At 42.6% G+C, this 288,358-nt stretch overlaps 5 protein-coding genes across 11 annotated transcripts; 4 read left to right on the top strand and 1 right to left on the bottom strand.

The window, feature by feature from the left end:
• Nucleotides 1–843: 843 nt before the first annotated feature.
• On the top strand, nucleotides 844–39,676 carry HSF2 (heat shock transcription factor 2). 3 transcript variants are annotated; one of them, XM_074948325.1, is made up of 13 exons: nucleotides 844–1,079; nucleotides 14,585–14,693; nucleotides 14,845–14,972; nucleotides 15,863–15,987; nucleotides 21,748–21,823; nucleotides 25,363–25,424; nucleotides 25,582–25,666; nucleotides 26,318–26,487; nucleotides 28,534–28,803; nucleotides 34,159–34,264; nucleotides 36,809–36,862; nucleotides 37,455–37,536; nucleotides 37,971–39,676. In XM_074948325.1, exons 1-13 carry the CDS (start codon nucleotides 903–905, stop codon nucleotides 38,258–38,260), a joined length of 1,734 nt encoding a protein of 577 aa, XP_074804426.1. In that variant the 5' UTR covers nucleotides 844–902; the 3' UTR covers nucleotides 38,261–39,676. The 3 variants fall into 3 exon arrangements, with proteins under 3 accessions (XP_074804426.1, XP_074804429.1, XP_074804427.1); XM_074948326.1 differs by having other exon boundaries at nucleotides 869–1,079; nucleotides 37,458–37,536; nucleotides 37,971–39,673; XM_074948328.1 differs by lacking the exon at nucleotides 36,809–36,862 and having other exon boundaries at nucleotides 845–1,079; nucleotides 37,458–37,536.
• Nucleotides 39,677–43,600: 3,924 nt separating this feature from the next.
• Nucleotides 43,601–66,314, bottom strand: SERINC1 (serine incorporator 1). Its single transcript, XM_074948329.1, has 10 exons — nucleotides 66,157–66,314; nucleotides 59,396–59,557; nucleotides 57,176–57,369; nucleotides 53,080–53,159; nucleotides 52,760–52,897; nucleotides 50,260–50,429; nucleotides 50,042–50,132; nucleotides 47,755–47,899; nucleotides 47,413–47,643; nucleotides 43,601–43,773 (listed from the first exon to the last, which is right to left on the bottom strand). The coding sequence occupies exons 1-10, from the start codon at nucleotides 66,193–66,195 to the stop codon at nucleotides 43,635–43,637; spliced, it is 1,389 nt and encodes a 462-aa protein (XP_074804430.1). The 5' UTR covers nucleotides 66,196–66,314; the 3' UTR covers nucleotides 43,601–43,634.
• Nucleotides 66,315–118,579: 52,265 nt separating this feature from the next.
• On the top strand, nucleotides 118,580–223,300 carry PKIB (cAMP-dependent protein kinase inhibitor beta). Of its 3 annotated transcripts, none has more exons than XM_074948330.1 (4): nucleotides 118,580–118,973; nucleotides 209,954–210,018; nucleotides 212,019–212,211; nucleotides 217,362–223,300. In XM_074948330.1, exons 3-4 carry the CDS (start codon nucleotides 212,046–212,048, stop codon nucleotides 217,439–217,441), a joined length of 246 nt encoding a protein of 81 aa, XP_074804431.1. In that variant the 5' UTR covers nucleotides 118,580–118,973; nucleotides 209,954–210,018; nucleotides 212,019–212,045; the 3' UTR covers nucleotides 217,442–223,300. The 3 variants fall into 3 exon arrangements, with proteins under 3 accessions (XP_074804431.1, XP_074804432.1, XP_074804433.1); XM_074948331.1 differs by lacking the exon at nucleotides 118,580–118,973 and adding an exon at nucleotides 119,220–119,546; XM_074948332.1 differs by lacking the exon at nucleotides 118,580–118,973 and adding an exon at nucleotides 119,678–119,988.
• Nucleotides 223,301–245,914: 22,614 nt separating this feature from the next.
• FABP7 (fatty acid binding protein 7) lies at nucleotides 245,915–250,275 on the top strand. The gene is made up of 4 exons (XM_074948333.1): nucleotides 245,915–246,146; nucleotides 246,936–247,108; nucleotides 247,735–247,836; nucleotides 250,132–250,275. Exons 1-4 carry the CDS (start codon nucleotides 246,074–246,076, stop codon nucleotides 250,180–250,182), a joined length of 399 nt encoding a protein of 132 aa, XP_074804434.1. The 5' UTR covers nucleotides 245,915–246,073; the 3' UTR covers nucleotides 250,183–250,275.
• A 5,172-nt stretch (nucleotides 250,276–255,447) lies between these two features.
• SMPDL3A (sphingomyelin phosphodiesterase acid like 3A) lies at nucleotides 255,448–283,806 on the top strand. Of its 3 annotated transcripts, none has more exons than XR_012638826.1 (9): nucleotides 255,448–255,592; nucleotides 258,739–258,952; nucleotides 261,953–262,097; nucleotides 265,241–265,337; nucleotides 267,663–267,841; nucleotides 269,106–269,286; nucleotides 272,762–272,886; nucleotides 273,822–275,868; nucleotides 283,762–283,806. XR_012638826.1 is itself a non-coding variant. In XM_074948334.1 (8 exons), exons 1-8 carry the CDS (start codon nucleotides 255,448–255,450, stop codon nucleotides 274,119–274,121), a joined length of 1,386 nt encoding a protein of 461 aa, XP_074804435.1. In that variant the 3' UTR covers nucleotides 274,122–276,849. The 3 variants fall into 3 exon arrangements, 1 of the variants encoding a protein (XP_074804435.1); XR_012638827.1 differs by lacking the exon at nucleotides 283,762–283,806 and having other exon boundaries at nucleotides 273,822–274,259; nucleotides 275,779–276,863; XM_074948334.1 differs by lacking the exon at nucleotides 283,762–283,806 and having other exon boundaries at nucleotides 273,822–276,849.
• The last annotated feature ends 4,552 nt before the right edge of the window (nucleotides 283,807–288,358 follow it).

Genomic DNA, 288,358 nt, shown 5'->3' on the forward strand with positions numbered 1-288,358 from the left:
GTGGTCACTTTGGATAGGCTATTACCAGCAGGAGAATGAGTTTGTGTGTGTGGTTTTTGGAGGGGGGTGAGAGAACCTGGATTTCTGCAGGAAATGGCCCACCTTGATTATCATACACATTGTGAAGAGAGTGGTCACTTTGGATGGGCTATTACCAGCAAGAGAGTGAGTTTGTCTGTGGGGGGGGGGGCGGAGGGTGAGAAAACCTGGATTTGTGCTGGAAATGGCCCAACTTGATGATCACTTTAGATAAGCTATCACCAGCAGGAGAGTGGGGTGGGAGGAGGTATTGTTTCATGGTGTCTGTGTATATAATGTCTTCTGCAATTTCCACAGTATGCATCCGATGAAGTGAGCTGTAGCTCACGAAAGCTCATGCTCAAATAAATTGGTTAATCTCTAAGGTGCCACAAGTCCTCCTTTTCTTTTTACTCTCTCCAGTGTTAACGTATTGCCCCTTCAGGTAGGTAGTTTCTTGAATGGGACGAGCATGACAAGTTCCTTCCCAAACTGTCCCAGCCCTACTCCTCACCCCCGTGCCTTCGTCCCGCCAATCCGCCCACTCCTGTTTTCTTGAGCTCTAGGCTGCACCCCCGCCTTGTCTCTCACGTGCATAGCACTCACGTTCCCCCGTCTCGGGCAGAGAGTCACTTCCCGATTGGCTGGGGCGACTCCTTATTTACATAGAATCTCAGAGTGAGGTTCCGCCCTCCCGCTGAGCGTCGCAGAGATTCCCTATGCCGTTCCGCGTTCCCTCCAATAGGAACGCTGGACTGACGCTGTTGTTGCACGTGAGGGTGCTGCACGTGGGCCCGTTATGTAAAGGGCGTGTGGCGGAGTAGGGGAACACCATACACGCGCGCAGGCGCGTGAGGCCTGCGTTCTGTGGGAGGTAGGTGCGCATGCGCGCACGCGGCCCGGCCACTCCAGCCTCGCTCCATCCTGGTCCTACCACAACGACAATGAAGCAGCAGCAGCAGCAGCCGGCGGCCGCGAGCGCGGGTGTCCCGGCCTTCCTGAGCAAACTGTGGGCGCTGCTGGGGGAGGCGCCCAGCAACCAGCTCATCACCTGGAGCCAGGTAGGGGCCCCGGAGACTGGGAGCCGCCCTCCCCCACCGGGCAAGAGACGCGTCTCGACCCCCCCCCCCCCCCCCGCCCGCACACACGGGAAGATGAGGGCGGACTGAGCTGGGGAGACGGGCCCCGCTCGGCGTGGCCGCGCCTCCCTCCCCACAGCCTGAGGCAAGAGGGGCCCGACGCCCCCTTTCCTCCCCCAGGGCTAGTGTGTCCTGCACTGGGGGGGGGGCAGAGCCGCCGCCCTCCCCCCCCCCCCCCCGGGGTAGCTGGACTGAGACCCCGCCCCGAGCACAGGGGGCCCGCAGCGCCCTGCCCGCTGTCGCGCGGGGGGGACAAACCCGGAACCTTCCTCAAGCCAGGTCCGTTCCTTCCCCGTCTGGACCCAGAAACTCCTCGTGCGTGTCCGCTCCCCCCTCCCCGGTCCCGAGCTGCCGCCGCTCGGCGGGGGACGGCCGGGGATTTCTCGGTTCTGGGCACCGGCCTGGCCTGGTTCAGGGAGCAGATTTACGCCGTGCGTGCGTTGGAGTCTCGCTCCGCAGCGGGTTCAGTCTCCTGCCCCGACCCCGCAGGATAAAGTGTTGGGGGGGCTGTCGAGGAACAGGCTGCTTACCCCAGATCAGTAGGTTCCAGGTTTCGGGGTAGCCTACAAAACGATGGGGCGGCGGCGGCAAGGGGATGGGGGTGGGAAGCTCTGAGCTTGTAGAGGAGATTGTGTGGCCTGGTTCTGGGGTGGATAGGTGGTGGTGAGGCACAACTGGAGTCTGAAGGTGATTTGGTTTCTTAAAATGTTTTAATGAGAGCGTTTCCATGTTTCTGCCTTTTTCTCTCCCTATATCCCTACTCTAGTAGTTTTAATTTTATTATATATGACGCGTATTCACATTTTTCCTTCTCCTTTTGAGGGTAGGAGGAGAGGCTGCTTAAGCAAACTTACTGGATATCTACTCTGTTGGAAAATATGCACCAAACTTATAAAGTTTTTTTCTCCTTAGTTTGATGAGGGTGTAGAAATTAGTTGTCCTATCTCTTCCACATGTAAAACATAATAGTGTCATTTCTAGTAAATTCAAAAATGGTCTTTGGTGTGTGATCAATAGAAATAGTTTCGTATAAGTGCACATGAGTGTTGATGCTCGTTGGCAATGATAGGAGGGAACTAAAAGGATGTGTAATTTAAAAAAAAAAAATCACAGGAGGATGGCACTCCCCTTTAGTTAAAGCAGCAGTTCTCAAACTATGGGTTGGGACCCCATTTTAATGGGGTCACCAGGGCTGGTGTTAGACTTGCTGAAGCCAAAGCCCGAGCCCCACTGCCCTGGCTTCAGCCCGGGGTGGCCGGGCTCAGGCTTTGGCTTTGGTTCCCTCACCTGGGGTGGTGGGGCTCAGGCTTTGGTCCTCGTCCGTTTCCCCCCCCCCCGGGTCATGTAGTAATTTTTGTTGTCAGAAGGGGGTCACAGTGCAATTAAGTCTGAGAACCCCTGAGTTAAAGGAGTACTTACACTACACTAGTAAGTTCTTTTATTCTCAAGTTCTTTTGCATTTTGCCAGTCCTACCACTGTGACTCATTGGACCAGCTCTTCGAACATTATCATATGGATTTTTTTTAGGAGATGGTTTGTTTTCAGTAGGAACAACTTGGGACAGGTAAACTTATAGCATGAACAAACTAGTGATGACAGGGAAAGCAAGAAATGCTGTTTAAAAATACTCGCTGCTGGTTAGCAACAGCTCAAGAAGGAGATCTTGGAGTCCTCATGGATAGTTCTCTAAAGACATCTCAATGTGCTGCAGCAGTCGAAAAAGCTAACAATGCTAGGAACCCTTAGGAGAGGAACAGGACAGAAAATATAATGCCACTATATAAATCCGTGTTACTTCCACGCCTTGAATATTGTGAGTACTGGTTGCTTAACCTCAAAAAAGTATATTAGAATTGGAGATGGTACAAAGAAAGGCAACAAAAATGTGTAGGGGTATGGAACAGCTTCCCTGTGAGGAGAAATTAAAATGACTGGGACTGTTCAGCTTAGAAAAGAGATGACTAAGGGGGGATATGATAGAGGTCTATAAAATCGTGAGTGGCATCGAGAAAATGAATGGGGAAGTGTTAATTACCTCTTCACATAATACAAGAACCAGGGGTCACCTATTAAAATTAATAGGCAGCAAGCTTAAAACTAATATAAGGAAGTGCTGCTTTACACAACACACAGTCAACTGGTGGAACTCATTGCCAGTGGATGCTGTGAAGGCCAAAGGTATAACTGGGTTAAAAAAAGTATTAGATAAGTTCACGGAGGATAGGTCCATCAATGGCTGGTGTCCATGAAGGCGTTGGCACTGGCCACTATCAGAAGACAGGATACTACCGGGCTAGAACGATCATTGGTCTGACCCAGTATAGCCATTCTTATTTTTTTATGCTCTTAACGTAACTATGACAAGCATTTCTCCTCTGCTAGAGGAATGGGGTGACAACTGTATTGTGCTTCACTAAATTTCTTTCTACTGTGGATCATAAAGTTAAGTAATGTTTTGCATTTACATAGCATTTTCAATTTATAGCATTCAAAGCACTTTACAAAGATAGGTAAATATGTCAATTTTAAAGAGGGGGTAACAGTCACAGAGGTTAAGATAAAAGAAAAGGAGAACTTTTGGCACCTCAGAGACTAACAGATTTTCTAACATGGGTTTGTTTTGTTGTCTCATTTAAGTAAGTTGAAGCACTGTGGAAGATTGGAGCCTCGTTGACTTGTCCATGGTCATCTTTACTAGTTTGTGATGCAACTGGGGGCAAGCTCGCTGTATTTAAAATTTAAATGTTTCTGTTCTGTAATTTTTCTGTTAACAGGTCTTAAACCAACTGCTAAGAAAATATTTTAATGTAGGTCATGTCTACACTACAAACTTAAGTCTTAAGTTATATCGGCATACAACCACTGCAGTTAATATGTGGCTTGTGTGCACGTGTACTTTGCTCCTTGTGTTGACAGTGCATGCACTCACCAGAGTGCTTGTATCAACGCAGAGTGCGGTGCACCAGGGGTAGGTATCCCATTGTGCAACTAGCCATCATCCAGCGTGCATCTTTTGGAAAGCTTTGGCAATGCATGATGGGGCCAAAACGAGTTGTGCAGGGGTGACTGGGAGCATGGGGCTAACTTCCTAGTTTTCAACTGTCTCCATTGCATAATGTTGTGTTCCATAATTTTTGTGCCTTTTTTCAAAATCCCACAAATCCTTGTGGCCCTCCTCCGACCCCCCCCCCCACCCCCCATCCACTATCTCTGACAGAATCACGGAGCCTGCACAGCTCTGCACTGTTGTCATGAGCGTTGCAAGCACAGGGCACACAATCCTGGAGTCTTTTGCAGAGCCACAAGAAGAACCAGATCAGTGAGGAACATAATTCCCTTGGAGGACAGATTGCTGTGGGACATAGCGAGAACCGGTTCAAGAATGTTGGTGGCATTCACTTAGCACCTTCAGGTGGTGGAGCACCGTTTCAGGCCCTGAGAAACACCCACTGACTGGTGGGATCATGTGGTAATGCAGGTTTGGGATGACTGTCCGTGGCTGCAGAACTTCCGGTTTCTTAGGGCCACATTCCTGGAGCTGTATGCCAGGCTTGCCCCAATGCTTCAGCAGTGGGACACCAAAATGAGAGCTGATATCACACTATAGACACGTGCAATGCCAGTCAGTTAGAAATCAGTTTGGTGTCAGGAAATCCACTGAGGGGGCTGTTGTGATGCAAGTCTGCAGGGCATTTAATCACCTCCTGCTAAGCAGGACTGTAACTGGCAATGTGCAGGATATAGTGGATGGATTTGTAGCAGTGGGGTTCCTGAACTGCAGTGGAGTGATAGATGGCATGCATATCCCTATTTTGTCACCAGACCACCTTGTCACAGAGTACTTCAACAGAAAGGGCTACCTTTCTATGGTTATGCAACCATTGATGGATCACAGGGCACCTCTTCACCAACAGTGTGGGATGCTCAGGGAAGGTGCCTAATGCTTACATCTTTAAGAACACAGGACTGTTACAAAAAGCTACCAGCATAGGCTTTCTTTCCTGACCGGCAGATTAGCATTGGGAATGTTGAAATATCAATAGTGATCCTGGGGGACCCAGCTTCCCTATACCCCCCTGGCTCATGAAGTTGACAGCATCAGGGAATGATTCAGCTATCAGCTCAGCGGGTATAGAATGACAGTTGAATGTGCATTTGATCATTTGAAAGGTCGCTGGTATTGTTTCCTTCAAGATTGGACCTCAATGAGAAAAATATCCAAATGGTTATTGCTGCCTGCTATCTTCTGCGTAATGCATGTGAAGCAAGGGGCGGAACGGGGAGTTTCTGCCAAGGTGGAGCTACTATCTGCTGAATTTGAACAGTCAGATACAAGGGCTATTAGAAGAACTCAGTGTGGAGCTATGTGGCTCAGGGAGGCTTTGAAAGACCATTTTAAGAGTGAGCAAGAGTAGTGTGGGGTGTTGTATGCTCTACCTGGCGTATCCGGTCACAAAAGAGCAGGGAGTGCTGTGGTGGTTACTGTAAAGGAATATAACATTGACAGTGCACCTGTTAAGTTTGTTTGGGAATGATCCTTTGAGTTGTGTGACATTGTGCATATGTTTTGAACTAACAAAGATGAATTATTTCCAAACAATAATTGTTATTCTGTAACGATCAGTGCAAAAAAACCCTGTGTAATTTTAAAATAAATACAGTACGTTAATTTCTGTTCTCTTAATTTATTAAGTTATGATGGGGAAAGAATTTTCATGTCCGTTTCAGCAATACATACATCAACCATGGCTTTCACAAGTCTGTGTAGGTCAAACTGAGGTTGTCTGTAATGTCCCCCGGAGTGGAGTAGTAGGGATACTGCAGGCACATGGAATGATGCAGGGTGGAGAGGGCAGTGTAGGGAGGTTCTGATATTGAGTTCTCAGTGGGCTGCAGAGAAAGGCAAGCTCAGGATTGTTGAATCTGTAGGTCCACCAGAGTCGGCAGCATGTGTGCTTATTGCCTAAGAAGCCCCATTATGTCCTGGTGCATCTCCCTCTCCTTTTCCTGCTTGGACTCTTGGGCCTTTCTCCTCTCCGCTCTTTCCTTCTCCAGGCTGTCTACAGTGCATAGGACCCTGTGCTCGTGGTCCCATGCAGCACTGGCTTGAAGGATCTCCTGGAACATGTTATCCCAAGTAGTGTTTTGGGTTTTTTTTCCCTTCCCTCCTCGTTTGGCTCAGGTGTTCTGTGGGCGTGGAGGGGCAAACCCCGAAGGCCACAGTGGCAGCAGCTGAAGATAAAACACACAGAGGTACCATTGTTCATACATTCACTATAATAAGCAAGATTTCAGAATCTTAAGTTACTCCCCTTGCTGTCCGCAAGTAATCCCAAGCAGAAGTGAGAATGGTTTAAAATAGTAGTCACTGCCCCAGCTCTGGTGAGTATGGCCCACTGGGGGAAAAGGAAACGAGGGATTTGCTCGGTTGCATGATTCTAGTCGTATAGGGCAATGACACTAAATGCTGTCACTGTTTTCCACAGGAAGTGGTGATTTTAGCTGATATGTTACTCCCTTGGGTCACAAAGGCTGCCGGCTTCCTGAAGCTGCTCAGGCCCATATGCTGCTAGCCTGTATACTGCAATGGTGTCTGCTGAAGTTATTGCTGAGTGGCATGGGAAAGTGTCGTACCACAAAGAAAAAAAATAAGGCAACCCTCCCTAGAAACTTTCAACAGAAGATTGCAGAATGCCTCCATGAAAGCTTTGAGATCTCTCAGGATTCCAGGGACATAGTTGTGTACATAAGAATGGCCATATTGGGTCACACCATAGGTCCATCTAGCCTGGTATCCTGTCTTCCAACAGTGGCTAATGCCAAGTGCTTCAGACAAAATGAACAAAACAGGTAATCATCAAGTGATCCACCCCGTTGCCCATTCCCAGCTTCTGGCAAACAGATACCATCCCTTCTTATCCTGGCTAATAGCCATTGATGATAAATTAATGTAGGCTATTATCTAATTCTTTTTTGAACCCTGTTAGCGTCTTGGCCTTCACAACATGCTCTGGCAAAGAGTTCCACAGGTTGACTGTGCATTGTGTGAATAAATATTTCATTTTGTTTTAAACCTGCTGCCTATTAAATTCATTTGGTGACTCCTAGTTCTTGTGTTATTAGAAGGAGTAAATAGCACTTCCTTATTTACTTTCTCCACCCCAGTCATGATTTTATAGACCTCTATCATATTCTCCTCTCCCACCCCCCCCGTCATCTTGTTTCTAAGCTGAAAAGTCCCAGTCTTATTAGTGTCTTCGCCTATGGAAGCCATTCTATACCCCTAATTTTTTTTTTTTTGGTCCTTTTCTGAACCTTTTCGAATTCCAAATATTTTTTTTGGAGATGGGGCGACCACATCTGCAGGCAGTATTCAAGATGTGGGTGTACCATGGATTTATATATAGGCAATATATTTTCTCTTATCTATATCGTTCTCTTAATGATTCCCAATATTGTGAGTTTTTTGCCTGCCGCTTCGCTTTGAGTAGATGTTTAGAGAACTAGCCTCAATTACTCCAAGATCTTTCTTTACTGGTAACAGCTAATTTAGACCCCATCTTTTTATATGTAAAGTTGGGATTATGTTTTCCAATGTACGTTACTTTCCATTTATCAACATTGAATTTTATCTGCCATTTTGTTGCCCAGTCACCCAGTGTTGTGAGATCCCTTTGTAACTCTTCACAGTCTGTTTTGGACTTAACTCTGTTGGGTAGTTTTGTATCATCTGCAAATTTTGCTAATTCACTGTTTACCCCTTTTTCCAGACCATTTATGAAAATGTTGAGTAGTACAGACCCCTGGGGGACACCACTATTTACCCCTCTCCATTCTGAAAACTGACCATTTATTCCTACCCTTTGTTTCCTATCTTTTAACCAGTTACTGATCCATGAGAGGGCCTACCTTCCTTATCCTGTGACAGCTTACTTTGCTTAAGAACCTTTGGTGAGGGACCTTGTCAAAGGCTTTCTGAAAATCTAGGTACACTATATACACTATATTTCCACATGCTTGCTGACTCCTTCAAAGAATTCTAGTAGATTGGTGAGGCATGATTTCCCTTTACAAAAACCATGTTGACTATTCCCCAACAAAATACGTTCATCTGTGTCTGACAATTCTGTTCTTTACTATAGTTTCAACCAGTTTGCCCAGTACTGAAGTCAGGCTTACTGGCCTGTAATTGCTGGAATCGTCTCTGGAGCCCTTTTTAAAAATTGGCCTCATGTTAGCTGTCCTCCAGTCATCTGATACAGAAGCCCATTTAAATGATCGGTTACAAACCACAGTTAGTAGTTCAGCAATTTCACATTTGAGTTCCTACAGAACTCTTGAATGAATACCATCTGTTCCAAAAACCTCCACTAATGACACCTCAATCTGAGACGATTCCTCATATTTGTCAGCTAAAAAGAATGGCTCAGGTTTGGGAATCTCCCTCACATCCTCAGCCATGAAGGCTGATGCAAAGAATTCATTTAGTTTTTCCCTCAATGGCCTTACCATCCTTGCATGATCCTTTAGCAGCTTGCTCATCCAGTGACCCCACTGGTTGTTTAGCAGGCTTCGTGTTTCTGATGAACTTAGCAATTTTTTTTATTACTTTTTGAGCCTTTGGTTAGCTGTTCTTCAAATTCTTTTTTTTGGCCTTCCTAATTATATTTTTACACTACATAAACTACTCACCATCCCCCCTCCCTGCCTAGAGGGGAATGAAAAGTAGATAGCAGTTTTAGCTCTCTTGGTTGTAGCACGAGCTCTCGTAGCATGAATAAATTAATGGAAAGTCATAAGATTCTGTCCTGGTACTTTAGGCGTGCCAGTCCTGAAATTGAAAATGTGTGTACACATTTAGGTGAGATTCCTTCCCTTGCACTGGGCTTGACTAGCTGAACTGTGGTGGAGTCAAAAACAGGTTCTGGCTTGCTGCACAGCTGGGCCCCTCAGTCACCTGTCCCCCATACACCACCACCTCCTCCTTGCTGTTCATAGCCAGGGCTTGTGACTTGGGCTTCTCGGAGGTATACTCAGTGCTGCTGGGGTTGGTATGGGGGAGTGTGTGTGTGTGTGTGGGGGGTCTGCGCTGATTATGGCATGCCACTCTTCGTAAAAGCTGCAGGTTTGTGGCTTGGCACTGGATCGTTTGTTGCCCTCCCTGGCTGTCTGCTATGCCTGCCACATGAAAAGCAAGGAGCTGTGGTACTGCTGCTTGTTCTTGTTGTAGCCCTTCTGCATCCCCTTAGCAATCTGCTTGTATATGTTGACATTTCTAAGGCTGGATCGGAGCTGTGCCTGCATAGCCTTTTCTCCTTACAGGCCTGGGAGAGCCAATATCTCCTGTCTGCTCCAGGCAGGAGTGTATCTGGAGCATGCAGCTGGTGTGGTCAGCTAGGCAGTTGCATTTAACCATGGAGAGCTGCTAGGTGTGCTGGCCAAACTGGGCAATCAGGAAAAGGAATTTAAAAAATTTGCAGGGCTTTAGAAAGGTAGGTTCTGGTCTCTGTAATCCCTGGCCAGAGGAGTTAAAAATGGTGACCAGAGAGGTCAGTTGTGGGACAGTTGTTGGGGGGGGGGGGGGGCAGTTTTAGGGTTGAAATAAGTAACACAGAGTCTGCATTCCCACTAACCTAAGTATATCAATCATGTCTGTATGCCGATCAGAGAGGTGGTGTTACTATATCAGCATAATGGGGAATTTAGAGTGGTGGGAGAGCAATTTGAGTACAGAGACATGCACAACTAGGTTCATGTAAGCTGACTTGTGTGGACCTAACCCTGTAGTGTAGACTAGGCCTCAAACTTTCCAGTTCTTCCTAAAAGGGAAGCTGATCCAGCTAGTCCTAGTTATACAGGCCCTCTCTGAAGTATTATGATATCTCCCCCTTAGATATAAGTCCTATTCATGATAGAACGCTGTAGGCACTTCTCCTGTATCAGAAACTTCTTTAAACAATGTTGGTTTTTAGTATATAATTAACTGTGGTATTATATTGAATCACAGTAGGAGAAACAGGAGTTGGAGATCCCACCTGGTATGAACTTATTTTTTTGTTAATTTTACTTTTTGTTTAATATTAGTTTCCCTTGTCTGGGAATGGGAACTCTAAATGCTTTAACTGACCATTCAGTGTGATCTAGTTTTAAGTAGCTTAAGGACCTGTATTCTTAGCAGAAATATTGTTGTGACACTTTACAGTCATAATGGATGTTTTATCTAGGAGGATTCCAAATGCCGTACAACTCATCCCTAAAACTTTACATACACCGTCTCTTAAATGGATACACAAAAGCTGGTCTAAGATAACACTGCATTAGTTATTTTTTTTTTACTGGAAGTGAAGAATAACTTGTTCATTTGTAATTGTCTAGGGAAGTTTGTTGAGGCAGAAATTAATGATCATATTTGGAATTTGATCAAAAAGACATTGGCATATAGGTAATCAGACCTTTGATTTAATGTCACATTTTACAGCACTAATAGTTGTGAATTTCAACAGATACCATTTCCCCTTATTGTAACAATGGAAGAACAACATTGTCGTGGTTGTGTTAACCTCTGGTTCTGACTATTTTCATTGAAATAATGTAGGGATATTGATCTGTAGAGAATGAAACTATCAAGATTTTAAAATCTGGCATACGGTGTTTCAGGCTTTGCTTTTTACATCACTTTTCTTTTGAGGTACACTTGTTTTAAACGGATTTGGGAAATTTTCCAGAAATCTATTAGCTGGATATTAAAGAAGGCTTTTTCTACACAGGAGAAATTTACCTATCTAAGCACTCATTGTTCCCATCACTTCAAGTGTGCTTTTCATCCGCATAAAAAGGACTTTAAATGATTGTCAGGGGAGCAACTATTGGTGAAAGTAACCCCAGAAATTGTAAGGGCAGATCTCAATTGTGCATCAATCAGCTGACTCTCAGATTGAGTGCCACCATAGACACAGTTCCTGTTGGTACAGTCAGTGTAATCTTTAACAGCTCTTTCAGGTAGTGAACCTCCTTAGTTACATCAGTGAAGAGTCCTTTCTCTGCTCTCTTCCCCCTCCTCCCCTACCCCCCCCCCCCCCCCCGCCCCATGGTCCTCAGGTCAGCTGCCAGTGATTCCACTGTGGATTGCTGACTGACACTGTGCTTTGCCTTCTGCCATACCCTTGCAAAGTGTCCCCTGCCCCTCAGCCATGCCCCCAAATTTGAGCTCTGCAACTTCTTAGATGGGGAACCTCTTGTGATTTGCCAGTTGCAAATCCCATTCTGAGGAACCACATATATGGTTCCTCAGAGCAAAGCTGTCATTTATGGACCTTCAAATGATATTTCTAATGGTCTCTCAGTTCTCCCTATTAAGCTAGGATGGACCGTGGCTGCAGAGGTGTTTTTGTGTTGAGAGGCAAACAAGTGGAGGCTTGTCATCTGGAGCTGTCATCAGTGACATCTGTCAAAGATAACAACCCACATCTTAAATTGAGGGCAAGCCTGATGTATGTAAGGGCAAAATATAAACCAACTAAGGTAATCAGTTAGGATGCATTCAGTCATTTTTGTGCTTCACAATTATTTGAAGCACAAACAGCTGAATAGCTCTACTATAGACAAGGCCTGACAGTGACAGTAAAGTCATCATCAAAGTTCAGGATCAGTGTACTGGTGAGAAGACTAGCCTCCCTCACACCCAGCTGCATGGACATAGTGAGTATAGAGATTTCTAGCAAACTGCTGTTCCTGGACTTAACAGCTTCATCTTTTACATTAGTCTCTGGCTAACTGGTATTGGATAAACTCGAAGTTCCTGTCCTTTTCTAGCTACTAGAGGGGATAAAGAGATCTCAGTCTCTTTTCTTTCTATCAAGAACCTCTTGGCTGCTATGAGGAAGAGGGTCCCTAAGACTTCACTCCTTCCCAGAGCTTTCCCAAGCAGCAAATGAAACTGACAGGATTCTGTACAGTTTCATTGCTCCAGTAGTGTTCAGTGTAACTGATAAGTCATGGTAATTTGTTCTGCTGGTGCTTCAGGAAGCTATGAGCAACAGCAGAAACAATGAAGATAACTGTCTGTGCACTCAGGAAGATATCCGTTTAGATTCTATTCATATTCAGCAGGTGTCACAGATCCAGCTGGGCACACCTTGCTGGCCCCCCATTGGCCTGCTGTAAAGGAAATCCAAGCCTCTGTGTCTGTGGATCACCAGGTGTTTTAACTTCTAGACCCTGAATGATGTCTATCCACCTCCCCAATCTTGGGGTCCATTGGCAAACGTGCACTCCAACACTTCCTTCTGAGATCTGGAACCCACTGTCTAGCTGCCTAGCCCCCCTGGGTTCAGTGGTAATCCTGTACCTAAACACAACCTGTCCCAGACCTCCACACCAAAGGAGTGAAAGCATCTGGTAACAGTTTGTCTCTCTCTCTCGCTGGATGCACATAGTGATTGTGATGCAGTTATCGCACTGCTAACACACTTTTTTTGCTCATGGGGAATTCTGTAGACTTCAGAATTCAGGCTCCCTACAGACTTTGGTTTTTCTCTGCAGAATATAGATTCTGCTGGAGAGGAGAGGCAGTTGCACCTTTTGCCAACGAGGAACTCCTGTTGGATCAGAAGAGAGGGCAGCCAGCTGGAGAGGCTGTGTTCCTCACAGCGGGGCCAGGAGAGGAGGCACTGGACTGACAGAGCAGGGCACATGGGGCTGCTGGGGTGGGGCTGTCACAGAATGGGGTTCAGAAGGGCTAGTGGAGGGACAGACTGGGATGTCTTCCATTCCATACCCACACCAAACCACCCTCCAGGTTCATTCCCTCTCCCTCAGCTCTTCCATTATCCCTAACTCCCCCAAGCCTTTCACACTGCTTCTGAGGGGTGCAGGAAATCTATTTCTGTATTGTATTTTAAATGAATTACTCAAGCTCTGTACTAAAACGCCTTGTAAGAAATCTGTTTGCCAAAAAAAAACATTTCCTGAATCTTTCTTTTGTATGTATTGTTACAGACATACATGCTGATCGGTATTTTGAAATAAATTACCAAAATAACTGAAACTGGTGTGATTATATTATTGTTTTGACAAAGAAAATATGCAGAATTTTAAAATATCGTACACAGAATTTATAACTTTTTTGGTGCAGAATTCCCCCAGGAGTAATTTTTGCAGTTTATAGTTAATCATATGCAGCACGAGAGAGTACAGATTAAATAGAAAACAAACATTCTTAACACATTGCATCTTGCTAGCTTACCCTTTTTGAGGGGAGCTATTGCTGTTTGGGCAGGCAGGGTGTTCCCTGCTTCATGCAAGCTGTTACATGATGATTGGTCTCTCCCTCATGGAGTCACTTCTCCAGTTTGTGTGACCTTTCTCTTTCCAACTACTTTTTCCTGTCTGGCTCCCTCTGTTCCTGTGGTTTTTCCTATTTAAACCCCACCTCGTCACTTGGCCTCTTTTGTTCTGCTCTTAATAAATTTCCACTGTTTCTATCTTTCCCCATTCCCTCCAGAGGGGTAAGATTACACTAGTTTATCAAAGGTGTAGCTGCTTTTTTTTAGCATAACTTGTGTGGTCAAAGTGCTATCATTAATCTTAAGTATTCCCCATTGTCCTTGAGTGGTGTGTAGCTGCTACAGGTCAGCAGTGGTGGATCCATATACATATACAGGCAGTCATGATTAAGGCTCTGATTTAGTCACGGAGGGCATGGTATACATGGAATCCGTGACTTCCAGCGGCCTCTGTGACTTCAGCCTGCGGTGGTCGGGAGCTGCAGAGTCCCCCACCGCCTGCTGGGGCAGGAAGTTGTGGGGTACCCCCGCCACCTCTGGGAGTGCCCCGCTGCTGCAAACTGCTGGGGCTGGTGGGCAGTTCCGGGCTGCTGGAGGAACCCAAACTCCTGGCCCCCACAGATGGTGGGAACCCCCCAGAGCTCCCAGCTTCCCACCACCCCCGAGCAGCAAGGGACACCAGGAGCTGCAGGCGGCAGGGGTACCCCACAGCTCCCAGCTGCTACAGGCAGCTCCAAGTCCCTGCAATTGCCCCACTTGAAGTAGTGTGGGGATTTGCAGATCCTAACTTTTACTAAAAATATCCCTGACAAAATGGGGGACAGGTCACAGCTTCCATTAATTTTTCTGTTTTGCCGGGACTTTTATTAAACATATCCATGACAAAATCTTAGTCTTACTCATGATACAGCAGTTTGCGTAGTAAAGTTCATAATGTCATTCAAAATTCATGCATTTGTATAGACAGATTTCCAAATAGTCACACATGGTTCTTTGTAAGTACAAGAGATAGAAACTTTTTTCCTAATAAAATGTTTGGAGGGGGGAAAGGATATCCTCTCATAAGATGTTAAGTATCTACTGTGCCCCTTTATAAAAACAAATTTTTTTAAAAATTAAATACAATGTGCTCTTCATTTTAGAATGGCCAGAGTTTCCTGGTGTTGGATGAACAAAGGTTTGCAAAAGAGATTCTTCCTAAGTACTTCAAGCACAACAACATGGCGAGCTTTGTGAGACAGTTAAATATGTGTAAGTTTTTTAGTATAGCTTTCTATCTTAAAAATTATCTAATATCATACTTTTTTTCACCCAACCCTTAAAAATGGGTAGATGGGGTTGCAGCAGTAAAGTTCTGAATTCTGTAGTGTTTTCTTTTCTTCATGGTTAAACTGTTTTTCAGATGGCTTCCGTAAAGTAGTCCATGTTGACTCTGGCATTGTCAAATTGGAACGGGATGGTCCTGTGGAGTTCCAGCACCCATACTTTAAGCAGGGCCGTGATGATTTGTTGGAGCACATTAAAAGGAAGGTGAGTAAAAGGTCATACAAAACACATGGAGCATTGGCTTCTTTTAGCTAATCTTGTGAACAGATGGAGTGGGCGTGTCAGTCAGTCGCAACTGGCGACTGTTGACATAGAGGCCTGCAGTCACAAAGGAATGTTGGATTTTACTTTTAAAGAGAAAATGAAATGATTTGCGCTTCTTCAAAGTAATCCCCTCTTGTTTTTTATATATAAAAAACAGTGAATGAGACGTGTTTGTGTGTGTGTGTGTATATATATGTGTATGTGTATATATATGTCTTTCGCTGTTTTTTATTTTTCCTTAATTATTCATTATAGTAAATCAGCAGCCCACCGAAGGGATGAGAAAATTACAAAACAAATTTATTCTTAAATTTTTTATAAATTTTGTGCTTTTTTTTTTTGTTCCAACTACAAATTGTACTATTTTGATCTTGCATTCACCAATATAAATATATAGCACAGTTTACTTTTTTAAAAAACCATGCAGTGATTCCCCTGGGGAGAGGATCAGATATTATGTATGTCACTTAATATGACACTGGAAGGTGCTTGGATGCCACAGTGATGATGGCTATGTAAGAACCTGTATAGAGTAGAATAGAACTGTGTGTTTATAAAGCTTTGACTTTTTTTTTTTTTAAATACAAGTCAACTTTGGTAAAGGGGAGAAAACTGTAAATATACTAGTTTTACAATTTTTAAACATGCTCAGTGATGTAGAAATTATCAAAATATATAGTATGACATTCCAGGATAAATAAAAGTGATTTCTAGTGCTGATTATTCAGCCTGTTTCATAACTACTAATTTATTTTGAGTAGTAGTAGGAGAGAAATAACATTTAGCATTCAGAATTTCATATTGCATCATGGGTTATTTTACTTTTAAAGGTTTCCTCTTCAAGACCTGAAGAAAATAAAATCCGTCAGGAAGACCTGTCCAAAATCATAAGCAGTGCTCAGAAGGTGCAAATTAAACATGAGACCATTGAATCCAGGCTGTCTGCCTTAAAGAGGTAAATATTACTTTGTGAGAGAACTGTTAACTTGCATTAGTATTCACAGATAGCGCTTCAGACAATAAATTTGATCAGTTTGAAGCTGCAAATCTAGTAAGAAAGACATTGGTGTTTAAAGTCCTACTCTTTGCATGTGTTATTGGGGCTTGGTTTTGAGACTGCTGCAGTGTATAAAAGTTGTTTTGCAAAAAGATCAAATTTAATTTTAAATACTTCTCGTGTTTATTTGGGAAAGAGAATTTAAATGGAAATAGAATTTTTACAGAAATAAAATGTACACAACTTATCAGTCATGTGAGCTGGTGATTGAGCAGTGGCAATTAAACTCGATGATTAGAATTTTAAAATACTTAGGATGAATAATCATACTTGCCCTTTAAAATAGGAGATTTGAAAATTAGTGTTATGAAGTTTTATATTGTAAGTAGTGATTTTGATGCTCGAGTTTGGGAGACAGCTAAATTTTGTGGTACATCCCTACCAGTTGTTTGAACGTGATTTATGTAATCTTTTTATTATTACTTCATTCCTCCACTGTTAAATTCCCAGAAAGATGTGCTCTATTGATTTAAAAAAAAAAAAAATTGACTCAAAATACCCTTCTGAAGTTTTTCTGAGTCTCCTAGTATCATGCTAGAATTTGGATACTATGGTTTAAACAGTTCAGAAGTTTCAGCTATCCATTTACTTTTACTCTGCTAAAGTTTTGCACTCTAAATAGACTTGTCATTGATGCTTCTGCTAATTTCTACAGAGATTAAAATAGGTTAGAATTACTAAACCCATAGCAACCATGAGTGGGAATACTATAGTTCTTAAAAATAGCTGATATTTACACTCTATAAAAATTAGTGGCAAAAGTGATTGGATAGCTCTGTAGTTTGGAATTAAGAAAATAAGAATGGCTATACTGGGTTAGAGGAATGGTCCATCTAACCCAGTATCCTGTCTTTGGATAGTGGCCAGTGCCAGATACAGCAGAGGGAATTAACAGGGCAATTATCGAGTGATCCATCCCCTGTCATCTAGAGTCCCGGCCTCTAGCAGTCAGAGGCTTGGGGACATCCAGAGCATGGGATTGCATCCCTGCCCATCTTGGGTGATAACCATTAGTGGACCTGTTCTCCATGAACTTATCTAATTGTTTTTTGAACCCAGTTATACTTTTGGCCTTCACAACATCCCCAGGCAACATGTTCTACAGGTTGATTATGCGTTGTGTGAAGTTCTTCCTTCTGTTTTATTTAAACCTGCCACTTACTAATGTCAGTGAGTGACACCTCTCTGGAGTGGCTCATCCCCTAAGACTGACTATCTCAGGACAGACTGTTGGAAAACAAGGGCAGATGTTCCAAACTGATAGCATGTTCTATAATTAGATTTCACCAAGGTGGTAACAAAGTGCACTCCTGGATCACTATACCCATCTTACCATGGAATCACAGACAGTCCCATTAGGCTCTCCAGCCTTGCCACCCAGACAAACTGGACTCGGTGATAATGATTACATAAACCAAAAATCACACCTCATGAGGCTACTCCCTGTCAGGGTTCCCTCCCCACTCTGGGGTACAGATGTGGGGAGATGTTTTACCTGCTTGGTCTCTTTCTCCCCATCCAGAGAGGGAACAAACAAAGAGCACAAACAACCCTTGTTCTCTCTTCCCCCACCCCCCCCATCTCCCCCAGATTTGAAAGTATCTTCTTCCTCATTGGCCCTTTTGGTCAGGTGCCAACTAGGTTATTTGAGCTTTTTACCCCTTACAGGTAAAGATTCAATACAGCTACCCAGGAGGAATTTTATGCTACCCTTAGCTGTATGTTTATGAAACTCTCAATTACAAAGGATCAGTCATTTACCCCAAATCAGTTGATATTTCAGATCTGACATCAAAGACACTGCTGGCAGCCAATTCAATAGTAAACTAACTATAGATATATTAGCTTAACAGAAATGTGTTTTTGAGAAATTAAAGCAGGTAACGTATAATAACAAGTGAGTCAAAGTTCATAAATCCAAAAAGATAGCAGAAATGTCATTTTTTGCCAGTTTCCCAAAAATCTTTCAGGTCTACCAAGAATAATTCTGGGGATCTCCGTTGTCTTAAGTTATTCTACCCTGTTAGAATCCAAACTGTCCAGAGATAAAGGATCATTCTTTGAAATCCATTTTATAGCTGCTGCTTACAGATCACAATTTGACAAGGGCTTTTATTCATTCCATGGCCACTTTGTTTGAAATTAACATTTCCCGTTACCATCCTTAAATTCTTGATTAGCATTTCACACGATCTCTGAGTGATTTAATTACAGGGTTATACAAACATTTGCAATTATGTAATAGCAAACTAGGATATTTCACTAGTTTTCATTAATTGAACACCTGAATACATTCTCATATTAACACACACTTTAATCTAGGGTTATCTAATTACTGGAGCATACATATTGTAACTGTAATTACAGGGGTATATGCAATGTAATACTATAGCTCTTACATAGAGGTGGGTGAGAGAGAGATATATATATATATATAGTGAAAACAACATTATTAGCATCTCTTTTGATCTCTATTAGCTAGGGCTGTCGATTAATCACAGCTCACGTGATTAACTCAAAGTTAATCGCAATTAAAAAAATGAATCGCGATTAATCGCACTGTTAAACAGAATACCAATTGAGATGTATTAAATATTTTTGGATATCTTTCTACATTTTCAAATACATTGATTTCAATTACAACACAATAGAAAGTGTACAGTGCTCATTTATATTTTTGATTACAAATATTTGCACTTTAAAAATGATAAAAGAAATAGTATTTTTCAATTCATCTCATGCAAGTACTGTAGTATAATCTCTTTATCGTGAAGGTGCTATTTACATATATAGATTTTTTTTTTTGTTACATAACTACATTAAAAAACAAAACAGTGTTAAACTTTAGAGCCTACAAGTCCACACAGTCTTACTTCTTTTTCAGCCAATCAGTAAGAGAAACAAGTTTGTGCACATTTAGGGGAGATAATGTTGTCCACTTCTTATTTACAATGTCCCCTGAAAGTGAGAACAGGCATTCACATGCCACTTTTGTAGCTGGCATTGCAAGGTATTTACGTGCCAGATATGCTAAACATTCGTATGCCTCTTCATCCTTTGGCCACCGTTCCAGAGGACATGCTTCCATGCTGACAACACTCATTCCAAAAATAATGCATTAATTAAATCTATGACTGAACTCCTTGAGGGGAGAATTGTATGTTTCCTGCTGTTTTACCTGCATTCTGCCATATATTTCATGTTCTAACAGTCTGATGATGACCCAGCACATGTTCTTCATTTTAAGAACACTTTCACTGCAGATTTGACAAAATGCAAAGAAGGTACCAATGTGAAATTTCTAAAGCTAGCTACAGCACTCGACCCAAGGTTTAAGATTTGAAGTGCCTTCCAAAATCTGAGAGGGACAAAGTGTGGAGCATGCTTTCAGAAGTCTTAAAAGCACAACACTGTGGTGCGAAAACTACAGAACCCGCAACACCAAAAAGGAAAATCAGCCTTCTGCTGGTGGTGTTTGAGTCTGATAATGAAAATGAACATGCATTGGTCTGCACTGCTTTGGGTTGTTATCTAGCAGAATCCGTCATCAGCATGGACGCACATCCTCTGGAATCATGGTTGAAGTATGAAGGGACATATGAATCTTTGTCTGGCACATGAATATCTTGCGATGTCCCCATTCTCACTTTCAGATGAAATTGTAAACAAGTGGACAGCATTATCTCCCGCAAATGTAAACAAACTTGTTTTGTCTGAGCAATTGGCTGTACAAGTAGTAGTACTGAAGGGACTTTCTGGGCTCTAAAGTTTTACATTGTTTTATTTTTGAATGCAGTTATTTTTTGTACATAATTCTACATTTGTAAGTTCAGCTTTCATGATAGAGATTGCACAACAGTACTTGTATTAGGTGAATTGAAAAATACTATTTCTTTTGTTTTTTTTACAATGCAAATATTTAATAAAAAATAAATACAAAGTTAGCACTGTACACTTTGTATTCTGTGTCGTGATTTCAGTTGCAACACAGAATACAAGTATTTGAAAATGTAGAAAATATCCAAATATATTTTAAAAAATGGTTTTTCTATTTATTTATTGGTTAACGTGCAATGAACTGGGTTTTTTTTAGCTGGGAGCCGCAGGGACATGTGGAGCTCGGTAGGGAGCCCCTGCCGTCCCTACCAACCGCCATCACCAGTGGAGGTTCCATACCAGCACCCACAGGAGTCCTGGACCATGTCTCCCCCCCCCCCCCCCCGTCTCCAGTACCCACAGCCCAAGTTTTACTTGAGGTATATAGTAAAAGTCATGGACAGGTCACAGGCCGTGAATTTTTGTTTACTGCCCATGACCTGTCCGTGACTTTTACTAAAAATGCTCATGACTAAAACGTAGCCTTAATCACAGTGGGTACCTCTCTGTAAAATTCCAGTCGGCAAACTGGCAATTTGAGATAGACAGCTGCTTCTTCATGTCGGTTCTTATTCCCTTTGACTGCTGTCTATGCCCCCAGAAACTCAGACTTCATACTTTTTTTTAAAAAAAATCTTTAGAAGGTATAATTAATTTGGAGAGAATACATTATAGAATAACAGCTGAAGAGAGAGAATTTGATGAGGAAGGATAACTGGGTTTGGTTCACTGGTAGTTCCAAAGAAATAAAGGGTTGAACAGAATCTTTGACAAATTGAAAAACTCAGCAAATTTTGTTTGGAGTTGAAGAAAACGTTGTGTTTGTCCTGAAATGAACCATTTTGTTTCCAGACAGTTTTTAGCATCAAAACAAAGGAATAGAAGGGCTAGATTCACAAAATGGCAGGAGGGAGGTGGTAATGTCTCTCTTATAACCTTTAGCTGTCAGTGGCTAGGGCACTCACCTAGTATTGGGAGACAAGAGTTCATTTCCCCCTCAGCCTGATATGGAACAGCAATTTGAAATTGGGTCTCGTGTACTGCATTACAGTGCTCTTACCACTGGACTATTGCATATTCTGGTGTGGATCTCTGTCTGTGTCCTGTTGAAGCTATTTCACAGTGTATAAATTCATTACTGGAACAGGGGCAAGTACTTGGTCTCCTACCATCAATGTGAGTGCCCTAACATTCAGGCATTAGAATACTCACTCTGTCTCTGACCTGGTGACTGTTCAGATATTTTATACAAAGTGGAACAGCTTTGACGGGAGAGTTGAGACATGCCGGCTCCATGTTGCCCTGTATCCCAGGGGTTAGGGCACTCTTCTCTGGTCTCCCACGCTGCAGTTCAAATCCCTGCTCCATATCAGGCGGGAAGGGGAACTGAACTGGAGGGATCTCCTATAGCCCAGACAAGTGTCCTAACTGAGCTAAAACTTACAGGAGAGGCATCACTGCCACCCATACTTCTGGCTGAAATTATTTGGGTAATTTGCATCAGATCTGTGAATAGTTTTGGGTTGACCAAAACAGCACTTTATGGCAAATACATTATTTTTTCAAATTTTCCCCAGCTCTAATCAGACCATTCCCATGGGCTGCTTTGAGTTCTGTGCTATGTAACTTTCTTCCAAGGCTTCTGCTGATGGTACTTCATAGGAAGGATGTATAACTTTGTGAAATGTCTTAAAGAGCCTGACTTATTTTTTTTTGTGAAACTGTATTAATGTAAGGGCTTAAGTTTGAGTTTAGCTTTCTAAATCACTTTTGTTGAAACAGGGAAAATGAATCTCTTTGGAGGGAAGTGGCAGAATTGAGAGCAAAACACTTGCAGCAGCAACAGGTTATTCGAAAGGTAAGACTTAATTTGTGGATTATACAGCTGCTTCTGTCTGATTAGATATATTTTATGTGCACAGGCTGATTTATGTTGTCCTTACTCTGACTACCTCAATCTATGCTATGTGAAATCTAGTTTTCTTTAAAATAGTAAGATCTTTAATCTTCGTTAACTCAGCATGTGGCCATCTATAAAGAGACGGAAGGATTACAGGATGCCATCATGTTTGCCTCTTTACTTTCCTAGGAAAGCCCTCTCCAGGGCAACTTTAAATTGGCTTCTCCCCCTCTCTCCCTAGTTTTGGAGATGGCCTCCATTGGTAGAATCCCCAGTAGAATTCTGTGTGAATAACTTGATGCACTAGCAGCAATTGAAGTGATTAAATTCTAAAATACATTTTAGGAACAAAGTAATGTTTTTGGTCACTTATTAGCTGATGTCAGCATGACCTGGCTTGTTGATGCTGAAAATGAAATACAATTAAAAGGTTAATTTGAATTAAGCCATATAGTATGTAGTTAAAGATTAAAAATGTAGCTGTCAACTCAAAGCTACAATGGTGGACAGGATTCCAAGGTCTCAAGGAATAGGATTTTGTTTTTTTAGAGGAAGATCAGTAGATTTGGTGGTAGGTAGGATATAGAAGCAAATACTTATCGAACTTTTATTTTAAAGAATTGTGAAACTGATAAAATAGTCAAACAAAATACTTTATTCCTATTTTTACAGCATATCAGTTGCCAAGAAAAGAAGCAAAACTATATTTTTGTAAATAGCAAATTTTAAAAGTAGTTTCTTAAAGAGCAGAAAATGGAGCAAATGTGAGCTGTGTTTTGTACCACATGTTCCTGTGGGAGTAGTAAAATATTGGAGCATTTGAGAGAACATTCACTTTTTTACTCTTTCCCATGTGGCATCTGGGTCTCGATTTTTGGACTTGACAGTGAATTGTGTTCATTTTTGTTACAGAATACTTCTGAAGATGTTTTTGCTGGGAATTTCTTTGACAAACTCCAGTTCACAAATTTCATGTGAAACTACCTAGTAAAATAACTTGAAATCCTGTGTTAGATGACATCTCTGCCATGTTGTACCTATAGAGCATTTACTGTGGGGCGGTTCAGTAAGATACTCGTATTCTTGTTGGTAGGATCTCTTTCATACAACACTGATCATTCCTGTGAACTTGTGAAATTGCTTGTTGGAAGTATTTGCAAGATACAGTAGTTTAATGTCACTAGTAGAAGAGCCTGTTGAACGGAAGCTGTAGATGGTACATCCAGGTTAGATCACTGGTCTAACCTTTTAGGGACCTGGTTTTATACCCTGGTTGGGCAGCAGGTGAAAACTCTGTACATGCGGTCTTTGCTTCTATTTGCACATCATAAGACAACCATACAGTAAGCAATCTGTGCAGTGGGGGCTAGTGCTGAAGTAGCAGAATAGTTATATGTGCCTTGCTTGAACAAATGAAATTAGGCCTTCGGTTGTAAGTGTCCTAAACATTCAGTATCAAAAACTGTTTTAGTATGTCTCAGTGGGTTTAGTTAACCTTTCTTGTCTTTCCATGTCTACATAGCTGCATTTCACCAACTCCATCATTATCTGTGTGTGCAGCCTGTACCATTAATATCATCCATACCTGTACCTTTTTTCAGTTAATCTACTGGAATGTTCTTTTCTTATGGCTTATCCAGAGAAGTTCTCAAGCATATGCAGAATGATATGGGTACTGGTGCAAGAATCCGTCTCTTTTTGGTGCCAATCATCTGAAAAAGCCTTCCTTGCTTCATTGACTAAATCTTTTTCAAATCTTACCTTGAAATCTGTCTTCTCTCTTACCTACAATTCCTTATCTCCTAAGTTCTTTTGCCCATTCATTTTTATTTTCTTTATTTTTATTTTTTTGTAAATCAATTCAGAATACAGTTTATGTAAAAGATACTACACAAAAATTGAACTATATATTGAAATAATGCAGTTCAGGCACTAATACAGCTGGTTTTTAGCATTTGTGCTTTATCAAGTTGGATCACAACCTCAACATGAGGAGTCAATGTGATGTTGTTGTGGAGGGGGGAAAAAAAAAAAAGCAAATGCACTAGGTTGTATTCCGCATCGCATGCAAGTCCTGAAAGGTGATAGTACACTGAGTGCTGGTTAGGCCTCAGCTGGAGTACTGTGTCCAATTTTGGTCACCAATGTTTAGAAATGATGTTGTCAAGGTTCCTTCCCCACTCTGAACTCTAGGGTACAGATGTGGGAACCTGCATGAAAAAACCCGCTAAGCTTATTTTTACCAGCTTAGGTTAAAACTTCCCCAAGGTACAAACTATTTTAACTTTTGTCCCTGGACTTTACTGCTGCCACCACCACCACCAAGCGTCTAACAAATATAACAGGGAAAGAGCCCACTTGGAAACGTCTTTCCCCCCCAAGTCTCCTCAAGCCCTACACCCCCTTTCCTGGGAAAGGCTTGATAAAAATCCTCACCAATTTGCATAGGTGAACACAGACCCAAACCCTTGGATTTTAAGAACAATGAAAAAGCAATCAGGTTCTTAAAAGAAGAATTTTAATTGAAGAAAAAGTAAAAGAATCACCTCTGTAAAATCAGGATGGTAAATACCCTACAGGGTAATCGGATTCAAAACATAGAGAATCCCTCTAGGCTAAACCTCAAGTTACAAAAAGACACGAAAACAGGAATGTAAATTCCATTCAGCACAACTTTTTTTTTATCAGCCATTTAAACAAAACAGAATCTAACTCATATCTAGCTAGATTGCTTACTGACTTTTTACAGCAGTTCTGACCTGCATTCCTGCTCCGGTCCTGGCAAAAGAAACACAGACAGAGAGAACCCTTTGTTCCCCCCCACTCCAGCTTTGAAAGTATCTTGTCTCTTCATTGGTCATTTTGGTCAGGTGCCAGCGAGGTTGTCTTAGCTTCTTAACCCTTTACAGGTGAAAGGGTTTTTCCTCTGGCCAGGAGGGATTTAAAGGTGTTTACCCTTCCCTTTATATTTATAACAGATGTAGAGAAACTGGACAGGATCCAGAAGCAAGTGACAAAAATAATGGAAGGAATGGAATGCAAGCCATGAGAGCAAAGGCTGAAGGAACTGTGGGAATTATGTTTAGTTTAGAAAATAAGATATTGAAGAGGGATGTGATAATGGTCTGTCTTGCCACAGAGGGCAGGATAAGAGGCAATGGGTTGAAGATTTAGATTAAATCTCAGGGAAAAACTTCTTAACTGTAAGAACGGGGGATAATGGAACAGACTGCCTAGGGAAGTTGTGGAAGCTCTTTCACTGGAGGTTTTCAAAAGGAAGCTTGATAGCCATCTGTCTTGGATGGTTTAGGCACAAATCCTGAATCTTGGCAGGAGGTTAGACTAGGTGACCTTTGCAGTCCCTCCTAAGTCTATGATTCTAAGTATGATAAACTTTGTAGTTTTACTACTGTGGGCTACTATTGGTTTTGTTTGTGGGGTTTTTTTTTTGACAAAACCTTGCATCGTAGTGTTTACTTATCTTCCTTTTCTTGTAGATTGTACAGTTCATTGTTACTCTGGTGCAGAATAACCAGCTAGTGAGTCTAAAACGCAAACGGTAAGTACAGTATTGAAAAAAATAATTTTGTAAATGTTAACCAGCTAATACGGGTTTCTTTTGCTGGGCTGCTTTTCTCTTTAGAAATATTTTTTTCATGCTTTAGTCGTGTTCATGCTACTGATTTCTCTCCCCCCCCCACCTCCTCCCGGTTTAGGCCACTACTTCTGAATACCAATGGACCTCCGAAGTCCACTATGTTTCAGCAGATCGTCAAAGAAGCAGCTGACAAAAACCATCATGTAAGTTGATTTTGAGGTGGATATTATTTGTTCATGTGGCAACTGGAGGGATGGAGAAAGGTGAAAAAGTATTAACAGGAATGACCTATAGTGGCTGCAGTTGTGCTATATTAGCTAAAAGTGAGGCAAAAGAGGGGAAGAAGAGTGTTTTGAAGTGAATAACAGCTGCGTGCCAATGAACTATTTTCATGGTAGTTAAACCATTTCCATTGTAATGTGTGTTTAAGTTTCCAGCTTTTGTTGTGACACTGTTCTTGCTGATTTACAGTGTTGATATATTGTATCACTCTCCAAGGTTTTTGGCTTAGTTTGTTTTACATTGTCTGATCTTTGGTGGATTTTAACTGTCGTTATCATCTTGAGTTTATTTTATGAAAGTAGTTAATCACTCAACAAAATTTACAGCTATATGCCTAATAGTTTAAATGTTCTGTTACAAAATTATTTATGCCAAATAATTAAAATATGAATACAAATCTGTGTGGAAAAGTGTCTTGTGTCTTAAGGGTTTTCCTAGGATATCTAGACCTTTTTTTAAAATTAGGTATTCAGTTAGGGCTCTTAATTGAAGTATTATATTTGGGTCTGATTTTTAGTTTGGAAATTTGATTCTTTTTATCTTTACAGTAGTTGTGCTTTTATAATTCTCAGGTACCACTCAGCAGAACTGAGGGACTAGAGCAGAGGGAGCAGATTTCAGATGACATCATTATTTATGATGTCACTGATGATATTGGTGAGGAAGAAAATACTATGGATGAAGAAGAAAGTGCTCCCATTACTCCAGAAACAAATGAGGATGCTACGTCAGACTCTTCCAAGTAAGAAATATTTCTGAGTACAGAAGGCACTCAGTACTTCAGTATAGACAGGGAGATCCTAACCTTAAAATCTAATTCAGATCTACACAATACAATTTAGATATATCTTGTATAATTCCATTTCAGTAAAGGAAGCAGTCTTAATCAAAGTGCAGGTATGCGATTTTGAATCATATATTAGTTACTGAAAGTTACTATACATATGCAAATCCTTTGCACTCCAGGCCTGTGCACTGGCTTCACAGAACAAATCTGCAGTTGTAGCTTAGTGTGGCTAGGATAAGAATTCAGCTAAAATAAAACATTTAAAAATGAAGGACCACTGGGGCATATACTACTTTTCTAGAAGTGCCATCTGTATGCTATTCTAATTTCTTGGTCTTTACTTCCTTAGCACAAGATTGGAACCCCCCTAGTTGAATGTTTTTTATACTGTTGAGGGTAGTTGTCATGTGCTACCTCTACCAAGTGTAAATGCTGCCCTCTGAACATTCCAGTCATTTTTTGCTGACTGCAAACCACCATCATTGATTTCTTCACTATTTTAGAGACTGTAAAGCCCTCCAGCCTTCTCAGTTCTATAATTCAACGGTCATCTTGTGTACATTTCCCCCATTTTACTCCTTAATTCTGTGCTACATACTTTACCTGTTGTCCACACCTGTCGTTATAGTACACTCTCAGGTAAAAGCAGGTGATCACTCCAGCCCTTCTGGCTGAAGGATTGTCTCCCAATGTTGCCCTTGGTTTACACTGCATAATAGTGTATAATTTTATGCTTTGTGGATTTGAAATCCAGATTTTGTTGCCTGAGACTTAAACTACTGTTTTGGTTTTGGCAAATGGATGCTTTCTCTCTGCGCCCCCTGTGCCGCCCCCTACAACACAGAAAAATGTCATTAAGTGGGAGTACACATCAGTAATTTAAGTAACTTAAAAAAATCTTAGTGTTGTAGTTATTGGGTTTCTAATGCTCTTTTTTTAAATATAAGTTTAGAGTGAAGATTAATCTTTGGAAAAAATACCCATTTAAAAGTGTGAAATTTCCTTAGTACTTTAAACACTTGTGAAAATTTCTCCCTGGCATCATGGAGGGAAAAGATTCTTCACTGTCTGTCTGTGACCTGCTTCATAATAATGAGTTGAGGAACATTGTGAGAGTTGTGGGGCAGGGTTTTTTCATTTCTGGGATCCTTTGCATAGGGACAGGGGAGCATTAGAATGTAGTAAAGGGGAGAAGAGTACACTTCCCAGGATCCTATTCGCCCTTACATCTGTGAGACTTAAATGCTTAAACTGCCCAATGAGCCTAATTAAGCTCATCAGCCATGACAAGATTGGCTTCTCTTCACCAGCCCCATGTTCAGTTCCCATTCTTAGTATCCGCCTTCTCTCATAACCACCTATTGATGTTCCTCTAAGGTGTTGTGTTTTTGTTTTTGGTTTTTTTTTTTCCTCCCTTCTCTCCTGGTCCTGTAAAACTTAATCCTACAGAATTAGAAAATAGTAGCAAACAGGCATGATGCAAAATAAAAATGGTTTTCTCTAGCCTGATACCTTCATCCTTTCTAGTTCCAGTCCATAAGAATTAAGATTCCTTAATGATTTTGAAGTATTTAATCCCTGGAAAATGCCCTGTAACTGTCCCCTAACAAGCTTCATCTGAATATGAAGCTTGGAGTTGTCCTTCTAACCTACTTTTGCTGAGAAAGTTATATTAAAATGAAGAGAACAGGGAAATTTTAAAACAAAATATTTTTGATTAAAGATGGTCATTAGCTGCTTAATCTTTTTTCCAGTTTCTTGAGATTCGTTTTACTGTATTTTAAACATGGTTTTTGTTACTGCCATAAAACTTTGAGGAGATGGTGAGAGGTTAAAATGGGGCTTAGAATGGAAGTCTAGACTCCCTTAACTAAAGTTAGTCACTATTTACATATTCAGAGTGCTTTGCAGCTATTTAATCCTTATAGCACAACTTTGAAGGAGGTAGTTTGTTGCCTCTTCAGAGTTTAACCTATTTGTGGTCTGTTTTATGTATTGCAGCTGTAGTCATTCGCCTGATATTGTAATTGTAGAAGATGATAATGAGGATGACAATATCCCTGTAATTCAGGGGGATAAAAATATCGAACCAGTCACTATCCCAGCCAGTGATCCCCTCAGTCCTGTCAGTGACAGTACAAGCCCTCTCATGTCTAGTGCTGTTCAACTGAACAACCAGTCAACTCTTACTGCAGAAGACCCTGTCTCAATGATGGATTCCATACTCAGTGAGAATGGAGTAATTTCACAGAACATCAACCTTCTTGGAAAGTGAGTAGCTTTGATGCGTTTAAAACAGTTGACTAAGTTATAGTTGATACGTTCATCAACTGCCTCTTTAACTACTTTCACTGAAAGACTCTTAGAGGCCCTGCAAAGGATTCTTCAAAGATTGAATTTGTGCTCTTTTGCTGCTTTATGGTGTATATAAATAGTGTTCCATGTTTTCAGTTTTTTTTTAAACAAATAAACACTTTAGGAATTTGTTGGTATTTTTTCCCCAAACGTTAAAACAGAGATGAAATCGGTTTAAAAAAAATAACTAATCTGGGCAAAAGGAAAAACAAAAAAAACCTTTTATAATATGCACATTTTACTACAGTATAACTGAAACTCTTTCTATGTTCAGAGATGCTTTTTGCCTTTCTCAGAGCTAGTAGTTTTTCCACAAATCTTGGTTTACGTATGCTCGCATAATTTTCTTTGAAGTATCCTCACTCATGTGGAGCCTCTTTTTGTCTTAGAGGTAGTCCAACTTTGAAAATGCATCAATATATCCAGGGGGCACACTCAAAGCTCACCGTGCCCCTTTGCTGAAGTTGGGAAGTGTCTTGATGACTATTCCAAAAAGCCAGTACATTAAAAGCCAGTACATTAAGTTTCACATTGTCAGGGTTAGGCACATTCATGTCCGTAGTAAAGTCCCTTTTCAGATTTGAAATGTCATCTTCAGGAGCAAATGGCTGGAACACTCTGGCATAATGGTCGTAGTCTATTGCAGAATTCACCTTGAGGAAGGGGTGCAACACCTGGATGACATTCCAAAAAGAATCTTTGGCACCAAACACTCCAGGGTTCAAATTATGAGCAATGGTCTCCCATTTCTCACTGAGCACTGTGTTGAAGGTTTTGAACTTTTTTTTTAACTTTTTTCATGTTCTGGAATCAGAATGATTTCCAGAAACAGCTGGGTTTTCTCACCGTATGTTTCTCCTGCAGCTTTTGTGCTCAATTCAGCTGAGATTTTGATTGTCAGGATCTAGTAAACGTCTGCATTAGCAAACATGTTGGCAGTAGTTGGAGAAAACTCCCAGTGTTTTCTACATGTCCCACAGTGATTCCAAGTTTTCAACAACGAACATTGCCTGGGTGCACAGAATCTGGTCATTTTCTTTCAGTTTTTTCAGAGTCTGCTTTAGAACCAACAAACTCAGGATGATCTAGAGAAGCATAGCACAGTCCACACGTTATTTACATGACAAGCAGCGAAGTATAAGCTCATCCACCAATGTGGCACAACAGGGGTAGGTAATTGGTCAGTTCTGCACTCATTTCACACTATGTAAAGCAAAGTCTTCCGCTTGTTCACATTTTTGAAAATGGCCCCAAATCCAAAGATCTAAGATTTCACGTCTTTCATTTCTTCTGTAGCAGTAGCTGCTGACACCACAACAGTAGTCGGATGAGCAGGATAGGCAATGTGTAGCAGCTCCGGTTTCTGATTGAGTTTAATCTCCCATGCAAACTTAGCCATGTCGGAAGCAGAATCTGTGTTCGTTGTGGCCACATTTTCCCACGTTTGTTGGTACATTTCAAACATGTCCGTGAAATAAAAAACGAAAACCAAAAGACCAAGAATTGGATAGGCCAAAGCATCAGAAAACTTGTCAAAAATCAATCTAGACACCACATTCCCATTAATTCATTCTATCTGTTTATATACTAAAGCATTGTCATTTTTCTTTTAGAAACTTACGAGTGAGGTTGTCTGCATTAGGAAGGGTTTTTGCGGCTGTAGACAGTATTGTCACACAGCGTCATCAGTAGGCCCCTCTGCAATTAACAGTGGTTGTCCAGTGAAACAAAGAGCACACACAAATTCATTGACACAATCTTCTCTTTCATGGAAGCCCTGGTGAAAGCTCCTGGTATTGACTGTTTATCCTGAAGCTCACTTTCTTAGAATCATAGAATATTAGGGTTGGAAGAGACCTCAGGAGGTCATCTATTCCAATCCCCTACTCAAAGCAGGACCAACACCAACTAAATTATCCCAGCCAAGGCTTTGTCAAGCCGGGCCTTAAAAACCTCTAAGGATGGAGATTCCACTACCTTCCTGGCGAAATCATGTTTCTTAATATCCAGCCTAGACCTCCCTCACTGCAACTGGAGACCATTGCTTCTTGTTCTGTCTTCTGCCACCACTGAGAACAGCCTAGCTCCATTCTCTTTAGGAACCCCCCTTCAGGTAGTTGAAGGTTGCTATCAAATCTCGCTCACTCTTCTCTTCTACAGACTGACTAACCCCAGTTCCCTCAGCCTCTCCTCATAAGTCATGTGCCCCAGTCCCCTAATCATTTTCATTGCCCTCCGTTGGACCCTCTCCAATTTGTCCACATCCCTTCTGTAGTGGGAGGACCAAAACTGGACGCAGTACTTCAGGTGTGGCCTTACCAGTGCTGAATAGAGAGGAATAATCACTTCCCTCGATCTGCTGGCAATGCTCCTACTAATACAGCTCAATATGCCATTGGCCTTCTTGGCAATGAGGGCACACTGCTGACTCATATCCAATTTCTCGTCCACTGTATTCACAGGTCCTTTTCTGCAGAACTGCTGTTTAGCCAGTCCGTCCCCAGCCTGTAGCGGTGCATGGGAGTCTTCCTTCCTAAGTGCAGGACTCTGCACTTGTCCTTGTTGAATCTCATCAGATTTCTTTTGGCCCAATCCTCCAATTTGTCTAGGTCACTCTGGACCCTATCCCTACCCTCCAGCGTATCTACCTGTCCCTACAGCTTAGTGTCATCTGTGAACTTGCTAAGGGTGCAATTAATCCCATCACCCAGATCATTGATGAAGATGTTGAACAAAACCAGCCCCAGGACCAACCCCTGTGGCACTCCGCTTGATACCGGCTGCCAACTAGACATCGAGCCGTTGATCACTACCTGTTGAGTCCGACAATCTAGCCAGCTTTCTGTCCACTTTGGATCCAATTCATACTTTTTTTTAACTTGCTGGCAAGAATACAGTGGGAGACCATATCAGAAGCTTTGCTAAAGTCAAGATTACATCCACCCCTTTCCCCATCTCCACAGAGCCAGTTATCTCATCATAGAAGGCAGTCAGGTTGGTCAGGCATGACTTGCCCTTGGTGAGTCCATGCTGACTGTTCCTGATCACTTTCCTCTCCTCCAAGTGCTTCAAAATGGATTCCTTGAGGATCTGCTCCATGATTTTGCCGGGGACTGAAGTGAGTCTGTAGTTCCCCGGGTTCTCTCTATTTTCCTTTTTTAAATATGGGCACTATATTTTTCCTTTTTCCAATCGTCCGGGACCTCCCCCGATCGCCACAAATTTTCAAAAATAATGGCCAATGGCTCTGCAATCACATCAGCCAACTCCCTCAGCACCCTTGGATGCATTAGATCTGGACCCATGGACTTGTGCACATCCAGCTTTTTTAAATAGTCTATAATCTGTTTTCAACACTGAGGGCTGCTCACCTCCTCCCCATGCAGCAGTCTGGGAGCAGACCTTGTCTGTGAAGACTGAGGGGGAAAAAAAAGCATTGGGTACTTCAGCTTTTTCCACATCTGTCACTATGTTGACTTCCCCCATTCAGTAAGGGTCCCACACTTTCCCTGACTGTTGCCTTGTTGCTTTGTCATTCGCTTTCAACATGCTTGTTTTTGTTCTGTCAGCATGAGCCCTGACCTCAATGCTGTAGTCCTTGCAGCACAATGCATCCTTTTCGCTCCCATCTTTACTTCCATTGACAGTTTTTCTAAGCACTGATTTTCTTGTTGATATTCAGGCATATATTAATGTTTTCACCCTATGTTTACTTTTTTTTAACTTTATCTGTGGAGGATAGATTGTTTAAACTTAGCGCCGCACTAAACAGACGCAAAGAAATAGGGAAGGCAACGTCTTAGCACAATATTAATGTTGTTTGATTTTTCTGACCTTCACCGTGTGTGTGCTGTGTTTTACACTGCAGAGCTGCAGGACATAACAATTGTGTAAAGCGTTAATGTTTAACAAAAATAAGTACCTGGGGGAAAAAATTGAGTGGATTAATACATGGGTGTTAATCAGTAAAACCTGAACTCCTTTAATTTAAAAAAAAAAAAAATTGGTGAAAACTGAGAACTCAGAATACTATATATAAAGAAGTCTTGAAAGCTATTTAAAAAATATTGTCCTATTTTTTTTATCATAGAAATATCAGGAATCCTGGTCTTCCCTGTTTTTGCTAGAAGTCTACTCTGGGGAGGTCTTGAGGATATTTACTGTTACCTCTTGCACCATAATTTGAACGGTGGAAGTATTTGTTAAAATTAAAGACCTTCCTTTATCCAAAATGTTACTTCAGTTAAATAGGTGACATTTAAAACTTTGTTTATTAGTCTAAGATTCCCTTTTTTCAAATGCTATATTTGCACTTCCTTTACTTTTGTGATGACAGCATTTTACTGGTTCTCTGGTCATAGTCTTCCAGCCTAGATAGACATAGTCTAAATTTTAAATGTGAAACATCTTTGTGATGTGTGTTTTGCTCATTCAGGTCCTCTTTATGTATCATAAAAAAATCAAACAAGGGCACAAAATCAGTCCCTCCCTCCTTGCAGGTTACCTTAAGGATGGATTTTTATTTTTTTTTTCCTTGCTGGGTATGAACTCTTTTTTTTTTTTTTTTTTTTTTTTTTTCTTCTTCAAAGCCTCTGACAGACTTTTTATTATTGCACTCTAAAGGTGGTTTTTGTTTTTTTTAAATGGTTTAAGTTAAAACAAAAGCTAAAGGCTACTACATTGTCTTTAGAGTATATATGGTATAGCAGAGGAAATAACTTACTTATTTACATTAATTGCAATCAGCACTTGCTGGTGGAATGTGTTGTTCTTTTTTAATTGTCTTTTGAATCACTTGTGCATTCTTCTTTTTCATCCCCGCATGCAACCATCTGATTACTTTTGTACTGTTACCTTGTAATATAAAAGGATCTACTTCCAGCTTTAAAAATAATTCTAATTAACTGAAAGTGACTTCTGCTCTCCTTTATTGTGGAAACAGCAGCGTTGAGTGGGTCACAGCCTATTGATTTGTGAATGTCAGATGTATAAATTGACAGTCCTGTCAAACGTTCTTAACTGTTTGACACCAGGCAGAGAGAAATATCGTATCAGCACTTGCCAGTGCCGTTTTAAACAAGAAGTGATGATGGTGCTGTTACATATACCTATTCCAATGGGTGAATTATAAAGTTTCTGTATCTCTATAACAAATTTTCATAGGTACCCTGCACCTCACTTGATTTTTTTTTTTTTTTTTTTTTTCCCCACGCTGTCAGTAGAAATGTTGCTGCTATTTCAGAACACAAAATCCTCTTTTCTATCTTGCAGAGTTGAGCTATTGGATTATCTTGACAGTATTGATTGCAGTTTAGAGGACTTCCAAGCCATGCTGTCAGGACGACAGTTCAGCATAGACCCAGATCTTCTGGTTGATGTATGTATTTCTAGTAACTTTCTCTGTTTTTTTGTTTTGTAATGAACAAGATCATATAGGATACACATTTCTCAAGAGGTTTCAGAGTAGCAGCCGTGTTAGTCTGTATATGCAAAATGAAAAGGAGGACTTGTGGCACTTCAGAGACTAACCAATTTATTTGAGCATAAGCTTTCGTGAGCTACAGCTCACTCCATCGGATGCATCCGATGAAGTGAGCTGTAGCTCACGAAAGCTTATGCTCAAATAAATTTTAGTCTCTAAGGTGCCACAAGTCCTCCTTTTCATTTTTCAAGAGGATATTTGTATCTTAAAGCTTTGTTTAAAGTTCTAATGCAAAAAAGTTCATGCATCTTTAAAGGCTGCACAATTATAAAATTAAAATCAGAAGATTCAAACATTTCTACAGTTACAATTTAGTCTTATTGCTTATCCTGTATATTGCATACTAAAAATTTTAACATAAAGCCTTTATAACAAGGAAACAGAGATGCAAAAGTTTGTCTCCAAAGTAGCAGAATTAATATTAATGTAGAAATCTTTTGTATTTCCTGACACTTATTACTTTAGCTGTGCCACATGTGCAAATGTGGCACTTAATTTTCTTCCCTTTTAAAAAAAAAAAAAAAAAAAAAAAAATGGGGGAGGAAGGAAACACAAATCATAGTGCATGCTTCAGTACTGGTATAGTGCTTCCAAATGCCCCTGAAGTCCATGCTCTTTTAACTGCTACACCAATTTATGTATGTTTAGTAGAACTGGTACTGTTGACTAGAACTGTATGTGTACTTCCATGAAGTTGGCCAAAAGTGGATAAGGGAACCAAAGATTGGATCGGGCCTGAAGCCATGAGGTAGAAGTTCTAGCACAGTGGTTTTCAAAGTTCAGGTCGCGACCCAGTACTGGGTCGTGGAATGCAAGTTACTGGGTTACCTTGCTCAGCACTCAGGGACCCTGGCAGCCAGCCAGTAAAAACAGGTCCCTACCTGTTCTGACACCACACTGCACCCAGAAGTGGCCAGCAGCAGGTCCGGCCTCTAGGCAGGGCCAAGGGGCTTCATGCACTGCCCCCGCCTTGAGCACTGGCTCCGCATTCCCATTGGCTGGAAACTGGCCAATGGGAGCTGGGGGAGGGGGTGGTGCTGCCTGCAGACAAGAGCTGCATGGAGCCGCTTGCGTGCATCTTTGCCTAGGAGCTGGACCTGCTTGCCGCTTCAGGGGCTAGGGAGACCAGGTGTTCCAATTTTATAGGGACAGTCCCGATTTTGGGTTTTTTCTTATATAGGCTCCTATTAACACCCACCCCCATCCCAATTTTTCACATTTGCTGTCTGGTCACCCTATCTGGGGCGCAGCACGGTGCCAGGACAGGCAGGAAGCCTGCCTCTGCACCCTGGCTGTGCCGCTGGCTGGGAGCCGCCAGAGGTAAGCTCGTGCCCCAATCCCCTGCCCCAGCCCCGAGCATCCCCACACACACCTGGAGCCCTTTCCTGCACCCCAACCCCCTCATCCCCGGCCCCACCCCAGAGCTCGCAGCCCAGAGCCCTGATCCCCTCTTGCACCCCACCCCAGCCCAGCACCCCCTTCCACACTGTGAAACCCTCATTCCAGCCCTACCCCACACCCATCATCCCCAGCTCTGTTGGGTCGGGGGCATCAACAATTTTCTTCAACTGGGTTGCCAAAAAAAAAAGCTTGAAAACCACCGTTTTAGGACCTGCTTTGTAAATGGGGAAGTGGAGACTGACTCTTTATCACACTCCCAAGGCTCAAGGGCCAAGTGTATTCTGGGCCACAAAATTTTGAATTGAGTATGTATTCTAATGGTTCCAAATTGTGCCTGATAATGACACACTTGGGTAGGAGGAAACAGAAGGGAATAAGAGGACTGGCAATCCAGTTTTAGCTAGTGGCTGCTGCCTGTATATATTGAAAAGTGTACTGTTCAGGAAAAAAAATTATGCATGCCCAGGCAGGTGCTGTACAACTGTGAATTCTATGTTAGTGTTCGTGTTCATAGGTTTAATTTCCAAATGAAAAGTTTCAAAGTTAAGCAGCTGGGGAGAGAGAAGAGTGGACATTTTTTGCCACATTCATAATTCAAATGAATGAAGTGACTGCTGTTTCAGTCCGTGGGGCCGTAGTTCTCTTATTTATTCTTCCTTTACATCATTCCTCTCACTTAACTGGTCAACTATGTGGCAGTTCACACTTTTCTGAATCTGGTGTTTCTGAAACTGCAGGATTAACATACAGCACCATTCTGAGCTAGACATGGTACAGACATTGCTGTGTTGTGAGCATTACCAGTGCCCTGCAGTCTCAAAATGTAATAGGTCTACTCCACAATTAGGCTTCTCCTTAGCAAATGTTTTGCGCAAAATGGCAAACTTGTAAAAGGGAGTCCAATCCTGCTCATATTGTATAGGCACTGCATAAAATAAACAATTAATAAAGTATAGTAAAATATTTACACCCATATATTTAGTGACCTATACTTATACCAACGTTCGGAATTTTAAAACGGTGTTTTGTCTTGTTCAGCTTTTTACAAGCTCCGTGCAGATGAATCCCACAGATCACATCAATAATACAAAAGTAAGTTCCAAAGCCCACAGTAGCGAGAAATACAAATACAGTTGGAGGTTGGTGAACAATTTGTCCTTTAGCTGTGCCCATTGCTGAAGTGACAGAGCATTTTCATATTTTGTTGTGAATAAAACCTCTAAGTTGGATACAAAAACTGCAGTTGAATTTATTCCTATTCTGCTTTGTAGCTGGAAGGGAAAAACAGCACAAATTGTGGGGGTAGATAAGTTTTTATACCACGTTCATCACCATGATATCTAGGGGAAGTATTTAACATTTTTACAGATGAGGAAAGTGAAGCTAATGCTCCTCCAACTTCTAACTGTAGAACAGTAATCCTCCCTCAATGTTAATCTCTCAGTTTCTATTTGGATTCACCAGGGTTTCACTTCATGTTGTTTTCTAGACCAGCATCCATTAAGCCACATGAATAGTTGCCATACAGTTGTAACATCTTTTTACAGGCTAATGCAGGTTATTTTAATAGTTACGTGGACTTTGTCAAGCTTCACCAGTTGTAACCTTTTTGTTACTTATGCAGTCTGGTTTTTTTAAAGCCTATTTCAGATTAAGTTTTGACTTCAATTTCTTTTTTCATTTGGAGACAAAAGGAATAGAAACTACAAAGAGTAATGGACCTCAGCCTGCTTCACAAGACACACACAGTTCTAAGCCCAGATCAGGTTAGTACAGCAAATGGCATGGCTTTCTCTGCAGGAAGAGCTTCATAGCTGAAAAGATGCAAGAGGGAAAAATTGTGAAGTACTTGTTAAAACAATATCCTGTTTAGTCAGGTCTTATCTGCTTGATTGCTTTGTGCTGGTAACATGACAAGAACCAAAATAGTTACCGTGAAGAATTTGCATTGCACCAGATGCAAAGACAAAACTGATTAAATGTTGGTGTTTCAGACAAATCTGAACAATAAGTTGTTTACTTTGCTTCTTGCAACACTTCAGTAGTATGCCCAGTTTTTTAAAAAAAGTAACCATTTTGTTCAAAAATATTTTTATAATGTGGTTTGCTTTGTAAAAAGTACACTTAAAATTTTTGAAATTAGCACTGTGCATGTAAACTATTAGTGACTTTCTGAAGTATTCTTTTTCTTCCCTTGTAGATAAACAGCTCATTCAATATACTGCCTTTCCACTCCTTGCATTCCTTGATGGGAGTCCAGGTGCAACTGTTGAGGGTGGAAACTCCACAGCTGAAACCATGTCCTCCCTAGACAAATCCTTAGAAGTGGATGAGCTTCTGGAAAGCAGCCTGGACCCTGAACCAACTCAAAGCAAGTTAGTGCGGCTGGAGCCACTGACTGAGGCAGAAGCAAGTGAAGCCACACTGTTTTATTTATGTGAACTTGCTCCTGCACCCATGGACACAGATATGCCATTCTTGGATAACTAACATAGCAGGAACTTTGTATATATTCATCAAAACGAACTATTTATTTAGGATATCATTTGGTATCTGGGTTTTTTGGTAAATACTTTGGTTAGTATAACCAGCTATTGTGGAATCTCTCTCCTACCCTCCTCCTTCCCCCTCTCCCCCCCACCCCCCACAGCTGTTTAAGTAGTTGTGTACTTATATAAGATGACATAGACATAGTTGCATATATCAAGTCATACTAAGTTACCAAACTTTAATTGTTCTCAAATATTTGGCATTTATAGAGAATACAAAATATTCCAGGTAATCAAAATTCATGTCATAATGACCTTTATTTTATGCTCTTAAGACTTTTTGGTTCTATGTATGATTGAGTAGAATAACTCTGTACGGTGTAGAACTCAATGTTTTCTGTATTTTGGTTTTCTATTTTTACAACCTTTGTTTAAAAAACTTGGGGGGGGGGGGGGTGCATCAAGACCTGACTTGAGCTGTATTTTTTTCTGGTTGAATTGGGAACAAAGTGCCTGTTACCGAGTTGACTCTTTGGTTCTGCCTTAGTTCTTCAGTGAGTGTGATCATACATGATAGGAGAGACATGGAAGTTTTTATTTATTCAGACAGGAGCCACTTGCATGCATGAGTACTTCTAACCTGAACCATCCACTTTGATAAAATAAATGTTATCTAAGTGTGACTTTTGTTAGGGGTCATCTTTTACATTGTCTACACTTTGAGTCAATGCTTAGAACATATTTTCAGATGAAGTAACTTTAATTCATGCTAGTGATACAACAAAAGACCATCTTAGTTTTCAGTTTCAGAACAATTTATTTAAAACCAGTAATTGTGTGGGATAAATTTCAAGAGGTCAGGTCAGTTTCTACATGAGCTATGTATTAAGTGAAAGATGTACACTTTACTATATTAACATGCTGAGATAGTAATAAAAATAGAGGTTTTGATATGATTGAGCATGAAATGCTGTTTTTATGTACAGATAATGCTGTGTTCACTGTTAGGTAAGGATCTTGTAGCATTTGTTAAACACCTGTTTCAAGCTACTTGAATCAGGCAGAAGAAAAATCTTATTCTCAGCAGTTTTTGTGCATTGACTCATCTTCTGTACCACCAGTAAACAATGTATTTGTAGACCTAGGGTACATTTGCACATGGATAAAATAGCATGGCTGGAGTTGGCTCAGGTCAGTGGACTCGAACTCAGTGCTAAAAATTGCTCTTGAGCTTGGGCTGGAGCCTCTGGGACCTTCCACTGTGAGCCTGAGTCAGCTGATTTAGGCCCACCATTTGGGGGGGTTATCCCTGTGTAGATGTAACCATAGTGGCTTTGAGTATATTTCCATTAATGGACTTTGTAAAATGTATCTAGAAAGCTACTACTGCATACTCATTCAGAAGGCACTCTCCTATTAAAACAAGTACCTTTTTGGCAAGCATAGCAGTAACTGCTCTTAATACATAAGACCTTATGACAAAAGTTCATATAGCTCTTATTTTTTGACTCACTGAGGAAATTAACAGTCAACTAAAATGGAAGTAGCTCAGTGAGGTGTACTATATACTATCAGAGGCCACTGGCTGTGTAGGTCTCTGGCTTCACCTGTTGAGGGTGCCTCTGTTTGGTTTAAGTGTCTAATCATGTACTGTTGTACCACACAAGAACTCACCTAGTAAACAATTTTGATGTGGCATGAAAAGATTCTTAATGGGTTAGCCTAGTTGCTAGTTTATCAAGTTAATTTCACTAAATACTGCTTAGAGCAGGGGTTCTCAAACTGGGGGTTGGGGCCCCTCAGGGATCACAAGCTGTCAGCCTCCACTCCAAACCCCACTTTGCATCCAGCATTTATAATGGTGATAAATATAATAAAAATGTTTAATTTATGGGGGGAGGGTGCACTCAGAGGCTTGCTATGTGAAAGGGGTCACCAATACAAAAGTGAGAACCACTGGCTTAGAGTATCTAATGAAAGGTATATTGAGGGAGGTTAGACCATTTAAGAGATTTTGGCAGGGGAAGAGAATACATGTGTAACTAAAACAAATGTGGTAGAACCACACCTGCAGTATTCATTGCAACTCAGACAAGGCCTAGCATGTTGAAGAGCTCCATGTGCTTAGTCATTTTCACAGTGATCAATGTTCAAACTGTTCACTGCTCTTGTATAAGGTCAGCTAACTCTGGGTGTGTTTATGCTATCCCTTCTATCTAAAGGGCAGTTCACAAACCAGAAGAAGTGGTTGAAACTAATGTTTGGTCACCTGTCCTCAGGGGATGATGTATAAGATGACAATTCAAATATAGTGAAGGTACAGGTAGCTGGCTGAAATGCATCTAAGGTGTTCTCTTCATGCCCTTAGTATTACTTAATGTATAACTCAAAAGCTTGAGGTAACTGGTGCAGTGAAGAAAACCCTTAGCTAATTAAGCTAGGTAGGAGTATAGAACCTGGAAGCAGTAAAGGAAAGACTGTAGTCATTCTAAATTAAAGTAAGTACTGCCCCTTTGTTGCTACTGCTAACTACTAGAAGGAACCAAATGAGCCAGATGTTTGCTGTTATTAGATGGCACTTGAGTTAAGACCTATTTGCTTCTGTCTTCAGTGGCTCAGGAAGGCAAGGTATTTCTAGTAGAGATGAGGTTATACAAGGCACTGGTGAGACCTCACCTGGAATACCATGTGCTGTTCTGGTCTCCCATGTTTAAGGATGAATTCAAACTGGAACAGGTACAGAAGGGCTACTAGGATGATCCAAGGAATGGAAAACTTGTCTTAAGAGAGACTCAAGGAGCTTGGCTTGTTTAGCCTAACTGAAAGATGATTGAGGGGAGATATGATTGCACTCCCAAAATATCAGAGGGATAAAATACTGGAGAGGGAGAGGAATTATTTAAGCTCAGTACCAATGTGGACCCAACAACAAATGGATATAAACTGGTCATGGGGAAGTTTAGACTTGAAATTAGATGAAGGTTTCTAACCATCAGAGGAGTAAAGTTTTGGAATGGTCTTCCAAGGGAGGCAGTGGGGGCAAAAGACTTAAGTTTATGGAGGAGATGGTATGATAGGATAACATGATTTTGGTAATTAATTGATCTTTAAATATTCATGGTAAATAGGCCCAATGGCCTGTGATGGGATCTGAGTTACTACTTTCCTGGGTATCTGGCTGGTGAATCTTGCCCATATGCTCAGGGTTTAGCTGATTGGCATATTTGGGGTCAGGAAGGAATTTTGCTCCAGGGTAGATTGGAAGAGGCCCTGGAGGTCTTTCACCTTCCTCTATAGCATGGGGCACAGGTCACTTGCTGGAGGAGTCTCTGCTCCTTGAAGTCCTCAAGTTGTGGTTTGAATAGCTCAGACTAGGTGAGAGGTTTTTTGCAGGAGTGCATGGGTGAGATTCTGTGGCCTGCATTACACAGGAGGTCAGACTAGATGATCATAATGGTCCCTTCTGACCTTAGTATCTATGAATTAGATGTAGGATTGAGGGACAGGTTTTAACAACTCATTTATGCTTCCTTTAATCAGCAGCCCAGTTTGTTGCCCCTATTTAATGTCAAGTGGAGCTTCAAGCACATACTTCATTATAAACCAAAGTGTTGGATGCTGTCATCTGCCTATAGCCTTGTCTGGGGTATGAAGTTAGCCACCTGTGCAAATGTTGAGTGCAGGCAGTTTGCACTATAGCAGTTTATCCCTACGTGTGCAAGTCACAGTACACTGGGGGATAAAAGGGGGGAACCCCCATGAACCCTGCTGTGGAAAAAGCTCTTCCTCTATGCTATAGAATGCCAGCTGTTCAGAGAAACACACATTACATGAACTTTCTAAACACCAGTTCATAGCACTTGTTTTACAAACCAGTAGTCTAGTCTTCAATATGAACTGCATCCCCTGACTAGTTTGTAGCCATCAGAAAATAAAACCACATCTTTATCTGAATTTGTTTATTGATAGGTAATATGTTCAAAATGACTGTACACAGTATTGGCTTCATCTGCCTTCAAAGGTCACAGGCTCTGACTAACAAGTCAGTCTTACTTAGCCTATGCTAATGTATTTGAGCAATTTAAAATAACTTTTAAATGAGATAAGAATTAGCTATATGAGACAGCAGTAGAAACACCATACAGTAGATTGACTACTGAAGTACAGCTCTGGATTCACTCCCACTGAGATTGTTCGTTTCAACATCACCCCCAGAGCATACATGCACCACAGTTTAATTATAAAGCACGATAGCATTTAAAATTTTCAAGAACTACACAAAAAACTCTATAGAAGTTTTTTTAATCAGACCAACTAGTTAGCTTGATGCCCAGAGTCCATTTTCCAGGCACACGTCCACTGCTAGCAATGGACACCAGCAGAAACCAGTACCATAAGATATTAAAACAGATCAGGTTCTAATACTCTGAACTTAAAGATTAAATACTTTTATAGAAGCCAGCTATAGAATGCAAGTCTAATTACAGTAATTTCAGCATTCCCTTTTCTCCAAACTACTGCTCATAAGCATTTGCTGTCGCACCCAGCAAGTGACTCATCCTTTGCAAAGAGGCTTGCTACTTTCCTTGCAAATTCTCAGCTTGATTAGAGCCAGAATATAACTTAGCAAGTATTTAAAAAATACTTTGACACAGGTTTACAATATACATCCTTTAACTCCTGGGGCCAAATCTTCACAGCATGTTTGTTTTTCCTGTGTCCTTTTGTCAGCAATAGGGCATGTCTAACACACTAATGCCAAGGAGAGCATTAACTTCTCTGAAAGTATAGGTTCAAATTCCTGCAACTAGCACTCAAGCTAAATGCATTAATATATATTGCACTGAAAACAAGACCAAGCCAAAAGGGCTACAAGGTATCAGATAGTGTAACATGCACCATTTTAATTGGCCTAAATGCTCAATACTTAGTGAAGGCTGACTTTGAAAACAAGGCAACACGAATTGTCAAAAGTAGCCCTAACTTGCTTAAAATTCCTCCTATAAATCCTGTTTTTAACTGTAATTAAATAAAGTTCCAAGCCGTTGTTCTTGCACCCTTTGCTACTCGCAGCATTGGGGGAGGCAGGGGAACACAACAAACTCACTGATTTTACATCTACCTCACCCACAGCACTAAACCTGAAGTACTCCTATAAAAACCAGTATCATAGTAATCAATCACTGAGCTTGGCTAGAAAAGTCATTTAGTGAAAGGACAAGAGGACATGATCTAAAGGTAATCATGCAGAACAAGGCATGGTCTACTACATGGGCACCAAGCACACACATATTTACAACCACATTTTAGTCTGGAATACTGTTAGTTTCAACAAGTGGTGAAATGAACTGAAGCCTCCAGAGGAGAAGCAGAGCTCAGTCAAAGTCCCGGTTTGTAAGAACCAGCGGAGCCACCAGAGTCCACACATACAGCACAATGCCAATCCAGCTGGAAGATATCTTCACCCAGACAGACGGCCATTTACTAATCATTGTCTCATAGGAAGAGTCAGGACTGGAAAAGAAAAAAAAGACAGTTACAGGGAGAGTCACTTAGCTGTGATTTTTGTTATCTGAAGGTAGACTGGTGTAATAGATTACCAGTGCCTCAGGCTCATGATGGGTTGTGTTTGAGTTAGCTCAGTTTTAAACCCCTAGAATATCTTCCCTGTTGTGCACGAAGCACAAGCAAACCTTCATGACAATTCCATTACCAATAACTGCTTTTGCCCTGTTCCTTTCAAAATGTAGATGGATTCATTAGTGGTTATTGATTATTACTGATTTAAAGAACTGGGGGATTGTAAGATTTAGTTCCAGAATCAGGCATAATAGAATCAAGGTTATTAAGTTCAACATCTGTTTGGGAACCTGGGTGTGCACAACAGAGAAAGCTTTACTATTACCAGAATGTAACTACTTTTATTAGCTCAATTAGTAAAGACACAAAAGCTCCAAACCACATAAAAAGATAGCAAAAACATAATTAAGGTATCTTAACCATTCCTCACGCATAAACTCATAGATTTACACCCTTCCTTGGGGATCTGGTGGTAAGAGGGAAGTGTTCAGCCCTCAAACCTGGCATGCCAAACAAGTCTGATACTGCAGGTCTCCCTCTTACATGGTGGTCTCACCTATTACAGGACCAAGGGGCTGTCATGAACATTCATACAAATGCCCAGCCTTCCTTGTCCACATTTAACTCATAATGTTGGAGTCTCTTTACCCTATAGGTTAGCATATTATTACATTTCAAGTAATTAAGTCAATTCATTGCCAAGGCAAATTCTCAGATAAAGCATTTGCGAACATATCTTAAAAATATCCAAGCCTAGTATCAGTTCAATGTTCTTGTGGTTACCTGGTATAAACTTCCCCCTTAAACTCACCTTCCCCTATGTGCCAAATGTGATATCTTAGCATTACTGTAATGAATAACAGGCATAGTCTCAGACTAAGATGTCTCAAAAATAAAGCAGCTGATCCCTGTAATTATAAACAGAAACTATAAATAAAAAACTTCAAAAACATCAACAACTATTTCCTCTCCAAAAAGACAAGGGAAGGAAAATTAGGCATCAACAACTCTTAACTCTCATCCTACATTAGACCAAACTTGTATTCAGAGCACAGCACTAAGTCCAATCAATAATGTCTTGTTTACATGCGCAATGAGCTCTATTTGGCTTCCCTACAAATCTCCCGAGTGGGAAGAAATCTGAGGCTAACAGCCATCTTCTGAGTTTGCCATTACACAATCTTGGAGTTGTAGACCTGAAGAACTATTATGAGGGATATGATCATCCAGTTATTTAACTAGAGTTCTGACACCTTCTCAGCAACAAAATGTTTAAAAAAAAAAACCATCCACTGTCTGCTGGAACATTCAGGGGCTAGGTGCACAACAGTTAATCAGAAAAGTGTTTTTACATCAACATTTATGGTGGAGAGAGTTTCAACAGCATGGACATGAAAAAACTAACTGAATTTAGAGTGAAATTCTGAAAATCCTCCTGGCAAGAGTTTACAACAACTATAAACCCACCTTATTATGAAGTCATTATTGCGGGTAGTTAGAGGTTTTTGAGGCCACCAATCGAAAAAGACAAGTACACCTTCTGGGTGGTAACATCTAACCGCAAGGTCCAAGGATGCCAAACAGACAGTGAAATTGGATAATACTTTCTCTACTTTTCCTCTCATTAGAAGGTTGGGAAGCTACACTCAGTACTTCAGAAGTGGTAGCTGTATTCAGAGTGCAATCCTATACCCTCACCATCTGGTCCACGATTAGGTAAAGGAGCTTGGATATCAGTTCCTCGGGGGTCAAAGTTACAAGAAACCCCATGATACCCGCCTTAGAGTTATTTGATCTTTCCAATTTCTATAAAAGTCTTAGAATTCTATGGACAAAAGTGGGAACCTTAAGCCACCTGAAGATGGGTCAGCTTTTTCTTCCTTCTCCTTTGTGGAGAAAAAGAAATAGTACCCCAAAAGTATCTCCAGATTCTACTTTGATTTCCTAGGTAGCAAGAATCAGCTGTCTTGGTATCCCCAGAGGGATTCCTCTTAAGAATAGCATTCAAATGCCTCAAGGCACTACAAGCCTGTTTTAAACAGACCACTTCACAGGAAGCTGTTGATAACTCATATTAAGCCAGTCTCCCTTACTCTTCAAAGCACTCAGTGCCAACTTAGATTTACTGAAAAAACTTCGAGGGAAGACAACTAGACAGCAAAGTGCTTGCCCAAGGTATTGACAGCCTGGGGAGAGCTTCATGTGTACTTTCTATCATCCTCAAGATCCCTCAAGATGCAAATGATACCAATTATGTTTGTCAGGTCCAGATATTTTCTAATTGTACACTGAACTATATTTTGAAACCCCTCAGCTTTCCCAAACTAAAAAATTCCAAAGAAACAAGACAGAATACAAAACAACCAGCAACAATAAAAAAATAAAAAAACAATAGAAGCAGTGCATCGGTCTAGACACATGGGGCAAACATAGCCAAGACAAAAACTTTCAAATCTAAGTTAAGAAAATCAGAAATAAAGTTAAAGTGTAAGATGACATGATGCAACAACAGGCCAGTCAAACAATTGCGAAAGTGAACCAGGCACAAAAGCAAACGTAGCTACAAGGAACTTGTGATCATATTTGTGGACAGACAAGACCTGAATGGTATTTACTGGCTGTGAAACAAATCATGCAAGATAACTTTTGCCCTTTTGAAAAGGTGTTCCAAAGATGCTGAACACTTTGGGGTAAGCCAAATAAAACCCATAAATGACTCAGAAGCAACAGATCCAGAGTGGGACTATACGGCAAGTTATTTTCTTTAGAATTTTTTTTTAAAGTTTCTCTTTGCTGTTCTTGCACAGTCTTAGTTATTGCTTCTACATTATATTGGCCGATCCCGTTGATGGAATTACTGCCCCATAAATCACAATTACATTTATTTATATAAATAAAAATACACACACACCCCCCTCTGCAATGAAATTTCAGAATACATACAGTTATTTCACTGTGCAGGTATCTAGTCTTCGTGATTCTGTCGGTCTCTTTTCCTACTCTTTTCCCTAGCATTAAATTTATGTTTGCGTATGTATGGGTTTTTTTCCTTTTCAAATTACTCACACCCACCTACACCTTTTTGAGTTCTAAATATTCTGTGAAACCCAAGACAAACATTTAGCCATAATCCCACATAACGGTCTACAATTTCATTTGTTTGTTTTTAAACAAACAATTCCTTTTGTTCAAAATAGACTCTTTAATGGTTTCCTATATGTTAAAATGGACTCTCAGTGAGTCGGTCACGAGTTAAATATGGCTCTACCATCCTTATTCAGGTAGTACCTTACTCCAATAGAAGTTCCAGTGGGACTACTCCACTTAATTGAGGGTGGCAGAACCTCACCCTTAACAATGATGACGATTGCCATTAAATAAGAGCTTAGTTTTTAACGACAAATTCATTTCATATATAGCAATAAATGCTACCCCTTGAGAATTCCCGTCACACCAGTACATGTACTAAAAAGGATGCACCTCTTTTGAGACATCTGAAAATATAACTTGAATCCAAATAAACTGTAGTATCTTGTGCATTCATTACCAGTACAACATCTCAAGTGTGTGTACCTGTACCAGTTGGTGAGGGTCATCATGATATACAATGAGGCCAGGAAAAGCATGAAGTGAAAGAAGGAATAACTGTAAGTAACTCCATCCCTTTCATTATCTACAGCACGGTGGCCATCATCTCCATCATCCAAAGAGCCATCACTTCTGGGTACTCCATCTTCTATCAGTGTTGATTCATCATTGGTAAGCGTCAGTTTGTTAACCTGGCTGTTACTGGATGTCCGGATGCTGTGTTTCAGGGAAATGAATACAGTACATTATCAAAATAAAAATCAAATTGTAGTAATCTGATCATTAGCAGTAGTACAAGTCACTTAAATCCCAATTAATTCATCTCACCTTGAATACAGAACACACAGCAAAAACAGAATAAGTCCTACAATCCCTTGTGCATCCCACCACTGGACGACCTGACCTTGGCTTGGAATGGTGGTGGTGGTGTTGTAGCCAATCATGCGCAGCAAGCTTGGATTGCACTTCCTTTCTGAGTTGGGAAGGAGATTACATTAGAAATTAAACAAAACAAGAACAGGGTAAATGGTTATGCAAAATATTTTTATTTCCACACTGAACACACAGTAATACAAGGAATTTTCATGTCCAACGTAAATGCAGAAGTTTTGCAAGTTCAGAACTTTGTGAAACAAACAAGACTAAAGATCATGGATAGGACAAAAAAAAAAGTAAAGCAAACTAGAGATGATTATGTCATGTCAATACAAGACAGGTGTTAGAGGAGACAAGGAAATACTCTGAAGTTAACGTTTCTTCATTTAAAAGATGTATGAAGTGTTTTACTGATTCCTTTACTGAACTGTGGCAAAAATACACTGCATTTTCTTCAGAATTCCTAAAATTTTAACACCACCAGCCGCCAAACACCACAGTCATTTAGGGGTTGTGTACACAGAGCAGCAATATTCGTGTATGCTAAAAGGATGCGATTTCTGAAATGTAAGATGTGCTGAGCATTAATAGATCTGTGTAGACCCTCCTAGCATGTTAAAAGTTCCCTAGTGCGCTTTAACATGTTCACAGTATGTCGTACTATGTTAACACACACTAGGGAACTTTTAATACATGCCAGCAGGGTCTACACAGATCTATTGGTGCACTTTAGAAATCTCACTTTCGTGGTGCGCGTTCCTGCTCTGTTTAGGCTAGCCCTTAGACTACACAATAAGTACTGACCAGTATTACCACAAATGCTTCAATCTTCAAAATGAGTGTTACATGAAAGAATGCTACAAATGTTTTTAAAAGCTCAACTATATTTATCAATTTACCAAACTGCAAGTGTGCACTGATGAAACACAGAAGAGAGAAACCTGAGTGAACGTGCTCCTATTTTCCTATAATTATTGCAGTTATAGCCCATGGCTAGTGTCTCCGAATGGCACCAACATCAGTGAAGCGCAAAGTAGTACCTACAGTTAAGGTTGGATAAGCCTTCCATTCTAAAGAGTCATGGGTTTGTGTGTTTGTTTTTTAAACCTTGAAGGCTAATATTTGGCAGATTTTCAAATTTGTTTTCTGCAGTGGAATTTTTGAATGTTTGAGCAAAGAGTTCAGTTGTTTCGAACTGAAAAGAGCATAAACCACCTGCATTTATCCATTTGTATAAAAAAATGACACTTCTTTTAAACAGCTGTAGCACCCAAGTAGGAACTTAAAATTTACCAGGGAGAGAGGCCATCTAGTGTTCTCATAAAATTTTGCAATTTATGTAAGTTCTCGAGGTTTGGGTTTGTTTTTAAAAAGAATTTTCCTATGTACACATAAATGATGTCATGTGATCTCTTAACAGTTAGCCAATGATTCTTGTTTTGAGAGAGAGAATAGGAACATCTGTAGTGAGTCCTGCATCCTTCCACACAATAAAGCATAGGTACATATGAAAGAAGACAAACTGAAGAAAATAAAACTCCTTCAGAGCTAAGGTATAGAAAGTTGTGCATAGACTGAGACAAGGGTCCTGCTTCTGACTGTACATATTGTACAATACTGTGTTTTAATGCTATCCAGAAAAGAGTTGAACACAGCAGAATTTGTTTGTTTTTCTTTTAAGAACACTAGGAAATTCCATACATACTCTCCCCTCCTTCCCATCACAAGAACATTAAGGCGGCAAAATGAAGTTTCGGGAAGTCAGGAAATGAAAAAGCTCTTAATTGCCCTTATGCATGATAGTCTTCATTACATGTTCACATACTATTTTATCCACGAGGCAATATCCGTGCTTACTTTGCAGCAAAGGAGATTCAGTTTTAGGAAAAGCTTTCTAACTATAAAAGACAGTTAAGTACTAGAAAAAGTCTTGGAATCCCTATTTCTGAGTATGTTAGAAAAACACCCGAGAGAGGGCTGGTGTAGGTATATTTTATCCTACTTCAGTGCAGAGGGATGGGCCCATTCCAACCTTCCATTTCTATGAAATGGGACCCCCAAATATATGTAGGCAGGAAGAGAAGACTATGATAGAGAATATTGTCTTTAGTCTAGAATTTTCTTCCTTCCTGCCTGCCATTTATCATTTTGAACTGTTTTATGAAGAAGCTACTTTATCTTTAAGAATACAGCTTTTTTTTTTTTTTTTTTTTTTTAAATGTAAGTCTGCCAAGCTTACCTGGTTCATTGGTCATAGCTGACCAGGTTAAATACATTGTATAAATGGTGATCACTGAAGACTGCAACAAACCAGATCTTGGCTGAGACTCCTATATGCAAGAGACATGGAGAAAACTAGATTGGGCAGCTGACAAAATGTCCACGGTTAAAATGTTAGCTATAGAGATGTTTCTGGGTTTAAAAAAATATATATATTCACTGAATAACATAGCATACCTGGATCTTAGGCAGAATTGACATTACAGAGGCGCCAATACACAGCAACATATTAACACTGATGAATGCCTTATTTTCAGAGCAGCCTTCTGGATGAGTGTAATAAACATAAAACAAGACAACAGCAACCAGAGACAGCAGGTAATTTAGAGCCGTAGCTGACAGCAGAGCTGTGAAGGGAGACAAACAAGACAGTTAAATTTGCTTAAAAGAAGCATCATTATTAGCTTTAAAGAATATTTTATGATTGTGCTGCTATATTAAGAATCCACAAAATTGTATCAGATAATGGTTATGGACACATTTAAAAAACACTGAAACTTAAAGAAAAAAGTGTTTTAAAAATTTAAATTAGATACATTCTTTCGGGTAGGGATAACTTTTTTGCATTATTTGAATAGCACCTAGCACAATGGTGCCCTGATTCTGCCTGATGCCTCAAGGCGCTATCATAAAGACAAATACCACTATCAATGGGAAACGTGAGGCTTTAGTTTTGCTCCAACACTTCAACTGGGTATCTGTACAACTACCAAGGAGTTGGTCAAAGCAAGACAAACCTGTAGCAATGTGTCTAAATTAAATTAACAGCACTGTCCCCAAATAAAACCAATGAAATCTGGATCTGTAGAGAGGCATTTATAAGCAGCTTATTTCTCAATACACTTATTCAACATATCTTTTGTAGAATTATGTAGGCTTACAAGAATCTGATAAACTACATTTTCAAAAAGCAGACTTGCCAGGCAAACAGAAAACTAGCCAACTAGGCCATTTTTGCCTCCTGAAATAAATTAAATCGTAAGTTTTATGATCAGCTATTATGATCTCATTACTCCAGTGCCGTGATTTTAACTGTCTCCTCTATTTTGACCCATTAACCATACATACCCAAAGAGGAGAGGCTTACAGAAAAAAAAAAATTAGTTGTGATAATTAGGGTGATCATATTTCCTATGCTGATTACGGGACACCTGGTAAAATTACTCGTATTGAAGTGAGATCAACAGCAATCATTCAGAACTATGCACTACAAACCTTCAAATTAACATCAAGCTGACTGAGCCCCTGTTAAAAAGAAATACTGCATAGTTGGATTTTTTTTTTTTTTTTTTATTTACCTTATCTTTAAGGTTCACATCAGGAAGGGTCACACACACACACACACACACCCACCCACCCCCCCAAGACACACATGGGGAGAGGTGACACATCCACACTCCTGTACACACCTCTCACACGGGGGGGGGGGGGGGGGGGGGGGGGGAAGAAATGACCGACAGACCCAACCCTCCCCGCCCAGCGTTCTCCACCCTCCATACCTGGCTGGACCCACGGAATGGACCCACCTCTCCGGGGATTTGACACAGTGTCTTCCCAAGGCAACACGTGGGGAGTGGCGGGCTGGGAAACAGGGCCACATAGGGTCACATGCCCCCTTCCAGATTTCTGCGACAGTTCACACCAGAATGTGGCGAGCAGCAGCCTTTCGGCACTGTGAGGGAGGGAAGGGATGCTGCTTCCAGCCACAGGGGATGAGGGGGAGGGATGACTTGGCCCGTGTATTTGCAGAGCTCATCTCTCCCCCGCCCCAAACCCACTCCCCTGTGGCTGGAAACAGCTCTTTCCTTCCTGCCCACACAGTGCCAAAAGGCAGCTAATGCCTCTAGGCTGCTGCTGGCCACCAATATAACCCACATGCCTCCTGTCCCCTGGGCACAGCACAGCCAGGAATGGGTTAAGCCCTAAGGATGTATTGTGCACCAGGAAACCAGGGAACCTGACTGCAGGGGCTTCAGCCGAACTGGCCAGAGAGATGACTCAGCAGGGGAGAGTGATGAGGGGATGGAGCAGCTGCCCTGCACTCTCAGGGGGAAGGAACCAGGGAAAGGGTGGAGGGGGACAGGTGAAGAGGGTGCTAAGCTCTTGTTCAGGGGGCAGCTGTGGAGCCTGCAGGGTCAGGGTGTGAACAGGCTGGAAATTGCTTCTCCCCCGCCACTCCAGAGCTTAGCTGATGGGTGGAGAAGCTTCCCTGTTCCAGCACTGTGTGGGGCTCTGGCACACACAGGGCTCGGCTCAGCTCCTCCTGGCCCCAGGCTTTCCCAGGGTGCCGGCCCAGCCAGAGGCAGCGGGGGAAGGAAGGAACCTGCCAGACAGACTGTTGGTGAGCTGAGCACTCCAACCAGTGGCTCGTTCTCCACACAGTGCTGGGAGTGTGGGGACGCACCCCGCCGGGAGAGATATGGAGGAGCAGCAAAGTGGGGGAAAAGGGGCAAAGCAGTGTGAGGACAGTGAGAGGGGAAGCACGTAAAGGGCCGATGGGTGGACAGAAGAGGTAACATAACTGAATTTATGGAATGAGAGAAAATGCTGTTTATGAAAGCAGAATCTCTTCTGTACATTACATTCCTGGCAAAATGGCATTATACACTACACTGGTACATCTCACATCCACTCGATTTTCAAAATGCACACTGAAATGGGATAAAAGTTCTGTTACCTGCATACCAACATCTTGAATTTCCTTCCTCCATTTTTTCAACCCAAGATTCATTCCAAGAGTGAGCAAAGTCAATAAGCAGGACCAGCTGAATAAGAATGAAGCAGAAGGCCCCAGCCATGCCGACATAAAACCACACTGTAAAGAAAAATCAGACACAATCAATTCAGAGCAGTGGAAGTTTTACCGCCCAATTTTAGGGGTAAGGGAAAAAAACCAATAGTGAGAAATAGGGTTTGCAGCTTCATTTAAAGAGGTTTATTTTAAAATAAATTATAACTGCATCACATGCAGTAAGATGTAATTCAGTGTTATCTTACCAGTCGTAAAGGGTCCCTCTGGGATGAAAAAAGCTCCAACATTAATTGCTATAGCTATAGCAAACTTGAAGAACCAGAATCTAAAGAAATCAAAAACAAAAACAAAAATCAAGGGATGTACGGTAATAAACTTTAATCTGCGTTTGTGCTCACATAACTGATGTATTTTATAAGCAGTCAAAAGAGCACAATGTAAATGAAAGTTAATTATTTGAAATGACAGGACTTAAAGTTTGCCTATTTTAGCTTGTATTTCAAATACATAATCTTTGCTTCCTTGTTTGTGCATATCTGAGAAATGTATCCATTAACTACTCCCGCAGAACACAGGAGATACTGACACTAAATTAAAATATCTTTTGTAGTGAGGCAAAGAGAAGCATCAAGAAGTTTAGACTAGGCAGTTTTTGTTCTTAGTCCCGGTTGTACATAGACAGCTTCTGAGTTTGATGTCAGTTTAAACTCCTGTTCTGATGCCCCACGCATGGTACCATACAGTTGAATCCAGGGTGGATAAAAATTACATGTTTTTAATTTTAAAAAAATCCACTTTTATTTTATTCCCTTTAAGTTTGTTTTATTTACACATTGCTAGTCTTGGCAGGGGTGGGGTTAACACTGTCTTGCCATTTTATAATCTTAAATTGCTAAAGTGGATGTCTTGTACTTGTTTCCTAGACTCTTAATCTAGACAGTTCTATTCTATCCCATAGGCTCCATGTTGGCGGCCCACTCCCCCCAGCTCCCATTGATGGTCTCCCTCTCTAGGCTCCTCATCCCAATCCCCCCCCATCCTGTTCAGACTTCTTCACCCAATTTCCTTGACCAAGCAGTCCCAATCATCCCCTCATTCTACCTCCTTGTCAAATCTATCTTCCCCCGAAATCACCCTTAGTTTCCTTCCCTTCTTGGCTCCCAGGACAGAAAGCCTCCCTGCTCTCAGTTTCTGTGCCAAGTACTGTAGCGGCCCACAACCAGAAATAGCAACTGTAGGGAAAGTTCTTCTCAGCCCCTGCGGTGGAGGGGAGCATGCTTAGTGCAGATGGAATCTGAAGAATTTAGCTGCCAAACCAGCAAGTCTCTCCTGAGCGTACAAAAGCAGATTTTTGACAGGCTTATAATTTAGCTATATTTCAGTATTCCCCCCCCCCCCCCCACAGGTACAGTAAAAGGTACATCTAACAACATAGGAAACTACCCTCCAAATTCCAAGCCCCTACTCCAAAGCAAGGAGGGACTAGATCTTCTCAACAAAATGGCTGTAACACATTGTTTTGCCCATGTGTGTGGATATTTCCCTAATCTTGTTCTCAGAACTGGCTGACCACTTTTTCTAAATTTTCTTTAAAAATTCAGCCTCAGGTAGACACCCAGCATGGAAAATTTCAGTCTGAATAGTCAAAGCCGAGCAAAGTTATAAAATCCTGACTCCAGTTTGTTATAATAGGAAGCTTCGGGCAACCTTAACTATAGGTGGTACTACCAGTCCCATCTATAAAAAATTAATATAGCTCAAAAGACAAAGCAAAATAATAAGGTCCTGGTCCATGCCTAGGGTTCTTAAGTAGTATGGTAACATTAATAATAATAATACAGAAACATATGTCCAGTAACACATACAAAGCAACAAACGATGACATCAGAGGTAAAAATCTAGTTGAGTAGTTCTTCACCTTTCCATGCTGAGATTCTCTCCTACCCCAGCTTGAGGGAACATGATCCAGTTCTATAGAGGAACAAATTGCAATCTGGGGGGAGGAGCACATCAAACTGACTGGGGGAGGAGCACATAACGAATTTTAAAAGCAAGCAAAGCTTATTTTAAAAATCTGGATGGTTCGGTGCACTAATTACACAATCCATAATGCATTAACTCCTGCTTCTGAATCTATGTGAGGAGTTTGATTTCCTCCTTATCAGCTTGGAAGAATAACCTTGATAAAGGAAGAATAGGTCCAAGCTTTGCATAAATAACATGCTTAATTCCAGATCCTTTTCAGATTACCTAAAAGCTTACAGTACCTATATGTACCTACCTGGTTTAATTTTTGGGAAGAATACTATATTCCTACAGTCTAAAATTGCTAAGAATTCCAAGGATTACTGCTGGCTTACATAGAGGCTGCTGGAGTTCTGTAGGCTTTTGTTTTGATTACACTAATAAAAACGGGAACTGCCTAGATAGTACTCATTTCGCAGTTATGAATTTACACAACTAAAGTAACTGTCCCACGAGATATTGTCTGATGGCTCCAACTTATACACAAGTGTGGAAAAATTGACGGATATGCATGGGTAAATATAAGGTCTCTATTCTGCAGTACAGTCTTGCTGTCACTGATTTAAAGAGCATCGTTGAAGACACATGCATAATTAAAGGACATGATTTACATGCAACTACCCTGAATGGGTACCACTGAAGACACCACTGCTTCTGGCAGAGATGTTTAAAACTACATTACTATATAATTTTTCAGTAACAACAAAACAGTTAAACCCTCTAGATATGTTTGCCTTGTGCCCAGAATCTTGCTAGACTAACTCTGACAGGCTACCAAGAGGAGCAAATTCCAGTGGTAGGATTGAAACAGGACAGCAATTGGTCTGACAGTTCAGCCTCAGGAGCAGACAACACGAATCTCCAGGACAAAGACATCTGCCACAACAGGTTATTTGAGAAGTGGTCTCTTAGGTTAAAAGGTTTCAAACCATGCAGAATTTGTATATATTTTTTTAATAAGTGCCTTAAAAAAAGGGGGGGGGTGTCTGTTAAAAGGTGTCCTTTCAATTTCATCCATGCCAGAAGATGATATATGTGCAAGAAAGATGACAGCTCAAGGGAGGCAACAGGTGTTGGTATTCCTAAGTACCTATACCAGTGTGAGTTTGCCATAAATCAGTATGCAAAATCAAAGATGCTAAATTATCTCCTGGCATAGTGGATACTTCTTTCTCTTGCTTATATAAAACGCATGCTGCAAAAGCCATTTATTTTAGAGAGGTTTGAGGGTATGGTCCAAGAATTATGGGAGATAGAAAGGCTGGCTTAGTTGAATTATTGTTCATGTCTCATTGTTGTTCATATTTGCCTTTTAATGCAGAGGATATTACTCTGACCATTGCATTTACAATATAGAACCTTTGCATAGGTGTCTTTTTATTATTTAAATCTAAAGAAACAAATAAAACTAGTAAATAAAGCATAGTTGACTGTCATGGTCTGTCTAAACTGCTTTTCCCCCCCTACAGCACGGGAATGCAATTCTGTAGTTTTATTAATTTCAGGAGATTTATACAGTGAAGTCCAAACTGTCAAAGTGAGCTCAGTAGAACTCAAGCAGCTAATCCCTGCAGATTCACTAAAATGGGGAAGACTAGCCAATCACTCTTTCCTTATTATGCAATTGTTTGTGGGTAACGGCAGGTGAATCTTCATCTTCTGTGGTAAAACATCTGGAAAATACTCTGTTCAGCAGCTATCACTATGGGTGCTAAGAGTTTGCACTACAGAAACTGTCTTATGTGTTTTGAGCTATGTTCCAATGACAGCAGTTTGGATTCCACTGGTTTAAACAACTATACACAAACAACTGTGCACAAATAGAGCCAGGGAAAGACCACCAATATAATCAGCCAGCTTCTTGAAGAACTAGTATTTTACAATTATTTTTGGTTAGGTTATCCTAGATATGAATAAAATAAAAAATACAGGGGAAAAACACCTGGAAGTTCAAAAAGTACAAAATAATTTCTCTCTACCAAAAAAAGAAAGAAGGGGAAGAATAACAGACTTGTTTTTGAATGGGGTGGAAACAACTTTAAACAGATCTTCCATAACTGTAATTCCAATTCTGAAAGTAAGCTTTTACAAACTGAAGGGGTGTGTTCACGTTCATCTCCCTCCTCCCTCACTAATTTAATATGATTTTCCCTAAAATATTTGATCTGTGAGCCTGCATTATACTTCCATCTGCTAAAGAATTCCCTTTTCATAGCACAGTCAATCTCACTGGAGTGTTTACCTGTTATTATTTTCAAAAATAGCTGTATCACACATACACACCGAACAGTCACAGTTGTTGTTCTCGTATCTTACCCATTGTGCACTGCTGCTCTTGGATCATTGCTGCTCTTTACTTTGATCATCAACAAGGAGAACAGAAGGAAGAACATGGCCATACCAAAGCACACACGGTACACTGCTTTGTATCCAACTAAGACATCACAATTCACATGACCATGCACACCAGGAATAGTTGTTCCAATCCCTCCATCACAAAATCCAGGAATCTATGATTAACACAAAATGTTTCAATGATATTTGTTCATCAGAGGCATTTTAGAGATATATTTTTCATTTTATTAATAAAAATAAACATCACTTAATTCTGTAAAATTATTTACACCACAATATTTCACTTAAAACTACAACATTGCATAATTCATGCAGCTATGCAAACAGGTAGTCCAACAAACAGATTAGGTTTGCTTTAAAAACAATTAATTTTATGTGTGGATTAGAATTATAAAACAAACAAACTAACTAAAAACACACCCTCCCCCAAGAGAATTCAGACGACACAACTGAGCCACCATCAATTTTTTGGGACTCACAACGGAACTTAAGTTCCATTTGCCGGTCTGAAACAACACTAATAACAGCCCCAGAGCTGCATATATTTCTGATGACAACTATTATGACGGTAATGAAACAAAATAAACGGCAAAAAGAAAAGGAGTACTTGTGGCACCTTAGAGACTAAAATTTATTTGAGCATAAGCTTTCGTGGGCTACAGCCCACTTCATCGGAGGCATGGAATGGAACATATAGTAAGAAGATATACACACACACACACACACACACACACGTTAAGTTGCCATACAAACTGTGAGAGGCTAATTAGTTAAGATGAGCTATTATCAGCAGGAGAAAAAAAACACTTTTGTAGTGATAATCAATATGGCCCATTTAGACAGACATCCTTAGGTCTATTTGGACACATGAAAAATAAAAGCCTCCAAAAAGGCACTGCAGTTAATTAAGAGCAAAGTACCAGGGACAACTAAAAAAAAATATAGCTGATAGTATCTGTTTCTATCCATATCAGGATATTAAGTAAGAACTCTTTAAAGTCTGATGTACTGTAAACCACACTTTACAAGGCCATAATATATATCTTTCCCAAACGGTTAAAATGGCTTTCCCCAAGTTCTAAAGCGGTTACTCTCCCATAGCATAGAGAGCATTTACAAACACTTTGATTTTAACGAAGGACAAGACCACAAGATACATATCTGATGTGGGTTAAGGAGTGTAACATTTAATTGGGAAAATTAAGATTAAAAAAAAATGGATACTAGGATTAAGTATGTAAATGGTCAGTGCTCCCCAAACTTTTGAGGGTCATGCCCCCCCTTACCCCTGTCCGCAACACGGACGAAGTAAGGGGGCTGCAGCTGGGGGTGGGTCTGGGGCCACGGCCGGGGATGGAGCCACAGCCAGGCTGCCGTGGGGGCCAGCAGCTAGGCCTGTGGCCAGGTGCGGCTCCACTCCTAGCCTTGGCCGGGAATGGAGTCACAGCCTGTGGCTCGGGTGGGGCCAGAAGCGGAGCCGTGCCACGGCTGGGGACAGGTGCAGGGCCGGGAGCAGGGCTGAACGGTGCTCCCTCCCTAATTCCCTGTAGGAACTGGCCCGGACCCCACCATGCCCCCAGATGTTCCTTCACACACACACACACCCCCCAGAGGTGGGGGAGGGTGGGGTCTGCCCAGTTTGGGGACCTCTGATGTAATTACAAAAGTCTGTTCAATACATGACTAGCAAGCCATATTAGAAAAAAGTCACAATTCTTTTAATCAGTTGAATCAACTGCACTACAAATTGCTTATTCCCATTAGCAAAAAACGTGTCACCTAAGAAAAATGATTTCACCTTACATAGTCTCAGATTTAAAAGCTAAAATTTAGCAAGTAGAACACAATGAAACCAGAAAATGTATTATTCTACATTCAAATGTGTTGTGTTGAAGCAGCTCTTGAACCTAAGCAGTAATTCAAGAGACTCAATTTTACTTCTGAAGGCTGCTGCTTATATAACAACTGCATACCAATTAACGCTACACTTCTTCCAAGATTCAGCTGCTTATACTTAAACAGAACTTGTAAGACTATCTGATGACTCCATATAATATTAAAAGCATGTTTACTAGTAGCAATGTAAGTACTTCACACATGAAGCATGACATCATGAAAGTATGTGACTGTCAATTTTGCAACATCTGTTCTACCAAAACATGAAAGCGGAAAAGTAATGACCTTCTTCAGCTGTTCCTCCATTCCTGGCATTAGCATGACGCAGGCAACGCTCACTCCAAGGAGCAAGATGAAGGCATAAATCAGCCTAGTTATAGTGGAGTTGTTTCCACTGGGGCAGCAACGGCACAGCAGACATGGGGCACTGCCACATAAGCATGGTATCTGGAGGAAAGAGATTATAGAGCAGTTTACATTAAACAATTATGAGTTGTTTATTAGGTTATTCAAAGATTTATGCAGGATGTGTGGATTTTTAGTGGAAAAAAAATCTAGTGGAAAAATCTAGCCCACCTCCTTATCAATGCAAGATAATTCCCCATAGCATGTTACATTGTTTTGTCTAGCCCAGTGAATGTTCCATGAGATTAGGTTTCTACACTAAAACCTACCATTATAAATGTTAAAGTCTGCATCAATGCACAAGGCAGATTACTTCTGTTTTTCAAGGACAATTATTCATTTTGGGGGGAGAAAGTTCACAGGCTTGGGGTTACTTTGGTGCAGAGGGGGCCCTAAGTGTTGCACTATGGTCAGTTCTTATTTAGCTAAGGAAATCTCTGCCTGTGAAATGTGTTTAACGTTTTGCTGTTCTAGGTTTTTTCTAATCTATATACTCAGATATTTTGGGGAAGGACTGTCATTTTCTATATGCCTGTACATTAAGGTTTAAGGGCTATTCATGTCGATTACTGGGATTTCTCAGCACCTCTGTAATAGAAATAAAATGGTCCAATCCTTCTGTTAAAAATATATTGCTTATTGACAGAGTTTGGCAGCTATTCAAACCAAGACACATCAGGTAATTCCCAATTACTTGATTAACTTGCACAATATAGAAAGGATTTGAAAATCCAAGAGTAACACAAAAATGGAACACACAAATTAGTTCACATCTAGCAAGTATTTTCAGTTGTATCGTATTCCTTTCTACCATTGCCAATACCTTGAGAAAAAGTGTTATATTTGAGGACAAAATAACTCACTCATTGCTTTAGCACATCTGGATGCAGTTTGCTCTTAAACAGGAAAATGTGTATTATTTCATTGCAAACCTATAACATTTTGTCTCTAAGCAGCGTTCTCCCACCCAAAGATTGCATTAAATGCGGTTGGGACTCCACAAGTGAATGTCAGATTATAATAATTGAAAGGAATATCTAGGAATATGGATCACCCCAAGATATTTTTTTTAAATGTAGTTTTCTTCATAATTTAGCTAAAAGGGAATAACACTGTTTTATTCTATGGTAGGTAGAGTGGACAGGTGATTAATATCTAAACTTTGGTGGTCATGTAGTTTTCAGTGGAAATGTAAGGTTACCAATATCAGAATCACTTAATGCTAGCTCAGTGTTTCCTGTGGTCTTGTAGTCACCCCCAATCTTTTTTACCCTCTTCATCTGTATTTGCTGTTCTTCAAAGTTGGAGCAGCCAAGAGCTATCACAATACTCTACTACAGAAACACCTTTCAAAAAGAGTATAAATAAAGCTACAGAAGGAGCGTTATAACACTTAGATAGCACAATCCTAGTCCATTTCCCCTCCACTTCCACACATAAAAGGCTGCAATAACCTTTTGCTTCTGCTCTTGATTTTTCCACTAAGATCTACAACTCAAGAGGTGTTTGGGCAGATGGCAAGCAACAGATTGGTAACTGTGACAGGGTATGACAAATACTGTCTTAAGCTATAAAGCCACCACTTGATGTTCTAACATCGATCTTAACCTTTCCCTAAACGATGCTCCAAAACCAACTTGTTCCTCAAAACAACACCCATAACCCAGATTATTTTTTTCCATATCCCAGAGTCTGCATCTAATCTTTTTCCCAGGATTTTTTGGCTGCTGCTGGGTGGAATCGTGGGCTTGGCAGAGCTTTCTTTCCCTTGTTTTAAGATGGGCGGGGGCTCCGACTGACTGCCCGAGCCCCAGCCACTGCCAGCTCTATGAGGCTGATGTTTCAGTTAAAACAGAGAGCCAGATAATGGATACTTGGATAAATGGAGTTCTACTATATACCAAGAAAACACTGTGTTCAACCAATCCCTATACATTTTGTGGCACTGGGAACTAAAGTTCAGCAATTCATTTTAATTGCAGAAAAACACAGATTTTTATGGGGGGGGGGGGGGTTTATGGAGAATTTTGGACTTTATCACAGAAAATTAGGATCCTTTGTCATAAGTCACTCACGCAGTGCTCAAGTGACTGCTGTAGCTTGCTCTTAACTAAGGATGCAAAAGTGTAAAGCAGTAGCATAAATAAAGAATAATTTTCTCCTTGTCCCTCGGTCCTAACGTCTGACTATCACACAGGCAGATGCTTTCATTTTTTTAAAATTTGTGACTTTTGGTCACAACTTCACTCTGAAAAATCATGTCCTGACAGCTCATGCTTGCATCCATGGCAGTTACACATGCACATCACAGAACAAGAGATTCCTAGGCACACTACTCATACGTATTACAGTAGAACCTCAAAGTTACGAACACCTTAGGAATGGATGTTTTCGTAACTCTGAAATGTTCATAACATTTTGTTCAAAGTTATGGTGGTTCTTTCAAGACGTTTACAACCAAACATTAACTTAATACAGCTTTACTATGCAGAAGAAAAACGCTGCTTTCCCTTTTTTAGTAGTTTACATTTAACACAGTACTGTACTGTATTTGCTTTTTTTTTTTTGGGGGGGGGGGGGGGGGAACTGGGAGGGTGGAGGAGGGTCTCTGCTGCTGCCTGATTGCATACTTCCAAATGAGGTGTGTGGTTGACTGGTCAGTTTAACTCTGTGTTGGTAACTCTTAGGTTCTACTTATTGTTTGTAGCATCATAGTACCTGTGAACCCCAGTCATGAACCAGGCCTGCACTGTGCTAGGTACTGTATAAACAAAATAAAAAGACTGTCCCTACCTCAAAGAACTTACAAGCTATGTATAAGACAAGAGACACTGGATGGATACAGACAAACCAACGGGGGAATACAAGGAAACTGCAAGACAATACTGATCAGCAGGATAGGCACTGGTCTGAGTATACCAGCAGCCTAATCACTGTCAAGTTTTTTGTAGGCACCACAGTAAAGGAGAGTTTTAAGAAGGGATTTGAAGAGGGATAATGAGTTAGTTTTGCAGACGTTTACAGGGATCTTATCCCAAGCTTGAAAGGTAGCATGGGAGAAAACATGAAGGTACGTGTTTGAAAATTTAACAAGCAGGCAATGGAGGTTGGCATTATCAGTCAATCAGCGGCGGGAGCTGACCTTTTGAAACTGAGTAAGAGACAGGGAGGGGAGGAATAGGCTGTGAAGGGCCTTGAAAGTGAAGACATGCAAATTATGTGTTTATAACAGAGATCATATTACAATTGCTTCTTAAAGCCACTCTTTGTTTCAGGGAAATATAGCAAAAAGGAATTTATTGGCCAATAGCATTTTTTGGCAAGTAAATGTGTTTGAGCAAATAGAGCAGGCAAAGTATGTGCTTCATGTACCGAATTACTTTCTTCCCAGATATATCAACAGATGAGCGTATCAACAGACGAGCTAACTCATTATCATTCGCATCATTTTATGATATGTAGTGAGAATGCCCTAAATTTAGGATTAAAAGAATTTTTGTCCAGGCACATTGCAGAATGAATCATAGCTATTACTGTACAGATCACTGCTTCAAGTGAACTCATCAGTCCCAACTCAATTTAGTCATTGTGGTGGACATGGAGCTGCTCTGTAACAATTTACGTATACCGAATGTTGATCTGGTTATTGGAATGTTTACCATATGACAATATTAGGTTAAATATTGGGATGTTTACTATATGACTATATGGGTTAAATCAACAGGGCTGTTGCAAAACAAATGGGAAAGAGAAACAATGACTCTCCCTCAGCAAACACAGGGGGTTGTTCCAGGAGAATGGGAGAGCCATTGGCCAGACAACAGAACTGACCTCCCACTCAGGCCCACCAAACTGGTTTTGGACAGCAGGGACAAAAAGCCCAGGAACTAAGAGATCAAAGAACTCTGGATGGATAAAAAGTGATTCTCTAAGGAGGGAGGCAACTGTTCGGGAGCTGTTCAGAGGAACAAAGAACATCCAGGACCTGCTGAAGTATCTGAAGAAGTTAGATCTGCATGGACCCACTCAGGATGGTATGGCTTTAAGTAACAGACATGTACGCACACTGCTTACTGTTTTAAAAGTCTTTTCTTCTTGTTATGCTTTGTTTCTACAGTTAAGATTGAACAATATGTTGGTTTAAAAGGCTGTCTGGTCAACCTATTCACATACTCAGGCCTTGTCTACACTACTGCGGAAAGTTCACCTAAGTTACATTACTCCAGCTACGTGAATAACGTAGCTGGAGTTGTCGTAGCTTAGGTCGACTTACTGCAGTGTCTACACCGCACTGCGTCAAAGGGAGACACTCTCCCGTCGACTCCACTGTAACGACAAGATTAAGGTGAGTACCAGACTAGACCAGAGAACGCTCTGTGGTCAATTCAGTGGGTCTTCACTAGACCCACTAAATCAATCCCCACTGCATCGATCACAAGCGTCAATCCCATTAAGTGTAGACATGGTCTTAGTCAGACATGCTGGGTCAGCAAGTTGATTAGCAAGGTACAGTAGTCCAAGACTTGGTCTAAAAGTGGGCGAAATTTGTGATTCCACTACAGGAGAGGAAAAAGCAGGAAGCAAGACATCAAAACATCTCAGAAACCAGAGAGCTAACCCTGTAACTTTAACAAGACATCATACACTGCATGCACTCCAAGCATTTAGCTACTCAGCATTTTGATGAAGAAAGCAAGGCAGCAGTGAGGAACAGAAGCTAGTTTGTTTGGGCTTTTGCAGGGAGGGGGAAGAAAAGAGAGCTTAAGCAATAGCAAGTCAATTTAAAAAACAAAATAAAACATGTATATGTACATATACCTATCCAGAGGGCTGCAAGCTGACTCTGGAAGTGACTCTGTACAAAGCAGTGCTCAGATTATTTTCAGAGAGTGCACATGGGTCACTTTCTATATACACTTATCTATATATCCAGGCCTTGTTAGAACGGCTAAGTCTACACTGTGAAAATAACTTATGTTTGCAAATGTGAATTAACGCATGCTTTATGTTAGTAACACCGTTAGCAGCTAACATAGTCATTTTAAAAATAGTGTTACCCAACGGTTAAGCAAGACCAGGTAGCATATTTTTAAACATGACTATGTCTAATCATGTCACCATCTCTAAACTGGTTAACACGTGAATTAACATATTTTCTAACACTTCATTTTTCTACTGCACACACTTAAAAAGGATCTCTGCGCATCGTTAGAAATAAATATACACAACAATATATTTACATCTACATCAGCAAGACAGCTTACATTTATTAATTTAACAATTCTAAGAAATTAGAAAATTAAAGTTTCTACATTCTTAACTAATCCTGAATAAGGGAGACCCACTGGTGATTTTTGCATCATGATAGTGCGCTGCGCATGCAAGCAGGAGTGAGATAACCAGTGGCAGATCCGTTAATTGTAAATGGGTTTTACTAAACAACAACAAACGTCCTACAAGAACCTCATTACAGTTACTGTATTTCCCGCACCTCACTTTCACTAGATTTCTACACTTAGCACATAAGATATTTAATTTTTTTCAAAAGACAGAATGAAATGGAATACTGTACATCACTTTTTTGGTTTTAAACCAACGGTATTTAATTCAAAACACAGTGTAAAAAATTTTTAAATGCACCTAAGTTAATCAGGACACTAAGTCCCACTGATTTAAAAATAGTTACCCAAAAGCTCCAAAACCACTCTTGTTCCTATTCTACCTATTTGAACATCAAGTAAATTGTAGTGGTACATAGAATAATGACTCCCAAGATAATTAGCAAGCCAGTGATAATCTTGAGAAAAAAAAAACAGAGTTGGTAATAGTTAAAAACTCAGTGGGAAAATACATTAAGTCTTAAGAAGAGTTGTTTTTAATTAGCATATTTTGGAGTAATCAGGACTAATTTCCAGCACCTAACAATGCTTGGTGTGATAGTGACATCATTGTAGACTGTGCTGCAGTAACCAAAGTGTCTTGGTGAGAGAGAAGATGCTACAGAGGATGCAGCTGCTGCTAAGTAGGCCATGAGGAAAGAACTAGACATGTCTAATTTCAATAAGATAGAGGCAGCATTTTTGCAGGGTACCCACAGTAAAGGTGAAACTCAATACTGGTCTCAGTTACATTTTCACTATTTTTGCGGATCTGAAAAAACACCAGCACATTTTCCTGAAATGTTTCCTGAAATATTTACTGCTGAAAAAACACCAGCAGTAAATATTCCCATCTCCTGACGAGCGGCATCACCGGCCACGGCAGCTCGGCTGAGCCCCAAGCCAACGGGACCAGCGTGTGGCCCCCCTGACAAGCCGAGTTAAGCCGTTTCCCTGTGTGGAGGGCAGCAGCGAGGGAGACGACCCAGAGCAAGGAGGAGGCTTTAAGAGGAAGCGGAACGGCGGGTCAGGGAGCGAGGCCCTGCAGCCAGACGCGGCTCCGCTGGGGCCGTACCGCCGCTTTCGAGAATTAAATCCCGCCTGGGCAAAGCCCCGGCAGAGGCCCCGTGGGGACAACGGGGCGGGAGCTCCGGGACAGAGCTGGACGCCCCCGCAAGCCTGCGCGGAGCCCGGGGATTGCCGGGGCCCAGACACCGCGCCCTCCCCGCCCCGCAGCCAGGGCCCATCCCGCCCCCACGTTACCCAGCTCGCCATGGAGCACAGGCCCAGGACGCCCCCCATCTCCCGGGCGGGCGGCGGACTCCGGCGCTTTAAAGATGGAGGCGGCTCCCGAGTCCCGCAGCTTCTTCCTCAGTCCGGTTCTTGTTTATCACTAAGACAAGGGGCTTCCGGCCTCTGACGTTAAAACATTCGTCATTTCCGGAAGGCGTCACCCACTAAAACGAGCAGCGCCGCGGATGTCGAAATCTCACTGCGCAGGCGTTGAGGGGGCAGCGCGTGCAGAGCTGGAAGGGGCGCCCCAATTGGGTGGGGCGGGCTTCAGAGTAGAACTAACCTTAGCGAGGGGCGGAGTTTTGTGCAGGGGCGGGGCTTCAAAGCAAGCTACAGCGAGGGGTGGGGCTTGGGCACAGTGGGAGGAGCTCTGGGGAGGGCTTGGGGCTCCAGCTGAGGAGGGAGGGCTGTGATGTGATGGGAGCTTGGCGGCGGGGGACCCAGACAACCATGAATCACAGCTGAGGGTTCCTGCCCTTGGCACAGCTCTGTGCGGTCCAGTCCCTCACCCTGTCTCCTGCACGTGCCCAGCAGCCTACTCTAGCTGGTTCTTCCCTATCTTCAGGTACAAGGTGTGATGTTGTTCCTTGTCCCTTTCCTTTTGGGTTTAGTGGTCCTTTTGGGCTCACTAATCTAACAGCTGCTAACATGTGAGAAATTAATTCATAATAATGGAAAAGAAAATTGTCCAAAGGGAGAGGCCTGATTTCAGACAATATGGGAAGTTTTTAGGGGAAAATGAAAACAGGTTCCAGTCTTGCAGTGAGCTCCACATATGCACAGAAATCCACCTCCGTCCAACGCGATGTAGGATCAAAAGGTGCAACTGTGTGTATGCTTTGTTTGTTCAGCTGTAATCAGAGTTAAATACTTGGCAACCATAAATTTAATGTTAAATGCACCTACAAATGACTGATCATTGCATTTGTAAAATGTGTTTGATTATTGATAAATAGGACAGATTTGACTTCATTGTTAAAAAGGTTCAGAAGGAATTATCTTTTATTTTTTAATAGAGTATCTAGAAACATGGAGTAATGAACTGTATAGGGAATAAACATTGTGTGATGTGGTTTTCCCCCAAAATAAAAAAAAAAATTGATTACTGAATAGTTGCATGTTTCTCTAGACAAAACTAACAAATAAAAAGTATTGGGTGAGGTTCTATGGTCTGTGTTTTGCAGGAGGTCACTACAGTCCTTTCTGGTCTTAAAATCTGAGAATATTGTTTAATTTGGCACCTGTAATTGCCTGGCCCCTTACCTTTGAAAAGAAATCAAAACCTCCCAGACTCCTCCCTCAAAGTCTGGGTAGACTGAGTAGTCCCTTCTCCAAGTCTGTCCCTCGCACCAGTAAGTTCAGCAACCCAAAACATCCTAGCTCTTACCTCAGAACCTCAGTAATAAAAGGACTTCACATGGTCCCCCTGCTGTCCATTTGGTTTCTGGAGCAATTCCTCTCTGCAGTTGCTCCAGCAGCAGTCCATTGGGCACACAACCCCAGACCCTCAGCTTTCCAGAGGACATTACTATCTCCCACCTTCACTTCCTGCTGCCCTCTTTTATGAGCATCAACCACTTAATTTCCAGCTCTTTTCTGAGGTGCAGCAGAGGGGTCTAATCAGCCAGCCAGCTGCAGGCCTCTGACTCCATAGGAAAGGTATCCTTTATACCTTCACAGTTGGTCAGGATGGATCAATACATGGAAACCCAAAAGGGAGAGGCTAGTGACTCTCCTGAGTTGCTTTCTTTCTGCACCTTCTTATTAGGGCATGTGGCCCTTAAATGTTAAAGCCATCATTTCCTTATAATTTACATAAGCAGTTGATATATGTATTAATTGGTTCCTGCCCTCAGCAGCTGAGTTCTCAAACTTAATTAATTTGTTTTAAGTGGCAAGCGGCTTAGTGGCTGAGTGAATTATACAACATTTCTCTTGCATCCATATAAAAATGTCTGTGTCTCACTAAGCAGTAGGGTAAAGTTTCTGAGATGGAAAAAAATTACTCTCCCTGGCTCCAAACCTGATGAATAAGGACTAAAGCTTTTATAATGCTATTCTATATTATATGTATAAAAAATAGCCTCTGAAATATATCAGAGGATGCTGTCCCCTAGAGGTCAGTGTAAACTAACGAATGGAAACATCTACAAGAGCCAGCACTGTGATGACAGCATTTAAATTGCAATTGCCTATTTGAAGATGGGATTTTTCACCTTGGGAATGTAAACTGAAAAGCAATACATAAGCACATATTCTCTAGGATAAATTTGTGTGTACAATACTCCTGTATATTTCACTTACTTATATTTAAACCACATTTAAGTGAACCTTCCTTGTCTGCAGCTCATTTCCTTTTGCATGATCCTGTATTGAAGCCTCAACCCAACATTTTTAATGTTTCAATAATTTCCGTGACAACAGACTGATATACAGGATTAAGCCTTCATAGTGGGAGGAGGAATGGATTATAAGAGACTAAAGCTCTTGTTTCAGATAGAGCACACAAGAAATCATGATGCAAATTTATAGAGTTAAAATGAGTTCAAATGCTGTGTTTTTGAAGTCTGACCTAGAATTACATTAGTATTGAAAGAAATGCCTGTTAGAATGCCTTCACAACATCCTCTGGCAAGGAGTTCTGCAGGTTGACTGTGCGTTGTGTGAAAACAAATAAAAGGAAGTATTTCTTCACACAACACACAGTCAACCTGTGGAACTCCTTGCCAGAGGATGTTGTGAAGGCCAAGACCATAACAGGGTTCAAAAAAGAACTAGGTAAATTCATGGAGGATAGGTCCATTGATGGCTATTAGCCAGGATGGGCAGGAACAGTGTCTCTAGCCTCTGTTTGCCAGAAGCTGGAATGAGCAACCGGGGATGGATCACTTGATGTTTATCTGTTCTGTTCATTCCCTCTCAGGCACCTGGCATTGGCCACTGTCAGAAGATGGGCTAGATGGAACTTTGGTCTGACCCAGTAGGGCATTCTTCTGTTCTAGAAGAAATGGGGGAGGGAGGTAATGTAACTAAAGAAACTTCTCTCTGATTAAACTTCTTTTGTTTTACGAATGCTCTTTTGAACATTTTCTAGGATTTATTGGAAGTACAGTAGAACCTCAGAGTTACGAACTGACCGGTCAACCGCACACCTCATTTGGAACCTGAAGTACACAATCAGGCAGCAGCAGAGACAAGACCAAAAAAACAACCAAAAAAACAAAAAACAAAACAAAAAAAAAACCAACCCCCCCGCACACAAATACAGGACAGTACTGTGTTAAACTTAAGTTAAAAAAAAAGTTCACAAGGTAAAGAAACTGTTTCTATGCTTGTTTCGTTTAAATTAAGATGGGTTTTTTTTCTGCACAGTAAAGTTTTCAAGCTGTACTAAGTCAATGATAAATTATAAACTTTTGAAAGAAACATAACATTTTATTCAGAATTACAAACATTTCAGAGTTATGAACAACCTCCAGTCCCCCGAAGTGTTCCTAACTGAGGTTCTACTGTATATGCAGTTCTATGATGAAATATTATTAAATCTGAATGTTTAATGGTCATGACTTTCGTGACAAACTATGACATCATCATGGTGCCCGATTTACTTAAATGTGATTCAGTGCTGGCACAAGACTCTGCTATTAAAAGCAATGTTAATTCATACTATCAAATTTTAGCCAAGCCAAACAACTGGTTTTAATAATATTTTGCATTTCTATAGCAATCATAAGGCTGGTCTAGTGCAGTGTTTCCCAAACTTGGGATGCCACTTGTGCAGAGAAAACCCCTGGCGGGCCTAGCCGGTTTGTTTACCTGCCGCGTCTGCAGGTTCGGCCGATCGCGGCTCCCACTGGCCGCGGTTCGCTGTGCCTGGCCAATGGGGGCTGCGAGAAATGGCATGGGCCGAGGGACGTACTGGCCGCCGCTTCCCGCAGTCCCCATTGGCCGGGCACAGTGAACCGTGGCCAGTGGGAGCCGCGATCGGCCAAACCTGCGGACATGGCTGGTAAACAAACTGGCCGGGCCCACCAGGGGCTTTCCTTGCACAAGCGGTGTCCCAAGTTTGGGAAAGACTGGTCTAGTGGATAGGGACATCATTTGTGACAGTTCCAATTTTGCTTTGCTACTGGTTTAATAATCTGAACCTTGGTGTTTACATTATTCATCCTTGGTGTAAATCCACTGACACCTGTGAAATTATACCAGGAATGAATTTGACCTGTTATTTAATGTCAACAGGAGAGATTTTCAAGGGCATAACTCCAGTTTGTGCTTTGAAAATCCAATAAATAATCAGTACCATACCAACAATTCATGGAAACTGGTTTTGCAGTCTGTTATACTGGGCTTCCACCTATCACAAAAGATGCCATTTTTCTGCAAGAGGTTCTAAAAGGAAATTTTAATTAAACATTATTTGAAATATATTTCACAGTTAAATAGCATGAAGTTCTTCTCAACTAGCAAAATATCAGACTGTTCTGCCATGCTAAATCAGTACTGGGTAGCTTTCTCTTAGCATTGGAACCATTATGTTTTCATGATGGCATGGTATGGGATTGCCTTCCTTATTTCTGCGCTGCTGCTGGTGGGGCACTGCCTTTAGAGCTGGCCGTCTGACCAACAGCTGCCGCTCTGTGGCCACCCAGCTCTGAAGGCAGTGTAGAAGTAAGGGTGGCAATAGTGCAACCCCCTTAAAATAACTTTGCAACCCCCATGCAACTCCCTTTAGGATCAGGACCCCCAATTTGAGAAATGCTGGTCTCCCCCCATGAAATCGGTATAGTATAGGGTAAAAGCGCACAAAAGACCAGATTTCACGGTCCATGACACATTTTTCATGGCCACGAATTTGGTAGGGCCCTACCCATGTAACGCCCTGTACCCCAGGTTCACCACTTTTATATAGTGATATATTTTGTACAAGTATGCCTTGTGAGGTATCATTTGAAAACAATCTACTGAACATTATTGTCTTTTTAAAATGTGTGTATCAACATTGTATATGAAGCTATAGTCAAGTATGGTTGCATTTGTGTTTGTTCTCTATGCATGTACTAGTGAGCAAGTTTACTGGCAGGAATGTAGACAATGAGCTAGATGTACATTTTTTAAGTAGAACATTTTCCAAAACAGAAAATCTTAAGTCAATACTGCAGAATATTGGTAGATAGTGAATTTCAAATTTATACTCATATTTGCTCTGGAAACCTGATTTGATGAGTTACTCCCATCCAATCAGGTAACTGAAATGTATCACAAATGTTGATTATTCAACAGTGCTTGCAGAGTACACTTTGCAAGCAATCCATATGCTGATGAATGTTTGCATGACACATTCAGTTTCTAACACTGAGCAAGTTTGTGTAAATCAAAATGGAAAATAGTATTAAATTGGTCATTTCAAATTGTTAGCTCAGCACTAATGTTAAAGAGATATGTGTGGGTATGTGTACAAGGCACACACAGAGTTTTCGTTAGTGCACATTGACATCACTTTATTGAAATCAGTGGAGTTATATATGTCAGTGTACACCAGCTGAGAATCTGGCATTTGGTATGCAGTAGGCAGCATGTACTGTGAGATCAGCTGTACCTTTTATAGAAATTAGCTCTTTATTTGACAAAAAAACATGCAGTTAAATGTTTCATCTAAAAATAGGCCAGGGAATCTGGCTATTTTTAGCCATGGATTAATAATACTAAATGGCCTTGCAGTTTTGCATCTCATAATTAAGACCTAAGTTATATGCAAGCAGCAGGACCAGATAGTGCTTGAGTAAATCTGTTTTCTAAATAGTAGATTACTGAGCCAGTTGATTATTAAAACCAGGTTCTTACAATAGACCCTGAAAAATGCATACATGAACATAAAACTGTTACAGAGAGTCCAAGCATTTATAAAGAAGAGGTCAGCATCTTGGGTCAGAGCTTCAGCTGCTGTAAATCAGCATAACTATCAGAGTCAGTGGAGCTAAGCCAATTTACACCAGATGAGGTCTGGCCCCTGTTTATATACTTCATTTCACTTTTCAGAGGTCCTGAAGAAAATATTTTGCCATCAACTGCTGTAGTGAAGTGACATGACATTAAAGGTTAGGGACCATTCTACTGTAACGGTTGAAGAGGAAGTTCTCAGTGGGTTTATTAGATTAAAGTCTGTTAGCTGTATAATTACATTCTTGGCACATTAACACCATAAAAAGTAAATGTTACTTTGTTTTTAAATGCTAAAAGGGAATTTCTTTAAGTAACTTAATAACTTTGTTGTTTAACAATACCATCCAATATTCTCTTGTATAGCATGTTTCATTGGAGGATACCAAAGCTTTTCACAGGCATTAAGGGTTCCAGTTGTTACATTACAGCAGAACGGTAGTGGAGGGGAAAGGGGAGTTGCACTGCCTGTATCTTCAGGAAGGCAAAATGCCTAGAGGAGCAGATAGGAACATTGCTTCTGTACCACTACTGCAGCTTGGCTCTGTGAGGGCCTGCTCTGCACAGCTCTAGCAAGGCTAGCAGTAGCAGTGGCATGAATCTGGAGCAATCCTTGAGTACAAGGGCTGCTGTTGTGCCAGGGAAGAGGGAGTGATTCTGTGCCTTCTCTCCCCATTGCAGATCAGGGCTGGGAACAACTGAGCCTTAGGGAACGTCTACACTGGCAAAGTTACAGTGCTGGCAGTTACTGTGCTGCTCAAAGTGCACAGAAGGAAAACCGCTGTTGTGTGTTCACACTTGCGGTACTTGCAGCGCTATTTGGAGCAGTGCACTCTGGGCAGCTATCCCACAGAGCACCTCTTTCTCTTTTGCTGCTAAGGCTTGTGGGAACGAGGAGGGGTTCGTGGGGCATCCTGGGTCCAGTCCCAATGTCCCGTGATGCATTGCTTTGCATGCCAGCAATCCCTGTGCTTCTGTCCGCATTTGGCACCATCTTTCAATGGTTTGTATACTGCATGCCTCTTTCAGGCTGCAGGAATGGATCCCAAACTGCTAACCAGTATGCTGCTTGCTCTGACTAACACGGCATGAGTCGCAGTGGAGTTATTCTTTAAATTGCAAAGGCAAGGGGGTGCGACCTTGATCTCGCCACGTGAAGTAACTACGACATGAGATTGCTTGTGGCATTCACAGAGGTGCTGACCACAGTGGAATGTTGCTTTTGGGCTCAGGAAAAGAGCACTGAGTGGTGGGATCACATTGTGATGCACGTCTGGGATGACGAGCATTGGCTGCAGAACTTTCGCATGAGGAAAGCCACATTTATGGGACTTTGTGATGAGCTCGCCCAGCCCTGCGGTGCAAGGACACAAGAATGAGGGCTGCCCTGCCATTGGAGAAGCACTTGGCGATTGCACTGTGGAAGCTAGCTACTCCATACTGCTACTGATCGGTCGCTAACCAGTTCGGAGTGGGAAAGTTGACCTTTGGAGTCGTGTTGATGGAAGTGTGCAGGGCCATTATTCGCATCCTGCTCTGAAAGACCATGACTGCAGGCAACGTGCGTGACATTGTGGATGGCTTTGCACAACTGGGCTTCTCTAACTGCGGAGGGGCGATAGATGGCACACATATTCCAATTCTGGCACCAGACCACCTAGCCACCGAGTACATTAATCACAAGGGTTATTTCTCAATGATGCTCCAGGCATTTGTGGATCACTGTGGGCATTTCACAGACATTAACGCAGGCTGGTCCGGAAGGGTGCATGACGCATGCATCTTTCGGAGCACTGGCCTGTTCAGGAAGCTGCAAGCAAGGATTTTCTTCCCAGAACAGAAGATCACCATAAGGGAAGTCAAAATGCCCACTGTGAGCCTGGGAGACCCCGTCTACCCCTTAATGCGGTGGCTTATGAAGCCATACATGGGCAACTTGACAGCAGCAAGGAGCGGTTCAACAACAGGCTGAACAAGTGCAGAATGACTGTTGAGTATTCATTTGGCCATTTAAAAGCCTGCTGGCGATGCCTGTATGGGAAGCTGGACATGGCCAATGACAATATTCCTATGCTTATAGCCGTGTGCTGTACGCTCCATAATATTTGTGACGGGAAGGGTGAAAGCTTCACTCAGGGCTGGACTGCAGAGGCTCAGTGCCTGGAGGCTGAATTTGAACAGCTAGAAACCAGGGGGCACAGTGCACGGCCATGAGGATCAGGGGTGCCTTGAAGCAGCAATTTGAAGCTGAAAGCCACTAATACTTTTTGCTATGCTCAGGATTGCAGTGCTTGTAATGCTAGGTGGTGATTGGTGTGCATGATGCAAGAAGCGGCCTTAACATAATTGTATGTTGCTTTGCAGTGCTCTTTTTGCTTTCACTTAATAGAATAAAGATTGCTTTCAAACACAATTCTTTTATTAAAAGACAACAATCGGAGGAGAGAGTCAGACGAAAAAATTCATCAGCAGGGAGTGGGATAGGGGAAGGTAAGGTCTACAGAGGATGAGGGGTCCCGGGATGACTACAGATTTGTGTATGTCCAGGGATCATACCCAACCTTCTCCTTTGGAGTACAATGCAGTGGGTGCTGTACCTCAGCAGGACCAAACTGCAGAGGGATGGGTGATGACTGCAGTGGGTAGTGGGAATCCATAGTGCTGGACTGTGAGGAGGGAGGAGTGGAATGCTGCGGGTAGGGAGTGGAGCAAGGAGGTTGTTAACAGTGTGTTGGTGGTGTGGGGGGGAGCGTATGGGAAAGAGTTTTGCGACAGCAGCTAAAGGGGAGGGCAGGCATGGAGCTGCTTGGTTTGAAGAGCTAGTATCGCCTGGAGTGTGTCCGCTTGGCGCTCCATAACATTTAAGAGCCACTCCATGGCTTCTTTCTGGTGTGCCGCGTTCTCCTTTCTGTCCCTCTTCTCACTGTCCCACCACTCCTTCAATTCCTGTTTCTCAGCAGTGGAGTGCATCATAACCTCACGGAGAAAATCCTCTTTAGTTCTTCATGGCCGCTTTTAATTCTGCACAGCCTTTCTGCCACCGATAACAAAGAGGAAGGGTGTGCTCCCAAGGTCATCTCTGTGACGTTTAAGTGCAACATTTTACAGAAGCAGTATTGTTTGCAACACAGACAACACTAATTAAGTGCTTTAAAACACAGCCAGTGCTCACACACCTGTCACTAATTGGCTGACCTCAGGCAAGCACACATGAGCCACAAGACCCCCCAAAATGGTGAGTAGCCACAGGGGCAGGGTAAATCACTGTTCCCGGACCCTGCTGTACACTGGGCACGTGGCTCTTGGGGAGAGCTAGCACTATAAGGGGGAGCCTGATAATCATTCCTGTCCCCATACTTTTCACAGGATGTGATCATTATGGAAGATCTTGCTGCGGAGGGTGAGCAGGGAATCAAGCCTGCGGCTACCGCCCTGGCCCCTATGGTGTCCCTGTCACCCCGGTCATGGCAAAGTGGCGTGGGAAAGTTACCGTTAATGGGGCAAGAAACAAAGCAGCTCTGCCAAGGAACCTGCAGCAGCAGATTGTCCAGTATCTCCATTAGTGTTTCCTGGAGCTCTCTGAGGGAGATTCCCATGAAGTGAGGGAGTCTATCAACAGTCTGTTCAGCCGCTCAGACTAGGCATGCGGTGGGAGACAGACCTGCTTTCTGCAACCCTCCTTCCCCCAACAAATCGCTTCAGCAATTCCAAAAATCAGATCCATTTACCAGGGGCCTCCTCTCCTGTTTGTGCTTCACCAAGTGACTGGCTAGGGGTAGAAAAGAGCTCCTGGCTGCATACATCTCTGGCCTCCGAGTCATCCTCCCCCTCTTCGTCCCCCTCCCCATCTTCATCCAAGATGTCCTCCTCCCCCTCCCCCTCTTCGTCCAAGATGTCCTCCTCCTGGCTCAGTCCACTCTCAACTGGCACATGAGCCAACAAAATATCCACAGGGTCCTTCACAGTGGAGGTGGGGTCGCCATCCAGTATTGCGTGCAACTCTTTATAGAACCGGCAGCTCGTAGGCACAGCACCGGAATGGTGGTTTGCCTCCCACACCTTGTGGAAGGCGTTCCGCAGCTCCTTCCCTTTTACCCTACACTGCAATCTGTCCCGGTCATGGCCCCTTTCTATCATGCATAGTGAAATCTGTCCATAGGTATCATAATTCCTATGGCTGGAGTGCAGCTGGGACTGCACAGCCTCCTCTTCCCAAATACCAATGAGGTCCAGAGGCTTGGCATTACTCGAAGCGGGGGATCGCCTGGTGCGTGGAGCAGGCATGGCCACCTGGAAAGATGTGCTGAGACCACTGCATCACCGAGCAAACAGGAAGGGGACTTTCAAATTTGCCAAGGAATGTATGGGGTGGGGATGACAGTTGGTCACCTGAGTGCAGGGCAGTAGAGTTCAAACCGATGACCAAAGAGGTGAGAACAGGCATTATGGGACACCTCCCAGAGACCAATCACAGCACTGTAATCACCACGGTGTCTACACTGGCACTGCAGCGTTGGAGCCCCAGCTGAGAAAGCTTGACGCCTCTCATCGGGGTGATTTTTTTAGGGTGCTACAACTGCACAGTTTCTACACACTGAATGGCTTGGCAGTGTGTACACCTCGGGAGTTACAGCACAGAAAGCTGCTTTACTGCTCAGAAACTTGCCAGTGTAGACGGGGCCTTAGTTAAATCTCATAACTAGAGAAACCAAAACACTGAATCCCCACTAAACTTGGCTAAAGTTTGGATGCAACTCCAACCTTTGTATCTGAACCAAACACTCCTGTGAGAGAGGAAAGTATTATTCCAGTTTTTCTAGAAAAAAGGGGAAAACTTAAGCAACACAAAATATTTTCCCCCAAAGTCAGGAACTTTGGGGCCAGGTATAGAACAAGAGTCCTGCCTCAGACAAAATTACTAAGAGAAATGTTTTAAAACTGTGTACTAAATGGAAAAAATGTCAGACTATTAAGCTGTCAGCATTTTCTCTGTTTGGGCAAAACCATAATGGTTCGTTGTTATTTCTTATAATGGAACAAATTGTTCTTGTGAAATCTAATAGTAATAGAGTCCACAGGCAAACTGATCAATATATTCAAGGAAGAAACTCAGTGTTTATTTTCAGAATCTATTGTCTCCTTAAGGAACCATTGTTCTTTAAGTATGTTGGAGACATTAGGTCCAACATATTCAAATGTGGGTGCTTAAAATTAGGCACATAAAAAAGTGGCCTGATTTTCAGGGGTGCTGATAGACTAGTTGTTTCAGTTGACTTCAGTGGAATTTGTTGGTGCTTTGGATCTCCAGAAATTAGGTGACCTATTTATGCACCTCGTTTTAGGTACCATATTTTAAAACTTTAGCGTAAGGATCCAGTTCTGACCTGGTTTATCCCCTATGAAACTTGACTGGAACAGTGGAGTTGTGTAAGACAGAATTGGCCCTAAAAGTTAGCTATCAGGTAAGACAGGAGCTTACCTAGTACATTTCAAAGTTAAACTGATTTGATACTAAGAAAGAGAAGGAAAAAAAAAAAGCATACACAAGCATGCACTCTTCCACCTTCCTTTTCATGTCAGTGGCTTAACACGCTGTTTTGAATAACAGTGTTTTTGCACTGTTAAATCATTCCTGGTATTCTGCACTGGAGCAATGTTAGTGACATGATAGCATTATAATGATGGAATAGCCGCAGGGCAGAAAAAGCCTCCAAGAACATTATTTCTAAGAGGACTTTGGAATCTATCTTTAATTTATTATACATAAAAAGGAAAAACTGAGCAGAGCAAAAATCTATTTTTGTGTGATTAATCTACTGTGGGGGCTGCTGTGATCCAAGCAGCCAACGCAATCACTGAGCTGCTGCTATCAAGGGTAGTGACTCCAGGAAATGTGCAGGTCATAGTGGATGGCTTTGCTGCAATGAGGTTCCCTAACTGTGGTGGGACGACAGACGGAACGCATATCCCTGTCTTGGGACTGGACCACCTTGGCAGCCAGTATGTAAATCGCAAGGGGTACTTTTCGATAGTGCTGCAAGCACTGGTGGATCACAAGGGACATTTCACCGACATCAACATGGGATGGCCGGGAAAGGTGCATGATGCTCACATCTTCAGGAACTCTGGTCTGTTTGAACAGCTGCAGGAAGGAACTTACTTCCCAGACCAGAAAATTACCGTTGGGGATGTTGAAATGCCTATAGTTACCCTTGGGGACCCAGCCTACCCCTTAATGCCATGGCTCATGAAGCCATACACAGGCACCCTGGACAGTGGTAAGGAGCAGTTTAACTATAGGCTGAGCAAGTGCAGAATGGTGGTAGAATGTACATTTGGACGTTTAAAAGCTCATTGGTGCAGTTTACTGACTTGGTTAGACTTCAGTGAAACCAATATTCCCATTGTTATTGCTGCTTGCTGTGTGCTCCACAATATCTGTGAGAGTAAGGGGGAAGATGTTCATGGCAGGGTGAGCGGTTAAGGCAAATCACCTGGTGGCCAATTACACACAGCCAGACACCAGGGCAGTTAGAAGAGCACAGCTGGGCGCCCTGCACATCCGAGAAGCTTTGAAAACCAGTTTCATGACTGGCCAGGCTACAGTATGACAGTTCTGCTTGTTTCTCCTTGATGAAAATCCACCCCCTTGGTTGACTCTACTTCCCTGTAAGCCAACTGACCTCCCCCCTTCCATCACCACTTTCAGAGGCAATAAAGTCATTATTGTTTCAAAATCATGCATTCTTTATTAATTCATCACACAAATGGGGGGGGAACTCGCAAGGTAGCCCGGGAGGGGTGGATGAGGGGAGGAGGGAAGGACAAGGCCACACTACAGTTCAAAACTTATTGAATGCCAGCCTTCTGGTGCTTGGGCAATCCTCTGGGGTGGAGTGTCTGGGTGCCCAAAGCCTCCCCCCCACACTCCCCGTTCTTGGGCATCTGGGTGACGAGGATATGGAACTTGGAGGAGGGCAGGCGGTTATACAGGGGCTGCAGCGGCGGTCTGTGCTCCTGCTGCCTTTCCTGCAGCTCCACCAGATGCCTGAGCATGTCAGTTTGCTCCCCCATTAGGCTCAGCATTGCATCCTGTCTCCTTTCATCGCACTTCTCCCTCCTCTCATCACGTTCCTCCCTCCTCTCATCACATTCATTTAACGCTTTCCTGGACTCTGCCATTGTTTACCTCCACGCATTCTGCTGAGCTCTTTCAGTGCGGGAGGACTGCATGAGCTCTAAGAACATTTCATCGTGAGTGCGTTTCTTTCCACCTTCTAATCTGCGCTAGCCTCTGGGACGGAGATGATGGGGGGGGGGGGGAAACGTAGAAACATTTGCAGCTGCGGGAGGAAAAAAGTATTTAAAAAGATACATTTTAGAGAACAAAGGGAAGACTATTTCACATTGAATCAAGTGATTCACATTACATAGCACATGTGCTTTTGGTACAAGGTCACATTTTCCTTCTTATATTGAGTGCCTGCCAGTTTGGTGTGAGGCATCACACATGCTCGGCTGGGCAACAGAATTTGGCTTGCAGGCAATCATGGTAAGGCAAAGGGTTTCAGCTTCTTCAACCTTCATAACATGGGGAAACGGTTTCAAACAGCAGTGCCCTCCTTTCCCATACCAAGCAAAGCCCTTTGGGTTGGCCATTTAAAAGGAGAGGCTATGGTTTTAGGGTGAATGTGCAGCACAACCCACACCCCACACCCCCAATTCTCTGGGATGATCGCTTCACACCCCTCCCCCACCGCATGGCTAGTATCATGGAAGATCTCTGTCAGCCAAATGCAAACAGCTCAGCATGAATGGGCCTCCCCCCACCGCGTGGCTAACAGCAGGGATGGTTTCTTTTTAGCCAAAGGCAAACAGCCCAGCAGGAACGGGCACCTCTGAATGTCCCCTTAAACAAATTTCCTGTATTTGAACCAGGTGACCATGAATGATATCACTTTCCTGAGGCTAACACAAAGAGATAAAGAACAGATGTTGCTTGAATGCCACCAAACCCTGGGCCCATTCGCTGCAATGCTTTGTTCTGCAGTGATTCCAGACTACCTGCTACTGGCTTGGCATGGTAAAAGTGTCCTACCATGGAGGACGGAATAAGGCTGACCTCCCCAGAAACCTTCTGCAAAGTCTTTGGGAGTACCTCCAGGAGAGCTTCATGGAGATGTCCCTGGAGGATTTCCGCTTCATCCCCAGACACGTTAGACTTTTCCAGTAGCTATACTGGCCGCAAATGCATCCCAAGTCTTCAAGGCAAATTAATCATTAAACACGCTTGCTTTTAAACCCTGTATTATATTTACAAAGGTACACTCACCAGAGGTGCCTTCTCCGGCTTCGTGGCTCCAGGATGATGAACAGTTTCTGGCTGCCGGGGAGAAGGGATTCTCCGCTTGCGTGCTGTGCGCTATCCTCAGCCTCCTCCTCATCCATAAAATCCTCATCCCTGTTGCATGAGACTCCCCCCTTGCAGGTGTCCACGGATAGTGGTGGGGAAGTGGTAGAGGTGCTCCCTAGAATTGCATGCAGCTCATCATAGAAGCGGCATGTATGGGACTCTGACCCAGAGCAACCGTTTGCATCCTTTGTTTATTGGTAGGCTTGCCTCAGCTCCTTAACTTTCACACGGCACTGCTGTGTGTCCCTGTTGTAGCCTCAGTCCATCATGCCCTTGGAGATTTTGGCAAATATATTGGCATTTCGTCTTTTGGAACGGAGTTCTGCCTGCACGGATTCTTCTCCCCATACAGCGATCAGATTTAGTCTCTCCCATTCAGTCCATGCTGGAGCGCTTTTGCGATTCTGGGACTCCATGGTCACCTGTGCTGATGAGCTGTGCATGGTCACCTATGCTGATCAGCTCGCCACGCTGGACAAACAGGAAATGAAATTCAAAAGTTCCCGGGGCTTTTCCTGTCTACCTGGCCAGTGCATCTGAGTTGAGAGTGCTGTCCAGAGCGGTCACAATGGAGCACTCTGGGATAGCTCCCCGAGGCCAATACTGTCAAATTGTGTCCACACTACCCTAAATTCGACCCAGCGAGGTTGATTTTAGCGCTACTCCCCTTGCCGGGGAGGAGTACAGAAATCGATTTTAAGAGCCCTTTAAGTCAACAAAACAGGCTTGGGTGCAGGGTTAAATCAACCTAACACTGCTAAATTCGACCTAAACTCGTAGTGTAGACCAGGGCTTAATTGTGAAGAGGGACATCATCATATGATATTTGACCCATGTCCCTATTCACAATTAATATATATTGAAAAAAGTGCTGATATTTGAAAGCAACTGACAGGGTTATGTAACTAGGAATTGCTATACAACAGCAGCCCCGGGGTGCACCTAATTCAGTATCTTGTGAGCAGTCATAATCTGAAAGGAGAGGTTCCCAACCGTATATTTAGACATGTATATTTGTCCAATAGGATTCTACAGAGAGAAATTTCTTCATAGTCATAGCTGGAGATCAGTTTGTGATGTAAAGCAGGAGGCTGGATCATCTTTGTAATGTTATGCAGTAACAGCAGTTGCTATCATTTCATATTAGTGTAACTGGATTTGAATCTTTGCTGCTTGCCTCTGTCCTACACAAGTGAGTTACAAGGACTGATTAATGATTTATGTAAGGACTGATTATTTAAATATCAACTGAGCCCTGGTCTACACTAGGAGTTGAGGTCGAATTTAGCAGCATTAAAATCGATTTAACCCTGCATCCGTCCACACAACGAAGCCCTTTTTTTCGACTAAAAGGGCTCTTAAAATTGAATTCCTTACTCCACCCCTGACAAGGGGATTAGCACTGAAATCGGCCTTGCTGGGTCGAATTTGGGGTACTGTGGACGCAATTAGACGGTATTGGCCTCCGGGAGCTATCCCAGAGTGCTCCATTGTGACCACTCTGGACAGCACTCTCAACTCAGATGCATTGGCCAGGTAGACAGGAAAAGGCCCGCAAACTTTTGAATTTCAATTTCCTGTTTGGCCAGCGTGGCGAGCTGATCAGCAGAGGTGACCATGATGGAGTCCCAGAATCGCAGAAGAGCTCCAGCATGGGCTGAACAGGAGGAACGGGATCTGATCGCTGTATGGGGAGAGGAATCCATGCTATCAGAACTACATTCCAGTTTTCGAAATGCCAAAACATTTGTCAAAATCTCCCAGGGCAGGAAGGACAGAGGCCATAACAGGGACCCGAAGCAGTGTCGCGTGAAACTTAAGGAGCTGAGGCAAGCCTACCAGAAAACCAGAGAGGCGAATGGCCGCTCCAGGTCAGAGCCCAAAACATGCCGCTTCTATGATGAGCTACATGCCATTTTAGGGGGTTCAGCCACCATTACCCCAGCCATGTTGTTTGACTCCTTAAATGGAGATGGAGGCAACACGGAAGCAGGTTTTGGGGACGAGGAAGATGATGATGATGATGAGGTTGTAGATAGCTCACAGCAAGCAAGCGGAGAAACCGCTTTTCCCCCACAGCCAGGAACTGTTTCTCACCCTGGACCTGGAGCCAGTACCCCCCAAACCCACCCAAGGCTTCCTCCCGGACCCGCCAGGCAGACAAGGGACCTCTGGTGAGTGTACCTTTTAAAATACTATACTTGGTTTAAAAGCAAGCACGTTTAATAATTAATTTGCCCTGGCATTCACGGCTCTCCTGGATGTACTCCCAAAGCCTTTGCAAAAGGTTTCTGGGGAGGGCAGCCTTATTCCATCCACCATGGTACGACACTTTACCACTCCAGGCCAGTAGCACGTACTCGGGAATCATTGTAGAACAAAACATTGCAGTGTATGTTTGCTGGCGTTCAAACAACATCTGTTCTTTATCTCTCTGTGTTATCCTCAGGAGAGTGATATCATTCATGGTCACCTGGTTGAAATAGGGTGCTTTTCTTAAGGGGACATTCAGAGATGCCTGTTCCTGCTGGGCTGTTTGCCTGTGGCTGAACAGAAATGTTCCCCGCTGTTAGCCACGGAGAGGGGGGAGGGGCTCGCCACACAGTGTGGGGAGGCAAAATGCGACCTTGGAACGAAAGCACATGTGCTATCTATGTAATGTTAACAGCAAGGTTTACCGTGAAAGAGTGTACCCATTGTTCTATAAAATGTGTCTTTTAAATACCACTGTCCTTTTTTTTTCCTCCACCATCTGCATGTGTTTCAAGGATCACAGGATCTTCTCCTTCCCAGAGGCTAGCAAAGATTAGAAGGCGAAAAAAAACGCACTCATGATGAAATGTTCTCCGAGCTAATGCTGTCCTCCCACACTGACAGAGCACAGACGAATGTGTGGAGGCAAATAATGTCAGAGTGCAGGAAAGCACAAAATGACTGGGAGGAGAGGTGGCGGGCTGAAGAGAGGGCTGAAGCTGAAAGGTGGTGGCAGCGTGATGAGAGGAGGCAGGATTCAATGCTGAGGCTGCTGGAGGATCAAACTCTCATGCTCCAGTGTATGCCTGAGCTGCAGGAAAGGCAGCCGGAGTACAGACTGCCGCTACAGCCCGTGTAACCAACCACCCTCCTCCCCAAGTTCCATAGCCTCATCACCCAGATGCCCAAGAACACGGTGGGGGGGCCTCCGGCCACCCAGCCACTCCACCCCAGAGGATTGCCCAAGCAACAGAAGGCTGGCATTCAATAAGTTTTAAAGTGCTGTGTGGCCTTGTCCTTCCCTTCTCCACCACCCCTCCTGGGCTACCTTGGTAGTTATCCCCCTATTTGTGTGCTGAATTAATAAAGAATGTGAAGCAACAATGACTTTATTGCCTCTGCAAGCAGTGATCGAAGGGAGGAGGTGAGGTGGTTAGCTTACAGGAAAGTAGAGTGAACCAAGGGGCAGGGGGTTTCATCAAGGAGAAACAAAACAGAACTTTCACACCGTAGCCTGGCCAGTCATGAAACTGGTTTTCAAAGCTTCTCTGATGTGCACCGCGCCCTCCTGTGCTCTTCTAACTGCCCTGCTGTCTGGCTGTGCGTAACTAGCAGCCAGGCGATTTGCATCAACCTCCCACCTCGCCATAAACATCTCCCCCTTACTCTCACAGATATTGTGGAGCACACAGCAAGCAGTAATAACAGTGGGAATACTGGTTTCGCTGAGGTCTAACCAAGTCAGTAAACTGCACCAGCGCGCTTTTAAACGTCCAAATGCACGTTCTACCACCATTCTGCACTTGCTCAGCCTGTAGTTGAACAGCTCCTGACTACTGTCCAGGCTGCCTGCGTATGGCTTCATGAGCCATGGCATTAAGGGGTAGGCTGGGTCCCCAAGGATAACTATTGGCATTTCAACATCCCCAACTGTTATTTTCTGGTCTGGGAATAAAGTCCCTTCCTGCAGCTTTTGAAGCAGACCAGAGTTCCTGAAGACACGAGCGTCATGTACCTTTCCCGGCCATCCCACATTGATGTTGGTGAAATGTCCCTTGTGATCCACCAGTGCTTGCAGCACTATCGAAAAGTACCCCTTGCCGTTTATGTACTCGCCGGCTTGGTGCTCCGGTCCCAAGATAGGGATATGGGTTCCGTCTATGGCCCCACCACAGTTAGGGAATCCCATTGCAGCAAAACCATCCACTATGACCTGCACATTTCCCAGAGTCACCACCTTTGATAGCAGCAGCTCAGTGATTGCATCCGCTACTTGCATCACAGCAACCCCCACAGTAGATTTGCCCACTCCAAATTGATTCTCGACTGACCGGTAGCTGTCTGGCTTTGCAAGCTTCCAGAGTGCTATTGCCACTCGCTTCTCAACTGTGAGGGCTGCTCTCATCTTGGTATTCTTGCGCCTCAGGGCAGGGGAAAGCAAGTCAAAGTTCCATGAAGTGCCCTTACGCATGCGAAAGTTTCGGAGCCACTGGGAATCGTCCCAGACCTGCAACACTATGCGGTCCCACCAGTCTGTGCTTGTTTCCCGAGCCCAGAATCGACGTTCCACCGCATGAACCTGCCCCATTAGCACCATGATGCCCACATTGCAAGGGCCCATGTTTTGACAGAAGTCTGTGTCCATGTCCTTATCACTCTCGTCACCGCGCTGACGTCGCCTACTCACCCGGTTTCGCTTTGCCAGGTTCTGGTGCTGCATATACTGCTGGATAATGCGTGTGGTGTTTAATGTGCTCCTGATTGCCAAAGTGATCTGAGCGGGCTCCATGCTTGCCATGGTATGGCGTCTGCACAGAAAAAAGGCTCGGAACGATTGTCTGCCGTTGCCCTGACGGAGGGAGGGGCATCTGACAACATGGCTTACAGGGTTATCTTACAGGGAATTAAAATCAACAAAGGGGGTGGCTTTGCGAGAAACAGAATGGCCCCCTCAAGGATAGAACTCAAAACTGGGTTTAGCAGGCCGTTGATTTCACGGAGGGAGGGAGGAGAAAATGAATACAAAACAAATCTGGTCTATTTCTTGTTTTGAGCCACTTCATCTATCTTTATACATCTTGCTGGCAGCAGACTGTGCAGTATGACCGATAGCCATAGTCATCTCCTGGGTGCTCGGCAGAAGACAGTGCAGTATGACTGCTGGCCATCATCCGGTAGGACTCAATCGCCATGAGACGAAACTTAAAAGGGAAATGACCAGACTGAGTCACTCAAGCGGGCTCCATGCTTACCTGTGCAGACGCCATACCACGGCAACTCAAGAAAAAAGGTGCAAAACGATTGTCTGCCCTTGCTTTCACGGCGGGAGGGAGGGAATGGGGGTCTGACAATATGTACCCAGAACCACCCGTGACAATGTTTTAGCCCCATCAGGCACTGGAATTTCTACCCAGAATTCAAATGGGCGGTGGAGACTGCGGGAACTGTGGGATAGCTACCCACAGTGCAACGCTCCGGAAGTCGACGGTTGCCTCGGTACTGTGGACACACTCCGCCGACTACATGCAATTAGAGCATTTGTGTGGGGACACACACACAATCGACTATATAAAAAGGATTTCTGCAAAACCGACTTCTATAAATTCGACTTAATTTCATAGTGTAGACATACCCTGAGTAAAATAATATCTTATTTGTTTTAAATTTGTTTTCTTAGCTTTGCTGAGTGCCTTTCTAGCCTGTTATTGTGAGACAGGATGAAAAGGAGCATCTCCTTGACCGCTTTTCTGTATACCATTTATTTTTTATATGTGAATGTGATGGACTGTCCACCCCACAGAGGTGTAAAAGGGATTAATCATTCGCCCTATCCCAGAGTGGAGCAATGGAGGTGAGTCCTCCAAGCAGCCTATGCTGCAGGGACATGCTGGCCGCCACTTCCCGCAGCTCCCATTGGCCGGGAATGGTGAACTGCGGCCACTGGGAGCTGCAGGTGGCCGTATAAATGTAAACAAGCTGCAATCTGCTGGCAGGCCACCAGACTACACTGACGGGCCGTGTGCAGGCCGCAGGTTGCTCACCATTGACTTAGCAAAAGAAATTCACACAGCAAATTGACACAGCAAAGAAATTCACAGCTGGCTAGTGCCAGCCAACTTGGGCTAACGGGCTCGAGCTGAGGGGCTGATTCATTGCTGTGGAGATTTATGGGTTCAGGCTGTAGCCCAGCTCTAGGATCCTGTAAGGTGAAGGGTCCCAGAGCTCATGCTCCAGCCCAGACAGTGAGCCTGAGTGGGCTGGCATGGGCCAGCTGTAGTTTGGGGGTTTTTTTGCTATGTAGATATACTCTTAGATTTGTTCCAACTTGCCTTACCTTCCTCCTCTGGCCCAGATACCTATGCCTCTCCTGGCCTCACCCCTTCAACACTTGGCCAGATCAAGGCACTTTCCCTAATTGTCTTGACTCATGGGCCTAGCAGTCAGACCTGGTTCATGCCATCTGCTAGCTGGGCCTGGCTCTCTATGCTCTAACAGTATTGCCTAGTGGATAGCACACTGGAGTAGGACTCAGGTGACCTGGGTTCCATTCCTGGCCCACTGGTCTGCTGGGTGACCAGAGCAAGTCACTTGGCTGCTCTGTGCCTCAGTTTCCCCATTTGTAAAATGGCAATAATGATACTGACCTCCTTTGTAAAGCACTTTGAGATCAAGTGATTTGTTCCAGGAGGCTTCTCTGTGAGTCTGTCTCCAAGTCCCAGTCTTAGATTGTTTGGGCCAGCTGATTGGTCATGAGCTGCCCAGGTGGCCTATATCCAGTTTGCCATTCTAAAGGAGGTGCTCGGTCCTGCTTTCACAGCCTCCAATAACAGGAGGGTGGGATTTCTTGCCAGCTCTCTAACCAAAACGGGGCTTGGGGGTAAAGAGATCAACTTCTCTCTTCTGCCCAGGCCATAAACAATTAAGGTTTGGGAGAGGGGGTTGGCCCCTTCCAAAATGGTAATTCGCCATCTCAGTGAAGGCTTCATACAGGCCTCCGATAAATTTGTAGCACCCTACCCAACTCTTGAGGGTGCCAGGAGGAGCATTCTTTCCTTCTGTTTTCCCAGCCAATCCCAGAGCCAGATGGTTAATACAAAGGTGAGGGCTCTTCCCTACTTTCTCTCTCCCAGCCTCCGGTCAGCTGCTACAGGGATTGAGTGTGTCTATATCAGGCTTTCCCAAATGATGGGGACTTGAACCAGTGGTGGGGACAGGAGAGCATCTGTCTGGATTGGGGCTGAATTTTGTTCATTTACAGCCTTGAAAATAAGCAAATGGTTATATGCAGTGCTTAAAGTGGTAGGGGGTGTGGGTGTATCATAATCTGGGAGCAGCAGCTCTGGTAAGACCATGCTTGAGGTGACCCAGCTTGTTTGGACGTTTTTTTTTTTTTTTGGCTGGGTATATGACTCCTTGTCACTCCCATCCCCACAGCTGCTAAGCACTGTCTGTAATAATTTTCTGTTCCATTTCCTAGCTCCAGCCGAGGTTTGTCTCTCACACCCAGCTGGGGAGAGAGCAGGGTTTCCCTTAAGTAGTATTAGGAACCATCCTACTGCTGTGGCACCAGGACAGGAGACAGGGAGACCTTCTCCCGAAGCCAAACTGAGAATGGAGGAGAGAGAGGCTGTAGCACTCAGCTGTCTGACAGCCTTGTTAATAGCATGGTGAGGATGACAGAATGGAGGACTGGGCTTTGAGAAAACAGACTTGCAAGGGATCAGGCTGGGAAGACAGAAGCTCAAGAAGGGAAAAGGCTGAGGATGCTCCCCCTTGAGTCTTTATGCTCCCATTTTGTTTCCCTCCTTTTGCTCCTTGAGCCCTGTTCTTCCTTAAGCCCCATTCCTGTGAGGAGATGGGCAGATCGCTCTTCAGTTTCATTCGGAGTCATTCTGGTTGCACAGAAACAAGCTCTGTCATGAAACAAGTCAAGGTAAAGGCTATTCTAACTGCATATACTAATATTTCATTAATAGTTATATTTAAACAAACAGAAAGAGAGAGAGAGAGACAGAGACATTGTCCCTAGCACACTCGAAGTACTAAGCTCATTTTCTTTGAAAAACAAAAATGGGGCTTGATGGTAAAGAGTTTGAGAACCACTGTTCTGCACTACTACACACACACACACACTCCCATCAGCTAGAATTACTATACAATTCCCCTTCATTATAGCCTTCATTTTTTAATGTCTCCCCACCCTTCCTCTATTTGAGGTTTTTAAACTTTAGCGGAATTACATTTTAATTGATTCCTGTTAATTTCCCTTGTTCCCATAGGCATTTGAAATACATCAGTGGAAACTGGACAGTTTTCAGTCTCTGCAGCTTTTAGAAACTTAGCAGTAGCAGCAACGCTGGAGCCTTAAGCACCAACTTCTGCTGGTGCCAGTGGGTGCTCGACCCCACTCTGCTCCTGGCCCCGCCCTGTCCCCATTCCAACCCCTTCCCCAAAGTCCCCGCCCCGGCCCCACCTCCTCCCCTGAGCACACCATGTTCCCGCTCCTCCCCTCTCCTTCCCAGAGCTTGTTTCACAGCTGCAAGTGCTGGGAGGTAGGCGGAGAGGGGATGGAAGCTTGGCTGCGGTGGGTGCAGAGCACGCACTAATTTTTCCCTGTGGGTGCTCGAGCCCCGGAGCACCCATGGAGTCAGCACTTGTGTCTGGAGCTGTGCATTTGCAGAGTGAGGCAAATGTGTCTGCACTTGTCATAAAAATAAAGGGAAGGGTAAACACCTTTAAAATTGCTCCTGGCCAGAGGAAAACCCCTTTCACCTGTAAAGGGTTAAGAAGCTAGGATAACCTCGCTGGCACCTGACCAAAATGACCAATGAGGAGACAAGATACTATCAAAGCTGGAGGCAGGGAGAAACAAAGGCTCTCTCTGTCTGTGTGATGCTTTTGCCGGGAACAGAAAAGGAACGGAGTCTTAGAACTTCGTAAGTAATCTAGTTAGATATGCGTCAGATTCTGTTTTTTTTAAATGGCTGATAAAATAAGCTGTGCTGAATGGAATGTATATTCCTGTTTGTGTCTTTTTGTAACTTAAGGTTTTGCCTAGAGGGATTCTCTATGTTTTGAATCTAATTACCCTGTAAGGTATTTACCATCCTGATTTTACAGAGGTGATTCTTTTACTTTTTTTCTTCAATTAAAATTCTTCTTTTAAGAACCTGATTACTTTTTCATTGTTCTTAAGATCCAAGGGCTTGGGTCTGTGTTCACCTATGCAAATTGGTGAGGATTTTTATTAAGCCTTCCCAAGGAAAGGGGGTGTAGGTTTTGGGGAGGATTTTGGGGGGAAAGACATTTCCAAGTGGGCTCTTTCCCGGTTATATATTTGTTATATGCTTGGTGGTGGCAGCAATAAAGTCCAAGGGCAAAAGGTAAAATAGTTTTGTACCTTGGGGAAGTTTTAACCTAAGCTGGTAAAAATAAGCTTAGGGGGTTTTCATGCAGGTCCCCACATCTGTACCCTAGAGTTCAGAGTGGGGAAGGAACCTTGACAGCACTGGATGCATTAAAATCATGTTTGGAAAGTTATCTTTGCAAACAAAAGGGACAGAGCCCTGGGAGCCTTTTTGGGGTGGAGAGATATGAAAAACTAGATTCTGCAGAAAGTGATAACATAGACCCAAGAATGTTTCCTACTCACCCTGGGCAAATACTTGTGTGGATTTTTGAAAGCCTGACTTTCCCTAGGAAAGAGATGGTGATTGAATGAAGGTGGGAAAAAATTAGAGCATTTAGCAAAAAAAACTGAAGAAAGAATGAAATTGAAACATGTTCAAATGTATGAATGGATATGTCAGGGGGTGCACTCACCAATGGTGGCATCTTCTGCTAGCTGTCCTGGAAATTAGCTCTGCCAGGCATTGAGCTCCCCCTCTGGCAGGGTCTTCCCCCCAGGTGGTGCCTCCCTGCAACCCTCTCACTCCAGGGACTGCAATCTCTTCTTCATGGCACGTCACTAAGGTCCTCCCTCTCTGGGGAACTTGAAGTCCTTCCCAACCCACTGGCTGGCCTCTCCAACATCCTCTGACACTCACAAGAGGCTGGTAGGGGAACCCAGGCCTCTCCTCTACACTGGATTCCAGCCCAGGGACCCTATAACAAGCAGCTAAGGCTCTGTAGGGACCCAGCCCTTGCTGCTCTTTCCCTGGACTACTTGCTACATAACGAACTTCCTTTTTCCCTGAATTCACTAGCCTTGCAAATTCCTCCACTCAGGGAATGACTGCGGCTTGCTTTGCTGCACAGCCTCTTTGCTGTTTACTGATCCTGGGCTTTATCCTGGTTCCACCTGTTTCTGGCCAACTGAGCCTACTTCTAATCAGTGGCATTCTCATGTGCTCCTCCTCCAGGTGCATCCAGTGGAGTTCTTATTGAAGGCCGGCCCCCATAGCCCCTTTCAGCACTGTGTAATACAGATGCCCTATAAATATAAAGGAGTGGGGACTTTGCAAGGCAAGAATTCAGGTACAGTGGGCTGCTGAAGTGAAAAATAAAGAGGAAAGAAAGGTAAAATTAAGTTTATTTACACGGCTTGTATTGATATTGCTGAACCATATTATTCACAGTAGAAAACTAAATGGTTGCACCTGTCTATAGGGCCTGAAGTTCTTGACAGAACTCTTCTGAAGACACAAACCTTTCAGTCCCCTCCAAAATGTGTTCTTTTAAATAAAATATTACAGCAATTATCAACAGGTTTTATAACTGATTAACAAATGTAATATGCATCTTTCTATTTTTATTGAGTTAGTTTAAGACAAATACATTTGCCTGCCTGATAGTTTATTATGATAGTTAATATAAGTTACATTTTCAGATAACTGTAGATGACAAACACTAGAGAAGTGAACATTTTGATTCTTATTATTCCTATAATGGCAAAAATAGATAAATTATACCTGTCTCTTTAAAAGTGCTTATGCTGTGGCTCAACCTAAAGGGACTAGGAACTGCCTTAAAGATTACCCTGGAGGTCTAGTTATGTCAATAACTAACTGTTACATACCTACTGGAAAGATTTCTAAAGCTGCGCACAGAAAAGCAAAAAGGTCACTCCTTGAAACACCTATGCTGTAAGTGATCTAAAGAACTTCTCCTAGGGAGTGAACTATAGATTCTTTGTACTACTAAGCTAGCACATCAATGGCCCTCACCTCCCTTATAAGCTATGTTTGATGTGGAATGGAAACTGAGGTGAAAGAACCATATCTAATGAATGTGGAGGAAAACAAAGTGCAAATAGGAATACATATCTGATCTGCCCTGCCTAACCTAGCTTCACCTGGTTTATATTGTGTATAGTACCAAGTACTATTTGCCAATGTTCCCTTCGTGAAGATTTTGCACTTTAGCTTCCATGGCAGCAAATTAAATCTATTCCTGCTTTCAGCATGAACTTTTCTTCTGTTACATGTATTAGTTACAGATTGAATCAAAGAATATCATGCATATTAATTCAAGTAATGCAAATAAGATATACTGTAATTCAAATAGCTAAGATCAAAGTCCTGTTTCTTGGATATGTGAAAGATTGGGTGATTAACACTTCAAGTAGCAGAATAATTATAATCAGTGAGAGCACTTAAAACTTCTTTCTTTGTACATTTAAACAGGAACCTCTTAAAAATCATGTAATGAGATATCTTGTTATCAGCATCTTTCCTAAACACATCTTCTGAACAGGAACCTGTTAGGCCTCTTCTGTAGGTACTGGGCTGTGCTACAGTATGCACAGAAAGTAAAGCAGTTCTGGAAATATTTTTTTCCCCATGCAAAGTTTCAACAAAACCGATTTTTTTTTCATGTTAAATTTTTCAGTTTTTCATATAAAAACCGAAAACTGCAAAACTGAAGATTTTTCAAAGTTTACATCATTTTCAGTTTTTCAACAAAAACTTGAAATTTTTAAACAAACATGGAATGTTTTGCAAAAAAAAACCCAACCTCACATGAAAACAACATTTTCCATTAAAAATGCTCTACTGGCAAATTTTCAGTCAGGTTTAGGAACCAGTATCCAGTCTAGATTTCTTAATGAGCTCTTTGACCCATAGAACAAATGTCCCTCCCTTTCCACTGAATAACCAGTAAAATGCACTTTGTGCAATCCAGGGCATTATTTTTCTGATGACTTTCATAGCATGCAATAATGTTAATAGTAGAGATGGTCAAACGATGGCAAAATTATTCATGAATAATTTGTCAAAATCCCAACATTGGCTAAATTATTTATAAATAATCATTTGACCAGCCCTAATGAACAGTCCAATAGTTGCATCATCATCCTTCACTACAACTCATGGGTTGTTTGTTTCTCTTTTAAATTACATTTACAAGTATGCAAGCACAGGACCATCTGTATCCCCTGCCAGGGTCTACCAGTCAATAAAGAGATGAAACTAACATTGTAATAGACCAAAGGCTGTGTCTACACCAAGGATTATCAGTAAGTCTAGCATCAGTTCAGTTTCATCAGTGATAGCAATAGTACAGGTTCTAGTATAGACCAGGTGCAAACATTTGTAATGTTGTTTTCACACAGAATCTCCCATCCAAGTGTTGACCATGGCTACTGCTGTTTCTCTTGTGAGAGCTGACAAAAGCACAGCAAAGGATGGGATGTTTGAAGGCTCTACTTTTGAATATTTCATTTCTGCCTATAATATTCTTTTTAATTTGACTCCATAGGACTCAATAAAACAGGATTTGTAGTAAAACAAGCAAGGAATTCATCACGTGACAGGTGGTAATCAATAAATCATGTGCTAGTTGTGGCTATCTTGTGTTTCAAGTCAAATTTCTACATTTCAGTGTCAAGACTGCTAGCATGCTTGTGATTTTGCACTTATAGCTTTCCAGCTCTGCAGTGCTGATTTAAAAATTGCTATTCTTCTCTCCTAATGCTTGTGAGAATCAAATTCAATATCCACAAAACTAAGGAAATGGAATGAAGGAGCCAACAGAGAATGCTGCTTGCTAATCATCACTTGTTTGCAATAGCCCACATCTATGGCTTTTCAATGGAGACTCATGTTCTGGTGGGTTTCATGAACTAAAGGGAGTAACAATATAACACAACACATAGCGCTCAACATATTCGGAGTTCAGTACAAACATTAAGGGCTAGATTGTGCAACCCCGGCTCATATTGGCGAGGATTTACTCACCTGAGTAGTCCCATTGAAGTCTATGGGATTACTTGTGTGAGTAAGTGTTGCACTAGCCCTAAGTAAGAAAATAAAATCCACACGGTTGCTTGGTTACCAGCTCATCACTTTGGTCAACCAATCACACTCTTGACCAGTGGTGAGCTGAAGCCAGTTTGCACCGGTTCATGTGAACCGGTTGTTAAATTTTGAAGCCGGTTTAGAACCAGTTGTTAAAGGGATGGGCAAACTGTGGCCTGCGGGCCACATGCAGCCCACAGGACCGTCCTTTCCATCCCACCTGAGCTCTCGGCTGGGGAAGATCCCCTGAGAATTTTTACTCACCCAGCGGCACTCCGGGCCTTCGGGGGCACTTCGGCGGCAGGTTCTTCAGTGCCGCCAAAGATGTGGAGCGACTGAAGGACCTGCCGCTGAAGACCCAGAACAACTGAAGGAACCGGTTCTTCAGCTTCTGGCAGCTCATCACTGCTCTTGATATCTACAACAAGGGGGAAGGAAAGAAAGCCAAAATAGGGAAAGAACAAGTTGAAGAGTAGTTAGATAACTCAGGCCTTGTTTACACTATGAAATTAGGTCAAATTTATAGAAGTCGGTTTTGTAGAAAGCATTTTTATACAGTTGATTGTGTGTCCCCACACAAATGCTCTAAGTGCATGTAGTCGGTGGAGTGTGTCCACAGTACCGAGGCAACCGTCGACTTACGGAGCATTGCTCTGTGGGTAGCTATCCCATAGTTCCCGCAGTCTCCACCACCCATTTGAATTCTGGGTAGAAATTCCAGTGCCTGATGGGGCTAAAACATTGTCACGGGTGGTTCTGGGTACATATCGTCAGGCCCCCCTTCCCGCCCTCCCTCCGTGAAAGCAAGGGCAGACAATCGTTTTGCACCTTTTTTCTTGAGTTACCTATGCAGACGCCATAACACGGCAAGCATGGAGCCCGCTCAGCTAACCGTCACTGTATGTCTCCTGGGTGCTGGCAGACGCGGTTCTGCATTGCTACACAGCAATCAGTTTATTGCCTTTTGGCAGCAGACAGTGCAGTATGACTGGTAGTCCAGGGTGCTCTTTTAACCGACCTCGATGAGGTCGGGGCGCCTGGGCAAACATGGGAGTGACTCAGCCAGGTCATTTCCCTTTTAAGTTTTTTCTCCTGGCGATTCAATCCTACCGGCAGTGCACTGCCTTTTAATCTGCAGCCAGCAGAAGATGATGGCCAGCAGTCATACTGCACCGTCTTCTGCCAAGCACCCAGGTGATGACGATGGCTATCGGTCATACTGCACAGTCTGCTGCCAGCAAGATGTATAAAGATAGATGAAGTGGCTCAAAACAAGAAATAGACCAGATTTGTTTTGTATTCATTTTCTCCTCCCTCCCTCCGTGAAATCAACGGCCTGCTAAACCCAGTTTTGAGTTCTATCCTTGAGGGGGCCATTCTGTTTCTCGCAAAGCCACCCCCTTTGTTGATTTTAATTCCCTGTAAGCCAACCCTGTAAGCCATGTTGTCAGATGCCCCTCCCTCCACCAGAGCAACGGCAAACAATCGTTTCGCACCCTTTTCCCTGGATTTGCCCGAGCAGAAGCAGATGCCATAGCACAGCAAGCATGAAGCCCGTTCAGCTCACCACAGCAGTTATAACCATTGTAAACACCTCGCGCATTATCATGCAGTGTATGCAGAACCAGCACCTGAAAAACCAGGCGAGGAGGCGACAGCAGAGTGGTGATGAGGACATGAATACACTTTTCTCTAAAACTGTATTCCCCCACAATTTGGAGATCATGGTGTTAATGGGGCAGGCTCATGCTGTGGAACGCCGATTCTGGGCCCGGGAAACAAGCACAGACTGGTGGGACCGCATAGTGTTGCAGGTCTGGGATGATTCCCAGTGGCTCTGAAACTTTCGCATGCGTAAGGGCACTTCATGGAACTTTGACTTGCTTTCCCCTGCCCTGAGGCGCAAGAATACCAAGATGAGAGCAGCCCTCACAGTTGAGAAGCGAGTGGCAATAGCACTCTGGAAGCTTGCAACGCCAGACAGCTACCGGTCAGTCGAGAATCAATTTGGAGTGGGCAAATCTACTGTGGGGGTTGCTGTGATGCAAGTAGCCGATGCAATCATTGAGCTGCTGCTATCAAAGGTGGTGACTCTGGGAAATGTGCAGGTCATAGTGGATGGTTTTGCTGCAATGGGATTCCCTAACTGTGGTGGGGCCATAGACGGAACCCATATCCCTATCTTGGGACCGGAGCACCAAGCCGGCGAGTACATAAACCGCAAGGGGTACTTTTCGATAGTGCTGCAAGCACTGGTGGATCACAAGGGACATTTCACCAACATCAACGTGGGATGGCTGGGAAAGGTACATGACGCTCACGTCTTCAGGAACTCTGGTCTGTTTCAAAAGCTGCAGGAAGGGACTTTATTCCCAGACCAGAAAATAACAGTTGGGGATGTTGAAATGCCAATAGTTATCCTTGGGGACTCAGCCTACCCCTTAATGCCATGGCTCATGAAGCCATACACAGGCAGCCTGGACAGTAGTCAGGAGCTGTTCAACTACAGGCTGAGCAAGTGCAGAATGGTAGTAGAATGTGCATTTGGACGTTTAAAAGCGCGCTGGTGCAGTTTACTGACTTGGTTAGACCTCAGCGAAACCAATATTCCCACTGTTATTACTGCTTGCTGTGTGCTCCACAATATCTGTGAGAGTAAGGGGGAGACGTTTATGGCGGGGTGGGAGGTTGATGCAAATCGCCTGGCTGCTGGTTACGCACAGCCAGACACCAGGGCAGTTAGAAGAGCACAGGAGGGCGCGGTGCACATCAGAGAAGCTTTGAAAACCAGTTTCATGACTGGCCAGGGTACTGTGTGACACTTCTGTTTGTTTCTCCTTGATGAAAACCTGCCCCCTTGGTTTACTCTAATTCCCTGCGAGCCTCCCGCCTTCAATCACAGCTTGCTTGCAAAGGAAATAAAGTCACTGTCGTTTAAAAAACATGTATTCTTTATTAATTGATTTAAAAATAGAGAGAGAACTTACAAGGTAGCCCGGGTGGGGTGTGGGAGGAGGGAAGGAAAAGGCCACTTGTTGAATTCCAGCCTTCTGTTTCTTGGGCTGTCCACTGGGGTGGAGTGGTTGGGTGCCCGGAGCCTCCCACCCCTCGTTCTGGGGCGTCTGGGTGAGGAGGCTGTGGAACTTGGGGAGGGGGGAAGGCGGTTAAGCAGGGGCTGCCGCAGCAGTCTGTGATCGTGCTGCCGTTCGTGAACCTCCACCAGACGCCAGAGCATGTCCATTTGATCCCGCAGTATCCCCAGCATTTCCTCATGCCTCCTCTGATCTTCCTGTCGCCACCTCTCCTCACGTTCATCGGCCACCATCCTGTACTCTGCTATTGTGTCCCTCTACACAGCTCTGTCAGTGCTGGATGACTGCATGAGCTCAGAGAACATGTCATCACGCGTGTGTTTTTTTTCGCTACCTTATCTGAGATAGCCTCTGGGATGGAGGAGGGAAACATTTGCAGCTGCTGGAGGAAAAAAAGGGAGTGAAGTATTTAAAAAGATAAATTTTACAGGACAATGGCTATACTCTTTCACGGTGAACAACACTATTCACATTACATAGCACGTGATTTTGGTACAAGGTCGCATTTTGCATCTTATATGGAGTGCCTGCAGCTTTGGTGTTAGAGATCACACACGCAGGGCCGGGCAACAGAATTCGGCTTGCAGGCGGCCATGGTAAGCCATAGTCTTTCAGCTTCTGCAACCTTCATAACAGCAGCCCCCTCCTTTCCCAAACCAAGCAAAGTCCGTTGAGTTGGCCATTTACTGCTGCAGTTTTCCTGTTAACATGCAGCAGCAGAAACCAAACTAACCCTCTCCCCCCATCCAGTTCTCTGGGATGATCACTTTTCCCGTCCCCCCACCACCTGGCTGGTATCGGGGAAGATCCATGCTAGCCAAACACGAACAGCTCAGCGCCAATGCCCCCCCCACCGCGTGGCTAACTGCGGGGAGGATTTATTTTCAGCCACAGGCAAACAGCCCAGTAGGAATGGCCACCTCTGAATGTCCCCTTAATCAAATTCCCCTATTTCAACCAGGTTACCATGAACTGTATCGCTCTCCTGAGGATAACACAGAGAGATAAAGAACGGATGTTGCTTGAATGCCAGCAAACACCGGGACCATACACTGCCAGGCTTTGTCATGCAATGATACCAGAATACTTGCTACTAGCATGGCATGGTAAAGTGTCCTACCATGGAGGACGGAATAAGGCTACTCTCCCCAGAAACCTTCTGCAAAGGCTTTTAGAGTACCTCCAGGAGAGCTTCATGGAGATGTCCCTGGAGGATTTCCGCTCTATCCCCAGACACGTTAACAGACTTTTCCAGTAGCAGTACTGGCCACGAATGCATCCCAAGTCCTCAGGGCTACTTTTATAACATGTCTTATATTTTAAAAGGTACACTCACCAGAGGTCCCTTCTCCGGCTTCGTTGGGTTGGGAGGGTATTTCAGTCAGGGTGATAAAAAGATCCCGGCTGTCGGGGAGAACAGCATGCTGTGTGCTCTCCCCAAGCTCGTCCTCCTCCTCCTCATCTTCCCCATCTGCAAAATCCTCAGCCACGGCGGAGAGTATCCCATCCTTGGAGTCCACGGACAGGGGTGGGGTACTGGTGGCGGCCCCCCCTAGAATTGCATGCAGCTCAGCATAAAGCGGCTTGTCTGGGGCTCTGTCCCGGAGTGTCCGTTTGATTCCTTGGTTTTCTGGATGCTTGTCTGAGCTCCTTAATGCAGCCTCTGTCCCTCATGGCCTCTGAGATTTTTTTTTTGAAATGTTTTGGCATTTTGTCTTTTGGAACGTAGTTCTGATAGCATGGATTCCTCTCCCCATACAGCGATCAGCTCCAGTACCTCCCGTTCGGTCCATTCTGGAGTTTTTTCGATTCTGGGACTGCATGGTCACCTGTGCTGATGAGCTCGCCTGGCCAAACAGGAAATGAGATTCAAAAGTTCCCGGGGCTTTTCCTGTACACCTGGCCAGTGCATCCGAGTTCAGAGTGCTGTCCAGAGTGGTCACAATGGTGCATTGTGGGATAGCTCCCAGAGGCCAATACCTTTGAATTGCGTTCACACTAACCCTAATTTGAAACGGTGATGTCAATTTCAGCGCTAATCCCCTCGTTGGGGAGGAGTACAGAAATCAGTTTTAAGAGCCCTTTATGTCGAAAAAATGGCTTCGTTGTGTGGACGGGTGCAGGGTTAATTCAGATTTAATGCTGCTAAATCTGACATAAACTCGTAGTGTAGACCAGGCCTCAGATTTATTTAAGTCAGTAGGGCAGGGTCTGATGAGAATTGGTCTGAAATCAAACAAGATGATATTCAGTCAAGACAAGTGCAAAGTACTAAACTTCTGAAAGAAAATCAAACTGAATCACAACTACTAGGCTAGGTGGTGGTACTGCTGAAGAGGATCTGGGGTTTATAGTGAATCACAAATTGAATGTAAGTCAACAATGGAATGCAGTTGCAAAAAGGCTAATATCATTCTGTACTCAGTGAGGATGAGACACACTTCATTCTCAGAAACAGCTGAATCATTTTTGAACTGTTGAAAAAACACTCAACCTGAGGCAGACCTGACATGGAAAATTTCAAAGATTGGCAAAGTTATAAGCAACTGAAAACAGGTTCTTATAATGGGTCGTGCTGGGCAATCTTGATAATAGGTGGTGCTAGCAGCTTTCTTAAAAAGGAAAATAACTTTTGTACACACTTAACTGTATCCCTCTCCTGAATCCTTTTGTATGCTGCCTTCCTTATGTGGTAAACTCTTTGCAGCAGAGACTCTGTCTTTATAGATGTGCAATAGCTAGCAGAGTAGAATCCTCATGAGGGCCACTTTGCACTAGCACACTATGAATAAATAGATAAGAATGAAGCATCCTAGCTTCAAAACAAAAACAAGTACATTTCATTCCCCCTCTAAAACAAATCATCTTGCTAAAATACTTGGTGGCTGAAAAAACTTGATTTTTTGAAATCATTAAAATATTGGTTCATGCCTGGCTACTGAAATTCAGTTGCTTGTCCTAAACTCTCACTTTCCTTAGGTAGCAGGAGAGAATTATAGAAGAATTGGGGAGGGGAGGGAGCGAGGGGAGGAAGAGAATTCCTAGCATCAATGTATAGCAATCACTCTGTAGTGTGCATTCGGATGCTGCTTCTCTTGAATTTGGGATAATTACATTGCTATGAAATCCTCCAACCAGTTTGGATGATAGTTTTTCTGTTAGAAACAGAATGGTTGGAGTGAATAATGGGAGCCTGTGTGCTGTATAATAAGCTAAGCAATAATACTGAGCCAAATGCTGTTCTCAGTTATCTGAGGATATGATAAAAGCATCTCTCTCTGTATGTATGCATATAGATATAAATTAAATCACACAGTATCCCTTTGAAGAAGGTAAATAGTGAAGTATCATAATCCTATTTTACAGATTTTAAATAAAGAGAAGTGAAAGAATAATAATTAAAATTGATTTATTATTGCTTATTTTATGGTTCAGTATATGTTTCACTTCTCTAGCATCCTCCATGCAAGAATATCAAGGTGCTTTACAAACCCTTATGCTTGAAGCCTCCCTGCATCATTGTGAACTAGGCATGTATTATCCATATTTTACAGATTTGGAAAACGAGGTACAAACTGGCTAAAGTGGTGTTTGTTAGAAATAGGCTGTGGTCTCAGCACACCAGAAGACTATGTCAAGTTTTTGTAGGCCTTATGGGAAAGCAGAGTTTTAAGGAGAAAGAAAAGGAGTACTTGTGGCACCTTAGAGACTAACCAATTTATTTGAGCATAAGCTTTCGTGAGCTACAGCTCACTTCATGCATCCGATGAAGTGAGCTGTAGCTCACGAAAGCTTATGCTCAAATAAATTGGTTAGTCTCTAAGGTGCCACAAGTACTCCTTTTCTTTTTGTGAATACAGACTAACACGGCTGTTACTCTGAAACCAGTTTTAAGGAGGGATCTGAAGTAAGACAATGAGTTAGTTTTGCAGATGTTTACTGGCTGAGGGGCAGCCTGGGAGAAAGCATAAAGCTGCCACAGAATTCCTATGTGTTGCTAAGCAAGTCATTTAAACTACTCATAGGTGGTCACTAATTGTGTGTTCTTCATTTTCTGGGTGCCTAGCTTGTAACCCTGGGGTCTGATTTGCAGAAGTGTGAAGTGCTCACAGCTGCAATTGATGTCAATGAGAGCAGTGCTCTGTATATGTCAAATGTTATACAAAGCTATGTACTCTGACAAATCAGGACCTGGGCATCTCAGATTGGGCACCTAAAATTAGTGGACACATTTGATCTTAATCTCTCTGTGCCTCTGCTCCCCATCTCTAAAATAGGCATAATGCTGCCCGATCACCTGACATGGGTGTTGTGAAAATAAATCCATGTTTGTGAAGCACTCGGATACCTTAGTTATGAGCACCATAGAAAATTCCATGAGGAAATTAATAATTCTGTCTTCAGAGCATGGTTTGAATAGTGCACAAAAAATAAGACCTGGGCCCGCATGCTGAATAAGGAAGAGAAAATAAAATATTGACTAGGTGTTCATTAATTGAGCACTGTCCATGCTGTGCACTGAATGAAACAGGTGTCCCATGAAAAAAATAGTATGCACTCATGTAATTGACTGTATCATGCATTTGCACCTGGGGGCCAAATTAAAGTTGCATGGCAATCTTAAATCTGGCATTTCCTATCTTTTGAGTACTTGAGTTGACTTTATTAATGTTCTTTTAACATCATTTTTGTGTGTAAATAAATAGTAACTATCCTCAGCACAGCTTTCCCTTCAATAGCTGCTGCACTCATTGCAGGGAGGGAAGTTTGTGTAGGACAAATAAGAAGTGTGGCAAATACTTGTAATAAAATACAGAACTAATTGAAATGTAAGAGCTTTTACATTATGTTATAATCACAAAATTGGGACATGTTCATGGAATATTTTGTTAAGGTGTATGATTTTTTTTCCCTCACACAAAAATAGGCTTATTTCACAGTGAACATGGGCTAACTTTTGAGAGAAACCAGGCCTTTTCCCAACGAAAAATGTCTTTCACAATAAAAATATCAAATTTTGCATTTCCACAAGTCTTGGATGCAAAATATAGCCATTCTTTCACTGTAGACAGTGCAAAACTGGGGGCTGTGAAACCATGTATAACAAAACAGCACAAACTGTTGAGAAATTCCACACAACAAAAACAATGATTTTTCCCACAGTTCTAAAACAGGCTGTTTATACTTTTCATGTATCTGGGTTGTGTCTTTCCTCTGCTTGAAGTCAGATTTTTCCTTGTCCTGCCAAAATTCGACACTGCAGCACAATTGCCTTAGGATCCTTCTATGCTACACGAACTGCAGGCTGCCGTGCGTCAGGAGACTTGGTTGTAGGCAGTCAGGCCTAGAGTGGCCAGAGTCCAGATGCTAGAGCCAGGAGTCAAGATAGGGCCGGAAGCAGAGCCAAAGGTCAGAACTGAAGTCAGATTCTAAATGCCAGAGCCAAGGGTGAAGACTGAGTTGGAATTAGAGTTGAGGGTCAGAACCATAATACAATGAGTCAGGGAAGGCAGGAGCAGGGCTGGTTCTGAGGCAGGAACAAGGCTGAGACAGGATGAGAACAAAGCTGGGTGCAGGGCAGGATCTGGGCCGGATCAGCAGAGGAACAGAGCAGGGCTTGGTGAAAGGTGAGCACAGAGTGATAGAGAGTCTATGGCCAGCAAGCTGCTGCTGAGCTTAAGAACTGGCCTGCTAGCTTCCTTAGGCAATCAGGCAGGGTGGTCCATCAGGTAGCCAGCTGGCTTGTTAGGGTATCAGGAGTACTCGGCAGCTGCAAGGCCGTACCCCTGACACCATGGAACTAAACATGTATCTTGATACAGCCACAAAGCCTAGGCACTAATCCGAAAACTTGGTGCTGCTCAGAAGTCTCCAGCATAGTGCCGTCACCTGTTTCTCCAAACAGCATTGCTACCCACCTAATCAAAGGTGGATAAGGACAAAAACTTTGAAGAAAACTTTGGGGTGAAGAAAAATGGCGGCAATAAAAATAGTGCATACCTGAAACCAAAGAAGACTGCGGATGAAATAGAAAGGGTGATCAAAACACTGAGAACAGGTAAAGCATGTGGGCTTCATAACATCTCCCCCAAATGCCTGAAGAACTAGTAAACACTGAACTATCTTTCTATCTAGAATCATAGAATCATAGAATATCAGGGTTGGAAGGGACCCCAGAAGGTCATCTAGTCCAACCCCCTGCTCGAAGCAGGACCAATTCCCAGTTAAATCATCCCAGCCAGGGCTTTGTCAAGCCTGACCTTAAAAACCTCTAAGGAAGGAGATTCTACCACCTCCCTAGGTAACGCATTCCAGTGTTTCACCACCCTCTTAGTGAAAAAGTTTTTCCTAATATCCAATCTAAACCTCCCCCATTGCAACTTGAGACCATTACTCCTCGTTCTGTCATCTGCTACCATTGAGAACAGTCTAGAGCCATCCTCTTTGGAACCCCCTTTCAGGTAGTTGAAAGCAGCTATCAAATCTCCCCTCATTCTTCTCTTCTGCAGACTAAACAATCCCAGCTCCCTCAGCCTCTCCTCATAAGTCATGTGCTCTAGACCCCTAATCATTTTTGTTGCCCTTCGCTGGACTCTCTCCAATTTATCCACATCCTTCTTGTAGTGTGGGGCCCAAAACTGGACACAGTACTCCAGATGAGGCCTCACCAGTGTCGAATAGAGGGGAACGATCACATCCCTCGATCTGCTGGCTATGCCCCTACTTATACATCCCAAAATGCCATTGGCCTTCTTGGCAACAAGGGCACACTGTTGACTCATATCCAGCTTCTCGTCCACTGTCACCCCTAGGTCCTTTTCCGCAGAACTGCTGCCTAGCCATTCGGTCCCTAGTCTGTAGCGGTGCATTGGATTCTTCCATCCTAAGTGCAGGACCCTGCACTTATCCTTATTGAACCTCATCAGATTTCTTTTGGCCCAATCCTCCAATTTGTCTAGGTCCTTCTGTATCCTATCCCTCCCCTCCAGCGTATCTACCACTCCTCCCAGTTTAGTATCATCTGCAAATTTGCTGAGAGTGCAATCCACACCATCCTCCAGATCATTTATGAAGATATTGAACAAAACCGGCCCCAGGACCGACCCCTGGGGCACTCCACTTGACACCGGCTGCCAACTAGACATGGAGCCATTTATCACTACCCATTGAGCCCGACAATCTAGCCAGCTTTCTACCCACCTTATAGTGCATTCATCCAGCCCATACTTCTTTAACTTGCTGACAAGAATACTGTGGGAGACCGTGTCAAAAGCTTTGCTAAAGTCAAGAAACAATACATCCACTGCTTTCCCTTCATCCACAGAACCAGTAATCTCATCATAAAAGGCGATTAGATTAGTCAGGCATGACCTTCCCTTGGTGAATCCATGCTGACTGTTCCTGATCACTTTCCTCTCATGTAAGTGCTTCAGGATTGATTCTTTGAGGACCTGCTCCATGATTTTTCCAGGGACTGAGGTGAGGCTGACCGGCCTGTAGTTCCCAGGATCCTCCTTCTTCCCTTTTTTAAAGATTGGCACTACATTAGCCTTTTTCCAGTCATCCGGGACTTCCCCCGTTCGCCACGAGTTTTCAAAGATAATGGCCAAGGGCTCTGCAATCACAGCCGCCAATTCCTTCAGCACTCTCGGATGTAACTCGTCCGGCCCCATGGACTTGTGCACGTCCAGCTTTTCTAAATAGTCCCTAACCACCTCTATCTCCACAGAGGGCTGGCCATCTCTTCCCCATTCTGTGATGCCCAGCGCAGCAGTCTGGGAGCTGAGTCATTGAGGAGAATAAAATATCTAAGATCTGGTGCAGAGCAAAAGTAATAGCCTTGCCAAAATCTGAGGAAAAACTATTGATTTGCAGAAAATTACCACCCCATCTCTTTGTTAAGCTGCATGTAAAAATTACTTTAAAGGCATATACTTTAAAGAATTCCTCCCACCATTGGTAGTATACTGAGTGTAGATCAAATAGGCTTCAGACCAAACTGCAGCACCTGTGATCCAGCGGTGTCCCCATCTACATCAAGAATGGCTTCTGGTCTGAACTGCTGCCCAGAGGCCACTGGTTTCAAGTTTCACTTAGACAAAAGAACAGCTCCTGGAGGTCCCAAAACAATTGACCTCAGGACTCAGTTCTAGCACCAACGATTTTCAACTTTTTCACAAATGACCTTCTCTTCACCACTGCCAGGTGTTTTAAGCTATGCAGATGTCATCTGCCTGGTAGTGCAGGCCCAGGATTTCAGTCACCTAGAAGAAATCTTGGATGCAGAAAAGAGATGGCCCTCTATTGTAAAAGGTGGTGATTTAAACCAAGTGCCAGAAAGACAGCGTCCAGCTGTTTCCATCTAAACCACATGAAAGCCAACAAACATTTTAACATCTTCCTGAATGGCCACAGGCTGGCCCACGACCCAAAGCCTGTGCATTTAGGTGTTACACTGGACCGCATCTAGACATTCAAGGGACCTCTTACCAAGACCTCACTGAAAATAAAGACAAGAAACAACCTGATCATCAAACTAGCTGGTTCAACCTGGGAAGCCAATGCACAGACACTGAGAAGCTCTGGGCTTTCCTTGTTCTGTTCTGTGGCAGAGTATTGCTCCCTGGTGTGGGTCAGTTCCTTTCACAAAGGACTAGTGGACGCTCAGCTGAATGACACAGTGTATAATAACTGCTACCATGAGACCGACCAACCAACCTGGCCTGGCTGCTGGTCTCGTTCAGTCTTGCCCCTTCTGACATCAAGTGACAAGTCACCTTCCGAAATCTGCTCCTTAGGGTATAAGATCAGTCACATCTATCCCTTTTTAAAGTTGTGTCTAATTCACTGATCTACTGGCTTGGCTCCAGGCACCTCATTAGGACAATTTCTTTAAAGAACCTTGGTATTGCCTCTGAAGTGGCATGCTAGGTGGCAAGAACAAGCTTCAAACATAGACACTGCCTATCTTCTGACAGACCCAATAGTTCAGCCTCCTGGTTTTGACCTTCTGCGGGCAGAGGTCTATCGCTTCAGATGTAGAGTGATCAGACGTGCTTCAAATGGCTATACATGGAGCCTTTGTGACTCTCCTCTTTGCCACTGTGGCCAGTGCGAAGTTGAAGATTACATACTTGCAAGGGCGGCCTGGTTCCCTCATGGACTTTCCCAATGCACTTCCCTCAGCTATTGAATGGTTAAACATTTAGACTGTCATGCTTGGCTTCAACGCCTATTTAAATGCAATCACAATTTTAAAAAAACGGTACTAGCAATGTGGCTAGAAAAACACTGTTCTATAACTAAAGGAAACAGTTTTAAAACATGTTTTTTGTTTACAAACACAATTAAAAAATGTTAGAACATGAATTCTTCTAACACTGGTAAAGAGAACTGTGCATTGACCTGCTTTTTCCAGTAGTGCTGATAGTTCTGCACTATCAGGCCCTGATCATGGATGGCTACTCATACTAGTAAAGATGGGCACATGCTTAAATGTTTGCAGGATTGGGGCCTCAATGAGCTGCCTATATTTCAGTGGGAGTTGAGTGCACTCAACATGACTCTGGAGATGCACTACTTGGGTTTGTTCTCTGAACCAGTAAGTCAGGCTACAGTACAGAAAGTACCCCCACCCCTTTGGGGGGGTGTAGCATGCCATCTCTGGGACTCCCCCGTGCCTCCATCATAGTGGGGAATAGGAACCTGATAGCATTGTTACTTTTGCAATGTCATTTCTAATCAAGAGTTTTTACACTGATAGATCTGCAAAGCAAATCTTTCCTCTTTCACTTTATGTAGGGAATTACTGAATGGCTGTCTAGTATAACTAAACATATAATTTCATACTTTGTATCGTTTGAACACCTTTTGGTTATAACTGTGTTTGCCACCGTATTTTTAACTCTAATTGGGTCAATTTCTGAGTTCTGCTTTTTCAGCTGGACAGTATTCCTTCACATTGATCAAATGTTTGTCTGTTGCTCTGTGAAATAGTCAGCTGAGCATTAATTATCATTTACCATAGCATTGTGTCTCTGGCTGATGTAAAACATACCCCAGGACATGCACATCTGGTGATCAAATATACTTGTTTAATTGATTCTTTCAGTGAACTTTCATCCAGGAGGCCAGGCAGGGAATTTGTGAATAAATTTAGATACGTCAGTTACAAGTGCTGCCATAAAAAAAATTTTGGTTGCAAAAATGAGGTGTTTTTATAATTCTAATGTCTTCTTGTAGAGCTGTGCTTGTTGCCAATTAACCCCAGTTGGTTTTACATTTACCAGAGTTCAGTAGGAAATAAGTGCAAAGGTCCAGATCCTCAAAGATTTTTAGGAGCCTAGTTCCCATTGAATTCAATTTGAGTTAGATGCGTAGGTATACTTATGGTATCACCAATTAGAAACCTCATTTTACTGTGAGACTGAGCTAAGGTGGCGATAATAATTCTTAAATATATGTTCTGAATATGGCTATTCACCATAGCAACAATTCTAAAAGCATATCTTTATCACTAACTATATTTTTGTCACTCACTGGTGATCTGATTTCCTACGCATCACTGGGACCATTTTGTCTGTGGATGGATGTGTTACAGGCATAGCAGGAGGACCAAACAATGGGTAGAACCCCAAACTTCTCTCATGTAGACAAGGCTACAACTTTTAATCGAATTTGTAACCAGTTAGTGATATCGTTGGCTATAAGCATCATTTATGTCCACACACCACACTGTTAAACCTTGGTTGGTAACAAGTGGCAACCAACAGTGTTTTGTTCTTTCCTAGTCTCATATTGGTAGTTTTTCCTGTAACTGATTCCGCGTGATGGCCACTATCTTGGCTGACCCCAATGATTGAACTGGGGAATTCTAGAGCTAAAAACATGAGTGGCTGTCGCATAAGCTAAAGAGCCAGGTTCTCAAGCTAAGAACTGTAACAGACTCGCGTCCTCTGTGGATTTGTTACCTGGGGTTATCTGAACCCAAAGCTATGGTAATTATTCTGTTTTCCAGGTGGTGTCAAGAAATAAATCAGTGGGGGACACAGCACCTCCGTCTGATGAATGATTGGTACACATGAGGGCTTCTGCCCAAAAATCTTTGTTTTTCTTAAGTACAAAGCACACATCAAAATGCAATAGTCTAGAACAATGCTACTCAAAGTGGTGGTCCGCGGACCGGTGCCGGTCTGCAAGCCATCGGCTGCTGGTCTGCACGCACAGTGGGGAAAAAAAAATGCCGGTCCCCCACATCAGATAGCTTGAGAAGCACTGGTCTAGAACACACCAGAATATAGTTTTACCCAAAGTCTGAGGTGGTGAGTGGCAGCAACAGGTTTCCAGTGTCCAGCATTTCTCCTAGCTGCTGGGGAGTTTTATGTCAGTGACTCCAGGCTCATGGACAATCCAAACTTCTCCAAAGTACACTCTCTAACTAAAGTCTTTATAGGTTTTTCTCTGAATCAAGCACATAACTCATAATGGACTCTGCTATTGCTGTGGAGATTTTTAGCCTATTAAATAATAATTCATTATTCTACTTATCAGCAAAGCAACTTCAGCAAGAAACTTATTACAAACACAGACCAAGGTCAGTTATTCACACTTCCTCCCCCTTTTCATGAATCTGTCCTTGTTAGTAACACTGCAATTGTGCAGATGTTTTTGTTATGTCTGCCTAAGCCAAGGCCAGATTTTTCCTGACCCTGGTTTTCTTGTTTCCATCTTATGGTGGCTGAGTAGTAAATCCAATTCTCTCCTAACAAATTGGGCACAGAGGAAGACCTGTAATTCACACAACGAACAGTGGGTTACATCAGGACATTTTTTCTTCAATATGGACAGTCTCCCTAAGCATGTTCGTATAACCATGTTGACCAGTCCTCCTTCCTATCACCTCTCCATCTGATGGGACTTGCAACATTGCATTTTCCATGTGCTTCCTGTTTAATAGTGTGGATTGGAACTTCCGCTCACCCTTTCTTGATGTTTTATTTTTTTCGAATAATTATTTGTTATGAGGCTGCTCACTTAATAGAAGATTCTCTTTTTTTATCTTGATTTTTTTATTACAGTTATTTACATTCTTTGGAAGAGTTGAAGATCAAACACAGAACAGGATCAGAGAAATTATGGAAATTAGCCACTTAAGGAGACTTGGTAAGAATGTTAATAGAATTGAGGAAGGAAAACATCAAGTAATAAAAACGAAACCCATGCAACTTGCAATATAAACATCAAAAGAGAGCTGGTTTGGAAATGATAATGAGGCATGCTTAGAATAAATGTAGACCAGTCTAGGGCTGGTGTGATCCAAATAGTGCCAAGAGGTTGTGTAATTTACATTGTATCCGAGTTTCTCTATAGCTTTTCATCCAGGCGAATTCAGTATTTTGATGCTTTCGTGAACATGTGTGGGAGTGTTGAGATGAGGATGGGAGGGAAACGAGAAGAAAATGGCTGCAGGACACCTCTCACATGCCACCTGTCAGTGGCAGTTCCTGACTAAAAAAGCAACACTGCAGTCCAGTCTCCAGCTCTGTCATTCTGATACAAAGGTAAATTTCATCTCCAGATACTCCAGGTAGACACCTTAACCTTAATCTGGGCAATGTAATCCCTTCCAATATATTTTTATACATATAGTAGTCAATTCTGCTTTGGGTCACAGCAAGTTGTGATGTCTAATTCTAAATCATAAAAGACAGAATCCTTGGTCCTCAAGATGTACATATGTGTGGGTGTACTTCATGCAATGTAGGCCTGACTTTTGTCTCTCACCAGTGTTGGTCTTTAATGGAGTTACTCTTGATTTACACCCATGTGAGATCAGAATGAGGCTCTGTGTGTTTCTGGGAGGGCTGTTATGGTATAAGAATCTGGCCACTCTGATGTTTCTGATTAATTGGTAGAGAGAGATTTTTTTAAAAACATTTCTGTTCCTAGATTTTACTGTTCAACATCATTTAAACTACAGAAACTTCAAAGCCACAGTGCTGTGATGATGATGTCAGTATTTTATTTTTAAAAAGTCCAGTTTGTTTGTTTGTTTGTTTGTTTTTAAATCCAGTATTGGAGAGCTTGAAGAATCTGCTTGACTATGGAGAATTGGAAGCCTTCCCAGGCAAGTGTTGTAAACTTCTGCTATCTAAGCAATCATCAAGACACAGATTACAAGCCTTATGACTGTAAAGGTAATATTTAAATATGAACCAGGTTTAACCGATGCAGTACTATTTTCCAGGACCTCCAGACACATAGCTCCAGCTCCTCTGTTGCTGCTTATAGCTTTGTCAAGCTGTAGCAGTGAAAACCACCCAGAACTTTATTTTCATGGCTGCTTACAGGGTTCTGAATACCAACAATGATATTGTCATGCATAAGATGCTCTGCTGCTCCTTGGAAAAGCTATGAGGAGCAACAGAGTCAGATCCTGGACCAGCTTACTGGGGAAGAAGGCTCGAAATGGAGGTTGGGAACAGTAGAGAAATAGATATATCACTCACTCATCTCAGTTGCTAGAAGTGTCTGGGGTGAGAGTGGAAAGAAAGAGAATTCTCCTTTTCCCTTTTGGCAACCAGAGGGATTGGGATAGTTGGAGGGCTTGGAGCTTCAAAAATATCAGAAATTTGCTACATGGGGGGATGATCTGGAAGACAGACTAAGCCCTGAGTATAGTTGAGGGGAACCACTATTAGCATCGTCTTCTTTCTAAAAATTGGGCCTGGGGTAGGATGTGTTGACTTTTTTCACATGGATCATGAGTCCTCCATCTTCTTCACCGATTTCTGGCTAGTAGGTGTATTCTTCTGGCTAATATCTGACTGGTTAAATTCTAATCCCGATGTATGAAAGGATATGAGTGATAGATTGTATACACGAGAGAAATATGGTATTTAAAGAAAGATGTTATGCATAGAAGGAGGGAGAATATATAAAGGAGGAGATAGAGAACACAATGTACAGAAAGAAAGAGAGTTAAGTGAGGTGCGGGGGAGAAGGAAAAGAGGAAACAGATGTTTAAGGCAGCACAGGAAATGAAATGCTATGAGCCTGATGTTCACAAATGCTGAGTATCCACTCACCAAATGAACGGTTTCAGAGTAGCAGCCGTATTAGTCTGTATTCGCAAAAAGAAAAGGAGTACTTGTGGCACCTTAGAGACTAACAAATTTATTTGAGCATAAGCTTTCGTAAGCTACAGCTCACTTCATTGGATGCATTCTGTGGAAAATACAGTGGGGAGATTTATATACATAGAGAACTTGAAACAATGGGTTACCATACACACTGTAACGAGAGTGATCACTTAAGGTGAGCTATTACCAGCAGGAGAGCGGGGGGTGGGAAAAAAAGTCAATGTGAGTGATAGGTGCTCAGCAACTGGAAATCAGGCCCCAGGAGTTATTCCAGGAAAGAAAAGTTGGCAAGAAGCCAGGAAGGGAAAGAAAGTACAAGAAGGCAAGAAATGTGTAGAAAATTACATGTAAAAATATACAGAGTAGAAGGTGGACTGAAAACATGTTATAGTTAAGTATGGTACATACTAAGCAGCATCTAGCTGTTTATTCCTTTAAATTGGAGGGGACTCAGCACTACAGCAGGCTTAGGCCTGTTTTGTAGTTTTTCAAACCCTGCAGTATCACTTCTTTTAAGAACCTCTAAATTAGCAGTTAGCAAGATAAACATAATGTCACATGGAGTTCCCAGGAAAGTTGTCCATGGTTTAATTGAACTAGGAGAATCAATAGATTGTTTTTTCAAGTAACTTCAGTGCATACTGAAATGAATATATGTTGCTGTTCCACAATATTTCTAAGTGTAGCCATGATCTGTATACGATGCTCAGAATTTTGAAAATAAGTCAATAATGCAGAGTTGTTAAGTCATAGAAATTAGGCAGGAATACGAAATAGGTCTTTTCCATGTCAATCTCCATTCTATGCAAAGTTGTTTCCTATTGTACATTTTCTAGAACTCAGCCATGCTCCTAAATGTGTTACCCTGACTTTATTCTCACAAGTCACCATGGTATTCAGATGATCTGCTACTGATCAAACAGGAGGGCAAACTGCTAGAGCACTGGTTGCAGAAGTCCTGTTCTGAGGCTAACAAATTGTGACAGAGTTTTAAAAATTCTTATCATGGCTGTGCTGCAGGCAAAGAAAAATGTCTTCCGCACTCCAGCATCCAGATCTGGTTAATGCAGGTTGTTTTCATCTGGGACAGTGTAGAGTATTTCTCAATGGGAAATTTGCAAATTATTTTGCAAATGAGATCACTCCGCTTCAGACCAAACCATCTGTCTGCTTGGTAGCAGAGTATGTGTGGCAGGGAAAATGCAGAATCCAAATGTCAGCCGGTGTTTCTCACTGAGGCTCTGGGACATGTGAGTTAGGTCCATGAGCTTTTTTCCTAATGAACACCAGTTGAGCTGCTGGTGCCACCATTAGAGCTGTTAACATATGGCTGTAACAGGGCAAAACTCCAGCTTCTCTGTGAACACAGATCTGTAGGGAGAGTTGACTCACCCTTACTTGGCCACCAAGCCTTTGCCCTCCGTTTGAAAGATGAGCCTGATTTTTAAAGGTCAGCTGGAGCTATGCATGCACATCGATGGGAACTGTGGCTGTTCAGCCACTCTGACAATCAAGCCCAGTGTAAATAGATGCAGGGAGTATTGAATTCCACAACTGTCTGTTCCCCAATTCAGCCAAAGATACAGGTCTTTGCTGTAATTCATTGTTACTAAACTGAAAGTGGCAAAAGTGGGATACTTCAGTGAGACAAATTGTGCGCTATGTTTGTGTTTCATTGTGTGTTAACCCTCCTTCAACAGAGGAATCATAGCCGTCTCACACTGAATCACACTGTCTCAGGCATATACAGACCTGGGTAGGAGGATCATGGATCCCAGGCAGTAAGAACAATAATTTACAGTTTGTATCGGATGAGAAGTTCCCTGGGGGGCAGAGAATCCCAACAACACTTATTGCTTAGTGTTTTCTTTGGTGGATTGGGTGTGGTTTTTCATGATATCACTTGCTGAAACAATACTGCGCAGTCTTTATTTAAACCTGTGTTTTTTTCCATCAAAAATGTCCAACAATATGTACAGTATAATATAAGTAAAGACATTTTTGGTACTGGTATTGCTCAAATACCTTAGGATTTTTTCCTAATCCCCTAGGTGTCTAAAAATATACAAACATTACAAAGTCAGCACATGAAAAGTTTCCAGGCAAGTCTTTGGAGATCTAAAATCTGTTTGTGAAGTGACATTCATTCTACCACAGAGAGAAATTTATTGAAAAGAAATCAAAGGAATAACAGTTTGTAATAAAGAAACATGTTTGCGGTTCTAAAATGTAATGCTTCATACTTCTCTCAAGGCTTGCTTGTGGCAGAAAACCTGTGTTGTCCATTTTGTTTCAATAACTCTATGCTACAGTGGAGCATAAGTGAAATGACTTTCTCCTTGAAGGAAAACCATAGTCATTGGGGTCCATGGGTGGGATCCCTGAAAGTACTTAGATGCCTAAGTCTCTGTTTTGGCTCCTTTGCAATCCACAAACCTTCCACCAGACCCTATAGGCACCTAAAGTCACTCAGCACGTAAGGTTTCAGGGTAAAATTTCCCCAGATGTCTGTGTTTCTACATCTGAGCACATGTACTGTTGCCCCTGTCGATCTCCCACCTAAGCCCCAGAGTGATCCACAAACCAGGGGAAGACAGGCATTCCATGCAGGGTCTGATTTGGTAGGGGCCCTTTGAGCGTACCTACTGGACCAGATCCCATTCAAAATTCAGCAGAAGGAAGTGCTGTTGCCACTCACCTTAACTTTTAGCCCAGTGGCTAGAGCATGCACCTGGGATGTGGGAGACCCAGGTTCAATGCCGCCCTCTCTACTAGATGGGGAGAGAGGATTTGAACAGAGGGCTCCCACCTCTCAGGAGGGTGCTCACACCACTGAGCTATGGAATATTCTAATGTAGGGGTCCCTCCATCCCTCCTGTTGAAGCTGTTCCACTGTGGATAAATAATGAAAGAGTGGTTGGAGCAGGGAGACTGCACTAGGGTGACCAGATGCTAAATACAAAATATCAGGACTGCCGCAGGGGGAGCGCCTTTTCAGTTGTTACACTCACCCGGCACGTTTGGTGGCGGGAAATAAATATTGCCAGCGAAGAAAGAAGTACCCACCACCAAAATGCTGCTGAAGCCCGTCAGCGACTGAAGTACCTGCCACCGAAGTGCCGCCGAAGACCCGGACGTGCCGGGTGAATGTAACAATTGAAAAAGCGCTCCCCCTGCCTGTCACTGCCGCCTAAGAGGGGGGGAAAAAAGACACGCCCGAAACAAAATATCAGGATAAATGGCATTCCTACCATGCTTCGGTCGGGACGCAGGACAAACTGCTCAATATCGGGACAGTCCTGATTTTATCGGGATGTCTGGTCACCCTAGACTGGACTGGGGTCTCCGACCTTCCCACTGGGTGCCCTAACCACTGGATTACAGAATCATTCATTCTCTATCTGTGTCTCTGTCTCTGGCCCAAAGAGTATTTAAGAATTTATCCACAGTGGACCTGTCATTGGCCCAGCAGTCCAACACTCGGGGAGGCTCTAGGCTTCCTGTCCTCACCTCACCATTCCTCAGGTGCCCCCATAAGAATCAGGTACAATCTAACCTGTCACACTTAAATCTCACTAATCTCTGGCTCCTGGATGGGGAAAATGAGTGGGTGAGTATAAATTTTTATCTGTATATTATTTTCATGGAAGAACAATTACAGGTATTTTTTAACTTCTTTGAATAAATTTCCCATATAATCCTCACACTTAATATGATTATCCTATTTGTATGCCTGTATCATTTCTGTATCTGAAGTTAGGAATTGACTATGTATCAAGTGGGTTTACACCTGGAGAACACCTACCTGACAGAATGCAATCCGTCTGGATGGGCCATTAGGGAGAGCAACAGGTCTTTAAAGTTGCTAATCTCCCACCTTCCTGAGAAATTTCCTGGGATGCTACAAACAACCTTTGACTCATGGCTGCTTTGACACTGCAGGGTCATGTGAACATGTCACCTGGTACTGGACATGATAGAATACCAGTATTTTTCCGGGGTGGGACCACTCTGGAAAAGAAAGGGTTCCTTCCATATTTAAAACCTATTTAAGGCCAAGGAGTGACTTAATCAGTGTTCATTCTCCACTGAATCCCCACCCAGGATGACTGCTGGAAACATCTAAGAAACAAAGACAAAAGAGGGTGGGGGAGAGACGGACTGAGCCTAGGCTCGGAAAGTGTCTGGCCTGTGAAAGAAATACCTAGAGTTTTAAGCTGCAAGCAAGAGCAGCTTGCCTTCAAGAACCTCTGCAATTTGTCTAAAACAACAGTTAAGGTGAGAAATTACTACTTGTAACTAGTTTCTTTAGTGTATTAAGCTTAGCTTGTGTGTTTGTTTTATTTACTCAGTAATGTGCTTTGATCTGTTTGCTAACCCTTATAATCACTTAAAATCTATCTTTTGTAGTTAATAAACTTGTTTTTGTTTTCTCTGAAACCAGAGAACTGGGGGGCAAAAAGCTGTGCATTTCTTCTTCCACATTGAAGGAGGGAGCAAATTTTATGAGCTTACCTGTACAGTTCTCTCTGCAATGCAAGACAGTACAATTTGGGGTTTACACTCCAGGGAGTGTGTGCACTTGAGTGCTGGGCAATTCCCTGAATCCTCCCATGCAGAACTGATTTCAGTATCTGTGTCTTTATGCAGCTGGGTGTGTCCCTAGCTGTGTGTGTGCTGGAGGATGCTTGAGGGCCTGGCTCAGCAGGACAGTAAGGCAGCACAGGCTGGTGGAACAGGTGGGCTCAGTGGTACCCCAGTACATCATGTGGCACCCTGTGTGTGTGGGGGGGGGGGCGGGGGAAACCTGTCACAGTCTGCATAAGTAAAGAAAAATAGCACAATGCAGTCAGTCACACAAGTCTTTCTAAGGAACCAAATAGCACTCCCAAATTATAAAATCAAAAGACAAAGGGAAGAATCAATAAAACTACTTGATATAATAGGTCACCTCCAGAAGAGGAAAAGGTTTTGCTGAGAACAGAAACATGATTTCTAAGCAAAACGCATGTTTTTATATGTAAGAGGAATAAAATAACTCCAAGCCAATCAATATAAGATCATACAGAGAATTCTTTAACAAATAACAGGATTGAAGATAGGTGCTTTTGAAAATTTTACCTCAGTGAGCACATGGCCCATTTTTAGAAGTGATTTATGCACTTGGGTCCAGATTTTTAAAAATGGGTAGGCATTGATATACTCAAAATTGTAAAGTGATTTAGATGGCTAAATTCTATTTTCAAACATGACATAGGCAATTAGGAGCCTAAGTCTCAGTGAAAAAGATATGTTTAGTCATACCAGTTATTGGGCTCAATACAGGGTAACTGGGTGAAATGTAATGGCCTGTGAAACACAGGAGATGAGATTAGATTAAGTGATCTAATGGGCCATTTTTGCTTTAAAAATCTATGAATCTGAGAAAGTACAAAGTCTGTATCAGATGGGAGAGTGCCACCAACTGATTCACTATTAGGTGCTGCAGACAGTGGTAATAAGTGTTCCTTTCTTGGAGCTGATCAGCAAACAGGTCCAAGCCCCAAATTACCCTGGATTGGGTGTAAAAAGCCATGCTGCAAAGCCATATTTAAGTTATTGTGTCTTCACTGATGCTGTACTCTCCCATGTGTGTCACAAGGACTTCTGAGGGCATATCCCAAAATTCTTTGTGCTGCAGTAAGATGAGTTGCTCAATCATTTTCCCCCCAGTGAATTGTGGGAGAATTTGTCCTTCTGGGCACAAAGGGGAATTGTGGAATATCACTGGAGGACTATCAGCACTGGAATGATTTAGCCTGTGTCCTCAGTGCTAAACGGGTGGATTACCAGCCCAAATGAAAGCTTTAGGTTTCAGGTTTTAGCCTACAACCTCAAATAAGCCAGCTAGCCCAGGTTGAAAGAGTTATTAAAAGTGGGTGAGTGAGTTTTGTGTGTGTGTGTGTGTGTTGGGGGAGGGAAGGGGGTTGGGGTAACAGGAGTAAAGTGCCCAAGTTAACTCCACAGTGAAGACACACCCTAAATACTGACCGAACCTATCCTTGCTTAGTTTAAGTGATCACAACATACAGTGTTACAATTTGTGCTAGTTATGGAGTAAAATGTAGTGTTGTACGTAGTACAGTAAAGTTAAGAATTCTAGGATCATCCTAGTATTTAAAATACCAGCTCACTTCAGAAAAGGGTAAATGGTAAATTCTGAATACTGTTGAATCCTGCTGGTTTTTGGCCTCAAACCCCCAAACTTTAGCAAAATAGAGAACACTCACACTGGGACATGTTGTGGAGTGTGAACTTTGCAAGAATGCAGATCAAGCATATCAGTCTTGCTGGACTAATGCCTACAAAATTCATGGCATAAATAGAGAACAAGTTAATTGCTCCTACTGCACCTGGATCTAAACAGAGGACGAATACATCAGAAAAACCTGTATCCAAGCAATGAGTTTCTCAGAGCTGTCTAGGGGGACTTTGATACACATCTTCCATGAATGTGTTTAAAATTAATGAAAGATGAGTCTAAATCCCTGAGACTGTTTTGAAAATCTCAGTCAAGAGTTGATCAGCTAAACTCTGATGTCATCCACATCTGCCTAGTCTAGTTCTGTTGGCATGAAATTTGGTTGTCTGGAGAAAGATCAAGATGTGAGGATCTCCATTATTAAGATTTCACTGAAACACAATGAATTAGATATAGGTTTATTTGATGTTAAAGGATGGCTGCAATTGCTGTCTATCTGGGGGAATGGGGAGATTTGGGGGTAAAGTGAAAAAATAATCTACACTTTGCTGGAAGCAGGTGGGTCCATATTTGGACTTTTCAAGTTCTTGTGCATCAGGATGTGCTAGAGGCTAGATTTTCATAGTACAGGTAGTAGACTGTGGCGGTTTGTGCCACCACCCCCCAAAAAGGCTGGATCTAACAACATCTAAGTGCCAGTTATTTGTGTTTTGCTTTGCTCATGCAGCAGAATGTGTTGAAGTTTCTGATCATGTAGGATCCAGAAGATGTACTATTGGTTTTGCTTGGCCAATATCCTCCAGATTGTACAAAGACTGTGGAATTTGGTGAACTGAAATTAAAAATGAAGGATCCAAGTAACAGGTATATTTTCCTGGTACTATTGGGTGGAGATGCACCAGGGTCAATTTTTTTCCACTAATGCAAGATACCGCGGCACTTGTGGTCTATTAATATCGTACCGTACACTTTGGGTTGTGGGAGGGGCCAAAAATTGATCCAGGTTTTTATGGTGCTTTTTTTGTCTACATCAGAATCGTGTGTGTGTGGTAGGAAGGGCTAAATTTATTCTCTATTCATGCCATGGAATTTGGGGCGCGAGGGCCAAAAATTGGACGACTCAGGCAGGATACCTGGGTCGATCCATTTTGTGTGTGTGTGTCGCTCATGCTCCAGGTTGCCTGCAGATCTAGCTCTTTACCTTTTCCTGGTCTCTTTAATCTCTACCTCTCTAGTTTCCCATTGTCACCTAAGCACAGGAATTCAAAAATTCCAGCAGCAACCCCCTTCATCCAGCCCCGCCTCTAATCAGCCCGGGATTTAATAACATCCTGGGGGTGGGGAGGAGAGGGCAGATTGAATGAAACTGTCAGAGCAGACAGGAAAGCCCCGGACCGACGGCGGCTGCCCCCTCTTGCTACATGGCTGTATGGGTACGGCTTGGCTTTTGACTTCGCCGCTGTCTCAAGGGTTAAGGGGAGGGGATATCATTCCCTCTCCTGGGCCCTAGCCAGAGAGAGAGAGAGCCTGCCTCCCCATAACTCCCTCCCTGGCTTCGCGTCGATGCTCATTTCTCCAGCTGGCACAGGAGTGTGAGCCGCTCCTCCCTGATTGTTATCTGCGCGGTGCCCTCCTTGGCCAGGAAAGGCTGCAAGCTCGAGGCTGTGTCAGTCAGAAAGGGGGCAAAGCTGGGAAACTCCGGTCGCCGCTGGGAGCTCATCTGTGTGCCTCTGCTCCACGGGGTTACTGGTGAGTACAGGGGCTTCTGGTTGGGACAAGCCAAAGTTCCCCAGGTTTTAAGGTCTGCTGCGTGGTGGGTTCTGATCTGCATTTCGGGCGCCCTTAAAACCCACCACCGCAGTCTGTCATCGCCCGGCGCCGTGTAGCTGAGCTTTCCCATCGGCTGAGCTGTTGGAGTCGTGGGTTGGTTGGTTGGTTTGCTTTTAAATACTTTGATTCTTCATAATCTTGCACGCGGAGCGCTGAAATCCACCTCTCTCCCACGCCCGCCCGCCTCCCTAGCCGGTGGGTTCGAGGCCAACCCATACGGTTTAGGCGCTCTGTTTCACAAGGGGGGATGCCCGGGCGGCTCCCAGCTCGGGAGTGGCTCGCTCCTGCCGAGCGTGGCGCTTTGGCTTCCTTGCCGGGAAGGTTTGTGAAGTGCCAGCTGAAGAAAAGTCTCCCCGCGGGGGAAGTGTTGAAGTCCGGCGCAGGTGCGGCTCTCGGCGCCCGGGATTGATACGGGGAGCGATTAGAGCAGGCACTGAGCTGCTCCGGAGCCGGGGGGCAGACCCTTCCTTCCCTAGCCTGGAAGGGAAGCAGGTAAGTGCTGGGGAGGAACCCAGGGCGGTACTGTTGCCTGTTGGTGTGGTCCCAGGTCGTGCTGTGCTACCGGATAATTTACACCGGGGGAGAGGACCTGATTCCCCTGCTCTCCCCACGTCGCTGATCAGATGCTTTCCGCTGATCCTGAAACGACGGAGAAGGAGCGCGGAGCAGTGCGCTCTTCTGGTTACAGCCAGCCACATGTGCTTTCGGTTCCATTCGCGTCCGCAAAAATCCCACAAACTCGGCTGCCAGCATTATTCTGTGGCATTTGCGGGAACGATTCTCTTGGCTCTAAAACGTGCCCACGGACAGCTCCTTCCTCAGGTTGAATTAACATTAAGATTATCGCAAGTCTACATCAGGCTGACTGTGAGCAGAGACTGTATTTCGAATCGAACTTCCCACAGGCCTTAAGAGTAGAAAAATGGCACAGCAGGTTTGTAGTCCGAATTGTTTGTTTCTTCAAAAAAATCAATATCTTAAGCAGATCCATTCTGTGACAAAGTGCTTTAAGGATGTATGTTATGTTCCCCCTAGTTACCATTTTTTAAAAAAAAATCTCTAAGAGCTGTCATAAATGGGTGCGGCTCTTGGGTCAGTAGCACACCCAGGAAATCAATAAATGTATAAATGTGTGTATGGAAATTGAGAGCACAGGAAACAATGGTTTCAAAGAAAGTATTACAGTTTACTGGGGGGGGGGGGGGAATACTATGTTCCTCTTCATGTAGAGTTAAAAACATATATTGTATTCACCTAATGGCTCAGATTCTCTATCCTTTCACTAAAAAGTGGATTTTCCAGACAACTGATTATTGCCTAAGTCCATCATGGTTCACAGATCATTGAATCAAAAGATTTGTAACACTTATTACCATCCTTTCGGCAGCAGTTAGGTGCTAGCACACATGTAGTCTGGGTTCATGTAATTAAAAATTCTTTTGAAAGGTCACATGAAAAAAGTTACCCTTCAGGTGGTGGGGAAGGGTGGCTCAGTTGGTTCTAAAATAGGGCTGATGGCCCAGTGTTTAGGAGGTTAGTTAGGGACTTTGAAGACCTGGGTTCAAGGCACTCTAGACTTTGGGCAAGGCACTTACTTGGAGTCTTTTTGTGCTTCAGTGCCTCATCAGTAAAGTAGGGCCAGCAGTCTTTTCCTATCTGAGGAAGGGGTGCTGTGAGGTTCTTTTCATTAAAGGTTTTGAGGTGCTCAGATATTATATTAATAAGGGTCATAAGTACCTTAGATTATTTCTCAATCAGATATAATAAATTTCCCCATGCAAAAATGGTCAAAAGTGCTCCAAAGCTATTATGTTCTAATCCTTTACCAAATTTAGTTTTGAAATTAGTCATTTTTCAGTGGTTTAAATTTGGGAAAGTAAACAATAAGTATTATTTGTTCTGCTTTATTTGAATATAATACAATAACATTTAATTAAAATAAATCTCTGAACAGTAAATTTGATCCTGGAAGTCCAGAACTATTGTGTCATGAACAGTGATGCTATATAGATTAAATCAACATGCATTTTTAATGCAAACAATGGGTTAAAATATATCTTAAAATTTCATCTATCTGTGACTGAAAGAGATTTCTTTATATCTTGGTCTATTGACCAAGTAAAAAATTTCCTCTCCTTTCTAAATGTAACAAAGTAATTGCAGTTAGAGAAATTTTCCCTGGATCAGTTATGATGGTTCCACCCGCAAATGTTTAAAAAAAAAAAAGCAAAACCCCACCACACTGGCTTCTGGACAGAAAAAGAAGGACTAAGAAAACATGCAAAATCCATTGATTCTTTTGGCCACCTAACATGAAACTGGCATGTAAATGAGCTACAATACACTGTACTGTATAGCCAGTATCTACAGACCCATTCAGTTCCCATAGATTTATTTTAAAATCTAATAATAAAAATAATAGATCTTAGAATTACCAAGAAGGTTTTAACTCTTACAGATGGTCAGGAACTTTTAAACAAAATGTTTTTTGTCAAAACATCTCTGTTCTGATGAGAAGGTTTCTCAGCTCTACAATTGAAATTCTGGTAAAAAGCAGAGAGAGGTGGGGGGGAGGGAGGGAGAGGCTCCTACTCACCTGGGAGACAGACATTTGAATCCTGATCCAAATGAACCCGAGTATGGACTTAAACCTGGATCTCCTACATCCTAGATGTGTGACCTAATCACTGGGCTATTAAGTATCTATCTATTTGGTGTGAGAGGTTGTTTTTGTGAAAAATTTCAAAAGGTCTAGGTTTCATTCCAAGGCAGAATGAAAGATGTCGAAACCTCAATTTTCATGAAACAGAATTTTTATTTTCCAGCCATCCCTACTAACTCAATTTTCAGTCTGTAGACTATGCTAATTGTTCCAACAGAGAATAAAATCCCTTTTGGGTTTAGCAGTGTCAGTGTAGGAACTAGAAGTATGAAGATATGTGTATTGACTTGTTTGGGTCTTCAAAGCTTTTTGCTGCTAACAAAAAAAAAATCTTGATGAAGTATTTGAGCAGATCAGAAATCCTGAAAGTAGAAATAAAATAAGGGATATTTCTTGTTTACTTCTGTTCATTGCAGATACCTTTGGGATCAAGCTGATCCAGTTTTTTTCATTTGAATTGCTAATATTCCTTTTGAAATGATGAAATAATTCACTACAGTGTCTGTCTATATTTTGATGTTTATGAAATGCTGCATCATAGCTGATGAAAGCACCTTACAAAAAAAACCCTACATTAAATCATTCCTAGACAGATACAAGTAATTTCCAAAAAACAATCCTTTAGCGCACCATAAGAATGAAAGTTTTAATCTTATGCTTTCTAGTCCATGTAGATTAGAATACACATACCAATCCATTTTAATTAAGTTTAATCATGTCACAGCAGTTACAAGTTCATGCAGGTTATGCTGTTTCACTCCAATGTGCTATAAAAACAGAAATGATCTTTAAGAAATCTAGACAAATTCAAAGAAAGATATTGATGTGAACCATAGAATCCAGAGATAGAAAAGACCTATTAGGTCATCTAGTTATCTGCCTGTCAGTACAAAAGTGTCCCCTATTGTTCATTTATTGATAGACTAATATAATTATCTATTTCAAACAAGATTTGAACCCCCATATTTGGTTAATGAATCATTCATGAGCAAGTCTGACTTCCATAAATGTTTGCGCTCAGGGATCAGTTAGAAAAAGCAAAGGTATATGTATTCTTGAAATCTCTACCCACAAGAGATATTTCTCATAGTAGATGGTGAAGATGTTCAAAATATTATTATGCATGCTTTCTGTGCTCCTTGGGCATGGCTTGCCCTCAGTGGGACCCAAATACACCCAGGGACTCTGCTGGTCTCTCTGAGTTTGGCTTCTCCTTGATGGGACTCAATGGCCCTGTTTGGCTCCTCTTGGCTCCTTGGGTATGAATCCTTGATGGGAGGTTACTGTCTTTTGCCATCTCCATCCACCCTCAACTCTCTCACCCATGACACAATGAACTGTCACAGAATAGATTGTGAAGATCTTCCTAACTTGAACCTTTTTCCAGCACGCCCCCCCCCCTTTTTTTTTACATGATTTGAGGAACAGTGAAATAGTTAATGTTAATTTTTGAAGTATTAGTATTGGGCAACTGAGTTAGCACCCATTGAAATGAAGAGGGCAGGTCACACCTCTTAGACTTATTGTTTCAGTTTTTGCAAATGTAGGCAGAGGTCTTGGCATCAGTGAGGATCAGGTCACATTTCTGAGGCTCTCTCAGCTAGACATTTTATTTATTTATTTTTTTAAAGTAAGCTTAGATTCTAGAGAACAAGAAGGCGGCATGAAAGAAATGCAAGCATACCTAATTGCCAGGTACTAACCCATTCTGGGCCCTATATGTGTTATTCAGAAGTACATAGTTGTGTTCAATGATTTTTATCCTACAGAATATTTATGAACTGATTGCCTCTACTGTTTGGTGTTCAACACCGATGTTTTGTGAATGGTCGTCTAAATCACGTGGTGGTATTCTATTCCCTGGATGATTAAAACCCTTGATATGGGAGACCAACACCAAGCACGCAAAAATAAACAAACAAAACCCTTCCAGCACAAATATTTGGATAAATGAACATTTGTGCTAAAATTTGTGAAACTGCTTGAATTTGTATTTTCATGAGTATGTGGTAGTTTGCAATGCGTATTTGGACAACTAATCAAATGACCCTCCAAGGATCGTAGGAAACCAAACATGACTATCTGTGAAAATTTTCACAAATCAATTTGCTTACTAAACACAGTTGGTCAAATAATGTTTGGTACAGTCTAGCTTTAAACAGATGAAGCAACCTCTCTTGAAGATTACTCAACAAGCGAATAGCTTTCTTTTAAAAATCTTTCCTGTTTAAGTTTTCCTCTTGTTAATTTCATCCCATCACTCCTAGTTATACTACAGTTTTTTTATTATGCTTCCTAATCTTCCCTTCCTTCAACTTCACAGTCATCACAGATTTGCAGGGTTTGCTTATGCCTCCTCTCCCCAGTAGTCCTCTTAGCACTCCAGTTTACCAGAATTATATTAACAATGAGATTCCCAGAAATGAACACCACATTCCAGATGCAGTTGTACCACAGACACTCAGAGGGGGCCTATTACTTACTTGATTTGATACTTCTATGTATGGGGGCCAAAGTTGGACTAACTTTTTTGTTATCTCTTGTTTACTGTGGTCACAAAGTCAACATACGTCAACAGTTATTGCTCAGTGTTATTTATGAGAACGTAACATTTCCCTATATTTTGAATAGGGAATAACTGTGGTATCTCATTTGCCACTGTGTAATAACTGCAGATAAATGTTGAATTTTAAAAGGTAATCCCTTTTATTTGGTCTCTACTATCATCATTTCTTTTATCATTACTGCCTTCCATACTTCCCCCTCCCAGTCAATACTTGTGTTTTGGGAGTATTTTTCGTCAGATGTATCAGCTTTGAAAGCTGAATCTCATTTTGCAACACTGGAAGCATCGTTTGAAGTATGGATAACACATAATTCTGAATAAGCATGCTTTAAATAACATTAAGATTTCTGTCATGATAATTGTAGTTAATAAAATAATAATACTTGGTTAGTCATCTTGCTGTGAGAATAATATATAAATAAAAACTAAATATTTCCCCTGTCATACTGCTTAAATATGGACATATAGTACTATAGTAAAATGAAACAATGAATTCACAATACTCCTGACTCTTTTGGGTAATGTTGATCACTAATTTGGCTCCTGAACCACTGAGGTCTGGGTATCACTGGGATAGTAAGTTCATTTGCTAATTTCTTTAATATAGTAGAATACATATCGTCTGAACTTGCCGTGTGTGTGTGTGTGTGTGTGTGAGAGATTAAAAATTTACTATAGAGCAGAGGCTAATTTTTTTTAAATATGGATCTGCACCAAAAGTGCATAAAGCAACACGTAACCATTTGTTCTGTTTCACCTTCTTGTACTTAAATAGCTGTAGCCAACACTTGTTTCCCCTCCTTTTTAACTAGTTGGATCTTCTGACAGTTGTCTGGTCACGTAGTACAGTAAGATACTCTGCATTCACTACTTAGAAGAAGGTATCAAAGAAGCAAGTCCATGTTTTTACGAACTAAAGCAGATATGACTTCCTTTTAAATCAAGCATGAATGAATCTAAAAATACATACATCAAGAGCAGATTCTGAAAATGGAACTCTTGCAGACTGATGCTAGCGAACACATGTGAGTTCACCATCAATCAAGGCTGTTCCAACTAGCTTGTCAAAGATGGTGAGTGCTGAGTATATGCAAAAGAAATGTCTTTGGATATAAGATAATAATGTGTACATACTACAGATCTTTCCTTGATGATCTCATGGACACTTGTAATTCAGTACCAGATCATGCTACAAAGACACAGCCCACGGCAGGGGGTGGAATGCTGCAGCACTGTCTTAGAAGAATCCCAGGGAAGAAATGATGGCTCAGGGATCCACAATTCCCTCTCTGTTCCTCCCTTAAACCAGTGGGACCGTATTTGCTGCTTACCTGTGCCAACAGCAAATCTCTGCCCGCTCTGTATCCCATCTCTGCTGGCCAGTGTATTGGGGATGCAGAGCCAAGGTACCACTCCTTCCCTTCCCACTCCTTGCCCATCTGCTCCAGGATTGAGGGGAGAGGAATAATAGGTTCATAGCATCCACTTTTGCCGAAGCATCCAGATCCAAGTCTGCACAGTGACATAAAGGGGGTTAATTTATGCCACCATATAGGCCTGCTAGAGTGCTATATCATTTTACATTATTTGTGAATTCAAATCACTTAGCATTGTTGATGTGATGGAACTTATTGGCTAAGATAAGGAACTGCATAATGAAAATGAAAATGTGTACGATTTGAAATCCAAGAGGAAGTAAATCTTAGTTTCCATGCTGGGAATGTAGGTTCTGGCTGTAGTGGAACCCTTGGATGTGAGTGAATTTGAGACAGATGTAAATATTTGCTGTGTCATAATGAAAGTTCAGAAAAGGAAACCACTTGTATGCTTGTAAGAAAGGTTTAATTTGGAATATATGCGTATGAGTATATTCATATACATTACAGAGAATACCTGATAATGTGGTACTGAATGAACTTGCGATGACCATATTGCTTAAAAGGAATAAAGTCATGATTGAGTTATGCAGCTGATACTAAATGAGTGCCAATGAAATCTTCATACTACACCATCATGAAATTCACGTCTCTGCATGGAGCCAATACACCATTTAAATCCCACTTAAGCCCTCTTTGCTATCAGTATTATTCACGTCCTGTGGCAGGGAAATAGGGCCTGCGGATATTTAGGATTTCTTCACTAAATTGTATCTGCTCAGATAGAATTGAAGCCTTTAGCAGCTGTGAGATATTTCATCCTAATTAATAAGTGTTTTTTAATATTGCTGTATGAGCCAGGAAAGGTTAACATTAAAATGAGCCTATAATTATAATCTTCGTCCTTTGCAACAATCTAGCTTTGGTTCTTTAGCAATATGTGCTGTGCTGTGCACATATTATAAGCAATTAGTAAGTACAGGTAACAAGGCTGAAACTTATATTCCTTATTCAGCTAAAACTCCTACTGACGTCAATGTGAGTTTCCATTGAATAGGAATTGTGGGATTAGGTCCATAACTATTTGGAGAATTTAAAATGTATGTTGTTGTGGAAAGGATTCATATGTCCAGTGACTGCTCATAGTAGTTTAGAGCTGAGCAGGCAAGGCCGCAGGAGAAAGGGGGAAAAATATGTCTAGATATTGCGCTTTTGATTGGGCATGCACCTTTGAAAATAGTGTTTGGAACTCAGCTGGGGTTTCCTCAGTGGTACACAGTAAAGGCTGGATATTGCCTGGCAATATCTGAGGGATGTATTTATGTTCCCTAGGGCTTAATCAGTTCTGAAACAGCTTTGTACTGAGCTGGCAGATGATATGATCAGATTTTAAAGAATCTTATAGTAGTTCATTTTCATCCAGGATATAGCTGGTATGCTGAGGGCTTCTCTGCTTTGTCTACACTTAAGTTCTGTAATTTACATAACACAAGTCAACGTAGTTTACATCGACGTACTGCGGTGTCTACACCGTGCTATGCAGTGGGAGATGCATTCCCGTCTACATAGCTTCTGCCTCTCATTGAGCTGGATTACTGAAGTCGACAGAGTGCGCTCACATCAATTTATCATGTCTTCACCACTAAATTCACCCTGCTAAATCGATTGCAGCAGCACCGATTTAGCCTGAAGTGAAGACAAGCCCTAAGCTAAACGATTTTGGAGCTGCCTTATAAACCTTCTGTTCCATTCTGGCTGGAGGAATAGCTCAGGGGTTGAGGAATGAAACACACACTGATTATTGCTGTAAATAGTACTGAATTTCTAACACCAATAATTCCAACAACTAATATCTGACATATGGTGAAAGTCCTATTTGGTGGAAGAAATGCAAGAAAAAATAAGATGAGTATCTCCCAACACTGTTGCTGTTTGGCTTTTAAATCACTTCCTGTTTGAGGGTTTACAGAAATTAATTTTTGTTACTTGTATTTATTTTATTCCTAGTGCCAACTATAATGTTAGTTCTCATTTTGAAAGCTATTTTTGTCTGTGCAATTAATTTTGGGCACAATTCTAAAACTTAGATCTCAACATGTTCACTCCCACAAATCAGGTAGGCTGATAAAGCCTCTCATATTTTCTTTCAGTTAACACAGTACAAAACTATACCTGTAAAATTAGAGGCTAAATTGAAGCATATTTAAAAACATAGCATGTAATATTAGAAAGACGTTCAGTACAGTGGCTAGAGGGAATAGGAGCAAGGACCACTTAAGTTCTATTCCTGGTTCATTATTTGGCCTTTGACAACTAGTCACTTATCCAGCCATATTGTCCCATGTCCAAATTACTCTCAGGTAGGGGGATGGAGGACATTGGTCCTTCTTGTGAGTTACTGTAAATAAATGTACTATACTTGTGCCTGCAAATCTGTGGATGGGTGTTTTTAAATAAATTCAGATAAACAAAATAATATTTTGTTGCACCACATTTTAGGTTTTGGATCTGTTAAATAAAAGAACCAAAAATAATTGGAACCAAAAGAAATTGTCATCTGTAATTTGCAGGTACTACTCAGGTTAAGCCTGCCCACCTTTTAGCCTGCCCACTCCTCTCTCACCAGGTCCTACATATATATTCAACATCTACAGAAGTTGAGATGGCACCTAAGTTTAGCTATTTATTGCAACTTCAGGAGCCCTGGTTGGACCTTGGAACGTAACTCCATTCCTGAAGCAGAGTCTCGGGATGATGACTAGAGTCCACAATCCTGGAACTCTGACTCTCCCATTACCAATTTTTTCCTCTGTAAAACATGATGGATCTTCTCTGGAGAAAAGTCCAGTTTGCTGGAGTATAAATTTAGTGCTAGTCCTCTGAAAAATTGCTGTCATACCACTAGATTACAACTGTCAGATGTGGTTGAAATATAAAAAATGACGGGAGGGATTCTTTCTCTCCAGATTTCAGAGTAACAGCCGTGTTAGTCTGTATTCGTAAAAAGAAAAGGAGTACTTGTGGCACCTTAGAGACTAACCAATTTATTTGAGCATGAGCTTTCATGAGCTACAGCTCACTTCATCGGATGCATAGCAATGCATAGCTATGCATCCGATGAAGTGAGCTGTAGCTCACGAAAGCTCATGCTCAAATAAATTGGTTAGTCTCTAAGGTGCCACAAGTACTCCTTTTCTTTTTTCTTTTTTCTCTCCAGAGTAAATGAAGATAGATGACAGAACTTTTAATAATATTTGACATTTAAGTTTTATATTGCCGTAGCACCTAGGTATCTCAACCAGGAGGGGCCCCATTGTGCTAGAAAGACACTGTACAAAGAGTTAGTAAATGACAGCCCCAGCTTCATAGAGTTTACTGTGATGTTTTCCAGGGGTATCCAGAGTTATGATGCACCTCGTTACCATCTGCCCTTAGCATGAGGGAGCCTTGTATGTACCCTTAGTCTGGGTCAGCTTCCCAACTCTACCAGCCACAGGCAACACAAGCACTTCCCTCTAGGCCTCGTACGGTCTGCTGCCTCTCTACAGGTTAGTGATTGGTACACCCCAGCTCTAGAGCCTGGATCTCCCCTGATCCACTGGACACTTTCAGTATTCACCGATTTGCTGCTCGCAAAGAAGCAGTACACCCCAGCTTACTAGCTCCACCTCAGATCACCGCTCTGCTTAACACACAGCACTTAGGTGTGTTTACAATGAAGTAAGAATACATTTATTTAACAAAGCGCAGAGACTCAAGTAATGGCAAGTAGAAGAACTGGAAACAAATGATTACATATAAAATATCATAACATGCATTCTAGAGCCTAAACTTAATTAACAAGATATTCTCATGTCTTGTAGAGTATTGCCCATCCCAAATCCTTGCAGTGCTTTACAGCCAGGTTGGCTGTGACCCTCCTTTCATGACATCTGCATGCTATCAGCTTGCCTCCTAGGTGAAGGGTTTTGTGTATTTCCTTGCACTCTAGAATATGCCAGAACAATAATTTGTAATTTATTCATGAACAGGACATCCTCCTGCTGTGTGTTTCATCCTGTACATTTTCTCTGTTGTAGATTTCAGTCTTTCATTCTGCCCTGACTTAGTATGCAAATAAACCTCCATTGAGAGGCATACAATACACAAATGACCAGACAGGGAAATCGGTATCTGCTACCTCCTGCCTGAAAGGAACATTTCTGAGGTATGTCACCTCCTGGTGATCTGCCTTAACTCTAAGGCCTTAAGAGGATAGGTTTTAGCATCCATAAATAACTCCTTCAATATTATCTGTACATACATTTTGCAATGATTATGATAACCAGTGGGCTACTGGCTCTCTGTAGAGACCTCAAATGCCTACTTTTGGTGAAGGATTATGCATATATCTGACCCAGGGATCCCTGTAAAACCCCATGTACCCCTTGTGTCCTCTGCCATTTGACATGAAGGGGTCTCTGGGTCACATTCACGAATATAATATTATATTAAATATGGGTTTGTTTGTGATATCAATTGTGCATTTACTGTACCGGCGGTGTCCAGGCTGTCACAATCGTATTCTGTAAACTATAGCCTCTATTAGAGTAAGAGTTTTCCTGAAGGCAAGATGCAGTGTTAGGAAAATGTGAAGGTTTCATACAAATATTTTTTGCTGAAGTGTTAGCACAATCAGATATTTACATTTGATGTTCAGAAATGAAAAGTTAATCCTATCACTTCCCCCATCATCAGGCATAGGCTATAATAGGATATTGTCTAGGCTTTAAAGAAGGGACTCCGGCACAAGGTTAGTGGTTTTTTAATATCTGACAAGTGGTTTTTTTGTTTGTTTTCCTCTGGGAAGAGCAAATTTTAAAAATTCAGTAAGAGCAGCTTTCATGTTCTTTACTCTTAACACAGTCTTTAAATGGCTTCTCAGAAGAGCTCGAGTATAGTGAAAGCTCATACTAATGAAGTCCCCAGAGAAAGTATAGTTTTTCACTAATCACAATTAGGATTTAAGGCTGCCTCCATAAAGAGTGATTACTTTTATTATGGATGTGGTCACACTTTTGTAAACATCAGGCAAAAGCTCTTCTCTGCATTGTGAAATTGCTGGAGTGCCCAGGGGCTTCTAGGTAAGTAATTGAAGTAATCCATATGTTCTCCAAGTGGTATAACAAAGCTTTTGCATTAGTAAGCAGGTACTGCTTTCATCCACACCCTTCTTCCTCCCATTGTTAGCTTGAAAATTCTCAGGGCAAGTCTACACTACAAAATTAAGTCAACCTAAGTTACGCTGACCATCACAGTAATTAATTTTGCTTTTGCATATCCGCACTATGATCCTGGCAGTGCACATCCTCACTAGGAGTGCTTGCACTGATTTAACTGTCAATGTGGGCATTGTGGGACTGGTTCTGAAAGGCAGCAACAATCAATGTAAGCAACGCAGTGTCTACACCGACACTGAGTCAACCTAATTTCATCGACTTAAGTGCTACGCCTCTCGTGGAAGTGGAGTGGGTGAGTTACGTCGGTGGGAGTGACATTTTAGTGTAGACTTTTCAGAGTTAGGTTGATGTAAGCTGCCGTACATCAAGCTAACTGTAGTGTAGACCAGGCCTCACTCATGGCTGTTTGCCTTAAAGGGGTTTAGAAGTTTAAAAGAATTTGAAGGTGAGGCTTTGTTCTGTATACATTACAGGAATATTCATTTCTTTACCTTAGACTCATCATTTGTGTGCTGGAAAAGTCAGAATTCTGAAAGAAAGTGAATTTAATAAAAAAACAACAATACACATCTCTCAGTTACTATGGGAATGTTCTTGTATTGATGTGAACTGCAGGCTATTCATCTGAATTATGAAGAATCTTAACACTGGATCAGGACAAAATCAAACATTTCATTGAATATGCTGTGTGTGATGGGGTGACTATCCCTCACTCAGGGCCGGCTCTAGGCCCCAGCAAACCAAGCATGTGCTTGGAGCTGCACTCTGGCCCTTTTTTTTTTTTTTTTCCTCCCTGTTTGGGGTGGCAAAAAACCTAGAGCTGGCCCTGCCCACACTTACCCAGATGGGCCAATTAACCCAAACAGGCAGCTGATTAAAGAGGCTCAGCTGGGCTGGAATAGGTAGGGCCTATAAAGCCCAGGAGCTGAAAGGAGAAGGGGGCTGCTGGAAAAAGGCAGACATTTCCAGGAGAAAGAGAGGAGTGAGTGGAGACTGCAGCTGAGAGTCACTCCCTGGGAAGAGGCTTTGCGGAACTGGTAGGCCCAGGAAGACAAGGGGAACCAGCAGTAGGAAGAAGCCCAGGGATAGAGCAGTAAGGCCAGAGAAAGAAGGCCCAGATTGCTGAGCTGAGAGTCGCTGGGCTGGAATCTGGAGAAGAGGGTGGGCCCAGGTTCCCCTACCAGCCAGTGGGCGAGTGGCACAGAGGCAGTGAGAGGGAAGAGTGCCTATGAGTACTGAGGAGCTAAACCCCCGACAGGAGGGGGGGACACAAACAGCGATGCGGCTGGGGGGCTGAGCCTTTAAGAGTATGCTGTGATTCCTGAGGCTGTGGGAGGAGCTACAGGCAGACAGAGTGATGGTGTGCCAACCGTGGAGGGGAGGTGTCAGCCTCGAGCTAATCCCCAGAGTACCAGGAAGAGGCACCAGTCCGGTGGTGAATGGTGCATCCCGTGACACTGTGTCTCTAAGAAAAGAACTTAATTAGAAGTATCAGAACAGAAAAGTTAGCTACATCTTAATCCTTACAAAAAGGACAGTTTACACATTGTTCTATATAATTCATATCCATTAGTGCAGGGGTAGGCAACCTGCGGCACGCGAGCTGATTTTCAGTGGCCCTCACACTGCTGGGTCCTGGCCACCAGACCGGGGGGCTCTGCATTTTAATTTAATTTTAAATGAAGCTTATTAAACATTTTTAAAACCTTATTTGCTTTACATACAACAATAGTTTAGCTATATATTATAGACTTATAGAAAGAGTCCTTCTAAAAATGTTAAAATGTAGTACTGGCACACAAAACCTTAAATTAGAGTGAATAAATGAAAACTTGGCACACCACTTCTGAAAGGTTGCCGACCCCTGTATTAGTGACTTGATTCTCCCCCCCCACTTTCCCCAGAATTGCCGAGATCTATAAAGCTCCTATAACTTAAATGGAGGATGTGAGTGATCAGCATCTCTGAGGATTAGCCCATATGTGTATATAAAATCTATCTCCATCCATCCTATAAAATAGTGATCTAAGTCAGTCCATCTCAAAAAAGATATATTGGAATTGGAAAAGGTTCAGAAAAGGGCAACAAAAATGATTAGGGGTATGGAACTGCTACCATATGAGGAGAGATTGAAAAGTCCCAGTCTTATTAGCTTGGAAAAGAGACAATTAATGGGGGATATGTTAGAGGTCTATCAAATCATGACTGGTGTGGAGAAAGTAAATAAGGAAGTGTTATTTACTCCTTCTCATAACACAAGAAATAGGGGGTCACTAAATGAAATTAATAGGCAGCAGGTTTAAAGCAAACAAAAGGAAGCATTTTTTCACACAACCCACAGTCAGCCTGTGGAACTCCTTGCCAGAGGATGTTGTGAAGGCCAAGACTATAACCGGGTTAAAAAAAAAACTAGATACATTCATGTAGGATAGGTCCATCAATGGCTATTAGCTAGGGTGGGAAGCGATGATGTCCCTAGCCTCTGTTTGATGATTACCTGTTCTGTTCATTCTCTCTGGGGCACCTGGCATTGGCCACTGTAGGAAGACAGGATACCTGGCTAGATGGACCTTTGGTCTGACCCACTATAGCCATTCTTATGTTCTTAGGAACTGAATGATAAACTTTTAACAATGGCAGCTGAGTCAGGAAAGTCTGCTTCTCTTCTACAATCTCCCTATATTTATTAAACAAATTATCTTAGTGAGAGAAGGTAAGGTAATGAGGTGAGTCAACATTGCTAGATTAGAGCCTGGTGAGTGTGATATATGAATTCTGTGCTTCTTATCTGAATAATGGCCTCTGTATGCTTCCTTGCTCAGATGAATAATCTGTGTCTCAGTACAGGGTAGAAAGGGTTACGTGATCCTTTTACCATCTGAAGCAATTATCTTGTTTTCTTGTTCTTTAGATGCTGATTTACTTGTTACATAGAGCATGTACTTCTGTGATTGGAGTTCTATCTTATAGTGTGAGTTAGAGAGGAAAAAAAAATTCAGGGTTTTGTTTAAAGCCCTGAAAAGCTGAGAATTCCGTTCTTGTCTCACCCCATCAAGACTAGGTATTGCAGCTCTCTTGAGATCAAATTTTGATCTGATTTGTGCCTAGGAGGTCTGATCCAAAGCCCAGTGATGTCGATAGAAAGACTCCCATTGACTTAAACTGGTGTTGGATCAGGTCTGTGAAAAATGGGAGCAGGTAGAACAGCAAAGGAACCCATATCCCAAAGGGCATGTGTAACTAGACCTCTTGCCTCTTTGATGTTTTAGCTCCCCTCAGGCTCACACTATGTCAGCTCCCTCATAATTTCCTGATCTTTGATCAAGTGGCCAAATAGTAACTTTGCTCCTGGTCTGTTAAGGTCAGAAGTCAAGTGGGGTACCTCTGGGGGATGCCTACTGGCAGTTGTCCTCAATGGAAGAGCATATGCAACCAGTTCCAATTACCTTAAACAAAAGCAAAACAAATGTAACCCTTCTGCCCATCAGAGTTGGCAGCAACAAGGGTCGGGTTCAGTATGTAGGGGTTCCATTCCAATAACACCATGCCGGCTCGAGCCCACACCCAGTGACCTAGGACAAATACATACCACTCCCCTGCGTGCCTCTAAGAGGCAATACTTCCCTCTCACAAGCACAGAGTCTGAGTGTAGCAAAAGCCTCTTAATAACAGAGAGAAAACAACACGGCATTATGTTGAGGAAACACCACAAACATATTCGTAACACAAACCATGAACCAAAAGACCCACCTCAAGCAGATTGGGCTGTGTCCTTCCCTTTTGGTTCTTGAGTCCAGCAACCCAAAAGTTACCCAAAGTCCCAGAAGTCCAGCAACCCTAAAGTTCAAAAGTTCATCTGCAGAGTTTACCTCCCAACCTGGGTGGAAAAGGGGGGAGGTATGGGGGCACCTTATGTACTCCGCTGCTCGTGTCAATGGCCAACTGCCCTGCCTCTCCATGAGGGTCTGCTGCAGCCTTCACCAGGAGCTGCTCCACTCTGCCAGCCATCCCAAGAACTGCTCCTCTCCAGCAGACGTCCTGCTAGTTGCTCATCAGTATATCTTCAGGTCCCCCCCCGTACTTAACAGCACTCAGTGATTACTAAGAGCTGAAATTTTATCTCTTCTAGTGATTTCAGCTCATAGTGGGGGAGCCTCAGTATTGGCACACTATTGGGACAAAGTGAAATCAGCTCAACAGCCTGTAACCAGACTCCTTATGGAATCAAAATTAGCTCTGATGTTATATAGCAGAGGTGTGAGAAGAAAGGTGAAATTGATGTTTGAGGTCCATTCTACCAGGTACAAATACCTATCCCCAGCCTCTCTCAATTCACTGGGTTTTGGAACCCATGTGCCTTGCCTAGCAAGTGCTATTTAGTTGAGGGTGAGTCCCTCCATCATAAAATGCCAAGTACAGTTCTTCTGTCCTTGATTCACATAACCATGATAACAACACTTTATTCGTCCTGCCCCAATAACAAAGAGACTGGGGATCCCACAGCAGCCAAAGTGACCAGCTGGGCAAGCAGTCCCATCATGCTGGGCAGGCTGGGTGTGCCCATGCAAACAAGATCAGCCCCTGAAGTCTTTTTCCACAACTCACCACCAGATGTCAGGGTAGAGCTCATCCTGACTCTGCTTACATGTATTTGTCCTAGGGTAGACTACAGAAAGAAAACTATCAAATGACAATTGGAAGTAAACACATCTGGTCAGATATGATAACAAAAATAGGACAGAGCCTTTGTTACAAAGTAGAGAGTGACTTTTTACAGCATTGTGAAGTAAAGTTCCTCACCTGAAGGCTTTTGGGCCTTGTCCCAGCTTGTTAACTCTGAGTTTCAGCATCCCTCTGAAAGTCTGTGTGTCATATCACTCCCCTCACTGAGACGTAGCCCAGCAAGGAACTCTGTGTCTTGTCATCCTCCCCTCATTTCACTTTCCTTTAATCTCTAAAAAGGACTGTCCAATCTACATACCTTTTATATTTGAGGGTCTCTAGTGTCTATAAAAGTCCTACACAGTAATGCTATAACATAGGCCTGTTTTTTTTCTCATTATTTCTGCCTCTGTTGGTGTTTTGCTTGCATTTTGACTTACATTTCCTAAAAAGGGTTTCCCCATTTCCAACAAAGGTGTATAATTGAACAGGAGGTGTCTGTAGAGTGGTTCACATAATGTTCTATTTGTCTCTTTTTGAAAGAATGCTGTTATCATGCCAATGGAATTGACTCTAATTTTAAGATAGTTATCATGTATCATAATATATAAAACAATATTAATTTCCTCAAGTTTATCTTGTAAATACTGGACAAGTCACAGTGTACAACCTAAAGCACAGTTCTTAGTGGACAGCAAAATACTAACCATCTGGCTGCCATTTTGAAAATACACTCAAGTATAGAATGGCAGAATAAATAGTGAATGTCATTTTCCTTGTGATTTTCAGGCCAGAACTAGAATGGCACAAAAGGACACGACCTGGTCCACATCATTTAAAAAATGTGGCCCTTGAAGCTGTTTTCCTCATTTTCCCCATCTATAAAATGGAGTTGGTCATGCTTACCTTCCTCATTCACAAAAGGGTAATGAAGATTAATGAGTTAGACTGTAAAGCTCTTTGAAGACTTAAAAATGCTATTTAAGTGCTAATTATTATTATTAAATAAAAACTAAGGACCATCCACTAGATTCAACCTATGCATAAATCTCCCTTCAACATTAATGGAAGTTATATTCTGATACCATAGCATTTAGGGACTATGCAAATGTATAATGATATAATAGATCTTAGTATATAAAGTCTGAAGTACATTAAAAAAACATTAAAGAGCATCCACTGGGCATTGCAAGTCAAGGCCCCTATCCTGCAAACTGGTCCACATTGTTGGACTCCTGTGCACTTAGGCATGATTGGGGCTTAAGTGCTTGATCCTTCTGTGCTGTGAGTGCCCCCAAATGCCATTGACTTAACTGGGAATGGAGGTTATTCACAGAATGGTGCCCTAAGGAAACACTCAGAGAGAACATGAGTTAGGATTGATTCCCCCCCCCGCCCCGACCCTTGGAATTGAATTGGATTCTCTTACATATGAAAAGAGGAAAATAGTGGATGATGAGTCTGTCTAACCAATTTCTATATTGTGTTGATTTATCGTGTATGGAACCATTACTCTTCAGCATTTCTTTCAGTGGTAAGTACCAAAAAATATTGTAATGAAGAATTAATGTTTGTAACTGAGTATTATAAAAACCCTCACAATTATGAAAACAATGTAGAGTATTCACAAGAAAACTGAGTCAATCACCTGATTTGATCTTCCTAAAACAGCACATGCTTCTAAAAATGAAAAACTAACATAATTATGGAAATGTAGTTATATATTCTGAGTGGAACTCCTAATGTATTTAATTCAATATTTACTATATTGATGAACTAATTGGTCAATGGGCCAGTCTTTGTAAAAACAGCTAAATTATATTTCACAAAAAAGAAGAAATCATTTTGGAGTCTGTCTTTCAAAATGTTGGTAACTGGTGAACCAAAGCTTTTAAAGCTGTTAAAAAAAATTGCACAATTTGTTCAGACGTATTTTGAAAGTTCACATGAGTTGACATCCTCCTTTTGATGATGTTCTCTCTTATATAAATTACTACTTGACATCTTAGTGAATTTAAGCCCATACCTTAAGTTGTGATAAAATCTAGAACTTAGTCAATTTCATACCTCAGAATTCAATATTTTTTTCACTAGAGGGATCTGGAAAAAAAAAGATGAGGTTTACACAAAATTTCTTAAGGAGACTATTTAAAAATGCTTAATGCTGATAAACTCATTGAGAGATTTAACTGTAAGTTCTTCGAAAATACATTCTGAACTGTAAAGGCTGAAGCAGGTCCTTTGTACATGGTTAGTCTTACGCCCTGACCTAATTTCTATACTTCTCCCTTGAGACTTAGCTGTCCAAAACTTTGTGATCTTATATTTATTGTTTCAGAAGAGTCAATGAGCATTTACAAAAACATATCAATTTAGATTTTGGTTTTGAAAAACCAAAATGTGGTCTGACTTTTTTTTTTTTTCTTTTTTAATCTAGGTTCCTTTTTACCTAAATCAACAATAGTTAGGAAAGATTGTTTAAAAAGTTCCACATCTAGCCCATGTCTAACTATGTGGATTTCTACTGGCCCTGGTGTGAATTAAGGAATCTTTTTTTTTTTTTTTTTTTTTTTTGGTAGCTCTCAACTATCCAATAATCAAAGATGTAACAGTGAAGAAAAGCTTTACCATGAGGATGTAGCTTGTATTAATGCTTTTCTCTAGTGTGAATGAAATTTTCTATAATCTGTTTCCTCATTCAATATTTCTGTTGTCAATAATTTATATAATAATGCCAGTGGACCTGATGATTTGATATATAAATGATAGCCAGTTGTTTAACCGTGTGTATAAAAAGTCAGAGAGTTTGGCAATTTAGGCTGACGTGAGATATAAATGACATTTGAAACTCAAATCTTCACAAAAAGATGTTGGTCAGATTCTTCATAAGCTAACAGTGGTAATTTGTAGGGTCTAAAGAACTCTTTGATGTGAGCTAATATTGATATGCTCGTTACATCCCAAAGTGTAACTGGGAGAACTTTTGTCAGTGTTAAATATAGAAGGATGTTTATTGGAGGTCTGTGCCGTTAGAAGAGAGAGACTGAACATGGGGGAAAAGGATGCTGCAACCTTATTGTACTAGTGTAAGGAGACTGTTGCCCCCTTACTAACATTCAGTGGGGGTGTTTTAGTTGCTAGCTCTCAGTACTAAAAGGCGGAAGGGTTGATGGGGAATCAGGACCCTGAGACTGACAGTCCCTAGGAACAATGGGGAGAGGCCAATGCTCCAGGTCACCCTGAATGACAGGACGGGCAGGCGAATCAGGGAGTCAGGAGGCCAGGGAGGTCCCGTCCTCCTTGTGAGCTGGAATTGTCTGGGTCAGACAGAGTGGGGCCGAGCTAAAGAGAAAGCAGGGGGCCAAGCTGAGCTGGGGAGCAGAGCTGTGCCAGATCCAGAGGGACCAGAAAAGCAGCCCAGAGAGAGCAGACCCTGTCCCGGGAGCAGAGCTGCAGCCCCAAAGCTAGAGGCACAGCCCAGAGAGAGCAGACTTGCCCTGGGAGCAGAGCTGCAGCAACCAGAGCCAGGGGGGCCAGAAAAGCAGCCCAGGAAGCAGGTCAGTGCTGGGAGCAGAGTCACAGAAGCAGCCTGCAGAGCAGACCTGTCCTGGGAGCAGAGCTGCAGCAACCAGAGCCAGAGGGGCAGGAGAAGCAGCCCAAGGAGCTGGAGGCAGAGCAGCAGCCGTGCTGAGGCAAAGTGGAGCTGGAGCTAAGACAGAGTGGAGCTGGAGCTGGGGCTGGAGCGGTCCGGAGCCGGGTGTCATGAGCAGCTGGGGAGAGCGATGGGGGACCCTGGGCAGTGGACCCAGCACAGGGAGACGCCTCAGCCAGGAGGCTCTGTAGGCCAGACTCGGAGGGGGATTGGTAACTCTGACAGGGCGGTGGCAATGCTGGGAAGAAGGGCCCTGCCACTTAGAGCCTGAGAGCGTGTGGCCACCACCAGAGCGAGTGTCCAACCCGCAGCATCCCTGCAGCAGAGCTAAGGCCTGAGAAGGAGGCCTGAGACTTACAAGGAACAGACTGTGAACTGCCCTGACATTCCAGAGACACTGTTTGTGATGTTTCCTGCCGCAGAGCAGGTTGATGTGTTTCCTTTAACCTTTCCCATTTTCCCTTATTCTTTTTAAAATTAATTGTTGATTAAATAACTTGCATTTGCTTCAAATTGTATGAAATGATGAGTGGGTCAGAGAAGTGCCCAGTGCAGAGAGAGTACCCCAGAGTGGGGACACCCTAGCCTCTGTTCTAGGTGACCACAGCAGGATTTGGGGTCGAACCCCCCAGGAATCCTGGGCCCAGCCTTGTTGGAGTTACGAGGACTCTGCCAGACAGGAGAGTGGAAGGGGGGTCCTCAAGGGCAGGGAGGCCACTGGGTAAAGGACGTGGGAGTGAGGACTCAGATCCTTTCGCTAGCCCACTTCACCGGGGTAGTGCAGAACCCAGGAAAGTTCCCCACAATAGCGGGACTATTCCCCCGCTTACACTAGCATGGCATTGGAAAGGAGCAGACAGACTTTGCTAAGATGTAAGACTTTGAATCCTACTTGAGCGATAGATTATAACCAGAATATATAGCCTGTCTAGTTAGGCTGTGACTCAGTATCCATACTATTACGTTTTATTCTGCTTCACCTTTGTATTAGTTTGATTTTTATTATCCATGTCAAATAAACATTGCTGCATTTCAGTCCATTGGCAGTGGTAGGCAGTCCATTGGCAGTAGTGAAGGTAAAAACTGCTAGATATTTCTTTGAGAAACTCCAGACCCTGATCTCAGATAGCGTGGGATCACTTGGTCAAAGGCACAAGCACCTTCCCAAAATGGTGTGGAAAAAGGTGCTAACCTCAATCAGTATGGGTCATGGGCGTGCGTACAGGGTGTGCTGGGTGTGTCCAGGCACACCCTAATGTCTCAAAAAAAAAAAGTGGCTTTGCGTTTTAATTTAATCGCATGATACGCTCTTTTAGTTTTAGAGTATGGATTGTTGTGTTATGCAATAAGCGCTGAATTGTGTAATATAGATGTTGTAGAAATGTATAGAAAGCCCGCGTTCGCTCGCAGCATGCATCCCCACTCCTGCGGCGCCGCATAACCATTGGTCCTCCCCTCCCCCTCCGACTACTATTCTAGAAAATTCTTTGACCTATATAAGCGGCCGTGTCAGGCCTGCCTAGCGCAGTGTCTACAGTGTTTGTAATCTTTGTGACGTGTACTCTACTGAAATAGCATAACAAGTCCATGGCTTTATGTTTTAATTCAATCGTATGATACCCGCTTTTAATTTTAAAATATGGATTGGTTCGTTGTTAAGATAAGAAAAGGAGCAGACAAACTGAATTATAATGAATGTGCTGATGATAGTGCAAATACCTCGGACTCCTCAGTTAAGAACTTACATGAAGATAATGCCGCCACCAGTTCCTGTGCGTGCAATAAACTGAATAATGACCAACAAAAACAGACTTTGTCTCTTAGTTCAGGTCAGTGTAGTTCCTATTCAAAGTCATCAAACATTCCATCTGATGACCCGGTTTGTGACATTCCAAAAAATAGAACGCCGGTATCGATTATCTAGAGGTCCTTATCAGCCTAGATTGAGCATGTTTCCTAGAAGTAAAATAGGGAATAAACAAAGAAGTTTTCAGTCCGATTGGTATGAAAAGTATAGGTGGTTAGAATATAGCCCATCAAAGGACGCAGCATTTTGCTTTTTACTGCCATTTCTTCTCCTCTAATGATGCAGCAGACAAAGGTCACACTGATCCAGCATTTATTGATAAGGGACTGATAAGGGATTCAGAAACTGGCATAGGGCTAACGAATGTTTTAAAAACCACCAACTGTTAAAATCTCATGTGTTGAGCTGTTCTTCATGGTCAAGTTTTAATGAAGGGAAACCTACTGATGTATTGTTGGATGAGGGCAAGCAGGCTTATATGTCTAAACAAGAAGAACTGTGCCACAACTGAAGTGTAATGGAGTGACTGATTGACATTTGTTCTGTATTTGGCAAAAGGTGGGAGACCTTTCAGGGGTCACAAAGAAAAAGCTGACAGTTTTGAGAGAGGTTTATTTCTAAATCTTGTCAATATGCTCCAAAAATATGATCCCATAATGGCAAAGCATGTGCAACAATCTCCTCGAAATGCTGCCTATCTGAGTAACCGCATCCAAAATGATTTAATTGTGGCCTTGCACAACATAGTGCAACAAAAGATTGTGTCTTCACTAAATGGAAAAATGGTCTCAATAATTGCCGATGACACTACTGACTGTGGACACCATGAACAGATGTCCACTGTGGTGCGGTATTTTGACAATGAAAAACATAGTCCAGTTGGACATTTTGTGTCTGTTCAGAGACTATTAACAGTTGATGCTCAGTCTATTTTTGACCAGTTAAATGACGTCCTTGGCATTCTTAAAATTGACTGGTTATCAGTGATGTCTGCCTGTTTTGATGGCGCATCTACTATATCTGGATGTACGACGGGAGTTCAAATGAAATGTAAAGAAAGAAACTGTGAAATACTCTATGTACGTTGTTGCTATGCTCATTGTTTGAACCTCGTCCTAGTAGATGCATGCACTTCAAGTAAACAAAACAGAACTGTCTTTGACTTTTTGGTGTTATTCAGACTCTTTATGCCTTCATGGAGGGGAGTCCTGTGCACCATGCAGTAATGGAGAAGATTTCGCAAGAAGTAGGATCCCAGTTGAAGACTTTGAAGTTACTATCAAACACAAGATGGGCATGCAGAGCAGAAGCAGTGGCTGCTGTAAAACAAAACTACTCCATCATTTTACAAGCTTTTCAAGAGATTATCGAAACAACTCGCCTTGCTGACACGAAAATAAAAGACAGGGGCCTTATCCATGAATTAAATTCATTCAAGTTCATCTTTGCCCTTCACATGATGCACCCTATTCTCCAAATGGTGGTAAAAGTGAGTAAGGCTCTTCAAACTCCAGATCTCAACTTACTGCAATGAGAGAGGTGAAAAGCTTGCGTAACTCTTTGGCTGTGATGAGAAGTGGCCCAGAATATTTTCAATCTATTTTCAATGACAGTATGAAAATGTGTATAGAGAATGAAATATCGATTTCCCCCAGTTAAGAAGAGGAAAAACGTCCACTCGTATTGATGACGCGTTTGAATCCCAGCATCACTTTGATACAAAAGAGGAGCAGGAGAGAATAACTTCATTTTACACATTCCTAGACTCAATGAATCATAGAATAACAGAGTTGGAAGGGACCTCTGGAGGCCATCTAGTCCAACCCCCTGCCCAGAGCAGGACCAATCCCAACTAAATCATCCCAGCCAGGGCTTTGTCAAGCCTGACCTTAAAAACTTCTAAGGAAGGGGATTCCACCACCTCCCTAGGTAACGCATTCCAGTGTTTCACCACCCTCCTAGTGAAAAAGTTTTTCCTAATATCCAACCTAAACCTCCCCCACTGCAACTTGAGACCATTACTCCTTGTCCTGTCATCTGCTATCACTGAGAATAGTCTAGATCCATCCTCTTTGGATCCACCTTTCAGGTAGTTAAAAGCAGCTATCAAATCCCCCCTCATTCTTCTCTTCCGTAGACTAAACAATCCCAGTTCCCTCAGCCTCTCCTCATAAGTCATGTGTTCCAGTCCCCTAATCATTTTTGTTGCCCTTCGCTGTACTCTCTCCAATTTCTCCACATCCTTCTTGTAGTGTGGGGCCCAAAACTGGACACAGTACTCCAGATGAGGCCTCACCAATGTCGAATAGAGGGGAACGATCACGTCCCTCGATCTGCTGGCAATGCCCCTACTTATACGCCCCAAAATGCCATTGGCCTTCTTGGCAACAAGGGCACACTGTTGACTCATATCCAGCTTCTTGTCCACTGTCACCCCTAGGTCCTTCTCTGCAGAACTGCTGCCTAGCCATTCGGTCCCTAGTCTGTAGCGTGCATTGGATTCTTCCGTCCTAAGTGCAGGACTCTGCACTTGTCCTTGTTGAACCTCATCAGATTTCTTTTGGCCCAATCCTCCAATTTGTCTAGGTCCCTCTGTATCCTATCCCTACCCTCCAGTGTATCTACCACTCCTCCCAGTTTAGTGTCATCCGCAAACTTGCTGAGGGTGCAATCCACACCATCCTCCAGATTATTAATGAAGATATTGAACAAAACCGGCCCCAGGACTGACCCTTGGGGCACTCCGCTAGATACCGGCTGCCAACTAGACATGGAGCCATTGATCACTACCCGTTGAGCCCGACAATCTAGCCAACTTTCTACCCACCTTGTAGTGCATCCATCCAGCCCATACTTCCTTAACTTGCTGGCAAGAATACTGTGGGAGACCATGTCAAAAGCTTTGCGAAAGTCGAGGAATAACACGTTCACTGCTTTCCCTTCATCCACAGAACCAGTTATCTCATCATAGAAGGCAATTAGATTAGTCAGGCATGACTTGCCCTTGGTGAATCCATGCTGACTGTTCCTGATCACTTTCCTCTCGTGTAAGTGCTTCAGGATTGATTCCTTGAGGACCTGCTCCATGATTTTTCCGGGGACTGAGGTGAGGCTGACTGGCCTGTAGTTCCCAGGATCCTCCTTCTTCCCTTTTTTAAAGATTGGCACTACATTAGCCTTTTTCCAGTCATCTGGGACTTCCCCCGTTCGCCACGAGTTTTCAAAGATAATGGCCAATGGCTCTGCAATCACATCCGCCAATACCTTTAGCACTCTCGGATGCAACTCGTCCGGCCCCATGGACTTGTGCACGTCCAGCTTTTCTAAATAGTCCCTAACCACCTCTTTCTCCACAGAGGGCTGGCCATCTACTCCCCAAGTTGCGATGCCCAGCGCAGCAGTCTGGGAGCTGTCCTTGTTAGTGAAGACAGAGGCAAAAAAAAGGTAGCACTGAGACGTCTCAGTATGGAGATCTGCTTGGTGACATGAGAGGGTGAGACAGGCCTCCTGCTGGCAAGGACCTGGGTGATGTTCCCCGAGGCAGCAGGTACCTTCTCGATCGCAGCATCCCGTTCCGCTGGCCTGGTGACGGGGGCAGGCTTCTTGACGGCAGCTTGCAAGGTCACTTTTCTTTGTTGAGGCTCAGGAGCAGCGGGCCAGCGCGCAGCAGGAGGGCTGGGAGCCAGGGCAGGAGACTGTGTTGTTCCCTTGAGGCGTTTCCTGCAGGCGACTTGGTGCATCTTGCATTGCTTCTGCGTCTCGAAGGGCAGGCTGCAGAGGGCACAGCTGAAGGTGACCCGCTTGCTGTGGCATCTCTTCAGGTGCCTGGTGACACCACCGAGGAGGTGGAAGCTTCAGGGTGGACAGCAGATGGGGCAGATGAGCACGTCTGCAGCAAGGGGGTACTGCAGGTAGATGGTGTCCTCATTACCTTGCAGCGGGGGGGTTCCGGCAGCATCAGCGGTATCGCTGGCTGGTTCATCCTGGTGTGGATGGGTGGGGTCAAGAGGTCCGGCTGGCCAGGCATCCAGCAAGGTCCTGGGGTCCCTCTGGGTGGTTTCTGAGGCTGGGCAGGCATCCGGCGAGGTGCTGGTGACCCTCTGGGTGGTCTCTGGAGAGATGCTGGTCCCGTCTATGGAGATTCCTCTCTTGATGGTGTGTAGAGCAGCGAGAGCACCACCAGCGTCAGGGACCTGGGCAGCTGTGGGGGTGGGAGGTGGTTGCCTCAGAGCATCTTGCAGCTGTAGAGTGGGGGGGGCTCTCCATTGGCGGCTGGTGCTGCTGGGGAGCAGGGGGGGGGGGGTGTTCCTTCTGGTTGTGATGTCCCCACAGGCCGGCCTCAGGATGCAGGATCTTACTGGAACAGCATCTCGGAGGGGGTCTTTCGAGCAGCCACCATTCTTCCCCTTCGTGCTGCTGGTCTGCAATGTCCTGGAGGCACCTAGGATCTTCTTTGTAGTCATTGTCTGAGAGACCTTCTGTGGAGCACAGTGCAGCTGGGGATGTCTCAGGAGCAGAGAGAGGATTTCCTTCCAAAGTAGCAGCAGCAGAATACATCTTCAAAGCAGCATCAATTATTTCAAAAATGGAGCAGGAGAATCCATCTTCAGAGCAGGTGTTGCAACTTTCATCAAAAGAGATTAAACTGATAAGAACAGATACTACACTTGACCGGGTCTGATGTCTACGCACTGGTTGCTAAGACTTTCAATGAGACACATATGTAGAATACAAGCTTCCAAAAAGGTGCATAAGTTTTCTTGGAGTAGAGGTGGGTGAAATTTTTCTGCTGGTGAAAAGTGCAGAGTCAGGGAAACTCAGTTTTTTCATAAATTCCTGTTGGTTTTGCCAAATTATGTTGCACAAAAAAACAAAAACAAATTTAAAAAAATCAAAATATTCTGTTTTGACATTTTTGAAACAAAAACATTTCCGTGTTTTGACTTGAAATGTCTTTTCATTTTGACATTTACCTTAGTTTTATTAAAAAACTGAAAGTTCAAAAAAATGCTTGAAATTGAAATGCCTCTGTGACGTTATTGACATGAACTGTGACCATGTAGATCGGGGTGGGCAAACTTTTTGGCCCGAGGTCCACGTCAGGATGGGGAAATTGCTTGCAGAGCCATGAATGTAGGGCTTGGGCATGGGGTTGGGGTGTAGGAGGGAGTGCGGGGTGTGGGAGGGAGTGCCGTGTGCAAGGAAGGGGCTCAGGGCAAGGGGTTGGGGCACAGGAGGGGTGCAGGGTGTACAAGGGGGCTTAGGGAAGAGGGTTGGGGTGCAGGAGGGGGTGCACAGTGCGGGAGGGGGCTCAGGGCAGGGTGTTGGGGTGCAGGAGGGATGCAAGGTGCAGCAGGGGGCTCAGGGCAGTGCAGGAGGGGTGCAGGGTGTGGTAGGGAGCTCAGGGCAGGGGGTTGGGGTACAGGAGAGGTGCAGGGTGTGGCAGGGGATGCAGGGTGCAGGAGGAGTTCAGGGTGCGGGGACTGGCCCGGCACTGCTTACCTGGAGTGACTCTGGGGTGGCAGTGGCACGCACTGGGGCCAGGGCAGGCAGGGTCGCTGCCTGCCCTGGCCCCAGCCCCAGCGGCTCGAGGAAATGTCCAGCACCATGTCCCTGTGGCCCCTGGGGGAGGGGGCACAGAGGGAGCTTCGGAGGAGGTACCCACAGGCAAGAGCAGCGCATGGAGCCCTCTGCCCGCGCTCCCCCAGGGGCTGAAGGGACGTGGTACCGGCTGCTTCCCAGAGTGGTGCAGGGCCCACGGCACCACGGAGCAGGAGGGAGGGGGAACAAATCTGCGGTCCAGATGCAAAGCCCTGAGGGACTGGATAGTTTGCCCACCCCTGGTATAGATCATTGTTGCAACCAAGATCATACAGTGGCAGCAAATATTGTACCAAGGTTGTCGTGTGAGGTGTCTATGAAGAGGTTATGATTAGCTGGTTATAATTATGCTAGCTGTATGTGAGTATCATTTTTGTATTTGAAGTTATGAATATGGGCAATGTACTTGTATCTCAAATATATTTGATTCCAAGTAGCCTCAGGGAAGCATTTGATCAGCTTCTTGGGAAAGGACTATTCTCAGTAAGTGCCCAATCAAGAAACACTTAACTTAATCAAGTTATGAACTCTAGGGTACAGATGTGGGGACCCGCATGAAAGACCCCCTAAACTTATTTCTACCAGCTTAGGTTAAAAACTTCCCCAAGGTACAAATTCTTCCTTGTCCTTGGATGGTATCACTGCCACCACCAAGTGAGTTAGACAAACATTTAGGAAAAGGACCACTTGGAGTTCCTGTTTCCCCAAAATATCCCCCCAAGCCCCTTTACCCCCTTTCCTGGGGAGGCTTAAGAATAATATACCAACCAAATAGGTAAACAAGGTGAGCACAGACCAGACCTTTGGGTTTTTAGGACAATAAAAACCAATCAGGTTCTTAAAACAGAACTTTATAATAAAGAAAAAAATTAAAAAGCACCTCTGTAAAACCAGGATGGAAGGTAATTTTACAGGGTAATAAGATTTAAAAACACAAAGGATTCCCCTCTAGGCAAAACTTCAAAGTTACAAAAACAGGAATAAACCTCCCTTTTAGCATAGGGAAAATTCACAAGCTAAAACAAAAGATAAGCTAACGCATTTCCTTGCTATTCCTTACAATTTTTGTAATCTTGGATGCTTATTTCAGGTACATTTTTAGGAGATGGTTTTTTTTTTTTCTGCCCTGGTCCCTCTCTGTCCCGGAGAGAAGAACAAAGAGAGCATAAACAAAAAACCTCCCCCCCACAGATCTGAAAGGATATTCTTCCCTTATTGGTCCTTTTGGTCAGGTGCCAACCAGGTTATTTGAGCTTCTTAACCCCTTACAGGTAGAGGAGGGATTTTATGCTACCCTTAGCTGTATGTTTATGACACGCCCCCCAAATCACAGATGGTGCTGGACCGCCTGCTCCACACTGGCTGTGATTTCTTCCTGGAGCTCTAGGAGAAAACAGAGTTAATAAGACACATGCACCTCTAGATATACTACTGATTATATAAAAACTAACAATATTTTCCACATTTCAAGGACAATTTTAACCAGTTGATTCTGGGAAACATTCACGGGAGAGTGCATCAGCCACTTTGTTAGAAGCTCCTGAAATGTGTTGTATTTCAAAATCAAAATCTTGGAGAGCTAAACTCCACTGAAGAAGTTTTTTGTTATTGTCCTTGACAGTATGAAGCCACTTCGGCGCAGCATGATCAGTTTGTAGGTGGAAATGTCGTCCCCAAACATATGAGCGTAGCTTTTCCAGAGCATAGACAATGGCGTAACATTCCTTTTCGGTGATTTCCTAGTGGCTTTCCCTCTCAGACAGCTTCTTGCTCAGAAACACGATAGGATGGAATTCCTGATCCGGTCCTTCCTACATTAAAACTGCTCCCACACCACGCTCGACATACAGGAACCATGCTGAAAGAGCAGATCCAATCCACTATTGTTCTAACCAAGTTTTACCTTGAGTTTGTAAAGAGATTCAACGATGTTATTGAACATGACTTTGATAAACCATTTCTCTTAGACACTGGTATGGCTTCTAACCCAATATTAGCGGTAGTAAGCAGAACCAAGGATGGGAAGCTCTTGGGATGCAGTCAGTGATGTTTGTGTCATCCCTTCCTGCATCAATTTTGTGTTGGGGTGTGTGACTTTATTGGCATGAACTGTGACCGTATAGATCATTGTTGCAACCAACGTCTCATAGCGGCTGCAAATATTGTATAAAGGTTGTTGTGTGAGGTGTCTATGAAGAGATTATGATTTCCTGGTTATAATTATGCTAGCTGTATGTATGTATCATTTTTGTATTTGAAGTTATGAATATGGGCTATGTACTTGTATCTCAAATGTATTTGATTCCAAGTAGCCTCAGTGAAGCATTTGATCAGCTTCTTGAGAAAGGACTATTCTCAGTAAGTGCCCAATCAAGAAACGCTTAACTGACAATGAACTTTGGGAGACACCAATCCACATCTGAGCTTTCCTGGGAACATTCAAACTAACATGTAAACAATGGCAGTCAGCCTGCACACTGAGTCATGCATGGACATGTGACTTGCCCATGTGACTCCAAGCTCCATCTTGCTGCTGCCATTTTCCACAGTAAGAACAAAGAGGGGTCCTTCCACGGGCAGAGAATATGAAAGGCCCTGAAAATCCCTCCATCTTGTCTTCAATCCTGCTTCTGACCTCTGGAGGAATCTTCCTACAAACTGAAGCTCTGAACAAAGGACTGAATGACCCATCCCAGCTGTGGATGTACTCTAGAGACTCCATTTATGCGTGCAGTTTATTCCATCACTGCAACAAGCCTGAACCAAGAACTTTGCCATTACTGTATGTAATTGATTCCATTTAACCAATTTTAGCTCTCATTTATATCTTTCTTTTTATGAATAAACCTTTAGATTTTAGATTCTAAAGGATTGGCAACAGTGTGATTTGTGGGTAAGATCTAACTTGTATATTGATCTGGGTTTGGGGCTTGGTCCTTTGGGATCGGGAGAACCTTTTTTTCTTTTACTGGGGTGTTGGTTTTCATAACCATTCATCCCCATAATGAGTGGCACTGGTGGTGATACTGGGGAACTGGAGTGTCTAAGGGAATTGCTTGTATGACTTATGGTTAGCCAGTGGGGTAAAACCAAAGTCCTCTCTGTCTGGTTTGGTGTGCCTTAAAGGTGGAGAAACCCAGCCTTGGGCTGTAATTGCCCTGCTCTAAATAATTTGTCCTGAATTGGTACTCTGAGTTGTGTCCTGCCAGAGGCAGCATCCTTACAGCCTCATTCTGGATTGAACAACCATTTTGTTTGACTCAAAACAATTTTTTTGATTCTTCTGTTTGCTGAAAATTTCAAAAAATAGTTTTAGGTTGACCTGAAACAATTTTTTAAAAATTTTTCATAACTTCCAGCAAACCAAAAAATCAGTTATTCACACAGCTGTAGCTTTAAATGAGCAGGATTCCAGTGATTGCACTCCCTCCTTTATGTATGCGAGGAACACATCTTTGTATATTCTCTTCTGGAAGTGGAAAAGCACAGGAACCTCAGCTCGGCCAAGATAAACTCGAGCACCATAACTGCTTGCAAATGGAGGCTACAGATGAAATATCATAGGGTTATGTACTGATTTTTTAATTATGTGTCAGCAGAAGATTGTCATTCAGCAGGAAAACTCATTTCTGATAACTGCTTTAGATCTGTAGTTCCACACAGAAGTACTACACTTTGTGTTAGGTTATAATGTTTGACACAAAAATATGACAGCTAAAATGATACTTCTCTAGAAAAAACAAAGTTTAACTGAGGTGAGCGTTTAGTATGCAGTCATTGGGAATCCAATTTAAATGTTTACACTGCTAATAAAGTATCTGAACAAAATGCCACTATATCTCTTGCCACATTTTTCTGGAGGAAACTGATCCCCTTTCCACAAATCAGAAAAACAAGAAACAGAGGGAGGATGTAAAAATGACTAAAATTGTTTTTCAGATCGTGCTGCAGTTGGTAACTAAATGTTGTTAGATGCTGTTTTTCTAAAAAACAGACTGTGCTTTTCAGGCTGTGGCGTTTTCATTTGAACAGTTGTTTTTTTCCCCTGTAGATTACACTATACTAAGAAAGCAATCGGTAAGTGGGCAGAGTACATCTTAATGGAGAACATCATTGACTTGACAGGTGAATAAGTTATTTAGGCAACAAGGTTTGCAGAAGCCAAAAAAGGCCTGAAGATTTGTTTTGTGCCATCAACCCTTGAGGTTGTGGACGATTCTTTTGACAGCAGGGTTCATTATACAGGATGGAGAGCTGAAGCAAAAGGTCAGGTTAACATGGACTTAGCTTTGATCGCAAATAATAATGGACACATTGAAGAGCTGATGTAACAGGAGCTCACTGTAATAAAGACCAGGTTAGTCCTATCTGAGGATGTCCATTTGCCGGAGTAAAATCTGGCCCAGAGTATTATGGAAAGCTTTATTTATAGTAATTTTTAAATCATCATGGTAAATAGTGACCATAGCAGTGTAGCATTGGAGGTTCTCAACCAATTCATAGTGTGGACCACATCTTCTTAAAGAGATTGCCTCATGGACCACCCTCCCTGCGATGCTGCTGCCAAGTTCCTCTCCCAGTCATGATCATGCAACTTCCAGGTGGCAACTACAACAGGTGACAACAACTTCCAGATGGCAACCCATGCTTACATGGGAAAGAATTTATGTATTTTAATTATCCCAAATAATCCAATAAATCTTTAGCGCCTGTTGAAAACAATTGATCACTAAATTGTTCTTAATTTAATTTTCCCACTTCCATCTATTCTGTTCCTCATGCTCCTCCACTCCCCTTTGCTTCACTGTCCTCTTCTTCTCTTCCTCCGCTACTACTACTTCTCTTCTTTCCTGCTACTGAGTTCCCTTACTCTGTTGTGCTGTACATTCCTCTCCCGATACTGGCTACCAGTTTCAGTCATGCTGGTGGCTCCAGTCCATTAGGCTGGCTCCTGTTTGTTCTCTTCCTCCTACATATCAGTGACCCCCTGTAGAAGCAGCTGCAAACAAGGAGCAGGGGCCCATGCCATATGACTAGCTAACTCTTCACAGACTACCAGCAAGGGCTCTTTAGACCACAGCTTGGGAACTGTTGATGCAAAATTTATACAATATGCAAAGTAGTCTTACGAGTAGAGAACAAGGAATTGGGACTCAGAGCTTAATCCTGCAAGGTGCTGAGCACTGTAGCCGAATCCAACTAAACACTAAAGCACATGCTTAAAGTAAAACATGTGAAGTAATGTTCTTACAGTTAAGCATGTGCATAAGTCTTCTGATGGATTGGGCTAGAGTGCTCAGCACCTTGTGGGATCAAGCCCAGTTTCTGTTCTTGGCTCCAACTCTAACTTGCTATGTGACCTTGACCTCTCTGCCTCAGTTTATCAGTCTGTGGAATGGTTATAATTATTCACACAAGTGAGGGTTACTGCTAGTAAAGTGCTTCAAGTGTCTCAGATGTAAGGTTCTCCATAAAGTACAAAATATTCCTTGCGTATTGAGTAGCAATCATACTACTGAAAGACAGAGAAGGGATGGTTTGTGCTCATGGCCTAGTCTTTGAAAAAGATTTCAATATTGTGTTTCTTTTTAAAACTATCCATTGTAATATGCATGTGCATGAAACCCAATGTCAAACTTTGTTGCTATTAGGAAATGGAACAGATAATATCAATTTGAAGAGGCCTAATGGGAAATGTCTATATTTTAACGTGTGCAACAGTCAAGGTCTTTTTTCATAACCAAAATGTGAAGAATAGATCTAATAATCCCTTGCAGATATTTTTCCAGTCTAACTATGAGAACTTTGGGTACCAAAATGAGTGTCCCTTGGGACAATAATTGTTCATAATTGTAATCACATGTTTCAAGAGCTGTGGGAACTGCTCCAATGCAGCCTATTGGGAACTATCAGAATGCCATGTTTGTCTTCTGCAAGGCAGAGGACACTTTCAAAAAGTACAGTCAAAGATTTCAAGAACTTATTTAAACTGTTATTAGTAATATAAAAATGGTAAAGGTCTCCTCTGTTCATGGGTATATTCAGTTAGAATACATTACTCACAGCCAAGCTGCTGAATCTCCAAGGATTTTAATGCCAGAGCAGAGATGCAGTAGCTTGGATTTAGTGTGAGGACCCTCTATCATGTTTCTCTGAGGGAGATTTTAGGGGAGAATCTATTGGTGAGCAGAAGATAAAATGAAGGATATGTTAGGGGAAGAGAAGGTATCATGTATCATTTAAACATATCTGGCTTCTCAGTTCTTCCTCTCTGTCTGTGTTGTCATTTATTTATACCATTCTCTTCATCCTGATACATAGGTGTCTATTGTGTAAGTTCAACAAACGATTGCAGGAGATTCCAGATATTGAACAAAAAGTATGAGTATTCGGCACAAACACAAATGAATGGAGAAGGAAACTGGAAATTGAACATTAGAAACTCACAAGAAAGTTGACTTAGTTATTGTCCTCTTTCCCGCCCTATTCCCCTCCACCAGCTCTTCATGTTAATGGATCCTGGGTCTCATGGATTTGTCTTTGTCCCAGCCCCAAGCCAACAATAGCTATTAAGATGTACAGGAATCAGTATATAACTTAATAATAAAGACTGATTGATTCAATTAAAAGAAATTTCTAACATGGCAGCGGGCTACTTGTTAATTCTCAGAGTCAGTTATCCCTCTTGTTTTCGTTACCCCTCTGATGGAAAGGCTGAGAGGAATTTATTAAATTGGCTTTTTGAGATGCTTTTTAAATTCTGGGGGGCTGGATTCTGTGAAGTGCTACTCAACCAGCCTTCACTGATCTTGAATGGACTCTGAAAAATCTTGGCTTGTTCATCTTTACTGTAGTATGTGATCTCTACTTCAACATAAATGACATTTGTCTTCTGTTTGGAGTTTCTGGTTTCAGGGGTGGCAGGTTTGTAGAAATTTTGGTGGTGCCCAAAACCCTGTAATCAATTCAGTGTAATTATTTTAGGGCCTGATCATGCTAACTTTGCTCACGTTGAGTGGTATCTTACTCTGTGGATTGTCCTAATTATTTGAATTGAATTACTTTCAGAGGGAGGTAGTAATCATAGTCAGTAAGGATGGCAAAATCAGGCCTTCAGGGCTAAAGTCCTGAAAAGGGAGCTGTGTGAGCTCAGCCACCCAAAGGTAGCCCCAGCAGACATTGTACATTGACTCACAATTCCCTTTCTTATCCCAGGGGATGAAGGGGAGGCAGAAATGAGGTGTAATAATTTTACTGTTGGTATGTACCAGCAGCAAATTATAGCAAACCTGTGTTGGCTTAGTGGTACTGACTGGCTGGTATATTGAGGGCTGCAGGGTGGATCTGAGGCCCCACGCATTCCCCTGCCCACTGCTTTGGGAGGGGAGTAGCTCTTATGCATACTAACTCCTGTGCACTGAGCCCAAGGTTCAGGTAGTTGGGTGAGTAAGATCTTTCTTCCCCTTACTCCCCTGTGTGGGTGCATAGTCCAAGTAAAAACTGGCACACAGTTAGTCAGAAATTCTTACAACTTTTCTGTAAGAATAAATTGTTGGGGTTCCCTCTTCCACTTGGTTCCCCAAGGACTCAGTTCGACTCCAGTCTTGTCACTCAGGTTCCTTTATTTGGCATACAGCAAAGCTACACTGAGTTGATCAGATTGAAGCATAGGATGTAGGGCATACCACACACCCAAAATTGCACAGCAAACCTCTTCCTTTATATACATTTACACATTACATTGGATTTACTATACACGTGTCGGGATTGGCTTAGTCACTGTACAGCACACACTGTCCATGCACGACTTACTCTTTACCTCATCTTATGTTTCAGGTTGATCTTATCTGTTTGTTGTAAATGGTTCCCTGGGAGTTCCCCTTTATCTTAATTAGCACAGACATTCTGTTTCCCGCCTGCAGATCCATTTACCTCCCCTAATCCTGTCTCCCAAGAAATGAGGCCTCACCCATGTCCAATTACTCATGTCAAGCCAGGCCTACAAATACATGTCATTCTCAAAATCCAAATGGAAGGAGAATGTGTGTGGTGGGGGTAAATGGAGTTCTGCCATTCATCTGGCCAGGGATCTGTGAAATTGGGGCACGTTTTCTTATGGATCCCCAGCCTGTTTTTCCACAATCCTGCTTTTTTTTTCTCTCTCTCTCATGCCCCAGTGGTGCCACATAAAAGGGAAGAGAATGACTCCCAGCAGCTGTTGCCAAATTGTCTAATTTATCTGTTTGCTTTCAAGCTTTTTTATGCAGAAGAACACCGAGGCCAAAGATACCATTTTCAGTATCAAGAAGCAAAATAGGTCTTCTTCACAAACAGTAGCAGTGATACATGCATATTTCAAACCATCTACTGTTCCCAGCACAGTTCCAAACCTGCCAAGAAACAAACATAAGATACTGGGCTTTCAACTGTGTGATAAAATCTCAACATGCAGAATAGCAAAGAAAGATTCTTGAAAGGAGGCAGAATTTGTTCTTTAAAGAGCATGTGAGTGATGTGCCCTGAATTCAGTTGTACCAAACTTGTGCTAGTAGAAAAACTCATAATTCTTGAAAGTTTATTATTCAAGCAACGTATCTTGGTGCATACATAAATTATTCTGTGCAAAGCAAATATACTACCTTTGCACCTCCGCTGTTCTATTATTTCACTTTATTGTTCTGAACTGCCATTTCTCTTGATCTATTTCAGTTCACTTTTAATAAGCAATCCAAAATCACAGTCTGATAAATACAGCTCTTCCAGATCTGAAGGTTCCACATCTTCTCTTGTGTATGAAATCTCAGGAAGGCTCTACCAGTATATTCTACTTCTTTGCTTTCTTTTGTAGTTGTGTTTATAATATCAATGATGATCTTCTTGATGCCATTTACTAATACAGGCAGCTGACTATCATTTGACTGTTTCCCCGGTCTTTATTGTCCTTGACAATTTCTGTTTTTTAGCTATGGCCTCCAAATCTGTGTGTTTGCAAAAATGCACCACCAAATTGCCCCCTTTTTACATTCGAAGTGGCATTTCCTTATGAACCTCAGATGTCTTGACACACAGGTACCTGATTTGCATCTGTGCCAAAAGAGAGGTAAAATAACCTCTGTTCTCCTACTCAGAATTCTCCTGTTTATGCATCTCAGGATCACATTAGCCCTTTTGGCCACAGCATCACACTGGATGTTCATGTTTAGCTGATTGTCCGCCATCATTTTCAGTTTGGTCCGTGGCCTGATTTAGAGTAGCCTCAGCGTTCCTCTAAGTTATGCCCAGCTGCATCAGAGACCTAGGGGACCATTTGGCAGTGGGGGATTCACAGGGGTGTTTCAGCCATGCTCCTTCCCCTGTTCATACCTTCTATGGTAGGGGTTGTGACAATATGTATATAGAAATCCATAGGTGCTCTGCTCTATAATTTTCTCTTCCAGTCCTGTATAGTAAGTAGGTAGGGTTAGGATTTTCAAGAGCACTCAGCATTGGCCTAATTCTGTTCCTATTTGAAGTCAGTGGTAACACTCCCATTGAGTTCAGTGGGAGCAGAGCTAGGCCAATGCCAAGTCATTTGAAAATCCCAGTTTCAGTAGTAATGCACTTACTCACAACCAACTAATAGTGAATAATAGGGCTGGCTGGAAAATAACAATTCTGTTTCGGTTTTGATAAAATGGCATTTTTGGATGGGGAAAAAATTCTCATTTTCCTGCCAGCTCTGGTGAATAAAGCTACAGTAAATCTATCTAATTACAGTGTGCATTTGAGGAGGCTGCTGCATATCAGTTATCCTACAGAAGGTATTTGTCTGGTCTTTATTTCAAGCAGCTTTGGGACACAAGAATCTAAACTGGGTGCATCAGGATGACAATACAAATAATAAACAAACCCCCTTCTTTCTGACCAAGTCATGCTCCACCTTTGTGGATTGTTTGCCTGAATGCATGCCTGATATGCAGCTTGAACAAATCTCTGTTTGGAGCATGAGAATGCCCAGAAGGTTGACATTTATGTACTGTAACCAGGATAAGCCAGTTGGTTCTGTTTTGTTTTGTTTTTTCTTTCTGATGTCTGTACTGAGGGTCTTATGGGAGGATTTAACCCTTGGTGTGGAAGCTTTTTAAATTAGTGATGCAGTTGTATACTGTTTCAATTTACACCAACAATGTGGTTGGTTATATTGTACATATGTGCATACATACAGCTATTTCATAGATTTCATATTTTGCAAGACCAGAAGGGACCATTGTGATCATTGAGTCTGATCTCTTGTGTAACTGAACTGGTATAAAGACAGGTCAAGAACTGGGCTGGAGGGGTTAGACATATTAAAAAGACAGAATCTGAGTCATCTAAATAAGGACAGAAGAAGAAAGAATTTCCCTATAGATGATTTGTTTGTCTTTCAAACACTGTCTGTTGTATCCCATCTGCTTCCATTGAAGTGAATGCATTTGCATGGAAAATATGAAGTTATTATAATGAATAAATAATAGGACGTATGTTTAGATCATATCCTGTGCACATGCTCTGTTAAGCACAGAGTAGGAATGCACATTAGCTCAATGATGTAGTGGACGCTTCCACCATTGTTTCCTATGCTATTCCCATGCTGTTGATATCTGGGGGGACTTTTCTCCAATATGTACATCCACCACCTTTCATGGTAATTACAGTCACTTACAAACTGTTAAAAGCTTTGTAAACCAATAATCTCCTATCAGATGGATTCAGTACATATTTCACTGAAAAGAAAAGAAGAAAATATTGGTTGGGATTCCTTAGGTTCATCTCCACAAATGATTGAAACGATAGACAGCCATCTGTTTTAGTTAGCATAAACATGACTTATCTTCTGCTCTGAGATGTGAGGATGCTTTTGATTGTTTGGTTTGAAGTTTGATCTCTCTAGAGGATTGTGCAGGATGACATGTCATCAGTCAAAATCTGTTAGATTAAAAGGAATGTAGCAAAATGTGTTGTGCCTGGGGTTTAGAGAACCTGAATGGTTGGAGTGAATTACTTTTGCTAATAATGCAGTAGGCTTTTGTGCAGAGGTGCTTGAGGAGAGATGCTGAGGTAACAGGAAAGGTCTGAAAATGGATAGGGGGAATCTCAAAAGTCTCTCAAGCATGGAAACTGACAGCAAAATGGGTAATGTTGCTGGAAGTGCATGGGCTATGGGACTGCAATTATAAAAAACGTTTCTTAAGGCTTATCACCAAGGTCCTATCCTGTCCTGCCACTCATGTATTGGTACCAATTACACATCTGAGTCATATAGATGGAGCCAATTTTTGGTTGTATGGAAGTGCAAATCTTGGGTCATTCTGAAGAGGGGATGGTGCAGAGTTGCATTTCCCCCATGCGAGTACCAGAAGAGATTGTTCCTCAAGAAAGCACAATACCTTCCAGAGTCCTCAGAGCGAATGGGTAGTTTGCCCACTGTTTACACCATTTAACTGGGTGCAACTCAGCTGACTGGTGCAGAACGGTTAGGGCTGACTGCTCTGTTGTCCATTCTGTTCCCTTGGAGGTTGCTGGCACCTCAGGGGATCCTAGCAAGGAGCAGCCCTGATGCTCAGGAGAGAGCACTGGGACTGCATTTGTGTCTGGCCTGTGTCGGGGGTGAAGGATTCCTTGCTTCTGATCCCACCCCTCTTTTGTGCACCTGCTTATGGACAGGCACCTTAGTACCAGCTGTTCAGTGGCTACACCACTGAAGAAACAAAGCCATTGGCAGGCACTGCCAGAATGACAGGCAGTAGCACACGTCAGCACCTGTTTAGACTGAACTCTTGTAAGCACTGAACAGCTGCATGCATGGGTGCACATTAATTGAGGGTTATGCTTTTTATGTCCTCTTTCTTCTATTCATTCTTTTGAAAGAGAGGATGGATACTGAAACTGCTGACTTCAGCTCTGGCATATAGACTGATAACTTATGCCCTATACTGGTCATAAATAAAGCAATCTCCTGACTGTCCAATGTCAGTAATGACTACAGAGGTAGGAGAGTGAGTGGTGTTTCTTTACAGTGGTGGTTGCCGCTTCTAAGCTTCCTCCATATAACCTTGCTCTACACACAGAGAGCTTACAAATCGATCGCTAGCATTGCTGTGCTTTGGAAGAGCACCTTGCAATGTTACAGGACTGCTGCTGTTGCCAGCGAGTCACAAGGCTTTTAATGACTGCTGCAGCGCTGCTTCTCTGGCTGGTTACCAGGCAGTGAAACTTTCGTTTCACCAGATAAGCCAGGCTCAACTACTGGGCTCACATGATTTTGACAGGCATGTGACATTTTTCATTCTTCCTCCTGACTGAGCCTTTTTCAATCAGTGTAACCTCATTTCATGCTGTAATGCTGCCTTTTGGCTTGGAACTGAACAACTAACAAGGGCCTATTCTACTATCGTTTGAAAACGGTGGCATTTTATTTGTGGGAGGGTGATTAGCCAATAGCTCTTGTGACAAAGCTCTGTCCTTACCTCTGTGGGTCCTGCATTTCCTGGTGTATTTTGCTAGCCTCAGAGGCTCACTGTGACCCTCCACATAACCCTTCTCTCTCTCTAGAGACAAGGGTCACAGTCTACTGAGCCATTTTCACCATAAGCCAGCGAGGGAGGTGAGGAGAAGTTATCCTTCCTTGCACAGTCTCTGTTGTCTCCCAGTCTCAGTGATTAATGAGGGGGCAAAGGGGGGGGGAAGCCCAGGCCCACCCTCTACTCCGGGCTCCAGCCCAGGGACCCTAATAGTATCAGCTATGGTAGCTGACCTTTTAGAAACATGACATGTACAATTCCCTGGGCTACTTCCCCCACAGCAGCCCTCACTTCCTCCAGCTCTACTTCACCCTTACCTCAGGGCCTCCTTCCTTGTGACCAATATGGTGTGTACTACTCAGTCTCTCCAACAGCACAACTTCCTCCCACAGCTCCTGACACGCACACCCACCTGACTAACTGGGAGGCTTTTAACTAGTTTCAGCCAGCCCCTGATTGGCTTCAGGTGTCCCAATCAACCTAGCATTCTCCCTGCCTTGTGGAAAGTTCTTAATTGGCCCCAGGTGTCTTAATTGACCTGGAGCAGCTGCCATTTCACTTATCCTGGTACCAGGGATTTGTTTAGCCTGGAGCTAATATATCTATCTCCCACTACTTTTCTATAGCCATCTGGCCTTGCCCCATCACACTCTCTATCTTTCCATTAGAATGCCCCCTTTTCCCCACCCCAGACAGGTTTGACTTCTGCTGGCCACGTGGGATCTTGTCTTTTTTCTACATGGAGGGTTCCACTGGGAGCTGGGCGTGCAGTGGAAGTAGGGCACACAGCTTCTGGGGCTCCCTCTCTTAGGAGGCCAGTATTCTTCCTTCACAGTCTGCCCTGCCCTGCGAGAATAGAATCCAAACTTGAACATCCCCCCACCCCCACAGACACACTGAAGACAAGGTGTGTTACTCCTGACACAATGGGGCATCTACAAAGCAAAGGCATGGAGCTGTAGTCAACAGTTGTTGACGCATACTGGACTTTTTTCCTGGTACATGGAGGTAGCTTACCTTGCTTTGAATTAACACAGCAGGGACATCACTTTGTTTTTCATCTAGTATTTAAGTCCCAGGATGGGTTTGTCATAGACATCCATACATTGTTAGGGATTAGCATCCGACGGCCACAACCTAGCACCTTCTGCATTGGGAGCAGTAATGATTTATTATTTATTGATTCTGGGGGGATTGGAAATGCTTAGTGTGGTAGATCATGAATGTAAAGATTGTGTCTGTGCAGGTGTGGGGATTTGCAGAGTGTTCATTTCTGACAGAAGTCCTGGCAAAGGAAAATACAAGGACACCTGGAGTAAAGGCAAAAGAATCACTAATATGCCCCTCATTGCTGAAATATTGTTTGGTGTGAGCTAGGATGTACTGGATTGTAAGGGCAAGCTGGAGGGGGTAGTGGCTGAGTCACTCTCAGAAGGTATAAATGTGGGTATGATAGGAATCTAAGGCCTGGTCTACACTGGGGCGGGGACTCGATCTAAGTTACACAACTTCAGCTATGTGAATAACGTAGCTGAAGTCGACGTACTTAGACCTACTCACCATGGTGTCTTCACTGCGGTCAGTCGACTGCTGATGCTCCCCTGTGAACTCTGCTTGCGCCTCTCACTCCAGTGGAGTACTGGAGTCGATGGGAGAGCGCTTGGCAGTCAATTTATCGCATCTAAACTAGACACAATAAATCGACCCCCACTGGATCGATTGCTGCCCACCGATCCGGCAGGTAGTAGAGACATACCCTAAAAGGTGTTATGCATTGAATTTAATACCAGTAGTAAACAATGAGATGTCAAATAATCAGCTCAACTGGAATTTTTAATCAGAGATTATTAGTCAAAGATTTATACAGCACTGTACAGAATACAGAGAGTACACGTTCCCACCTTCTTGAAATGGTAAAGGGAGAGAGCAACTTGTTCACCTCCTCTACCTGGGGAAAAGAGAGGCTGGGAGTGAACAAGCTGCCATCTCCCCCAAACTTTCCTTTTACAGGGTGTGAGACAAAGAAATTCCTTTGGGGGGAAGGAAAATTTACTTTCTCACAGTTGATCCTACCATGTGTTCTGTTTTCAATATCTTAATTTACCTCATTATGTATGGAATTTATTTTGATATCTCAGTTTACATGATTGACAAGATAAAGGGATTTCTAATCCAATTATTGTTATTAACAGCTGTGGTGACAAACAGTTCCTAACAAGTTAAAAATATCTTTCCGTGGGTCATTATTTCATAAATCACAGAAAACATCTGCAATAACAAGTAGCTCTTATCAATCACAGAACATAATTAGACCATAAGCACCCCTTATCAATGACCCATTCTTGTTTGTTATAACACACTTCTGTAGTAATAGACATCCAGAATTAGTTGCCAGAAGTTCCTTCCTGAGCATCTGGACTAGATTAAGGGAATTTAAAAGATTATACACTAGCTCAATTTAAAACAAAGCACAGTAGCCTGATAGACACAGAGCATTAGATTTTATAGATACACAATCACTTTGATTTATACACACAAAGGATTTTGGTTAACAGAAAAAAGAATTGTAGGGGTTTTGATCTTCTTCACTCTCATGTTACTAGATATTAAGAGTTTGATCCAAAGCCCATTGAAATCAGTGGAAAGACTCCTGCTGATTTTCTGTGATTCTGTGAGTGTTTCTGTGAGTTTTGGTCCTGAGAAACTCAGAACAGGACAGTTGAAGGATGACCTTCCTGCCCTAGCAAAGGACTGCACATTTGACAGTCAGAAGAAATAAAAGGCATTGGCCAAAACGTTCAAGTCTGGATACTTAAAATTGGGCACATAGTTAAGTGTTCTGATTTTTAGAAATGCTGAGCATTCAAAACTCTCAGTCCCTCTCTGTGGTTAACTAAACAGGGACTTAGGGTCAAGATTTTTAAGGAGCTTTTATTTGAAACTCCTTAATTCTGCTTGATTGTTTCAGAAGTTGGGCTGGTCAAAAAACTTTCCAAAAACCACGCCCCTTTAATCAGTCTCTAGCTGAGCACCTAAAAATGGAGATGTCCAAAATTACTAGTCATTTCTGAAAATTTTTGCTCAGGTGGCTAATTCTAGGCTTCCAAGGTTTTTAAATGTTGTCTATAATTTAGATGAGTATGAGGTGCTAGTAGTAAGGATTTTAAAGAGAAAATTGGATTTTTTCTCCCTGTTTGGCAAAATCTTCTCATATGTGGGACAATTTCTAGATATAAAAGCACAAGGCAATTCCTAGCATGCCTCACTGAAAAGAAGAGTATCTTGCCTGTAAAATTATTGGGGAAGGAAAGAACTGCACCCGTCAGGGACTTGCAAGTTTTTTTTAACCGGTCTATGCTACACAGAACTTGACATTAACTCAATAAAAGCATTACTCTACATAGGAAATATAATTTTTCAGTTTATTGCACTGAAGATAATGTGCATGATAAAAGTTGTGGTGGTGGTTCTTTGTTTGATTTTTTTTTTTTTTTTGCATGACATGGGTTCAGAAATAAAACTAATCTTTATTGGGTTTGAGGTACAGCACTTATCTTTGTAGAGTTCCGGAAATGGCAAAAATGTGCGAATTGGTAAGTTCCATCCACTTGGCAGATAAGAGCTTTAAAGTGGGTTTACAATACAGAAAAGCAGGCTTTCCAATATCCTTCATATTTAGAATAGTCCATATGACGGAGGATTAAAGGGTGATGCTTCATCTGAAAGGTCAGACATGCCTGATTGTAGTCAGAATTCTTCACTGCTGGAAGTCCATCACCACAAATCTTTCTCTTAGGGCCCTATCCAGCACCTAGTGAAGTCAGCGGAAGGGCTCCCATTGATTTTAGTGGGAGCTGAATCAGGTTCTTATGCCATGTTGAAGCAACTTTCTTTCTATAATAATTTACATTTATACAGCATCTTTTATCTTCAAATCTTCACAAACTAAATGTGCACAATACACTGAGGGGGAAGGCAGCCACCAAGGGCACATCACATTGGGCAGCTGTGGGGGTGTGGTAGAAAGATGAAATTTTCACCAACAAGACCAACCTAAAAACATCTTACGAAAATGGTCACGGGATCTTTAATGGCTATACATAACAGCTTTTGGGGACACCATCTAACAGAAACCTACAAAGTAAATTTATGCAATATTCAGTTTACTTACTTCAGAAGGAGGCCACTGACCCTACTGGGCCACAGAGAGGTTGGGCTCTGGATAGCTGGAATGTAAAGGAAGGCTGGAGAAAGAAAATGCAATTCATAGGTCCAAATTCAGGCTCATCTGAAGTAGTGCTTTACTCAGCCAGTAGTCCCATTGATTTCAATGGCATTTTTATGGAGTAAAGTGCTACTTGACATGAGTAAGGACATCACAGTCGGCCCACAGTTCAGATGCAAGCTGACCTGTAGTTCGTGTTTGCTGACAGTAACAAAGAACTCACTTGTGAGGTGCCTTATGTGTAAGGCATCTCCTTAGGCCCTTGCCCAGGCTACCTGCGTTTGTGAGCTGCAGGAGTACAGCCTCCTCCGTGGGGCTGCTATTCTGCATCCTGTGCAGGTGGATGGGAACTGGTTAGGCATAGGCAGGGAATGAGCAGAGATTACTTATGCAACTGGGAACTTGGAACCAGATTGTGACTCTGAGGCACAATTTGGATCCTGGTCTGTGCTCAGGGCTGCACATCTACATGGTGTTCTTTGTGACAAGGGTAGCTATAGTTTGGAATTTCCTTATATGCGTCTGTCTGTAAGGTTGCATACTCACCACCCATAGCAATCCCTTGTGTCAGGGTGCTGTGCTGCAAGTGGTCCTCATCTTCAGTGCCTCCTGCTGGCAGTCTGCCTCGTGCTGAAACTTCCGTGGCTCAGCCCTCTGACCAAGTCACAAAGTTCAGTCCCCTTCTGGGGTAGTGATGTCCAACTCAAAGGAACACAAAATGCTTTTATCCTTCCCAGAATCAATCCTCTGCACACTCTTCGCCCCACACCCAGGCTCTGCAGAGTTCCTCCTCACTCTGTTACAGAGCCTTCTCCCTGGACACCTGTCTCTTCCCAAGTCACTGACACTCAGGGGCTTCTTCTCTGGGACCTCTCTTCTCCCAGGCCTGATTTAGGAGTCTCCTTCTCCCCAGCTGCCCTCTTCATGGACAGTTTCAGGGTACAAGTTCCTTCCTGAAAACCCCTCTATTGTTCCTTAGTCTGAGCCTTCTTCTGTAGTCCAGCATTCCTAGCCTTGCCCTTCTTTCAGAGTTTAACTCCATTTTCAAAGCCTTCACCCAGTCCTGCTCTTTTCTCTGGGCCCACTGTCTAGGGGTGTTCCCTTCCCCTGAAGTCCAGCTTTTCTGACCAGCCTTCTCCTTGTCTGGCTAGGATCCCAGGACTTTTTCTCTCCTCCTGGGCTTCCTCCTCATTACCCCTCTATTCCCAGAGGGTGACTGCAGACTGTCTCCCTACAACCCCTTTTCTTCGTCTTTGTATTTTGACACAGCAGACTCATCATATGAGGCTCTGACTGCCACTTTTTTCATTCATTTTTAGCCAGGTGGTGATGGTGGTTTTTTTATACATATCCTTTCACTCTAGTATCCTTAAGGAAATCCAGTCAGGCTTTTTGCACTTTTGCTTTTTTCGGATGTTCTCACTAGCCCTATTAGGGAAAAGTCTTTGATTCCAAGCTGACTCAATTGTTCATAAAGAAACTGTCTTTTCACAGAATATTGTCCACAAGGCCATAGAATATGATCAATAGCTTTGTTGGTTATGCACATGTTGCACAGCCCATCTTTGTGTCTTTTTAATAAGTTTAACTTCTCATTTAAGGGACTGTTACCACTCTAAAAATGACTACATCACTTTTTCTGTCATGACTGTGGAGTACACTATTATCTTTGATTTTTGAGCATACATCATAAAATCTTTGTCCTTTCATTTCCTTAGTCCATAGGTCTTGCCATTCCTTTGCAAGGTCCTCTATGGTCACACTTTTAAATTCTTGTTTACTTAAAGGTATCTTTAATATCCACCTCTTCATTTGTTTTAGAGCTTGTTTTACTGCTTTGTCAGCCATCTCAGTTCCAGGTATTCTGCTATGCCCCTTTTCTGCTACAAACTTCTTCTTTTTATAGTTATCAGCCTGTTCCTGCCTAGCTGGGCTTCATGCTTAATTAAGCGTGGTTACAGTCTGGTATGTTAATTGACCTATCAGGCCCACATTAGCCCACTCAAGGCCTGTGTGGGGTACACACCCCATGCCAGTGTTATGTCAGTAACTTTTTGTATTTAATTTTAGGGCTTGTCTATACTGTATTCTAAATTGGTGATGCAGCTGCATCAATTTAGCTGGTCTGGTGAAGACACGATGAGTTGATGGGAGAGCGCTCTCCCATCAACTTCAGTACTCCCTGAAAAGCATAAGGTAAGTTGGCAGGTTAGGTTGATGTAAGCTACGTCGTGCAGGGGGGTGATTTTTTTTCCTTGCCTTCAGCAACGTAACTTACATTGACTTAAGCAGCAGTGTCGACCAGGCCCGAGGAATGGCTGGGAGACAGACAAGTGTCTGAAAAGTATATTCATATTTGTTTGGGAAGTTCTCTGTAAAACATAAATCCGACTCCTTGGTTCTGAAGGCTATACAAATGATTATTTCTATATGTTGACAGGCCTCACCAACAGCTACATCAAAATCACTGAAAGTTTCATTTTTACTTGGCTTAAACCAAAACTATTTCAATGAATACCAGAAAAGTCCAGATTTGAAGGAAAAAAAACCAATATACAAGTGAGTTCCCTACAAAGTCAAGCTCTTAGAAAAGCAATCACCACCTCAATGGCCAGGTTAAACTAGCTGTACTATGGGCAAGACTGTGATGCCTTTACTCCTATCAAGTAGCACTTTACTCCATAAAATTGCCATTGAAATCAATGGGACTACTGGCTGAGTAAAGCACTACTCCAGATGAGTCTGAATTTGGACCTATGAATTGCATTTTCTTTCTCCAGCCTTCCTTTAAATTCCAGCTATCCAGAGCCCAACCTCTTTGTGGCCCAGGGTGGTCAGTGGCCTCCTTCTGTTACATCCGTGCAACAACATATGTAATTGTCCAACATCTTCACAAACCCCTGTAGGTGAGGTTAAGCTGTCCACTTACTCTCCTCATTTTAGCTGTGAGGTCTTGGCTGAACAAGGAGAGCTTGTTTTCCTCCATAACTAATTATATGGACTGGTCTTGTAATTGGAAAAGCAAAGAGCATATTTACTGTATCACTTACTCTTCTCCAATTTACCATACTATAAGAAACATCCACTACCTAATAAATTATGCAGGATCCTTCACTGATACCCAAACAAATTGTGGAGCGGTGTGTTAGAGTTTTAGCAGATTACAGTTCCTGTTACATTTCCAAGGTATCACCAGTCTTCATCAGGTGTTCTGCCAGATAAATTAATGCTGTAGATCCCCTCTAGGAATGCATTACTCAGTTTGTCTTAATTCATTTTTGAGCTTAAGCAATCACATGAGTTTGAGTTACCCCACTTTGCAGTAGCAGTGGGCAGGGCCAGCTCCAGGCACCAGTGAAGGAAGCAGTGCCTGGGGCGGCCAATAGAAAGGGGCGGCGCTCTGTCCGTCATTGGGGCGGCACGTCTGGGTCTTTGGCGGCAATTTGGCAGCGGGCTCTGCAGTCCCTCTCTTCCTCTTCAGCGGCACCTCAACTAGGCTTGATTTTTTGGGTTTTTTTTCCTTCGCCGCTTGGGGCGGCAAAAAAGCTGGATCCAGCCCTGCCAGTGGGTTGAGTTTATCTCACTCTTCCTTCATGCTTTGCAGAATTCTTTTTGTTTCTGTGTGCTGTTTTCAACTAGAAAAAACAAAGCAGCTTTTGCATCATCTGTGACAGTTCAAAGATAAATCTGCCAGAGAATCCAGGCTTTATCACTGGCTTTGTCATTCTCACTGAGACAGAAAAATCTATCAAGTGTATCTGAGCATTAGCACTAAGAACCCAGGAAATGAAATCCTTAGCTGCCATTTGAATCCAGAAGAGGAGCCCAGAGGGCAGCTTTTTGTTCTGTTCTGTTAATTCTCTTAGGCAGACCAGGCCTAACTCTCCCCTCATGCTGGTTTTACACCTGTGTAACCGAATAGACTTCAATGGAATTACTATCGTTTCAAAAGCTTTTTTCCAGTTTTGTTGTGTGAGTAAATCTTTAGCCATCTATTTATTAAAGTGATTTTCTCTTCACCGGTTGCTGCTGGATAACATAAGGTCACAGTTTAGTGCTTCCATAAAGTGTCTTCATAGAAATGTAAACTGAACATATGTCATTGTCCACACTTTTGTATCTGACAGCCATGTATATTTTTAGGTCATTGTCCATTGTTACTATCCAAATAAAGTATCATGCACCTTACAATGCATTACAAGACTGCTGTGTTAACAAAGATTCTGTGAAGGTGGATTTACAAAAGCAGCTGTATAAAGTGAAGAGTTCATAGTCTTATTGTCAGCAAAATTTATAACAACCTATTACAGAAGGTAAACAGATACAGTCCTCATATTTCTGACCTTAACTGTTTTTACATTGACCCTAAGTATAAGAACTAACATGAAAAACAAATGGATCTTGATTCTGACATTGCTGATATAATGTGAACTTCTATTCATTGGTTTGGTTTGCATTCCCTTCTCCTCAGTGTTTGCTTTAGAATATCTTCCAGACTACATTGGGCTGTGTAACTAATTAGTCATTCACCACTAAGTCCCTGACCTGAAAGAATTATCTTTATTTTTGTGCATTTCACAACACTGAGTATATTGTTGTCCCATAACAAATCATTGAGGAAGGACTTGTTTATTTCTATTACTCTCTTAGCTGTCGGTAAAGAGCCAGAGACCATACTATCCTTCATCCCTCATGGTCATCCCACCTGATTTACACCTCCCACCCTGCCTTTACTCCAACTCCTAAAACTTGCAAGAAATATAAAAAGATCACAACAACAAATGTTACCAAAGGCTGGGTTCTAATATCCATCAAAGGCAATAGGGCCTCTCCTGGAGTAAAGTGCTCTTCACTGAGTAAAAGTATCAGAATCAGGCCTTTGGAGACTTTAAAATTCCATTTCCTATTCAAGGAATTAATTTCCAATAATCTCCTAATAATTTGTTACTTTCAGACCCCCCCCCTTATTCAAAAAGTCATTCCTTGTAATCATTTTGTTCACAGCTCTCAGCCCCTTGGCTCTGTTTCCTTCATGGCTTCCCTTTTTCCCATTCCTCTTGCTCCCCTGTTGCAGGGAGTATACTTAACTGCTGGACCAGATTACCAAGCGATGTGGTAAATTCTTTATCTCTTGGAATCTTAAATATAGACTGGCTGACTTTTAAAAAGCAATTTTTTAGTGCAACCGTGAGTTATTGGCCTAGATGCAGGAATGACTGGGTGAATTGTGGCCTTGACAGGCAGTAGGTCTAAGGATATCATAATCGTCCTGCTTGCCTGAAAAATCTATGACTCTGATCCTGCATATGCTTACACACATGCTTCACTTTACTAACATGACTATTCCTACTCACAGCAGTAAAGTGAAGCATGTGCATAACCCTTTGAAGCATCAGGGCCTTAAAAGATATATGAAATGAGAAAAGGAGGCAAGCAGCTGTGTGAAAAGTAAATTAGATTTAAAATATTTTAATTTTAATAATCAGATATGCTACCGGTAACAGGGATACAGCGTTCTTTCAACTATAATTTTTAACTTGACAAAGTCCATATTATGTTTTATAGCTGTCTTCATAATAAAAAACATTTTTAAAGAAATATTCTCACCTTTGTTTATAAACTGATACCTCCATGTTATGAATCTTGAGCCAGACTCTGATCTGTGGTACACCAGTGTAAACTAATGTGAATGGTGTAAATCTGGAGTAACGAAAATCAAAAATCTGCGCCCTTGAGATTAGAGTTTGGGGTGGATCCATCCTTGAGGGAAAATGGAGAGAAAAACACCCTAAACACCAGCCCATAACCTCAAATGTAGGACACTTCAGGATACACAGGTGTAGTAAGAAGCCTGAAAGAGTAGAGGAAAGAGGTTGTAGAGAAGCCTGCTTGTGTACAGCTTATTATACTGTGCAAAGGATTTAAGTGCAAGTATACTCTGTCATCCTATCTAAAAAGAGTAGTCACCATGGCAACCCCTAAATCACCTAGCACTTGCACGCTTGACACCAATCTGTCTTGAAAACATCTTTTTAAAGGCACACACACACACAGAGCATACTTCATATTTGTGCATATATTGCAGTGGATTCATTGTTTTTTGTATTACAAAGAAAATGTTTCCTTATTGTGAAAATGGGAATTTTAAAATAAAATCATGTTCTTCACAAATCATTTCTGATTTCAGATCCTTTTCCCCATTACCCATATTTTCTCCTTATCAGTTAACAATACGACAAGTACTTGGGTGTAGAGGATGGCTGCAGTGAAAAGCTGGCTTGTTGATGTATCATTTTTTTTCTGTACTATAACTGTTGTGGAAGCACAGCTTCATTCTGTCTGCTGGAGTGTGCACTCAGACTTTTTAGGGATAAAATCCAGATAGGGCTTCCATCCCAGGGTTCTTGAGCTCCTCCCAAGCACTGAAAAAATAGAAACATCATCTCACTTTATTCTTTGCCAGCTTGCAGGAGTATCAGCTTGTTTAAGTTGGTGTTTATTTGTGTGTGTAGAACTTACCGAGGGAAAGTTAATTCCAAGAAATGAGCTTTTCAGAGCTACGTGCAAACGAGTCTTGCCTCCAAGTTGGGTCTTGTCCTAAGGTGCAGTCCGCTGTTGCGCTAGAGGCATCCAATCTGATACCGTGATCGGAACGTCCCAGAAGTTTTCTGATGAATCTTTCCAGTTTTCATGGCCCAGTTCATTCCTATAGCAGCCTTCAGTTCTTTTCCAGTTCTCCCTGTTACTTTCCTATATCTGTGCCAAAAGCCTTGTCTCCCTTTTGTTCCTAGCAAGGACTGGCAACAAAGGTGAATGAAAACAGTCCTCCACCCTGACCTACATACGGACCTTAGCTACCCACCAAAATATTTCCTGTTGCGCTGGCCTGGGTATTTTCTATTTTATTCTTTCCCAAATTATCATCCCTTTTGTTATTCCAAATAATGCTGTTTATATACTTAATTTTCTTTTAAAAATAATTGTTTCCCTTCAGTCTGGTTCCATCTTCATCGTTATCTGCTCCATCTTTCTCTGTTTTGTTTCTCAAATGAAATAGGCCATTTACTATATTAGTGTTCCTTAATTATCGGCGGTGATTGCTGTCAGCCTAAGAACACCTGACTAACAACTGGCAAAGGATATATTACACTTTGTCAGCAGCTCCTAACAGGCCTGACAAACTCACTACAACTAGAACACCACTTTCATAGTATTTATCCGTAAAGAATATGATGTAAGATATCTAATAAAAGCTTATGTCATACTAATCCGCATAATCATTGTGAGATGTATGAACCATTACTATGTAGAGAGTTTTTACACATACACATACACACACACACACACACACACACACAGGAAATATGTTCCTAATGAGTCTGTAGTAAGGCAGAGCTGACAAGCAGGTTCCTTTCCCGATAGGAGATAAGGCGTATCTCTCGGTCAAATGTGAGTTATGCATTATAAGTCAGATCTACATAAGGAATAATGACCCCACAGACTAAACCACAGGGGGTTGTCCTGTCTCTGGGTTGCAAAGACAATGAAATGTTGGGGGTATAAGTAGATGGCACAAAGGACACAATTTTATCCTTCACTGAGGAGCAAAAAGAACAGCACTTTTTGCATTCATGAAAGTTGTATCCTAGCCCCATTGGTTAGCAGCACTGGGAGTTTGCTTTAGGTGAGAACTTTAGTATGCACCAGCTTGCAGATTTAGGGCTGTAAAGCTTAAAATTTGGGCCAATTATGACCTGGTAATATATCTTTAAGTTTTGAATAGATGTTAATATGTCATGCTAGATAAAATAATGTAATCATTAAAAGGTATTGGCCCCAACTGATCAGAGAACTTAAGTATGTGCTTAACTTTAAGCATATGAATGTAAACCTTCTGCCAGGCTGAGTTGATAGCAGCAAGGGCCAGGTTCAGTACATAGGGGTTCCCTCTCAATAATGCAATGCAAAACCTGCTCGAGCCCCCACCCAGTGACCTGGAAAAATCTTAAACACACCCCTGGGCGCCTCAAAGAGGCAATACTTCCCCTCGCAAGCACACAGTCTCGGTGTAGCAGAAAATCTTTAATAACATAAGGTAAACGACATCAGCATTAAATTGGGAAAACACCACAACTAGGGTTCATAAACCAAACCATGAGCAAAGACACACCCCAGCAAATTGGGCCATGTCCTTTCCCTTTGGTTCTTGCGTCCAGCAACCCAAAAATCACCCAAAGTCCCAAAAGTCCAACAACCCAAAAGTCTTTGTCCCTGGTCAGTGCAGCCCAGAGTTCAAAAGTTTACCTGCAGAGTTTTACCTCCCAGCCTGGGTGGAAATAGCAGGGTGGGGTGTTAAGGGGCACCATATGTGGTCCAAGGCCAACTGCCTTGCCTCGCCGTGGGGTTCTCCTGCAGCCTGCACCGTGAGCCACTCTGCTCTGCTCTGCCAGCTGTCCCACGAGCCACACCACTCCACCAGCCACCCTGCAAGCCGCTCCGCTTCACCAGCTGCTCTGCAATATACCTTCAGCCCCCCCCCCACTACTTAACACAGCATTCAGTGATTTCAGCTCTTAGTAATTGTTAGCTCTTTTGTGATTTCAACTTGTAGTAGGGGAGCCTCACTACTAGTGCACTATTGTCCCAAAGTGAATTCAGCTCAGCAGCCTGTAACTAGATTCCTAATGGAATCAAAATTAGCTCTGATATTTCACAGGGGAAGGTGCCTCAGACCCTCAAAACAGACACACACCAACTGGCACAAATACCTATCCCCAACCTCTCTCAATTCACTGGGTTTTGGAACCTATGTCCCTTGTCTAGCGAGTGCTACTTAGTTGATGGCGAGTCCCTCCATCATAAAACAGTTCCACTGTTCTTGATTCACATAATCAGGGTAACAACACTTTATTCTTCCTGCCCCAATAATAGAGAAACTGGGGATCCCACAGCAGCCAAAGTGACCATTTGGGCTGCTGTGGGCTCGTGCTAGGCAGGGTGGGTGTGCCTATGCAAACAAGATCAGCCCCTGAAGTTCTTTTCCACAACTTGCCACAATTCACCACCAGATGTCAGGGTAGAGCTCACCCTGACTCTGCTTACATGAATATTCCTATTAAAGTCAAATTAAAGATAAGCACATAGTCAAGTGCTCTGCTCAACTGGAGCCATCCAGTTTAGTGCTCTTATAGTGAAGTAATTCTTCCCAGGGAGCATCTTTACTAAAACTGGGAATGAAATTTGTGTTCCACTGCAACACAGTCTTTTGAGTCTACATCATTGTAAACTGAATTGCTTTCAATCTAACAACAAGCAAGATCCACTTTTTTAAGTGATTGGAAGACAATCAATATCCAAAGGAAATGGTGGATGTAACTATTATCTGTCTCCTGAAATTCTTACAGAACAGATGAACTTCAACTGAATATAATGGAGCTGTGTGTATAAACATTTTGTGTATCTCATTTACTGAAGAGTTTTTCTACAGTTCCTCAGTAACTTGTCCCATTGACTTGTAATTAAACCTAAGAATCTGAGAGCTCACTGAGCTGTGAGGAACACTTCCAAATGCCAAATGGAAACTATTTAAACAGTAACCAATCTGTCAATAGAAGTGGGTAGATTTGAAAATAAAATAGAAAAGCAAATAAAGAGAAGAAAGGAGACAGTTTTGTATGGTAAAACTTGGAGCTCAACAACCACAATGGAGAAGGTTTGACAAATGAGAAAATGGTAAACAAGAGAGCATCTGTCCTCTTAGAGATGATACTGATGAGTAAAGAAACAGCAAGCACACTGACTGCTTTGCATCTGGCTTAACAAGGACATTGGATTAGAAATACCAACCTAACCCACAACAGGCAGGAGAACTCAAACACTGAGCATTTAATCAGGCATAGGTGCTGGAACTAGGGGTGCTGCCGCATTCCCTGGCTTGAAGTGGTTTCCATTATATACAGGGTTTACAGTTTGGTTTAATGGCTCTCAGCACCCCTGCTATAAAAAACTGTGCCAGCACCCCTGTAATCAGGCATTTCCACAAGCCTCGCCTCACCTGTGAAAACAGTGACAAATCTTTTTTTGTGGCTGACTATATTATTGCATTCATTCTCTGTGTTTCCTTTCCTCATTGTTCCTGAGTCTCAGGATATCGGTGTGTAAGGAAAGGCCCTCTCTCCTGCCAGTCCTGCTGAGTTTCTCAGAGGAGTAGAAACATGTAATAAAAATCACACCTGGGCACTGAAATTGAATGCAGAGTCAGTTTCACTCAGGACAAGAGAGCTTGTTTTTATGCAGTCATCTGCTTTTGGGTTGCCATGTGTTCTATGGTACATTAACGAAACCCTGACAGGTACCTGGTGCCATGCCCAGTTTGCCAAAATCTTGACGTTCCTTCAATACTGGGCCTACTGGCTCTAACAGTCGGTGGGTTCTCAGTCACTTGCACACATGTTTTATAGATTTTTTTTTAAATGAGCAATCTTTACTAAGGGTATGTCTACTCTGCAACAAAAGGTGTGTTCTTTGCTTGGGTTAGCTAACTGGGTTAAAATAGCATGGAAGACACAACAATTCTGCTTTTAACTTCCCTGGAGGCTTTAACGCACACACTATTAACCTGAGTTAGCTAATATGGATTCGCTAACCAGGGTTAAGGACACACTTTTTTATTTTGCAGGGTAGCTGTACCCTGAGGCTGGTAGAAAAGGAAGTAGTGTAAATGCTCAGCACCATGAAATATAACACATCACTTTTTAACCTTCCTATTTATCTGCTCTTGTCACATTGCCTCCTTGCCCTCAATGCTCCACCAATGAAACCAGCTTTGTCCTGTTTGTTTCTCCCACAACTGTCTGCACTTCCTTCTCTGCCACCGCTGCACATGGAATGCCCTTTCTGAGCAGGTCTGCAAAAATACTAGCTTCTCATTGTTCAAACCCTCCCCAGAGACCCACCTCTTCCTGGCTGCCTACGTTAAGACATGAGCTAAGTCATCTTTTTCTAGTGGTGCTGGAACAATTTGTGTAGTTGGGGTGCTGAGAGCCATTGAACCAAACTGTAAACCCTGTAAATGGTGGAAACCATTTCAAGCCAGGGGTTGCTGCAGCATTCCCAGCATCGCTAGTTCCAGCACCAATGTCTGCTTCTATCTATATTATGTATTAATCACATGAATGAACTGCATATCTGTCTGGAGAGAGGAGCTGGAGTGTGGGGCAGGGTGAAGAAGACTGTAGGGACACCGGAATTGAAACAGGGAATTGGTATGGGAGCGAGAAAAGGGCTGAGTTGAATGCACAAATGCATGTCCCAGGGGTTGGTGTGTGCTGCTCCTTTTCAGCAGCAGTAAAGTGCACCCACCGGGTGTTACCCCATGCATTCCCTGAGTCATCCTGCCCATTGCTTGCCGGATGGTTCCCCAGAGTGCGACCATCATCATTCCACTCTCCTCAAGTCCACGCCCTCCTCTTCCTCCTTGCCACACAATTATTTTTCCTCCTAAATAATTCCTTCCCTGAGTACAGCGGGCCAAATTAATCCCAGGCACATTTCCATTGACTCCACGTGATCTACACCAAGCCTGAATTTAACTTACTGTATAAAGAGCAAGAGGAGGGGAAAAATACGCACCGTAGAGTTCAGAAGGGTCTCAGATATGATGGACTGGCCAGCAGAGTATTTATTTATATGCCAGTTTGCGGCTGAGCTTTTCATCAGAGTGAGGCATTTGATGGGAAAGTGCTGTGCAGTCTTTCCCACACAGCCTGATGATGCACACAGTGAGTTGCAGTACCACTGCTATTCATCACCAAGCCAAGATTGCTGTGATGAGCTGTTTGGTGGTTTTGTGATGCCCACAAATTTCCATTATGATGAAAACCCAAATTGTCACTAGCGTCACTTAGCCAGAAATTGGCAGCTGAATAGCCAGCTTTCCAGAAAAGCTTTTGTATCCATTCATTGTGCAACAGTCTCCCTCAGTTATGCTATTCTGTTGTCCACAACATGTCAGTTAACCTAGGAACTCTCAAAACCAGAGCCACCAATGAAACTATAGAAGCAATTAGCAGGAACATAGAACAGGAGGTGCATTTGGCTGAACTGAACTGATGCAGTGTGCAGGTTTTACTGAGATCAACTACATTCAGGCTGAAAGAGGGCACATCCAGAGTGCAAATATCTTGGAGATATCACTTGGAGTGGAACCAGGAAGTCAACCAAAGACAACAAACATATGTGTGGTTTAGACTGAAAGCCAGGTGGAAATAAAACACTGGGCTCCAGAGAGCAAAACAATTGCTTAGTCCAGTGGTTCCCAAACTAGGGGTGCCACTTGTTCAGGGAAAGCCCCTGGCGGGCCAGGCCGGTTTGTTTACCTGCCGCATCTGTAGGTTCAGCTGATCGCAGCTCCCACTGGCCACAGTTCGCCGCTCCGGGCCAATGGGGGCTGCAGGAAGCAGCGGCCAGCACGTCCCTCAGCCCGCACCGCTTCCTGCAGCTCCCATTGGCTGAGAACGGCAAACCGCGGCCACTGGGAGCTGCAATCAGCCGAACCTGTGGACGCGGCAGGTAAACAAACCAGCCCAGCCCGCCAGGGGCTTTCCCTGAACAAGCAGCGCCCCTAGTTTGGGAACCACTGGTTTAGTCACTGGCAAGACAAATCTACATGGCTTAATGTAGCATCTGTTGGAATCAGTGAAGTGGAGGCCGATGTGGAAAAAAGCATCACCTGCCTGATCATTGTCTTCCACTGATTCTACACCACTGTGAAAATGTGCTTGAGTTTATTTGTAGGACCTCACAAATCAGGCCTGATTTTTGTTCCTCCTGACTGTGATGTGGGGGAAGTGTAGGATAATGAAGTCACTTGAAGGAGTCCCAACATGGTTGCCACATCTACTTACCTTAAACGGAATATTTATTAAGATTTTTCTTGCTAAGAAGTAAACTTGTTCTGTTCTTTGAAGGGAAACTCTTTGAAGGGAAGCACGTTTAACATTCCTGTGGTGGGAAGAACACCTCAACAGCCCAACTCTGTGGCATTTAATTTCAGAAGGGGGAACTATGCAAAAATGAGGAGGTTAGTTAAACAGACATTAAAAGGTATGGTGACTAGAGTGAAATCCCTGCAAGCTGCATGGGCACTTTTCAAAGACACCATAATAGAGACTCAACTTAAATGTATACCCCGAATTAAAAAACACAGTAAAAGAACTAAAAAAGAGCCACTGTGGCTTAACAACCATGTAAAAGAAGCAGTGAGAGATAAAAAGGCATCTTTTAAAAAGTGGAAGTCAGATCCTAGTGAGGCAAATAGAAAGGAGCATAAACACTGCCAAATTAAATGTAAAAATGTAATAAGAAAAGCCAAAAAGGAGTTTGAAGAACAGCTAGCCAAAAACTCAAAAGGTAATAACAAAATGTTTTTTAAGTACATCAGAAGCAGGAAGCCTGCTAAACAACCAGTGAGGTCCCTGGATGATCGAGATACAAAAGGAGCACTTAAAGACGATAAAGTCATCGCAGAGAAACTAAATGAATTCTTTGCTTCATTCTTCATGGCTGAGGATGTTAGGGAGTTTCCCAAACCTGAACCGTCTTTTGTAGGTGACAGATCTGAGGAATTGTCACAGATTGAAGTGACACTAGAGGAGGTTTTGGAATTAATTGAGAAACTTAACGGTAACAAGTCACCAGGACCAGACGGCATTCACCCAAGAGTTCTGAAAGAACTCAAATGTGAAATTGTGGAACTATTAAATGTGGTTTGTAATCTGTCCTTTAAATCAGCTATTGTACCCAATGACTGGAAGATAGCTAGTGTAATACCAATATTTAAGAAGGGCTCTAGAGGTAATCCTGGCAACTGCAGACTGGTAAGTCTAATGTCAGTACCGGGCAAATTAGTTGAAACAATAGTAAAGAATAAAATTGTCAGACACAGAAGAACATAAATTGTTGCGCAAAAGTCAACATGGTTTTTGTAAAGGGAGATCATGTCTTACTAATCTATTAGAGTACTTTGAGGGGGTCAACAAACATGTGGACAAGGGGAATCAAATGGACACAGTGTACTTAGATTTCCAGAAAGCCTTTCACAAGATCCCTCATCAAAGGCTCTTACGTAAATTAAGTTGCCATGGGATAAGAGGGAAGATCCTTTCATGGATTGAGAACTGGTTAAAAGACAGGGAACAAAGGGTAGGAATAAATGGCAAATTTTCAGAATGGGGAGGGGTAACTAGTGGTGTTCCCCAAGGGTCAGTCCTAGGACCAATCCTATTCAACTTATTCATAAATTATCTGGAGAAAGGGGTAAACAGCGAGGTGGCAAAGTTTGCAGATGATACTAAACTGCTCAAGATAGTTAAGACCAAAGCAGACTGTGAAGAACTTCAAAAAGATCTCACAAAACTAAGTGATTGGGCAACAAAATGGCAAATGAAATTTAATGTGGATAAATGTAAAGTAATGCACATTGGAAAAAATAACCCCAACTATACATACAATATGATGGGGGCTAATTTAGCTACAACTAATCAGGAGGAAGATCTTGGAGTCATCGTGGATAGTTCTCTGAAGACACCCAAGCAGTGTGCAATGGCAGTCAAAAAAGCAGGCGGGATGTTAGGAATCATTAAAAAAGGGATAGAGAATAAGACGGAGAATATCTTATTGCCCTTATAAAAATCCATGGTACTCCCACATCTTGAATACTGCGTACAGATATGGTCCCCTCATCTCATCTCATACTGGCATTAGAAAAGGTTCAGAAAAGGGCAACTAAAATGATTAGGGGTTTGGAACGGATCCCATATGAGGAGAGATTAAAGAGGCTAGGACTTTTCAGCTTGGAAAAGAGGAGACTAAGGGGGGATATGATAGAGGTATATAAAATCATGAGTGGTGTGGAGAAAGTGAATAAGGAAAAATTATTTACTTGTTCCCATAATATAAGAACTAGGGGCCACCAAATGAAATTAATGGGCAACAGGTTTAAAACAAATAAAAGGAAGTTCTTCTTCACTCAGCGCACAGTCAACCTGTGGAACTCCTTGCCTGAGGAGGTTGTGAAGGCTAGGACTATAACAGAGTTTAAAAGAGAACTGGATAAATTCATGGAGGTTAAGTCCATTAATGGCTATTAGCCAGGATGGGTAAGGAATGATGTCCCTAGCCTCTGTTTGTCAGAGGGTGGAGATGGATGGCAGGAGAGAGATCACTTGATCATTACCTGTTAGGTTCACTCCCTCTGCGGCACCTGGCATTGGCCACTGTTGGTAGACAAGATACTGGGCTGGATAGACCTTTGGTCTGACCCAGTATGGCCATTATTATGTTCTTATAACATCAGCTGGTTCCCAGGCATTGAGATTTGGAAGCATGGTGTTTTAAGGTCTGAGTAAGGTGAATGTCAGTCAAAGGTTGCTTCCCCAAGACCTCCCTCCATATCTTAAGGCCCTGATTCAGAGACAACTGTAGCCAATGAGAGTCCTTCCATTGACTTCATTAGGCTTAGCACAGGGCCCAGAGGAAGCATCTCTAATTTACTGCTTAACTTTTTTTTTTTAATGACAGACAAGATAATGTTGAAGTGAGCTGTAGCTCATGAAAGCTTATGCTCAAATAAATTTGTTAGTCTCTAAGGTGCCACAAGTACTCCTTTTCTTTTTGCGAATACAGACTAACACGGCTGCTACTCTGAAACCTGTTTTTCTTTTGTATCCTAACTGGGCTCTGATTACAGTTCAGAAAATTTGTGCCTAAATTTCTTCAGCAGCATTTGTCACTGCATAGTCAGAATCCATACCAGGAATGGGGAGGCACAAGAAAGCCAGTCTAGACTTTTCCTGTGAGTAGCTTGAGACAATGAGTTGGCTAATGAAATTATGTAAAATAACAATCAGAAAACTGTGAAATGAGGGGGACGTAACCAAGATAAAAATCACATTGAAAATGTGGATTAGCAACCTGCAAATTAGGGAGCTTTTGCAGTAATTAAAAAGTATGCATGTATAGTGAGTGGAGTGTACAAACGCTTCAGTTTTAAGGGAATGTTTTCAGGTGCTTGTAGTCACTTTTCAGTGTTGGAATTTTGGAGCTGAAATTTACTAGATATGTTCTTCTCTCAGAATTGAATTTTTTTTTAAAACTTCAACCAGAAATAACTGACCCATTTTTGAGAATGAAAATTCGTCCTTACTATGCTAGTTAGATAGAAATGATGATGATGATGAGGATGATGGGAAGGATGAAAGTGGAGAACATAAAAGATAACTATGATTTTGAAAAGTAGTGCCTACCATTAGGCTTCTATAGCCATATTTGAGCACCTAGCTAAATGGCCCTATTTTGAAAAGTGCTGAGCACCCAACAGCTTACATTTGACCTCATTTGTTGTTTTTCATGCTTTGTGCTCCAATACTTCTGACATACAAATGTGTGTATAATGTTTGAACTTTCCTGAAGGCTGGCATGGGGCTATACTACGCCAGTTTTTCCAATTCTTGGTTACACACCTGTTCCTTATTAATTACCATGGGAGAATTATTGTCCTTTGAAAATTTGGTAGATGCAAATACTAGATAAAATTGAGGCCAGTATTGAAAACTGACCGTCGATTCCTTTTAACAATGGTAACTTTTCATTGTCATATGCAATTCGTGTAAACATGTCCTGTGGAAATAAGATATTCATTACACTGAGTCAATAGAAAGGGCAGCAATCAAGGCAATTATAGCTGTCCTTTAGACAGATTGGCATCTTTCTGTTGGTTGATCCCATTTACTTTCACTCACAAGGAATGTTAAATATTGCTAAGCATCTTTCAACACCTGTGTCCAGGAGAACCTGAATATAGTACATGGCTCACCTTTAAGTGCCTTGCTCTTCACTGTTTTGCTAATTAAATATCTACCAAGCAAGAGGAAATTATATTTTAGCAAAACATTCAACACTTTCTTGTAGAACAATATTTCTAGTGTCAAAGTCAGATTCAGGACTCACATAATTTGTCAGACCACTCTGTTTATTAACAAAGCGCTTTGCCAATGCACCCATATGTGAGCCCCTCTCTGAGGCTCAGGATAACTTATTTATACAGCTAAGCCAAAGCCAATTTAACATAAGAGACAAAAGGAAGCAGAAACTGACAAATATACATACATATCTTATTTGCATACTAATGTTTACCAATCTCCTAGCTCAGTAGGAGCTCCAAGTTAATTAGTTTGAGGACCCATTGTCTCACACTCCTTAATGTTTCTCTTCCTGACAACTATATTTCAACAAACTCTTCAAGTAGCATTTCTTTAATGAATTATAATTTCAATATAATTCATTCTACTTTCACACTAGTGTCGGGTTTGTCTTGACTAAAATTATTTATTTGTATGAGAGCAACACCTATACATCCCAGTGCTAACAAAAACAAACCTAAAATGAAGACTTTTAAACAGTTTGACTGAAAGGCCCTTCCCCTCTCAGTTGCTCAGCTTCCATCCTCATGCTTTCTGTGATGACATTTCACTAGTTCTCATTTCATTATAGTGTTCGAGGCTAAACAGGAACTGAACTTACAATGTAAAAAACAAGCATCAGGAAATTTTAAACCCCGTAACTTTCAGATCTTCTTTGTATATAAAGAAAGGCTGTCAAGAGATTTTTAAAAAATCGTTATTAATTCCATGATTAAAAAAAATCACAATTAATTGCACTGTTAAACAATAATAGAATACCATGTATTTAAATATTTTTGTATGGTTTCTAAATTTTCAAATATATTGATTTCAATTTCAACACAGAATACAAAGTATACAGTGCTCACTTTATATTTATTTTTGATTACAAGTATTTTCACTGTAAAAAACCAAAAGAAATAATATTTTTCAATTCACCTAATAAAAGTACTGTAGTGCAATCTCTTTATCATGAAAGTTGAACTTACAAATGTAGAATTATGTACAAAAAATTACTTTGTTCAAAAATAAAACAATATAAAATTTCAGAGCCTGCAAGTCCACTCAGTCCTACTTCTTGTTCAACTAATTGCTCAGACAAACAAGTTTGTTTACATTTGCAGGAGATAATGCTGCCTACTTCTTGTTTACAATGTCACCTGAAAGTGAGAACAAGCATTCTCATGGCATTGTTGTAGCTGGTGTTGCAAGATATTTATGTGCCAGATGCGCTAAAGATTCAAATGTCCCTTCATTCTTCAACCACCATTCCATGGGACAGGCGTCCATGCTGATGACAGTTCTGTTCGATAACAATCCAAAGCAGTGTGGACCAACGCATGTTCATTTTCATTATCTCAGTCAGACGCCACCAGCAGAAGGTTGATTTTTTGGTGGTTTGGGTTCTGTAGTTTCCGCTTAGGAGTGTTGCGCTTTTAAGACTTCTGAAAGCATGCTCCACACCTCATCCCTCTCAGATTTTGGAAGGCACTTCAGATTCTTAAACCTTGGGTCAAGTGCTGTAGCTATCTTTGGAAATCTCACATTGGTACCTTCTTTGCGTTTTGTCAAATCTGCAGTGAAAGTGTTCTTAAAACAAACAACATGTGCTGAGTCATCATCCAACTTGGTATAGCATGAAATATATGGCAGAATGTGGGTAAAACAGAGCAGGGGACATACAATTCTCCACCAAGGAGTTCAGTTACAAATTTAATTAATGCATTTTTTTTTAATGAGTGTCATCAGCATGGAAGCATGTCCCCTGGAATGGTGGCCGAAGCATGAAGGGGCATACAAATGTTTACCTTATATGGCACACAAATACCTTGCAATGCTGGCTACAAATGTCCCATGCAAATGCCTGTTCTCACTTTCTGGTGACATTTTAAATAAGAAGAGGGCAGCATTATCTCCTGTAAATGTAAACAAACTTGTTTGTCTTAGCGACTGGCTGAACAAGAAATAGGACTGAGTGGACTTGTAGGCTCTGATGCATCTGAAGAAGAGGGTTTTTTTACCTACAAAAGCTTATGGCCAAATAAATCTGTTAGTCTTTAAGGTGCCACTGGACGCCTAGTTGTTCTTATAGGTGCTGAAGTTTTACATTGTTTTGTTTTTGAGTGCAGTTATGTAACAAAAAAAATCTACATTTGTAAATTGCACTTTCACGATAAAGAGATTGCACTACAGTATTTGTCTGAGGTGAATTAAAAAATACTATTTCTTTTATTTTTTTTTCATTTTTACAGTGCAAATATTTGTAATAAAAATAATATACACTTTGTATTCTGTGTTGTAATTGAAATCAATATATATGAAAATGTAGAAAAACATCCAAAATATTTAATAAATTTCAGTTGGTATGCTATTACTTAACAGTGTGATTAAAACTGCAGTTGATCGTGATTATGTTTTTAATCACAATTCACTTTTTTGAGTTAATCGCGTGAGTTAACTGCAATTAATTGACGGCCCTAACATAAAGCAGCAAAAAAAGGACATAAACCCTTTTCCCCCGCTCCAAGTCATCTTTAATCCTGAAACCTTTAGTAAATCTTTGTAAACCTAAAGTCTGTAGACCTTTTTGTTTCTTTGTTTCTATCGGGTTTCCACTGATAGACTGACCTTAGTGCTGGCCCCAAGTATCATGAAAAACACTTTTTTTCAGGAAACCATGAGTGAGAAAGAATCTTATTGTATTTAAAGGGTGAAATCCTGAAGTCTACAGCAAAACTCACATTGACTTCAGTAAGGCCAAGAATTCACCCAGTGTCTACACTCCAAAAATAAGTGGCCCAGATCTTCAGCTGGTATAAATTGCACATAGCACCACTGACTTCACTGGAGCTATGCTGATGTACACCAACTGAGGATCTGCCCCACCACATTTCAATTGTTTTGTGCTACTACCATATTTTTTTCTTTTGCCAGTGTGGACATGTTAAGACCACATTAAAGACCCCTATATTAGACTGGAGGCTTGATTCTGATCTCCTTTATATCAATGACACTCAATTGATTTAAGTGGAGCTACTTCTGATTTTCACCAGTGTTGGATCAGAATCTGGCCCTAGTAACTAGCAGGATTAAAACATAGTTCTTTAGTATATTTGTAACATGCCTTTTTTTTCAGTCCTCATAAGCAAGAAAAAAGCCATGATAACACAAATGGGCTACAGCCATATTAAAATATGGTTATTTTTGTACATTATGGACACAGGCTGAAAGTCCAGAGTGAATATTTTCTAAGTTAATTTTTGGATATTGTCTACCAGGCTGACAAATAGCCAGCTGTTGTCCAAGAACATCACTTATCATGTCCATTTATTCTGCTGGTATTTTGTGTTTACCAAAAAAGAAAAAGAAAAAAAAAATAAAAGGTCTGGGTTGCTCTTTAGATAACCATAGTGACATTGGGGAGAAGAAAAGACCAATAAAAAAGAATACGTATAGCTTCAGATCAGTTGCAATAAACTTCTGCAAGCCTAAACAGGTCTTGAGAGGAAACTAGGATAACACCATAGTATCCTTCAGGTTACTATAGTGACATTCAAACAAGGTTACTTTGGTGACATTCATTTATCTGGTTTCAGAGTAGCAGCCATGTTAGTCTGTATCCTCAAAAAGAACAGGAGGACTTGTGGCATCTTAGAGGCTAACAAATTTATTTGAGCATAAGCTTTCGTGAGCTACAGCTCACTTCATTTATCTGTATACTAATTAGCAAAATAATGAAGCAAACAACTACTTGGCTGATTAACAGGACTAGGTTCAATTCTAATTTGTGTTATCTGACCACTTGCATATTGCTGCGGGGAGCCCCAGCTCTTACCAAAGGAATTTATCTAGATGGAACTTGCTGCCAGTGAAGTGACCTCTGAGATACAAGAAAAACCAGAGTCCAGCTGAAAGTTAAAACTATGTGTTTTAGTGAACCACAGGAAATACAGTTAGCAGATATGTTGTGGATCCCTAGAGCTGCAAGAGAGAGGAATCTCAGAGAAGACAGGACTTTGAGGCAATGCTGTCAAGAAGAAGAGGGAGTTAAGGCGTGAGGCCTGTAGGAGCGGAGAGTGGAGTGATATGTGGGTTAGTGATTGCACTGTTCCTTCATCATGGCAATTCATCAAAGGTTCAGGTTTGGTGGTAGCTGCTTGCAATGGGCTGGATTCTGCTCCCATTGACTTCAGTTAATGTTTTGGCACCGACTTCTGTAGGAACAGGATCAGTCCCATATCTGGTTGAATTGAGGGAAGGTTGTTTAACTAATCTTCCAACCTTTATAGCTAAGGTAAGGACAATTGGACAGAAAAGAATCAGAGTCACCTATGGACCAAGACCCCAGTGAAATAACATATCATGTCTCAGGGCAGCAATATCAAAGGTATGTGATACAAACAAATGCAAATTGTAAACCCCTTGTGCCCTTTTGAAGGGAAATGCTGACACACCTATAATAACAGGAGTGCATATGGCCACCACTTTAATATCAGAGATCTCATTCTCTTTCATTTGTTTATGATTGCTGAACAAGATATAGCACCACTGTGCCATGTGTGATGTGATGTTTCATTGGTTGGGATCTAAGTGGAATTGGCCAAAATTGGAAGTTGCAGTCCAAATCAATGCTAGCTGAAACACAAGCTGAGAAAAAAGAACAGGAGTACTTGTGGCACCTTAGAGACTAACAAATTTATTTGAGCATACAAATTAGTCTCTAAGGTGCCACAAGTCCTCCTTTTCTTTTTGCGGATACAGACTAACACGGCTGCTACTCTGAAACAAGCTGAGAAGATTTTTCTGTACGTCCATTCTCAGCAAGGTCCTTCTACCATGGAGGAAGTTAACAGGGCAGAATCTGAGCAATTTTATCTGGGAAACAAATAAAGGCTTCAGAATGACAAACGCTTAGCACTGTGTCTGAATAAGTAATGACATCCCAGATTAGGCTGTTTTCAACCTGGAACAGTTCTGTTTGGGACTTTGGAGCCAATGGTTGTTTTATGTAATCTATATGATGAGCTGGATTCTGTTTAGATTTACCCCAGGGTAATGAGGAGTAACTCCACTTAAGTCCATTGTTATTCTGGATTTACACCAGTATAAGACAGAATAGCATTTGTTCCTATGTTTTTAATTGGCAAACTTTATTTAAAACATCAAATTGGGAAACAGGAAGTTGTTAGACCAGTTGCTGTGTCTGGCACAAATCCAAATGGCAAACTGCTAAGTCTGAAAATGTTGTTGAATCACAGTTTTAGAAGCTACAGTCACAGGTCAATAAATCTTTCCTTTAGCTGGCATTAATGGAAACCCTGGAGAGTTGCAAGGATGCTTTATGTATGTGTATATATATATATATATATGCATTTTAACTTTAAATGAGATAAGTGAGAACCAACCAATAGTCCCTTTATGTTTCATTCTCCAGAACTAAAATAACCATAATCTTGCTAAAATCTACACAAGAAATGTCATATTTAAAGGGCACATGTGCACAGAAAGAATTTCAGAATAAAGACATGCTTCAAAGCTTTGATTATGTTAATTCTTTGTTCAGATGGGCCAGATCCTGAGCTGGTGTAAATCAGTATAGCTTTATTGACTGCAATGGAGCTATACCAATTTACACAAGGTGAGGATTGTCCCAGAGTTGGAAAACCCAATACTTCCTCTCATTTGATTACTTCAAAATACTTTCAATAATAAAACTGGTCTTGTATTACACAATATCATTTAAAAGCCCCATTCATTCATAAGAGTTTCTTCTGATGTTTTTAATGAGTCTAGCCTTTCTGTGTTCTGCTTTCTAACTATACACGAAAAATAAATGGAGCAGATCGCACAAACAATAGCCAAGGATTGTTACATCCTTGAAATCTTCTGGATTATGCTAATAAAGCAAAATCAGTAAAATGTATCTTTTTAATGGCAGGCTCAAGACCATAATAACTAATGATTCAGAATGCCAAAAGCTGCAGGGAAGCTGCATCATTTCATTCTCTTAAAATGTGTCAATTTATTGCACCATTTACTAGCACAATACTTTTTTGGGGTGGAGGTTGGGAAATAGTACAATAGATTTGGCAATTGTTTTTTATCTAGTAGTCACTCCTTGATAAACCTGTATGTAATTCCCAATGCAAAATGCAGAGCCTAATGTCTTTCTCTTAGCAAGAAAGTTGTCTTTAAAATTAGCACATTTACACACAGTCACATCTGAAACAGCCAACTGCACTTCAGTCCTTTTGCAATATAAATGAGTCTAACTAAACTGAATCTCAGATTATCATATATGGGAAAGGGCTGGGGAAAGAGTGTTCAGCTAAGGCACAATATAGAGAGGTGGAAATGACTTGAGGTTTGAATCAGCAAAAATAACATCTGAATTCCTAACGTGAAATTCTAGCCCTATTGACGTCAATGGGAATTTTACCAGCACCAATGAAAAGGGTGGGTATGACATACCTACCTATGACTGCCCCATTCCAGTTCTGCCTCAGGACTGAAAGGATCATCATACAGTGGGGTAATGCACACCAGGGATGTAATTTCTAAAGCGCACTCACATGGTGCATATTAATTGGTCCATGTAGACCCTGCAGGTGCACACTAAACGTTCCCAAGTGCAATAGGGAATATTTGGTGCCCATCAGCAGGGGGTCTACATGGACCTATTAATGTGCAACACAGCATGCTTTAGAAATCACATCCCCAGTGCTCATTAGTCCACCGTATAAACAAACCCTATATATGCACACTAGAAAGAATTAAGAACTGATCTTGTGTTTGTTGAGGAAAACACAGGACACATGGGAAATCAACACTTTTTATTGGTCTGTTTTAAATGGAGCCACCAAAATGTAGCAAGAAAATTAGCAGGAAATATGTTTGCACTTGGTTTCTATGATCTTCTGAAAATTTTCAAGAACAGGAGGTCACTTTCAGAGAAAATCCACCCAAACCACTTCTCCTTCCTCCATCACGCACAATAACTAATGAAGAGTGAAAGCAGAAGCGCAGAAATACCAAAAGAAGGGCTGTATTCAACTCCAATTTCCAGCTTAGCAGGAAAAACAGCATCAGCCACCACTCTTGGGTTCTTATTAAATATTAAATCAATATTAAAATCAATGAAGGTTTAGCAATCACTACAAGTGTTTACCTAAAACAGAATTGAATACCAAAAGCTGATTGTTTTTCCTGAAACATTTGAGCAGATCTGTGAGTCCTGTAATAACACACCGAAAACCCTATGAAAGTTCCCTTGAAGAATGCAGATATGGGCCCTTTGGAACATGTTTCTGGGGGAAAAGAATCTTTTTTCCAGCATGTGTCCTTCAAAGCTCAGCTCACTTTGTGTGGGATCCTATTTGTATCAAAGCAGAAGTACCAGTTTACAGAAAGATTAGCTGGTGGTGCATGTATCTCTGACGATATTGCTCCTCCCTCCTCCCTCCCTGTCTATATTTAATAAATGCAATGGGGGAAAATCCATTTGTGTGGAGTTGTGCATAAGAAATAAGACAGATGAATTTCACTGCGTGGTGTCAGGTTGTAATAAAATTATGCAGGCAGAGCTAAAAAAAGAAAATGTTCACAGCTTATAGAGAAGTTGGAAGAGGTCATAGTCACAGCAGAGGGACAGAGAACATTGATAATTCAGGAGTTACTGAGCTAACATTCATCAATGCAGGTACCTGTAGCTGGTTAAACTTCATGATGGTCATAAAATCCTAATTGTGGTTTTCAAGGGTCCTGCTTAGAATTTAACATATAAAGTCTTATTGGTAACTCTATACCACAGATATGACACAAAGTCTGATTAATTCTACCCTATATAGGTTCCTATACTGGCTTCATCACCACAGTATCTGAGTGCTTTTCAGTAGTGCATTAAATTACGTGACTAACATCTGTGATGTGTGGTTCATTCTTTCTCTCATACCCCTTCTAAGGGGAGAATTGTGTGTGTTATGTAGTGTTTTTGTTTTGATATTTTTTCTGTGCATGCATGTGTGTGTGTGTATACCCCTGTGCATTTATATTAGAAAGTAAAGGCAAAGACGTGCACCTTGTACTTGGGGCAGGAAGCTGTGAAGTCTGTGATCGTCATTACTTTTTTGGGTGGAAGGATTTCATTCCACAGTCTTGGACCAGCCCCCAGGAATGCTGTCTTCTGCACATGCTAAGAAGTTCCATTGTGCCTGAAAGGCAGTGTTGTTGACCATAGTCTTCATCCCATGTTTTAGTTGATCTTTTAGATATGCTGGGCCCAGGACATTGAGTACCCTGAAGATAGGGACCAAGACCTTGAGCTTGACCTGATATTCTATGGGAAGCCAGTGGAGGGAGCAGAGACAAGCTTGGTTTGGTCCTGGTAGCCAGTGATGCTGAAGAGATGTGCTGCAGCATTCTGTACATAGTGGAGTTTTCCTAAGGGTTGATGACTCCATGCACTGATTTAATGCATTCCTGTAGTCCAGCTGAGAGGTGATGAAGATGTCCATAGCAGAGGCCAGGTCATAGTCCACCAGGATGGGATGGAGTCTGCTAGCCACCTGGCGATGGTAGAAAGTGTTATTCATGGATACTACTATGTGAGAGTGCTGGGTCAGTGAGAATCCAGAAGTATTCCTAAACTACAGAATCAATTGGCCAATTGTAGGTGTGTACCATAAACCAAAGGAGACTGAAGAGTGTGCAGCCATGGAGCAAAGTAGCTCAACCCACCAACAGAATCTCTGTCTTGCTCAGGTGCAGCTTCAACCAGCTATTTTTCATACATGAGCTGTTCCCATCCAAGCAATGAACCATCTTGGTAGTGATGGGCTTGCATGATGAAAGATAGGCAGAACCGTGTGTTGTCTGTGTATTGCTGGCACTTAAGTCCGTGTGGTCTGATCCGTCCAACTAGCAGCTGTATGTAGATGCTGAATAGGACTGGAGAGAGAATTGATCCTTCTGGGACTCTATAGGTGATGGGTCTTGCAGTGGAGATGCAATTTCCCGTTGCTACTCTCTTTGGTTATACCTTTAGGGACAGGAATCTTATATGGCAAAATCTTTAGGTCCGACTTCAGCAAAGCACTTGAGCACATAACCATAAACCTGTGCTTAAATCCCATTAAATCAGTAAGTTTTAGAGATGGACTTAACAACATGCTTAAATGCTTTGCTGAACTGAATCCTGAATGTTGTATCGTCTGGGAAAATCTTGTAAGCCCCCCAAACTATGTTCTACAAACCACGGGCAGTTCATAGACTGAAACTCTTTGGCCCTTAAGACTTAGTTGATTGGGGTTTTGGAGGGTAAATCATCCAGGAAAAGCACCTCTGTCTGATTAAGTGATTGAAAGAAAACATTGAAGAACTACTCTGTAGGCAATCTAAGTAAAAACACTTGCTGGGTCCTTCTTTGCTTGCTCCTTGGACCATGTATGGGAGAACACCTCTGGTATTGTATGCCAAAGCAAACACTGATGTAACCCACAATATAGGAAACAGCACATGAGTATCCAATAGAAAATCATGAGTAAAAAATTGAAAGCAAAAGCAATCAGAGAGATCAATATATTTGGCTGCCAAGTATCATTACCCTGTATGACAGAGACAGGATTAATCTCATTTTCAATGAGATGGAAGAAGACTCAATTGCTTTTGTGCTCTGTTCTTTTTTTCCTCCCTTTTAAACCTCAGTGGTCCATGTAAATGAAAAAAAGTGAAATAAATGTGTTATGCCTGATTGTCTTCCAGCTAAAAATAGCATAAAGAGTCTGGCTTTGTATAAATAACTCGAATCAAGTTCAACTAGTGCTTTGTCTTTCTCCCCTTCCGTCTTTCAAATAGCCCAATTTGTACTGCTCAGCTCTGCAGCCTGCTTAGCACACTTGCATATTTTTTCTCAGTCCCCATTTAGAATACTTACTCAGGTATTTTGATACTAGGGTACATTTACCAAAAGGGAAAAGGCTCTTTGAAAGTCATCTGCACTAATTAGAACTAATTTGCATTAAAATAATTTCATACTACATTAATTTGAACAGGTGCAGATTGTGTCGGGGTAGTCCCCTACAAGCCCATGGGATGACTGCTTGTCTGAGTTGATGTTTGGGCTAGAGATGGCCATACTGTTTAGATTTAGGGTTTGCTAGGGCTGGCTCTTGTTTGAACAATAATTTCGCTCTGTCCCTTAAGAAGCATAGGGAGCCTTTAAAATACTTCCCTAAATATTTGTTACTAAGGATTTTGATTGAAGACTGACTATTTCATCAATGTATTAGATAATGGAAGCTCTATGATAGGAAGGATAGGATAGGATCTGTAACGGCCTGGGCAGCAGAGAGTAATCAAAATGATAGTATGGTGAATGGATAATGAAATTAAACCAAATTAATCCACTGCTTTGGATTTATAACTGAGGTGAATTTGGCCTATTAGGTCTGTTGCTCTTGGAAAAGAGGAGACTGTGATAATATGATAAAAATGAAGGAGGCTTCGGAAGAAGAGATTTAGGAAGTAAACGATGTCATCTACAAACGGAAAGAGAAGAGCAAATACATTGCAGTTACTCTTTATTACACAAAGGGTAAAATCTAAATAGAATAAGTTATGTGGAGGAGGCCTTTAATAGGTACCGTGTCTAGCAGTGCTGCACATACAATAGGAACACCGGAATGGGACAGAAGTGGAGGATTGAGGAGGATGAAAATTTAGATGGAGAAAAGGGGTAAAAAAAAATCCATCGGACAAAAGGAAAGTTCTGAAGTGGAGTGATTTAAGGAAAAGAAGAACAGAAACCTTGGGAGACATGGCAATTACATTAATTGTTGCCAAAATACTGGTATTTGATATAGATGTCAGGAGATATGGCTGTGTAAGAGAAAGGGGCTAGAGAGTTCTGGTTTTACATGGGGGCTAAGCAGAGGAAGCCAGTATTCTGACTTGCAGGGGAAGGAATAGCCCATACACGTTTTTTATCATGAGGCCTACTATTTTTGGTAGCTTTATTGCATATTTTTTATATTTGGATAGAACCAAAATTGCTTTGGACAAATTACAGTTAAATATTAAACAACTTTATTTTTGATTCCCCCTCCACCATAAAAAAACTTTTTTCTGAAAAGCAGGAAATCGTATTAGGTATTTCCGGAGGGACCCATGTGCTTCTTTTTATTTTGTTACATCAGTAAGAGTTTCCATGCTGCTCTCTTCTAAATGACAGCATTTATAAGACTGGAGCCAGGAAACGTCAGAGCTGTGTTCTTTCCTCATCTCAACCCATTGTATATACACATACAGTTTTACTTGGCCGTGGGCTTGCTTAGGGACTGGAACTACTATCTCTTATCCCCACTGCCTGTCACTACAAACCAGGGCTTTGGAGTTGTGCTGGAGCGGAGCCAAAACCTGCAGCTCCACTGCTCCGGAGCTGCTCCGCGCTCCAGCTCCGGGGTCTGCTCCAAAGCGCTGCTACAAACTGCTGCAACCTCTGCATCCTCGCATAACTTGGGGACGCAACAAGATGACCACCCAAAATGCTGAGCTTAGCTTGATATTTTGGTTTTCTTTAGTCATCGCTACTCCCAGTATTGTATACGTTCTTATGTCTCTCATCACTATAATATCTGACATCAGTACCATAAATGATTCTATATCGCAAGTGAATCATCAATCCCCCCTGCAGATACCCAGAGTCTCTCTCTCTCTCTCTTCAATGCTTAGCCAGACAATTTCGTCCATTCCTGCGCAACTGCATAGGCTTGACGGCTTAAGAGTCCAACATCAGAACAGACTTGATGAACCCCTGTAATAGGGGGTCTCCCTCTGGGCCACCTCCATCCCTTGTTTGGTGGAATTTTATCCCAGATGTTACAAGCCCCCAGGAGAACGGCGTTCACTGGAATGTCTTGTGGCATCATTGTGATATGTCCAAAAAGCATAAGGCGCCACCTGTGGACAATGGCCCCAGTAGTCTGTAGACCCGAGCGACCATAAACATTTGCATCACAGATGAAGTCATTCCACTTTATGCCCAATATACGACATTGAGATTTTGTGTGGAAAGCCTCCAGCTTTGTCTAGTCTGAGCAGCATAGTGTCCATGTTTCGCAGCCATATAACAGTATGGGAAGGATACAGCTCAAATAAATCCTGAACTTGGTTGTCATACTAAGGGTATGTCTACACTATGAAATTAGGTCGAATTTATAGAAGTCGATTTTTTAGGAAGCGATTTTATACAGTCGATTGTGTGTGTCCCCCCTAAGCACATTAAGTCAGTGGAGTGCGTCCACAGTACTGTGGCTCGCATCGATTCACGGAGTGGTGCACTGTGGGTAGCTATCCCACAGTTCCCGCAGTCTCCGCTTCCCATTGGAATTCTGGGTTAAGCTCCCAATGCCTGATGGGGCAAAAACATTGTCGCGGGTGGTTTTGGGTACATGTCATCAGTCACCCCTCCTTCCATGAAAGCAATGGCAGACAATCATTTTGCATCTTTTTTCCATGCAGACACCATACTGCTTTCAGCAGACAGTGCAGTAGCACTGCTAACCGTCGTCATCAAACCACCAGTTCCGCTGCAACTCTGCTCTCCTGCTCTTGTCTCAATAGTGAATTTCTCCATGTTGGCTGTCATGGCCTCCCACTTCCACTGGAACTCTGCTTTCCTGCTGTCCTACAGGCGCCATACCACGGCAAGCGTGCAGCCTGCTCAGCTCAGTTCACTGACACCGCCGCTGTTGTGTCCTGGTTCTGCTGGCAGCAGATGATGCAGTAGGCCTGCTAACAATTGTCATCCACCGCTTCCACTGCAACTCTGCTCTCCTGCAGATGCCATACCACAGGAAGCATGGAACCCACTCAGAACACCGCGGCAGTTATGAGCATTGTAAACACCTCACACATTATCCTGCAGTACGTTCAGAAGCAGAACCTGCAAAAGCAGGCGAGGAGGTGACGGCAGCATGGTGACGAGAGTGATGAGGACATAGACACAGTCTTCTCTCAAAGTACAGGCCCCAGCAATTTGGAAATCCTGGTGGCAATGGGGCTCATGCCGTGGAATGCCAATTCTGGGCCTGGGAAACAACCACAGACTGCTGGGACCGCACAGTGCTGCAGGTCTGGGATGATTCCCAGTGGCTCCAAAACTTTCACACGCATACAGGCACTTTCGTGGAATTTTGTGACTTGCTTTCCCCTGCCCTGAAGCACAAGAATACCAAGATGAGAGCAACCCTCACCGTTCAGAAGCGAGTGACGATAGCCCTCCGGAAGCTTGCAATGCCAGACAGCTACTGGTCAGTCAGGAATCAATTTGGATTGGGCAAATCTACTGTGGGGGCTGTGTGATCCAAGTAGCCAACGCAATCACTGAGCTGCTGCTATCAAGGGTAGTGACTCTGGGAAATGTGCAGGTCATAGTGGATGGCTTTGCTGCACTGGGGTTCCCTAACTGTGGTGGGGCCATAGACGGAACCCATATCCCTATCTTGGGACCAGACCACCTTGGCAGCCAGTATGTAAACCAAAAGGGGTACTTTTCAATGGTGCTGCAAGCAGTGGTGGATCACAAGGGACACTTCATCAACATCAACGTGGGATGGCTGGGAAAGGTACATGACGCTCGCATCTTCAGGAACTCTGGTCTGTTTGAACAGCTGCAGGAAGGGACTTACTTTCCAGACCAGAAAATAACCATTGGGGATGTTGAAATGCCTATAGTTATCCTTGGGGACCCCGCCTACCACTTAATGCCATGGCTCATGAAGCCATACACAGGCAGCCTGGACAGTAGTCAGGAGCTGTTCAACCATAGGCTGAGCAAGTGCAGAAAGGTAGTAGAATGTGCATTTAGACGTTTAAAAGCGCGCTGGCGCAGTTTATTGATTCGGTTAGACCTCAGCTAAACCAATATTCCCATTATTATTACTGCTTGCTGTGTGCTCCACAATATCTGTGAAAGTAAGGGGGAGACATTTATGGCGGGGTGGGAGGTTGAGGCAAATTGCCTGGCCGCTGATTACGAGCAGCAAGACACCAAGGCGGTTAGAAGAGCATAGCAGGGCCCGCTGTGCATCAGAGAAGCTTTGAAAACCAGTTTCATGACTGGCCAGGCTATGGTGTGACAGTTCTATTTGTTCCTCCTTGATGAAAACCTGCCCCCTTGGTTCACTGTACTTCCCTGTAAGCTCTCCCGCCTTCGATCACCGCTTGCAGAGGCAATAAAGTCATTGTTGTTTCAAATTCATGCATTCTGTATTAATTCATCACACAAACAAGGGGATAATTGCCAAGGTAGCCTGGGAGGGGTGGGGGAGGATTGGGGGACAGATGGGGGAGGAGGGAAGCACCGGTTGGAGTGAGGGAGGAGGGAAGGACAAGGCCACACTGCACTTCAAAACTTATTGAATGCCAGCTTTCTGTTGCTTGGGCAGTCCTCTGAGGTGGAGTGGTTGGGTGCCCAGATCCCCCCCCTCCACGTTCTTGGGTGTCTGGGTGAGGAGGCCGTGGAACTTGGGGAGGAGGGTGGGCAGTTACACAGTGGCTGCAGCAGCGGTCTATGCTCCTGCTGCCTTTCTTGCAGCTCCACCAGATGCCGGAGCATATCAGTTTGATCCCCCAGTAGCCTCAGCATTGCCTCCTGCCTCCTCTCATCATGCTACCGCCACCTATCATCTTGCTCCCGACACCTCTCCTCACATTCATTTTCTGCTTTCCTGGACTTTGCAATTTTCTGCTTCCATGCATTCTGCTGAGCTCTTTCAGTGCGGGAGGACTACATGAGCTCAGAGACCATTTCATTGTGAATGCATTTTAATCGCCTTCTTATCTGTGCTAGCCTTTGGGATGGAGATGACAGGGGGAGCGTTGTAACATTTGCAGCTGCGTGAGGAAAAAAAGGGAAAGTAGTATTTAAAAAGACACATTTTAGAGAACAACGGGTAGACTCTTTCACAGTGAATGGTTTCAAACAGCAGCACCTTCCTTTCCCATATCAAGCACCCATTGGGTTGGCCATTTAAAAGGAGGGGCTGTGGTTTTCGGGTTAACGTGCAGCACAAACCCAACTAACCTCCCCCCCCCCAATTCTCTGGAATGATCACTTCACCCCGCCTCCCACCGCGTGGCTAGTATCAGGGAAGATCCCTGCCAGCCAAATGTGAACAGCTCAGCATGAACCCCTCTGCCCCCTCCCTGCCCCCCCACCCCCGCGTGGCTAAAAGCAGGGATGATTTCTTTTCAGCCACAGGCAAACAGCCCAGCAGGAATGGCCACCTCTGAATGTCCCCTTAATAAAATTCCTCTATTTCAACCAGGTGACCATGAACGATATCACTCTCCTGAGGATTAACACAGAGAGATAAAGAATGGATGTTGCTTGCATGCCAGCAAACACCGGGACCATACGCTGCCATGCTTTGTTATGCAATGATTCCAGACTATGTGCTATTGGCCTGGCGTGGTAAAGTGTCCTACCATGGAGGACGGAATAAGGCTGCCCTCCCCAGAAACATTCTGCAAAGGCTTTGGGAGTACATCCAGGAGAGCTTCATGGAGATGTCCCTGGAGGATTTCCACTCGATCCCCAGACACATTAACAGACTTTTCCAGTAGCATCCCAAGTCTTCAGGGAAAATTAATCATTAAACACGCTTGCTTTTAAACCATGTATTATATTTACAAAGGTACACTCACCAGAGGTGCCTTCTCCACCTTCAAGATCCGGGAGCCCGCCTTGCGACGGTTGGGAGGGTATTGGCTCCAGGGTGATAAACAGTTCCTGGCTGTCGGGAAGAATGGTTTCATCCTCCTCCTCCTCATCATCTTCCTCGTCCCCAAAATCCTCATCCATGTTGCGTGAGACCCCCCCCTTGCAGGAGTCCACAAACAGGGATGGGGTAGTGGTAGGGGCACCCCCTAGAATTGCATGCAGCTCATCATAGAAGCGGCATGTCTGGGGTTCTGACCCGGAGCGGCCATTTGCCTGTTTGTCTTTTTGGTAGCCTTGCCTGAGATCCTTAATTTTCACGTGGCACTGCTGCGGGTCCCTGTTATAGCCTCTGTCCTTCATGCCCTTGGAGATTTTTTCCAATATTTTGGCATTTCGTCTTTTGGAACGGAGTTCTGATAGCAAGGATTCATCTCCCCATACAGCGATCAGATCCAGTACCTCCCGTTCGGTCCATGCTGGAGCTCTTTTGCAATTCTGGGACTGAATGGTCACCTCTGCTGATGAGCTCTGCATAGTCACGCCACGCTGGCCAAACAGGAAATGAAATTCAAAAGTTCCCGGTGCTTTTCCTGTGTACCTGGCTAGTGCATCTGAGTTGAAAGTGCTGTCCAGAGCAGTGACAATGGAGCACTCTGGGATAGCTCCCGGAGGCCAATACCATCGAATTGCGTCCACACTACCCCAAATTCAACCCGGCGATGTCAAGTTCAGCGCTAATCCCCTCGTCGGGGAGGAGTACAGAAATCGATTTTAAGAGTCCTTTAAGTCGACAAAAATGGCTTTGTCGTGTGGCCAGGTGCAGGGTTAAATTGATCTAACGCTGCTAAATTCAACCTAAACTCATAGTGTAGACCAGGGTTAAGATGATGTTGATTCCATATCTGTTGTAAACGGCCCATGGCAGATGCTGTGATGCCAATTCAATGGAGAACCTCCATGTGAGAATTGGAGTCTTGCAAGGACCAGTATCTGTGTATCCCTTCAACACAAAATGATGGAGCATCAAAATCTGCTCCAATCCCATATGTGGAATGGAAGAAGCTTGAATTAAAGCTGTCCATGGGATCTGGCACTGAGGCTTGAGTTCCATTAAAGAAATTGATCCTGCAAACGCTTAGGCATGTGCTAAACTTTTACTTATTGACACCAGATGCGTGAAGCTAAGCACTGCATAATTGTAGGATCAGAGCCTAAAGTTGTACTCATGGGGACATCTTTCAAAAGTTTCAAAAGGTTTGAAAGTGTTTGCACATATTCTCCTACTTGTAGCTAAAACTCTCCAAAAATGTGATTTACAGATCTGTGAGTCAAGGATAGCTGAAGCCGTTTAATTCAAATTACAAGGCTTTACATAGCCACATTTCTGATTAGGCTATTTGAATAATAAAATCTCAAATCAAATTTCATGGGTTAGTCACCCTAGTATGAGACCGATTTTTCTATGGTTAATTTCATTACAATAATTGAAGCAGGAGTTTCTGGAGATTAAATGAATATGATTTAGAAGGTGTGTAATGAGTGCAATTGTATTAGGCAGAGTACACATGCTGTATGCAGGAAAACATATGGAACATTTATAAATTAGGATTCAGTTGATAGCAACAGCTGGGTTTGAGATAGATAAAATGTGTTAAAATATAACTAAAGTGTAAATGTGATTTATAGAGCAGGGCTGAAGAAAAAAAGTTTTAAAGCTGATTTCAGAACAAAAAACAAACCAAACCAAAAAAGAATTAGAACAGGAGTTCCTGAAGTGTAGCCTATGGAGACTGCAACAAGAATGTGGCCTGAATCGGCCTTATATGTTCCTGGTTACTTGTCATCTACATGAATGTTAAAATCAGACTCAGTGCCTCTAATGTCACAGCAGTAAGAAACTTCATCAGCTCACACAGGGACTCTCCATGTACGGAAGTGATTGGCACAGCAATGCTAGTCCCATTTTGCCTTTATTGCAGGGCTCACATTCCGAATGGACATGTTCTGTCAGGGCTGGTTTCCACACAGGAGACCTCCTACACTTCAGGTTAGATGTACTAGCACAATGGCTCCCTGTTGGTTCATTTTTCAGTGAGTTCCTGCCAGGAACCAACTGCGCCAAAATGATCCAGCAGAATTGTCCTCCTTGAGCTCAGTTCTATATGCAAAGGCAAGGGTCTTCGTCAGCTTTATGGCTGGTCAATGTTTTATTAACCACTGACTTAGCATTCTACAACATGAATGAAGTGCCAGGATCAAATGTCCAATGCCCTATCTTCCTAAAGCAGCAAAATGAATTGTCTTTTTCAGGGTTTCTGTAGACATTAATGGGACAAGCAGAGAAATGGGACAGTAAAGCCTATATCATTGATGGAGCAGAAGGGGTGGGGCTTTAAAAGGCAAGAACAGATCATTAGAGATGCAAGAGAATTTTGTAGGGCGTTCAAAGTGAGGACAAGAAGCTTGAATTTGATGCCATGTAGAATAGGGAGACAGAGGAGGGATTTAGATGGGGGTGAAAAGGTTGGAGGGCTGCACAACAAATGATCGTAACTCAATGACGAAGACACACCCGCTGGCACTTTGACTCTGTGAACCATTAATGTAACAAGTGGCAGCACTTTATCCATAAAGCTGATTCCCATGAAATCCGGCCAAACAATAAAATCTAGAAGTGTTTTAGATTTAAAAAACTAATTTACACAAGGGGGTGTAAGCAAATTGCTGCCCTAAAAAATAAAGTCATCCATATGCTTAGGTTCTTGGACTGTAAAGACCTGAACTGGTTTAGCTTGCTAGTCCTTTACATGTTCTCCTTTAGAACTGGGTGAGTAATTGATAATGAACAGTACATCTGAGAACTTCAGACTGTCTGAGAACAGCCTGTGACTTCTCTTCCCTTCTCAAATGTGTTCGTTTTATTCTCCAAATAACTGCAGTGAATAATTCTTGGTCTGCAGGTGTAGGGGTTTCTGTCTCAGTATGCCCACCCTATGCTAGAGTCAGAATGAGAAGATGAGAACTTTGAATCAAAGGTACTGCTTATATAGTGGGCACTCCACTATAATGGATCTAGTTACACCTGTGCCCATCTAATGTGCTTAACAAGACACAAACTATTACACCTGAGGGGAAAGATTCTCTCCTCCCTATCTCTCTTCAAAGGGGTGTTAAAAGGACATGATTGTAAAGATGACTGAGGATGAGTAAGTCACATCAGTAACTAGAATTGGGCCCAGAATAAGAGAGAGGATGAACTGGTCTACAGGCCTGATCCAAAACCCTCTGATGTTTACTTCACTGGGCTTTGGATCAGCTTCTACACAAGAGAATACTTCACCACTATGAAAAAAATTCTGTTCTCATTTGAGACAATGTGAATCCAAAGCGTCTCCATTGACTTCAGTGGATTTACTTTGGATTTACAACAGAATATCCAAGAGCAGAATTTGGCCATATATTTTTAACAGATATTCATGAGGAAAAATAATATATTAACTACTGTAATACTTTAACTATATAATCAGTGTTGCCAACTAAACTGTAGTAAATATCTTCACTGATCAAAATATAATTACAATCCCATAATTTTAGATTTTTAAAAAAATATTAACCCAGTCCTAGATTACTTATGTAATTTATTGAGTCAGTGGAGGGAGAATTCTTATTTTAACATATACAAAAAACCCAGCAACCTGCTGATGAGGATCATAAATCTGATAGTTTTTACTGTCTAATTTTATCTTGCCATGAATTTGGGCTTGATCTACTTAATCTGAGGGATTAAAACTACAAAGCGTTCATGCTTTTTGTTTGTTTTAAAATAAAAATTAGTCGGAGGGCTTGATGACTCAGTAATGAACAATATGGAGGCTTTCATACCTAGATTACTAGTTCAGAACTACTTAGGTTGGCAATTAACAAGAATCATTATCCTCTGATCACTGTTTGGTGGCCTACATGACATGAGTTGATGTTCTCAGTCCATTTCATAATGGAAAGACTTCCACTTCATAAATCATGCTGTCACAGTTAGGAGTCTTGCAGGAAGCCTCAAGATGAAGACGGGGCAAGGTTTGGGTAGCTGTGGAGAATGAAATGTCTTCTAATCCTTGGATGCAATCTCCACAGAACAGATCTGAGGCACAATAATGCAGAAACTTGGATAGCTACTTCCTGTTTTGTTGACCAATAGAAGACTTCACTTTTAGGGCTATAACTCCAGCATCTCTCATGAGAACTATATTCAATTTAAGGGAGTAGAAAATGACATGACAACATGTGCATCATCATCATCATCAAACATGCATAGTCTCCTAAGGGACCATTCCACCAGCAAATGTGATCACAGTTGATGGCATTGCACCAGACATTGTGTAGTGAAGTTTCCAGATCTGGCTCAATACTGTGAATCCATAAATTTCTGGGGTGGGCCTGTGAGTGGCACCAGGTAGGGTCAGAAAGTTCACCTCTTCAAGTGTCAATGGAGAGTTTGAGAACATAATATGCTGGGTGTCTTTATCCATCTTAGCGATACGGCCAAAGAGCATGCCACACCACTTTTGAATATAATGAGCCATTGAAGGAAGGCCGGATCTCTGTGAAATTATGACATTTTGCACAAAGTCAAATCACTTTATGCATAGGATTTGGCACTAATAGCACATATGGAATGCCTCTTGCTGCTCCAAGTCTGCCTATACGAGGCTCCAGGTTTCTGACCCATATAGCACTACAGGTAGTACACAGGTTTGACAGATCCCATACTTTTTCTCAGTGCAAAGATGTTTTTGCATCCCGAAGCGAGACATGGATTTCATGCAGGAGGCAGCGAGACCTATTCATCAAAAAATGTCCAGTTTGCTGAGACTATTAATCCTGCTTACAGCCTAGGTAGATGAACTTGTCAGCACTCTCCATGGTACTCAACCCCACCTGCACTTGTGGGTCTGATGGCCTAATTCTGAGATTCTTGACCTTGGTGTTCTGCTATGAGATGTTCAACCACGTAACGTGGGCAGCGTCTTAGAGACCTTGGAAGGTGGGTCTGAAATTTTCTTTCTTGTCCGCAAACAAGGCAGTGTCGTCAGTGTAATCTTGGCTGGTGAACACTTCTTGGCCAATCTTGAGTCTGACCTGTGGAGCAGTGAGTCTTAATATCCAGTTAGTAGCTCAACAGAACAGTGCCGGGACAAGAATAGATCCCTGCTGAACACCCGAAGTTGTATAGAAATGCAGTGAAAGCCAGGAACCAACACATACTTTTGCACCAGTACCAATGTAAAGCTCATGCACCAGATTTAGCAGAACATCTGAGCAGAACAACTCCTTTCAGTGAGAGCCAAAATGCTGCCTACTGACTGAATCAAAGGCCACTTTGATGTCCATATATGCCATGTGAAGTGGGCAGTTACATCCTCGGTGCAGCTCAGCCACAAGCTGGAAGGTAATGACAGCATCCATTGTTCACTACCCAACAGTGAAACCTGATTGCTGTGGATGATGATGTCTATGAAGGAGTGGCTGCATCCCACCAAGCAGAATCTGAGCAGAGACCTTTCCAGGGAGCAATAACAATAAGATTGGCCTGCAGCTGCCTCACTCAGAGCGAGAGCCTTTACTTTTGTACAGGACACTATGATGGTATCTTCCATTCTGCTGATACTTTTCTTAAAGCCCACACTTTTAAGAACAGTTGGTGCAAGCTGATGCTCACTGGTTCCAAGGTCACCATTTTTTTGAGGAGCTCAGGTGGAATACCATCAGGTCCAGCAGCACATCCTCAGGTGATGGAAGATCAGTGTTCATCCCTGGGTCTTCAGCTGTTCAGTTTGCCAAGACATGTAGCTCTGGACAATTGTCAGCAGGCATGTGGTCCAGCATGCTTTCATAATGTGTTTTCCATCTGACCAGGACTTCATCCATCGATGAGCAAGGGGAGCTGTCTGATTTTGTGATGGGGATGTTAGATGTCTGTTTACGGTGGCCAGTTAGGCACATGATGGCTCTGCAGCCGGGATGCAGACAGTTGTATGTGCAGCATGTGCCATGCTTATGAAATAATTTCTATCTCTCTGAAACCATAGCAAATGACAGGTGGGATTTAAATAAAAAGAACAGTTAATAAAATGGTGGGATCACATTATTTCTTGAAGATATGAACTCTAATTGTGATTCCAATACAGAGTCCTCAGGCTTACATGTCTGTATGTGGACATGCTGGGCCAGTTACTGACATGTTGTTGTAAGCATGATGATCAAGCATTGAACTAGCTATTTTGCTGCTACCTAGGCTGTGAGTCACATGACTTGGGCAAGTGCCTATTTCCCCCCAATTTATGTATTGCAAGCAGAGATAAGCACCCCCCTGCAGCCCAGACTTAGGTGCCTAGTTCCATGATGGGGTGGCAGCCCTCTGGTCAGCATCTCCCATTGACTAGCTTAGGCAGCTCCCCGCCTAGTGTGTTGGCTTTATGGATCACAGTCTAAGGTGCCTAGCTCTCCCCTTTTAATTGTATAGGGAGTCTAGTTGCCCAGCTCAGCCTTCGTAGATCTCAGTGTTGTTTCTGTGATTTTGTTTTCAGTACCTAAAAGTTAGGCTCTGTGACATTGTGTTGCAGCACCCAAGTCCCTTTGTGGATCTGGGGCCTAAGTGATGTAACTAACATCTGTCACACTGAGGGAGAAAACTGCATGCACTGGAGCATCTTGTTTGGTAGGGTTTTTTTTCTCCAGGGATGGAATAAATATGAAAAAAGCTAATTTGAAAATGGCAGCATTTGCTGCATATAATAAGAAATCTAATTATGGTGTAACTAATTGCTGGATTATGTATTTGTTTATTGATTTTCTGGCAGCACCCACAAGATCCTAGTTAGGCACTTTCCAGATAGAAAAGAAGGCTCAATCCCTGCCCAAAGGAGTTCATAATGCAACAATAGACAAATAAACAGACTGAGGCACACTGTATATGTACACACACACATACAAGTATACTATCAGAGCTAAATAAATGCAATATATATAAGGCCAAATTCAGCGGTACTCTCTGGCTGCTTTGTCCTACTCTGGCAATGCAAAACAGCCATACACCTAGTTTAGCTGACTGGCTATAGTATCCAGAGTGTCCTGATAAATCTGGCCTATTAAATAGGACATGTAAATGATTCCCAAACTACTCCTCAAGCTTGTCATTGCCAGTCAGCAAGTTTTCCAATAGGAATCAGGGAAAAGGTGGATCATGAATGGAGTAAGGATATGGGGCCTTTGGGATACACTCAAGAAGTATATTCTGTCCTGTGATGAATGTAGGCATTTTTGGGAATATGTTTAGGAGCCATATGTGTGCCTTAGTTTACCAAAGACTGGGACATAAATGCTAACTAACTGGGAAACCAAAGCAGGATGAACATGTGAACACAGCATAGCTGGATCCAGGAGAACAAAGGAACGAGGTTTCAGGTGGCTGTTAAGAACTGGGCTCACAGACAGAGAGCCAGGGAGCCAGGATGGCTCCCAGGTGAGCACAGCACTGTGTGGCCATTTCTTCTACTAATACTGAACTCCTGGTTGAGCTTGGCTTTTCCATACTAATCTAAGAATTTTTAGATGCTGTACTCCTGTTGGCTAATAATGCTACCTTGTTTTGAAAAGGCTTCCTGGTGTCGCTGCAGATGCTTGCTGGGTTGCATTGCTCCCTAAAAGGCTAAAACATCTCTCAGCAGTCTGATCTCAGTTGGAGTTGCTGGTGAGAGCCACAGAGTGAGAAAAAAGGGTGCTGGGGCCCAAAGGCACAATCCTGGATTTAGATAGCTCCGGAGCTCACCCTGGTATTTTGGGTGGACCCTTGAGTTCTGGCACGCTAATGGGGTTACTCCTGGGAGGTGGTTGAAAGGCTGGGGGCATTACACAGCCCCTATAAAGCCATGATACATGCATAGGGGGCACATTGTATGTTTATGCCACTTATTCAATAGGGAACAGAAACAGTGTAAGACTGAATGGCCGCAACACTGGAGACAGCATTTGGCTTGGTTCGCCACTGAGCTTAATTTATTGTTCAAAGCTGGGTCTGGGCGTGATTGATTTCTTTCAGCCACGTGCAAATACAATAGGCTTTATCTGGTTTTTGTTTTTCTCTCTAGCTGCATTACCTCACTTGTGGATGTGACTAAAACTCTTATCTGTCACAGCTTGTACTCTTGCAAAGTCATTTGGAATGTGATGGCTTTCTTGGCTAGTATTGACTGTCTTCAGCAAATGTCACTGTATTTCGCCTACATTCTACTTACTGACAACCGTTTGTGAAACAATTATCAGCATCATGCCTCCCCCTATTTTTTCTTCTTCAGTGGAAAAGCTGGACAGTTACTAATGTTATTTGATTTTATAAAGTAACTTCAATGTGTATCAGTGCTACACAAACCAAATATCAAACCCACACTGAACCTATTCTAGTCTGTATGGATTTTTTAATACCATGCTTCTCACTGTAGTATCTATGTGCCTCCCAGTAGTGCATTAAGCAGCATGACCACACATCTGTCGTGCATTTGTCCTATCATCCTCTCCCCAGGGTGGAGTGGTGTGTGCAGTGGAGTGTTTTGTTCTGGAATTTTTTTTCTAACACAGAGCAGAAGGTGGTGAGGTTTGTGATAGTCCTTACTTCCCAGGGGAGTTTGTTCTACAGTCTTGGACTGGCTTGCAAGAAGCTGTCTCCTGCACATACAAGTTTTACCCTTACGTTAAGAGAGTTCCATTGTGCCAGAGGTGTAAAAGTTGTTGACCACAGTCTTCATCCCAGAGCTTTAGTTTTTCTTTTAGATACCCTGGGCCCAGACCCAGCAGCTCCTTGAACATAAGGACTGAGAGCTTGAACTTGATTTGACATTTTATGGGAAGCCAGTGTAGAGAGCAGAAGACAGGCCTGATGTGTTCACATTAGCCAGTGTTGCTGAGATATGCAGCAGAGTTCTGTACTAGCTGGAGTTTCCTAAGCACTGAAGTCCTCAGGTACATTGCATTGCTGTAATCCAGCTGAGAGGACTGGACAATTACCAACAATACCACGTTTTAAGTGTGACCTTAAAAATACTAAGAGAATCATATGTAAATGCATTCTGTCAGCTTGGAGCAGATCCAAAAGTAGCCCTATAGCTGGAAATTGCCCAGTGCACAAATGCCATAACAAGTAAGTGTCAGGTCCAGAACATAAGACCCAAGCAGGAACACAAACATGTCAGGCTTCAGAGAACAGAGGGAGCCAATAGGAATTAAAAACGTTCTGAGTACAAATAACAAAGGTTAAGTGTTATCCCCAAGCTCATAAGTAACCAGTATAACCACATGAGACCAAGAATATGTCAAGAGTTGTAGAAAAACTCATACATGCTGCTTCATTGTAAATGGATTGAAAAGGATGACGCAGGGTTGAATTCAGTCTCACTGTGTGGAATGGCACATGTGCATTCTCCTTCTGAGTCATGAAGTAGAGTGCAGAGGCCCATGTGGTCAGCGCTCAGGATGTGGGGAAAACCAGTTTGCCATGTCCTGGCTTCCATTGTTGTCATTCATTAAGAAACTAAAGGGATGGGGGTGGGGGGGAATTCAAGTTGAGGATTTTATTTTCCTTTCTGCTTTAACCTTACTGTGGTTTGAGTCATTTTTGCATGTTAGTTACTGGGAAGTATGTTGTTCAGTGGTTAGCATAGGGAAGTGGGACTCAAGACATCTGGATTTGGTTCTTGACTCCATGTGTGAGATTGTGCCAGTCACTTACACTTGTCTGTGCTTCCCTTTACCCATCTGTAAAATAGTTGCAATACTCTCCTTCCCAGTATGTTCTGAGTTTTATTCACATTTGAAAATCATACTGAGAAACTGTGATGAAAGGTGCTATCCAAGTATCTATCTGTCTAGGTTCCTGCTAAGTACCCATCACTATACATTAAAAGAGGAGAGGAAATTACTTTCCAGCATCTTCCTATAGAGGAGGGAGAGATTGAGCCAGAGTCCAACAAATGGGCTCTCATTAGTTCATTTTGGGGAAATATTCAGCTGAACATTCTCCTCTTTTAATGTATGTGTGTGAGTTTCTCTTCATCCCCCCCCTTCTTTTTTTTTTTTTTTTTTTTTTTTTTTTTGGTGTTGCTCTGGGTGTTATTGTGGGAAGATTAGGATAAAGAAATAAGTTTTATGTTTATTTGTAAGGGCCCGTGAGGTCTGTGATCATTCTCCCCTCCTCTGGAATTCCAGAGTCTTTGGCCAGTTGCTTAGACCGATCTTTCCCCTGCTCTTGTGAGCTTCAGCCTTGAAGTTGACTGTGTCATGGTTCCAGTGGAATGTCACTACTGAGGGAGGTCTTGGTCCCTTATTGAGAGCACACATTGGCCCATTGCCATAGAAAGTCTTAAAGAAGAGGGCCAATATATTGGTTTTCTATGGGGAGGGAGGTCTGTGGAGAGAATAGAGAAGTGGGTTGATGAGCTCTTTAAAGCTGGTGTTGCCTAAGGGCCAGGCTGCTGCATTTCGGACCAATCAGAGTATTTTTAAGGTCTGGACATTCATTGCCAAGTACAGTGAGGTGCATGGACCCAGCCTGGAAGTCGCAATGGCTAGGATTGGCTAACCCATCATCTGCAACCGCTTTACTGGTCTCAAGTGACAGAAAGGCAGCTGTAACTAATTTGGCATCCAAAAACAGTGAAGAATTGAGAAAAACTCCCAGGATACAGTCTAACTGGAATATTTAATAGCAGATTCCTCATATGGTGGGAGATACAGTGGTAGTGGCAAGCTCTTCAAAATGTTTCCCTCTTCCCACCAGTAATAGTATTAGCATATATATCATAAATATGTCATATGTCAAATATAAAGGGAAGGGTAACCACCTTTCTGTATATAATGCTATAAAATCCCTCCTGGCCAGAGGCAAAACCCTTTTACCTGTAAAGGATGAAGAAGCTAAGGTAACCTAGCTGGCACCTGACCCAAAATGACCAATGAGAGGACAAGATACTTTCAAATCTGGAGGGGGGGAACAAAGGGTCTCTCTGTCTGTGTGATACTTTTGCCTGGAACAGATCAGGAATGCAGCCTTACAACTCCTGTTAGTTAGTAAAATACTCACCAGCAACCACACACCACACAACAGAACCACTAACCCAGGAACCTATCCTTGCAACAAAGCCCGTTGCCAACTGTGTCCACATATCTATTCAGGGGACATCATCATAGAGCCTAATCACATCAGCCACACTATCAGAGGCTCGTTCACCTGCACATCTACCAATGTGATATATGCCATCGTGTGCCAGCAATGCCCCTCTGCCATGTACATTGGTCAGACTGGACAGTCTCTATGTAAAAGAATAAATGGACACAAATCAGACGTTAAGAATTATAACATTCAAAAACCAGTCGGAGAACACTTCAATCTCTCTGGTCACTCGATTACAGATATAAAAGTCACAATATTACAACAAAAAAAACTTCAAAAATAAACTCCAACGAGAGACTGCTGAATTGGAATTAATTTGCAAACTGGATACAATTAACTTAGGCTTGAATAGAGACTGGGAGTGGATGGGTCATCACACAAAGTAAAACTATTTCCCCATGTTTATTCCACCCCCCACCGTTCCTCAGACGTTCTTGTCAACTGCTGGAAATGACCCACCTTGATTATCACTACAAAAGGTTCCTCCCCGCCCCACTCTCCTGCTGGTAATATCTCACCTTAAGTGATCACTCTTGTTACAGTGTGTATGGTAACACCCATTGTTTCATGTTCTCTATGTATATAAATTTCCCCACTGTATTTTCCACTGCATGCATCCGATGAAGTGAGCTGTAGCTCACAAAAGCTTATGCTCAAATAAATTTGTTAGTCTCTAAGGTGCCACAAATACGCCTTTTCTTTTTGTTAGTTAGTAAGTAATCTAGCTAGAAATGCGTTAGATTTCCTTTTGTTTAATGAGGTAAAATAAACTGGTAAAATAAGCTGGTAAAATAAGCTGTGCTGGATGGAATGTATATTCGTGTTTTTGTGTCTTTTTGTAACTTAAGGTTTTGCCTAGAGGGATTCCCTACGTTTTGAATCTGATTACCCTGTAAGGTATTTACCATCCTGATTTTACAGAGGTGATTCTTTTACCTTTTCTTTAATTAAAATTCTTCTTTTAAGAACCTGATTGCTTTTTCATTGTTCTTAAGATCCAAGGGTTTGGGTCTGTGTTCACCTGTACAAATTGGTGAGGATTCTTATCAAGCCCTCCCCAAGAAAGGGGGTGTAGTGCTTGGGGGGATACTTTGGGGGAAGTCATCTCCAAGTGGGCTCTTTTCCTGTTCTTTGTTTAAAACGCTTGGTGGTGGCAGCATAGGGTTCAAGGACAGGGCAAAGTTTGTACCTTGGGAAGTTTTAACCTAAGCTGGTAAAAATAAGCTTAAGGGGTCTTTCATGCAGGACCCCACATCTGTACCCTAGAGTTCAGAGTGGGGAAGGAACCTTGACAGCATATATTATGAGGGAGTTCTAAGTATAGAAGAAATTCTTAGCAGTAGGTAGTAATGCCATCAGAGCATATCGCAACATAAGAGGTTATGAGAACACAGGAATTGCATAGCTAAGGTGTCATTTTCCTCTCTTTTGCACTGCAGGCAGTATATCATTTAATAGGGGCCTAGGCTGCTGTCACATGAAAGCGCTCTTGTAGCCAGAGATCTTTGGAGAAAAATGCCAGAAGAGCACAAAGTATTATTATTATTTATAAGTGAAAACAATGGAAAGCTTTTCATGAATAAAATATGATTTAAATGATGTTGACCATGCATTGAGAGTCCATCAAGATACAGAATAAATCTTAATATGGCTCTGGCCCATTAACTCTTAGTTATTATATGTCATCTTTTCCAGATGTTCTTGAGTATAGTTCCCTGATACAGGAAGGCTTCTTAAAAAATGGACTTTCAAAAGATGACAGTGTTAAGGAATATAACTCTCTCTTTGATGGTGGGCAGAAAGTGTATTTTCTTAAGAACCAGATATGAAGATTTTAAAAAGACAGGTTTCAGAGTAACAGCCGTGTTAGTCTCTATTCGCAAAAAGAAAAGGAGTACTTGTGGCACCTTAGAGACTAACCAATTTATTTGAGCATAAGCTTTCATGAGCTACAGCTCACTTCATCGGATGCATACTGTGGAAAGTGTAGAAGATCTTTTTATACACACAAAGCATGGTGGGGGGAGGTATTTTTTCATGCTTTGTGTGTATAAAAAGATCTTCTACACTTTCAACAGTATGCATCCGATGAAGTGAGCTGTAGCTCACGAAAGCTTATGCTCAAATAAATTGGTTAGTCTCTAAGGTGCCACAAGTACTCCTTTTCTTTTTAAAAAAGACAGACATGTTTAAGAATACCAAATGGAGATTTTTTTTTCTTTCTGTTTCTTGTGTGAACTGGGAGCAATACTAATGTCCGGCACTATGACATTTCATGAGGATTAGTCAGTCCTCCCAAGCAGAATAACCACAGTAATGTGTCTGCGAGTAAGCCTTGCATTCAGGGAAAAGACTGGGAGGAAAAAAAAGGCTTCAAAAATATGTGTATTAGTGATTTGTCTGCTTAGTCCAATAAAAGATATTACCTCACCCACTGTGCCCCCCTAATATCCTGGGGCCAACATGGCTACAACGACACCACGTATCTTTAAAAACTGCAGTCAAAGAGGAACAATACTGGACTGGCTAGATCCAGCACAATACCTGACTGGTAGCTCAAAAGAGGAAGGAGCTGCTTGTGGTACTGGGGGCTGGGCTCCGGGAACAAATAACAACGTTTAAAAGTTTAATGGCTAAGGAAGACACTGATTACAGTCTTGCTCTTTTCTGTTTTGAAATCTGATTTGCAGCCTCTTTCCTTGCTGTCATGAGAAGACAGAGCACATGAGCAATAACTGCAGGACTCCTCTAGGAAGTAAGTAAAAACAGACAAATATTTATGATGAATAATGTATATGCAATACATAATCTCTCCTTTCAGCATTTCTTGTCAGGGTAGCATATTAGATGGATAATTATATCAGTTTATATTTATTTAAATCATATTTGGGCAAGATTGGCCAGGATTTGAACCTGTGACCATTGTATTCAAGGCAAGAAGGTTCCACCTGCCCACCAAGTCTGCACTTACAGGGGCCGCACTTGTTTAAATAGAGTGGTTCATTTACACATTCATGTTGTGTGAAACAGTCTGCTCATGCCTGTCACTATTGGCCATTAATTTTTAAAGTACATTTAGCTCTTGACAAATGCAAAGATGAATTTAGAATATTTATGCTTGAAATTGGAGCTAAACAATGGCAAGGAATTTACAAGAAGGGAGGAAGAATCATCTTTGTGGCTAAAACACAGGACTAGGAGTCAGGTGAGATGGGTTCTATTTCTGGATCTGCCACAGCCTTCCTGTGTGACCTTGAGCAAATCCTGTTTAATCTCTAGCTGCCTCAATTTTCCCATCTAGAAGATGGGAAATGGAGACTTACCACACCGGAGTGTTATGAGGTTGACATTACTAGTGACTGTAAAATGCTTTATGCTTCTCAAGTGAAAAGTGCTATAGAAATGAAACGTTTTATAAGCCGCAGTCTAGACAGGAGAAACAGAGTGGCAACATGGTTTATATTTTCCTTTTAAAAAAATCTCTTCTAAATAGGGACAATTGGCATGAAGAATGTCAGTCAGGACCCCAAAATTCCTAGTCTTCCATTCAGACCACGCCTCCTCTCCCCTCCCCATTTAAAGTACTGACCTTATTTATTAAAAAGACTGTCAAACTTCGCAAAAGGAAGTAAATATTACTTTAAATAGAGCAAGTAGTATTTGATTGATAGAAATTACTCTTATTGTTACCACAAATGATTTGTGTCATGGACAAATTGTTTTGTTGCTTTTAATTTCAGTTACTATTTGTAATTGTTACAAACTATACATACACATTACACTTTGCAACACTATTCAGCCCACCCCAACCCAGCTCGCCCCTTTGGGTGCAGACACTCCCACCTCAGCTGATATGCCAGGGCCAGATCCTGCAAACACTTTTGCAGGCAAATAACTTTTCTCAGTCCCCTAAGGTCAGATCCAAAGCCCACTGCAGTCAATGGGAGCCTTTCCACTGACTTCAATGGGCTTTGAAACAGGCTTTTTAGTGCATAGGGAAATACTGGTTCTACCTATTTACACAAGGACATTATTTGTAAGAGACAACAAGTCTTATTTAAACCTAACTAAAAGTATTTCTGTGGGAACGGGGCAAAGTAAAAGCACCTGTACTTGCAGGATAAAGGACTTTTATGGAATTGTGAGGTTTTATGTTTAGTTTTTTGTCAGAACTAAAGCACAGAGTTCTTTCTTTACACCTTGCTCCAGTTGTGGAAGGATTTTGCGTCAGCCTAAATAAGGATAATAATAATAATTATCAATGATTAATTAATACAACCCACTGAGTGTTTCTCAGAGACAGCATAGCAAGGCAGAGTTTCAATTCCCTTCCAAGTGACTGTCTGGTAAAACCACGTACAAAGAGAGAGAGAGAAAAAAAGAAAGGGGATCAAGACACACACACACCCGTATACAAGTGGCTCATAGAAAGGCTGCCTCTATTTATTGGTACCTTGTTGGTACTGAGAGCTATCCATTATGCTAGGCTGTGTTTGTTCTGCTAAAGTACAAATGGAAACAGAAGGAATGAACAGTGAAATGTTTTCTCAGAGCATAGATATGGCAGCAGGGTATTGAAGTATGTGACATTTATTAAGAAAGCACTAGCTGGTCACTTTTCACAAGCCATTGGCATTTGATTATCCAGAAGCTGACTCACCTTCCATTGTTATGTAACAGGATTACTGCATGTTTCAAGACAGACTACGGCTTTTTTTGTTTGTTTGTTTGTTTTGGTGTGTGTTCTGTTTGCAGACCTTGCTATGAAGAAAGAAGTCAGAAATGACTGATGTGGAGCCTGTGGTCACAGATTTTGCAGCATCGGGAAGGGCAGGCCGCCGAAATGCCTTACCAGATATTCTGGGCTCTCCTGCTGGGGCTGGGGCTGGGGCTGGGGCAGGGACTTCAGACCTGCCACACAAACTAGCTGAACTTTCTGTGTCACAAGGTAATGCCTACAAATTGGTGAGAACTAAGGGTTTCATGCAGTTATCCTCCATTTTCTTCCAAGACCTTCACCACTTCTCTCAGTTATGTCGTCAAGTGCAATGGTAGTATTTCTTCTCCAGCTAGAACTAAATCTGCATCTGTTTTCCAAAGCAGCCATTAGTTGTGCCCATTAATTGGGACAGGTTAATTTTATACCAGACTTCAGCTAAACTTGCCATATCCATCCTTATGCCCGTTGTTCGCAGGCTGGGGAGCTGGAATTATACGAAGAATTCCAAATCCATGCAGCAACAACAACAACAAAAAACAACCACCAACACCACAGCACTGTTGTGCCACCGATCATCTTGTTAGTCAGTTACTTGCCTTATGTGCCAGATTCTCTTCTGCACGGGGGTCTCAGCACAGGAGGGCAAGTGGTGTCAGGAAGCCACTTGCAGCACCCCAATTTTGAAACCACAGCAGCTTTGGGCCCAACTCAAGCATAAATCAGCACCATCTAGGGATGTTCCTAACTTACTAGAGCTGGATTTCACCCCAGGGGACCATATTTCAGCTGTGAATTTGTGGAGGAGAGCTGTGTTCTGCCTTGTCCTCCTCTGCCAGGGTGGAGAAGGGGTGGTGAGGGGACAGCTACACCAGCTTTACCCCAGCTGAGAGTTTGCTCAACTGAAGGGGATTCTCAGCTAGTTTCTGGCCCCTGGGGGCTCTCAAAGAGAGAAGCTTCAGAGTAGCAGCCGTGTTAGTCTGTATTCGCAAAAAGAAAAGGAGCACTTGTGGCACCTTAGAGACTAACCAATTTATTTGAGCATAAGCATCCGATGAAGTGAGCTGTAGCTCACGAAAGCTTATGCTCAAATAAATTGGTTAGTCTCTAAGGTGCCACAAGTCCTCCTTTTCTTAAAGAGAGAAGCTGTTCTTATTATTTATCTTCCATGATTGTCTTATCTGCAGTTTCATATATCTCTGAGGTTCTATAACTGATATTTCCACCCCACTGTGGATCACGGGGGACTTGCAAGAGGGTAATGAACAGGCAGACCTTTTCTCAGCAGATCCCACAGGAAGATAGAGCACTTAAGTAGAGGAGCAAAAAGGTATCAACTTGCCACCTGCTGGCTTGAAATGAAAAGGGTGGAAAAAGAATCAGAAATTTTGGATGTATGTGTGTGGAGAACAGAAGCACAAAGTTAAAGGGCAGAGCATTATAATGTAGAGGGGGAGAGAGACGGGCACAGAAAGAAGAATTATAGAAATGTAGGGCTGGAAGAGACCTTGAGAAGTCATTGAGTCCAGCCCCCAATGCTGAAGCAGGACCAAACAAACCTAGACCATCCCTGACAGGTATTTGTCCAACCTGTTTTTCTAATGTCTATCCTAAATCTCCCTCGTTGAAGATTAAGCCCATAACCTTTGGCATGGCTCCCAGTGCGGGTGCACTGTCTACATTGGCGCTTTACAGCGCTGCAACTTGCTGTGCTCAGGGGGGTGTTTTTTCACACCTCTGAGCAAGAAAGTTGCAGCGCTATACATTGCCAGTGTAGACAAGCTCTTAGTCTGGGCCCAGTTCCTTTCCCCAGTACAGTTCTTGTTAGTTCCAGCTCAGGTGGTAGCTAGGGGATTTCTCATGACTGGCAGCCCCCTTTGTTCTGTTCCACCCCCTTTTATATTTTTGGCACAAGGCGGCAATCCTTTGTCTCTCTCTTGGTTCCCACCCTTCCTTCTAAATGGAAACGCACCAGGTTTAAGATAGATTCCAGTACAAGGTGACATGTTCACATGTCCTATGAGACTTCATTACTCACTGGCACCCAGGTATACAGGGAGGCTTACAAGTAAACAGAGCCATTCACAACCAATGTCCTAGTTGATGGGAGCCATCAAGATTCCAAGCCACCATTAATGGCCCACACTTTGCATTGTTACAATAGGACTTCAGAGTAATACTTCATATTTCTAGCTTCAGATACAAGAATGATACATTCACACAAATAGGATGAACACACTCAGTAGATCATAAGCTTTGTAATGATACCTTACAAGAGACCTTTTGCATAAAGCATATTCCAGTTCCATCACATTTACACTTATAAACATATTTCTATCAAACATATGGTGTGTAATGTCACCCGGGGCTGGCCTGTGCCAGCTGACTTGGGTTTGTGGGGCTTGGGCTGTTCAATTGCAGTGTAGAAGTTCAGGCTCAGACTGCAGCCGAAGTTCTGGGACCCTCCCACTGCACAAAATCCTAGAACCCAAACCCCAGCACAAGCCCCAGCATCTACAATGCAATTAAACAGCCTTTTAGCCTGAGTCTGAGTCAGCTGGCATGGGCCAACCATGAGTTTTTAATTGCAATGTAGACATACCCTAAGAGTCCACTCCACCACATTCTTGATACATATAATGAGAATTATTTATATTGGCCAACGTATAAGATTTCATTTTACAAGAACTGTAATACATCTTTCTACTCTGAGCTCAGCATGGGTCCCTTTATGCTCAGACTGGGGAAAGGGGAGCTGCAATAGTGTAATGAGGGTAAATGCAGGTAAATGGAGATTACCAACTTTGCATTTGGGGAATATAGAGTTTAGTTTTGGTTCATTTACCCATGTCTCTCTTTTTTTTTTTTTTAACCACTACACCACTGGGAAGCTGCCATTTCGATTACTGAATGGGATGTAGCTGAGAACAATGTGGATTTGGGCTGTTATTCACAGCTGGAGCTGTGGAGGTGGAAACACTGCATTAGCCAAGCCCAGTGAAATATTCATTGGTTTAAAAAAAGTCTTATTAAGCTTTATATAGTTAGGCACAATCACCCTTGAGAGAGAGAGAGAGAGAGAGAGAGAGAGAGAACTAAATTGAATAAAATAGAGTAAACAAAACAGCTGGAGATCAAGAAAGATTCCTCCCATTTGTTTCATTTTAGCCTCTGGAAGGCTTAGTTGTTGGGGGGAAAAAATGTGCTTCTTACCTGAAGCAAATACTCTCCAGCAACCACGCATCACACAACAAAAAACACCAAGCCAGGAACCTATCCTGGCAACAAAGCCCGTTGCCAACTCTGTCCACATATCTATTTAAGGGACACCATCATAGGACCTAATCACATTAGCCACACTATTAGAGGCTTGTTCACCTACACATCTACCAATGTGATATATGCCATTATGTGCCAGCAATGCTCCTCTGCCATGTACATTGGCCAAACCGGACAGTCTCTACGCAAAAGAATAAATGGACACAAATCTGACATCAGGAATCATAACATTCAAAAACCAGTAGGAGAACATTTTAACCTCTCTGGCCACTCAGTAAAAGACTTAAGGGTGGCAATTCTGCAACAGAAAAGTTTCAAAACAGACTCTAATGAGAAACTGCTGAGCTTGAATTATTATGCAAACTAGATACCATTAACTTGGGTTTGAATAGAGACCGGGAGTGGCTGGGTCATTACCCATATTGAATCTATTTCCCCATGTTAAGTATCCTCACACCTTCTTGTCAACTGTCTAAATGGGCCACCTTGAAAGCTTATGCTCTAATAAATTTGTTAGTCTCTAAGGTGCCACAAGTACTCCTGGTTTTTTTTGCGGATACAGACTAACACTGCTGCTACTTTGAAAACAGCTCAATAAAGTTCTTACTTACTGGCAGATGACCCCAGTATGGCTTCTTTCTCAGCCAGTCAGCACTAGCTGTGCAAGGACTAAGAGCAGAGGATAAATTATCTGTCACCACCGTCACTCTAAAACAGTGGTTCTCAAACTTTTGTATTGGTGACCCCTTTTACATAGCAAGCCCTCCCTTACAAAATTAAAACCACTTTTTATATATTTAACACTATTATAAAAGCTGGAGGCAAAGTGCAGTTTGGGGTGGAGGCTGACAGCTCGCAGTCCCCCATGTAATAACCCTATGACCCCCTGAGGGGTCCCGACCCACAGTTTGAGAACCCCTGCTCTAGAATTAGAGCTAGCTCATTGCAGCTGGATGCGAGCATGAGCAGCTCAATCAGGGTGCTAAGCAACTCATGAAGGGGCTGCTCTCAACTTCCAGTAACTTCCCTGGTTGTTGAGGGGGCTCAGCACCTCCAGCAGTTGATCAGAATCCTGCAGAATGGAGCTTGTGATGCTAGGGAGCACTGGCTCCAGAATTATGCTTAGCTGCATATTTTCACTCTGGTGGATATAAGATACACAGTTCTTCTTCTTGCTAATGGTAGTTTTATGGCAAGTTCTCAGGGCTGCTTGCTGAAAATTTACCGCTTAGGTTCTGACAGTCAAACTTCATAAGACTCAGAGAGCGCCACAGCCAAGTACTGTATACTTAAATCAGAGCTACCTGGTCTGAACAGATCCCTAAAAGCCATAGTCTGCCCTAGATTTGAGTGTGCAAATCCCATTGACATCAGCGGATATACCACCTGTGGCTTGAGGGCAGTATAGTTTTAGAAAGGGCTGCTGAGCAGTAAAGAAAACAAAACAGAAGGCAGTTTACATTTACTTGTCTACTTAATCAGTGGTAAAGAATTAACAGTATAATACGTCAGAAGATATACAGTAGAATTCTATTTTAATGATCTTTTCAGGCTACCATGGTTTTGTTGTATTCAAAGGATCACTCTAACCCAGTCCATAAAAGAGTGAACTTTCTAAATCAGAAAGAAAATCTTCACCTTGCAAAGGCAAATCTTCACATTGCAAAGGCTATGACGCATTTCGGTGCTAAGAAAAGTCAGTCATACCATAACTGGCACCCCCATAAATTGTAACATTCTCTGTCTGCAACCAAGCAACACTCAGAGATATGAAATTCTTTCTTATCTTTGGAAATGACAGGAGAAAAATCAAAGAAATTATCTCCAGTTTTAATCTTACAACAAAATACCCATTGATCAGTATAAGCACAGGGCAAGCAACTCAGCATCAATAGGGAATTGCTGTTGGAAAATGAGATGCAAGTCATATCTGTCTAAACTATCTATTCTAGCTGTCAAGTGGTTTTGCTGAAACATCTGTCACTGTGGTAGTTAAGAGCTAGCAGTGATCAGTAAATATTTATCTTTGATTAAATGGCCAACCTCTTGAATGAGAATGCATGTGCTGGGTGTTTTATCATGTATTTATTATGTCTCTTTAGATGAAGAAGCAGAGGGTGGAGAAATATCCAAAACCATGTTGGAAAATCCAGAGATAGAAGGAAAAAGCAGTGCCTCCTAATCTCTAGAGACTGCTGGATTTACAATGTCCATCAACAGACTTTACAAATGTTCTGTTTTTCACAGATTCCAAGCCCTAGTAGAAACTGTAGTGGTCTGGGCAGGACTATGCAACACAATTGTATCTGGATGACATTAATTTGCAGCTACTAATTAGCATTTTCCTGCTGTTTTCTACTGTAGTCCATCAAAAAGCAAGTAATCTACAAATCTCAATCAGGAAAAAACTAAAGAATATATGTGATTTTTTTTTTTTTAATTCTTGTCAGTTGCACCATATTGATACTAAGCCAACCAAACCCTTTTTGATAGTTTCAATGATTATGTTTAACAGCTGTACAAAACAATAACCATGCTAAATATAACTCCTGATTAATTTTCCAAATTATTTTTTTCAGTGACACCAAGTCTTGTTTCCCATCCAAGATGAGATTATGTCAAGTGTACTGGGATGCAGATAGGGAGGGGATGTTTCTGATCTTTAAAGGTAGAAGAAACACACACATCCATGATGTACAAACTTTTGGAACTTTCTGAGGTTTTTGTTCTCTTTGAGAAGAGAAATGGGGTGAAAAAGCCTGAAACAAAACATTTTTTCTTCCTCTTTTCCAAAATGTTCCATATGCTTCTTAAAACACCAAAAAACTTTTTGAAAATCTCTTCAGTTTATTCAGCCCTATCCCCAGGCAGATAATCTCTGGGTTTTTCTATTCCCAATAATTATACTACTTCTGTCTTTTCTGTACACAGCCTCAATATTCTATTTGTTCAGATGTATTTAAAATAAAATAGCAACATTTGTAAGTGATTTAAATTGTTTACTCTCACCCTGGATATTAAATAGATCCCATCTCTTTTGTCTTCTTGAATCTTTGATGTATCTCCTGTATGGCAAGGAATGAATCAGAAATACCATAATACACAATGCTTTTGTTTCATTTGTGGTTTTTTGGTTTGTCTATTTATGACGGAGCTATTCCATTCATTCTGGGTTTACTAAAATATATTTAAACAAAGACTCTCTGCCTGCACTAAAAGATCCTCCATGTTTTGTTACAAAGATTGTATCCCTGAAAATATTTTGCATGTATCCCTTTATTATTCAGGATATAGAGTCACATAAATGCATGCACTTGTGTTGGAATCGGAGTCAATGGTCATTTGAAATTCTTACAAAGGTATAAAGTGCAGCTAATTCTGATAATCAGGCACTTTTATTTGCACACTGTGTCTCTGTTGGAATATGGCTTACAGGTGGAGATATTAATGATACATGAAAATTGGCAATACTCAAAGGATGATGATCATAAATCCCACATAGAGCCAGAGCAATGGGGCTTTATGCTGCTGGCTGTCCTATAGAGGGAGAGGGGCATGAATGCATACCCTAGCCTAGAGGCAAGATGGAGGGCTGCATCACAGACAGTAGGCCAGTCTATAAGACGGCAAAGTGATCTTTTCTCTGCCTAATTCAGAGGAGGGATTTGAATCCATATCTCCTACCTTCCAGGTGAGTGCCTTGATCGCCAGGCTACAGAATCATTCTCACACACACTCTCTCTTTGGTTCAATGTATATTTAAGTATTTCTACAAAGAGAAACAACTTCATCAGGAGAAACTGAGAGCAGCTCATCCTAGAATAGCCTATAGCCTAGCGGTTAGGGGAATTCTGAGTTCAAATCCCTAGTTCAGAACAAGGAGTCAAACCTAGGTTTCCCTGCCTCCCAGGCAAATTCCTTAGCTATTGGGCTATAGGTTATAAAGTGGGGACACATGCTGTTTCCTAGCCCTGAAAATCTCTTCCCTTGCCAAAAGGGACATGTGGAATTTGTTGGCCAGAATCGAGTCACCAAAACTGAATTTTTCAGCAAACAAATGATTTCCCCCCAAACTTCATCCAGCTCTAGTAGAGACGGCTGTGCCTGTGCAGCCCCTATGCAGACATCACTGGCCATTGGACTACACAAGTGCAGATTCCATTGCTATTTCCCTATCCAGACTACTATATTCCCTCCACACCAGCTCATTCCTAGCTGGCACAGAGTGTGCAGAGGCACCCCGCACAAATACTGTGCCTTCACATCCCTTTCCTCCCAGTCCAGGCAAGCCTTGTGTGGGCCTTTCAGCAAAGGAGGAGTTTCCCCTGAACTGAGTGGGAGCTGAGCTCCGCCACTTCCTGCTGACCCCTGTCCAACAGGAACTAAGTCCTATACCTTTTCACAAGTTATAAAAACACTGTTCCACTAGAACAAGATGAAAGCGCTGCCAAAGGTTGAAAAAGCAAAGGAGATGGCATCAGAAAAGCAAAGTGGAAGGATTAGACAACAGGAATTCAAAGTTGGCATTGCACTTGCAATGCCTGGTCTGACTTGGTTCTGTGTCCCAGTCCCCATTTCAGGCCTTCATGGCAGCCTGCTCCAGCAAGGTACTTAATCATGTGCCTAACTTTGAATACCTGAGTAGTCCCATGAAAATTAAGCAGTGAAGTACCATTACGTGGGACTTCTCACATGCTTAAAGTGAAGCAGGTGTTTTAGCCTATATGAATTCCCCTTCTTTTTCTTCACATTTGGAGCACTGGCTATTTTGAACACTGCACTTTACAGTACATTGACAGTGAAATCTGGGTTACATGCATTGATGTTAAACAAATGCTTTCATTAACCGAAGGTGTTTTGCAGGAGTTTTCTATTAGAATGCCAATGAAACGAATCAATGGCACATAAGGTCCAATATGGCACACACATACACATGTGCTTAACTTTATATGACAGTAGTCCCATAATTGCTCACACGTGTAAAGTTAAGCATGTGCTTAACTGTTTGTAGGATCATGGCTTTCATGCTCAGAAACTCACACGAGGCACTCAGCACCTTGCAGGGTTGGGCCCTAATTTCTCTGGGATGCTTAAAAAGACGCTGTGACGTTCCCAAGAGTGACACAAAGCATGGGTACCAACCTCAGGGCAGACTGTTAAAAAACTAGGGCCCAAACCCCAAACTGGTCATGAGTTTTAAACTGAGATTTCACCAACCAATTGCACTAAGTGCAAACTCCTCAGGGGCACATAGCCTTAAATGGAGTCACAGACAGTCCCCTTGGATACTCCAGTCTGTCTTGTCACCCACGTGAGCATATCTCTGTGATAGATGGCCCTTAAAACTAAAATTCACAGCACTATTCAGGTTACTCCTAGTCCCAAAGGACCAGTCACTTACCTCAGGTCAACTGCACTGTAGCTTGCACATCAAGGATAAGGTTTGAGGCCAATCCTATAATAAACTTTGTGAAGATTTATTAAATAGGAAAAGGAAACTAGAGAGTTATTTACAAGGTTAAAGCAAGTGAATATAGACACATGAATGAGTTATAGGTTTTAAAAGGTAATAGAGGTTTCTATACTCAGCAAGCTCTGTTTGTTCTTCAGGGTTAACCCCAGCTAAGCAGCTGGGGCTTTCTTGAATATGCCTAGGAAATGCCTTGCCCCCCCCCACAGAATTCCAGTATCAGAGAGATCCTTAGTTCTTTTATGGGATCTCAGCTGCTAACTCTGGTGGTGGGAAGAGTCCACTTATGTGACTCACATTCACTGGGAGATCAGAACAATAAGAGTCTTTAGTCCATTTGTTGACTGTTCCTCAAATCAGAAGTAGGGAGTTTCCAGTTGTAAGATCCAACCATAGCCTGTCTGGTATTGATGGGACTCCTCTTTAGGAGGGGGGTGGTGGTAACAATTTTTGCAGAAGAGCAGCTCTTCTCACTTAATTAATGTCCCTCTCTTGTGCGGTGATTGATACAGTCACAGAGGGGTTCACACTACACCCACCCAAACATTACATTATAATATGGAATACACATATTACAACTAAGATTAATGCATGCAGCAACTCACTAATATTCAACAGAGTCCAAAGACTAAACACTTGCTTGTCATTCTAATACTTATTTTATCACTATTAACCCACAAGTGAACCAGACAGATTTCAGCTACTTATCTGTCAGTCTTCAGTTGAATCATGGGGACCTTGGCATGAGCTGGTGCCTGGTCTGCCAGGGTACAGATGCCACTGAGAAAATGTAGTATAGAAATAAACAAGGGAAAGGAGTAAATCTAAAATAGAAAACCGGTTACCTTCATCTAAGGAGATGAAAAAAAAACAGCAACAAAACAGGAGTTTTTTAAACATGACTAAATTCAACAGGGTCAACATATTTAATCTATCCAGAAAGTATTTGGTGCCAGCTTTACATACAAGGAGCAACATTGCGAACAGTCAGCAATGGGATTTCTCATTTATACAGTAACCACTTTAAGGCCCTGATTCAGCCAGGTTTCTAAGCAGATGCCTAACTTTAAGCATGAGACTAATCCCACTGAAGTCAATGGGACTACTCACATACTTAAAATTAAGTACATGCTTAAGCGCCTTGCTGAATCAAAGCCTTAAACCTTTATTATGGGTAGTCTGATACATGTTGCACAAAGCATCGAACCCAGTTTCCACTCCAGCCAATTTGGTCCAAGTGCTGTATATTATTGGAAGCTTCCCTATTGTCAGTGTAAATGATGCATGCTCTTCTGCGAATTTATGGAGCAAAGAGAGCAATTCTGCTACAAAGCAGGAAAAATGTATCTATTCTGATGTGGCTTTTAGTGTTTAATGGAGCAATTATTCATTTTCAACTACTCACTATGAAAAAAAGCATTAGTTCATTATGTGGTAGATATATTTAATATGTTCTGGGTATTTTGAGTGCTTACAGAGTCAGCCTTGAAAGCTCACATATCTCATTGGAAAGCTAATGTTCCTTGGCTATGACCTATGGCTTTGCTGTCAGAAGATACATACGATATATAGGCAAACATACTGGATCTTCTCCTGGTCTAAATAGATGTATTTCCATTTACATCCTGCATGGCAATACATGGGCGAATATACTTTTGGGGAGATTTATTAGAATTTTCTCAAATTAGAGAGAGCAACTTAATGAATAGAATTCTTGGATTTCTAAAAAGCAATTTATCTGCACTTAATATATCTATTCCTCAGCTGGCTGGACTTATGCCATATGTTTTGTATTGATATAGTATTGTATCCACCATGCTTAGAAAAAAGGTGATTGATGGAATGGGAAAAGTACACAAGGTTTGTATGGCGGTACATTTCAAAAGAGACTCCAGAATAGCTCCCGTTATAGCTAACTAAAGGCCACATTCAGCTCCCAGGGAGTGAAGTCAAAGGACATCTTGCCCATTGATTACAAAAAAAGTTGGCTCGGGCTGTAATTGCAGCTGCTGTTTAGGGATCATAACCCAGATACAGTAGTAGCAGTGGCTGAAACCTTATGTGTGTTCGAAACAGATAAAAATGGCCCCTAACAGAGCACAATACAAAGAAGGGTGATTTGGCTAAGAAGTCCTGAACCTTGCTTAAATCTGTGTTTACCATGCTCGTCAATAAATCTTGAAATGCATCTCAACAGGAATCAATATCATCCTATTATCTTCCCTGCACGGATGCTATTGAAATAAATGGCAGATGATGTACTGTATACTCTCTACCATCTGTGTTACTACTTTATGTCAGTAGCATTTACACTGACAGGTCATTTTAAAAATGTTTGAATGTTCTTGTGTAAACATCACACAGCTGGAATTAATATTACTACTGCAATTTTCACATTGTCAACATCCTCACAGTTATGTCATGATGTCCTAATGGCTGAAGATCCGAGTTACATAACAAGGCATTATACATCCTTTGTCATCATTTCCATATAGTGACAATGTCTGGATATGTGCAGTGTAATTGTACTTGTGTTAGTCCTAGTATATTAGAGAGACAAGATGTTGGTCCAATAAAAGATATTACCTCACCCTCCTTGTCTGTCTAAATGTCTGTGCACAGTCACACGGAGACATGAACCCAGAATATGTGATGGTGCAGCGTGATAGAAAGGTTTTCTGTAGCGTAGACTAACCCTGAGAGTGTGTGTGTAAATAGTATGGTGCAGTGCATTGAGGAAGCCTCTGAAAGACATGACCAGAAACGTGCAGTTGAGACTTTAAAGGTCCTAAATGCCCATCCATTGTTGTGCCTTCCACCAGTTAAGGACAAAAATAGACAGTATTGCCAAGATACTGAAGCACAGCTTAAATGCTGGGGTGAGCATGTGTGAATTAATGAACAAATCCCCACCAACAGGTAAACTGCAACGTAATCAAAAAATGAATCCAGCAGAAAACAGGCCGGTGACGTTAAAGGAAGTAATGCTTGTGGTCAAACAGTTACAAAATACTTTGTCTTGATAGTTCATTAGAACTACTAAAGAGTGGAGTCCTGGATTTAGTTCTCTGCCTTCATAGAGTTGTCTTAAAAGTTTGAGAAACTGGTCACATTCCAGAAGATTGGAAATCTTTTTTTCAAAATAGGAGAGTTGATCAGCTTACTCAAACTCTAGGGGAATAACCCTGCTGTCAGTCTCTGAGAAGGTGTTTGTGATCATACTCCTGAACTGATTGAAATACTGTCTCAACCCCAAAATGAGAGACAACCAGTGTGGTTTCCATACAGGTTAATCTACAGTCCATACTATATATGCTCTATGGAATGTTAAATAGCTAGAGAAACAACAGGAAGTTAACATTGTGTTTATAGACTTTGCAGCTGCTTTTGACTCAGTGCATCTATCAGCACTGTGGATATTGCTAAAGTAGTATGGGGTGCCAGAGGACTTAATGTACCTGATGGAGGAACCGTACTACAGTCATTTAGCTGTGTGATGGTCAACAGTTGTATTACAGGCTGGTTTCCTGTTGAATCAGGAGTATTCCAGGGATGCATTCTCTCACCTACATTATTTAATGTTCTAATAGACTATCTTATGACAAAATTGACTGAGGTGTATGAGTAGGAGGTGTGAAATTTAAAGATTCATCCTTAGAGGATCTCAAGTATATGGATTATATTGCCTTACTTGGAAGCTGCTGATCAATTACAGCTAATGCTGGAAGAACTGTGAAAGACTGCAGATTCCATGGGACTTAAAATCAATGATGATAAAATCAAAGCTGTGCATGCTGCGACAAAATGGCCGATGTCAGTACGGTGGGTCCTGCACTTTTCTTCGTGGGGGGCTAAGATGCCACCCCTTGCCCCTGTTCTTGGGGCACCGAGGGCCCTGTTAGTGGCCCCGGGAAGGTGGTAAAGGAGGAAAGCGGGGGAGGGGTCTGGGTTTGCTCCTTACTCTGAGCCCCAGCCCCTCTAAACACCTGCGAGTTCTTACCCTCTTCCCCCTTGGGTGGGGTACCTGCAGTCCTTAGACACTATAAGGGTCTCCCTTACTTCAGTTCTCTGATCTTTCAAGTCTCACAGCACACCTCCAAGCTCCAGTCCTCTCTCCTTCCCCCTGTCTGCCTGAAGCGGGGAGGTGGGAGGGGGGGTAAGGGGGGAGGTTATTAGGTTCCTGACAGGGCCTTAATTGACAGCAGGTGCTGCAATTAACCTGTAACCACCCTCCCTAGTCTACAGGGAACCATGCCTTAATTAGCCTTGGGCTTATATATTTTCCCTCTAACACACTACCACTGCTTCCTGGCCCTCCTGTATCACATATTGCCCCCCCAAGAACAGCCATACTGGGTCAGATCAAAGGGGTTGGGCTAGTTGGGATGAGAGACAGTGGTGTCGTAACAGGCTGTCCGCGTTGCTGTGTTGGCTTCCGGCTCTGTGCTGTATCTGGAAGTGGAAAGGTTGTAGGGATAGAAACCATCTAGTCACTTGTGCATTTCTCTCCTTGTTTGTGTGCATCCATTGGAGTGGGCCATGGTCTGTCACAAGGGTGAACAACCACCCAAACAGGTACTACCGTAGAGTCTCCATGGCCCATTTAACCGCTAGGCATTTCTTTTCTACTACTGCATACCGTTGCTCCCTGGGCAGAAGCTTTCGGCTAAGGTAAAGGATTGGGTGCTCCTCCTCCCCCACTGTCTGTGAAAGGACGGCCCCAAGTCCTACGTCTGAGGCATAGAATCATAGAATATCAGGGTTGGAAGGGACCTCAGGAGGTCATCTAGTCCAACCCCCTGCTCAAAGCAGGACAAAATCCCCAACTAAATCATCCCAGCCAGGGCTTTGTCAAGCCTGACCTTAAAAACATCTAAGGAAGGGGATTCCACCACCTCCCTAGGTAACGCATTCCAGTGTTTCACCACCCTCCTAGTGAAAAAGTTTTTCCTAATATCCAACCTAAACCTCCCCCACTGCAACTTGAGACCATTACTCCTTGTTCTGTCATCAGCTACCACTGAGAACAGTCTAGATCTATCCTCTTTGGAACCCCCTTTCAGGTAGTTGAAAGCAGCTATCAAATCCCCCCTCATTCTTCTATTCCGCAGACTAAACAATCCCAGTTCCCTCAGCCTCTCCTCATAAGTCATGTGTTCCAGTCCCCTAATCATTTTTGTTGCCCTCCGCTGGACTCTTTCCAATTTTTCCACATCCTTCTTGTAGTGTGGGGCCCAAAACTGGACACAGTACTCCAGATGAGGCCTCACCAATGTCGAATAGAGGGGAACGATCACGTCCCTTGATCTGCTGGCAATGCCCCTACTTATACATCCCAAAATGCCATTGGCCTTCTTGGCAACAAGGGCACACTGTTGACTCATATCCAGCTTCTCGTCCACTGTCACCCCTAGGTCCTTTTCTGCCGAACTGCTGCCGAGCCATTTGGTCCCTAGTCTGTAGTGGTGCATGGGATTCTTCCGTCCTAAGTGCAGGACTCTGCACTTGTCCTTGTTGAACCTCATCAGATTTCTTTTGGCCCAATCCTCTAATTTGTCTAGGTCCCTCTGTATCCTATCCCTACCCTCCAGCATATCTACCTCTCCTCCCAGTTTAGTGTCATCTGCAAACTTGCTGAGGGTGCAATCCACACCATCCTCCAGATCATTTATGAAGATATTGAACAAAACCGGCCCCAGGACCGACCCTTGGGGCACTCCACTTGATACCGGCTGCCAACTAGACATGGAGCCATTATCACTACCCGTTGAGCCCGACAATCTAGCCAACTTTCTATCCACCTTATCGTCCATTCATCCAGCCCATACTTCTTTAACTTGCTGGAAAGAATACTGTGGGAGACCGTATCAAAAGCTTTGCTAAAGTCAAGGAACAACATGTCCACCACTTTCCCCTCATCCACAGAGCCAGTTATCTCGTCATAGAAGGCAATTAGATTAGTCAGGCATGACTTGCCCTTGGTGAATCCATGCTGACTGTTCCTGAGCACTTTCCTCTCCTCTAAGTGCTTCAGAATTGATTCCTTGAGGAACTGCTCCATGATTTTTCCAGGGACTGAGGTGAGGCTGACTGGCCTGTAGTTTCCAGGATCCTCCTTCTTCCCTTTTTTAAAGGTGCATCTGTTTGGAGGATGAATTCCTTTTTGAAATCTGGGGCTATGAACACTGGATGGCTGCAAAGGGCTGTCCTTAGGTCTGTGAAAGCTTCTTCTGCTGCCTCGGTCCACTTAACTATCTGCAGGCCCTGAGCTCTTATCAGGTCTGTCAGAGGCGCTGCCCTTGTGGCGAAGTGAGGGATGAACCGGCGATAATACCCTACATCCCTAAGAATGTTCTAACTTGCATCTTGAGGATCGGGCGAGGCCATTCCTGTATTGCCTTCACTTTGTTCCATTGGGGCTTCACTAGGCCCCTTCCAACTACATATCTGAGGTATCTGGCCTCGGCTAACCGTATTGCACATTTGGATGGGTTAGCGGTGAGGCCAGCCTGTCTAAGAGCATCCAGTACTGCTTCCACTTTCCCCAGGTGCGTCTCCCAGTCAGAGCTATGGATTACCACATCATCTAAATAGGCGGCAGCATACTTGACATTGGGTTGAAGTAATCTGTCCATCAATTGTTGGAAAGTCGTGGGGCCCCATGGAGCCCAAAAGGGAGGACGGTATATTGGAAAAGGCCATTGGGTGTAGAGAAAGTCTTTTTTTCCTTGGCGTCCTCAGCTAGGGAGATCTGCCAGTAGCCTTTTGTCAAGTCCAAGGTGGTCAAGTATCGGGCCTTGCCTAACTGATCCACCAGCTCATCAATGTGTGGTATTGGGTAGGCATTGAATTGGGATACCTCGTTTAACTTCCGGAAGTCATTACAAAACCTCAGGCTGCCATCGGGCTTGGGGACCAAGACAATAGGGCTGGACCACTGGCTGTGTGATTCCTCAATCACCCCAAGTTCCAGCATCTTTCTTACTTCTGCCCTAATTTCTTCTCTTTTTGCCTCTGGTATGCGATATGGTTTTATCATCACCCTTGCTCCGGGACAGCTGACGATGTGGTGTTGTGGTGTTGGATCAGCGTTGTACGGCCTGGTTGTCTTGGTTCCGCTGGATCATTTTGATGACATCTGTTCATTGTTCTGGGGCTAATTAGGGGAATATCTTTACCTGCCCTTGTGGGTCATCTGCCTGGGATGGAACCGGCAGCACAGCCAGGCACGTCTCCCGATCAAGCCAGGGTTTCAGTAAGTTGACATGATATATCTGCTCTGGCCTTCTGCGGTCTGGCTGCTTCACCTTATAATTCACCTCCCCAACAGCTTCCATGATCTCATACGGGCCACGCCAACTGGCCAGAAGCTTACTTTCTGTTGTTGGTACCAGCACCAGCACCCATTCTCCTGGTTGAAATTCCCGACGATTGTAGTAGGTTCATTGGGCCTCCTGTGCTTTCTCCAAATGCTTTCATACTATGGGGGCCACTTGGGCTATTCGTTCTCTCATCTGGGCTACGTGTGCAATGACGTTCTTCCCCGGGTTGGGTTGTTCCTCCCATTCCTCCTTCGCGATGTCTAATATGCCATGTGGGTGGCATCCACACAGTAGCTCGAAGGGGGAGAAACCAGTAGATGCTTGGGGAACTTCTTGTATTGCAAACATCAGGTATGGTAGGAGGGTATCCCAGTCTTTTCCATCTTGGGCCACCACCTTTCGGATCATGCTCTTGGGACTGCGGTTAAATTGCTCAACCAGACCATCTTTTTGGGGACGATAGACCGAGGTCCCAAGGCTTGGATGCGGAGCAGGGAACATAAGTCTTTCATTACATGAAAAGGCATCCCTTGGTCTATCAGGATCTCCTTAGGGATGCCTACCCTAGCAAAAAACTGCACCAGTTCTTTTGCGATCGCCTTGGACGTGGGGTTTCTTAAAGGAATGGCTTCGAAGTACTGTGTAGCATAGTCCAGGATGACGAGTATGCTTCGGTGGCCCCGGGCCATTCTTTCTAATGGGCCCACTAGATCCATTGCTATCCTTTCAAAAGAAACTTCAAGTATAGGCAAGGGTATCAACAGGGCCCTTAACTGAGGTTGGGCGCTATGCAGCTGGCACTCTGGGCAGGAGGTGCAATAGCGTTAGACTTCTGCCTGTACCCCCGGCCAGTAGAACCTCCTTAGGACTCTATCCAGGGTCTTCTCTGCTCTAAATGTCCTCCAAACAGGTGACTGTGAGTTAACTCGAATACGGTCCTTGTGTGCTTCCGTGGCACCAAGAACTGTTCTGCTACTTTCCCCCATATTAGTACTACCTGATACAACAGATCCTGCTTGATTATATAGTATGGCCCTGTGCCTTTGGTTTTCCCTTCTACTGGCATGCCATTTACCTCTACTACCTCCTCCCTCACGTTTGCATACAGTGGGTCATCAGTTGGGTCCTGCCCAAAACATTCGTGTGCGGGACTGATTTGGCCTGATTCTATTGGATTGGGCTCCCCTCTTTCTCTTGGGGTGCTTCTGCTCATGCTTGAGGCCATCTCTGGGTCTCCACGGGGCCTCTTCCCAACCAGGGCAGCTCTCTGGTTTGCCGTCAAAATCCTGGTTCCTAATCTTTTGTCTGCCCTCCTTTCCCATCTGGATTTCCGGGACTTCCCAGGGGGTGAAAATAGCTCTGGGGAAAACCCAGCAAAAATTGTGGTAGGGTCATCCATGGGCACCTGTTAGCCGATGGCCAAGGATGTTTGGTGAGGTGCCAGCTATGCCTGTTTTATACCATCCGTGACTTTAACCGCTAGGACGCACTGTCCTTCGCGGCGGGCAGCCCGGGCTAGGCTGACGGATGCCCCAAGGTCCTAAACACCCGTGACTTTAACTGCTAGAGCTCAGAGCTCCTTCGCAGTGGGCAGTCAACACTGACTGACAGGTGCCCCAATGGCAGCACTAAGAGCCTCTCCACACCCGTGACTTTAACTGCTAGAGCTCAGAGCTCCTTCGCAGTGGGCAGTCAGGATTGACTGACAGGCGCCCCAAGAGTTTGCCCCGTGGAGGCGGCACAACTCAACGCTAGGCTCTTAGTATTCTCACCTAATGGCCAGGCTTTATAGCCAAAACGGCTGAGGTTCTTTAATTGTGTTGGCTGCTTTACAGTAAACCAGAGAAACAAGTCAGGCTTATGCACAAATGGTTACCAAAATTTATTAAACTAGATTCTAATCATGTGGTTACAAAATTGCTAGTGCCTACTTATTTAAATGTAGAGATGTTACACACACAAACAAGTTACAAAACTGAAGCCACAATCCCAAAGAAAGAAAACAAAGTATAGAGCTCTATTTCAAAATATGTGTACACTAAAGATAGGAGATCAGGTGTGGGTGCTTCTTACCCTCCTTGCATCTCTCGATTCCAGCGGTGCCAAGCCAGGATCGGTCACTCAATTCCACGGAAAGACGAATAAGGGACAAGGCTTAGGGACCCTCTTAGCTGCAGAAGCCTTGGGAGGCTGTCACTTATCTGACCAGCAGATAGATAGTGAAAAGCACTCAAAAATCATGGTGCTGTAGGTCCCATACTTATACCTCTGTACTCCTTTATTCTCTTTCTCCTTTCTTATGCCAAATTGGGGCTGGTCTGTCTGGGCGACGCCAGCTCTTGCAAGAGTAGTTTACACTTGCAAGGGAGAGAAACAATAAGTTTCGACTACTGGACATTCCTTTTATTAGGGTAAATATTTTCCCACCTAGGATGTTGGGGTGTGTGCATCACGCTATTTAGTAGGGGCTAAGAGCCACGTCTGTCACAGCTTCTCTGCCTGCTGTGAGCCTAATCGTTGTATATGTTCCCAGAGGCACATTGTAGCAGCACACCTGTGCTTCTAAAGGCTGTGCTGGAATTTATGTTAAGTGCCCTGTTGTTTTGGCTCCCGTGTGTTCCCAGCAATGCTGGTCTAAGAGGGGGGGGCTGGCTGTCTGGCTACAGCACCTCAAACTCTGCTTGGGGTTTACTTCTCACCCCTAACTCGATGTGGGGGAGTAGGCTCTCAAACCCAGGAAAGTCCCTGCCAATTAAGACCGGATATGGGAGCTTGGGGACCACCCCTGCAGTCATCTTGGTAGTGTTTCCCTGGATCTCTATCTGTATTGGAATTGTGGGGTAGAAATTTACTGTGCCATGGACACACGTCACTCTGGTACTCTTGGCCCAGCTCAGTTGGTCTTGCCCCACTAACTTCCCTGAGACCAACGTGACAGCACTCCCAGAGTCCACCAAAGCTATGGTCTGGATGCCATTCATCTTTACCGGCCTGGTGTACTCATGTGGGGCCGTTGCAACCCCCACCAGGCTGAGTAGGCCACATTGGTCCCCGGAATCCCCCAGATTACATTGCATGGGCTCCTCCCTGTTGGGGCACTGGGCTGCTATATGCCCCAACTCCCCACACTCATAACAGCGATAACTCATTCCAGAGGTTGCCCTCTCTCTTGGGCCCTCTGACTTGCTCCCCCAGCCCTCACCCCCAGACCCCTAGGTCCCTTTGGGGCCTCAGGTGCCTGTTCTTCCAGCTCCTTGGTGCCTGTTCTTCCAGCTATGGCTTTCCTGGAGTTCTTGATGATCCAGGGCCTCGGGGTTGGGACTGGTTTCCTGAAACGCTGTGTTTCACCTCCCGGGGTTTTGAACAGTTCACGGGCTGCCAGTTGTCTCTCTACAAGGGTGACCAGTTCATCATAGGTGGAGGGGTCATTCTGGCCTACCCAGGCTCGGCGGCCCGAGAGTAGTCCCCTCGTATAGTGGTCCAGCACCAGGAGCTCCATCATTTTCTCCAAGCTCAGAGCTTCCGGGCATAACCACTTCTGGGCTAGGTGGATTAGGTCAAATAGTTGTGATCATGGTGTCTTGTCTTCACAGTACTGCCATTCATGGAACCTCTGGGCTCACAAGGCCATCGTTACCCCTGCCCTGGCCAGGATCTCCGCCTTCAGTCGGGGGTAATCTGCCACCTCCTCTCATATGTGGTCATACCATAGTAGGCCTTCTGGGCCTCCCCGCACAAAAATGGGGCGAGGATGCCTGTCCACTGGTCTCGGGCCAGGACTCGCTCAGGGCTGTCCTCTTGAAGTCCAGGAGGTACACCTCCACATCATCCTCCCAGGTCATTTTCTGCAGACAATAGCTGGCCCGTATGGTCCATGTCCCGTCATACCTGCGGCTCAGCTCCGTAAGGCCCTTCACCTGGTTCACTAGTTCTTGCAGCATGGCCCGATCTTGAGTGGCCTGGGTCATCAGCAGGTGATTGGTCTCTTGCTGCAGCCACATGGCTTCCTGTTGGGCAGCTGCCTGGACCTGGGTAGCCTCCTGCTGGGCAACAGTGGCTTGCACCAGTGCTTTGACCACATCCTCTATCTTGAGGCCAGATGGTTGTGACCCACCCTGGATTATGTTCACAGTCCAGAAATCCCACTTCTCACACCACATGTGACAAAATGGCCAATGTTAGTATGGTGAGTCCTGCACTTTTCTTGGTGGGGGGCTAAGATGCCACCCCTTGCCTCTGCTCTTGGGGCCCTGAGGGCCCTGCTAGTGGCCCAGGAAGGTGGTAAAGGAGGGAAGTGGGGGAGGGGTCTGGTTTGCTCCTTACTCTGAGCCCCAACCCCTCTCAACCCCTGCAGGTTCTTACCCTCTTCCCCCTTGGGTGGGGTACCTTCAGTCCTTAGATGCTGGGGAAGGGATTCTCCCTTCTCTGCTGGGGCAGGGTCTCCCTTACTTCAGTTCTCTGATCTTTCAAGTCTCACAGCACACCTCCAAGCTCCAGTCCTCTCTCCTTCCCCCTGTCTGCCTGAAGTAGGGGGGGTTTATTAGGTTCCTGACAGGGCCTTAATTGACTGCAGGTGCTCCAATTAACCTGTAGCCACCCTCCCTAGTCTACAGGGAACTACGCCTTAATTAGTCTTGGGCTTATATATTTCCCCTCTAACACTCTACCACCACTCCCTGGCCCTCCTGTATTACAATGCCTCCTATAAAACGGAAACAAATGGCATGCTGACACTGCACGTAGAAAGCAGTGGCATCGAATGGGTGAATAGTTTTATCTATCTGAGTAGTCAGTTGATAGTAGGAGGTTCTAAATATGAAGAAGTCACATCAGATTGGGTTTGTGTAAATGGCATTTCAGCATCTTGAAAGGCCTCTGTTTGGACAGTGATGTGTGTGTGACAAGTAAGACACAAGTGTTCAATGTGCTGGTGATGACAACCCTGTTATATGGAGCTGAAACATGGCCATTAAAAACAGCTGAAGTGAAGAAACTAAACATTTTTCAGTGTCAAAAGTTATGGTGTATTCTGAACATCCATTGGCTTGATTTTGTCACAAACAAAGAGATATTTAGATGATCTTGGCAAATTCCAGTCTTGCATCAGTTGAGAACAAGACGACTGCAATGTCTAACAGGAAGAAGAAGGTACCCTTTTACAGAAGCTTTGTAGAACTGAGGTGGAAGGTAGTCGCACACAAGGCCAACCATGAATGAGATTGGAAGATGCAATTTTGAGAAACCTAAATCCTCCCATACTGATTCTTTCTGAAGAAAGAACAGTTGCAAGGGTCTGTTCAAGATAGTAATCCATTCTAAGTGTTACCACAGCTACATCATAGCCTTGTGAATCTAATGCTGCTGCTGCTGTTGCTGGTCTGTATGTGTGTGTCTCTGTGTACACCGATGGATATCCACATATGGATCCTCAGGGATCTGCTCTTGCAATGCCATAATGAGCAACTACCATAAACCAGCGCAAACAAACAAACAAACAAGCAAACAAAAACACAGTAGAGCCTCTCATGCAAAGCCCTTCTCCATATTAGTATCTTTCTTCCACAGTTCATTACTGTCTGATTGACAGATGTGGTTATGCTCTTTCTGAAACAAAAGTATCACATTTTAAATCAGGAATGTTCTAACAATGAAGCTGTATTTGATTTGCAGAACCAGTGCCCAATGCACCAGGAAAATACATGTCAGCAAACACTAGGTGGCACTCCAAGCACATTTCAAAGAGAAGGGTGGCTACACCACAATTTACCTAGGTCTGCGATCCAAATGTTTTTCACATCCAGACTACAGATCTTATTCCAATGTCTGAGATGTCTTATCCAGTAACAATTTGTTTGAACGTATGCAGTGTTGTAACCATTTTGGTCCCAGGATATTAAAGAGACAAGGTGAGTGAGGTAATATCTTTTATTGGATCAAGTTCTGTTGGTGAGAGAGAGATTAGCTTTCCAGTTTACACAAAGCTCTTCTTCAGACTTGAGCTCTGTGTAGACTTGAAAGCTTGTTTCTCTAACCAACAGAAGTTGGTCCAATAAAAGATATTACCTCATGCACGTTGTCTCTGTAATTTGTTTGAAACTCCTTTTGTATGAGTTTAAAACCAAGAAAGAAAGAACTCATAGTGTAGCAGAGTATAAATGAGAGAGAACAGCTAGATTCTCTTCTTTTATTCTGGCTAGGAATTTAAGGTAAGAGATGCAATACAGCTGTCTGCAGAGGGCACTCTAGCACATCTTACATGTGTCAGTAGTACATATGAAGAAGACATCAATTACTGATTTCACAGTTGAAATAGTATTAATTTTTTTACATAAAGCAGGATTTAAAACCCCTCAATTTCACAGTTCAGGGACTGAATTTAATCTCTAAATTTACTACAATTTCTGGTCCAAAGACAATTTAATTTTCTATTATTTTTTCATAAAATAATGATTAAATTTGCAACAAAAAACAATGACTGATCAGTCAGATTTGAAATGTGTCCTTGGCAGAGAGTTTCACCTTCTTCTTTTTCTCTCTGTAACTAACCAACAGTAACACAACCTCAAGTCATCAGCCACACATGATCATCATGTCTCTAACACAGACCACAATAGAGACTTTAAAATTGAGCAGAAGAAAGTTACTCATTTTTTTTAATCACAACTACAGCTGGCTAGAGGAATTTCAATGGCACCTAATCACACAGGAATATGATTTTATTGAAATCAAAATGCTCTGCAAAATGGTGTCAGTTTTACCAGAATTTTGTTTAGTACAAAAAACCATTGGAAAAAGTTTTGGTTGTGTTGAAATGTTCCAATTCTTTGTTTTGAAATTACATTGTTTCCTATTTTTTAAAATTTTGTTTTTTATTATATCATAATACAACATTTTTAAAGGTCTAAAGTGAAACTAAATGTTTTGATTTTGTCAAAACAAAATGTTTCTTTCAATGCAAAATGAAAATACTTTAGAATTTTCCTTCATGGAGAATTCCAAATTTTCAGTTTTTGCTCTGATTTGGAATGAAGACAGATTTTAAAATCTCAAAATATTTTGTGAAACAGAACTTCCATCCTCTGTGTACCTTTAATCACAACCCTTTCCTTTTACACAGATATTGCCATACCCACCATTCTCCAGCAGTGCTTCTCACCCAGTCTGACTCCCAACCTTAAACCTCCCATATCCCTCTCCCCACCTCCAGCAAACCGGGGGAGGTTCACCAGTAATACCCAATTCACTGATGAGTCAGAGTTGGATTCCTTTCCGATGAACTGTGGAAGGATCAGTGTCACAGGGTGATGGCCCCTTCAGAGACAATAGGTCCAGCTCACCTGTGACTAATTAGCTGCTTCCCAATGGGCCCTGATAAAGGCCATTGGCCTCTATAAAGAGCCAGGCGGTAGATGGGAAGATGGAGGAATAGGAAGCAGTACCAGGGCACTGGTGAGAGTTCCCTGGGAGATCTACATGAACAGCACCAGAGAGCAGTAGCTGGGAGCTGCTGAGGAAAAGAACTGGCACAAAGACAACAGTGAAAAGTGTTGGTGGGACAGTACTGGCCAGAGCTGAGGAACCCTGGCAAGCAGAAGGTTTGTGCAGAGGCCACTAGGTTCAGGGGAAGAAGTGGCTCAGCCGCAGGCTAGCTGACTCTAAAATGAAGATGGTACATCTGGAGGAGCTCAGAGGACTCATAGACAAAAGGGTCTGGGGAGTGGAATCCTACAGGGAGCCCTCTTGTAATAGCCCTGAGGAGAGGGTTGTGGTTGGAACAGCAATAAGTAGAATGGCCAGCGCTATGGACAGCCTGGAACAGGGGGACAGGAATTACAGAATGGGCTTGCTCATGCTCAGGTAGACGGTTTGGAGAATGGGCCCTGAAATAATGGCAGAGGAACTGGGGAACAAACCAACTGTAGACTCTTGGGTACGTGACTGGGAGATGATGTCCCAGGAGTGAGGATGAAGAACTACTGCCTTTTTACTTGTTTTACTTTGGGTTGGGTGTTCGTTTTACTGGGAGGGATCTTCTGAGGTTTGGAATTCTACTAATAAATTATGTACTAATAAATTATGGGCTTGACTAGGACTTGAAGGACATTCTCTTCCTGGGCAGGGGAAGTGAGCAGTGGTCTTCTCTGTCATGGAGAAGATGGGCAACTTGGTCTTCTCTCGGGGCAGCAAGGAGAAGCTGAGGCAGGACTCACCTCTTCTGCTGCAGCTGGCTGCTCAAGGGCACCCAGACGAGGGCAGGTGGGGGGAGTCCTGTAACCATTATCAGATGGTAAAGTATCTTCATAGCAGACCTTCACGCTCTGATTGTCGGGTAACTGTACCCTTGCCGCTCCCACCAATCCCACACACCCAGCTACTACCCACAAACACTATGCCACCTTTCCATCACCCCCGGTACCATCTCTCCACTCCCTTTTTACCCACCCAACAATCTCCCAGCTGACGTCTTTCCCTTCAGACTTTATGCTCCTCCCATCCAATATCCCATGTCCTTCTGCCCACCTACATTGTTGTCTGATTTCTCCATGCCCTCACCACCCCCTGCTCCCCTCCATCATCCACACTCTTTCTGTTACCCTTACTGCCCTGTGCCCACAACCAACCTTCCCCATCTTTACTATGTCCTCTTGGGAAACAGCTCCTACTGCCCCTACCTCTATATCCCCTTCCTAACAATATCCCCCTACTTTAAAGAAAACAAGGCAATTCTCTCACAAAAATTTTTTATTGAGTGATGGTCATTCTTATAGATTCACTATCAACAAAACTACTAGAAATCAAGGAAAGAACCACTTAAGACAATACTCACATTCTGCCTAACCCATAGTTTCCCCTATGTCCCCAATTATTTATCTCTTTTTATTCCACATTTAGTGGCCCCATGCCAAAAGTTTGCTTTAGGTACCACCCAGCATCACCTAGGAACTCTGGGGCAGGGGCAGGGAAAGAACAGAGTTCTCCTCTATAGCACGCAGTGACTATAACCACAAGATCACCTCTGCTCCTGCCAGACTGAATGAGGTAGGATTTTTACCCACCGAACTCATTCACTACATAACTCTGATACAGTCCTTAAGCACCCTCCATTCTTGCACTCAATGAGGCAGGGGCCCTGTGGAAAAACTGGTATGTGATCATGTAATTAAAGGCTGTACATAAGGCATATGCACAAGGGCACAGTATTAAGCTTGTACAGACAACCTTAATTCTGGCATTTCCTAATTGTTGAGTGCTTGACTTTACAACTTTATTATTCCTTTAATGTCAGGCCATTTGTGTGTAACTTCCAGAGCTTGTTTTTCTTGTACCAAATTCTATTATATGAAACTGTAACTGCCTACACCCACATCCTCAGCAGGGTTTGAACCCTACACAGTCAGCACTGCAGACAGAGCAGCTCTACCACTTGGGTTAAAGGACTACCTACAGTAATTGGCAGCATTAGTAGGCTGCTAACCTCTGTGGACCAGCCACTAAAGGATGTTACATAACACCCCGAAACAATATTACATGCATGAGCACCTGCATGTTACAGACCACCTTCTCAAGCATATTGATTTGCCAGATCCTTTTTGAGAGGGAGCTGTGTCAAATAACAAAACCTTTAAAGGTCACTTGTAAAGGATTTTTAAACCACTGAGCGCATACCTTTTTGGCATAATGAACAAATGAAAGGCTTTTTCTGCTTTATTCCATTATTAGTTATTAGTTCTTTGTTGCATGCACTTGACCTTTCTTGTTTCACATCACTTGGGGCCCATTGCAGTCAAATGAAAGGCTCCCCTTGGCTTCAGTGAGCTTTGGATCAGGCCAATAGTCAGGCTTGGGTGCAAGGAAGCCTGAGAAAGGAGTCAGAGTTGAGGAGGCGTTAAAATTAGGCATGGGGGAGGTTTGCAGGAATAGGCACCTGTGATGCAAAGCTCCAGAGCTCTGCCATAACAGACTGCCTGCTTTGGTAGAGCTCAGAAACTCTGCAGAGCAAGCAAATGTCAGCAGTAGATCTCTTAAGATGCTGTACTGAGGAAGGTGTAATTGTCTCCAAGGTGTGAAGATGTTACTGGAAGCCTCATTTTACTAATATGAATTAATTAAACAGAAGTCTTTGGCCTGACTTTACCATAGCAAGCACATCACTAGGAAACCCATTTAAACATTTATATAAAGATTCCAAGGCCAGAAGGGAGCACTGTGATCATCTAGTCTGACCTCCTGTATGCCACAGGCCAGAGAACTTCCCTGCACTAATTCTTGCTTCAAGTCCAGTGGATCTGGTTGAACTAGATTGATTCAAAATTTCAATAGCTAAATTGTTCCAAGGGTTAATTACCTTCATTGTTAAAAATGTGCACCTTATTTCTAATCTGAATTTGTGTAGCTTCAATTTCCACTCATTGGATCACGTTACTCCTTTTTTTGACAGATTGACAAATCCTCTGTTGTTAAATTTTTGTTCCTCATGTTGGTGCTTATAGACTGTGATCAAGTTATCCCTTAATAATCTCTTTGATAAGCTAAATAGATTGAGCTCCTTGAGTCTCTCACTATAAGGCAGGTTTTCCAATCCTTTAATTATTCTTGTGGCTCTTCTCTGAACCCTATCCAATTTTTCAACATCTTTCTTAAAGTATAGGTGCCAGAAGCTGACACAGTAACTCCAACAGTGGTTGCACCAGTGCCAAATACAGAGGCAAAACACCCTACCTCCCTATTCCTACTTGATATTTGGTTTACATGTCTGAGGATTACTTTAGCCTTTTGGCCACAGTATTGCACTATGAGCTCATGTTCAGCTGATTATTCACTCTGACCCCCAGTTTTAAGTCACTTCTTCCCACATCAGAGTACCCCATCCGGTAAGGTAGGCCTGCTTGCCTACATCCATTGTTCCTAGACATAAGACTTTACATTTGGCTACACTGCAATGTATATAATTAGCTTGTGCCCAGCTTTCCAAGTGATCCAAGTCACTCTGTATCAGTGACCTGTTCTCTTTCATTATTTATCACTCCCAATCTTTGTCATCTGCAAACTTTATCAGTGATGACTTTATGTTTTCTTCCCCGCTATTGATAAAAATGCTAACAGCGTAGGGCCAAGAACCAATCCAGATATAATCTGACTAGAAACGCACCAATTCAATGATACCACATTTACAATCACATTTTGAGCCCTATCCATTAACCACTTTTTAATTCATTTTATGTGTGCCATGTTGATTTTTGTATTATTCTAGTTTCTTAATCAAAATATTGTGTGGTCCCAAGCCAAATGCCTGATAGGAGCATAGGTATATCATAGCAACGCTATTTATTACCAACCAAACTTGTAATATCACCAAAAAAAATCGAGTTATTTTGACAGGATTTATTTTCCATAAGTCCATGTTGATCGGCATTAATTATATTGCTCTTTTAATTTTCTATTAAGCAAGTCCCATATCAGCTATTCTATTACTTTGCCTGGGATTGACGTCATGCTGACAGGAATATAATTACGTGTGTCATCCCATTTACCATTTTAAATATTGGCACAACATGGGTTTTCTTCCAGTCCTCTGGAACTTTACCAGTGTTCCAAGACTTCTTAAAAAAATCAACATTAATGGTCCAGCGAGCTCTGTAGCCCACTTTTAAAAAACTCCTGGATGCAAGTTATCTGGACTTGCTGATTTTAAAATGTCTACCTTTAGTAGCTGCTGATTAACATCATATTTTAGTTACTGTTGGCGTGGAAAATATTTAAGAATCATTTGGCTTTATTTCAAAATACAGAACCAATACAGTTATTGAACACTTCTGCCTTTTCTGCATTATTGACAATTCTAACATTTCCATCTCGTAGTGGCCCAATACCATTGTTATGTTCTTTTTGTTTCTGATATACTTAAAAGAATGCCTTCTTATTGTCCTTAACTCTGCTGGCCATGTATTTCTCCTAGTGTCCTTCTGTTTCCCTTATCAATTTTCTATAATTCCTAGCTTCCAATTTATATCCATTGTTATCCATTTTTCCTTTTCTCCAATTGTTACATTTTTTTAAAAAAAATTATTACTGATTTCAATTTAAACACAGGAAAAGAAGAGCAAAACAAATCATTAAAATACTTGGAATTCAAAAGTTAAATGATCATTAATTCTGGGAAAGTTCCTCTTTCTTTCATGGAAAAGGAAGACGATGAAGGTGACACATGGTGAAAGGGTCTGATGGGAAACTTAAATACTACATCCCCCAAGCTTCTTAGGATTCAGCCAACCTAATGGTGGTGGTGATGGTGTCATCTGGTTCTCTCGCTTCATTTGGTCTAGTCAGAACATCTTGCAGGATCAGGCAAAAAGAAGGCCCAGTGCTGTGATGGTAAAATATCTGGATCACAGGAAGGCGGTGTAGAGAGCCAGGAAGGTGATGCTGGCTAATTGTTGGATGAGATGAGGACCTCCAGGACTCTAAGATCCTGAAAATGTTAAACTTTCCCTTATGCTTCCCTCTTTAAAATATCCAAAAGAGGCATGGTCAACCCTTACTGTCCCATTAGTTTGACCGAACAAAACAAATGTCTGGAAGTTCATATATGGCCATTTCTTTCCTTTTCAAGGAATTCCTAGGGCCATTTAACTTGTAACCTCACAAGAATGCTTAGAGGTCATACCATCATCATGAACCAATTTGGTTCAGCAAGAGTTAGCAAGACCCAGAATTATAGTGCAGAAGATAAGGACCAGCCTGTCCTACTCCTAGCCAATCTCTCCTGGCATCACTCTAGGGGAATGTCTGTGGTGGGTAAGAGAGAGCTCCTCTCCTCTCCTGCAAAGTTCCTGAGCTATGACTCTGCTGTCAGGGTTCTGCAAAGCAAGTACCTCCCCGCCCCCGTAACTCGCATTCCATCTGCATTTTCTTCACCATCTTTGGCCTCTGTCTGGTCCTCTACCTACCACTCCCCTTGGCTGGCAGAAAAATGGATTTATGCAGCAGTTTTATAAACAGGAGCATTATATGATCACTTGTGCAGCTGCATAATTGCACAGCACATGTAGCCTTGTCCATAAGTCATTTTTGTCTGTGTTTAAATTTGGATTTCAAAAGAGCAGCACATCAGTAAGCTAAACCTAGTTATTTTCTATGACTCACCAGCGGCAATGAAATAATTTATCTTTATTAATGGAATCAGCCAATCGCTTAGGCAACTGGAAGGTACTTGAGATAATTTCAGTCGAGGACACTTTTACTGCCAGGATTTTCATAAGATTCTCTGTCTGCAACGAAGGTGAAAAGCAGAACATGAGATCAAATAAGATTCAGCACTGAGGTAACACAATTCTGTCCTCCTACTGTGTGGGTATATGCTCCAAAATTGCTGTTAAAATCAGTTCATGGGCGTTCTTTACTCACAATAAAACTATACTGAGATTCACAACAGAGATTCAAACCAGATTTGAAAGTATTGAAAATGGGCTGAGCCACTGAAAAAGGAGACAATAAAAGCTATGAACTATATCATGTATTCAGTCATGCAGAATGTTTTCACGTACCTTAATTCAAAAGAAAACCCATTATGTGTTTCAACATACAAATTGGAGGATTAAGCAATTCAGTTATGGCTGGGCCATTTTCAAAAGGACTAAAATTAAAATTTTCAGATGTGCCTAAGTTACATAGGTTCCTAAATCCTATTCACTCTCCATGGGAATTAGGTACCTAAGGACCTTTGAGAATCTGAGCCTAAGTCTGTTTTGAAAATGTTCCATGCAGGCAGACTCCTGTGCGAATATAGCACAAGTTGCAGGATGCTTTGTGGATACATAGACATCCTCACAGCCCAAAGCACAGCTCCGTGAATCCACAGCTCCTGTCTTAATCCATCCCTTGTGTCTGCATCTCTGGTGACTGAGGTACCAATGAGGCACTGATCTTAACTGGGCTCTTTATGTGCTACATTCATATGACATTAATAATAATCTAAAAATACATTTTCCTCTTTTCAAGTAAGAGTTTAAAAAAAAATCCAGTCCTAAAATGTGTGCTAGAAATGCTGCAGAGTGAGAGTCTGGCAGCATGCCCAAGACAAAAGGGAATAGAAAATATGTGTCATTCTCCTGAATGCATCAAATTTTAAGCTGAATTGAAAGCATATTTCTTTGTCCCAGGATGTCTTATTTATTCTCCTCTTAGACAGGCTTTGCTATGCTCTAAACAACATGTCAACAGCAGAATTTAAACAGGAAAAATGGAGTAAGTTTTTTGTATAATGGATGTGTTTAGATAATGCAGCCATCACTGTCTTATCAAGGTGTTTTACAACATGTAAAGATACTCAAATAATTAAAAAAAAATACCATCCACAAAGGATGGTCTGACCCCAACTAGTGAAATGATTCTGTTTTATTGGGTTTCAGAGTAACAGCCGTGTTAGTCTGTATTCGCAAAAAGGGCCTAACAACATCAGCCACACTATCAGAGGCTCGTCCACCTGCACATCCACCAATGTGATATATGCCATCATGTGCCAGCAATGCCCCTCTGCCATGTACATTGGTCAAACTGGACAGTCTCTACGTAAAAGAATAAATGGACACAAATCAGATGTCAAGAATTATAACATTCATAAACCAGTCGGAGAACACTTCAATCTCTCTGGTCATGCAATCACAGACATGAAGGTCGCTATCTTACAGCAAAAAAACTTCAAATCCAGACTCCAGCGAGAAACTGCTGAATTGGAATTCATTTGCAAATTGGATACTATTAATTTAGGCTTAAATAGAGACTGGGAGTGGCTAAGTCATTATGCAAGGTAGCCTATTTCCCCTTGTTTTTTCCTACCCCCCCCCCCAGACGTTCTGGTTAAACTTGGATTTATGCTGGAAATGGCCCACCTTGATTGTCATGCACATTGTAAGGAGAGTGGTCAGTTTGGATGAGCTATTGCCAGCAGGAGAGTGAGTTTGTGTGTGTGTGGGGGGGGGGTGAGAAAACCTGGATTTGTGCTGGAAATGGCCCACCTTGATTATCATGCACATTGTAGGGAGGGTGGTCACTTTGGATAAGCTATTACCAGCAGGAAAGTGAGTTTGTGTGTGTGGTTTTTAAAGGGGGGTGGGAGGGTGAGAAAACCTGGATTTGTGCTGGAAATGGCCTACCTTGATTATCATACACATTGTAAAGAGAGTGGTCACTTTGGATGGGCTATTACCAGCAGGAGAGTGAGTTTGTGTGTGTGGGGGGGGGGCTGAGGGTGAGAAAACCTGGATTTGTGCTGGAAATGGCCCAACTTGATGATCACTTTAGATAAGCTATTACCAGCAGGAGAGTGGGGTGGGAGGAGGTATTGTTTCATGGTCTCTGTGTATATAATGTCTTCTGAAGTTTCCACAGAAACTTTTTATGCTGGAAATGGCCCACCTTGATTGTCATGCACATTGTGGGGAGAGTGGTCAGTTTGGATGAGCTATTGCCAGCAGGAGAGTGAATTTGTGTGTATGGGGGGCGGGGGGGTGAGAAAACCTGGATTTGTGCTGGAAATGGCCCACCTTGATTTTCATGCACGTTGTAAGGAAAGTGGTCACTTTGGATAGGCTATTACCAGCAGGAGAGTGAGTTTGTGTGTTTGGTTTTTGGAGGGGTGTGAGGGGGTGAGAGAACCTGGATTTGTGCTGGAAATGGCCCACCTTGATTATCATACACATTGTGAAGAGAGTGGTCACTTTGGATGGGCTATTACCAGCAGGAGAGTGAGTTTGTGTGTGGCGGGGCGGAGGGTGAGAAAACCTGGATTTGTGCTGGAAATGGCCCAACTTGATGATCACTTTAGATAAGCTATTACCAGCAAGGAGAGTGGGGTGGGAGGAGGTATTGTTTCATGGTCTCTGTGTATATAATGTCTTCTGCAGTTTCCACAGTATGCATCCGATGAAGTGAGCTGTAGCTCACGAAAGCTCATGCTCAAATAAATTGGTTAGTCTCTAAGGTGCCACAAGTACTCCTTTTCTTTTTGTTTTATTGGGGTTATTGTCCTGCTGAGAAGGCAAGAAAGGTAACCAGGTAGGTCATTGCCTTCAAGACAGCTCCAGCTAGAATTCTCCTGCAATCTTTGGTTTAGACTCTAGAGACAGACACTGCAGAAGAGTGAGTAAGCCTGATCTTGGACAGTGACTGTTCCAATCTAAATATATTCAGCAACCTGAATATTAAGCAACTGGCCAAACAGATCAAGTTCCCAACAAGGTAATTAACCAGGAACCCAAAGCAGTGGACCTCTTTGTCAACCCTCCTGACTATGTGAACCTGGCAGTCATATTGAGCTGCCCAATACTGCACCCCTGCCCCACTGTCTCAACACCTGAAATGTTGTTGCAAGAGCTGACATGTGAATGGGGGATTGGAGTCTGTCTCCCCAGACTGAGGGGCTGATTCTCAGTTACTCTGGTCCTGCATGTGGGCAGGAATGGATTGGGTGGGAAGGCAAAGGTGGTTTAAAGCAACCTTTGCACTCTGTATATTGGGACTCTGCAGTGAAGACATACCCTAAGGGTGACAGGCCTGATCAAGGACTGACAGAGACTTACCAAATTAGGCATCCTAGCCCCAAGGACTATGCAGTATTTCAAGTGCCTGAAAGAAACACAAATGCCAATCATTGACAAAGAACCCATTTACAGAGAATTCAAACTTATCTCCCCATTTGTTCCCAATCTGTTTATACCTCAATAAAGGTACAAGCTCTTAACCCTGGATAGGCACAGGGTCCCGAAGCTTTGCTTCCTTGAGTTACAGAATAGCTCATTCTTTCAGTCCCTGAGTTTTCCTAACAAGTTTTAAGATGTTAGCCCAGGGGGCTCTGGAATCCCTCCAAGTTTTATGCCTGTCTGAATGGCTGACATCATTTTGGCCGACAGAACCAGGCTACTTTGTGAGAAATGTGCAGGAGATTAGGTCACCACCTCGTATCTTGAACAAAGTGCTAAACTGTAATAATTTTAAGATCAGTTTTTAAAAATAGTTTCCAAACGCTGTCAATTTAGCAGAGAAGATGTTTTCAGGAGGTGACAAGGAAGGGGAGTGATTGCTTTGTAATTAGATAGCATTGGCACAATTTCCATTTCATGTGGGGGATGCACTAGCTAATGCCAAAGTGGGTGGTAAAAATGGACTTGAAAATTTAAGCTCTGATCTTAATACAAAAATTGTCAAACAAAGATAAAGTGAAATGCAGCCAGCACCCCTTTTTTTGTCCTGCTGTGGGTATTCAGTCAAACATCTTATTTTGATTTCAGTATCTGGTTTTCCTTTTCAGATGGTTTCCACTCTTAACTGGAATGTCGGCTGGAGTGTCGTGGGTAAGCAGATCTGGCACACATAATGCTACCCGGTACATGAGTGTGGTCCCTCCCTTTTGAAGAGCCTCTTTGCTGAATCCCTGCCTGTTACACTTCCCTTTTATACCTTGCTATTTGAATGTGTACGAGAAAATACCGAGTTTTCTTTGCAAGAGGATAAGACTTCAGTTTCCTTAGTGTCTTTTTAAATTGCCACCAGCTTAGAGTGCAACGGAAGCTAAGCTGAAGCTCTTATTGTGCATCTTTTCTTTGAGGCTGCAATTGCTCTTGCCAAGTTTTCAAGCAGGACTTGAATGATGCTCTCTCTCTCTCTCTCTCCTTTACCCTGAAGCCCTCTCTCTAGGCAGGAGAGAGCTTCAGGGTAAAGGGAGGGCGGCACAAGACTTGCTCTGCTGACCCAGTGGCCTGATCCAATCACAGAGCGGACTGAAACCCTTCAGCCCCTCCTCGCCTTACCTTCAAAGGGAGAGGGAGAGGGCTGCTGGGGGGCAGGGTTGGGTTGCAATTTTGGTCCTTTCTTCTTTGCCCGCCTCTTCTCCGAGTCCCAATAAGAAGGGGGCTGAGCTGCAGTTGAGGTACAGGAGGATCTCTTAGGGATAAAATCCCAACAGGACTGGACACGGCCTCCCACCTGCCAGCTTCATTCCAACTGTCTAACCCTTCCTGCGGCCACAATGGTTGAGGCATTCTGTGCTACCTGGAAGCTGACTGAGAGCCAGAACTTTGATGAATACATGAAGGCGCTGGGTAGGTAAAAGGCGCTCCTGCTAATCAGCCGTTGGGCTGCTGAAATTGTTCCTGAAGTTCTGATGATGTTTCCCAGCACAGCTAGGTTGGAGAGTGATCGTGGGATTTGAGATTATGCATTGGATTAAAGCATTTGAGTGATTTCTGAGCAGAACCAAAAAAAGAATCATTGTCTAGCTGAGTGAATAGCCTGTGTTGCTGCAGAGACTGTGAAAGGGCTGTGGCTTTGCCTCCTCCGTTATCCCCAGCGTTTCATTCTTTATCAAAGCTGATACGATATAGATGTACTTTGCATGGTGGGTTTGTAAGTGTGTGTATGTGTGTGTGTGGGGGGGGGGAACAGAGTAGTAAGGCTGTGGTTTTTAAAACTTTATTTTAGGAAAAGACAATGAGATCAACTGCATCAACAAAAGTTGATTGCAAAAAAGCAAACAGGTCCCTCTCATTACTCTGGAATAATAAAGATTGCCACCTAAATAAGCAAAAAGTAACTGTCACTAATTCAGTGACAAGAAGCTGATGTACTACACTGTTGACCTAAGGGGTCCTCGTTGCAATATACTGTGTTTCTTAAGTGGGTACCTGACGACTCAGAAGAATATACAGAGAGTTAGAGTGTAGGAAAGTGGGTCGATGAGGTATGGATGACTGGGCAGAGAAGTGTAAAGTGTAGTGTGATAGTGAAAGGAACAGAACAGGATGGACGGTTTCACCTCATTGTTTGCTTGGCAAATAGGGTGTAAAAGAAATCAGGGTCTGATGGATTTTTGTTTCCATTTGGTGGGTTAGGAGTGAGCTTTGCTACTCGGCAGGTGGGGAACGTCACTAAGCCCACAGTGATAATCAGCAATGAAGGGGACAAAGTAATGATCAGGACCCAGAGCACTTTCAAGAACACTGAAATCAGCTTCAAACTTGGAGAAGAGTTTGAGGAAACTACCCCAGATGACAGAAACTGCAAAGTAAGTTAACATCCTCTCAGGCTGCAGCATTTGAAAAGTCTTATCTTTTGGTGGGGGAGGGACTAGAGGAATGATTCAACTTCTTTGCTACAGTTTAGTAGCACAGAAAGGGAGTGTAAGGAAAGGCAAGACTGCATCTTACTCCTCTAGAGACACAAAGTCATGTCTGGATGTTATGACATATGTTTTGGCCTTCCAGTATGAAGGAATTTTGCTAGATGCCCCATCCATATTTTTGTACCAGTTGCTTTAATCCAAAAATCAATTTAGGAGACATGCTTCTCAACTGAAATGAGGAAGGACATGCTGCCTGAACTTTGGGGGCTTTAAAAAGTTGCTACACCAGAGCAAATGTGAAATGATCATTTAAATGTCATTGGGACACACAAAGCAGGATTTATTTAATCCTTTTTGGACAAACAAGAATCAAATGGTCTTTTCATTTTAAACAAGGAGGGTTCATGGGTTTGGATTTAAAATGACTAGAACTAGTTTATTATGCCAGGTTTGAGTAAGTTTGTTGAAGAGAATCCAGTAGAGGCTATTGAATACATTCCCCAGAAATCCGAATAGTATCTGCTACTGTTTTAAATTGATCCTTCTCTTTGTATATTTTGATATCCCAGTCAGTTGTGACCCTGGATGGAGACAAACTAGTTCATGTACAGAAATGGGATGGCACAGAGACAAACTTTGTTAGAGAAATTAAGGATGGCAAAATGGTAATGGTAAGTAAAATGATCACTGAGCTCAGATTAACTGTTTGTTTAGATCTATCGAGAACATGCTATTTTTATAGAAAATCTAGAGCTAGTTATGCATAAAGCTGGCTGAGAATTTTTAAAAGTTCACCTATAGATATATTGCTGCTTTGAATCTGTTTATGGACAATGGAAAACTTTCAGCATTTTTCAATCAGCTCTAGCTAACGGTCTTCAGAGAGTGTCAATGACATTATAAGACTTTTGGGGGAGGGGAGTTAAATACAGCATTGTACTAATCCCAAATGAAACAAAATACACTTCTAGAACTTCAAAAATATGTACTATTTGATTAAATGTGCATTAATCCATTTTACACAGCTGGTACTTTAGATCACTAAAATAAAATTCTTATACTTCCATATACAACTAGTTACTTAGAATAAGTATTTCTCTGGGGTAATATATCTTGAGGATTTTTGCATTTGATAATGAATGGAGTATTCCTGCTTAGATTATTTTCCAAAGTGATGATCAGGAGAAGAGGTTCATGTAAAGAGTAATTTTTTATGCTTTTAACTCACCTACCTCCAGTGATGCTTTGAGAACAGGATTATAATGTTGTGGCAGTCAGGGCCGTCCTTACCCATATGCAAACTATGCAGCAGCGTAGGGCACCAGGAAATTTGGGGCACCAAACTGCCCCAAATTTTGTGGTGGGTGCCCCAAATTTCCTGGTGATCTACGGAGCTGCATGCGGCTCCAGCGGCCAGCCCGATCCCCCAGCCAGCTGAGCCAGCCAGGAAAGCTGCCCCCGCTCCCACTCCACCCGTTCCTCATAGCCCCCGCCCCTGCTCTGCCCCCACCCCCACTCCATCCCTGTCCCTGAGCTACGACACGGGGGACTGCAGCAGAGGTCGGGCGTGCCCTGCATTCACCGGGCGGCTGGAAGTGGAGCCGGTGCGTGCTGGGGGGCGGCTCCCCTCTGCCCCCCAAGTCGCAAGGCTGGGAGCCAGGGGAGCAGAGCGGAGCAGGCTGGGGCCAGGTCGCTCCACTTCCCACCACCCTGTGAGTGCGGGGTTGGGCCCGCCCTGCAATCACTGGGCGGCAGGAAGTGGAGCGGCCCGGCCCCAAGCCTCTCCGCTCCGCCAGCTCCTGCTGGAAGGCGGTTTTCCCCCCTTTCCCCCAAGCCTGCTCCTGCCCACCACAGACCTTGGGCGCAGTGCCCCCCCCCATTCCTCCCACGGAGGACTGGGGCTGTCCCCCCACACGGAGGCCTGGGGCCAACCCCACCCCCCCAAGGTGGGGCTGCGTAGGGCACCCAAATGTCCAAGGACGGCCCTGGCAGTGATACTAAAGCTATGGCTGAAAAGTGCACATGTTCTAAACCCTTACAACACTGGGAGGAGGGGGTGTGTGTGTGGAAATGTAGCCTCTGGGCTGAAATTTCTCACCTTTGTTCTTGGCATGAAAAAGAAGTATGTTAAGCTACTTTACTTTCTGTTACCTGGCCATTGGAGAATCAGCCTTTAACTATTGTTTTTGTTCAGATACTCACTCTCTCTCTCTCTCTCTCTTCGTGCGTGGAGAATTCCAAATAGCTTAAACTTAAAAATGCAGACACAATCTGTAGTTGAGAAATGTGTGTTTTGTTTGTTATAAAGCAAGTAACAATGATATTTGCCCATGTGCAGCAAACTATTTTACAAGGAATTTGATCAGGAAAATTTCACTCTACCCTCTTGGCACCTCTAAGAGGCAATATATTGGGAGGTCCATACATTAGAATTACCAGCCATATTCAGTGGTTACGTATACATCAGTGGACATGGTACATTTATTTGAACACTTGATTCCCTTTACATATACCCCCTACATATAATAAGTATTGCATATGAACTTCTGAAATATACACATAGTGCACTGCACATTCTGAAATGGGATCAGTGGGGTTTTGGGCTGTTGGCTTTTGTTTTAAGGAAATTGTTTTAATATAGGTTCAATGTTATGGCTGAGAGTTTAAATGCACAAAAGTTAGGAAATTCTGTTTTGGTTCCCAGACATCCTTTATTTTGGTCCCCTTTCTGATCTATTGTATCATGAGTTACCCTGTATTGAAAACAGCAATAAGAAAGGTATGATTGCTGTGGGAACCACAACTCTGAATTTTTTCACTCAATATTAAGGGTGCATGAGTATGTTTTGTTTACTTTTATATGACTGACATCCACTAGAACAACCTCTATAGATTGAGCAATATGTAGAAAATGGTTAAGACATGGTATGGCATTTTAACTTCTCTATTTCTTCTCCAACTTGCAGACTCTCACCTTTGGTGATGTGGTTGCTGTTCGCCACTATGAGAAAGCATAGAAGCTACCTGTCCCCGTCCAGGTGTTACTTCTGCTGGATGCATTTAACTGCCATCCACAACTGAACGTAGCTAAGTGACATGAACATTACTGGCATGAAAGAGTAATGAAGAGCTTGTGGGTTGTTGGTTTTTTGTTTTTACTTTATACCATCAAATTGGCAAACTCTTGTTCTGTAAAGTGCGACAGGTAGAACTTTGCATTAAATCTCTGAAACACTTGTCTTTGTTTTTTTACAATAAATGGAACATATTTGACATGATATGGAATGCAATTCAAACTCAAAATTAAAATGTTTTTAAACCCATGCTAGTTTTGCATTTAATGGACTAGTGTTTCAGTGCTTTGGATGGAGGTGAAACGAAAAACATTTCCTAAATGGGGTTAATACTGCAAGGAGGGGTGGTGGCAGGATGCCACAGTAGGCTGGGCTATATGGGGTGACTTTGGTCACATAGGAAACCAGGTGTGACTTCACTCCAATTTAGTGGCTTCTCTTTGCTTGAGATGCTCAGGAACAGCATCTTTGTAGTGCTGCAGTGGGGACAGAGAGATGAGAGGAAACATGGTTTCTACCTCCCTGGCTCAAACCACTGACAGTCCCTTTCCTCTCTGATAATAATAATAATCCTCACTTTCAGCCTGATCCAAAACTCACTGACGTCAATGAGAACGCTTCCACTGACTTCAGTGGGCTTTGAATCAATCCTTTACTATTTTGTGTGTGTGTTTTAATGTGGCTAATGGAGGAAGTGGGTGCGAATTTTATGATCTTCAGTGCAGAAGGAAGTAAATCAGAACCAAAAGGCAGAAATGCTCCATAGATGGGGGTGGAGGGCAGTAGGAATGTAGCAGGCCCTCATCAACCTCAGGATTATAGCTTGCCTTTCCTAGGGATCCTCAGATGCCACAAGGTTAGGACGCCTTGCTCCTTGAGCGGAACATAGAGTGGAAACCCCATGATGTGTACCTCCTCCTGGAGTGCCTTCTTGTACTTTTTACCACACGATGGTGCATTATGGACCTTAATTTGTCTGGAGGGGCAGTTTATCTCTTCTAAGAGTAGTATTGCATTTTACAGAAATCAAAATTGTATTAATAAACCATCTTAAAAGCATTGTGAACTGGTTCTATACCCCAGTTTTCTGAGCCAAATAAAACCAAAAAGTTACATGGCATCATATTTGTAACTAGAAGGAAAAGATGTAAAGAGAATCCCCCTTCTGTTAGGACATTGTGTCCATGGGCCATATCTGCTTTTGGTTGATTAAGATCTTTTTTTAACAGTGACACAGTTGTGACATTTAACCAGTGGGCCACATTGGGGATGCTGCAAAGGTGTATGGCCAGAGAGGTGCTTCAGGAGGGGAATTGCACCTGAACTCCCGGGCCTGATGCTGGACCATGGTATTCCTTAGATCTGCTAGCTGGTGTAGTTAGTAGTTCTGGTTCCTCCCCACCATAGGTGGCTCTCTCATAAGGACACTGAGGGAGGACTAGTGTTTGGTCTCAGCAACTGCAACTATGGCTGGTCCTTCTGTGCAGGGAGCACAAGAGCACCTCATTTGATAAGGGTCTAGGCAACAACTTGGCCCTAAAAAAGACATGAATACAAGCTCTTGTTTTCTAATATCCTAACTTTTCCAGGGAGGTGCTCTCTGAAGGGACTGTTAACACCGTATTACTATACACTGTAAATCTAGGTGCAGAGGAGAAAGCCCCCTTCATTCTAAACCACCATGAATATATTAGATAGATATTAATCACTTTAAAAACTCGGGGCTCGACCTACAGAAGTGCAGAGCTCCTGCATCTGCAATGGAAGTCAGTTAGAGTTGTGAATGTCCCTTCGGAACGTCAGCCTCTGCATTCTTTTCATGAACACCATGTTCTAAAAAAGTGAACTTTTAGGCTAATGGGAATGAAAAGCAGTACTCATTTTTGTGGCTTGTGGAACTGGATTCTGGGTTGCTTCAGCCATTGTTGTCCATGTGTGCAGCTTTAAAGAGCCTCTTCTCTACACTACAGAGCTTGCATTGGTAGATTTAAACCTCAGTTTCAGTGTAGTAATACAGACTGTGTTTGTCATTCATCAGTATGGCTCACATCACAGCTGTCTCCTTATGTATGCAAATCACATGATCCCCTTTCTCACCCATCCCTTTCCCAAAGAATTGGAAGCAGATGCTTTTGCTTCATCTCCATGGAAAGAAGTCATGATTCTCTACCAGTGGCATTAATATCCATGACAACTGATTTATAGTGTCACGAAGTAAAAGAATAAAGTCTTTATTACTTGTGCAGAAAGGAATGAGGTGATGGATAGAAAAGGCTCTGGAGTACACATAAGGCCTGAATGGTAAATATTTAACAAGGGAACTCTCCATCCCTTCTGTTGTTTTCTCTCCTTATATGCATTACAAACACATTTAAACAAAGGCAACTCCCCCTTCACTTCATGCCCTGTATGCATATGTTTTACATGTAACAGCTACCCAGTACAACTTTACTGATGGAGGCTTTTGCCATCTCAAAGGTAAACAAATACTATGAATGTCAAAGGAAATTAGGGCTAGGAGAAGTGGCATTTGTGAAATGCCTGAGGGGTTATTGTGAGTGAGGAAGGGAAAGGAGAAAAGTCAGATGTGAGGGACATGCAACTGTGGATGGATGTAAATATTTAATAATATAGTTAGGCAAACCATAGTAATGCAAACCACTGAAAAATACACAGAAGGAAAAATACATTCACTGGATGGAGAGTAACTGAACATTTAGAGAACAGAGACAGAGAGGGCCTAGAGGTGGAAAGCATAATTTTCCTGAACTTCTGCTATTACAATATCGCTGAGTTAGCTAACCTTGGAACCTCATGCTCTCCTTTGTGGAAAACAATTCTCACTTCTCTGTCTATAAATGGCATCACAGACCTCCTGTAGTATGAACAGATAAGCATTTGTATTTGCAACATACTTCACTCACTCCTTATCTTATGTCACGAATACACGTCTCAACTCTCACATCTTATTAGGTTTTAACTTAATTTTAGTATTTCTGTAATTACTGGAGTTTTATTCATTCTGGAATGTAAGATGCTTCAGAATATCCCTTCCAAGGCATACTCAAATTTAGAATTAACACTGCTATACTACATTACCAAAAGATTAGTCCTTTGGCCATAACTCTGCTTTGGAAAATGGAGCAATGCAAAACTGGATCCTAATTCTGCAGACATTTGAGCCCTGATCCTGCAAGTTCATACATGCAAGCTCATACATCATGAGGTGTATTAACAGGAGTGTTGTAAAACACAGGAGGTAACTACCCTGCTCTACTCAGCACTGATGAGGCCTCAGCTGGAGTACTGTGTCCAATTCAGATTGCCACACTTTAGAAAGGATGTGGGCAAATTGGAGAGTCCAGAGGAGAGCAACAAAATTGAGAAAAGGTTTAGAAAACCTGACCTTCGAGGAAAAGTGCAAAAAACTGGGCATGTTTAGCCTGGAGCAAGCTGAGGGGGAACCTGATAAGTCTTCAAATATGTTGAGGGCTTTATAAAGAGGACTGTGATCATTTGTTCTCCATGTCCACTGAAGGTAGGAAAAGAAGTAAAGGGCTTAATCTACAGTAAGAGAGATTTAGGTTAGATATTAGGAAAAGCTTTCTAATTATCAGGGTAGTAATACTCAAGAATAGACCTCCAAGGAAGGTTGTGAAATCGCTATCATTGGAGATTATTTAAGAACAGGCTGGACAAATACCTGTCAGGGATGGGCTAGGTTTATTTGGTCCTGCCTCCGCACAGGAGGCTGGACTTGATGATTATTCAAGCTCCCTTCCAGCCCTACATTTGTATGATTCTATGAGGTGCAGAGGTCCACCTGTGACCTGTGCAGGATTTGAGGCCCTCTGTACACACATGCAACTTTGCTCATGGGAGCAGTCCCATGGAGCAAAAGGAGCAAAGTTACACACATGCCCAAGTGTTTGCAGAATTGGGCCCTTTGTTTGTAGCTGGAACCTAGGACCAAATTCTGTCTATTACACTGCTAATAATATTACTTCACTGTTGCATAGCACTCTTCATCCACCGATCTCAAGCCACTTTACAAAGGAAAGTATCATTAGCCCTATTTCACAGATGGCGAAACTGAGGCACTGAGTCAAAATGATTTGCCTAAGGCCACCGGGTGAGAGTCAGACTCAGGAACAAGAACACAACTCTCCTGACTTGCAACTCTCCTAACTATGCAGTGCGACCATATGCCTCTTTCTAAGGCACTTGTAATCTTATACCTCAGATATATTTAGTCCGTTCTGCACTGTAACTCCAGCAGGCTTCCCTACATGTCAGAGGTTTCTGGATGCATCCAGTGCAGAATACACTCTAATAATAGAAGCCTGTGACAATGAGCTCTGCTAATAACTGTCCTAGGCAAGTGCTGTAAGGCCCATCTCTTGTTCACTAGCTAACGGAGAGCACTGCACTCTTGCAGAGCACTGCACTGGGCAGAGGACTAGATGATCTCATTGGGCTCTTCCATCTCTAAAGGTGTGATTGTCTCTCTCTAACACATGGACTTTGGATCACCTGCCAATTGTCCTAGGGGAGATAAAACACCCTAGTTACAACAGGTGACTTTTCTTATTGGAAGTCTTGGCTTTGAGTGAAAGGGGCCCCACTGCTCTTTGGACAACAGTTCCTACCTCTAAGAGTATGTCTTCACGCTACCACAAGCCTGGGTCTGTGGGACCTGCGCTTGTGGATTTGGGGTTTCCAAGTCCATGCTTGAGCATCCATGCTGCATTGTAAAGATGGATTTACAACTGCTGGACCTGGGTCTCATTGTAATGCTAATGCATCCATAACGCCTATGCAGAGCTTCTGACTCAGGTCTGTGTCCACACTGCAGAACAGAAGGCCCTGGACTCAGTCACCACAGGATTCAAGCTCTGACCCACCCCCAGCAGGGTCCTAGGACCCAGGTCCTGCGGGCTTGCTGACTTGGGACTCATTTGTGTGCGGAGTAAAGGGGGGGCTTGGGCTCAGACCTGCATCAGAGGCTGGGTGCAAGGTACGGTGCAGACACGCTCCCAGGGGCTAACCGCTAGGGTGGAGCAGGAGCAGCCCCCACGGCTAGATCTCCCGGCCTGGGGCAGCCGGGCCAGCGGCGCTCAGTGCAAGGCGGGGCTGCTTTGCAGGACAGGCAGGGTGCCACGTGACCTGCCCCAGCTCACCTTCCTTCCCCCTGCCGAGGCCGATCACATGAGAGGCGCCCGGCCGAGGGCAGTCGCGCGGAGCATGGAGCTGGCGGGCGGGCGCTGCGCGCTCAGCCTGTGGCTGCTGCTGCCGCCGCTGTGCTGCTTGCCGGCCCCGGGCGCCGCCGCCCCAGCAGGGCCCTCGGCCGTGGGTGAGTCTGGCTGAGCGCTGCGGGGCGGCCGGGGAGCCAGCGCTGAGCCTCAGCCGCCGGGCTTGTCTCTTCCTCCCCCCACCCCAGAAGAAGTAGGGCGGAGGGGCAGGGCTGGGGCCCCGGGTCGGTGGGGTTGTCGCCTGCAGCCAGACCCTCCCGACCGGGAGCGACCCCGACACAAAGGAGCTGCCAGTCAATAGCTCCAGCCAGCCGGGCTTGTTCCTGCCCCCTCCCCCTTCATCTCCCCGGCTGCTGGTTAATTGCAAAGCCCACGCTGAGAACGAGAGGCAGACGGAGCTCTCCTCCTGGGCCCCTGCTGCGGGGGGAGCTAGGGACTTCCCTCCCCCCCCCCCTTAGGTGGCTCACTGGAGACACCTCACTAGTAGCCTGGGAAAGCTTTACATCCATCCCGTGTGGCTTGTCCCTGCCTCTGTGAACTGGCTCTGTGGCACTGCCACATTCCCTCACCTGCTTTCGTATGTCCTCAGCCTCCCTCCTCCCTTTGTACCTGGCTCTAAATCTCCAGAAACTTCCCTGCCTGGGGAAGCATTCTCCCCTCCCCCTTTCCTTTCTATACACTCCCCTCCCCCAGTTTGCTTTGTTCTTCACCAATCGTACAATGCCATGCTGTTTACTTCCATTCCCAAGGCTGAGGCATTTGTGTGACTCCCAGCACTCTCCCAGATAAATCAATCAACCGGTGCCTGACCTGAGCAGAGCATGCTACAAGTAGGCTTGGCAGAATTCTATCTTTTTTTTTTAAATAATATATAGAGGGAGAAGATCAATGTTTATTTTTAAATATTTTCCCCCCAATTGTTATTGATCTAAATTTTCACAGTTTGGGGAAATTATTGGGGGTGCGTGTCTGACAATGGGGGATCACACAATTATTTAATGATAGTAGACGTTAAGATTCAAAATCGTAAAGCTTTATAAGCATCCAAACACAAATTGTGACCATCACATGTCAAAATATACAAAGTAAATATCCTTAAATCAAACTCTTAACTCTCAAGTAGCATTTTTCTTACTTTTGCTATCTGTAAATTTTTGACTAATATTGATGAACATAAGAACAGCCATACTGGGTCAGACCAATGGTCCATCTAGCCCAATAATCTATCTTCTGACAGCAGCCAATGAGAGGTGCTTCCAAGGGAATGAACAGAACAGGTAATCATCAAGTGATCCATCCCCGTCACCCATTCCAGCTTCTTGGCCTTCACAATATCCTCTGGCAAAGAGTTCCACAGGTTGACTATGCATTGTGTGAAGAAATACTTCCTTTTATTTGTTTTAAACATGCTGCCTATTAGTTTCATTGGGTGACCCCTAGTTCTTGTGTTATGAGAAGGAGAAAGAGCACTTCCTTCTTTACTTTCTCCACACCAGTCATGATTTTACAGATCTCTATCGTATCCCCCCTCAGTTGTCTCTTTTCCAAGCTGAAAAGTTCCAGTCTTATTAATCTCTCCTCATATGGAAGCTGTTCTGTACCTCTAAACATTTTGTTGCCCTTTTCTGTATCTTTTCCAATTCCAATATATCTTTTTTGAGATGGAACAACCAGATTGGGGGTTTTTTTGGTTGGTGTGTGTGTGTGTGTACAGTGAAATAGATGTTACTGACATTTACCAATAAAAAATCTAATCTTTCCAAAGCTGAGTATAGGTTACATTGTCTGCATGATGTGTGGTTCAGACAATGGCATACAGGCTAGGCCCTGCATTACTTAATAATGCAATATGTCTGAAATGTATGTATTTACGGCCGCTATAATAAACATTAACTTGTGTTTTGCCTTTGGTCAGCAAAGCAAACTCCACATTTTCTATGTGTGATTTTATTTTTTTCCAGTTATATACATGTTTTAAAAGAACTATTGCTCCATACTCAGCTTCTGTGACTCATGCATCTCAAATGCAAACCTCTGCAAGTTTCCAGAAGACAAATCTTGCAACCATTAGCAGAAATTGCAATATTACAATTTTCAAACGTTCACATCTTCTTTTCAAGTTCCTGAAATAAGTTTCTGGTTAAAGCATGCTAGGATGAGTCTGACTGGGGTTCAGTTCCCTGCTCTGCCATTGTCAGGCTGTGTGACCTTGGACAAATCACTTTGCCTCTATGCCTCAATTTCCCTTTTGTATAACAAAGATAATTTTCTCTTTTGTAAAGTGCGTTGAAATCTACAGCTTGAAAGGGCTATTTATTATCATATCTGAAATCTGAACGTCAGTATTCCTATAATATGTAACTTTGTAATTCATCTTTTAGTTTAATATGCACCTAAAGTCCATTGTGTGCTTGTCTCTGCTTAGTGGTCAGGAACAACAGTTGAAAACTTACCAGACACCTAGTAGCTAGAGACAGATACAAAAGATAAGTTTGGTAGAGCCTCCATGCGCTGGTAAGAAGTCTAGGCTGCCTGTTATCAGAGCTGCTGGGGAGGTGGTTGTTTCTGGACCCTAACAGGAGGCATCTTCTTTCCTATCCACTTTTGTATAGTATATGTCTGAAAAAATTGAAACTCCATCCTCCTCTAGCTGTTGGAAGGGAGAAGTGCTTTCTTTCTTTCCCCACACCCAGTGGTAAATAAGGAGGATCTCCATCTTTCCACCCTATCTCATCCTCCAATTTTGGGTCATTTTCTGCTGCCCATGCTTACAGCTTTCTCAAGCAGAGGCAACAGAATGAAATGGATGTGATTCTTGGCAGTTTCAAACTACTCACACAGGCTCAGGAACAGCAGCAGTGGGACTGATCACAGGTTTGTTAAGTTTACTCTGCTCCTGCTTAGCAAAACTTTGAGGGGCAACAGAAGCACCGGAGCAGTCTGCAGATTTAGGATTACAACACTGCATCTTGTGCATTCCGTTCACATTTGCAAGTTGTCGTTGTAATCATGAAGGCAAGAAACTTAGTTTTTAAAATGAAAGCTTAAAGTCGGCAGAACTTGATGGCATAGGCCCCACATTCACCAGGGCTAGTTTCTCAATCTCAGTTGATAAATACATTTGTGAAGCATGGGCAAAAGAGGATGATGTTGACTCTTACATCAATCTTAATGCAGACTGTAAGGAGAAACTCAGCATCTTGGCAAGAGAGAGTCATTTTCATTACTGTTTGTTTTCTAAAAACAGGGCAGTTCTGGCATGTATCCGACTTGCATTTAGACCCTACTTACCACATCACTGGCGATCACACCAAAGTTTGTTCTTCTTCCAAAGGGGCTAATGCCTCCAACCCTGGGCCTTTTGGAGATTTTTTCTGTGATTCTCCTTATCAACTTATTTTATCAGCCTTTAAGTACATGAAAGAGTCTGAACAACAAGCTTCCTTCATGATATGGACAGGGTAAGTAATGGAGTCAGTCAATAGCTACCCTGTTAGTGAAACACTTTGAAGAGTTGGAAGACCATAGTGCACTAGTTTTAAATACTCAAACATTTGTTTCTGTATGCAGCAATACATTTGAGTCTGATGCCTTTTAAATGCTGCTTCTGTCTGCTCCGCTTGCATTGTCTGAATTACTAACAAGTAGGGCTATAATCAAGTGATTAATGGAAAACAAATTAATTAAATTAAAAATATTCATGATTAATCACAATTTTAATCACATAGTTAATAGAATACCCATTTAAATTTTATTATATTATTTATTTATTATTTTTGGATGTTTTTCTACATTTTCAAATATTGATTTCAATTACAGCATGGAATATAAAGTGTACAGTGCTCACTTTATTACAAATATTTGCACTAAAAAGATAATCAAAAGAAGTAGTATTTTTATTCACCTCATACAAGTACTGTAGTTCCTCTTTATTGTGAAAATGCAACTTACAAATGTAGAACTTTTTTTTACATAGCTGCATTCAAACAAAACAATGTAAAACTTTAGAGCCTACAAGTCCACTCAGTCCTACTTCTTGTTCAGCCAGTCGCTAAGACAGACAAGTTGGTTTACATTTACGGGAGATAATGCTGACTGCGTCTTATTTACAATGTCACCTGAAAGTGAGAACATGTGTTCACGTGGTACTGTTGTTGCAAGGTATTTATGTGCCAGGTATGCTAAACATTCATATGCTCCTTCGTGCTTTGGCCACCATTCCAGAGGACATGCTTCCATGCTGAATTTAAATTGGTATCTACTATTGTTTAACAGTGTGATTAAAACTGTGATTAATGATGATTATTTTTTTAATGGATTAATTGCAGGGTTTTTTTTAGTCATTTGACATCCCTACTAACAAGTTGCAAGACTGACTGAATGTTTAAGATCTGTAGGTGCAGTGGAATAATTTATTCAGATTGTATGTTGACCTGGTTATTGGGATGTTTACTGTATAAATATATTTGAATAGTTCAATACTGGCTATTGGCAAAAACAAGCAAGAGGGAAAAAGAAATAAAGAACAAATTTTTAACAAGGGTGATTAGCCACTGGACCAAACTGCCAAGGAAAGTGGTGGATTCTCCATCTCTTGGAGACTGGATGCCTTTCTGTGCTTTAGCCAAACACAAGTTATTGGGCTTAATACACTTAATACAGGGATAAATGGATGAAATTTAATGGCTTGTGTTATACAGGAGGTCAGGCTAGATGATTTAATAGTCCCATCTGACTTTAAACTCTTAAGAATCCATGAAAAAGAATGACTCAAAAGAAGCCACTTCTCTGCAAACACTTGTGGGTGTTAAGAAACAATAATGCCAGGATAGGAAGAGACCCAGGAGCATAGGTGATCAAAAGAACTGTGGCAGGTTTAAAAAGAAACACACTCTCAAGCATGAGTGGAGTAGTTTGTGGGAACCAGGCTGAGACAAAGGTACCCACTGGGGAGTCTGAAGAAGTTAGGCCTGCCAGGTTACCATCAGATGATGGTAAACCTTTAGGTCAGACACACGTGCATAGACTATTTTAAAATATTTTTTCTCTAAATGCATTGTTCCCATTGACAAAATAAACAACACTTTGGTTTGAGAAGGCTGTCTGATCACTGGATACCTCTAGTCACAGACTCCTGAAGGGGAGACCTATAGGTATCTGAACCCAGTCAGACCTTCCTGTATCCATGGTAACCTCCTATGTGATTTTCATCTGCTACGTTTTCTCTATCTGCAGTACTTCTCTGTCCTTTATTGTGTGGTGTGGCTGGTTAAAAAAGATATCCGCTTTATAATGCTGCCCTCATCATCTCTTAACAACTGAAGGACCAGGCAGTCTTTGGTTTGAATCTGCATATTGGGTTCATACTTATGTGGTGAACAGGACTGGGTCAGGCCTGGCTACTACTCAGATGGGAGACTTTCAAGAAGAAATCAGGTTCTAAGGAAAATTCAGGAGGAACCCCTCTCCTCTTTGAGTCAATCCTGAACTGATAACTCAGTATTGTGCTGGTGGTGGTGCTCTTTTTGACGAGAATTAGAACAAACCTGCCCACTTATCATCAACAAAGGCTGCTCCTGTGGTTGAGGCACTGGCCCGGGATGCAGGAGAGCAGGGTTCAATTCCTATGTTGATCCCGGGCAAGACATTTACTCTGTCTGTGCCTCAGTTCCCCATCTGTAAAATGGGGGTAATGATACTTCCCATTATCACTGGGATGCTGTGAAGATAAATGCTTATGAAGCATTTGAACACTGTGGTGATGGGGGCCATGTCAGTAGTTAAACAGGACTATCATGTTATTTTCGGTAAGAACTCGAAGTGATTAGTTTGGTGTCCTAGCCAAAATACCACATTCTACCTACCTACAATTCCCTCTTCAGTGTAAATTAGTGGATGCTTTATTTTTAGTGGTGGGTATTTATTTTAGTGATGGGTAGCGATGCTTATGATTACTGGTTTGTCTTTGTGTTTCAGGGTCTTTCGAGCTAAAAGGTGCTATGTAAATTCAGGGGTAGGGTGTTGACAAGTGTGTATATATAAACAGACCAGTCTAGATTAACCCACTGCAGTTTATTTTCAACAGAATGGGAGGGAAATAAATAAATAACCCCCCCCCCCCCCCCCCGCCCTTAAATGTCTTATGGGGGGAGGGTGAGTGAAGGAATGAAATCCAGATTACGTATCCACTCTGAGTGGGTTGGTTTGATTATGAGAAGTCTTAATAGTGGTAAGTATTTATCATGGGATTCTCTGTTAAACATGGAACCTATTTATAAAGGGGGGAAGGAGGGACTTGGCAGGGACCCTCTCAGACAATGCACTAGCTTTTTATTTGAGTTCTGTAGCAGTATTCCAGGCCAGAATTTAGGTGCATTGGCAGAGTTGTTCAGAACAACAAATGAGTAGTTTTTTACAGTGTTGTAACTACTTTGACACTTATGAAGTCCTCTTCTTTTTAGGGATAGCCCACCTCATGTTCCAGTGGAGGAACTCTCCACAAAGATGGTCATTAATGTTATTGGCAATATGACTTCCACCATTCAAAGTTTCTTTCCAGATCTCCAGGTGTTTCCTGCTTTGGGTAATCATGACTACTGGCCACAGGTAAAATGAGTTTTTAGGAATATGAGCAGATGGGCTTCTTTACCAGAATGGCTGAGTCTAATTAAAAGAGCTGGAACACTGCAATAAAAATGAAATTTTGTGTGTATGTGTGTTTGTGTGTTATACTGGAAGCAGTACCCTATGATTGTCCAGTTTACACCTAGATCTTCAGAGTGTAAATATTTCCAAACTACAGTGATGTGAAGTACAACTTTCTCTGTGTGTAAAGTTACCTGAACTAATGTTGATGTCAGATCAAATCTTTCTATTGACCTATGGTATTGCAAACTGACTTAGATAAATTGGATGCTTACAAATCATGAAACCACTACCTCATATACACAATTTATTTAAATTTCATTTTTTTATGCTGGGTAAATCATGCATATGTATGTAATATTTGAGCTCAGTACTACAGGTGGCATCCTTAATGGGATCTGTCAGTGTGCCAGTAATATTCAAGGCCTGCTTAAAAGCTCATTGGGAGTGTGTCCATTGACTTCACTGGACATTGGATCAGGACTGTGTACATTTTTTGTAATTAATTTCCTCTGCTTTCTAATGGTGACATAAAACAAAAACAACTGACAATGTAAAATCCCACTGTTCCTTCACTAATATCAAAAATTGCATTAGTAGTTTTTGGTCTTGTTTGGGACTGCTACAGATATTTCCACTGACAAGTTATTGGTCCCATAGTTCATTCCAGTCTGGCACAATGCCTTTCTGACTTCCACATTGTGTTAGAAATGTTGTTCTCGGCATAGATGAAAACATAGTGAACACTAGAAACTGAACATATTCACTAAACATATTTCAAGTCAATCCAGCAGTTCAAAGGAGTAAGGGCCAAATTCTCCCACCAGATCTCAGGGGCAGAGGTAGATCTTATATAAGCAGATCAGTTGCAGTAATTTGTTTTTAAATATTAGCTAGGACTCTGTAAGATCCTCCCACACTCTAAACAGTCCTTTTTCCCCCCAAGCAGTATTCTGTATATCCATTAGCCCTAACGCGGGGAGAGGGGTTAATATAATATATATAGTTACATCTGTTTCTCCCCTTTGCTTAAATGAAATTTAGTTCAGATTTGTTTGGCTTTTTTTTAAAGGAATATCAGTGTTTAGGGAGAATAACTGACATGCAGCAACCTCCTGAGATCTAGAGGAAGATAGCTTCATACAAATATTCTCATTTACATCGACTGATGTAAATTCTCAGGGCAGACATTGGCATTTATGTAATGGGCACCCTGCATGGTGAGTGTGAGTTGGGTTTGTAAAGCGTATGCAATATAACACATTGAAATATAGTAAACTAGGACAGATAAATATCATGCTCCAAAAACGTGTTTGCTGTTTAAAGTGAAACTGCACCTGTTTCCCTCAGCTTTGCACTCTAAAACATGTGAGTATTTATTATGTGGCATTTCGTTTTGAAATATCAGACTTCATTGATGTGCAGAATTGCCATGTTTTTTCCCCATAGTTTGAATCATGTGGGAGTATACAAGAGAGACACTGTTTGTACAAAATGTGAGGGTATTGCAGGTTTGTATGGGCTATATTTCTATAGGCACTTGCTTACTATTGGCACTATGTGCCACAAACTGACATTGATGTGGCACAGCACATATAGCTGCTGTTGCAGTCCAAAAGCAGGAGTGAAATATGCCCCAATATGCTGAACACCAACTGATTGAGTAAAGCTACTTAATGATCTTTGGTCCTTTTCTTATTGCAAAATATGTGGAAAGTATCAACAGATTAATATATCATTGAATAGTCTTTCAGTCTTTGTTGTCACATTGGCCCTCTTGCACAAGCCTACCTGGTAGCTCTAATTAGAACAGGCTTCCTAATTTAGCGTGTAATCCAAATGTACACAGAACACAACCCTCTGTTTGGGAGCCAGATCGAAGCCTCCTTGAACACACAATTCAGCCTCAAATCTGGAGCTAGATTTAAGCATATCTGTTGGATGAACACTAACCATATATTTGACCAGTGCAGTTCTGGAAATTCCTTTCACAGAAACAAAAATGTGTGATACATGCAACAAAAAGATATAGACTGGTTTTTGATAGCTGTACGTGCATGCAAAGACTTGAAGATGCTTTGTCCACAGACCTTGAGACAAGAGTGTCTACCTCAAGTGCCTACAAAGTTTAATTTTTTACATTTTATTTGAACAAATCTGAAAACCACCATAATACTATTTCCTCCTGCCCATTAGAGTCAAAAACAAAATGTTTTGTGAATCAGAAAGGTGTCATTTTCATCCTGCTTCAAAAAGAAAAACAAATTTTGAAACTTTGAAATTTTTTGTGCAACCCAGTTGTTAAGCCCTAATCCTATTGCTTTAAATTTTTCTGGCACTCATTTACTAGTGGTGTTAAACGCCATAGAAAAGAGACTTCACATTCAGTTCTGACTGAAATTCAGGTGTTTGGTTCTGATTATTTGAACCTGGACCTCTGACAGCCCTGGAGAGTGCCCTAACCAGTAGGCTATTCTGGGATGGGAGGAGGGGATGGATGTTTGTTTCCACAAAACGTTTTTGTTTTGACTTTTATGTGAAAAAGTTTTATCAACATCTTTAACTAGGACTCCTGCACTTTCATCTGACCCAAGCAATGCTCACGTGCATGAGATGAGAACTCTCTCATCAAACTTAGACAGAAGATGGAAAGTTTTTTCCCCTAAAAAAAACCTGTTTACATTTTTAGCTTGGGAGCAAAAGAGGGCTGGGGGAAATAGCATTATGGTGATTTTCAGATTTGTTGAAATAAAATGTAAAAAATTAAACTTTGTCGGCACTTGGGGTAGAGTCTCTTGTCTCAAGGTCTGTGGACAAAGGATCTTTAGGCTTTGCATGTAAGCAGGGCCATAAAAATCTTTTTGTTGCATGCACCACATATCTTTCTGTTACTGTGAAAGGAATTTCCAGAGCTGCACTGGCCATCAGTGATATCTTGTAGTCAGAAAAGTACCTTAAGCTCCCACTCCTTACTACTCTACAGAAGTAACTGGATGAGATTCTATGGCCTATGTTTTCCAGGAGATCAGACCAGATGGTCCCTTCTGGCTTTAAAAATCCATGAATTTGTGTGTCAGAGTGATGAAAGTTCTGTTTTTTGGCAGGATCAGCTGCCTGTATCTGCCAATGAAGTTTACAGTGCAGTAGCAAATTTCTGGAAACCTTGGCTAACTGATGAGGCAATCAGTACCTTCAAGAAAGGTAAAATATAGTAGCTACATTTTGTAAAACTAATGTTGAGAGGACTGACAGTTCTATAGATTTTCCCTCTCTACTTCACTAAATTGCAAGGATGAATCAGTGCAATAGAGCATCTGGCCCAGTTTCTCCAGAGGTAAAAGAGTTATTGATTTTGCTATATAGCAATTCCTGTCTACAGTTAATCTTGTAGAGAGACTTTATTCTTGTTCTAGTGTAATAATAATTCCCTGCTTTGGGTAGCACTTACAATGTTGTAAGCTTTGTACAAACATAAAAGAGACTCACTCTCTTCATGGAAGAGTTCACAATCTAAAATAAGAGCATAACTATCAAGGAAGGGTATGGGAAGCCATAGTTACACTCGTACTTAAAGAAAAATTGAAGAGTAATTGTTTACTTTGAGGCTACTTGCAATTCAAAGAGAAAGTTTCAAAGATCTAGTAACACCTTTATGCAAAGTGAGGTGCTAGTAAATAATCACTGGGATTATACAATTAATTAAAATGTTCCGTATCTAATTTAGTTAATCAGATATAGGCTGATACAATAATGATTTTTTTTTTAAACCAATGGGCTGACAAACTCAACTCAATTTCCAACCCCCACAAACACTGTGGGTTTGGAAGTTTAATTTGAACTGGAATATTTGGGGGTTGGCATTCTGAATAGGAGAGACTGGGTAAGAAGGACTTGAGAGCAAGAAGGGAAAGCAAGAAGAGAGCAAGAAGAGAAAAATAACACACAGAGGGGCAGATCCTCAGCTGGTGTTAATTGAAGTCAGTGGAGGTATACTAGCCAAGGGATCCGCTCCACAACATCTGTAGTAGAACCTCAGAGTTAGGAGCATAACTCTGAAATGTTCACAATGCCGAACAAAATGTTACTGTTGTCCTTTCAAAAGTTTACAACTGAACATTGACTTACTGCAGCTTTGAAACTTTACTATGCAGAAGAAGAATGCTGCTTTCCCTTTATTTTTTTAGTAGTTTACGTTTAACACAGTAGTGTACTGTATTTGGTTTTGTTTTTGTTTTTTTGGTCTCTGCTGCTGCCTGATTGCATACTTCTGGTTCCAAATGAGGTATGTAGTTGACTGGTCAGTTCATAACTCTGGTGTTCGTAACTCTGAGGTTCTACTGTATGCCATAGAGCAGAGGTGGGCAAACTAGGGCCCACGGGCCACATCCGGCCCATGGGACCGTCCTGCCCGGCCCTCGAGCTCCCGGTCGGGGAGGCTAGCCCCTCTCCTCCCCCCCCAGTAGCCTCAACTCGCTGCGCCGCCTGCACTCTGGTCCACCGCTCTTGCCAGGCAGCACAGTGGTGTGGCTGCGAACTCCTGCTGCTCTGAGCGGCATGGTAAGGGTAAGGGAGCAGGGGGGTTGGATAAGGGGTAGGAGGTTCCGGGGGGCAGTCAGGGGACAGGGACTGGGGGCGGTTGGATGGGGCAGGGAGGTCAGGGGATGGGGATCGGGGGGGTTGGATAGGCGTGGGAGTCCCTGGGGGGCCTGTCAGGGGGCAGGGGTCTGAATAGGGGTTGGGGCCATCAGGGGACAGGGAGCAGGGGGGGGTTGGATAAGGGGTGGGATGGATCCCAGGGGGAAGTTAGGGGAGGGGGTCCTGGGAGAGGGCGGTCAGGGGACAAGGAGCAGCGGGGTTGGATGGGTTGTGGGTTTTGAGGGGGGCAGTCAGGGGGCAGGAAGTGGGAGGGGGCAGGGGCCAGGCTGTTTGGGGAGGCACAGCCTTCCCTACTGGGCCGTCCATACAGTTTCACACCTTGATGTGGCCCTTGGGCCAAAAAGTTTGCCCACTGCTGCTATAGAGGGTTGGCCAGAGTTGTGGGTTAATTTTTTCACACTACTGCATAACATAGGCTTCCTTTCATGAGCCAGAATGGATGGAAAAAACATTGTATTTTTCTTTAATTGGATCTCTGTTTTGGAAATCAGACGTCCTATAGCTACAGGAAAATCAGTGAACTCACATAATGCTAATTTTGAGAATCCCCCCAAATGTCTAGGATATTATTGTTGCATTTAGCACCACTTATGCAGTTATCCAATTCATACACACATGCAAATTGACAAATAAAGGGCAAAAAGTAGAAGTGGTCTTAAAAAATGCCCTGTGTCATTTTCCTCACCTCTGAATGATATTGAATACAGTGAAATCAACTAGATTACTTGAGAAATAAGATGCTGCTCGATATGAGTAAACATTTCAGAATCTGGTTGATAGAAGTCTTACTATTCTAACTGTCAGTGTAGTCCTTTCACGTTAAACTTGTGTTTTGAAAGCATTCTTCCTCTGTTGATCTTGTTTTCACAGGTGGCTTTTATACCCAACTCTTTCAATCCAGTGTTAGCCCTCAACCACTCAGGATAATCAGTTTGAACACAAATCTATATTACAGTCCCAACCATGTGACTCTGAATATAACTGACCCGGCCAACCAGTTAGCGTGGTTGGAGAGCACACTAGAAATCTCTCTTCAAAAGAAGGAGAAGGTAGGCGTTACACACGGAATACAATGAATCAACTCAATGTCAGTAGTAGTATTCATCATATCTATTTGTGTAAATTGAAAGAAAGCTAGCAAAAGGAAAAGAGAAAGAAGTGAATCAAGTTTCAGGGCTATTTTAGAATTTGCAATTGATTTGATAGGGCAGAGGCTTTAAGAAATGCATATTTGCTACCCGCTACATGCAGTAGTGAGCAATAGGAAAGAAAAAAAGACTCTAGTCTTACTTATACAGGTTTAATATCATTATAACTCTGACCTCACTCCTGATCTGTGTTGGTGAAAGTGAGATCAGAATCATGTCTGCATTATAACGACTATTACAGTACTTTCATAGCCCAGGAAATCCAAAATGGAATTATCCACAAAACTACAAGACTTGATGCAGAGGACATCTCTGCTATTTAAATGGGAACTTGGTTGAAAAGTTGCATCTGTAACATGGTACCAAAGAACATGGGTATGTTTGTACATGTACTTGAAGTACAAATATTACATTCTTTCCCTTTAGCAGATAATACACATGAAAAGCATGTCTTATATTTCACAAACTCTATCCTTATTGCATACACAAAATGTTCAGGTTACTAAGCATGCAGAAGTAAAGAAATGAAAGTTAAAATTGTGTATACAGTTTTGTCCCCCATGTGGAAACATTGCTACAATATTTAATCAAACAGTCGTATGCCATTTATTAAACCTTACAATAAAATATCAAACAATTTTGGAACATAAAACAGTTCAAGAAAACAGCACAAAGTTTTTTGTTTTGTTTTTTAATAATGGAACAAGTATATTTTTTTCACTCTCCTTGTCTCCTAAACGACTGAAATCTTTTTTGCACAGCCTTTCCCAAAATATTCACACTAGTCCAAAGAACAATGCTAAAAAATGTCACCATGGCAAATATTTTTCGAAAAATTGTGAATGTTCAAAAAGAAAGGCTTAGAAGGGAAACGTATGCAGCTTTAGTTTTAGGAGTTGCCACTTCCCTAATATTGCAATAAATGTATTTGCTTATGCTCATTTTCTGATGTAAGGTTACTAAATATTGGTTCATAATTACTTTACACTCTGTTACTAACTACTCATGCTTGCTTATAACAAAACTAACTTACAGTGTTCAGACTGACAAAGTCTTTCAAAGACCGCATTATTATGGGACTCAGTGTTAATCAGTTCTAAGCTAAAGCTGAAAATGTTTGCTTCATATGAGGATGCTAATTGTGTTGTATCTATCTGATTTTTAGGTATATGTGATAGGACATGTGCCAATAGGATATCTGCCTTTCACAAGGAACATTACTGCCATAAGAGGATATTACAATGAGAGATTAGTAAAGATTTTTCGCAAGTATAGTGATGTTATTGCTGGACAGTTTTTTGGACATACTCACAGAGATAGCATCATGATCCTTCTGGATGAGAAAGGTAATGATGTTTGTAGAATACAAGTGTCTTTGCTGCATCCTTTCCTGATTGGCTCCAAGTAAAAGAATGTTCTGGTGTATATTGGGGCCAAAGTCTGGTGTGAATTATTTTTAAAAAGAAATGGGGATGAAAATGCTATTTATTTATTTATTTATCAAGGTTGTTGAACACTTACGACAACACTGTATAAATGCTGTTCTCCCCAAATTCCTGTAATGAGAACTGTGCAGAAGAACCTCGCATTGTATTGTAAGACAGACTGTCCACATTTTCCTTTTCTACTGATATTAGAAGAGGCTTTCTAAGTGTCAGTCTTTTAATGAACGCCAGTAATTCCTAGACAAGCATCTCTAGTCTTTCCTCTCCTCTCTTTCAGTGACATGGTCAAATTGCACTGGCCAGTTCCTATCGTGTGTTATGTATGTCAAAGGGAATGTTCTCAGGCCAAGGAAACATGTCCTGCTTTTTGTGTTTCCTGCATCATTATTGAACTTCTCTCATGGGTTCCCTGCTGCTTCAAAGTTAATTAAGATAAGGGGCGGGGGTTGGGAAAAGAAATCTCTGCTTGTGCCATCTCCTTGATCAGGTGATTTCTCTTTGGGATAAGCACCTAGCTTTGAAGGTTTTGCATTGTGCTCTGAAATAACTTATTTTTAAGAGTCAGAGTGGCTACAAAGGATGTTGTTTCTAATAGAAATCGCTGCTTAAATATTTGTATCTATACCATAGAACGGTGACTTCGGTGCCTGAGTTCGTTACAGTATCTATAAACTTACCATAATTGACTCCACATTTATAATAGGTTTTATACGAATTTCTAAAAACAATCCTAAAACCCTTCATTGAATCAGCTCTGCACTCTAAGTCACTGTCCTCTTAACATAGACCAATTTCACATTGACACCCCAATAAGAAGGAATCACACCAAGTGAGAGAACCACCTTTAGCGAGTTTGTTCTTACCATATCTGTTAAGGCAGTGTTTTGCCCAGATGATGTTCCCAGGGCTGGCTGCACATTTAATTAACTGACTACACATCCAAACTTCAGTACGTGGAACAGACCAGCCTTGCTGCTTTGTCACTGCAGTTTGCATTATGCAAGTCGCTCTGCTTCAAAATCTGTTTTATTGTCTTGTTCCTCTGACAAAAATAGGCACTTACATGTCTAATCTTGCTAACTATGACTTTGCTCTTTTCAGAGTGTGTTCTCATTTCAGGCATTTGTTTATTGACAAAGCTTCGCTGAATTCAAGCTCAATTGGAATTTGCAGGCAAAATCCATGTATTGAGATACAGAGTCCATTTTATCTCCTTCAGAAGAGTCTGCTGGCTTTCCAGCACCGTTCTTCAGCTTTCAGAGCTCCTACTCGCTTGTGGCCTTCAGCACTGTTATGTTGGTTGCATAAAGGAATATCTAACTTTCTTCATAGAGATGCTCTAAATACATGTACCTGTGTATTCTCGCTACTGAAAGTCCTCAAATATCCTCCCTTTGACTTGCTGTAAAGAGCAGGGGTAGACATAACAGATGCCAGCAGGGATTTCTCTCAGAGTCTGGTTAGGTGAGCTTTAGGGCAAATTGTTGTAGGCTCCTGGCATTTCTGATGATGCAAAAAACATGAAGGAAGCTGCATATAAGACGTAAGTTGAAGATAGCTCTGATCTGTGTCCTTTGGTGAGGCTTGTCACAGATCAGGGCACCTGTACCTGAATTCCCCCTCCATGGTTCAGCAAGGGCACCCATGCTCAGGCTTCTGGCTCCCCAGCTATCAGCTCTCTTGGGTGGAGACGTCTCCTGAGTTCCCTCGAAGCTTTGCGGCCGTGCAGCAGCCTATTAAGCTCTGTGCAGGCGCTCAAGGCTGCAGTGGGGAGAGGCGCCTCTCCCCCTCGGCCCCAGCCAAGCCCCGGACCTGCCGCGATCAGGGAAGAAGCACCTCTCCCCACCGGCCCTAAGCCAGCCCCCGCCTGGATCTGCTGGGGTAGAAGCACCCCTTCCCCGGCTGCAGCCCAACCCACAGAGAAGCGCCTATCCTGCGGCCCCAGCCTGGAGCTGCTGTTGCAGGGAGAGGTGCCTCTTCTCCTTTCCCCCCCGGCCCCCAGCCCAGGTGCTGCTCAGGGAAAGAGAGCTAGGGGGAGTCCTTTCTCCATACTGTAGCCCCAAGGCAGCCTGCACTCCAAACCCCTCAGCCCTGGCCCCACCTCAGAGCCTACACCCCCAGCCAGAGCCCACTCCCCACAACCCTCTGCCCCCGCCCTGAGCCCCTCATCCTCGGCCCCAACTCAGAGCCCGCATCCGCAGCTGGAGTCCTCACCCCACGGCATCCCAAGCCTCTGCCCCAGCCCTGAGCCTCCTCCCACACTCTGAACCCCTTGGCCCCACCCTCACCACATTAATTTTGTTATGTGCACCAACAATATGGAGGTGATGTGTAATACATCACCTCCATATTGGTGCACATAACAAAATTCATTCTGCACATGCATGGGAAAAATTAGAAGGAACACTGGATGTGTGTCTCTCCTTCCTGACCAGGGTATTTCCAGGCTGCGCAGCTCCCTGCTTAAACTGAGTTCCCCAGCAAATCAGACTGCTGGAGCAGGCCTGCTTTGCCTTCTCCTCAGAGGATATAGGCAGCATAATTACCCACAGTTAAGTTACACCCAGCTCTTTCTAAGCAAGCACATTTATTCTGAAGGTAAAAGCATTACAGAGAAAATATATTAAAAAAATAAAAGGAAGGATTGGGGTCTCCCTTGGACAGTTCAAACTCAAGCTGTTTATCCAAAAGTCCTTTCTCTGATGGTTGGTTCTCTAGAGAATCCAGTCTGAATCAGTATATCTGAATCTCTCCTGGTGGTGGTAGCTCCCTGGAGATATTATAACCTGAGTAAATTTGCCTACTCACTCCCACATTATTCATAGTTCCTGGAGGACTGTTGTTCCCATCCCCCACGGAATTGCATACAATCCCTGGCCCACAATGATACATAGACTTAATTCAATAAGGACCTGAAGAAAAGCTCTGTGAATCTCAAAAGCTCTTCCCTTTCACCGCAGAAGTTGGTCCAATAAAAGAAAAATGACCTCACCCACTTTGTCTCTCTTCAGTGAGGTGGTGCAGGAAATTGCCATATCTGTCACCAGGCTAACAACAGAAATGCACTGGTTACGTCAGGCATTGCTACATTCTGGATTGTTGTGCCAATGTAGCTATTCTGGTGCAAGTCTCCAGTGTAGATGCCCTGCATTGAGGTAAAGCGGAGTTTATATGGGTGAGACTTATCTAGGTTTGTACCAGCACAGCAACTCTATGCTGGGCGGTTGCACTGATATAGCTACTCCTGTGCAAAAGTCCCTAAAGTACCTAAGCCAAGCACCCTAGGTCTTGTCGTCTTTGTTCTCAAATGTACATAATGCATTTCTGAAAGCATTTACCCTAAAGGGAATGATTATTTCCCAATTTTTTTTTTCAGAAAACCCAATAAATTCCTTGTTTGTAGCACCTGCTGTGACACCAGTGAAAAGTGTGGTGCAGAGAGAGTCCAACAATCCTGGAGTCAGACTGTATCAATACGATCCTCTTCATTATAGCTTGTTGGTATGTGAAGACTAAAAGAATTGTGTTAGTGTTAAGTATTAAAATAGGTATAGCTCAAGCCTTTTTCATACTGGGTGTCCTGCTGCCAGATTGGTGCTGGGTTCTGTCTCCTCAGTGATAAGCGGAGAAGGGTGGGGGGAAGAAAGGAAAAATCTTCAAATAGGAACTATGCAACCTTTACTGAGCCTGAAAGATCCACTTCCCATTTTCTTTCTGCTGCGTAAACCCCAGAACACAGAATAAAAGTCAGAAAAAAGCTGTGTTCAGCCGTGGAAAAGGCAGGTAAAATCCTGGCACGTATGGATAGGTGTCTCTTTAGACACACATGAGCTTTGGTGATAGAGACAATAACTTTGGTGCACTTAGTCTGGCACTGTATAAAACACTTTCAGAGAACTTCCAGAAGGTTCAGGGTGAAATCCTGGCCTCACTGGAGTCAATGGCAAAGCTTATGTGCATATCTGCTGCCCATTTCTTACATGACCCTCATTCCTGCAAGTCTTCATTTCCCTATATTCTTCCCATGGTCTCCACTGGCCACTTATCCATATGCCACCAAATGGTGCCTGGGGAAAAGTGAGTTCAGCCCTTACTATGCTTTTCTCCCTATATGTAGCCTAGATCTGGTTTTAACATTCATTTGGCCAGCCCATCAGAGATGTGCATAAGGGACTTTGGTTTACCCTCTTCTTTGAAGGAAAGCACCTCCAATAACGTAGCTACCTAATTTGGGTCTCTGTTCTCTTTCCTCCCCCCACCATTACTACAATGCAAGTGCCAGCTTATGGTGTGACCCCAACTCTTGGGGTGGGGCATGACCTTTTATTCATTTGTGAATAATAAGCAGTGACAGCTTCCTAATCAATATATCATTCAAGAAACTTAATGAAGCAAGCAATACAACTGTGCCCCCCCCCTTTTTTTTAAACGTGTAGGATCTTTGGCAGTTTTACTTGAATCTCACAGATGCCAACATGAAAAATGAATCGAACTGGAAACTAGAATACATCCTGACCAAAGCATATGGTATTGAAGACTTGAAGCCAGAAAATTTATATGAAATGGCAAAGCAATTCACTGTGCCACACAGCAAACTGTTTCAACAATATTACAATAATTTCATTGTGAGTTATGACAAAAGCATTGTCTGTGAAGGGGACTGCAAGACCAGCCAGATATGTGCAATGCAGTATTTAGATCGATCTTTCTATACAGATTGTATCCAACGGGGATAGTGTGGAGAGGAAGTATAATGTGATCGGTACTGATGTTGTTATGTAGCCTGTATTTTAAGGAATCTGTTCCCCTATTCTGCTGAAGTGGGAGCTTGTGGCAATCCTCTGTGAATTACGGGGAGGCATCTTTTATTCTTGGTAAATATATTGGCCATAATTTCCCAATTGCTTTGTCTAAAGTTAAACACCTTAATAACAATGGCTTGAGTTTTCAGTGATCCTGTTGACAGCCATTACAGTGAACGTGCACTGCAGTTGCTCAGTACCTATGAAAACAAGCCATTTTTATTCAGGTGTGTAAATATGGGTTTAGGTGTCTAACTTTAGGCGCCTTGGTTTGAATACTTGGGTGATATATACGCTGTTTAGATTATAATCTGTAACACTGCAAAAAGCAATGTTTGTATAAGTGTGTAAGACAAGTAATCACACAATCAGTACACACACCTTTGTGATCCGTAAATATTTACTGAAAGTTGAAGGACACAGGACTATCCAGCACTAAGGGTATGTCTATACTTGGAGCGGGGGGGTGTGGTTCCCAGCTCACGGAGATATACTCCTGCTATCTCTAATTGAGCTAGCGTGCTAAAAATAGTGTAGTCGCAGCAGCGTGAATGGCGGGATGGGCTAGCTTCCCTGAGCGCATGCCTAGGATGGGTACATATTTGGGTCAGCTAGCTTGTACCGTCGCCAGTGCTGCCGTGGCTACATGTTATTTCTAGCGGCTTAGCTCAATCAGCGCTAATGTGAGTATGTCTCCTCGAGCTGGGAATCATACCCCCAGCTCCAAGTGTAGCTGGTACCCTAAGGCTCAGATCCTCAAAGGTGCTTGGCAACTAACACCCCTGGGAGGCACCTCAGGGCCTTTGAGGATCTTTCTCCCTATAAAGCTGTGTATATTAGTGGTAATGTCAGATTTATATGTATTTATATTAACAGATTTTTTGACAATGAAGAGACACAAATCATGTTTAAATCAATGGAAGTTACTAATGAGATCTGAACACACATTCATCTATGTAATACAGGCAAATGTGCACCTATCACAAGACTTCTGAAACTTTTTCCTAGGGTGGACTGTATCATAATACAGAGTTTCTCATGGACAGCCTTTCCTCTGGTTTGTGATTGCACAGACCGCCGGTTCCCTGAGTCAGCTGCAGCTATTGTTTGCATGAAAAAGTAATATTATCCAAGTATTTTAAATGTCTTTTAATGCAATTCAACATATGGAAATGAGAAGTCATTTTCTGCTCTCCAGGGAGCACAGGGCCACAGTTTGAGAACTGTGGTTAATACATATATTATTCATGGGTAGCCAAAGCTACAGCTATGGTTGCAAAACTATTCCCATTATTAACCCCTTGTTTTTCATGAGGTCTTAACTTACAGATAGATTTTGCTGTTGGAGAACATCTCATGTTTTGTCTCAACCCAAAAGTGAAATTTGTTCTGGAAAGTCTGAGGGGAAAATCCCTTCAGCTCTTGGTTATGAAGAAGAAATTAAAAAAAAAATAGTAAGAAAAAAATATTGTTAACTTTTTAGATCAGATATCTTAGACTTGTCATGTAAGGATCCTCCAATGAGGAATGCTTGCTTTTGCTAAGTTTGCATTCTGAAACAAATCTTTCAATGTTATTAACATTTGAGCAGGTCATCGAATATGCACAATAGGAAATCTCATTAAATTTTAAATGGTGTCCGTGCATGCTCAACTCTAGCAATATGGACTTTGAAAAAAAGGTAAGAGAAATTAGTCTGGCTTTTTTTCAATTATTCTCTGTAAACAAGGCTCCATACTTTGACAGTGTTCCTTTCCTTCCTTCCTTCCTTCCTTCCTATGAATGTTTAGAATGTGCTTGATCATTGGATCACACTTTCTATTCATCTTTCCCATATACTGGCCTTTGCACACTAGAATGCAGCATGACTGACTTCTTAAAAGCATTGCTGTGATTCCTGGTGTTTGTCCAAACTGTATGTCTTTGCATGAAGATATATATTTACACTTCAAAGTGAGGCAGTGGCATTAATACAAAAGAAAAGATGTGTTTTTAAAATAAAATAAGAAAATACAAGTATGAAGGCCCTCTTATGAAAGCAAACTCGCCCACATTATACATTTGTAGTATTTTCCCATTGCTGTTAGGAACAATCTGTCCAAAATAACATTTCTCTGATAACTTGACCACTTGTATTTCATAATTTAAAAAAAGTTTGTGCACAAACTTAATTGCTGCATTAACATTTCATTCATATTTTGAGCGTGTGTAAAATATAGAAATACCGGTAGAAACACCATATAAACCTCATCTTTTATGCCAAATTTCTACTGTAATATTTCTCTTAAATTATATTTCCTGAAATTTTCCATGTTTTGTCAGCCTAGATGTGGTTTTCCCTCCCCACCCCCTTTAAAGTGGAATAAATCATTTAGAATGAATACCAGCAAATAGTCTGATTACATTCTAATGGAAGTAAAATAACCTTACACTTCTTACCATCCAACTGATCTGCTACAGGTAATCTCAGATGTATCAGGATATAAATAAATAAAATAAAGAGATCTACTTGTGCACTCTGTGAGTGTGTTTGAGTACCTTAGTATTTAGATGGTAAGAAGCGTGAATTGAGGTTGACATGGATGTGAATGCTAGCTTAATTGGTAGTTTCCTGACTTTCTAGCAGTTTTGTTGTTTGGAAATGCACTTGAGCAACCTGAACTCTCCACTGATAAAATATGTTATGCAAATATACGCAAAGAGGAAACATAGGCAGATGGTGCAATGACAATAGCAGCTGAGATGTTAACTATGTTTTTTCATAGCCAGTTCTGCTTAATCCAGCCTCTTAATCCAGCCCCACTTGGTTTTTTCTCCTTCTTTTTTTGTGGCTTCTGAGTCTAAATGTTAAGCAGGACCCGCAGGACCACCCCCCATAAACCATATACAATGAACTAGTAAATCAAAGGCATCACTGGTCATTCTTTTATACCAGATCCTGAAGGGAACTAAAACAGATACAAATTCACAGGCTCAAAGCTTTATAGGAAAATTGATATTTGAAATGGATAGAAATGTCCAAATTTTATCTGACTAGAAAAAAAAAACCCCAGATTCAATAATTTCTTCTAATTATTGATTACTGAAACATTTAAGTATCAATACAGGTTACTTAGTGGCCATTTTCTTTTTGCATGGGCGAATAAAGTCCTACAGAGTGAAGTCTGATCCTTCAGGCATTTTTAAAAAAGGTATAAAAGCTGACTCCCCCTTTAATTTAATTCAGGTTTAGGTTGGAGTTATGGGGCTCAAGGCAATTACTGAATTCCCTCTTTGGTTCTGTGAATGTTCTGGAAATCAGATCCCCTTTCCTGACTGTAGCTATTTTAATTAATCATAACTTCAGTGAGGAGGGAGGACATACTACATTCTGGCCTTAATAAATCTATACACCTCTGTAAGGTTATTGTTTGTAAGACAAGATTCTTGCTTCATAATTTGTATAATTACTTATTCCTGCCTACATTTAATTTTGAGGAATATTTGTAAAGCTATATTTAACAGAAAAAGACAAATTACACCACCTAGTGGATTTGAAAAGTCCTTTAAGTTTATCTAGAGTCAAAATTTAGAAGGTAAGCAAGGATAGTTTTTTTCCCCTTGAGTGATTGTTCACATACACATTCCACTAATGGTGCACAAACACCCCGTGTACTCAAGTTCAGAGTCTTTGGGACAGCAGTATCTGCAGTGCGTGTACACCATGCAGCTCCTCATGTGCTTCAGCAAGGATACAAAAGGGCGGAGTTCACAGACCGCTATCCTTTCCTCTCAGTTGCCTTCTGTCAACCAGGCGAAGGGCTTGCTGTGTACTCCAGCTCTATTTGTGTAGTTATGGTTATAGTTTTAGTTGTTCATAGTTGTTCTTATCCACTGGAAAATTTCAAGCAAACAAACAACTGATTTGGACTTTCTGAAAATGACCTCTTCGAGGTCCCTGGGGTTTAAGTACTGCTTCTCTTGCAAAAGATACAGGGCTGCCAATGATGGGCACCTCAAGTACAATTACTGCCGTGGGAATTGCACATTTCTAGAAAACATGCAATATGTAAATAGTTTACGTTGTGAACTGAATTTTTTTGGTTTAACCCCTGAAACAAACAAACAAAATGAATAAAACCTATGTTTTGGGTCAAACACAATGTTTGTTTAACCTAAAACAAAAAAATGTTGGCTTTCATTTTGGGATATTCTTCATCCTTTTTTTTTTTTTAAAATGACCTAAATGTCCAAACAAAATACCATTTCAAAGTGCAAAGTCAAAATAAAATGCTTTGAAATGGTTGAAATGAGCTTTTTCAAAATGAAAAGTTGAAATGTTTTGTTTTGAAATGGCCAAAATGAGTGGTTTCAACTTTTTAGAATTGTTTTCCAATTTTTTTTTGCCAAAACTATTTGATGAAATTGAGCTGAATTTTGTTTGAACTGAAAAATGAATTTTTCAGTGAATTTGCTGTTCACCAAAATTTTTTTGCCCAGCTTAGTTAGATGTGTTCTGGCCTTCAGGACAAGGCTGTATCTTCCCAATATTTGTGAAGATGGATCTCTGACAATCATAGAATCCTAGAAATGTAAGGCTGGAAGAGGCAACAAGAAGTCATCTAGTCAAAGTGCCAGTGGTGAGGCAGGACCAAGTAGACCATCCCTGACATGTGTTTGTCCAACCGGTACTTAAAAACCTCCAGTGATGGGGATTCCAAAACCTCCCTTGGAAGCCTATTCCAGATCTTAAATACCCTTATAGGTAGAAAGATTTTCCTAACATCTAACCTAAATCTCCCTTGCTGCAGATTAAGCCCATTACTTCTTGTACTACCATCAGAGACATGGAGAACAACTGATCACCATCCTTTTTATAACAGCCCTTAACAGAGTTCAAGACTGTTATCAGGTCCCCCTTCAGTCTTTTCTCAAGATTAAACATGCCCAGTTTTTTAAAACATTTTCCTCATAAGTCAGGTCTTCTAAACCTTTTATCATTTTTGTTGCTCTCCAGTTTGCCTACATCTTTTCTGAAGTGTGGCACCCAGAATTGGACACAATACTCCAGCTGAGGCCTCACCAGTGCCAAATAGAGCAGGGCAGTTACCTCCCATCTCTTACATATTACATATCTCTGTTAATACTCTCCAGAATGATATTAGTCTTTTTTGCAGCGGCATCACATTATTGACTTGTATTCAATTTGTGATAGACTAGAACCCCCAGATCCTTTTAATCCGTGCTATGATCTAGCCCGTTATTCCCAATTTTGTAGTTGTCCACTTGATTTTTCCTTCCACGGTGAAATACTTTGCACTTGTCTTAACTGAATTTCATCTTGTTGAATTAAGACCAATTCTCCAAGTTGTCAAATTCATGAATTCTAATCCTGTTCCAAAGTGCTTGTAGTCCCTCCCAGCTTGGTGTCATCTGCAAATACTATAAGCATACTCCCCACTCCATTATCCAAGTCATTAATGAAAATATTGAATAGTACCAGACACAGGACTGACTTCTGCAGGACCCCACTAGATGCGCTCTCCCAGTTTGATAGTGAACCATTGATAACTATTCTTTGAGTATAGTATTTCAGCTAGTTGTGCACTCACCTTACAGTAATTTGATTTAGCCCACATTTCCCTAGCTTGCTTATGAGAATGTCATGTGGGACTATGGCAAAAGCCTTACTAATTTAAGGGCTTGCTATGAGGCAGCAAATAAGGACCCGCCTACCATCCTTAAGACTCACTCTGCTAGTGTTCAGGCAGTTTCAGCAACCTCATTGAAGAATAGCTCCATCTTGTATACACAAAGCAGCTACTTGCAGATCAGTTCATACATTCACTAAGCATTATGCAGTTATCAAAGTCTCCAGGTCCGATGCTGCATTTGGAAAGGCGTACTCCAGTCTCTCTTCTCCTAGACTCTGAGATCCTATCTCCAATGCATGGGGTTGACTGCTTGAGAGTCACCATCAGTGGAATGTCCATATGGACAATCACTCAAAGGAGAATGGCAAGTTACTTGCCTGTACAGTAACTGGAGTTCTTTGAGATGTGTTGTCCGTATGCACATTCTGTGACCTGACCTCCATTTCTTCACTTTAGAGTTCCTTATATTGAGATTCTGTGGAAACTGATGGCAGTTGGTGCTGTCCACCATAAGCGCCGACTCCGTGGGTGCTCCGGGGGTGGAGAACCTACTGGGAAAAATTGGTAGGTGCTCTGCACCCACCAGCAGCTCCCCGCTTCACCCCCCACCCCGCCCCAGCTCACCTTGGCCTCTGCCTCCTCCCCTGAGCACGCCGTGTCCCCGCTTCTCCCCCATCTCTCAGCGCTTGCCGCCACAAAACAGCTGTTTCATGGCAGCAAGTGCTGGAAGGGACGGGGGAGGAGGGGAAAGCAGCGTGCTCAGGGACGAGGCGGGGCTGGGATTTGGGGAAAGAGTCCAATAGGGGCAGGGAGGGGGCGGAGTTGGGGCTGGGACTTTGGGGAAGGGGTTGTGTTAGCCGATGGCCAGGGATGTTTGGTGAGGTGCCAGCTATGCCCGTTTATACCATCCGTGACTTTAACTGCTAGAGCTCAGAGCTCCTTCGCAGCGGGCAGTCAACACTGACTGACAGGTGCCCCAATGGCAGCACTAAGAGCCTCTCCACACCCGTGACTTTAACTGCTAGAGCTCAGAGCTCTTTCGCAGCAGGCAGTCAGGATTGACTGACAGGTGCCCCAAGAGTTTGCCCCGTGGAGGCGGCACAACTCAACGCTAGGCTCTTAGTACTCTCACCTAATGGCCAGGTTTTATAGCCAAAACGGCTGAGGTTCTTTAATTGTGTTGGCTGCTTCACAGTAAACCAGAGAAACAAGTCAGGCTTATGCACAAATGGTTACCAAAATTTATTAAACTAGATTCTAATCATGTGGTTACAAAATTGCTAGTGCCTACTTATTTAAATGTAGAGATGTTACACACACAAACAAGTTACAAAACTGAAGCTACAATCCCAAAGAAAGAAAACAAAGTATAGAGCTCTATTTCAAAATATGTGTACACTAAAGATAGGAGATCAGGTGTGGGTGCTTCTTACCCTCCTTGCATCTCTCGATTCCAGCGGTGCCAAGCCAGGATCGGTCACTCAATTCCGCGGAAAGACGAATAAGGGACAAGGCTTAGGGACCCTCTTAGCTGCAGAAGCCTTGGGAGGCTGTCACTTATCTGACCAGCAGATAGATAGTGAAAAGCACTCAAAAATCATGGTGCTGTAGGTCCCCTACTTATACCTCTGTACTCCTTTATTCTCTTTCTCCTTTCTATGCCAAATTGGGGCTGGTCTGTCGGGGTGACGCCAGCTCTCGCAAGAGTAGTTCACACTTGCAAGGGAGAAACAATAAGTTTCGACTACTGGACACTTCTTTTATCAGGGTAAATATTTTCCCACCTAGGATGTTGGTGTGTGTGCATCATGCTGTTTTAGTAGGGGCTAAGAGCCATGTCTGTCACAGCGCCTCTGCCTGCTGTGAGCCCAATTGTTGTATACGTTCCCAGAGGCACATTGTCGCAGCACACCTGTGCTTCTCACAGCTTCAAAGGCTGTGCTGGAGTGCCCTGGTGTTTTGGCTCCCGTGTGTTTCCAGCAATGCTGGTCGGGGGGAGTGGGGGGCTGGCTGTCTGGCTACAGGTTGGAATGGGGGCAGGGCATGGGTGGAGTTGGGGCGGGGCCAGCAGTGAGCGGCGGGGGTCAGGCACCCACCGGCACCAGGAAAAGTTGGCGCTTATGCTCTCCACCCTTTTATGCCCTTCTGACGAGCACAAAGACCCATGCACACCATACAGACACTGCTGGCCAAAAGATTCTGAACTTGAGCACATGGGGTGCATGCATACCATTAATGGAATCTGCACATGCACAACAAATCCCTGAGAGCTCCAGTTACTGTACAAAGTAAATAACTTCTCATTTTTTCAAACAGGCCAGAATAAACTTCATAGCATGGGTCACCACTTAGCTGAGGTCATCTTGTGTTCTACCTCCCCACCAAATAACATTCTAATTATTGATTACACAGTATCCCCTCAGTGACTATTTGATTTGCAGGATTCGGGGTTGCATAGCTGAATAACACCCAGATGCCTCTTTTCAAAGGCCTTCTTTCAAATATTTGTGTGCGCAAGGCAAGCTGGAAATTGGGCCAGAACTGTGCACATTGTGCCAGCAAGTTGCATGAATGCAAATGAAGGTGCAAGCCAAAATGCCAATGGAGCGATGGGAAGGAAGTGACTTCCTCAGCATCTGTGAATGAGCACATGAATTGGAGTAGGGAGGAGGGAAGTCTCCACCTATTCCCACATGGGAGGTGTCAGGTGTGAGTCACACCGGATCAAGTGTAATCTTTCTGAGGCCAGATTCAGTACCCAAGGAAGCCCGTTCATTGTCTGTTCTTATCAAGGAAATTCAGGCAGAGCTGAGCATTACTGTGGCTGAAACTGGGGCACAGCGGAGGCGTGCTGTGTATCACCTTCTATCCAAGAGTGGGGAAACTGAGGCAGTTAATGAGTAGTGCCAAATGTCTGACACATGTCTGAGGGTGGGAAATGCCCCAGATAGGAGTGAAGCAGTTGCTTGGGAGAATGCTGAGAATGCCTGTAGGCCTGTCACTTGAAAGATGTTGCATATGGAGATCTTTGGGAGAGAGGGGGGGCAATGGGACAGCTCACCCCAGAGCCATAACATCATTGATTTAAAATGTTAGAGATGCATATCGTCTGTGAGGAGTCATGTTGACAGCCTGACTCTGAGATTTCAAATTCTGAATCAGATATGTGGCTTCTCGCAGATTTTCTATGTTGGCGGAACATACAGAATTTTGTAAGTTCCATGCCATTTCACAACTCGTGGGTCTGCAAAACACTCCCGTGTAAAATAAATGTTATGCTAATTATATACCGGAGTAAATCACCAACAAATTAAGTACCTTAAGTATCAGAAGAATAACAATCAAATTCCTAGTCATCATCTTGGTAATTTATGGATACACAGTAGGGACCCTATCCACTGATACAGCAGAAGGCTCCAAACAGCAGAAAATCTAGCCAGAGAGAGGGAGGGGTTGGTTGCAAACATTCTGTTGCAGGGGATGGAAGGGCTGGAGCAGGGCAGTGGTGCCTCAGCAGCTGGCAGTGTTCACCAGAGAAGGAGCATGACCAGCCTGACTAGGAAATGTTCTGATTCACTGAATCTTTGTGCAGGCTCCACCAGTGGGCTTTAACTTCCTATGGATTCTCAGTTGCAATTTAAAGAAGCTCTCCCTGGCATAATCCCACAAAGGGCATGGTGATGGCAATGCAAATGCTACCTGCCTCCTGCCATTGGAGTGAATCCTCCCTTGATCCCAGGGTAGTGGATTTTGTATATAATGATATGCACATGGCAGCTCTGACTACTGTGCATCAAAAAATTGCTGTCTATGGTCCCAAATCGCTTTCCGATTAGAAATCAATGGAAAAAGTTAAATTCTCTGATTTTTAAAAAATGCTTAATTTCTGTTACCAAAACTTGGAACTTTGATTTCCAATCCTTTTTTTTTTTTTTTTATAGGCAAGCTGGTTCTTTAAGTCCTACCCTGCATCATCACATGAAGCTGATGCCATGTTATCAATCAGATGGTAGTCTCCACTGACAGAGAGTGAGAGAGCAAGCAGTTTTGTTCACAGAATGGCGTTGCATAAACACTTACAGGAGTTTTTAGAATTTGCCTTGTAAATTCTTTTTATTAGCTATATTTCTGTCTAGTTGCAATATTAATGTAGCTGTCTACAGTATTATAACTAATCACCGGTGTTTTTTCAGAGTAACAGTCGTGTTAGTCTGTATTTGCAAAAAGAAAAGGAGTACTTGTGGCACCTTAGAGACTAACCAATTTATTTGAGCATGAGCTTTCGTGAGCTACAGCTCACTTCATCGGATGCATACTGTGGAACGTACAGAAGACGGTTTTATACACACAAACCATGAAAAAATGGGTGATTACCCCTATCACATTTTCAATCTTGGGTGGTACAATACTGGACAACAAAATTGACATCGGGATCATAACTCCTATAAATTATTTCATTAGATAGTAGAACAATCTCTTTCACAACAGAGGCAAAACTACTGGAGAGAATCCAAATGCTGTATAATTTGGCATCCAGCATGACCTACATAAATATATGTTAATTAATTAATTGTTATCACTGAGCAGTTTAATGTCCTATATAATCAGCCAGTGTGGTGACAGTTCTTGTGGGCCACATCCTCAGCTGGTGTAAATTGGCATAGCTGTTTTGAAGTTAATGATGCTATACCAAATTATCCTGGAAGTCGGGGTTTTTTTTTTTAAAGCATCCAAGTGACTTAGAAGCAGGAGTCCATGGGGCAGTTGATGGGACTTGTGCTCCTAAGTCACTCAGGGTGAGGTTCTGTGCTGGTCCCTTGTAGAAGCACAGCACAGAACTTGCCGCCCAGAGTGGTGGAGCCACCTTTGTGCCTCCTGATGCTTGGCTGCTCCAAAGTTAAGTCCGAAGCAGACTGTGAAGAGTTACAAAGAGATCTAAACCTGGGTGTCTGGGCAACAAAATGGCAGATGAAAATTCAATGTTGATAAATGCAAACTAATGAATATTGGAAAACACAACCCCGACTATACATACAAAATAGGGTGTTACCTGTCAGCTCTGTGTTCTGGGGGAACCAGGGCACAGTATGTAACCTGTCTGACTCACAAAGGGCCCCCCACCTCTGCTTGAACCAAAGCCAATCAGAAGAAAGACTTACAAAAAGCAATAAAAAGGCAGGGGGAGACACACCTAAACCCCTCCAGACAAGGGGGACAGGATTAAGGAAACTATCCTAGCCATATTTGCATCGAAGATGGGACAGGGAGGCATCTCCATTAGCATACAGAATGGAGAACAGAGATTCCAAGCCAAGAATCACAATGAACTCTGGGACCAGAAAAACAGGGAAGCACTGCATCATGGGGGATCTCTGCTCCAGATGTTAATGAACCCACACCTGCACACACCCAGCTCAGTAGTTATCAGTCCAATTCTAGTAATAAATCTTTTACTGGTATCCAAAATAGTGAAGCTGCCTTAAATAAATAACTTTCATGATTAAGCTGGTTGCTTCTCTCTCTCCTCCTCCTCCTCCTCGTGGTTTTTTTTTTGTTTGTTTGGGTTTTTTTGTGGCTTTCCTGTTTGCTGTGCTGCAAACCTCCTTGTACCTAAGGTAAAGATCCCTGCAGTGCTCAAAAATCTTGTGGGGTTTTCTCATCAAGTGGGTTACTACCAGAACAATTGTAATATGCAGGTGGGGATCGGGACATGCTGAACCTGCAACATATGAGGGTGGCAGCTTGGAAATGCTTCTTGACCCAGCCTGCTGAGCCCAGGGACATAGCAGGGGTCAGCTTGGGAGTGCTGATTAATCCGGTCCTCTCAGACGCGCTCTGTTAACGTGTGTGTGTTCGTCTGATTCTGGGGCTGGAAGAACCCCGCCCTGGGGAACCTAGGTCCTGCAGGCTAGCTCCATTGGGAGGGAACTTGCACCAGGGAGAAGTAGAGCTCTGTATGAGAGCACAAGTGAAACAAGCAGCACATTGCTAGAATTACAGAACCTCCCCCCCCCCCCCCGCAGAAGAGTAACCCTAATAAATGAGCCTACTCCAAAGTAACGGGCAAAGCTAGTAACAAGTGGGGTCTAAATTTGCTGTAATCACTCAAGAAAGAGCTCTTGGAGTTATTGTGAACAATTCTCTGACAACATCTGCTCAGTAAAAAGCTGTCAGAAAAGCTAACAGAATGTTAGGAACCATTAGGAAAGGGATAGATAATAAGACAGTAAAGATCATAATGGCACTATATAAATCCATGGTACGCCCATGCCCTGAATATTGTGTGCAGTTCTGGTAGTCCCCATCCCAAAAAAGATATATTAGAATCGGAAAAAGGTACAGAGAAGGGCAACAAAAATGATTAAGGGGATGGAACAGCTTCCAGATAAGGAGAGATTGAAGAGACTGGGACTGTTCAGCATGGAAAAGAGAAAACTAAGGAGGGATATGATAGAGGTCTATCAAATCATGAATGGAGTGGAGAAAGTGAATAAGAAGTGTTTTTACTTCTTCATGTAATACAAGAAGCAGGGGTCTCCCAATGACATTAATAGGCAGCAGACAAACAAACAAAAGGAAGCACTTCTTCACAAAACGCACAATCAACCTGGGGAATTCATTGCCGGGGCTGTTGTGAAGGCCAAAATTAAAACTGGATTAAAAAAAGAATTAGATAAGTTCAAGGAGGATAGGTCCATCAATAGCTGGTAGCCAAGATGGTCAGGGGTGCAACCCCATGCTCTGGGTGTCCCTAAGCCTCTGACTGCTACATGCTGGAACGGATGACATTTGATAATTGCCCTGTTCTGTTCATTCCCTCTGAAGCATTTGGCACTGGCCAGTCAGAAGACTGCATACTGGGCTAAATGAACCACTGGTCTGACCCAATATGGCCATTCTTATGTTATGTTCTTAAGTCATTTAAACAGCACTGAGCGCCTGTGAAAATTACGGCAGCCTCGCCATGCTGCTCAATGGGTGGCAATGCTGTCCAGAATCTCTGCAGCACTGTGTGCTAAGCCCCCACACCAATATACTCTTTTGCCACGTAGCATGGCCTTTACGCAATGGCTAGTGGAGGGATCCTTGGAGGACAGCATATAGATATCCACATCAGTTCCTGTCCTGAGAAAATTCTCTAGTACCTGGATCTGGGACTTCTAGAGCCCCTTTATGTCACGCTGGCCCCTTTACACAATGTAAAAAGGCCAGAGTGAGGGTGCAAATCTCACGCTTAGGTGCTTTTAAAAATACCACCTCTGGCCCATTCTTATCTATTTTTATTAAACAAGTCTGAATTAACTTCTCCCTTATTGTATATTTCAAACCCATGAAAACTTCCATCTGTTGATGGAGAGTCCATCTTACTCTAGCATCATTTGGAAAATTCAGAAATTGCAAAGAGTGTTTATTCTCACAGAGAGAGGTTGTTTTTTTAGAAGACAATAACATTAATCCAGATGAAACTCTCCAGTATGCTTTACCTATTACTAACAAGATATATTACAAGGTGTTTGTTTGTAATAAAGACCTCTCTTTGTTTTAAGAAATTAATTGAAAGTATATATTCAAGGCTTGATATTCAGGACAGGCACAGAATTGTGCATGGAACAATTGTTAGTGTTTCATGGAGCATTTTTCTATAGCATTCTTTTGTATCTTTTTTCTTGCTAAGCTAGCAAATTGCTGCCGGGAGGCATCAAGAAACCATAGCAACTATCTAATGACAGGCCTAAGTAGTTTTTGTTCAGCAGAGAATCCATTAATCACTTATATTTCCTCCCTGTGATTCTGGGAACGTTCAGCTTTCAGCTGAAAATTGTTGCTAAATATTTGTGTGTGTCAAATAGTCTCCCCGTACAGTCACTATGGAAAGTTTGCAGTGTTACTCAGAGAATACATTTTGGTATAAAACTTTTGGACTATGTGGTTTCTACTGTTAGAACACAGGAGTTTTTCTCTTAAATCCTGGCACCAGAAGCTACAGACTAAGGGTTACCCTGACTGGGAGGCCATGTTTAGTGTGCTCTTTAGGGCACATATCTGGACAGAGTTCCACCAGGCTGTGTGCATAGATCCTGGAGACAATTTGGTTGTAAACAGGGTTCTCTGCTCATTCCAGCACCACCTTACACCTTTGATTTAGGCAGCTATTTTGTGGTACCACTTGTTTTCATTTAAATTCAGCTGAGCCTAGTCCACTTGAGTTTTCACTCTTAGGTCTAATATTTCATATTAACTTCAAATAAGACTTTCCCTTTTTACCCAGTGCTGCAACATTTAAGATACTACTTTTTGCCTTTTGCACTGGAGTAATTCTAATACAAAATATTCAGTGGAATACAGTGAGCAGGCTACATTAAAGATTTAGGCTCTGATCCAGCAAAGCATTTGAGTAGTCCCATTGACTTTAGGCAACACTTATTCCCATGTGTAGTTCCATTGACTACAATAGGACTTCATCCACTCAGGATCTATCTTATTGAGGGTACCCAGCTACCTGGAAAGCACAGACAAGAAGTTTAAATTCACCTTTAA

The sequence above is a fragment of the Natator depressus genome, chromosome 3 (genome assembly GCF_965152275.1).
Source record: "Natator depressus isolate rNatDep1 chromosome 3, rNatDep2.hap1, whole genome shotgun sequence".
Taxonomy (NCBI): Eukaryota; Metazoa; Chordata; order Testudines; family Cheloniidae; genus Natator; species Natator depressus.

Excerpts from the sequence above, each read along its gene's own strand:
- HSF2 (XM_074948325.1), top strand. The coding sequence starts at position 903 with ATGCGCGCACGCGGCCCGGCCACTCCAGCCTCGCTCCATCCTGGTCCT. Across the intron at positions 21,824-25,362 it reads AGCAACAGGTTATTCGAAAG|ATTGTACAGTTCATTGTTAC; the intron begins GTAAGACTTAAT and ends CTTTTCTTGTAG. Across the intron at positions 26,488-28,533 it reads GCTACGTCAGACTCTTCCAA|CTGTAGTCATTCGCCTGATA; the intron begins GTAAGAAATATT and ends TATGTATTGCAG.
- SERINC1 (XM_074948329.1), bottom strand. The coding sequence starts at position 66,195 with ATGGGGGGCGTCCTGGGCCTGTGCTCCATGGCGAGCTGG. Across the intron at positions 59,558-66,156 it reads TGTGCTCCATGGCGAGCTGG|ATACCATGCTTATGTGGCAG; the intron begins GTAACGTGGGGG and ends TCTTTCCTCCAG. Across the intron at positions 57,370-59,395 it reads TGGAGGAACAGCTGAAGAAG|ATTCCTGGATTTTGTGATGG; the intron begins GTCATTACTTTT and ends TGTTAATCATAG.
- PKIB (XM_074948330.1), top strand. The coding sequence starts at position 212,046 with ATGACTGATGTGGAGCCTGTGGTCACAGATTTTGCAGCATCGGGAAGG. Across the intron at positions 212,212-217,361 it reads TGAACTTTCTGTGTCACAAG|ATGAAGAAGCAGAGGGTGGA; the intron begins GTAATGCCTACA and ends ATGTCTCTTTAG.
- FABP7 (XM_074948333.1), top strand. The coding sequence starts at position 246,074 with ATGGTTGAGGCATTCTGTGCTACCTGGAAGCTGACTGAGAGCCAGAAC. Across the intron at positions 247,109-247,734 it reads CAGATGACAGAAACTGCAAA|TCAGTTGTGACCCTGGATGG; the intron begins GTAAGTTAACAT and ends TTGATATCCCAG. Across the intron at positions 247,837-250,131 it reads AGGATGGCAAAATGGTAATG|ACTCTCACCTTTGGTGATGT; the intron begins GTAAGTAAAATG and ends TCCAACTTGCAG.
- SMPDL3A (XM_074948334.1), top strand. The coding sequence starts at position 255,448 with ATGAGAGGCGCCCGGCCGAGGGCAGTCGCGCGGAGCATGGAGCTGGCG. Across the intron at positions 258,953-261,952 it reads TCCTTCATGATATGGACAGG|GGATAGCCCACCTCATGTTC; the intron begins GTAAGTAATGGA and ends TCTTCTTTTTAG. Across the intron at positions 265,338-267,662 it reads AATCAGTACCTTCAAGAAAG|GTGGCTTTTATACCCAACTC; the intron begins GTAAAATATAGT and ends TTGTTTTCACAG.